The sequence below is a fragment of the Rousettus aegyptiacus genome, unplaced genomic scaffold (assembly GCF_014176215.1).
Source record: "Rousettus aegyptiacus isolate mRouAeg1 unplaced genomic scaffold, mRouAeg1.p scaffold_m13_p_1, whole genome shotgun sequence".
Taxonomy (NCBI): Eukaryota; Metazoa; Chordata; class Mammalia; order Chiroptera; family Pteropodidae; genus Rousettus; species Rousettus aegyptiacus.
The window spans coordinates 113,946,505-114,234,862 of record NW_023416284.1 but is presented as its reverse complement, the minus strand read 5'-3'; the positions used below and the strand labels follow the sequence as shown (position 1 = coordinate 114,234,862).

The 288,358-nt window shown below is 30.5% G+C and overlaps 1 protein-coding gene across 1 annotated transcript; it reads left to right on the top strand.

Annotated features, from left to right (window-relative positions):
- The first annotated feature begins 78,937 nt into the window (after positions 1-78,937).
- EYS (eyes shut homolog) lies at positions 78,938-217,236 on the top strand. The gene is made up of 8 exons (XM_016160553.2): positions 78,938-79,688; positions 82,989-83,102; positions 155,918-156,111; positions 156,994-157,121; positions 178,679-178,793; positions 196,683-196,848; positions 206,443-206,582; positions 217,051-217,236. The coding sequence occupies exons 1-8, from the start codon at positions 78,938-78,940 to the stop codon at positions 217,234-217,236; spliced, it is 1,794 nt and encodes a 597-aa protein (XP_016016039.2).
- The last annotated feature ends 71,122 nt before the right edge of the window (positions 217,237-288,358 follow it).

The following is a 288,358-nucleotide window of genomic DNA, read 5'->3' as shown; positions in this document are numbered from 1 at the left end:
GTGTTATTGCATGTGGCTGCCTTTCTTCCTGTAATAACTTATATCTTATTATTACTCATTACACTTCACATCTTGTTTATCGGGTCATTTCTCATTGGACACATAGGTTGTTTCTATCAATATCTTGGCTATTGTGAATAACGCTGCAATAATCTGGGACTGTAGATAATTTCTTTGCGACACTGACTTCATTTTAGATGATTATGCAGAAGTAGGATTGCTGGATCATAGGTAGTTCTTTTTTAAAATTTTTGAGGAGACTCTGTAATGTTTTCTACAGTGACTGCGCCAATTTAAATTCCCACACAGTTTTTCCACTTCCTTGCCAACACTTTCTATATTGTGTCTTTTTGATAATCATTCTGACAGGAGTGAGGTGATATTTCATTGTGCTCTTGATTACTTTTAAAGTATACAGCCTGGTTTTGATTTGCATTTCCATGATGTTCAGTGATGTTTAGCTCCATTTCTTAAACCTGTTGGCTATTTGCATGTTTTCTTTGGAGAAATATCTATTCAGTTCCTTTGTCTATTTCTTAATTGAGTAATTTATTTTCTATTATTGAGTTGTCTGAGATCTTTATACATTTTGGATATTAACCCTTTATCAGATAAAATGGTTTGAAAATATTCCCCCCCCCCCATAGGTTGCCTTCCACTGTTGTTTTCTATGCTGTTCAGAAGCTTTCTAGTTCAATACAATCTCTTTTATCTATTGTGTTTTTGTTGCCTGTGCTTTTGGCATTGTATTCAAAAAGTCATTGCCCAGACCAATTACAAGAAACTTTTATTATTGTTTTATCCTAGTAGTTTTGCATTTTCAGGTCTTAAGCTTAAGTCTAATTCATTTTGAGTTGGTTTTTGTATAGAGTGTGAGATAAGAGTTCAGTCTCCTTTTCCTGCTTACGGATATTTCATTTTCCCAGCACAATTTGTTGAAGAAACGATCCTTTTTCCTCATGTGTATTCTTGGCACCCTTGTTGAAGATAGGTTGATTACAGAAGCATAATTTTATTTATGGCTCTCCATTTCCTTTCATTGGTTTATGTGTCTTTTCATGACAATAATTACTGTTTTGCATACTATGGCTATATAATATATATTGATATCAGGAAGTGTGCCGTTTCCATCTTTGTTATTCTTTCTCAAAAATTTCTTTGGCTATTCAGGTTTTATTTGTGTGTGTATGTGGTTTGGTATGAATTTTAGGATTTTTTTTCTTATCTCTATATTGCTTTAGGTAGTAAACACTATGTGACAATATTGCTTCTTCCAGTCTATTGATTTTGGATGTCTTTCCATTTATTTGTTTTCTTTAAATTTCCTTGATTAATGTTTTATCATTTTCAGTGATAAAAGTCTCCCATCTCTTTGATTAAGTTTATTCTAAGGTATTTTATTGTTTTTGTTGATATTTTAAATGAAATTTCTTTCTTAATATTCTTTTTGGATGGTTTATATTTGTATATAGAAACATTAATAGTTTTTGTATGATTTTCCATTCTGTAACTTTACTGAATGTTTATTAGCTTTAAAGTTTTTCTTTTGTTGTATGTTTAGGCTTTTCTATAGTATGATCATGTCATCTATCAACAGATTATTTAAGTTATGAAACCATTATATTTTTAGAAAAATTTTTCAATTAATTCTAAAGAAAGCTATAAAATAAAAATGCGATTTGAAAAATAATAAGTAAAATTAGCTAGCAATGGTATGTATATACAAATTGGCACAGTGGTACTGCATATTATAATGAATACATACTTTTCAAAAATTTTGAGTTTAAAGTACTGTCATAATTTATCACATACCTATATGTATCTATTATGTACTCATAATAGCACTGTGCTTACTAGTGACTGAAGATATGTTAATGACCCTGAAACATAGCATTTGTTTTTATATAACTTATAACTTAATGAGAGATACAGGAATTTCTTATAAAAAATACCAATAGTTATGTTTTAAATTATGTTAAGTATTAAGAACACAAAATATGAGAAAATATATAACTGCTGGACCTAACCTAGATAGGATATATGGATTTTTTTTCCCACCATAAAGGGATATTTCATTTAGATCTAAAGAATGAGTAGTACATAACCAGGTAAAAAATAAGGGGGAAGAAAGAGCTTCAGGCAGAAGGAACTGTGGGTGTGAGTATATGATAAAAGAGGTTGGATTAGTAAATTCAGGAGAAAATGTTGAATTATTCATTGCTTTGGAAAAATTAGAGATTTAGAATACAGGAAAGAAAATAAAACAAGAATGGATTTATGTGTGGAGAGTGGGGAGCAAGAGGGGGAGAAATGGAAAGAGAAACTAGTACTATGGAATGATTCGCATACTTTCAATTCCTAAGAGTGAGAGTAGCCAAGAATGAACAACAATACTATGTGAAGGTAAAGACCTTGGTCAAAGCTGTGTTGACCAAGGACTCTCTCTCAATATAATTTCCCACCTAATGAAAATAAAATAATGAGGAAAACAAACAGATGAAGTAAATAATTGGGAGGAGGATCACATCAATTCAATTAGTTCTGCCTTGTGCAGAAATCCAGGGAAGGGTGTGCCATGGCATAGAATGATCTCTGGAAAGGGAGGATTATATCTAATGCATAAAAAAGGTGATCTTGGTGCTTGCTCTCACATTTATTCTGTTCAAATCAATAAAATAATAAGTTATATAGTTGCCAAGACATGCTGTTTCTAGTATTACTGTTTGAAAATAAAGATAATAAATAAGAATTCTCATTTCTGGAAAACTTGGATGTTCATTCTTTATTGCACTGTGTATGGAATCAGTACAGTGTAGGGCCTCACAGGATTGTGTTTCCTGAGGGAAGAGTTGATTAAGAGAAGGGGATAGATTCAAGATAGATTTAGAAAATACATTTGACTGAGGAGAGAAAAAAAGAGAATCATCTGTAATTATCAATTATGTAAATTAAGATATTCTAAGTTTATTTTGGTGAAAACACAATAAAGGATTTTTTCCTACACGTTTATGTCTGTTGTGAGGAATCATGGGATTCTACTTCAGGTTTATGGAAGCTCTACCATCTGCAACACATTCCCGTGGTTGCTTTTCCCCTACTTTTCCCTGAATTTGGCTCTCATCTTTTTTGTCTATAGCCCTTTTGTCAGAACCATTTTCATGAACCTATTCAATAGCAAGAAGAAATGTGGGAGAAAGGTTAGAACTTTTTAAAATTCTCAGAACAATTTTAGTTCACTGCCATATTTTTTCAGTCACATGCTTTAAATTTTCAGATAAGATATATTTCAAATAACTAATTCCAAAAGCGACATAAATTAATAAACCTCAAGCCAAGATTAAAAAATGGGCCATTATCATCCAGGAAAACTTTAACAAGTATTTCTGCTACATTAGAAAATTGATATGTAAGAGAAATGGTAAAATGTTATCTCAACAGAAAACTTTCTTCTTGGTTTTGAAATATTAGAAATATTAATATTATATACTTTTAAAGCATTTAATATTATTAAAAGGTTTACAGCCTAGTTTAGTTTCCTAGGCATTTTAGAACAGTAGTAGATTTCTAAAAATAATAATCTAGACCTTTAATACAATAATAAATCCACATGTAGTTTGTATATTGGGTTTTGGGAAAATTTTTTGCATTAATTTTTCAGAAACCAAGCAAATTCTTGATTCTTAAGTATGTATTAAGACACATATGAACAATAGAATAAAAAAATCAGATGCCTAGACCAATTAAAAACAACAAATTTTAATAGTAACTCTTGCTGAAGTTAATATTTCAACTTTAATATTGTGAATATTAAAGTGAAGGACACTGAAGGTGACATAAACCATACATTTTCCCAATAGTATTACAAATGTTGATTTAAATATTGCAAGTAATGATTAAAAAAACTTTACTAATGGTAAACACATGATCAATGGTGCCAGACTAAAACCTCAGATCATAGAGTTCATTGATTTGCTTGATAACAGAGTTTAAAGACTTTTTCCATATATTAGACATATATCAAAGTCAGATGCAAAAAATTTTGTTAGCTCCAGTAGCTTAAGCAATAGATGACAGTTGGAGTAGAGGAAAAATCAGAGGCAGCAATAACAAGATATAGTCATGGGACTGGAACTCATATTCAAATTCTACATGAAACATAATTGCTGCTTGAGTAACCAAGACAGAGCAGGAAATTATCACACAAGAAATTCCTTCAGTGCCTGCAGATGTGGGATAATTCATAATGTTGCTCAGAATGTGTCATGGTCTATGCTTTCGCTTATTGAGTGAATGCATTTTCATTACTCAGGAACTAGAACTTTCTTTTTCCATGTGTATAGCTTAAATAGCATTTTTAAAAAGAACATCAATTATTGAAATAAACATACATGCAGTTGGCTAGAGAATACAGAAAGAGTACTGTACAGGCCACATGAATAGAACAACATTCTCTAATAATGAGCAGACCCCAGTGGTGGAAATTTTCATGGCAAATTGGAGGGAAAAACCTCATAAGCAATATAATTCAAAGATATTATACATTTAATCTGACCTTTGATACATTTCAAGAAAATTTTATGGGTTTAAAATTAATAAGGCTCATGACTCAGAAAATTAGTATCCCATGGTAGACATGGTTAGAACATTCTGATGGATAAAAAAAAATAAAGATCAGTAGAACTGAACTCAAACAGTCTAAGAAGGAGGAGACAGAAAAGGAGAGAGGGAGAGAAAGACAGGAACAGAGGTAGACACAGACAGATACACATATATACAAGCAGACACAATGACAAAATAAATCCAATTTCACCCATCATTCCTTATTTGAACAGACAATTTAATGACTGTTGGTATAGTAAGCAAGCAGTATCCCTTACATATCATTAACTTAAATAGTTTATTTTTATCAAGCTATCCTACATGCTATGTACTTTTGCTGATTTAAGAAATCATTTAAAAAAAAAAAAAGGTATCGAGCAGTTAATATGTACTTTTTATAAGGATAACTAAAGCACATCCCTATCCCAGTGTGAGTAAACAGTCTGAAGGAGGACAATGAGAAAGGGCAGTGCAAGAGACACATAAGATGAATTCAAAGCAGTATGCTCTGGTCAGAACACGATGTGGTATGTTGAAGGGTTGGTTGAAGTAGAGTGTACTGTGCCCGGGATGCCATGCTTAAGACTCACGATCAGAAGAAAATAGTTTCTATGAAGGGGCAGTCTGAATAAATTCTGCTGAGAAGTCAAAGGGTATGAGGAACAAGAAGAGGCCATTTGTCAATTAGGAAGTTACAGGAAATTCTAGTGGTATCATCTACGAACCTCAAGTGATTGAAAAAAGTAAATTGGGTTTTTAAAATTACAAAGTCATTTACTTACCATCGAGATCATATATTTTCAAAGCAAGCCTAATGTATATACCCTATTATGTCAATGATATCAAAATTATATGATTCCTCTTCAATATGTTAACATGCTATCTGCAGATTGCGATATTTAAGGGCTATAGAATCCTGCAAGAGACTCATAATTAAAATTAATTTGTTTCACTTATTTTTATTGAAATATGTCAATGTAGTTTTCAGAAAGCCATCTTGGAAGAGCTCTTCAGTTTGCCAGAATTATAGGAATGCTCCTTCTTCAAGAAGTGGAGTTTCTATTTGCTAGTTAGTAGGTACTTTTATTATATTTAAAATGTCAAGGGACAATATGGACAGAAGGAAGTTTTCAAAATAACTTGAAAAAAATCAATGAAAGAAATATACGAGTGAATGTGATTGATGATTGATGCTAATTTGCTAGGACCTTGGAGGCATAAAACTGCCTTACATCTCAGAGGCTCAGCAGCTACCTGCTCAGCCACATGATGGTTCCAAATCAGGATTTATCTATAAGGATGAAGTGACATCTCTTTCTCTATATGAGCTTCTTTAATTTTATAATATGTGGCACAATGAGAATAATGACTTGTGGTAGAAAAATGTAAGTGAATATGTCAAATGAATTGGATAGAGTTTTATGACATAGATGAAAAGAAAATGAACACTAAACAAAAATGTGACAAGACAATTATACAGCTTAGAGAAAATACGGTAAAAATGTTTAGTAGATGGTATATGATACATAGTAGGACATTTTATTATCTAATTTTCTTCTGTAAATGAAATTCCCTTCTGGACCAGATTTTTCAGAATTTAATTATTGTCACAAAATTACTTTTCTAAACATCTTTTTTGTAGTAATTTTAACACCATTTTCTCAATCTTGTCAGGGAGGGAACGTAAACAACCAGCTGGACACCACTCCCTGAATGATGTGCATTTCAAGCCTAAAATGATTAAGCTATCACTCTGCCATCTTTAACTTTGATAATGAAAGCTGAATAAGTTCAAATCCTTGGCACTTTATCCACATCTTTTAGTTTATAAAATGGAAAATATAATGAGCTAGCTATATCTGAAACAAATGTACAGTGCATGTTAATACTAAAATTGTATATGTAATTTAAAATATTATGATCAGTTTTACCTCTGAATGAAGTTTACATTTAGCCTTCTTGTGTTTTTTTTTCTCCTTAGTTTCAAATAGTTTCTATTGTCCCAATAGAAAGATCCATTTTGCCTCTTCAAAATCATCACATTAAAATTTGTGTTAGAATCTTTTTGATATTCTCCAATAAATAATACAGTTAGCCCAAGGATTATTTCTAAGACAGAAGATTATAACAGTATGACACAGAGGCATGAATTGTCTTGCGATATAATCAAGTGTCAATGCTTAATCTTACCAAATGCTCTCAGAATCATCCTCTCAGTAGTCAACAATGTGGAACATGTAAACCATAAACTTCAAGCTATTTTGTATTTGAACACTCAGATTCTAATAATCATCGTCTTGTAGCTTTGAAAATAAAGGGAAAGTATGTATTTAGAGTCGAGTAATCCAGAACTTTTATTTTAAAAGATGTTTAGCATATAAGGAAAACAAATTGTACTAAAGTTGCCAAGGCAGTTTAGCAAAAAAGAAAAAAATAGAGAACATAAAGAAAAACCTGACTATATTAAAAATTAGAATGCCTCTAGTTTAGATTTGTCTAGAATAAAATTTGTCAGGAGATATATACAGTTGTATTCAATATCTCAACTGGTTTATCTTTTGCTTTAAATGTTCTTTAATCCCCTTAGTAATACATATTTTCCTATCAAAATTATATTTCCTTAACTTTTTAAATGTAGTTTTTTGTAGTATAGGAAATAAACACATTTTTCTATGTATTTTCTTTCAGGTGTTTTAGTCTATCATCATTAAGTATATATTACTGGTCAAATTACCTCTAAAATGAAGACCTTAATAAGTTAAACAAGTACAGCTAAATTCTACATTGAAGCATATTCCAAATTGACCGTGTTGCTTAAGAGAGGACACCCTTATTTGCAGTATTTCAAAAGTTGACTCTTGTGATTATGTAATTATTTATAAAATTTAATAATGCAAATTAAATTTTAATTCTTGTTTTAAATGACTATACCAAAAAATCAATGTCACAGCAAAGCATACCATTGCATTAGTTCTCTACCTTTTTTTGAAGGGGGGTGGGTGGTATTCTATAAATCTCTTTGTTTAGTCAAAACCTTCTTCAGACATTCAGAATTTATAGAGTTTTAAGAGGAGCTGTTTTGATTAAAATAGGTTTGAATACTTGCATCCAAGCAAATAACTCCTCTCTAACTCTGTATAATATACATATTTTTGAAGAGTCACTGAGGAACTCTAGATCTCCCCAAAACAGAGCCTGAAAAACACCAAATAATGGGTTGGCAGCATAACATTTAATTGTTAATTAAATATTTATTCCCATAGAAAAATATTTTAGAAGCAAATTCATATTGAGAAATCATTAAATCTTTTATCATTTTCCCCTCATAGATGAACTAAAAATAACAATAAGCCTTTATTTTAGTTCTTAGAATGATAATTATAGTAAGACTCATATAGCTTAGTTTATTAAAATTTCCCTTTAATAAGATATTATTTCTAGATAACACACCTTCATCATTGAAATATAATATGCAGTCATGTTAATGTAATCTCATACATAAAATAACCTCAGTATTCTGAAAAGATGTTTGAAATTGCCCTTTCATTGTGAGAAAGGATATTGTAATATTTCTGCTTCAACTTGAAACCTATATAATTTTATTAACCAGTTTAGTTCTAATAAAAAAAACTATTTCTGCTTCAAAGAGTACATTAAAATTTGTCACTGAAAAAGTAATACTGAATTTCATTATATTATTTACTTGTTTTTTAAATTTTTATATCTCTTCAAATTCTTTATATAAAAATAATTTCACTTATTTTATAAATATTTTAATATACATTATATATTTTTTAACCTTTTAAAATTTTTATACAACATATATTCATGAATTGAGGATTATTGAAACAAGTTCTAAATTTCTGTCACCCATGAAAATGAACCAGATAGTTTATTTTCTTTTTTCATTAAATAAAAAAATGGTGCTTTGTCAGAAATGAATAAATTAGTAATGATAATTCAAAAGAGTTATAACCCTGATAAATACAGAAAAATGACCAAATGTAATAGCTTCTGTGAGTACTCATACATTTATTTTTTATCGTGAACCATTTCATGTACTTGGATTTTGGCATTCTTGAATTATGAAAGTAATGCTTTATTCCAAACATTTACTGAGAAATTAGAGGTGATTTTACCTTTTTCCTGATGGTCTGAGGACTATTTAAAATATAGGATTTCAGTAAAAGAAATAGCAACAGACCACATTTCCATTTTGTTAAATAATATGTAAATGCTGTGAATAGAAACATAAAATGTAAATATAATTTTAATAAAACTATATTTTATTGAAGGTTATAAATCTACATATTTCGGGGACAGATAAGAGTGAAATCAAATAGTATACGTATGCCTACGAAAGAATAGTAATTTTATATGTATAGATGCACATATATATACACATATGTATCTTCCTATAGCGCTGAATTCTAAATATACTTATGTGCAAGTGGTAATTTTTGTTTATATATGCATTTAAAAATATACACATTCATAATTTAAAAATAATTTAAAGTGGATTACAAAAATATGTAGATTATCCAGAGTCATTATATAATTCTATAGTAAAATGAGATACATTATAATAATTCAAGACTGAAAAAATATAAACATTGAAAAAATCTACATTAGAAAGTAGAAGATTAGCCTTAACATGGTACTTTCAAAGAGAAATAACTTGAAACTATTTGATAGACAGATTCTGGCAGAAAAGTTTTAATCTTAAAGTTATGATTCTTCAAACTTTTATGTGAAAAATAATCTAATCGGTAAGAAAAAGTGCCTGTCTTTTGCTGTACCTTGTGCTCCCAATTAACTCCAAGGAGTCCAGCTTCAAATCACAGATGTAGAGACTATGAACGCCATCTAATCTGGAGTCTCTCAACCCTCAAACTATGGACATTTTGAACTGGATAATTCTTTGCCTTGTGGAGTTGTCCTCTGTAGTGCAGGATATTTAAAAGATATTTAGAAGCCTCTGCTCACTAAACATGAGTTTTACAGGTTACATCCCGACTCACCCAGCTCCCTTGTGATACCAAAAACGTCTTTAGACATTGCCAAATGTCCCACAGGGGCAAAATTGTCCCAGTAAATGCCTCATGGGCACAGAATCCTAGTAAAGAACTCAGACAAGACAACTTCCCTAGTTTTCAGGTTGTGGGACTGTTATACAGTGATATTAAGTGAGCTCTTAAAAATTGCATAACTAATTAGAGGCAGAGTCATAAGCAGAGATGACTTGGGTCCCTTGTCCACTGTCCTTTTTTCTATTTGATACAGCTAACTGAAGTAGATCTCCTATTCACCTTTAGTATGTACCCAATATCAATAAGTTTTCAGTTCCTAGTTTTACTTTCTGCAATCTGGAATTATATTTTTTCTGCTCAATAACATGTTCATATTAACAATCCATCAAAATCTTCTTTTGTGTAAAATCATAAAACCAAATATAATATTGCCCACTTATGTGGCTGACTGTGAATAAGAAATCTACTTGTATTTTAAAAGTAAACTCAATTATTTAGAAACAGGAATGGTGAAGTCTAATTGCATTAATTGCTTTATTGAACATAGTAACCACTCTAGGCTATTATTACAGCTACGTATTATGTTGTGAATATATTCATTCTTGATTTGTTACCATTGAATTTTTCCACTTTTTGTGTTATTTTAAAATGTGAAGAGAGTAATGTGAGACTCCAAAGTCATTCAAGTGAAATAAGAACTACAGAATTAAAAAGGCTTTGTAGCTGAGTGAAGGATCAGACTTGCCTTTTTCTTTTGGTTTTTGCATCCTTCAGGCAAGTGACACAACAGCCAAACATTGACCATTTAATAAAAAACAATTCATATTGAAAGAGAAGTAGGGGACCTAAATACCCCACTGTCGGATATGGACAGATCATCTAAACGGAAAATCGATAAGGAAATAACATCCTTAAATGACACTTTACACCGACCGGACATCTGCTTATACATTCTTCTCTAGTACACACGGAACATTCTCAAGAATCGACCACATACTGGAACAGAGAGGTAGCCTCAACACATATAAGAGGGTTGAAATTATACCAACCATATTCTATGATCATAATGCTTTGAAGATAGATATCAACTGTAAAAAGAAATCGGGAAGAACCAAAAAATATATGGAGATTAAACAACATGCTACTGAGAATAACTGAGTCAGAGAAGAAATAAAAAGAGAAATCAAGAGATACATAGAAATGAATAATGATAGTACAACATATCAAACCTTTTGGAACATGGCAAAAGCATTAATAAGAAAGTTCATATCATTACAGCCCATCTCGAAAAACAAGTATGAGCACAAATATATGACCTAATGTTTCATCTTAAAAAACTAGAAAAGGAGGAACAAATTAAACCTAAAGTCAGCAGAAGGAGAGAAATAATCAAAATTAAGCAGAAATAAATGAAATTGAAAACAAACAAAAAATGGAAAAACTAAATGCAACAAAGAGCTGGTTCTTTGAGAAGGTTAATAGAATTGATGAATCCCTGGCTAGACTCACTAAAGAAAAAAGAGAAAGGACATGAATAAACAAAATCAGAGATGAAAGGGGAAATTACAACAGACATTGCAGAAATATAAGAATACTATTAAAAAGTATATAACACCAACTATAATAACCTAGAAGAAATGCACTGTTACTTAGAAAGATACGACCTTCCTAGACTGAGTCAAGAAGAACTGGAAAATCTAATAGACCTATCAACAGTATGGAAACAAAACAATCATTTAAAACCTACCAAAAAGTAAAAGTCCAGGACCAGATGGCTTCACCAGTGAATTCTACCACATTCAAAGATTTATACCTATAATCCTCAAAGTCGTCTAAAAAATCAAAGAGGAGTCAATACTCCCTAACTCATTTTATGAGGCCAATATTACCCTGATACTAAAACCTGGTAAAGATAACACAAGAAAGAAAATGACAGACTGATCTCTCTCATGAACACAGGTGCAAAAATCCTAAATAAGATACTAGCGAACCAGATGCAACAACATATTAAAAAGATTATACACTACGATCAAGTGGGCTTCATCCCAGAGGCACAGGGATGGTTCAACATATGCAAATCAATTAATGTGATACACCACATAAACAAACTAAAAAATAAGAATCATATGATTATATCAATAGATGCAGAAAAAGTCTCCAATAAAATACAGCATCCATTCATAATCAAAACACTTAAAATCGGTATAGAAGGAAAGTACCTTAACATAATAAAGGTTGTGTATGACAAACTCTTAGCCAACACTATATTTAATGGTGAAACACTAAAAACCTTCCCACTAAAATCAGGAACAAGGCAATGCTGTTCACTATCGCCACTGTTATTCAATATAACATTGGAGGTCCTAGCTAGTGCAATCAGACAAAAGAAAGATATAAAAGGCATCCAAATAGGAAATGAAGAAGTCAAACTGTCACTTTTTGCAGATGACATGATTCTCTATATGATACTCTATATAGAAAACCCTAAAGACTCCAGAAGAACAGTAATAGAAACAATAAGCGAATACAGTAAAGTTTCTAGATACAAAACAATGTACAAAAATCCATAGCATTCCTATACTCTAACACTGAAGTGTCAGAAAAGGAAGTAGAAAAAATAATTTCTTTTGTGATTGCAACAAAAAGAATAAAATACCTAGGAATAAATTTAATGAAACATGTGAAGAACCTATATAAGGAAAATTACAAGACCTTATTAAAATAAACTGAAGATACAAAGAAATGGAAAGATATTCTGTGTTTTTGGGTTGGAAGAATCAACATAGTTAAAATGACCATCTTACCCAAAGCATTATACAGATTTAATGCAATCTCCATCAAAATCCCATTGGCATTTTTTAAAGAAATGGAACAAAAAATCATCAGATTTTACAGAAGCACAAAAGACCCTAAATTGCCAAAGCCATTCTGAGGAAAGAGAACGAGGCTAGATGCATCACTCTGCCCAACTTCAAATTATACTACAAAACGACAGTAATCAAAACAACATGGTGTTGGCAGAAAAACAGATAACCAGACCAGTGGAACAGAATCAAGAGTCTAGAAGTAAACCCATATTTATATGGACAAATCATTTTCGACAAAAAAGCCAAAACATACAGTGGAGAAAGGAAAGCCTCTTCATAAATGGTGTTGGGAAAACTGGAAAGCCACCTGTCAAAGAATAAACTCAACTGTTGTCTATCACTACACATCAAAATTAACTCAGAATGGATTAAGACCTGAATATAAGACCTAAAACAGTAAAATGCACAGAAGAAAACATAGGAACTAAACTCGAGGACCTTGGACTTAAAGAAGATTTTATGAATTTGACCTCACAGGTAAAGGAAATAAAAGCTAAAATAAATGAATGGGACTGCATCAAATTAGAAAGCTTCTCTTAGCGAAAGAAATCATCAATGAGGTAAAGAGACAAGCATCTGAATGGGAAATTATATTTGCAAGGAATGCCTCCAATAAGGGCCTAATATCCAAAATATACAAATAACTCATGCAACTTAATAACAACAAAAAACAATCCAATCAATAAATGGCTATAGGTCCTGAAAAGACACTTCTCCCTAGAGGACATACAAATGGCCAACAAATATATGAAAAGATGCTCAACATCACTAGCTATTAGGAAAATGCAAATCAAAACCACAATGAAATACCATCTCACACCTGTTAGAATAGCTATACTCAACAAGATAAGTAATAGCAAATGTTGGACAGGAAGCAAAGAGAAAGGAACCCTCATATACTGCTGGTGGTACTGAAAATTGGTACAGCCAGTATGAAAAACAGCATGAAGTTTCCTCAAAAAACTAAGAATTGATATACCCAAAGACTTGAAAACCCATATCCAAAAGAATATTTGCACACTGATGTTCATGGTAGAACTATTCACGATGGCCAGGACATGGAAGCAACTTACATGTCCTATTATAGGTGATTGGCTATGGAAGCTGTGCTACATATATACAATGGACTATTAATCATAAGAAGAGATGAAATACTGCGATTTTCGATACCATGGATGGACCTCGAGATAATCATGCTAAGTGAAATAAGCCAGACAGAAAAAGTTGAAAATCACATGATATCACTTATATGTGGGATATAAACCTAAAAGCAACAAATGAACAAGACAAACAGAGACTCATGGACTATAGACTATAGACAAGTGGTTACCGGAGGGTAGGACGTGCGGGAGAAGGAAGGAGGTAGATGGGGTAAAGGGGGTCAAATATGTGGTGACAGAAAGAAATCTAACTATGGAAGGTGAACGAACAATCTAAATATATATATATGCCTTACTGTTAAAATGTACAGCTGAAACTTAGCAGATTTCATTAACCAATGTCACCATAAAAAAATAATTAATTAAAAAAGAAGCATAATGGTTGCCTTATTGAAAATATAACATAAATATGTAATTAATATAAATTACCTTCTGAAATTTAGCATTTAATACTTCTTTATAGAATAGTTCTTATGGGAAATTAAAGTAAAAAAAAAAACAGTATAAAAAATGAACTATTTTAAGCTAGATTTTTTTCTAGAGAGGGACGAGAAAGGGAATGAAAAGGGTTGTAAGGAAGAACGGTAAAATGATCATCATTGAATTAGAGTTTCAGGATTCAAATTTCTTTTTTTTGTCACTTAAAAGGTATGTAAACTCAGAATTCTTTTTTTAAACTAGGGCATGGGGATCCATAATTTAGTCCTTTAGCCATTCGTATGTTTAAATGAGGTAGTCTATTATTGTCTTGTTAGTTATTATTATTAAGTTGTAGTTGTGGTTTCCAAGTTAAATTGTAGGAGTAAACATTTTTATAGAATTGCATCTTTCAAAAAATCAAAAAGTATTCATAAAAAAGATAAGTATTACATTTCTTAGCTGTCTTATGCTTTTATTTATTACAGATATAATCTACTTTGTTCACATATGAGTCTTTCAAACTCTTGGTTGTAATATTCTAAGTATGTGAAATCTCTCTGTTAGAATAACCTAAATGGATTTCTTTCTTTCTATTGAATCATGATAGTGTGTTGATGGTACTGGGAAAGTGTGTTTGTATTTGTTGAAGATAGAGAAAGATAGGTTTTATTATTTTCAATGACAAGAAAGTAATATTTAGCTCTCTCAGTTAAAAGTAGAGACTAGTTTCACTTATTTCCATGGTGTATGTTGATATATGAAAATGAATACAGTTAACATGAGATTTGGCCTTTATTTTTTGAAAGCTAAACTGCCTAAGCCTCTCCAAACAGAACTGAAAGGAAATTTATAAATTCATTGGACAATCTTAAAGCTGAGCTTCTATTATTACTTTCCCTGGTAGGCATTGTTATTGACTATGGTGACATCTTAAAATGTTATTCCACAAGCCCATAAGATAACAGAAAGTGTTTTCTACAAATAAAATAACTTTATATCTACTCTTGCATCAAAATATTAGTAAAAGATCAGGTATACTCAAAAAACTTTTAGGGTTTGAAATTCTTTTGAAAAAATCAATAATAGGTAGCATAGATGGTACATTAAAGACCTTTATATACATAAAAATAGAGATTGTATGAGTTTGCATTGCTATTAAAATATATTTTATTTTAACAGATTTTTATCCTATTATTTTTAATAAATGACTTTAATGTTTACTAACTTCACTAATAAGATCATAATGTCTATAAAGTCTTTGTCTAGGTGAATATAATTGTTTTTTTTACCTGAGTAAACAAATAATAATTTTGGTTAAAAGGAGCATCCCTAAAGAATCGAGTTTAGGGTTTACACCAAGTTATGAACATTAACTTATCCAAGAGATTGTTGTGAAACATCTATGTTTACCTCATTGACTGTCACATCTAGCATTGCAATTTGGTAATTAGTATCTGTCATTTCCAGGAATTTTACTCTGACATTTCTGATATCTACTAAGAATAATTCTGGCCAATGCAGTTGAAAGATCTATGTTGATTGCTCCTTTTGATTGTATAATAACAGAACTAACGTGACTTGATTTTTGTTTGAATAGGTATGTTTCACATGGCTTGTAGTAAAATAATTGCTGTACAATAAGCCAAAGGTTTTCCTTCTATATCTTTCCTCCTATATAACTTTTTCAATCATATACTCTTAAAACTCTTCTTGAACCAGTCCTAGTCCATATGAGCTACATTTTTTTTCTGCATATTTAATGAAGGATAGGGTAGGAGGAGATAGTGAATAATTGAAATATCATTGATTACACCCACAGTGTAGTTGCAAAGAAGTCTTACTGTAATTTGCAATCCTTTGATTAAGCTATTAATAACATATATTAATTTCTAATTATGTTGGTAGATAATTCGTTAAGTGTTCTATTATAAAAAAATTCACTTCTTAAAAACTTGAAACAAAGCACCAAAATTACTCATCACAATTGAATAGATTAAAATATATCAAATTATATTTAACCACAGAATTCATTAGATGGCATTTTAATGCTTACAGGTTGAAATATTGGAATATTAATATATTATCTGTAGTTTAGGCTTACCTCAGGATAAAAACGATCTCTATTACCTCTATCAGGGAGAGACACGGCACTTAAAATCTTAGATTGAAGTATTTAACACTATAAATTTCTGGTTTAGCTCATTAGCTACATTAATTTGAAATAGCAGCTATATATAATATAATAGAATCTAGGTTAAATTTTTATCCAATTAGGTATTATACATTTTTGGATGGACTTTGTCCCATTTAGCTTTATTTTTATACAACATTATAGCATTCAAACAATCTCCTGGTAAGATAGTATTTGATCATTAATAATTCCCTCAAAGAATATAATGTGAAGACTATTTAGAAATGTTTTTAAATTTTTTTCTACCACATGTAATTTCATTTTTAAAAATGTATAGAATTTGGTTTTCAATGAAGTCAATTTTTCATATTCATTATCCTAAATCTTATGACTCTCTTAATAACTTGTATATCTTTTTTCTATAAATTCAATTGACTTCAGATTCATATCTGTTTTAGATCCAATGAGTTTTAGATTCTAAATCTATAATTAATTTTATTTCATATCAATATTTTTTCCAAAAAAGAGAATATTTGAAGTCTTATACTACATTCCCCGTTTTTTGAATTAATATTGGGGTTTATTTGTTGACTTTAGAATAATCTTCTACTGGATTGTGCCTTCCTGAGGATACAGATTTTCTTTTGTGAATGATTCTTCAATACCTAACAAAGTTAGATTCCTATGTCATTCTGTGGAATGAAGTTATTGAATTAATGTATATAGTGAAATATTATTTAGTAAGATGACAATGATGGCTATACTTAATATTTACATTTGTTTATAGACAATAATCAATTCTTTAATTTTATGTAGTTTTACTAATTTGAGTAAATTTGCATTCACATGGAAAAAAAGTTGCAAGAGAGTGAGAGTGAGAAATTCTCCCTTCCTTGTCTCCTGACTATACAGGTCATCTTCCTGGAGACAAAAACTGTTTTCTGTAGAAGATCAACATATTGTTTTTCACTCCCTATTTTTTCTGCTAAAATTGGAAGGCTTTTTATTTCAATGTATATAAAGCTGCCTCATTCTCATTTCAAGTTACTACTAGACTATAGTTTATTAGCTTGAGCTGTCAAAATGAAATACCATAACCTAGGTATCTTAAATAATAGAAAGTTATTTTTCTCAATTCTGAAATTTTGGGAAGTCCAAGGTCAAGATGCCAGCCAATTCAGTTCCTGGTGAGAGTTTTCTTACTGGCTTGCAGATGGCCCCCTACCTGCTGTGTCCTCACATGGCAGAGAGAGAGAGAGAGAGGGAGCTAGTGTTTCTTCCTCTATTATAAGAGCATCAGCCCTATTTGATTAGGGTCTTACCCTTATGATCTGATTTAACATTTATCACCTTCTCAGAGCTTCCATCTTCAAATCCAGTCACATTGGGGGGAAAAGCTTCATCGTATGAATTTCAGAGAGACACAAACATTTAGTACATAATATTTCCTATGTTTAAATAGATGAAGAAAGTAAAAACAAACAAAAACAGAAAAAAATAATCAAAATAAAATGGCCATAAAATTTTGATTAGTCAAGATTGAGTTTGTCATGATTTAGATAATTGCCACAATTGAAGAAAATATAATCCAATTAGAGCAAGAGAACTACACTGGACTTATTATTACATGGCTTTGGAAACTTATTTTAACTAGAAACGTAAAATAAATAGGGTTTTAGTGAGCCAGTTAAATGTTGTATGACCAAAGGAAAACGGAATATGTTGCAATTTTTATACTTCTTTAGTGACAAGCATAGACAATATGCGAGATCATCCTATAAAAAATTAATTAAATATTTATACTGTTAAATTTATAATGATGTTACGTTGTGAAAAAAACACAGTTAAATGTATAGTCATGAGTCCAGTTTCTTGACCCTGAAGACTATATTAAACAACCATAAGGACTGAACTAGATATGTTCCAGGAATATACACATCAAATAATCAACAGCTCACCCAAACTTTTCTCCTTACCTCATTGAAGGAAATTGTCCATTGTTTTATTTGAATCTACCAGAATAGCAAGTATGAGCTACCTGGAGAAAAACACAATTTTTATTCTTTATGAATTTTACATGGATACTGTTTTGAAATATCTGTTCATGTTCTTTGCCAATTTTTAAATATTTTTTTTGTATAAACTTAAAACTAATATAGGATAGATTAAAGAAATTAAATTGTTTATTTATGACACATATGACTAAATATACAAAAATCAATAAATTCTCCTTCTTCCTTCTCCTCTATTGTTCATATGTGAGTAAGAAGTATCTTCTACCAGTTTAAGACATGTCATTTAATTTTTTTTAGCTCTGCAATGATCTTTATTTATTACAACTTAACAACATTGTTTTTTATTCTTTTTAGTTATTGTATTTCTTTAAAGAAATATTTCTCTGTCGAGAACTAAGACATACTCTAATGTATTAAATTTCACATGTGTATATTTAATATACCAGGAACCAATTTTTGAATATGAAAGACTCCTATATTATTTTTGATCTCTGTGTGGAGATATAGTTTTTCCAGTATGATTTATTGAATAGTCTATAATTTTTCTACTGATATATGCTGCCATATTTATTCAATAATAGAACTTTGTATTCTATTCCATTAGTCCTTAAAAAGAAAACCCTGGATTGATATTACAATATTCTCATAAAAAGCTTTTTTATGTTTTAATATTTGCTTGGGCCAATTTTTCTTGTTCATCTTACATAGTGTTCTTTAAAAAAATCGTTTATTTTTTTCTATTATGGACCTCTGCTTTTCCTTATGTTTTCACTTCATGCTTTTCAGATGCTATGAAATCCAAATGAAAATGTCATTAGAATTTTTTATAATCCATATATCAATTTAGGGATGATTGACCTCTTTAATATATTGGGTCTTTCCATCTATTAGGATTCATGTATTTTCATTGATTTAGATTTTCTTTCCTGTTTCTCATTGTTTGTTTTTATTTTTCCCATAAATCTTATACATAGTCTGTATTTATATCTATATAGCCTTTTCAAAAAAATCCAGCTATCCTTGATGTTTAAAAATGCAGTTGGTCTTTGCACATTGTTACTACCAAGAATGCTAGCTAAACTCTTTAAATTATAATACTATCAATGTACTTTCTTAGTATTTTATGTAGAAAATCATATCCTCCTCTCACTTTCTTAATAGTTCTCAAACATTCATTCTCTCATTTTTTTTAATAACTGGATTAATCATAAAATAAAATTTGAATTGAAGTGATGGTAGCAGTCCTATTTTGGAGGATATGTTTTGGCAGATAATGTTCTATTCTTTTCCAAATGTATAAATTTATATATTTTCATTTTAAGTGAACTATTTTGCAATTAGGGATTAGTGAGCTATTAATACCAATTATTTGAAATGATTTGTTATGCCTTAGTTTGTTTCATAGACAATTTCTGTAAGAGCTCCATGTGTGATTGATAGGATCGTTGTTAACTAAGAACCGCATTCAGCATTCTAAATATGACTATAAGATGAATTTGGCAATTTTGCTAATCAAATTTTCTATAGTCACTGATATTTTTTTTTGTCTGCTTCATCTATCAATCACTTTAGATATTTGTTTTAAATTTCTTTGTTAACATTTTGGTTTTTCAATTTTCTGGAGGGTTGCTCAATTTTGCTTTATATGTTTGAAGCTACATTGTGACACTTGGAGATGGTGAATTTTAAATACCTGCATTATAAGCAAGTAGAGCTTATAATAGTAGATAATTGACTATAGTGTACAGGGAGTTAGAAATTAGATTTGTTTTGTAGTTTTAGATTTTAGAGTAATGAATATATATAGATAATAATTAAAGCCATGAAATTAACTAAGGCCACACAATAAATGTGTCAAATGGGAACAGAAGAGGAAATAGGACTGAACTCTAGAATACATTAATATTTAAGGAGAGCTGAACAAGGTAAAACTTGCAAAGCTGAGAAGTAGCAGACAAATTAGTAGAAAGAAATTCAGGAGAATGTGCCTTAGTAGATAAGAGAGCATTCATAAAGAAAGGAGTGAACAATGGAGAAAATGTTGCAGAAAAATTGAAAAATAATCATAGAGTTTATAGCTTAAAGATAAAAATGTCATTGATGTGAAAAGTAGTACAAGGATAGGCTAGGTTCCAGCAGTGTGAAGAGAAGCAGATAATGAAGAATCAGACAACTCTTCAAGGAGTTTGACAATAATATAAAGAAAACAGCTATAGGGGTATATGTGTCAAAATGGAGCTACTAAAATATGAGAGACATGAGCATGTTTAACTGTTGAAGGTGAGAGGAGAAAAAAAAGATTATGAGAATTATTGGAAGACTAAAGTTACTAAAACAGAATGAGAGTCTGGGATACAGAGCATACTTCTTCAGTTGTAATAAAGATGCGTGAGGAGGCAGGTCAGTGTGGATCTTTGGTGACAAGAAGTTGATGGTATTATTATCTGACAATTTCCATTTTCTCTGTGAGGTAAAAGGGAAAACCATCTGTTGGGATATGGGGCAATACGAAACAGTTTTTAAGACTGTGGAAGAGGGCTAAACTAAATGGAAGTTCATAGCATCAAGCATTAGATATTTGAAATCTTCCTTGCAAATCCAGTGGGAATGGCCTTTTTCTTGACAAAGGAAATTTAAGATGTTATTCCACTTCCACATACTGGGTGAAACTGAGAAAAAAATGCCAAGAAAGGATACGTGGAAAATTAATGCATAATACAGCAAATTTAGTGACTAGCACAATCAGCAGTTCACATTTTTCAAAATTTATTTTAAGGAAACACATTCTTCTACAAAAAAAAAATCATCCTCAGGATTTAGTAATTAAGCTCTTTTTTACATTGTTCTACAAACAATCAAGATAATAATAGTTAAGCATAGCTTATAAACACAGATTAAGAGCATACTTTCAGATAAGAGTTGAATTAAATATGACTCTATAAATAGATGCAATGAAATCTTCAGGAAGTGATCAGTCATTATAAAGAAAGAAACATCAATTGCATGTGGATTATCTGGCATGATCTTTAAGCACCATCTAATTAGCCTACTGAAGTCCAAATTTCTAGAATCAAATGATTAATCGGAGAGTGTGGAGATCTTTAACTTTGTAAAAAATTAGGTCCCAGTTCTTTGTGTTGAAAATATTTTCTTGCGTTAAAGTTGTTATCACTTCCAGAATTAGAGATCATGGATCATCGAAACATAAAATATTTTCAAAACTTAATATAAATAAGCCATAGTGCTAATCATGAACAAATGATACACACAAAATATTTATTTTCTTTAGTATATAATTTTAGTTTAACAAATATCAATCATTTAAATAGATTGAAATAATTTTTATTTATAAACTCTTTTCTCCAAATTTATTTTCTTCATAAAGTCTGTACAACTTATTCACATTTTTTCCAAACTTTCTTGTGAAGGGATATTATTGTGTAATCATTGGTCATCCATAGAATAAGCATAATCTGATTCCCTGTTATCCTTTCTTTATCAAAAGAATTCATACTATTATTTAAAATATTACATTCAGAGACCAAACTGAAGACACAATATTGTTATCTGAATAAAGTAGTATATGAAAGTGGTATTCAAATGAACAGTATTTTAAATAAAAGCGCTCAGGAATTATAGATTTTTGTAATATAGTTTAAGAAGGATATTGTCTCACCTACCCATTCCCTGATCAGTTCCATCCATCATAAGTTAAATCTTTTTATATGACAAGATAGAACAGTTTAAAACACTTGTGATGCATTGGAGATTTTGATAAAGGATATTATTATCCTTGGATTAGTGCTTTACTTTAAAAAATTTTCACATTAGGGATAATGATTATTCCACAGTGAGGAAATTTGACTCACTTAAAGAAAAGTGTAAAAGTAGAACAATTGTTGCAAATGTGAAATATTTTAATTTATTTGGAATAAAATAATTGTTGCCTGTGATTTCTTGCTGAAATTTCAAAAAGTCTTTTGAATTTTAAAGTTTGATTTAAATTATATATATGATATATATATTATATATGAGATATATTTTATATTTAAATTTTATATATGTATATATATACATATATACATAAACTTTATATTATCTTCTGCCTTGCAACAAAGTAACAAAAATTTCACATATAACATTTGACTACAATACTTTTTTATGGTATTAATTCTGAATAGATGCCGTTGAACTAATCTGCATAAAATAATGAGGCAGAAATTATGACATTTTTGTTTATTTGAGATACTAAAGACATTTATTTGGATAACTGAGGCAGAAGTAGCCCCTCAGAGCAAAGGAGACAGTGTCTCAAATATAAATTTTCTACTCTAAAATGTAGAAATGCTTTAAAAATACAATAAATAGATACTTAAAAATTGTGTTATTTCCCATTTTCATTAATAAAGCCTATATTTTGCTGAAGAATTTCAATACTTTTTCTAGTAAGTGATACTGTGCTCTGCTAAAATTTATTTAGCCATCTTCCTTTATAAAATGTTGTGCAATTTCATAACATTTTGGATAGTTGGATATTAAAAGTCTTTTTTTTTAATTTGTGAGATACAATTCTGTATATTGAAGGCTCCATTTAGCTATATCAATATCATATTTTATTAAATGCTCTACTTAGCTGTCCCTTCAACTACCCTTTTAAAAGAGTAGCAGCAATTTTCATCGTTTGGATTGTATTCTATAATGCACTTCACTGACCCTCTTCCCAAAGAAATGTCATGTATGCTCATGGTAAGGTCATTCTACTTTATGTTACAGCCAATTCAGCTCATCATCTATAGACATTGTATGGCTGAGTCCTGCCTCCAAAAATCCCCACAAACACACCAATTTCATGCATCTTCCCTAGATTTTGAATGCCATGTCACGTACTTTGGTTGACTTACTCCGTTGTATTCTCTGGCAGGCCTGCATCTACCACTTTTGTCTATCACTGTAACTACAACTCTGAGACCTGGAGAAATAGATGAGATCTAACCTGTATATCTTTTGAGAATCAAGGAAGGCAGAAAACCTAGTGACTAAGAAGATGTTCATGTATTACATTTTCTATCTCTCTTGCTTTTTGATAGATACTCAAACTTTTGAGTAAAATGGGAAAGAGATTACACACACACACACATATAGTATAGGATTAGTTAAAAAAAAAAATGACAGCAGCAGGCTTCACCTCATTCTTTATGTAATTATTGACCTAACTTTTATTTTTACTAGAGTTAAAAACAAAAACAAAACAAAACAAAAAAACATAAGATATTCTTATTGCTGAGTAAAACAGTCAGTGGCAAAGGCATAAAATTTAAAGAGGCCCTAACTATCAGGCACAAACATATGTGGGGACTGCACTTGCATGAATCCCAAAATTAGTGAATACCAAAAGTGTAAGGCATCAAGGGTGTAAAACTTAAAGGGGAACTCACACTCAAGTGCAGGCCCAGATTTTACCTGAGTCTAAGAGTGAGTGCCTCCTTAAATTTTCGCCCTGGCCACAATACTTCTCCACTGTAGTCTTCTCACTGTTCAAAATTTCCTTTAGCTTTTTGAACATAGAAATATAGTTATAAACTCTTTTAAAGTCTCTGTTAATTCTACTGTTTTCTTCTGTTCTTTGTTGTTTTCAGTAATTTATTCTTCTTCTTAACATGGTTTTATTTTGTTACTTATTTTCATGATTGATAAATGAGAAGCATAGCATTGGAAAATGTTAAAGTAAAATTGCTTGTATTTGCATCTCGAATGATTGTTTACTTTAATCATGAGGAGTTTGGAAAAAAACTTAGATATAGTAAGTAAAATTTAAAAAGTCTTAGGCTACAAAATTAATATACAAAAATTTATTTCTATATGCTAACAGTGAACCATTAGGAGATGAAATTAAAATTTATTTACAGTATCATTAAAACTAATGACCCTTTAGAGTTATTAAAGTGTTTCAAAGTATATCAATGTGATAATGTTTTACTACCAACTGCCTTTGTTCCTGGTTACCGTAATAGATACTGATGATAGTTATATTAATTTTATTTGTTTTTATCTATATATGCAAATAACATTTGAGTAGAATATATATATATTATATATTATAGAAAAAATATATATTATATTAGTGTCAAGAAACAAAATACATAAGAATAAACTGGTCAAAAAAGGCCAAGGCCTCTTTACTTAAAACTATTTAATATTGTTTAGATAAATTAAGGAAGACAAACTAATGTGAACACATATTTTGTGAATTGATGGGAACACTTCAATTCTTTAGATGTCAATCTCCCTACATTACTCTACATGGAATCCCAATCTGAATTCCAAGATGCTATTTTATTTAGACATTGATAAACTAATTCTAAATTTATATGAGAAAAAATAATAATAGTAATGTACTATTAATAAAAGTCTTATAACATCTAGCTTCAGATTATTATAATGGTCAATTAATTTTTGACAAAGGTGCTAAGACTGTTCAATGGAATGTCATAACTTTGTCAATATTGTTAAATAGAGTCCTGGGATATCTGATTGCAAGACATGGTTTGACAAAAGATCACAAAGGAATTGAAATAGAGAAGTTTATTATTCACAAGTCCTGGAACATGTACAAGGCAGGCCTCAAGAAATCATGTGGGGAGGTAAACACAGGGTACAGGCAAAGAATACAGAAGGATCTGAAGCACATGTCTTTATTAGAGTCCACTGGTAGAGTGCTTTGGAATTCCAAGGCTAAGGCCAGATTTGACAATTCAAATAAACAGTATGGTTTGGGTAAGTTTTACGGCAGTCTTATTAAGGAGCATATAAGAGGAAGGCCCTGGGAGGTGGGGGAGAATGCTTATTGCAAGGTCCTTTGGGGGACTCATATCAAGGACTAACATGTACTTGTGATTCTGTGAGTTGCTGTCTAGGGCATGCACTTGTGGGTGGAGCTAGTATGTTAGTTCAAGACTCTGTAGACCTCTTGGCTACACAAATGGATGCTGAGGCAGCAGTATTATGGAGTACTTAGCAAACTCAACATAGGGATAAGACATGTGCATGCACACACATGCACAAATACACACACACAGAGAGAAGTATATATAGTTATCTTCACTACTGTCTTTTAATGATGTACAGAATTACCTTATATCTTGAACATCTTTGCACATATGTTAAAATCTTTAGTTTTCTTTTGTTCCCTCATCCAACTTTTTTTCCTCCACTATAACCTCTTATTATATTTTTCCAGAATTTAATTTTTAATAATTTTTATAATTTTGACAAATGTTCTAAAAATATAAAACCAAAATCATAAACTTTAAAAAAGCTCACTTTATAAAAAGTAAAAACTAAAAAGTTTGCTTTCCAAAGATGCTTTGATTAAAATCAAAAGGCAAGCCAAAGACTGGGAGACTGACTATATTTGCAAAAATTATCTTGGAGTTGATGACCCAAATGTAAAGCTGAAAGATTCCTATTATCATTCCTTTTTTGCATCGTGATGTCAATTTGCCTGAAATGTATATTTGAGTTAGTAATACTATTCTAAATGTAGGAATTGCCTAAAATTTTATTCAGAACCAGGCAACAAAATGATCTAATATGCAGCTATTCATAAAACCACTCAAAATCCTAAATCTAGTGGACCGATATAAAGATGATGAAAGGCCAGTTTGCTGATTGGATATCTCTAATGTATTAATGCGCCTTGAACTCCACTTTAATTTGCAAACTGATATTTAACAGAACTAAATAAAACCAAAGCTCTTGCACTTATAATAAGAACTACTTCTGGGTTATGGGCTTTTGATTTGAGTTTTTAAAATGCTATCCAAGTAATCCTGGATTTTATATTCTTAATTATAGCACTGCCATAAGTCAGTCAGCCCCCCCATTTCATTTTTCCCTCCCTCCTTCCCCCTCTTTCTCTCTCTCTCTCTCTCTCTCTCTCTCACACACACACACACACACACACACACACACACACACATCACTGTCTATGCTATAGAACTTTAAATTGTGTTACAGACAATCTAGCTATCACTGTGATAAACACTATGTCCAAAGATTCATATGATATCTTCCCTGACCTTAGGTAAAGCAAATTAGGAAGGGAAACGATACAATTTCAGAGTTACTGTTATTCTCTATTAGTGTGTATATATGTGCATAATTTTTTCTGGACCACCTAGACAAACTATAGTCAATTCACAAAAGCTGTGGATTCCTTACTTGTACGTTCTATTTGTTAAAATTTATTTGTAACCCCAAGATCAGTATTTGCAGTGTTTTCCTGGTCATTTGCATAAATATGCAGAGTGACAGAATATTTGAGACATCTTACGTGAATGTTCCCAGCTGAAGCTGAACAAGGTGACGTTATTGTCTGACTTCTTATTTCAACTCATACAGTGATGACCAGCTCAAGTATGTAGTGCAAGAAGCTCTGGTTCTGGGGCCAGCTGGATAGGGTTTGAATCAGCTTTGGCTCTTGTTAGTGGGTAGTCTCAGATAAGTTATATAAAACTTCTGAAATTTTTTTCTTTTGTAAAGAAATTATAATCTAATAGGATGAGTTGTTTTTAGAATCTATAATCTGTATATTTATATTTGTATATGTATATGTATGTGCATCCCCAGGTATAATTTTCAATGTTTGCTAATTTAATGTTTATGACAATTTTGTAGAGCATAACTGCTGCAAATAATGAGAGTCAACTGTATATGTATAATTAAATACATATACATATACATATACATATACATATACTTTAAAAAATATATTGTTCCCAAATAAAATTTTTTTAGAATAAAAAACAAAGAAATAAGTAAAAAGTACATTATAAAAATCAATTACCTTCCTTTAGTCTTTAAAGGAATTCAGATTAAAAGGAGATGCTTATTTTTATTTCTGAGGCTTGAGTTTCAGGTGATCATCTAAAAAATATGAAAAGAAATGAAACAAAAGAAAAAGTATTCTATCTTACTTGAAACCTATTTTTCAGCTTCTGTTTCTAGAGATATTAAAGAAAAGTCTATCTCTGTTTATCTTCAAAGTTAATGGCTATTACTTGTTGACATTTTTAACAGATTCACTTAGAAGAACATGACTAGATTTCTCTGTGACAGTATCAGCAGGAGTTCTCACCCCCAGCTCAAGCAATCTATAAACCCAGCATGAGAGATCATGATGAAATCAGTTGTGTAACTCATACAATGGGTGAAAAAGGTAGTAAGTCTGCATTTTTCATGAATTTTGAGGGGAGAAGTGGCACAGCAGTTAATCACAGCATGCTAACTTCAAAATGACTTGCTGATGAGTTCCCAAAAAAGGCCCTAGTAAATCATTGAGGAGTATGAAAAAAACCATTTGCTAAGCATAATTTAGCATGGTTTCTGCATAGGTCATTTATAAAGTATTGTACCAATTCATTGCCACTCTTAAGAAAGATCTAGATTCTTTGCATACTTCATCCATTGCATACTTCGTTTAGTTGGTAAGGAAATTATTCAATAATCTCTACTATGTAAGTAAAGAGAGAAGAAAATCTATCCTCTTAAATTCCTTTTACTTTTTCCCTAGAGGGAAACTTTCTTGAGTCTAAAACATACCATACATTGAGAATGGAATAATATTTGATCCTTAGAATATTTGAATGTATGTTCCATTTCTGTCTCCTCTTGTCTCCCCAAACTCTCTTTTTCTCCCACACCCTTTTAGAAAGGTTTTGTATTTCTTCATTTATCTCTAATTCTTCAATTCAGTATTCCTGAGATGAATCACTAGTAACCTTTGTCAAGCTTAAGAAATACGGTCAACAATTAGAAAAGACAGTATGAGATAAACATCATTATTCTTCAACCTTTTTTCTTGAAAAAACAAACATAAATGGATCATGTGTAAAGCAAAAGCAACTTGGAATATATGGCCACATAGAAGTTAGCCAACTTAAACTTCCTGTTAAATATCATGTTTAACTCTACTGTTGTTGTATTCTATTTTTTTAAACTATAATTTTCAAAAACTTAAAATATTAACTTGTCAAAGAGTTCGTTCAACTCATTAATTAATGAGGGAATCATTAGGTAGTGCCAAGATCATATAAGAAAACTTAAATGTGTAGAAAATATTTTAAGACCATTAAAATAAAATGGTTAGGTTAGATAAAAACTGGTCAAAGCCCTGCAGGGTATTTAACACCTTCGGGATATCATTTTTACTGACAGAATTTATTTTAACTGGTTCTAAATCTAAATATCATCATACAACTTGACTGAGTTGAGACCTCAGTGAAAATATCAAAATCAAACAAAAATCCATCTCCTAGAAACTTAAATGATCCTTTTGGGATTGATAACCAACAATTCAGTGGCATATTGGAATAAATGCACTTATCGTCTGACCTTATTTAAAACACTACATAGTTTTTATTTAAAGTTGTTACCTATCTTTTTCATACTAACTGAAATTTAGATGGGATATTGGCTAATCCATACACATGTATTTAATAAATGTATATTTAGAATTTACAATATACTTCTATTTTATTCTATTTATTCTATTTACTACTCTATTTGTTAAATTTTCCAATCAAAAGACAGAGTGGCTGAAAATGGATACAAAAAAGAAAAAAAGAGAGAGAGAGAGAGAAATCAAGACAGAAACTCTGGATTCATTATGTGTAATTCTTTCATTTTGCAGATTATACAATTTATTCCCTAACAGCTTAAGTAGTTTCTTATGATCATAAAGCTCGTGTATGATGAAAACAAAAATCTAGAGTTCATTTTAAATAATATTCTATTCTTTCTACTTTGCAGAGGTTGAATCTGATTTGGAATGTTAATTATTTTGTATTAACTAAATTTCTGTATTCTCCAAGTACAGTATTATCATGGACACTAATTTGAAAATAGGATTTTGTTTAGAGAAAATGACTTCATAATTAACTTTTTGAGGTAGTCTTAATTTTTGTTGCATATTTCAAAAAGATACAGTGTTTTATGAAGTATTGTTGAAATTGAGTGATTTTCTATAAGAAATGTCATATATGAAAATTTAGATAAATATCTTCATATTAAATTTAATGAAAATTTTAAATATAACTTATAATTTTAAAATATTCTATAAATCTGTAATTTAACTATGTGAATGACTAAGAAATTTTTATTGGATATTCTATTGAGTTTCTAAAATATGAACTATTTTCCAAATGAGATTACTATAGTATTGTTTTTATTTGTGTTCAGTAGTAAAATGAGTGATTTCTGATATCTTTTTCACTGAATCTTTGGCAGTATTTTATTATGAGAGGAATATGGACTAAAGCAGAAGCTGGAAATATAATTTCAAGTCCCTCTTACCAGTGGGTGGTGCTTGTTTTAGAAATATTTAGAGAAGTTATTTAAATTTTCCAGACCACATTTTTTTAATCAGTGAAATGAAGGAGATAAGTTAAAGGATAAGTGTTTTCAGAACTAACAAATATGAATTCATAAGTGTTCCTGAAATAATGGTTCAATATGCTTCGTTTGCTTAGGATTTGTTCAGGCAAAAAGTAGTGTCATTTTACTAAACTTGATGAAGCATCAATGATTAGCATAAGCTACAATCCATCCACAGATATTAGATTGCCTTGGCAATCTTAGCCAATTAACATCACATTTTTCTAAAATTAAGTATTTAAACTGTACTTCATTCACATTCACAACACATTTTATTTTTAATATTATCAAAAGATAACATAACTCATTATATAAATAAGAGTAACTTAACATAGTATTTATTCTATCTCACTTCCATCATATCTACTGAGGGCATTCGGTCCCTTGAAATTTAAAATAAAATAGGCTCCAACTTCAATCCATATATATTGAGTAATTGAGTGTCCCAACCAAATATCTCAAAATAGCTTTGTTATGGGGATGTGAGGGAGTCTCTTAGTTCAAGATTCTTACATCTATTTAATTTTGAGTATTTCTAATATTTTAGATCCTTCAGTTATTTTATCCTTTCTAGTCTGCCTCTATATTTACTAAAAGTTTCAGACAATAGTATAGAATATATTACAATAAGTTACAGGTGACAATCAAAATATATTAACCCTTCCTCTTTGAATTCTTCCTTTGGCTATGACCCCCAATGGGTCATTTTTACTCTGCTATAGAATTTATTGTTAAGCTGTCTTAATCTGATTTGGTATTTCTATTTCTCTTTCTAGCTCACTTTAACATTTCCTATTCATTTCTGATGTTCACTGAGAACTTTTTGCAAAGACAAAATGTTAAAGAAATAATATATTGGACAAAGATAGCTTCTTCTAGGGGAAATATAATGGTCAGATAAACTAATAATTCTCTTGTCTCCACTAAACATGTATGCTATAGATGTATATCATTATTTTTTGTATATTTTCTGAAGGAATTTAATGTGATATAGGAAAGTATAGAAAGAAAAAATACAATGAAAAAATTAGGGAAAAATTTAGGATGATGTGAAACATTTGTATAAAATACTCCATTTTGCAAGCTTATTTTAATAAACAATTAGTAAAATTTACATGAAAATGTTCAATAGTCAGTTATAAATGATCTCTTTCTATGGATGGCATCTAAACTGATAATTGATGCCAACTTCCTATGTGAATAGAGGCAAAAGGTGATCAGCAAACTTAGAAGGAAATAACATTTAAACTATAGGCCTTTCTCAAATTTTTTGATTATCATTGTCTGCAAGTCCCACAGCAAAGACAACTTATAATCTGAATATTTATGAGTTATCTAAAGTGTCAACCATCAACATAAGAGATAGTAGTAATTGGAAAAAAACTAAAACCTAACAACCAGTACATTTTTCAGGAAGATTTTTTAGGCTTGATTTCTATGATTGGTCAGTGCTTTTCAACTCTGCCTGCACTTTAGAATCAATTGAGAGCTTTGAAAAATATTATGACAAGAATACATGCCACAGTTCAGGAAAACTAGAAATAGGTGAGACCACAAATTATATATATTCATTTTACACCCGTTGACATTAATGTTGCATGTTTTCAGATTCTTGAGACTTAGAAATGTAAAAGAGATAAAGAATAATAACTTATGATGCATGTTGAACATTACCTTTATACAATATGTAAAATGTTTTGCTTAAATACACACACACACGTACACCTTTCTAAATTGAAAATTACAAAACCATGGACACAAAGGAGAGTCTAACATCTTTTTGTTTTCTACAACACATACATGTTAGGAATGTCATGCTATTTTAAAAAAAAGTGTTAGGGTAGTGAGTAATAATATTTTAGGAAGAATGGCCCTGAATGTAGATTATAGTTTATCTGTCAATGTCTTACATAACTTTGGATATAATGTAGAATGTCATCATTATAAGCTATTTGATAAAACATAGTCCAAATCATTGTAGTTAAAAATGTGTAAGGTGAAATGTACATCAAAAAATTAGACATAAAAACTTTTATTTATTATAAATTCAAAAATTAGAAAGCATTATAAAAAAAGTATAAAGCTATTTTAATTGTTAAAGTATGTGGAGATATATATCATGAAGCAATTAAACATGGTATTTTAATGATAAGCAGAAAAATTATTCAGCACATATACTTGATTTGCATAAAACATAATCAAGACAATGCTCTAATCCTTTTGGTCAATAGTCAGACAAGATCGAGATCTTCCTTTCTTTAAGGATGAGATATTAAAGGGAAAATGCGAAAAAACATGCCTGCACAAAAAACCCTTAATTTTAGTCTTAGAGTGAAGATGTGACCATCATTTCCACATGTAGTGAAAAAAAATGTTCCAGTAGTTCAATGAAAAATCTATCAGGAGTGACTAGAATGAGAAAAGATTGTTTTTATGCCTAGGTTTTTATTTATTACTCCTTCCCCTATTATTCCATTGCATGTATTCTGGATTTTGTTTAATATTAATTTTTGATGTTTCTTAAAAGATTTAAAATAACTATGCATTTCTAAAATTGAAATATTCTTAAAATTCTTTCATTTCATCAAACTTTCAAACTTAATGATGAAATTAGGATGTAGTAAAGTCGTGATTTTTCTAAAGTTATGAAATAGAACACAATGGTAGACTAACCTAGATTTGACATCTCCAGGATTATCTTCTCTATGTTCTCCAACACAGGCCAGTCTAATGCATTTTCAGTACATGTGACCAGGCAGTTCATCTTGTGGTCAATTAGGATGGTAATTTCTTTCAATCTCATTTTGTACTAACTCTGAAGTTACGTTAATTCTTATTATAATTATTTTGGACATCACCATTTGTCATAATGACAACTGTCTTGCCTATATATTTTTCATCACTAAACTTCCTTTAGTCTGATCCCAATAGAGGTTTTGGTATACAGTTTTTTTGCTTTCATTATACAAATCACCTATCAATTCATATAGTAAGTGTATGTAATTTAGACATGATTTTAAATGCCGAAAAGGTTTAGATGCATTGTTACATAAAATCCATATAAATATGGAATAAGAATGAATAAAATCAAAATAGCAGTAGCCTTAAGTGATTCATATCAAAATAAGTTAAGAAATATCTGATAAAACTAGAGAGCTATTAAAAGGATATTTTGAACATTGAAATGTATAATACCTAAGGGATGGTATTACTAAAATTTTATTTTAAGAAAATATCTATTTTATTATAATATTGAAATGAAAAGATATTCTCAATTAAAAAAAGTGTTTTCTTCAGAAAAAGGCACCTTGGACAATTCACTCAGTGTTCTTCAAGATTCTTTGTAAAATAGGAAAAATAATGGGACATTTGATTAAAAGGAGACACCTCATGTGATATCACTAAAAGAGAACCAACAAATGTTAAACTTTTTAAATTCTCTCTCACACACACACAAATCGGTAACCCCCTTCCTTACATCAAATAGTGGAGGTGTAAGACAGATTTTAAGAGTCCTGAGTATCTTAGGTTGATATCAATGAAGTGAAATGGCATTTTTGTTAAAAAAGTACTTTTCAGGTAAAAAGAAAAAATAGTTGAAGATTTATAGAAAAATGTGCAGAAGGACCATTGAGCAAAAGCTAGAACAGTATTGTCCAATAGAAATATAATATTTCTTTTATATTAATCACAAATGCAAGGCATATCTGTAATTTGAAAATTTCTAGTAGCCACATTAAGAAAAGTAAAAACAAATAGGTAAATAAACTTTAAAAATATATTTAATTTATACTAATATATCAGAAAATATTTTCATTCCATTACTAATGAATATCTCACATTATTCTTTATTTTTTTCTTCAGAATTCTGCATATTCTTTATACTTACAGCATTTCACAATTTGAACTAAGCTTAATTAGCACACGTGACTATTCATTCTGTATTGCATAGCTCAGATCTAGAAAGTAACCTTGATTTACAAAAGCTAATTACAAAAAATACAAAACAGTTATTAATTTAAAAAGAAGTCTGCAAGATAGCAATATAATGTTAATGTTTTTAAGATTAAATGAAAAATATTTAACACAGCTTCTGTGGATAATCATAAGTTCAGTTTAATTACTTTAAATTACACTGTAGGTCCTTTTTAATGAAATATCAGTATGGTTATAACTAAAGTGAAAATTAAATGTATAAACATTATTTTTGAATTATTTATAATGGGAAATATATTGATAATTAATATAAATTAACATATTATGAAAGAATTTTATAAAATAAAAGGCCAAATGAAACATTTACGCAATAATAGTCCTGGCAAGACAAGGGAAGAAATAAAACCGTATGTGGTAAATTTATTTCTGAATAAAGCTTTAGAAATAAATTATTTGGCAATTTATAAATCTATTAAAGTAGAATTGCTAGTGATGGTGTGTGAAATAAATTCCGTTTATTCCATAAAGTAGAATGAATTAGTTTATTTCATGGACCTTTTAGGTGTACCATAAAGATAATGAAAACATAAATTTTGCTATTCAGTCAGAAATCACTTTTACTACTTTTGATTGATAGTGACTATAACCATCAAATTATATTGTCTGATGACTATCTTGGGCTAGTGCTCTGAAATTTGCTTTGTACCATTTTTTGGGATATAATTACTCTAAATGCATTTTGAATTTAATCTTTTTTTTTTTGCAAAGTTAAACATAAAAATTAATATTTGTAGAATAAAGCCAAAATTGAAAACAAAATATTAATGTGTAAGTGTGCAAATTAGAGGGTTTTAATGTGAAATATTTGCTGAGAACAGGACTGACACTAGGAAAAATCCCAAGTTTGACTATGGTCTTCTCTATGAGTTGATTTCAATGTCTTCCATTCCTTCCTGGCTAGACATTACTTTCCATATTTAGCCATTATGCCATTTTATAAATCAGGAATCAGCCAATTATTACTCACTTGATAATCTTTTGGGTAAGACATTGCTATTTTAACCAGAAACTTCATTTATTTCTTCAACAAATCAGCAATAGGCCAGGTACTGAGTAAAGTGCCAAAGAAATTGTTCATTAGGACAAAACAAATGGAACACAGTAATTACTAAGGGAGACAGATGAATAAATAGGCAAATATGGCATGGTGGGTCAAAGCTATGGAAGCTGAAATAGAGAGCACAAGGAAAGGCGTTTACTAAAGCAAGATGAATTAGGGAAGGGCCCCTAAAGGAAATGGAACATCTTGGTTGATTACAAGTAGGACAAAAAATAAAGAAGGGAGTTGAGAGGATGGAAGTTTAAAAAAGATTATTGAATTGCATGTTCAAAGATGCAATGGTAAATATGTACTAAAATATGTAGTAAAATATGTGGTAAAATGGTAAATATGTAGACAAAGCCATATAGGTAGTATCGAATACCCCGTGGATAATGAATAACTAGAAAACCCTTGTGGGAAAGAGAAGGGTACCTTTGCATCAGTCTGTTTCTCAAAGATTTTATGTGTTTCGATTAACTTATATAGATATGTAGTAGCAGTTTACTTTGCATAAACTAAATATAAAAATTAGTTTAAGATTTTGAGATTTTCTGTTTCTTAAAAGCAGGGAGTGCCACTTGTGTTAATTCATTAGTGGAAATCAACTATACATAACTCATTATAACTTCCTTATAAGTGCTGATTATACTATTTTAGCAATTTTTTTTTTTTTTGGCTAGGCAATCCTTGGTTGACCTTACAGATTGCAAGGACCTTGCCAACTTACAATCTCTTATTATTTTTTAAAATTTTTATGCCTATGACACCTGGTCTTCTTAGGTGGTCTCCCATCCAAATACTAACCAGGCCCAACTCTGCTTAGCTTCTGTGATCAGACGGGTGATTATACTATTTTAGAGTGATTTCGTTTATATTTTTTAGTTCTAAACTGTTTTTAAAAGCAAGATTTCTAAGATATAAATCCATCAATGAAGGTGATAGTAAAGTTTTAGTCAAAAGGACAACAGCAGATACCTCATAGGTAAACTGTGTGTGTGTGTGTGTGTGTGTGTGTGTGTGTGTGTGTGTGTGTGTGTGTGTGTGTGTGATTAAAATGATTTCACTTAATAGTTCAGTATCATTCCAAGATATAAATTATTGAATTCTCTGGGCTCATTTTAGACAAAAATAATGACATGAGCCTAGTCAAGTTTTTTGTTTTAGAAGCCTCCTGTTAATCACTTTGCTTTCATGATTTTACACAGTTTAAAGTTTATGGAGCAAAACAGCATGATCTATTCTATATCCCATGAAAAGAACCTCAGAGTCATATATCTCCCTGGTCTTTTATTGCCTATAATAACATTCCTAGACTGTTTCTGAATATTGAATCCCTTTCATGCTACTACTATTTCAGATTAATTTATTTAGTGTATATATGTCATTTAGTGTGTGTATTGTTTGTCTCTGTGTGTGTATGTATCAGATCATCACTCAGAGAACATAGGAAAATAGAGGTGATTTTTATTTTTCTAGTGATTTCTGTCAGAATGACTTCAGTAGAACTGTGAACACAGAAGCTTAAAGACAATGAAATGATCTGCTATCACTTGCATTATACAAATTCAGATGAGATTCTAATTCTAATACTACTATATTTCCCAAACCAAAGTGCTGGTTTGAATCAATTCTTTGTTTAAAAGAAACAAACACAAAATGGAGGAAATAGTTATTAATGCAACTTTCTTAATATTTGACTTTATATTCTTAAATAAACACCTTACTATTGAGAGGACTTCGACTCAGATCAACAATCCGTGGTTCAGAAATCCTCACTATTCAATCTTATGGGTATAAATGTTTAGCAGTTTTGGTTACTATTTTAATTTTCATCCTTAGGTAAGATACAAAAGATAATTATATTAGTGTCATCATAGTTTGAAGGAAAATTAAATTTAAAAACTATTTTAAACCCTTTGTGAAAAAGATGCTAAGTTCCAATTTATATGACATTTAACCATCTTTTTTATTCTGTCCATCTGTTCTGGGTGTTAAACACATTAATTTGCCAAATAGAATGAATCTGTAAGTGATTAATGAATTGAAAATTTCAGAATATTTCTTCAGTATGATCTGTGTATATTGTTTTATTCTGGATGTGACAAAATGTCTGCCAGCCTTCAGACATTACCTACTGCATTGATAGGTCATGTAGAGTTTGAAAAGCATTTACAATTAAAAGTAAAATTATTTAAGATAATCTGAATTAAGTCAATCTTCTTTTCATGTTAAATATAACCATTACATTCATGAGGAAAAGCGTTTTAAAAACTCAGCTGTTAAAATGGTTTTAACAATTAAAAAAAAATAATGTTAAATTCTTAAATTTATATTTAATGTAGATCTACTTCAATAACAATAGATTCCTTTTGTTTAGGTCCATTAAAATATTCCCCCCAAAATGCAAAACAAACAAACAAACAAACAAATAAACAAAAACAGATCTGGACAGATAATTTGTAGGTCTCAGTGCCAAATGAAAATATTGGGCGCCTGCTGGAAGTGAGGAAATCGATATTCCCAACCCAGAGGCCCTCTACCCAATGACAGTGAAAGGGTAACCCTCCAGAGATTTCAAACCTGGGGATCTAAGCGCTATATGCCTGGATGGGTGTAGGCAAGAAGTCCTTGCCTAGTCTCTCACCAAATGAACTGTGGTGCTGCGAGCCAGAGGCAGAAAGTTTGCCACTTTCCCCTCTCTGAGACTCCTGGGGCCTGTGCCTGAACCCAACCCTTCTGCACTCAAGACCAGGCCCTCTGGATGGTAGAATATGGACCTCTCAAACCAAGACAACCTTGTTACTGCCTCGGGTGGAAGCTGGCAGTCACTGAAGAATGGGGCCAAAAAGTAAAAGGATGGTCAGTCAGGGTTGACAGGATGAAGCTGTCCAGAGAATCCTCCCTTAGGGGAAAGGTAGGATGCATGTATAAGCTGTGACACCAAGCCCTCAGTGTATTGTCTGGTGTCCCAACAGACTTAACAAAACACTAGTTTAAAGATAAAATTTTCTAGAATTTCAAGACTGATTACAGAGAATTAAACCTTGAAGCCAAGCCCTTCTGTGCCTGGAATCCTTCTGATAGACTGCATTGGTCACATGCTCATGAAGATGTTCCTATGAATAAGGTAAATAAAGTGTCCATAGGAAATACTCAACTTTGCTTTCATAAAACAAAAGCAGCCATAAACTAGTGAATGACAAGGTTTGTTAGTCCAGGGATATCTGCTACAGAATATTAAGAACACTTCCCTCTTCAATCATAGAACTGGATTTGTCTTTGAGCAGGGTTTAGATGTATTGGTTGTGTATTTCTGAATAGAAGAGGATTTTGAGGCAGAGTTGCATAGTATTTGTTTAATACTTTAGGAAATCCTATACTATAAAATATCTGCAGAAAATCGAAGTGAGATTCATGAGGAAAAGCATAAATTTGAATCATCAGGTCTGAATTGTCAGAGGTAGAATTTTGGACACGAGATGGAGCTAAGAGCCTAGAATGGACACTGCTCTTTTGTTTGTTTGTTTGTTTGTTTGTTTGTTTGTTCGAAATGGAATGGAGAAAAAAAAATTGATTGCATAGCTGTGCCAACTTGACTGCTTAATATAAATTACATTATTTTTTCAAGAGGTTCTGTGCCAAATTTATAGAATTCTGTAGTTATTATAAAATGACAACTCAGTTAAAAGCTTTGACTAGTTTATTTTTTCATATTTTAATATTAATAATTGAAAAAATATTGACATAATTGATGAAGTGAAATAAGTTTATAGAATTTAGCTTCGATTTAGCTAAATAGAATCTATGGTAGAGAACCACAATGATGAAAGTATATTCCATTTCTGTATATAGATATTTTTCATCAGTAAATTCTGAATAAAGTATGATCATGTTAGATTAGTTATGTGTAGAAAAATCTCTTAAAATATTTTTACTTCTGTGTTTGTTAATAGTAGATAAAAGCAGTATTTTTATAATTTAAATTAAGAATCAATATTCTACCAAGAATGTGAGATCCTTTTAGATGGAATCAATAATTAGATAATAAGTATGACATTATTAAGTTCTCTAAACTAATTCATTTTATGTTCATACTTTAAAAACATAGATTTACCTCTTTTTTTTCTATTTGGAATGTTAAAGACAAAAGTTAATAATTAGTAACTTCTGTATTTTCTAAATGCATATATACTTTATTTACCTGATGGCATAATATGGTGTGATTGCAGTTCTACCTAGAATTCTGTACAACTCCAACTATGCATCCTTGAAACTCTTGCATTTACATATATATATATGCATTTTAATAAACATGTAATAAGAGTATTTTATTAAAATTTTACATTATAAAATACATTTTATTTAAAATATTTTAGGTAATTGTAATAAAATTAGATAAAATATAAATATTGTAAGCAAAATAATTCAGACAACTGCAAATTTTTTCTTAACTTTTATTTTTGGTAAAATTTTGAAAAAAATTATTTGTTAGCCACTCAGTATTTATACATTCTGTTTGTCTAAACTCTTTGAGAGCAAAATATACCACCGTAAAACATACTTCTTTGGCACAGAGATTATTTAAAATAAAACAGCAGATATTGGAGAAGCTCTGAAAACTGAGTAGAAGTTACGCTTTTGTAAGAAACAATATTTATAAAGGAAATTTTTATTTGTTAGGGTTTCTCTTTCTTTGTATCAGGAAAGAAGGATGATTCTAAATCTCTGGAAACTATTATCAACAACTTAAATCTACATAGAAACTTAATCCTTGTTTACTCTGCTTTGCCTCTTAATATCCGGTAGCAGGCTCTCCTCCCCAATATCTTATTTTGTCTTTAGCTGCTGGTAATATTTAAAGTGGTAGCTTGGCTCATTTTGGGGAGTTATTTAGTTTTCCTAGGTGTCTCTCATGTATCCAAGAGGTATATATGCTATTAAACTTGTGTTTGCTTTTTCTCTCATTAATCTCATTAATTAGAGGGGGATTTCAGCTAAGAACCTAGAAGAGTAGAGGAAAAAAATATTTTCCTCCTCTGTAGTAATTTTCATAGTAGCAACTTTCTCTTTGTCATATTTTGCGTCCCTTATTAGATTTTAATTTCTTTAATACCTGTCACTTAGATCTCTATCTCTTCCACTTCTGTCAGTCACAGCTGTGAAGCCTTGAAGTTTTTACTGCCTTTTACAATATGAGTCTGTGGTTCCTACTTAGGTACCGGCAAAGTAAATAAGAGGAGATCATTTTTTCCTTCTCTGCCTCTCCCCCAATTCACTGCTACACAAACAGAATTATTTGGCTGAATCAGAATTCACTGAAGTATTTCATAAAGGCAGATAGTACATTGTACAAGAAAGAAATGCAAATAACAATTACATATTTCTTTGCATAGGTCCTTTGTTCACTTTACTACTGGTAAGTTCTCACCACTATTGCTTTCGAATGTACTTTGAAAGCCTATGCCTTTTCATTCTAATTTTCTGCTTGCTTCTCTCATTTCTCTCCAAAACTCTAAATTTCTAATGATGCCTGGTAGAGCTCTTACACATACTTTGTTAGCTCAGTTTCCATATCTCCATCCAAAAGATGTTCTTTCAATCTCTACTGAGCTATTTTCTTAACAATGATAGTTTCACTGAAGTAAGGAAATCAGAAATAGGAGAAAATTGAACTATTGGAAAGGAGGATTCCATTATATTCACATAATGTAATAACTTAACCCAAAAGCAGTGCCAGAAACAAAATTTAAATACCAAAAAGGATATTCAAAAACTGTAATAAATATTGGTAAATTAAAAAATAGATATATACATACACCCAGCTTAGGTAAGGAGGTATTTTATTCAAAAAGACTATTAGGGAGGGAGTGCTATTGCAATAGGAGGAGTGAGACTCTTGCTTGCATTAGGGAAAATTCTCTAAGATCTATAAATTTCTCAAAGGCAGGCAGAAAAAGAGCTGTTCTTTTGTAGAAGAAGTAAACAAGGCTAGAAAGACAGCCTGTGGGTGACTGGATTAGCAGGTGGCATGATATGATGGTTGATGGTTGATAAAGGGATGCTTTTGACTAAAACTAATTCTGACTGATATTTAGTCATATGTATATCTGTGTAATATTTATCTATACATTTATATATATATATAGCTTTGCATGTTTTTTAACTAAAAATATTAAACATGCAATTTATAAAAATTCTCCCTCTCTTTTTCATTCTAAAGTATTTATTTAAATTTCTTTGACATTTATGGGTTAAAAATGATTGAAACTGACCTTTAACATTTTTTAAAATTATTTTGATTTTGAAATAAATTCCATGAGAATTTATTCTAATCGAATTCTATAAAATGATTTTAATGTAAAAAATTAGTTTAAATCGTTGTTTGAAATATATACTAGTATACCCAATTCCTATTAACCACCAGTCATATATTCCAGCTAAACAACCATTTGTTTAACACTTAGAAGTAACTTTTTTCTCCCTACCAACTTCTGTTTTCTTTAAAAGGGTGCATGTAAGAATACTGAGATGTCCCTTTTCTGATTTATGTTTTCAAATAAAGTCTAATGTCTTTTCTTATGATTTCTTAGGTAAAATTAATTCAATGTCAAGGCAACCTACTTAATACAATTGTTTTTTTATACACAATTTAAATTATTAATAGATAATTTGTGATTACCAGTTGTTTTAAATTATTCCATAAAGATTTTTGAAAACATGTAATTTTATTAGAATACTACAATATTTAAAAAATACAGCTCTTATGATAATCATGTTAGCTACTTTTTGCCTAAATGACGCATCAGGACAGAAATTTCTCAAACTAATGACCACTTGCATGGAACCTCACATTTAAAAGTTTTTTCATATTTTTCTGCACATGAAGTTTTCACTTAGTATACACAAGGTCTTTTACTTTAAAAATAATTTGAGCCAAAATTATCTACCATGTACAACTATTATAGTGGAAAATATATATTATAAACTAATAGACATCCCACAAAGTACGATACAGTTAAATGAATTTGAAGAAAATAACTTCTGGTTAGAACTCTATATGTCCTCATAAGTAAACCACTTTCATAAACTATTACCATAAAATATAAAGTGCAGCATTAAATCATATCCAGTTTACAAAGTAAAGGGCACACATATAGTCATGAAAGAATTAAATGGAAAAAAAAAAAAAAGAAAGAAAGAATAAGAAACTAGTTTCCTATCCTCTGCCAGACAGCATCTGTTGGTGTCATTCATGTTCTCCCTCTTTCTCTGTCTCACATTCTCTTTCTTTCTCCCTCTCTGAATAATGAATAAAAAAGTTTGATTAATTGTTCACAACCATTTACTATTTGTTGCAGCAGACTTTTATAGAGCCAGTGTTGCTCCTCTCAGTCATCTGTTATTTTGATCTAGATAGTAGCAAGTTGTGAGTCACAATACTTAAGCTGAAGGAAAAAGAATGTATTTGTTATGACGACTTACTTACATCTCAACTTTTAGCAGATTCCAGTGAAGTCTGTACTGATTCTCCTTATGCATGAGAGGGAGAAGATTATAATGAATAAAACAGAATACAGAATAAATTGATTAAAACAAAATCCTGAAATGATCTGGACTAAGTGTTCCATTTACTAGGAACAGATAAATTTTATCAATTCTCAATGAGGGAAAAAATACTCAACATTAGAATAAAAATGTAAATATATATACTTATATATTTAATTATGCAAAAACAATTAAAAGAGAAAATAACAATTTAAAATAATATGAAAAGTAAAACAGAAAATTGTGATCAAGTTATAGTCATATATTTGACAATCCAATCTAATTTTATGTGTAATAAATACAATTAGTTAGAAAAGTGGGAAGTCAGTGTGCATTTTGGTGCTTGAGTTCATATTACCAGAATAACAACAGAGGAGCTCAATCTCCTGTGCACGAATATATTAGAGTGCTAAAATTTCTATGTCTTTACAAAAATTAATGCTGTTGGTAGATTTAATCATACCACCATCATTTTTAATGCTGTTAGTGTCAAGGTTTATAAAGTAGTAGGTATTTAAGTCACTGTAACAGAGTTGTGATACAAACTGTAAGGTTTTACACTGTCTCTTAAATACTTTAAAATCTGGTTAATCATCTTTTAGTCTTCTTAAAATACAATAATAAAAATAGAATACAGAATATAATCAAGAGTATTGTCAAAAACAATTATTCACTTTTTTATAGAGCCCACATGTGATTGGTCTTGAAAGATATACTCATTGTTTCAAAATATGATCTTACACACACACACACACACACACACACGCACACACATTCCGTTGCTATCTCTAACCACAGTTTATGAGAATTCTCAAGGTGAATTATTTGGAAAATGATATTAGGTATTTTAAAATTAGATAATCTCCAACAATTGTAAGAATTTGACTCAAGTACAAATATAATGATATATTTTAAAATACTTTGTAATTTATTAAATCTGAGTCAAATGCTAGTTATTGGCAAACAGTAGTAGGTAGTAGTCTTTTCTATATCTAGTTGATTTTATGAAATATATTTGCAATTTATTTAAAACCACTTGGGAACAAAGTGTTCGGATATAATCAGATAGTTGTAAATGATTTTAGAATTTATAACTATTTAATCAAAATAATTAAAGATAGTCAAATACATCTATATTCAGAATAAAATTTAATACATGTCAGTATGTAGTACAATTTCTTGCACATAAATGTATTTATATCAAGAATATTGATATTAAATGAAAATATTGTTAATTTGATTTGTACGAACTCTTTCTAAGCTTTCCAACCATGTTTTTCATTCAGATTTTATGCTCTACCAGCCTTCTCATTTATGGGAAAATTAAGCTACTATATTTCTAGGTTCCAGGAAAATTGTATTCCATCCTCTGTAACAGTGAGCTCTTGGCCAATATGAAATCTTGTGGTTTTTCAATGTTCTATAGGTATTTATCAAAGGGATCATTTGGAGACTTTCATTCTAAGAAATGAGATCATTTATATATCTAGTTGAAACAGTGTTGTTGGGCCGTAACCAAATTCTTACTACTGTTCCTAACATGTACAATACTACCCTCGTGGGACAAAGGAAAGATCATTTGTAAGAGCTTAAATCAACCCTCGGGGAAATTTTTAATGTTATGAATCTAGTAATTAAATTTTGGAAAGGCAGATACGGTTTTTTGATAGGAAAGTCAATATTTAAATTTCAAATTAAATGAATAACAAAGTTGAAAGATGTCTTAAAATATAATATGGAGTCTATCAAAGCAATAGGTGACTTAGTTGTGATTTTTAAAATGCAAGAGATTTAGAATCAGTTAATTATATCAACCCAAAATTCATTTTATTTTCTAAAAAATATGAATTGTGTAATAGCCTAGCATTGATATATTAACTGTCAGTAACTTTCAATAATCTTTAAGATTCAGATTTGTTTACTTTAGAAAGGGTTTTATTCACTTGTGGTTACACACCATTTGTGGCAATATTTTAGTTAACTTAGAATCTCTGACTATATATATATATATATATATATATATATACACACACATATATATACACATATACATATATACATATATATATATTAGATGAATGAGACATTATTTTTGTATTATTCAATGTATGTGTGGTCAAGTAGTACCACCCAACTTTAAGGGATATATTACTGGAAAATTTGCAGAAAAAGAATATGGAACCAACAAAAAAAAGTGACAGAGAGATTGAGGCTCTGGATTAATTTATGTAAACCATGTAAGAAATTATATTTACTAAAATAAGAGAATATATGTATATACTAAATAAAAATAATTTTAATGAAACTTTACTTATCTGAATTTCTTAATACTAGAAATTTTAAATCATTTTTCTTGTTAATTTTTAAAATAATATTGTCTGCTATATAAAAATAAATGCTCACTTATTAAATCTGCTATGTTAATGGTAACATGAATGCATAGAAGAATTTACCTATATTTGGCATTTGTTTAATTAATTTTCTTCCAAATATTATCATAATTATTTATATCAATGAAGTTCGTAACTATCAATTCTAAAAGCCCAAATTGACAGTTTTTATTTACCCTTCATTTAATAAATATGGTATAACTGAAGAACTATGAAAACATCAGCTATAAAGTTGAAGCCTCCTCTTCCTCATCACCACCCTTAGCTCATTTTTTTTTTATTATTTCCTACAGAGAATTTACACCATTGAGATTGGATGTTCGGGCTGCTCGTAGAGTTAGCTCCTTTAAATCAAAATTGGCATCATTATTGGAACAATGGTTTAATGAAGAAAATAAAAAGTTGAGAGCCAGGAAATTTTCATTACAGATCCAGTGCTGCTCTTGTGTCCCTTTCTGGTTCTAGGATAAAAATACGTAAATAAGACTGTTTAAAAACCAAAATAGGACTCGCTTCCATTATAAATAAATGTAAATGCTTATTATGTGCAAAAAAAGAGCAATATATAAATATGAATTTCTTTATGCAAAGAAAAACACTCACTGAAACAATAAGGTTGAAATGAGTCTTCACAGATGATTAAGTTCTATAGTGACTTCAAAGCTTTACAAGCTTCCCCATTGGTTTTCATGAACTTGAACTTATACATCAGGTTGGATTTAATGCATGATAGATATTTAGAGAAATATACTTCAGAGAGAACTGAAAAATAAATATCAAATCAATAGAATACTGTTAATACTTTCAAGAATTAAATTTTAATTCATTAATTTTAATTCAAGACCATAATTCTCATAATTGCTATAATATTTATTTTTATTAATAATGAAGGTTCATTAAATAATGATTATATTTTCAAGCATTAGTTTTATGTTATACTTAGTAGAAGACTCTTACATGTGACTGCATATGTCTGGTATATAGGAGCACTATTGAACTGATATATACCTGCCTGTGTAAGTTAACATGATGATTTGAAGTATTTGCAAATATGATTTATTATAAATCATTTCATATGTTACTATTTTATTTGGTTTCAATCATCATTCTCTATAATTCAATCTGCTATATTTCTATTGCATATTATGATTTTAAAGTCCTTTTACTTGCATCATCTCATTTGATTTTTATAAAAATCATGTGGGAAAGAATAAGATCTATTATTATTGTACTGATGGGGAACCAACTCAGAATGGTCAAAACATCTGCTAAAGGATACCCAGTTAGCAACTGCCTGACCAGGATTCCAGTACACATGTTTGCTCTATACAAATTTTAAAAATTTGCATAGTGTTTCACTATTTAGTTTTCATACGAATTCTCATTTCAACTTTAAAAGACATGACTAAAATCGGAAGGGTCTTTTTGTTTATATATACCGAGACAAAAATGTAAATACACACAAATTAGAGGGACGGTTGAAAAGAAAGACTAAGAAAAGACTTGACAAATATGGCTTATATTTTTTGAGAGATAGCACAAGGAATGAGGACCTCCAGTTTGGTCAATTACTTCAATTCCCAAAGCCTCATTTTCTTCATCTGTAACATTTGAGATGTCCGGACAAGTAAGTGCTAATCCATCTTCCAATTCAAGATGGCTCCATCTTTTATTCTACTTATGCCAAGGGTAGATAAATGCCCATGGACAGATAATCAAAATTTGTTTTCATCAACCCTGGCTTGAATTGTAGTACATCATTTCATGAAAATTCATTTTAATGAAGATTAAACCAAAATGTTATAGCATAGTTGATTTAATTCCAAAATGTTTTTTTCTGTCATGTGGGTATTTACATTGACCTATTTGGATTTGATTTCTTTAGTATTTAAATAATTTATTCTTTAAAAAATATTGTTTGACACCTATAAACTTAGTGTACCAAATTTTTTCTGTAGCAGCCATCTAGTCTGAATAAATTAAAAGTTTCAAAGTGACTATCCAACTAATGCCATTAATGGGTTGGTCATTATCTCCTTTGCTGATAACATTCTTATTCATAAATCGCTACATTTATTTGGGAATTCTCAAAGTATTATCTGATTAACTACTCCTCTATAAATTGTACATTTGTTTAAAATTTTTTACAGAATAATGGGACTATGCTCTTAGCTTATGTAATAACATAATTCCAAATCAAATAAGGTGCAGAGAGGGAAAAGTACTTTTTCTGCAGCATTTCTCAAAATATTTTCTGAGAAACATTATTTTCATAAGATGTTATCTGAAGTCAAATAATTTTGAAAAATGTTGAATATCTTCAGTGATGCACATGCCACTATTTTTCATTCTCTCCCTACATGAGTAGAGAATCAGAAATACCACAGTCCACATTCATACATTCTATAATCTTCAGAGTATATATTTGGCAGTGCAATTGACTGATGAGGAAACTCTTTAAATACAATAGAGTAACTTAGAAATAAAATTATTTTAATAAATTTCTATTTCTTTTTATTAATTTTTATTTAGTTCACTTAATCTTTACACTACATTAAATATTTTCCCAGAATTGTAAAGGAAGCTACATTTTCTGTCCCTGAGGTTGGAGCATATCCTTGTGGATGGAGTGCAGTGAGAGAAGGCTGATTGGTATGATGTCATAGATCTCAATGCCAGATCGTGTAGGAACTTCTTAGCCGTATTAAGGTATAGTATTTTAAATGCTAGGAGAGGTCTTAGGAGGGTTTGTTAAAAAAAGTGAAATAATCTCTTTAAAGTTTGAAAAGATTGGCGTGGCTACTGTGTAATGAATAGAACAAGTTGTATTTTAATTTTAGAATGAATGATGATGAGTACACTGCTTAAGAACATACTTTTAGGGGAAGGTTACCCTAAATGTTATATTTGGTAGGGAGGTGAAGCTGGAATTAATTTCTTTTTATTTAGCAATTCATTTTGAGAATTAAATCAGTTAATACTTTTGACACACTTAACAGTACAAAGGGAATGTATCGAGTACTTGTAAATCATCTCTTCATGTATGGAAGTATGGAGATATACCTAGACAGTTTGCTAAACTCAAAATTCACAATTGCCAACTTTTAATGGACTCTTGGAATTGTCCAGCAATTATTATTTTCCTCTACTGTGTTCTTTAACTCTCTACCTCTTATCTTGCTTTAATTCTCTTAAAAATGTTTACCTTTTCAGACATCTGATAACTTTAGCACATATATCTTGGTGGAATAAAAAATGGATTGTAATAATTTTCAATCCCTATTAAATACTATCACTCTAGGAACTGTTCAAAGTACATTTCATTAGTCTTAACAACCCTCTAAATTAGATTATACTTTTATTGCTGCTTAACAAATGAGGAACATGACACATACAGAGGTGTAGGTAACTTAAGGGTCACAGAACTAATAATAAGAGACAAAGCAGGAAAATTCAGATTCAGACAATCTGACCCTAAGTCCTACTCTTTTAATCATTCCCTTCCCAAAACAAATGTGATAATCTAGCAGCATGAGCACTTTCTGCAGGGGTCGTGCTTTCAACAAATTCCAATCCCTTCTCTCTTCACATTTCCTGGATCTTGATTCCTTTGTTATTCATCTTGTTTCTTCAGCTCTTCCTCTCCAATGGCTTATTCCCATCAATAGTCAAGTAAATTCTAGTATTTTGCATATCTGCAAATCTTTTCTGTTAAACAGATAATATTTTCCCTTTCTTTCAGGGGCAATCTTCTTAAAATGTCTATTAGCCTATAATGTTTGCTTCTTCAATTCCTACATTTTCTTTTTTAAATGAATTTTCAATTTCCCAACTAATAGTGAGTACATTCATGTTATATTACAGATAAAGCTAGAATCCTTTTTAATACCACCTCCAACCCAGTGAATTTTCAGAGAGACCAGTTTTAACAGTTTGGCGTTATTCTCCCAGATTTTTCTCTGCAATCTCTATTGTGCGCGCGCACACACACACACACACACACACACACACACACACACACATCCTAAAATATATGTAATATATAGATCAATATTTTATAATATAGATTATATATCTTAAAAATATTTAGGATTTTGCAAGTGTGGTTTATCTTAATTACAACACTCACATATACTTGAATGTTATATTCTGTATAGCATGTGTTTTGATATGTAGAAATGTAAATCCATACCCATCTGTTTAGTTTTTAAAATTGTTTAGCAGTTCATTTCCTTTGCCATATGAGTTTAAGATTAAGATTTTCAGGTGTCAAAAAAATATTCAATTTTTATTTTGATTTTAAGCGCATTGGATTGAAATTATAAATCTATAATTTAGGGACATTTAAAAACCTGACAACATTGAGTTTTTCTGCTCACAAGCATGTTGTATCACCCTAAGGATTCATGTTTAATTTATGTCCTTTAAAAAAGTTCATACTTTTCTCTGTTAAGATCTTACACAATTCTTATTTGATTTCTGATTTCCATGACTTCCTTCTGTTATACATCATCTCACTCAAGCATTAGGAAATATTATTACATTTTTTCTAAAATTTTTATATATTATTCACCATAAGAGCAAAACCAACCACAAGTTCAGTGACACTTTAAGCATCAGAACAGCATTCACTTAAACAACTCTATAGAAATTGCTCTTGATGAGGCAAATATATTGCAGAATATATTTGATAATGTTCATTCAGCAAATAGTCCTCCTGGTTCTATTTGAAACAGATGATCATCCAGGTTTTGTAGATATTTCCTTCATCTGTCTTATTTTCCTCAAAAAATATCTGTCATTCCTTTTTATATTATCTTTCTATTAATTAATTATTGTCTTTAATTTTTCTTGTTATCTTCCTATCTAGCCACTAAGTATTGGAAGTTTTCAGGACTCATTCCTGTTTCCTTTAACTCTAGTTTTTAACAAAGGATCTCTCTTATCTCCATGCTTTACTTGTCATCTGTGGTTCCATGACTCTACAATTTATATCTTCAGTACCATTATCTCTTTTTATTATTCATAATTATACCACTCACTGTTTTTTTTCCCATATTCACTTGAACATATTACTCTATCTGAAACTTGATGCATCTCCAGTTGAATTCCAGTCCCTACCACTGTCTACTCTTTAACCTCATCTTATACATTTCTACTTCATACTGCATATTGTCTGTTGATACTCAAAACTATTTCTATGATTCCTTGTAAAGCAGAGGCTGGAAAACTTGCATAGTACTGTAAAGGCTAATTTTATGTGTCACTTGTCTGAGCCATGAGGTGTCCAAATATTTAGTTAAACATTTTCTGGCTGTTTATGTGAGAGTGTTTTAGGATGAAACTAACATTTATATCAGGAAACTGAGTAAAATGGATAGCCCTTCCTAATATGGGTGGACCTCATTTACTCAGTTGAAGGACTAAATAGAACAAAAAGACTGAACCTACACCAAATAAAAGAATTTCTCTTGCCTGACAGCTTTCTGATTGGGACATTTTTTTTTTTCCCTACCTTCAAACTCAGAGTGAACCATCTCCTCTTTCCAAAAGAGGAAGCCTGCTAGCTTTCAGAGTGGAACTGTACCATTAGCTCTACCAGTTCTCTACTGAGCCTTCAGACTCAAACTAGAAATAAACCATTGGCTGTCTTGGGTGTCCAGCTTGCTGATTTGACTCACTCTGTATGTCTGGGGACTTGGCATCCTCCATAAACATATGAGCCAATTGCATCCAGTAATTCATTATATATAAATATTATATATTATATATATATATATTTTATACACACACACACACATACACACATATACACACACACATAATCAAAGTACAAAAAGAAGTATTAGCAATGACACAGATTTCCTCAAGACTAAACAATAAGAAGTCTAGACTAATGTTATTGTCTATACATTGTCTATTACCAATGTATTTCATCTAGAGCAGAGGTGGTACCATTAATAACTTCTATCAGAGTAAGCAGCGTGCCTGAATAATTAGCAGTGACCTTATTTAGGAGCTCATGTCTAAGTTGGAATATCCTGGGCTACACATTTGAATCTCTTAGTTTCTTCCAAGTGGTAAGTTTTTAGTCAATTGTTCTATGAAGTTTTTATTTTTATTTTTTGTTTAATTTAAATTTTGAATTACTTATGGTATGATTACTATAGCAAAGTACCTCAGACTGAGTGTCTTAAATGACAGAAATTTATTTTTTTGTTATTTTGAATGCTTGAAGAACCAAGATCAAAGTGTTGGCAGGATTGGTTTCTCTGAGGGCCCCTCTCTTTGGCATGTAGACAATCTTTCTGTATCTTTGCATGATCTTTTCTCTGCACATGTCTATATCATAATCTCTTCTACTTATAAGGACATAAATGATTTTGGATTAGCCTTATTCAATCTGAATTACTGAGGCATACTTTAACATGTATTTGGGGGGTTCACATTTCAACGTACAACACTCAAATGAGAACAAAACCTATTCAGAACTTGCTATAGCAAGGGAGTCAGGAACCATCACTTGCGTTTAGCAGAAACACGAAGGTAGGCAGAAGTGCAGAAAAGCTTTCTCCTAGAAAAGAGGAAAGAGTTGGGGTTTGCTCCTTTTAGAAGCTGTTAGCATGAGAAATTTAGAGTGTTAATCTGAACTCTCGAATATATTTTTTAAATATTTTTTCATTGTAATTACAATTAGTTATTTCTCATTTAGTGTTGTAAAGTAATTGCACACAAATAGAGCCCCACAATTTTTTAAATAACTAACATTAACTTTTACATATCTTTTTAATTAAAAACTGATAACTTTTCTCCTTTTTAATGTTTTCAGTATAAACAAACTATAAAATTGGCACTTGTACATATTAAATTGAGAGAGTAAATACGATTAATAAATTTTGGAGACATCTTATTAAAGAACCAAAAAAACAAACAAAAACAAACAAACAAAACCCAAAAATTCCAAGAAGGAAGATATATAGAAACCTTAGAAAATAGGAGTAGGAAAGATATTCCTTAGTTTATCTAGAAATAAACTTTTGATACAATTTTTCCTGTTGATAATGTTTACTCTAAGCTCTTTTAGTATATATACATCTAGGGACTATGGGAAAAGGATATGTTAGAATCTTTCTAATCTTTCCTGTTTGTTAGACCTGTGCTCTAGGGCAGCAGAATTGAGGAAATAATCCTGATTGTCCCATTGCAAAATCTGGGCTGCTTTGCTGGACTTTTTACTTTCTACATTTAACTGTAAAGTGCTTTTGATACATAGCTTAATACCACAAGTGACAAATGTGATATTACATTGCTTCTTGAACTAATGCATCTGGGACTATAGCTGTAATACTTTATGTTTTGATCCAATCTTGAAGAAAGGCTAAATCAGAACAAGAAGAATTAGATATAATTAATTCACCGGATCATGGCAGAACAAAGCAAGTTTGCTTACATCATGTACCATAATAAGGGTATCACACAATTTAGGATCAAAGAAAAATATTATGACTTTAGATTGTTCAGATTTAACAGGCATATGAAGGCCTTAAGTTATATACCAGAATAAATATGAACTCTGTTATATCTTGAGTTCTAATACTGACTATATTGTTAGGATTTTTATTTTAAATTATAGTTTGGAATATATTTATTTCTCTTTAAGCACATCATTATGTTAGGTAGCTAGTCAGACTTGAACAACAGGGAAACAAAGGAATGGAGGCCCAGCCTAGAGACTGCCCAAAGAACACCCTATTGGTACTTAGAGAATTTCTCCTGCATTCCAGACATAAAGATCAGGAGGATCATAATCTACAACTGGTTTAATCTGGCCACAGACACATGCACAGAAGGTACTACCCTAACCTGCCCACAACCTCAGCTTCATTATACTGTCATTATAATACCACGTTTTTGCCTGGAAGTTCATGAATCTAATTATAATTGACTGGATTCTGGGTAAGTATGTGTGCAGTAGCAAAGTGTTATACAGCAGTCAAGTGTCAATCAAAATGACCTCATTTTCCAATCACCTAAGAATGTCTCTGTAACCACCCATCACACCCTAATATAATATAACACAAACCTCTCCCTCCCTTGGGGGGGGGGTGGTGGTTACAGCTCTCTATCTTCACTGACTGTAACACGTGCCACCATCTTCCCACCCCCGCATTGAGTACTATCCTCATTTCCAACTGGTTAGCCAGCTTTAAGCTTGACCTGTCTTCTACCTCAAAATGTGACTATAATAAATACTTTTCATAACTATCACTGAATGGAAATTCATTTCTTCATCAGTGATAAGAGCAGAGACCTGCGTGTTGCCAAAATTCCGATCGCCACAACAGTAACAATTATATGTAATTTAGTAGATATGTAGGGGCCAGAGAAACAGTCTCTCTACCTCTAGTTCTGGCTAGTCAAAAACTTTAAACAACATACTGCTGATTAACAGGAGAAAATAAAAATTTTAGTACATGTGCATGGAGAATTCACACATGCATGACAATTCCAGAGACAGTGAGGCAACATTGGGTATATAAGATATTTTAGACAATAGAGAAAGTGGAGAGTCATATCACATTTCGAAAATAGTAAGTGGCGATAGTTGAAGAAGAGCAGAACAAACCTGGCGGGAAAATTCTTGCTAGGCAACTCAGAAACAATAGGACTCAGTAGGTATCTAGCTAACAGCTTGCCTGATGTTCTCTTATTTACCATACTTAATTCAAATCATACTAAAGCAGAATTCTAAGATTTCCTTTCTGAAGCAGGTTTTTCTATCTGAATCTCTTGGGGAGAAAAAGGGGGAAGGGCTCAAAGTTTCTTTTCTGAGTCTTTTTTCTTAATAAACAGTTTAAAGTCAATATCGCAAAAGGGTGGCAAAATTTTGGTTCCCTTCAAGGAGTTAAACTACATTTTTTTTTAATAATATGAATTTCCTAAACATCTTCAAAAACTCTAATTTCATATCTTATAAACTTTGCATAAAATAGAAATAAGGACAATGATAATTTATATAGAAAAAGTGCTTAATAAGTATAGTACTTGTATAATTTAAAGCATTTTACATGTACGAAATCATTTTATACATCATATAGCAACTCACACAAAGTTAACAAATTATAGTCTAGTTCTGAGAAATTACTTCATCAAAGCATATCTTATTAATTAGGTTAATTAACTGTATAAAATAAATCAAGATGTTCTAAATCTTATTGATGAAGTAAAAGGTTAATACATCATTTGGTTCTGATAGTGGCTTTTAATTAGATAGCTCTAATCTGTTTTAGCTCCCCTTTTTGTCTTTCAATCAGCAACTGGAGGCACCTGTTGATTATTGCTTCTGCTCTGGAACCTGGCCAACAAATGCATACTAACCTTATTTACCAACAGTGAGCACCATGCATAAAATTAAGAATAAAGAAATCTTATTCTGGCATTGTATGTTTTTGATATTTGACTTCTCTATTCATTCAAAACTGTCATATAATGTTCCTATCTACATTCTAGAAATTAAATGTTTCCTCTTATGTAATCTAAATTGTGATATTCACGACTTAAGTTAACTATACCTTTCTGATTCTGTCAGATTGTAGTAAACACCTAGATGTCACATTCTTTTTTTTTTTTGCATTGCGTTCCAGTGAATCACAGAAGCCTGAATGCTGAATTTACTACCTTCCTTTGTTTTTCACTCCGTTCAGTTGTTGAAAAACATTCATGAAGTATCCTCTACATAACTCACATCACAATAAATGTGACAAATGCAATAACGATAAGATAGTCATTGTCTTATATCTCTTAGAGCCATTTTCTATAACAGATAAACTTCTGCTCATTTTTCCTTGTCTGTAGAACTTTGATTTCTGTCAGATTTCCTATACTGAAATCTGCTGGCACTCTTTTCATTTCCTGATCATGGATCAATAAAGTATCATGGACTTAAGAGTTTTATAAGAACTGAATAATTAAATTGAAATAAGATTGTCTGCACTTTCATTGTGCCATAAGAAACAGAGATCGTTCGTGTATGTGTGTGTGTATATGTATGTGTGTATATGTGTATATACATATATATACACACATATATGTGTGTGTGTGTGTGTGTGTGTATATATATATATATATACTGCAGAGGAAATCTAAAAAATCAAAATTATATCATTCATTAGAGTTTCTAATAAAGCAGAGACTGAACATCTTAACTAGCATATTGGAAGTTTAGAGGCAATCTATTTTCTTTTTTTCTCTAGGAAAATATATTTATTGGAATTTTTGAAAGTGAAAATATGAGGCAGACATATATTTTAAGTGCCTATAACGTACAAGCACGAGAAACAAAAAAGATATAAACCAAGAGATCTTATTTTTTTTTCCTTTCCTAAGCACTCTATGTGCACAATCTTCTTTAAAATTCAGTGAAATTGAGTGCGGTTTTTCCGAGTTTTCCTTTTCATGTATGAAGAAACAGAAGTATAAAGCAGTTAAGTAATATGGATGATATGAACTATGTGATTCAGTCAAGGTGGTGAATATATTTCGTTACCAAGAAAAAAAAAAATGAGGTTTAGGAAACAAAGAGCATGAATTCAATTTAATTTTTGTAGTGACAGAAAAAATTCTCCTTCTATAATCTTCTTTAAAAAACTAATCGTATTTTACTTATCATTTATACCAAAATCCTGCTAATTGTTCTATTAACTTTATATAGTAAATATTTTAGACTTTGTGAACCACGTGGTTGGTTTCTGTCACAGCTACTCAACTCTGATGGTGTAGCTGAAAAATAGCCATAGATAAAAAGTATACTAATGGGCATGTTTGTGTTCTATAAAATTTTATGTACGAAAACAAGTAGTAGGCTGGATTTGGCCCATGAGCCATAAATTGCTTATCTCTGCTTTGGAGCTAGATCAAATATTATGTGCATTTAACATTTGATAGACAGAAAATTTTCTTTCAAAATATTGTGTTGGTTGGCCCACCAGACAATATGATTTGCAGAATCTTCTCATTTTAAGTATTAACTGACAAGTGGTAAAACAATTGATAATAACTGGCGACATTCATCTAGTTTCGTTTGTGAAAAACAGAAGCCTCAGTAAAAGGTTAGATTTTAGTGATTTTTAGAAAGACACAATTCTAAGGCAGTGAGAATGGAGAAAAACTAAGTAAGGCAGGAAGGGGTAAGAAGCAAACATAGGACAATATGTTACCACCATAAAGAAAATATATTTCAGGGTCACAAGAAAACTCCAGAGAGGGTATACAGAAGAAATTATGGTTTCAGTGCATTTCTTTAGAGGAAGTAACAAAAAGAGAATTTATTAATCAGTCTTCCTGTATATTGTATCCCATTGCTCAAAGTTTGTTCCATATGATTTTAGTGTTTCTGAATTTCTGAATTGCATCAGGATCTTAGGTAGCTCTGGGGAAGCCAGATCCTACCTTATGTTGTCTTGCAGTTCATCTGAGCCCAGAGGATCCAGGTGTTAGCCTTAATTGATAAAAGCATGCAGATCTTAGTTTTTAATACTTAAAATGAGAAGATTCTGCAAATCATGTTGTCTGGTGGGCCAACTGATGCACTATTTTGAAAGGAAAATTTCTCTCTATCAGATTTTAAATTCACAGAATATTTGATCTAGCTCCAAGGCAGAGATAAGTAGGTCACAGAATTAACATAGAGTTAAGAGAAAGTAAGCATTCAAAACGGAGAACATTCATTTGGTTAAGATTCTTTTAAGTATAGCGTAAAGTATGTCTGGCATAGTTCTCTCCTTGCATCATTCAGACATAATTGCTTATAATGCCCTTCTATTATGCCTAATTCCTATATCACATTTTTTTTTTAAAGAACAGTAAGTGTCTAACAGGAAATCTAATTAACTTTAACATCCTCTTCAAGATGGTGGCTAATTGTGATCTCCTCAAGAACTCAAAACAAAAAGACTAAACAATGTATAATTCTTATTTCTAAAGCTCCTATTGAGGCATTAGTTGATTTTTATCATTCCTCCTTGGATCACCCTTCCTGGACTTCCCAAACTCTTGCAGAAGTACTAAAACTTGTCTGAGAAGCTTGCCTAAAGAAATCTGGAACTTCATCTCTTAAAAGCCTGGATCTTTATCATGTTATTGTTGGATTGTTGCTGATGAAATGCCCATAGATAGTTTTCAAGGAGTTATGGAAAAAGTGATGTTGAGCAACTCTTTCAGATCCTAGATGTAAATCTCCTCAATTGATTAGGTAGTATCATATATACTACCTCAGCCTCAAAGTGATCTGATTGTAGTTACAACTTCTATTTCAGTGAAATGCTTTTTATGTTCCCTTGGCAAAGTGTTGTCTTAAGAACCAGACACAGAGCCCAATATTGTTAGGACAGCATTCCATAAGTGTACGGTTTGGTGAGATATATATCATTTATACTTTCATCCCTATTTTCTAGATTCATGTGACTACACTATCTCATATATTGGTCACTATTTCAATGTATATGCTGTAACTATGCTGATGCCTCTGCAGAGTTTTCAGTAATCCATATAACAGTTCTCTTAAACAGAATCTAGGTTATCGCACATGGTACAGCCATTGAATCCCATGGTCATAAGCACATTACACTAACTTCCCTCCCCCCCCACCACATAATAAGCCTCTTAGTCTGAAATAAGATGATCACTTATCTTGTTTATAGATAAGGTATTGTGTGCAATCTCAATCATTGTGGCTTAGGGAGGAACTGTGTGTGTCCAGAAAATCAAATTCAGATTTAGACTAATTATCCATTTGATGTGGATTAATGACTTTTGTTCAGGTATTTAAATTATCATCAAGTATCTGACTAGGACCTCTGAGGAACAGGGTGGTATCAGACCTCAATCTGATTATGCTACTCACAAGTCGGGCCTAGACCAGTGGGAATAACTATATTTGTCCTGTATCCTCAGGTCCATGCGTAAGAGCCTCCATTCCTTCCACCATGATATTCACGACCTTTCTATGCTTAAACATGGGTGATCTGAAGGGGATAACTTCTAATAGTTATGCCATCTATTCTCTTGGAAGTTATGATTGGCATAGTACTCATGGTTCTGTTCCTTGAGATTTCCGTTTATTATTATCTTGTAGTATTATTCTGTCTAGAGCTGTAACGTAGAAGTATGTTTCTGGATAGTGCCACTGCAAGTGAACTCACATGTGATTTATACCCAAGTGTTTTCCTTTTCTGTAAATTGGACATATGAAACTCCCATTGTGGCTATAGTGTCAGCTAAGAGGCTTCAGTGAAGCAGAGGAGGCGATATGGGAGTCTATAATTTATAATGCCTTCTAGACCTCCTTAAATCTAGCCAGATTATACTACTATCCCAAAATAGGTTTCTTCTGAGATTGTCTGACCTCAAGACTTAATATACCTAAGGACACCCACCTCATTGAAAGTCTGTGAGTCCCTCCCATTTCCTGGCACTTCATTTTCACTATGCTCCAACAGCAAACATGGCTTTTTACCTTTTCTTTTTCCTTTCCTTTCTTTCCCTTTCCTTTCCTTTCCTTTCCTTTCCTTTCCTTTCCTTTCCTTTCCTTTCCTTTCCTTTCCTTTCTTTCCTTTCCTTTCCTTTTCTTTTCTTTCTTCTCTTTTCAAGTATTGAAAATGAGAAAATGGAATGGCCTTTCTTCAGAAACCTAGGGACATATTTATTTTGGTTTACCACAGACTCCACACACCCTTATTTCAACTGGTTCATGTAACTTCATAAAATATGTAAATCATTTGTACTCATTTCTGGGAAACTTGAATAGCCACCTAGATTTTATGTACTACCCTATTTTCACTTGGATTCTACTCAGTCCCAAAATGATCAGCCTTTTTAGTCAACTGAAAAATCAGTTGGATAAAGGTTTCAAAATACAAAGAGTATGCATTATATGTGGTGTGCATTATGAATAGTGATGAGAAGTGAGAAGAGTAATAAGATCTTTTTTCTGAAAAGAATATTCCCAAATACTTCAGACTTCCCAAAACTTTCATTAATAATTGGCCATGCACCTTCATGTTTTTTCACTCATTCTCTTTTATATACTTAATTATTAGAACATTCAAAACACTTATTATTTATTTATGAGCTGACTGATAAACTGGATATAACCTATCAATGAACCAGAGTATTGGTTTGTGGAATGCCAAAATAATCAATATTTCTACAGACTACTTAATGAACTAAAATGGAATTAAAAGGCTGATGTGAGACTGTTAAGAAACATTTTTGTCCATGTCACGTAAACATGAACTGCTTTTGATTCTCCCAGCTTATAGATATAAATAAGAAAAGATCCACTAGTTAGTTGCTTCATATCAAATACCAGAACTTCTGTTTTTCTTCTCCAGTAAAGACATTATTATGAGTCTGAGTCCTTTAAGAAGCAAACAAGAAGATAGAATTAAACATGCAAAGATTTTTATAACATACCTGTAGGAATAATTGAAGGAAAAGTCAGAAGGCTAGGGATGCTGCCAGATTGTAATGTAAGTTAACCTTCTAGGTTCGGATGAATGGTCAGGAACTTAGAAGGAACATAATTAGACAATTGGTGGCAAAGAAATTTGGAGAAGAGTTATTTCTGTCCCATGTGGATGTTCACCAAAGGGCGACCTCAGCAGAGAAGGAATGCTTTATCAAGTGGATAGAATGACACATTCTATGGATACCAGTCAGCCTCTTTCCCTAACTACTTTGCCCCATAGGTTACCAAAAAAAAAAGAAAAGAAAAGAAAAAAAAAAGTGAACATGATGGCATAGGCTCAGCAACATGTACTTTTACTCACTAAGGTTGACCTTGTTATAACCACAGCTGAATGTATAATCTGACAACAGCAGAGATCAACACTGAGAACCCAATATGGCACCACTCCCTGAGGTGATTAGTCACCTCTTTGATAGCAGACCAATTACAATGGACTCCTTCCATCATGGACATTGCAGTGTTTTGTTCTTACTAGAATAGACACTTACTTTGAATGTGAATTTATGTATACCTATAGCTATATCTGTGTATAGCTAAGTTTATCTATGGATATCTATAGGCATATCTATCATGATAGAGATAGTGATAGCTATAAATATAGATATATGTTCTACTGATTCTGTTTCTCTGGAGAATGCTGACTAATACACATTTTGATAAAGAATGGAAATTAGGTGAAAGCATCCTAGAGCATTCTATAATCAAAGCAAGATTTAGCAGGCCATTGAGGCATCCTCAAGCCAAAGTTGGCCATCAGAAGAATACTATTTCTTTCAGAAATGAACCTGCCTTAGTATTTCTACCATGTTTAATTATTGGATGAGAGCACTCCTTTAGAAGCATGGGCTCAGTGAAAATGTGGTGAAATATTTTAGAGCTCAGGGGCTGGGGCCCTTGTTTAATTAAGCTTCCTATATTTGAAGATCCGTGAGGTGCATTCTCAGCTGCCACAATACTGGATGTGATACAGCATCTATTATTTGAGTTATCATCTAGTTTTATTAAGGTAGTCCATCACTATTCCTGATGATTTAACTGGTTTGTGCAAGAATTAAGCAGATGAACTGTTTGTGGGTTTGATATGAATAACCAACATAGTATTTTTCAATTCTTCTCATTCCCCATCTTTATGTGTCATATGGAGGACAAATAAAAGGGTTTCTTCTTGGATTTTCCTTTCAGAATGTGGGTAATCCACAATTCATGGATTTATATAAATAATCTGCTAGGTACTTATTATATTTATCCTAAGCACATATTTGGTAATGGTAGAAGTAACTATATATATGGCTCTACAGATGAATTAGATCCACCTAGTTTCTTATATTCTGAAACTTCATAACTCCTTCACATGAGAAAGCAGAATTCCATGCAGCCTCCCCAATCTTTAGAACAGGCGTAGCCTAAGAAAATAGCCACTACTGACCTGCTCAAAGTTATGTGTTTCTCTCAATGGGGCATTCTTTATTGACTTGGTAAAGACAATATATTCTAGCCCTCCTGGGATCATAGCCTTGTGGTCAGTTCTCAAGTTTGGGTCAGTTCTCAGGTATCAGTCGAATATTAATTTTACTCTAATATTCCATCTTTTAGAAAACTTCAAAAATATTCCAGGAATTTCTAACATCTCTACTTGATTTCCTTTGGATCATTGTTGATTTTAGATTTTAAGGAGTTATCCTCTTAGGACTAGCCACAGATGGCCTTGTTAAATTAAAGAAGATGCTCCTATGTTAATGAAAATTCTTGAAGATCTATTCTGACATTTCATTTCACATTCGTCTGCCCTCAAGATCTACTACTACAGTTTTTCTGGTTCCTGTCAATACATATTAGTGTAATCCTGAAATTTCTAGTTTTTAGGGGTTTTTGTTGTTGTTGTTTTGTTTTTTTGTTTTTGTTTTTGTTTAAATTTGCAATTGTACTAGCTTTTTAGGGCAAAGCTGTTATTTGACATGGGTTATCAGTCTAGAGACTATCAGGAGTGAGAATGGAGCATATATTGAGAAGAATAAAAGTCTTGTAAAGGTGAGGTTAATACACCATCAATAAGTAAAGGAGACTATTCTTTTGTCAGGGGTAGAGGGCAATTAGTTTTGAGGAATAACACAGTTCCTGCTATTAAGGTGTTTGAAGTCTTATATTACATAATTATGAAACGCTTTTGTTTCTTAGCATGTTCTCATTTATTGATTCATTTATTTGTATAACAACCTCGTGCTTTAGGTATAGGTTGTTACTGTCATAAAAAAGGAAAGACAAAGGAAATTAAGTCTTTGATGTCTGAACTCATCTCCATATTCCCTCATCTACATAGGTTCCAAAAAAGCTTCCTTGTGGGATTTGGAGTATCAAATGCTCACATCATTGGAGAACTAGGTGTATTATTGACAGAGATCATAGGTCAGTGTTTGTATTGCATTAGAAATAGAAGGTCCTTAGAAATCACCCAGTTAAACTTAACATTCAGTGTAGTAACTTCTTTCATAACATCCTTGAGGAGCAATCATTCAGTATTTTTTAGCAAAATTCCCATAATGGAGAACTTATTCTCTATTAATATATACTTTCCCTGATTTATCTATGTAATTGCCAGCCACCTCTCATCTAGCAATATATAAACCTTTTTCAAAAAAAATATGATGTGACAGGGCTATTCTTGGGGTTTGATGTAACATATGATGTCAACAAATGTTATTTTTTCCTCTTGTTAGTATATATATTTGAGGATGCCATTTACATTTGCTTATAAACATAATTCTCAGGACATAATCAGCAATCAAGCTAAATATTAAAGTGATTTTGGATTTTAAAATGTGATGTACTAGATTTAACTTTGATTTTCATGTTTTGTTATTTTCTGAAACATTACACTTTAAAAATGTTACATTAAATACTTCATAACTAGATCTAAGGAAAGGTTAAAAAACAGGATTACCAATAGAATGTGAAAAGTTCAGTTATTATCCAAAACTTCAGAAATCATTAGAGTTTACACCACACCTGGATAAAAGATGTTAAAATATGTGATAATGAATACAAAAAAAGATAAAATTAAATGAAATACATAGGCAATAGTCTTACAGAGAAAATTGAATAACATATATAATGTGCAAATTAGGTAATAAAAATTAGCATATATTTTGAATGCCAAGATGGATAGAAATTCTTAAAATATATATGCTAGGATGTGTTTTGATACATATTTATGCATACATATTTCAAAACTTAAGAACATGCCCGAAAAAATTCTTTCACTAATTTGTCTAATTTATAGTTATAAACATCATATTCTGTCATAGAGCAATATAATTTCTCGCATAGGTCATAATAGGTAGATTTTTATTTTCACTTCATCAGAAAATTACTCTGTAAACTTCAGATAAATGATTCAGGTATAATAAAATCAAAAGCTGAGGTGGCAGATTTAGTTTTCCTATTTTATGGATGTTTCCTGAGTAACAATTTTGCAAGTGCTAAGTAAAGTAGTATTAAGATTAGATAGAATTATTATAAATGTTATAACACTGTATTTTATAAAGAGAAAAAAGGAAATATACAAATAAATGTCCCCAAACTGTATAAAATAAACTAATTTAATAACTAAAAAATTAATTATATTATCATTCATTCACTTATTTTGTTGGTTTTCGAATCACAAAATATTTAGCATCTGTTAAATGTCAAGGACCCTGCTAGACACTGAATATGGGAATATTTGGGTGAATATGAAAGAATAGAATCTCTATGCTTATATAGCTTGGGAATTTGGGATAGATTGGCATTAAACAATAAGAAAAATATGTTAAATTTTAAAATGTGATGTACTAGGTTTAATTTCTCACATAGGTCATAATAGTCATTGTAATGAGTACTATGTCTTAGTTGGGGTTACTATAACAAAATTTCACAGTTTAAGTGGCCTAAAACAAAATCATTTGTTTGTTTGTTTGTTTCTCATAGTTCTAGAGTCTAGGAAGTACAAAATCAAGGTGCAGACAGATTCAGTGTCTGGTGAGAGCAGCCTTATTTCTGGTTTGTAGATAGCTGTCCTCTTGCTGTGTCCTCACATGACGGGCAGAGAGGGAGAGAGAGAGAGAGAGAGAGAGAGAGAGAGAGAGAGAGAGAGAGAGAGAGAGAGAGAGAGAGATTGGGAATGAGAAAGAAGAGAGAGGAGGGGAAGGAAAAGGATGAGGGGAGGGGAGAGGTAGGTACCAGAGAGCAGAGAGCATGCTTCGGTCTCTTCTTCTTATAAAGGAACTAATCCCATCATGAGACCTCCATTCTCATGACTTCATGTAAAGCAACTATCTCCTACAGGCCCATTTCTAAATACCATCACATGGAAATTATGACTTCAACATATGAGTTTTGGGAGGACACAGACATTGTGTATAGCATATACTATAAAAGAATGTTTGATGGAGTGGATACTGTAAGTTTAGCCAATCAAATGAGTCACTTTCTTCCAAACTAAGGAGACTTAATTCCATAGTTAGCGTTATACAAATAGTTATCTTTCTTAATATGGACACTTTATGTGAACTTTCAGATACATTTGACTATATAAATAAGTCTAAGAAATAGGATAGAATTTTTAAAGAAATCTGGTTATTGGATTTCGCCACATACTATTTCGCACACACAAAAATCACTAACTTTCTATTTTAAAAAGCTGAAGTATCAAAATATTTTCATAGTTTTTGTCATTTAAAGGCAGTCATTCTATACTGTACTTCTTATATCTATTAAATGACAGCCTCATTCTTTTTCATATACTACATCAGAATTAACTTTGATAAGAGACTCATCTCATTATGTATGACCAAATCATTTTTTTTCTCTTAATTGCAACAAATATATCCCTATATACTTTAGTTTAGGGTGATAAAGTAATAACAATATGATATCACTTTTGTAAACAGAATATTGGAGCATGTGAATCTTAGTCATCATTAATCATAATTTTATGTTTGTCCCCCAATTTTTGATCCTAAGTATGGTATCTTTTATCCTTGATCTTTATCTCTTTGATTATAAAGAAGTAGAATCAAAATATGTAGAAAATAATAGAAGATTGAAATATTCTTATTATGTCTGGGAATATTTTGAGTAAGAATCAAGCACTAAAATCAGAATGCCATTTATCTTATGAAATTATCACTCTACAAAATTGGTGATCCATGTTGATAACAAGGGGATAGAAGCATTTGCAAATAAAGGAATTCGACTTGCCTGGGAATGCTATGAGTAGATTAGGCATTATAATAACTTTGTGATGAGTTTACCCCTCTCGTTGTCTATATATATAAATACATATATACACACTTTAAGGTGTTCATTGCATCCTAAAGAACATTATTCCGTCTAACCTATGACTTTCTAGCTTACCAATTTCCATAGCCATCACAAAAATACACTATATTTAAATGTCTATTTCCATCAATTTTGTGAAAAGTATATTGAATTTCTCCCCTTTTTTCATTATAAATTATTCATGTGTCTTAAGACAAAAAGAAATAACCCAAGGATAGCAATGTATATCAAGTGCAATCCAAATATATGAAGTGTGGCGTCAGAAAAATGGCAGAGTAGGAAAACCAAGACCCTCCTTCCCCTCACAAATATTGATTCAGCAACAATTCACAGATAAATTCCCTTTGAGAGAATTCCAGAACCTAAATGAGAGTCTCCTGCACTAGAAAAATGTGAAATTAGATTCTCCGAAACTGGTAGAGATATTTGAGACATTTTCACCAGTGTCCCTGTCCCTGGTACAGCATCATAAGACCAGGAAGAGTCCACATAGCTTCCAGCTACATCCAAGGAAATAAAAGTTTTGGTTAACGTGTTCAGTGCCCATATTTTATTCAGGCTCCCAACAGACTGGATGATGCCTACCCACATCTGCTTTACTCCTTGTACTGATTTAAATGTTAATCTCTTCCAGAAATATCTTCACAGCCATATCCCAAAATGACCAAATATCTGCTTATCCCTTGGCCCAAACTAGTTGATACATAAAATTAACCATCATAAAAAGTATTTTAAAAATTATTTTAAAGAAAGCATTATAGCAACATATAGTGTTAGAACTGAAATGTGCATGACAGATTGTTAAATCTAAACTCTTTTTTTCACCAGTAGGAGAATTTTATCTGACTAGTAAGTAGGTGCTCCAACTAATAAGTGGCAGGGGTCTGCACCAGAATTAGTTCTACTGTTTTCTCATAAATTCTTGTTCCTTTACACTATAATGCCTCCAGGAAAATTATTTTTGATGGGGGGAATTTTAAGGAAATTAATGGTGAAAGAGGAGTTAGTAACAACATACATCTTTGTACATTTTTTTTCCCTCATATGTGAAATGAAGATAAATAAGTGTGCTAATTTCAAAGGTTGAAGATTAAAAAAATAAAACATATAAAACTTTTAGCATAGAGCCTGATGCAGTTTAAGCCTTCAAAAGTGGTAACACTTATTCTGACATCTTTAAGAAATTGTTTCCCTCTGTACTGAAATTTCTATTTTTCTATATCTTTTCCCCTGAAACATAAATTACCATTCATGCTTCTAGGATATTTTATTAATTCTAACCCTAAATGAGACTTCTGAGAGTTGCTTACATGTCTTAATTCCTTTTTTAATTGTCAAGGTTACATTTCTAGGGACACTAAATTTACCATACTTAGAAATACTTTAATGTCTATGGGGATTAGACAAAGTGACCTTTGTCTACCTAAAGGGCTAATTGCTTAGAAGTAGACACATTTACATGAGAAATATGTGATTTCATATATAGACTATATCCATCTTTAAATAGAAGATTTCTTCTCATTTGTAGACAGGGCACATATTTGATCTGCATATCTCATAAAATTTGACTTTTATGTGCCAGAATTGTGCTAGGATTTTTAATATGTATATCACTGTATTTAATGTTTTCAGCATCTTAATGCCTTAAATGAACCATCTTTCTTTAATTTCTTCTTTTCTCTTCTTTCTTCCTTCTTTTTTCCCCTTCCTTCCAGTAGTCATCCTATAAATATCTTCAGCCTTAATATGTGCTAGGGAACATGATATTTTTACACCCCAGAAGAGTTTTAGAATATTGAACAAAGATTCCTACATAAAATTACCCAGTGATATATTTTCTCATATTTGTAAAAGTATCTAAAAGACATGGTGGATAACTATAGATATTAATGTTTAAGTGTGCCAGGGGACTTTAAGGGGAAATGGTAACTTTAAGGTAACCTGTTATTAGAGTGGTTTGAAATCCTCAGTTTATAAGATACAAGTTATATGATCTTGGATGAATTATTTGATGTTTCTGACAACAGTTTTGCTCATCTTTAGACTGGAAAAAAATAATACCTTCTAAGAAGACTGAAATAGCAATTACAAACAATTTCTCTACTCTAGCTTAGGGCACATGGTTTCCACGATATGTAGGAAATTATAAGAACAAACACATGCAGTAAGCATGCATTAAGAAGTTAGCAATTTAATTGGTAATTTTCTCTGGTTTAAGATAGAATTATTTCTATAGCAGTTAGAGGAAAATTTCCTTCTAATATATTAAGATAAACTTTACCATTAGTAAGAAAATAAGCAGGGATTTTATTTTCCTATAGTTCTTTTAAGAAAATCATGCATAACATATTCTTATTGCAAAAAAATTTTAAAAAGTAAGAATAAAAGCAGCATAGTCTACTTACTGTTTGTCAATTTTGTTGCCTGACTGCCTAAAAACAGTTTCAATCTTTATAGGTAAGAAGTTAAAAACATATCTTTAAGGAATTGGTAAGAGTGTTTCTTACATATAAAAATATTACCTTTAAAATATTTTAAGCACAGTCAAAGAATATTCTGAAGTTCAGCCCCAAAGAAAACAAGAGACAGTGTAGAATATCATGTTCATTATTCAGTATTATTTGCACCATAATTCTCAATTGAATAAAGAAATCATTAAGTGAAATAATTGCCTTGAGTAATATTATCTTACAATTTAATAGCGTAAGTTTTTAAATAACATCAATGCACATATATATACCCACATAAGCCTTATTTTGGTCATCGAAATAAATGACAAATGACACAATTCAAGTCTTATCACTGAAAAATTTAGAACATCAAAGGTAAAAGGTTTGCATGAAAAAAATATATATACAAAGGATTGGAAATAAGAATTATATTGGACTTTTCATCCAAAAAAAAAAAAAAAATGAAGTAAATGGAATAGTACCTTCTTGCAGGAAAAAAAAAAAAAAAAAAAAAAAAAAGAACTTCAATCTAGTACTCTACTCAAGACAAAAAAATAATCAAAAGCATGGATCTAATGATATTTTCAATGAGATTTTTGAAAATTATGTCACCCATCCACCCTCACTGAGAGACCTACTAGAAAATATTCTCCACCCAAATGAAGGATCATGTTAAGAAATAATATATATGGTCCAAGAAACAAGGATCCAACAGAGAAGTGGGGTGAAAGGGATAGGCAGCATGATTTTTATAAAAAAAATCCAGGACAGCTGAGCTTCCATTTGGAATGAAGTCAGTCCAGATTACAGAGATCCAAGAAGGAAGTCTACAGGGGAAAACCAACAAGCAAACAAAAACAAAAAACAAACAAACAAAAAAAGGAATTTCTGTCTATATTTTACTGTATTTGCAAGAGTTTTATATTAAGTTCAAGAGCTTTGAGAAAAAATAAATCGGACATCATTAAATTAAGATCTGCTTTGTAACAGATACAAAAAAGATTCTCTTAAGAGAATGAAAATTTAAGCCACGGACTGGGAGAAAGAAAATATTTGTACATTATATATCTAGCAAAGGACTCGTATCTAGAAATGTGAAGCACTCCCACAATTCAATAAGAAAACAAACAGTCCTATTAAGAGTTGGTAAAACATTTGAACAAATACTTCACCAAAGAATGAATTTTCAGATGTCATATAAACATTGAAATGTTTAAGATTATTAGTAATTAAACCATAATGAAATGTGTGTTAGAACAACTGAAATAAAAGAGACTTCTTATAGCAGGTTTTGTAGATTATTTGAAATAACCAGAACCTCACAAACTGCTGATGGAAATGTATAATGGTGAAACAATTTTGAAGAACATTTGGCAGTTTTTTAAAAAGATAAACAACATCCATTTTACTCTGAAGCATTCAGATATGATCAATAAAAATATATATCCACAAAAGACTTAAAATTGAATATTTATAGAAGCTGTATTTCTGATAGATAAGACCTCGAAACACCAATGTTCATCTTCAGGTGAATGGAGAAACAAATTATGGTATATCCATAGATTGGAATACTACTTGGTAGAGCGACTCATAGTGAAAAGATGAAAAATCCTTTCTTCTGTAATAGATAACTACTAATGTATTTGAAAAATCAAGTAAAAATCAGTAAAATTCAATGTAGATTTTGAGTTACAGCTCCAACATATAAAAAACTTGGAAATTGTCATTACCATCCTTATAGAAAGATAAAGCTGAACAAAATGAAAATCAATGACTTTTCTCTGAACTCCCAGAAAACTGACAATACCGAGGAAACTGCCACCTTGAAATCTGGAAAGATAGGAGAACAGAGATAATCATAGCAGATATCTCTTAGAGCAAAAACCACTGGATGCAAAAACTCCCACTTAAATGGGAATTTTAGTGAATTGCTAAAGCCTGTATGGATGGACTAAGAACTCCTGGAAGCCAAAATTTTAAGTGGGCCCTCAAACTTTCATGGGCTTTACATTCAGAATATCTACCAAGTTCTTATTGTAAAAATCTGAGAATGATCTCATAAGGACCAAGAAAGGAGATGGAAAGAGAAATTCTTTTGAAGTAAACTCAGACCATCTCCATAGCAAAAGCTTACTCTCCAGGGGGGAAATTTTCCTAGAGTTTTGTCCCAGCACAATGAAAAAAGATGTTCTTTACACTCTGCCCCCATCTAGATTCTCTCAGCTAACGGGAGGAAATTATACAAAAATGATCACTTGTAAAGGCCACATAATCTCTGTCAGATAATAGAAGCAGAAGAAACACTTTCTGGCTCATTCACTGAGCACTCTTAACCTAATTCCAAAACTAGACAAACACATTAAAATAAAGAAAAAACTATATATAAATACCTCAATGAACATGGACACAAAATTCTCAACAAAATTGCCAACTTTAATCAAACAAGAAATTTTTAAAAACATGAATAATTGGTATTCTACATATAAGGTTGACTTTATATTTTTAATATAATTCACAATATTAACAGACTAAAGAAAAATGATCATATGATTATATTGTTTGACACATAAATAATATTTGACAAAATCCAACAACTAATCATAATAAAAGACTCTCAGAAAACTAAGAATACAGAGGGAAATCCTCAACTGATAAAGAATATTTACAAAACTGATAGTTAACATCATATTTAATGCTGAAAATGAAATACCTTTAAGATCAGGAAGAAAGCAAGAATATTATCTCACCACTCCTATTCAATATGTAGTGGAATTCCTAGTTAGTGCAATTAGACAAGAAAAACAAATGAAAGATATGCAGGTTGGTAAGAAAAAGTAAAACTACCTCTATTTCCAAATATAAGAAATCTCCTGGAACTAATGAGTGAGTATAGAAGTCTGAAACAAGTTAACATAAATCAATTGTTTCCCCATGTAACAGCAATAAACAATAGTGAAATGAAAAAAAAAATTATAATAGCATGGAAAATAAATAATTAGATATAAATCTATGAAAATATTTTAGACCCGAAGGGAAAAAAATTATAAACTCATGAAAAAATCTTAAATAATAACATTGGGGAGATATTTCATGTTTGTTGTTTGAGAACCTCAATATAGTTAAGATGTGAATTCTTCCTCACTTGACCTATAGATCCAACACAATCCGAATCGAAATCACAGAAAATTATTTTGTTAATATTGACACCTGGTGTTAAAGTATGGAAGGGTGAACAACTAGAATAGCCACAATACTGATGAAGAAAATTATTGGAAGATTTGCTCTACCTGATTTCAAGACTTACCATAAAGCAAGAGTAATCAAGGAAGTATGTAATTTGGGAAAGAATACTCATATAGATCAGTAAAACAGAATAGAGGGCCTAGAAAAAACCGATACAAATGTAGTCAACCAATCTTTGAAAGGAGCAAAGATAATTAAGTAATAGAAAGTGTTTCAATAATTGCTTTAGGAACAATTTAATATCCATAAGAAAAAAATGAACATACACATGAAACTTACACTTTTAACAAAAATTAGTTCAAAATACATATATAATATAAAATGCAGAACTATAAAATTTTTAAAAGAAATGTAAGAGAAAAATCTGAGCTTGGCAGTGGATTTTTTTTTTTAATACAATGCTAAAAGTGTGGTTCATAAAAGAAAAAAATAAAAATTTGGATTTTATTAAAACTAAAGTCTTATGCTTTGCAGTTGACATTGTTAAGAAAATGGGAAGATAACAGAAAATATTGGCAAAATGCCCATCTGATAATGGATTTGTATTTAAGTATACAAAAAAAAAAAAACCTCTTAAAACTCAACAATAATAAAATGTCCATTAAGATCTGAACAAACTTTACCAAAGAAGATATGCAAATAATAAATATACATATTAAAAGTACTTAACAACATTTGTCATAATGGATTTCAAAAATAAAGACTGATATACTACAAAACACTTATTTGAATGGTTAAAATCTAAAGAGCTTAAAATAATAATTGCTGGCCAGAATACAGAGTAATATAAACTCTCATTCATTGTTGGTAGAAGTGAAAAATGTTACTGCCACTTAGGAAAATAAGCAATTTTTTTTGTTTGTTTTGTTTTGTTTTGTTTTTTAATAAGACCAAACGCCCTACTACATTTCAAACAATACATTATCGGAATGAAAGGGGTGGTACAGGGTGGGGGGGTGGGAGAAATGAATAACTCATAAAGTGGAGAAAACTGACATAATTTCCTCAAGCCAGATGGTCAAGCTTAACATGGACTGCAATTACTCATGTAGATACTATGTACCTTTCAATATGATGTGATAAAAATGACAATACTTCTGTGGTCTTCTTCCCCAAATCATGTTACTCCAGTGTAACCATGATGTAAACATCAGACAAATCTCAGTTAAGGAACATTCTACAAAATACTTTACCAGTTCTAAAAGATATCAAGGTCATCAAAAACAAAGCAAGTCTGAAAAGTTGTCACAACTGAGAAGAGCCTAAGGAGCTATGACTACCACATATAATGCAATAGTCTAGATGGGATCCTGGAAAAGAAAAAGGACAGAAAGTAAAAACTGAGGAAATCTGAATGAAATATGGACTTATTAACTAAAGTTAGTTAATGAACTGATGGCTCATTAATTGTGACAAATGTATCATACTAATGTGAGATATTAAAAATGGGGGAAACTGGATGATGTTATATGCACAAGAACACTGCACTCTGCTTCTAATTCTGTAAAAGTCTTTGAAAATAAAAAAAAAGACTAGATTTAAAAATTAAAAATATGTATGTGTTTTATATATTGTTATGTATATTATATATACTATATACATAGTATTTCATACTGCATTATATGTATTTTTATATATTTGACAACACAAAATTATGCTCCTGAGAAAAATGAATACATGTATATTCTATGGAGCATGAGATAAGTGGTAATTTTGAGAGTGGAGGACTGCTTTCCCTTCATAAATGAAATAATATTTTAATTATTTAAATTATTGATTTTTAAAACTTTAATAACAAAATAAAAATTTATTAAGAATTAATAAATTTCAAAAGATGCAAGGAAATAATTTGTTCTACATTTTTGTCACTTCAATAGATGGCATTTTGTTTTGGATATGTTAGGATCACTTATCTGTCTACTGTTATATCATTTTGTGTATATAGCTATATATTTCTTTTTGATGTGTCCATGTGTTTTGATTCTTTTTCCCTTTCACAATATATTTTTAGTTTATCTTCTTTTTAATCTTGTCCATTGGAGTCATTATTACTCTACTTGTCTAAACATTCAGATCTCTAAAGAATGTGGACCTCAAGTAGATTTCACAAAAATTTAAAAATTATTTATTAAAGACCTCAGCAAGGAATAATTATATCTCTAGAATATACAAATAAAAGATGTAGGAAAGTTTGCCATTTCTATGGCATCTAACGTTTCCAAGGAATAAATTTTAGAAAGCAATTGGAAAAGATTTCAACTCTCACATTTTTGGCTATAAGTCAAATAGCCTCTGGCTTTTTGTGGATTTTAGCTATCTAAATTTCAATGAAAGGCTACTATTTTAACAAAAAAAAATCTATTTTTAAAATTTTTATGGAAACTAAAATATATAGACAATGGAAGAGAAGTTTCACCTAATTTGAAAAAAGGAAAATAGAGGGAGAGTCTATAAAATAATATTCTGAATTAAAAGTAGGAAGAAGGAAGCCTAAAATAAAGTGTAGTTTATCCAAATGTTTATTTTATAAAACCATTTCTGTTTCCCAAGAGCAAATAATTATTATATATTATATTATATTATATTATAATTATGATATTGTAAGACCATCATTTTCTAAATAATATTAATATTTTTCAGCCTCTAGATAATTGCAATCTTGCTGAGGTAATATATTAAAAGTAAGGTTAGAGTATTACTAAATAATTTCTGATTCCTTAGAGTATATTCTGATATGTCAACAATATCTCTACACCTTTTCACAGTATCATATATGAAATGCAATGTTGTGATGCAATATAATCACAAGACATAAAAAAATTAATATAAAAATCATAACAGGAGTTAAAAATAATAGTCTTAGTTTGGTGACTTCTTTATACTCTGTATTCAGTTACTTCCCAGAAATCATTAATTCTTCATTTGAATGATAACACATTGATTTTTCTTTTTATTCCTATTAACACTTTGGATCCATATATTATATACTAACTAGATTATGGAAAATATAATTTAGATGGTTTCCTTAAATGTAGCTTTTCCTTTTTGTACTGTAAAATATTCTGGGAAAATATATGATCTCAGTCTAAAGATAGGGCATATTGTCATGAAAAACTTAAATAATGAAACCTAATGTAATTATTTAAATTCATACTTTAATTATCTATAGAATGGGAATATGATATTTACACATTTTGATTATTCTCAGATTTTATTGAAGGCTACATGCAAACACAGGCATAGTGATACTATTTCAAATTATTTCTAGTCTAGGTTACTTACAGAATGCATATTTTAATCTTAGCAAGCAAATTCTATTTCTTATGATGTAAGTACTTTTTAATAATACCCATTTAAAAATATTTAGGCCTATTCATTGAGCATGTGGAATAAAAATAAAAATAATTTTAAAATAATGACAAGTTAAATTTATTTTCTAGACATTTCAACATGTTAAAATGATACATAAAATTATACCTTTATATATAAATGAGAATCAGCAAACCAAAAAGTTCTGACTTTTTCAACCCTAAACCTAATTCCATGACATACTTTATTTCTAAACTCATCCTTGTGGTTAATCCTATTTCCTAGCATCACTGATCCCTATGCATTTCCTATATTCACTCCCTTCTTGACTGTTTCTTCTTTTGAAAATTATATAAAGGCAAGAGAAAGAAGTAAAATGATTTTCAAGGAATAGAATGAAGCTACATATTTGCACATTATTTCCTTCGTAAGGTATTTTGAAGCATATCACAATGCGAAGACACATTGGAAGGAGTGTCCAGATTAAGGTTTTGAGGTCAAACATAGCTTTCTGTAGAACTATAGTCTAAAATGAGATTTAATTACACTCTGGTGACTTCTTTGCTCACTCTTTTTTTTCCTCTCATAGATGATTTGTTTTTTCGTTGGTTTTGTCTCTCTCTTGACTCCTCTAAACCTACCACCTAACTCTAATCTTTCTGTTACTGTTACATTAATTAAACTGCATTGTAACCGTCAAATTAGTAAATACACTTCATAATTTATATAAGTACTAACTTTGTAAAAATTTCAAAAACATTTTCCTTCTTTGGTTTCCTTAACAAAATGTAAAGTTATTTTGAAATATCTTTTTTTTACCTGTCTCATAAATGAACTTTATTGTTTTTCAGGATTTTATCTTTGTCATCTTTCGCCTAAGCCCCTTTGTTCCTATTACTGGAACCATGTTTTAAATATTCTTCTTCCTAATTTGATTGGCTTTACTACATAGATTCTAACTCAACTTTAATTTAAAATTTACTATTTTTGCCTTTTAATGGACTCCTTGCTAGGATATTTATTCTTTGTGCTGCTGACAGTGGTAGCTATTTTGGCAATACTAGAACACACATTTTCATTTCTCTCCTGCAATATTAATTCATTCTGTGGTGTCCAAAATGTGTTATGCACTCTCAAAAGGTCAAGCACAAAACATTATCATTTTATACTTGTAAATTTTATCTCTTATATTTCTAATTTTTACTTCTATATGTATTATCAAGTGTAATATATAATTTATAAAAATAAATAACTAATAATTTTAGAGATCATACTTCAGAATTGGGTGAAAAATTAAAAAAAGAAAACACCAGTATACAGAATCAACTACAAACTCATTAAAAGCCTCCACAGTTCATGATATGATACACTGGGCACAGTGCAAGTGAGTGATATATATTATCACTAATCTTCACTCAAGTATCTTTTATTGAATGTCCATTATAATCCAAACACTATAATAGATGCATTACATTCAAATCGTTTTTTGTTTATATAAAATATATTTATTCAAATCTATCTCCTCTTTTTTTTTTAAAGGAGTCATTTAAGATGATTTGTATATTTGAATGGGAGAATATTATCTGTGTTTTATTAATGTTGAGTCTATGTTGGGGTTTATTTGTTAATCTAACTGCAAAGCTAATATAAAAGTGATACAGCTCACATCATCTGAAACTACTTGTTTCTTTTTTTCCTGTGAAATATTATCTCAGTGGCATCACTGCCAAGTGATGTTATGATTGCAATTACATATAATGCTATGAATGACTCTATTCTAGTACCTGGATACCTAGGCACTTAGCTGAAGAATTTATAAGATGTCGATAACAAATGAAATAAAAAATTATTTCTGATTTCAACTCTTGAACACACTATGAACATATATTTGTTTTTAGAAGAGAGCAGAATGTCATTTGACTTGCTGCAGTGGACAGGATTTGAGTCATGTCTTTATAAATGAAGAACTGATTCACACATTATACTTACCTTTCAAGTCCAAATTACTGCTCCTAATTTAAATGTATTCATATGTAATGTTTATATTAATTTTGTTCTAATAATTTCCAAAGTATTTTGTATTCAGCATACATAGATGCAAATTGACCTCACGAAAGTTCTTTTTTGGGGGCTTCTATTTTTATTTATTTCAATTTTCTTGAGATGGAAAAGCAATACATCAAGTCACTTTCTCCCAGAATATATAAATACACAATAATTAGGGACCAAGAGAATTCTGAGAACCATGGGATTAGCCACACAGTAATGCGAGTGCACATCTGCAGCTAGTCTAAAAATGTCACACACAGACCTACTTCTGCTTCAATGCAAATGTAATTTATTTCTTAGCATTTCCATGTGGAAATAAATTGGTGACTGTGTTTGTTTAAACCAATCTACTACTTAATTTTTATTGTATCTTTTTTCAACTAGGCTACTGGGAAAATAATGCAGCTGTGCAGGTTGATACTACTGTAAATTTGTGATTTACAGCCACAAATGCATTTCAGTATTGCTTAGTGATCCTTCTATTTTGTCTTAATTAACATTCTCACACATTTTCCTCACTGTTTATTTCAAATCTTGTTCAGTCTCTTCCCTCCAAACTCACCATGTCCACCATCACCTCCTATTTTATAAAGAAAATAGAACATTCCACAAGATAAAATTTCTTAATTTCCCGCCACCAAAGTCACAATCTTAATAGTTTGCAATAATTTTTCTCCTTTCCTCCTACTCTGCACTGTATTCATTGCCACTTATTTTTTCTATGCTGCTTTATTATCTGTCTTTTCTTCATGATTTACAAAGGATCAAGGCTTTCACATTTTAAAACAATCTTCCAACAATTTTACATACCTATCGAAATATAAAAATATATTATTAATATGGTCAGATTTATAATTCCAGTCCAGCTTCTCTTCTATGCTTCTATCTGTATATACCATTGATGTCTGACTACATCTACAAGAAATTCACTCAGATAGACTTTAAATTCAATATATGCATGAGGGATTCTGACATCCTCTCTCACTTGCCATTTTGTTTCTTTCTCATTAGATCAACAGCCTTTAAGATCATGTAATTCTACCATCGAAATATTTCTGGACTTCACCATTGTTATTATATTTCTGCCACTGTATTAATCAGGTAATCACTATTGTTTCATTAGTTTAGTGCTACCACCTTCTCCACATGTGTCAACTTGCCCAGTTGTACCTATTAGTACATTCCTCACATAAAATCTTCAAGAGTTTTTCAATTGCCCTCAGATAAATGTGAGCTCCTTTACTGATAATGCTTGCCCCCTCTTGATATACTACTTATCTAAATCAACGCATATTTTATCATAATTTCTTTTTCTTCTACACCTAAAAGCTCTGCTCTTACTTGTTCGGTGTCCAGTGTCATGTTCATTTCAAAATATTTAGCTAGATGTTTTCTCCAGGAATTTCTCTCCTTGGGCGGTAGTGGGGGAGGCAATTATTCTATATGATTCCATTTCATTGTCCAAGCTTATCTTTGTTTCCTATTAAATATTCCTGCTACATTTTCTTATAGTTCTCTAGACTATCTTTTTGATAGCAAATTGATGATGTTTCATGCCTCATAATCTGTCTCCATTAAGTTTTTAGTTCTAATTTCTCTTGGTCATTGATGAATTCCTGGTACCTAGCATATTGTCATGCACATAGATTAGGAACAAATAGATTCATTTGAAGTATTCTTTACACCTCAGTGAGATTATTAATTTAAATCCAAAAGTTATGATTGATGTATTTCAAATGAACCTGATCATACAGAACTTTTAGTTCTAAGAAAGTCATAATTTAAACTTTTCTATGTGCATATTTTATGAATTCATATATTATAGATTTATAATATCCAGAACTGAATTTGCAAAGAGGTAATTTATAACTCAAGTTTAATGTCTATATGATCTAAAATGGCCATTAAAATATTAGACTTACCATAAATATTTGATATTAATTACCAGTTAATTACCTAATAATAGCATAAAATCATTTATTTTAACAATATTTAGTTGATAGTTGAGGTATATTAGAAAGGTTGGGATTTTGAATCTGACAAACCTGGATTTTAATTGCTGAGTAAAATTGGACAATAATGAAAAGCTACCATTTATTGAATGACATATACATATTTAAATAGTTTAATTCAATCTTCAGTATTAACTTATTAATTCAAAACTACTATGATAATTTCTTTAAATTAATATATTTAATATATAAAAATAGAGGAAATTAATCTTCATGTGGCCAAAGAACTTGGAATGAATAACTAACAATTAAAATCTAAAGAATATGTTTTTCCATTATACTATTTATCTTTCTTATCAGAATTTTAATTTTGTTGTGAGGCTTATAGTTTATTCGTTAATCAAGAAGTATAGCGATTTGCACAAAGCACTCAATGAATGATAGTTACTTTTTTAAATTGGGTTTATAGATTAAATTTCAAAATCCCTATTTGGTTTTTTTCCTTTTCTCTGGGAGTAGTTATGCCTCCCAACAGAATCTATCTCCTGACCCTTCCTTTTATACCAGTGACAAGTGATGAAAGAGTACATTACTACAATGCTACTTCTATCTATTATATTTTCATTAAATAATTTTATATTTCCTTTTAATCCCCCCATGCCACCCTCCCACCCCAGCATGGTCTGATCATTCCTAAAGAAGTTGGGTGAAGACTCATTTTAAGTTTAGCCATTTGTACAACTAAAATTTTCTTAGTGTTTTATATATGTGGGGCTTCCCGTCTTCTGGATTACTCTTAGAAAAACATGATTTATCACCAACAGATATCATAAGGCTTATGTTTATATAAATATATTACATGAACATTATATTTAAATCATTTTATTCTTAAGTCTTTTAAAGATTATTTTTCTAAAACTAATCAGAGAGGGTTATTTATATCTAAAGAAAATCAAAGCCTTCCATAAAAGAAGGATCTTTACTATTATTGTGTTTTAGTTATGTTGAAGCCTGATATAAAAGACTGTAGTTAGTTGCTGGTTTAATTATGAAATGATAACAAATATTTTCAGAATAGGGTAGGGTGAGGTGCAACACATCTTAACCACATTTTTTCCTGGACTTGTTTCACAAAGAAGGTACCTAGCTACTGGTGACACTGTCCTTACAGAAAACAGCTAAGAGTTTTTTGTATTATTAAGTAGTTTAGGAAAAACTTTACTAACAATGTATATTTTTCTTCTGTTTAAAGGGACATTTAAAGCAATTGAACTCTATAGTTTTTTGATCAAAATCCAGTCATCAAATCCACTTGTGCTTCAGTAAAAACAAACAAACAAACAAAAAGCCAGTTTCCAGGAATCCCTGAACGTGAATGAAATCTCTACTCAGAAATTGCTAGCGATATTGAAAGCCCATTTTGAACAATTCTTTATGACATTTTCATGATGGACTGTAAAATAATGACTAACAAATCAATTATGATTCTGAGCTTGGCGGTTCTTCACAGCATGTTTATAAATGGAAAAACAACATGTAAATGGAAATTGGTGGAAGAATGGCATACACAACCCGTATCATATGTGGTGAATTGGACATTAACAGAAAACATCTGCATGGACGTCTGTGGAGATTGCTGGTTTACGGATGTAAATATTAAAATGAGTACTTCAGGCAATCAAGCTGTTCCCCAGATTTGCCCTTTGCAAATTCAATTAGGAGACATTCTTATAATTTCTTCTGAACCATCTCTTCAATCTCCAGAAATAAATTTGATGAATGTTTCTGAAGCATCATTCCTTGACTGTCTGCAGAATACCACGACTGAAGATCAGTTACTTTTTGGTTGCAAACTAAAAGGAATGCACACTATTAATTCTCAGTGGTTGAGTGTTGGGACACATTATTTTATCACAGTAAAGGCAAGTGGTCCATCGCTTTGTCACCTGGGACTTCGACTAAATGTGACAGTGAAAGAACAGTTCTGCCAGGAAAATCTGAGTTCACAATTTTGTTCTGGGCATGGTAAATGTCTTACTGAAGTTTGGAGGAAGACATACAACTGCCACTGTGAGCCTCCATTTTCTGGAAAATACTGCCAGGAACTTGATGTATGTTCTTATAAACCATGTAAAAATAATGGCAGTTGCATTAATAAAAGAGAAATATGGAATAAGCAAGGATATGAATGTATCTGTCACCCACCATTCACAGGTAAGATCACTTTAAAAATAGCATAATTCTATTAAATTGGAAAATAGGAACAATTCATAAACTCCTACTTTCCAAAAAACAAGATACACTGTTTAAAATTTTGTAAGTCTTTTAGACTGAGCTCAATTTGGATTCTGTATATATTAAAATCCAATCAATAATTCTCTAAAATAAGTATTTTGCTTATTTAAAGAGGATTTTTAAACAACATATTTTATCCTAAAATACCTAATTTTACATCCTTCCCAAAATTGATTCTTAATGTCTCATTAAAAAATAGTATTATCAGAATAATATGTTTTAGTCATTAAGTGAAATTCCCAAGCTTATGATATTTGGGATAAACAGTTCTGGGTGATAATGTGAATATGAAGTAGGGATCTGAGTTGAGGAAGGGAAGGAGCTATATGGTTAGAGGGGAAGCCATTTAAGTTACTTGGGAGAGTTGGAAAGGAAAAGATAATAGTGAGCCAAAGCAATGTCCTTAATGGATGTTGGTGTGGCACCTATAAAGCGATTGATAGATAATAGTGATAAGAAAGGGAAGAGCATGATATAATCAATGACTAGTTAGAATAATTTAAATGAGAGGCAATGATGAGAAAAGTTTATAAAAGGAAGATATTTGCTGAGGAGATGAAGATAGGGCAATCTAAAAATGATATAAACTATACTACTGAAGCCAAAATGAGAATTTGAGAAAAAATAAACTATCTTTATTTGAAAGTTTACTATGAAAGAAGGTTTGTTTGTTTGTTTGTTTGTTTGTTTTTTATATGAGAATTTCAGAGGCCTGGCATGGGTAAGACAAGGATAATCTAACAAAGTGAAATACTTGGTGTGTTTGGCAGTGATAGCATGTGAAAACAAATAACAAATCAGTAGTGTATTTTGGTCTGAAGAGAGGAAGGAGAGTGAGTAGATATGACTAGAGCAAATCGGGCTCAGAGATGTAACTGTAATTTTATCAGTTAGGCTTTAGGAGATTTTTATTCCATGAAGCCAAGTCTGAGGAGCCTGTGCAATAAAATGTAATGGAAGACCTCAATAAGCCATTGTAGGTTCTAAAATCCACCTAAGCCAATCTCTCAAAGAGTGATTTTAGACACCAGAATGTGGAAGTACCAAGTCTATTTCAGAAGTTAATTCAAGCAATATCCACTGAACATCATCTCTCTATAAATGGGGTCAAATTTTGATTTGACTCTACTGGCATCTTGATAAAAGATCTGTTACCCTACTTATCCTGGGGCATATAAGTTCATTAAAATTAAGATAGTTAATAAAAAAGTGAAAGCACTCAAATTGCTGATTTGGGATGACTAAAAAGTGATTTAATTGAGAACCTCTAAAGCATACATTTTAACAGGTCCAAAGAATTTTAAAGAATATTTGGCCAGAAAGTTTCTACCATCTATTAGAATACAAATTGGTATATATGTAATTATATATCAGAATTGTTTCAATGTTTTTTTTTCATAGCTGGATAGAGTGTTTTTTCTTAGCCAACATTTGCTTCTTATTTATTAGAAATGCAATTATATATCATTTAAATCACTAAATTTCAAACATCATGAAAGTACTTAATATTATTTATTTTTTAAAACATCGAGAATATATCATTATGCCACTTTAATTATAAATAAATTACTTCAATTTTAAATTTTAGAAGATACATGTAGCATATGTAGAATTATTAAAGAAACTGAAACTGTATTAGTTTGCTAGCACTACCATAACAAAGAAATACAGTTTAAGTGGCTTCCACAACAGAAGTTTACTTACTGAGTTCTAGAGGCAAAATGTTCAAGATCAAGGTATTGGCAGGTTTGGTTTCTACTGAAGTTTCTCTCCTTGGTCAGTAGACAACCATTTCACTGTGTCCTCACATTGACTTCCCTCTATATGTGTCTGCTCCTTCAAAATTTTTTTATAAGGACATCTGTTATATCTGCTTAGGACTCACCCTAATGACCTTATTTGACCTCTGCTACCTTTCTGAAGACTCTCTCTCCAAAAATAGTCACACTATGAATCCTTGGGTGTTAGAATTTTAACATATAATTTTTGGAGGGAGTAGTGGTCACAATTTAGCTCGGTACACTCACTAAAATTGTAAAAGGACATGACCTATTAAACATTCTACTGTTAATTTAGTTTTTATGTATGGAAATATTTATACAATTATAATTAATTATATTTTCATTGTATTAGAGGTTGTTTAGAGATTAAAGGAAGAAGAGTTCTGCATTAATGAAGGTGTAAAGTCAATTTCTAAGGAATTTGAAAGGAAAAAACTGCCTACAAATAAAAATTAAGAATTTGATTAGAATAGAGGGAGGCCTTTTGCCAAATTATGTGTAATGTTTTGTAGTAACATTTGTCTACTTGCCAAGTCCTGAAATTTTCTAGGCACATTCTTCTATAGGGATATTATAAGATAACTAACTGCATAAAAAATATGCTATACAAGATTATAGTATGTGATATAGTAGGACCACAATAGTTTACGTAAGTGGGATTTGGAAAACTTGATATGGCGGCAAGGGCAAGAAAGTGTAGAATTTAGAAGTTTATGCATAGCTTCTGAGAATCCAAGCAGCCTTTCCATTTTTTTTCTGCCCTATAATTTTATATTTTATTTTATTTTATTTTTTATTTTACTGTAAAAAGAACATTTAATGTGAGAGCTACTTTAAAAATTTTTGAGTATATAATATATAATTGTTGACGATAGGTACAATATTATACAGATTTTAAGAGCATATTCATCTTGGTTAACTGAAACTGTATGCCCTCATTCTTCTTCTTGTGGTATAATTCTTTTGCATTTTCCACTTTTGAATCATTACCTTGATTGTGTGGTAGGGCCAAGACACAATCTACATTTGAATGTGTCAATTCAAATTTTGTAAATTATCCCTTCAATGCTACCAGTGTACATCGAAGAACTGGTACTTACACATATTAACATTATCTACTAGCAAGACATGATGAACACATTCAAATTATTATAAAAAATAACTAAAGCTCAAATGTCAACAATCAGAAAGATATTATTTGAATATTAAAGTATGACGTCAAAAGATAGAAAAACTGATGTAGAACTTATTGAAATTGTTTCAATTTAAATACATCATCATGGTACACTCTTTCTTGCTTAGAATTACATTTTGTCAAAAATTTTATATTATTCATTATTGAAAAATTTGAGGAAATCAATAATTATAATTAACTTTTTTATGCAATGTAAACATTTTAATCTAATCATCAATATATATATATTTTAAATTTTTGCAGGCATAAATTGTTCAGAAATAATTGGCCAATGTAAACCACATATCTGTTTCCATGGAAATTGCAACAATATTACTGAAAAGAGTTTCATTTGTGAATGCGATGAACCATATTCAGGTAAAAAATGCACATATATGTATATTTACACACACACACAATTTTAATTTTGTCTTATTATTTTAAAGAACATTTTAAATGTATTATTCATTACTAATTACAATTTTAGAGGTTGGATTCTCTGACCTTTTTAAAGTTTTTAATAAATCTCTTTGGTTAATAATTAATTGATTATTCTGCTAAATATTCCATAATTTAAGAAGGATTTGGACACAAATTGATAATTTTTTACTATAATGAAGTATATTTTGTTTTTAAGGATGAAAACAGTTTTAGTAATCTGGTTAGTAATATGAAATAGTAATCATATTACAGATAATTTCCAAAATTATATCTAACATGTCCTTAAACAACATGTCATTATAGACAAATCCCATTTTATGAAGAGTAAAAATGTTTTATTTCTTCTCAAATGAATTTAAAGATGTAAAATGAAGTCATCATTTAAGCAAATAGTATTAAAATGATTGGTTAAACGTTTTAACAATGAAAATGTATTTAAACCATTCCCATCTTATCTTTGAACTCTTCTACAGTTTCCTTTTTCTGGGAAATGTAGCTCACCATCAGTGTATTTGCTCCTCTGCAAAATGTCTTTAGGCAGTGGTGTTTGTAGACACAATTAGACATCTCAAGACTTCTTTTGCGAGAGTGAAACAAAAGATGATTGACTCTCAGACCAGAGAATGGTAATATGTTAGAGTGTCTCCTGAAGCTCCTTCTTTGGAAGTTAAGGAGGATTTAAGTTTTTTGGTAGAGTGCATCATTCACTGCCTCATCGGAAGAGAGGTTGGTAACAATGCAGGCAGTAAGAACTTCACTTGTCCTTAATGAATCTTTTCAAGTATTTTTCCCCTTAAGTCTTTTATTTCCTGGAGATAGGTTATCAGTTGAAAGATATTTAATATTATCATATCTCACATATATATGGAAACCATATAATTTTTCTTCCAAATCATGGAATTTAGAGCAAAAAAAAAAGTAGCTAAAGCACTTATAATTATATAATATTTGAAACATTTATTTTATTGATTAGCAAATAGTTTCATTAAATAGGCAACCATATAAAGTAGCTCTATCCAAAAATTATTTTTAAATAAAATTTTTCCAAAGAAAATAATTACAACTTGATATCTGAAAGTTAAAAAGAAATTTTAAAACATACTTTATATTGATTATCTGAATATTACAAAATAAAATAAGCAGAAACTATGGTTAGTCATATTTATTTCCAAAACTATGTTGTTAGTATTTTTCTAAAGAATGAATATATTTTCAATGTTGTCTTATTTAAATTTGTGATAAAATTATACTCTCTTCAATGTTACATTTATAATTAATAAGTTCTAAATTGTCAGTGCCTTTAATTGACTCTTCTAACTATGTCATTCTTTATTTAAGGCATTTTCACTGAACACATGTTGAGTGAGGTTTCTGTAAATTCAAAGGAAAATCTACTAAATGGAGACTATTCTCAATTCTACTTTTTGCATAAAATGCATATATTAAATATGTTTTATAGGAGCCATTTTTTTCTATTCAAAATTATTTTCTTTGAAAAACATTTTTAATGATAATCCTCATGAAATAAATGTTCTCCACATATAAGTCCTTTGAATGTTTGGCAAAATTTAGGTGCTGCAAAATTGTAAGTCTTCTCAATTTATTGCCATTATGTTCTAGCCTATAAATTTGTCCATGAAATATAGGAGCCCTCTCACATATTGCTTCCCTCACAGCCAGCTATTCTAAAGTATTCTAAAGCACAGTTATAACCTTGTATACTTCTGAATTTATTGAATTTATTAGTGTATTCATTGTGTTGTACAGGAACAAATATTGATGTCTCTTTTACACATAAGTACAGCTCACTGGAAAATTCAAAACCTGATAGTTATATTTAATTTAGTCAACTGTCATTGATTTTGAACAAGATGTAACCAAAATTTAGAGAATTCTTCCACTAAAATGTAAAAACTTCTCTGAAACATATAGGTTTATTTTCAAAGTCATTCTTTAGAAATTTAAAAATTTGTGCCATGTTCTACTTTTTTTCCCCCAATATCAATTTTGTCACAAAAATTTAGTTTGTTTTTCCATGAACATTTAAACTTAATAATGAATTTTGCAACTATCCCATTGTGTGACTATTGTAACTAGTTCATATTAAAATATGAATATGTATGCACCACAATAAATTCCAAGTACGTTTTTTCTTTTTCTTAACTTAATCAAAATGATGTATATATCATGATATGCTTACGAGAATTTATATCTACAATTTTACCACAAGAACAAATAACTTTAACTTTCAATATTTTTACTAAATTTTTAATAATATTCCTAATTACTATCAAATGTCTTGCCTTAAACAGAACAAAATTATAAAACTTTTTTTTAATTCAGTGACTTGAATGAAAGAAGTCAAACCATTACTGAAATTAACTACCTATTTGAAGTTTCTTATTTAACTAATATCAATCGATAAATTCTTTTAAGTGTGTGAATTTATTCTGCTGCTTGAGCCAATACATTTATAAGGATATTTTCATTGTTGTATTTACAAAGAAATTAACAACAGAAAACTGAAATAATTTTGTGACAGATCTAAATAAAAAAGACATGCTTCACAGAGAGATGTGGAAGAGCACCTTCTGCATCTGCACCTAACTCATCACTGGCAGGCGGTCTTCTAAAATAATTGCTCATTTAAAATAGATGTTGATGGTTTTTCAAGTAGGGTGTATGAAGACCTTCTGGCCATCATATTGTCAGTGACATCACTAGTACACTATGGTGAATCATTAATAGTTACACAGTTTAGGGGCAAACTACATATTCATTATCAAACTTTCAGTGAAACAAGTTTGAAATATTTTTTAAACTGTTAATTGTTTCTTTTGATCTTATTGCATTTTAAGTATTTATTATGAAGTAAAAAATAAACATCAGTACATAATAAAAATATATAAACAGTTATATATTTATACCAGGGGTTTACATACTTTTTGCTGTGAAAGGTCAGATAGTAAAATTTCAGACTTTCTGTGCCCACGTGGCCTCAATTTCAGTAATTTAATTCTGCTATGGTAGTGTGAATACAGCCATAGACAATATGTAAATAAATGAATTTGTGTTCCAATAAAATTTTATTTATAAAAATAAGTAGAAGGTCATATTTGACTCCCAGTTTTAGCTTACTTACCCCTGATTTATTCATACCATGCAATAAATGACCAAACCTCTATAGCAAGAACATATAGTCAACACTCTATAAACTCTGCGACAGGACTACTTAGCCTCAATTTGTCTGTCCTATAAAACATAGACATAACTCATAATCTCCAGTGGTTCCCACTAACCCATTTTACTTGGAAACAGGCAGCTTTGCTCTTGCAGAGCAGTATTATCAGTTTCTTCTCTCACCGCCAACTGAACAAGGAAGGAGTCAGTTATATTTGGGGTTGCTTGAGACTTCAAGCAAGCTGTCCTCAAATGAGAAATATACTTTGATTCTGGAAAGCATTGGGAAAAGAGAGGTAGATTATAACTGGTTAACTTGCTAGTTTATCCTCATATTAAAACAATATACTATTATGTATTTTCCATATTCCTAGAAAAGATCATAGAAATTTGAGAGTACAAAGTGGAGATCAGTTTAACTCATCCCTGTTTATTTTAAATGCAACTGTGAATAAAAGTACTTAGAAAATCCAAGACAAATGGTAATTCAATAATTGGGGACAACTGATATCTTAGCAATATTCTGTTTTACATGCCATGAGCATAAAACGGTGTCATGGACAAACTAGAATGATGATCCATCCTATTAGATCTAGTAACTATAATGCTTTGGAAATTGTTTTGGTATCTATTGTATAATTCTGTGACATAAAGCCTTAGCTAAAAATATATTGGAAACATCACATTTTAAAAGCAAGTATGTATGTATATATGAATGTATGTATGTATCCATCCATCCATCATTATCTATTTATCTACCTGTCTATATCAATCAATTTATTTATCCATCTATCTATTCAGTTATCTTATACATATTTTCCAATTAGTTTCAAAAACCTTCAAGAACTAATACATGTATAGTCATTTGCCCATTGTCATGATCTGTGCATATAAATATACATAATATGATACAGAAGACAGGATTCATAAATAAATCGAGATTATAATGTTTCAAATGATCACATTTAAAGTCCAGAAACTTTATATTTCCAATGCTTTATCAAACAGTGATTATTACATAATTAGTCTTTATGTCAAATTTTCTTTGCTCTTGAATTTCACTTCAAACTGAGAATTTTGGAACTCATTTTTTAGGAAGTTGTAGCTATCATGTTAAAACAGTTTAATAGATCTTATACAAATTGAAATAAAGACTGCAAAGAAATAAGATATAGAGTACACCAATTCTATTTGGAAACTAATAAGCCTTTAGAAAAAAAAAAAAAAAACATGTTCTGGATTTTTTATATACCTCAAACATTGTGAAGGAGTATGAATAGGAATAATTTGCCATGAGGTCAAACTACAATCTCAGACATTATAAAAGTAAGATTAATAATTAAAAGTCTAGTCTAAAACTATAAAAATGTGTTCTTTATTGTAATTCCAAATTTGTTATTTATGTATCCATATAAAGTAATTTACTCTAATTTTTTAACTTCATAAGGTTTATTGCAAAAATTTGTTTAATGTGTTTTTCTTGAGTAGTTCAAAGAACCATTAACATTCTCATTCTACTTATGGTCAGTTTCTGACTTATTTTCAAAACTTTTCAAGTGTGAGTTTGATATAAGAATAAATAATTGTTAGAAAGTAAACTCTTCAGTCTTCATTTCGGACTAACTTATATCTACAAAAAGTAAATTAGTTTTAAGATTCAAGAAGTTGTATTTGCAAGACATGCTGGGATCTCTTTATTCAAAATGAATGATTTAGAGACCGCAGTATGGCATAGGGGGAATGATTATTTTTCAGGATGTGATAAACTCAAGTATTGCTTGGACAGGTAACAAGAGGTCAACCTGAGTAGTGACGAATACTGTAAGTATTCAATTATCAGTTTAAATTAGAAGGTAGGCAAAGTATTTTTCAATGTAAAGTTGATTTTCCCATTTTCAAAACCTCTACCAGTATGTAGAATTTACAGAGAATAGTATTTTTTTTTTCATAGAAAGGAATGCTAGCAAGAGCTAAATCGGCTATAACTTTTTTGTTTTGTTTTTAATAATTGAACTTTAATCGTATTTTGAAACTCAATGGCAATAGAGTTTAGAAAATTAATCTCAATCAATTCAACTCTATCTCTAATCCCCAGCCATTTAGAGAATTGAACTAGTCCTTGTTCTCATAAATGTAATTTTTTAAATACCGTGACTAGTTAATTATATTACATGAGCCAATAGTCATATTGTACATACAATCAATTCTAAGGCTTAGTATTTATAAAATTCAGAGTTAAAATTGTAGGTAATAGTTACACAAGTTAATCTAATACATTCAGTGATGTACATAATTACTTTTAGACTTCGACTATGAAGGAATTTATGTACTTTATTCTGGATTGTTTTTATTTTTACCTTATCAAAGCTCATTTCCAGGTATTTTTCTTCTCGATTCTCTGGTCACTGTGATCACGATCAGCACTGGTAGGGACCTGTTCTAAGCACAGCATGATCCATGATGAGATAATACTAAAAGGCAAAGGTGCTGTATCCAATTTAATATGAATGATTTCTTTTGCTACTCTACTCAATCCTGATGAAAAACTGAAGCTTCCTTTGTGGCTTCTGATTAGTCTGTCTTTCATTGTGATAAAATCCTCCTTTGACTGATTCATAAAACAATGCAGCCAAGTGTTCCCCATCCCACTATAAATTGTCTCAAGATAATTTTTGTGTCTACTAAGTGTCTAGTATATATTATTTGTTTAATAAATGACAATTTTAGTAATTATGATATCACCGGACGACCATGAACATTTATTTTTTGTGTGTTGGTGAATGAGAGCACAAGTTAAATACGAATGAAAGGGCTTGATTGCTTGATAAAGCATACAATTTAGCTAAAGTTATAAAACATGTCATACCAATTTGAATGCTCTTTTATTATTCAATAAATAGAATATTTATTAACTACTATTTATTATGTGCTTTTCTTTTTATCAGAAAATAAATAAAAAAGTAGTTTATCTCATCCTACTTTATCTTTTGAGGAAATGGTAGAAATAGAATTATAATGAATTATTTTACTCCAACAATATATCTTAAAACAATATGTAATAATTCTTCTCTGGTTTATTGAGTGAAAATTTATTTAAATATTTAACAATGAGGCAGTGTCAGCATATGTTTGTTAGGTCTATCGTATGCTGTAGACTTTGAGAACTAGTAAAACTTACACTGCCATTTTAAGCTGCCTGTCTCTATCGATTAGTAAAAAATAATATAAAAGTCCTTGATAGAAGTAATTGGTGATGTAAGTATATTGCAAATACTTCTCTCAGTCTCTGTCTTATTTTTTCATCTTTTAATCAAAGTTTTTTTATGAGATGTTTTATATATAGGTAAAATCCAATTTATAATTTTTTCTTTTTACTTTTAGTGGGTATTGTGTTTCTTTAGAAAATATTTGCATATCCCAAAGTATGTATGGTTTTATTTGATTGTCTTATTGCACTGGCTAGGCCCTCCATACAATATCAATAATAAAGAGATATCCTTCCCTTTTTCTTAAGATTAAAAAGAAAATATTTGGTATTTCGTCATTAAGTATAATACTAACTATAGGTTTCATATCGGTGTTTTTTATAAAGTGAAGAGTCTCTTTCTATTTACAATTCATTGAGAATTTTTATCAGGATCACATTATAAATTTTATAAAATGTTTTTACTGCACCTAATGAGATGATCTTATGATGTCTTCTTTTCAGTTAATTCATGAATCTGTAATTCATGAATATCACACTCAGCCTTGCATTTTGGGAGAGAAATCTCAATAGTGTATGATAAGTTATTTTTATATGTTCTGAATTTAGTTGGTCATATTTTGTTGAGAAGTTTTTCAGTTATATTCATGTTGGATATTGAGCTATATAGTTTTCTAGAAATATATCTTTAGGTTGAAATATAAGGGTTAAGTTGGAATCTACTTTTTAAAATATTGTATGAATTTACTATTATTTTCTTACATAAATGTTTTATGTTACTAGCAAAAGTGCTTGGCCTGTAATATATTTATAGCAAGGTTTTTGATAAAATTATTTTAGCAGATACAGACATTTATATTTTCCAATTTTTGTCAGATTTCAGAGGTTGTTCTATTCAAGGAAATTGTTCATTACATATTAGTTAAATTTGTGGAATAATGTTTATAATATCTCATTTTTTTTTTTTTTACTATCTATAGGGCTATAAGCAATGTTTCTTCTTTCATTTATGATATTGATACTTTGTGTTTTCTCTTTTTTTTTCTTTTATCAATCTTAGAATTTTCTCCATACTGTTGATCTTTTCAATATATCAAATTCTGGCTTGGCAAATATATTCTAATGATTTCTATTTCATTCATCTCTTATTATTATTTTCTCTTTTTACTTACTTTGATTCAATTTACTAATGTTTTCTGATTTTCATATAAAGACAATTAAACAACTATAATACTGCCTCTGGCCTTCATGGTTTCTCAAAAAAAAATCAGTTAAATTTGTGTATTATTTCTTTGGTATGTATTTTTTCCTCAAGCCAATTAAATATTATATTTTAAATATTGACTATCCTCTGCCTAGCAGTGATTTTCTCTGTATTTGTCTGACCTAGAAATTGACAAGCTTCTAAGATTTGTAAGGTGACATTATCACCATATTTTGGAGATTTTAGACCATTGTTTTAAATTATTTTTTACTGCCCAAATTTCTCTTCTTTCTTTCTACAATTATATATATATATGCTTTATAATTTTCCTACTTATCATTCTGGTTTGTTCATTTTAGTTTGATCTTTTCTCTTTCTCTATATTCTTCACATTAATTCCTCTTGTCCTTTTTTTTTTTTTTTCTAATTCATTCAATGCTTTCTAATTCTGTCTGGTTTGTTCACTCTTCAAGGACTTTGTGTAGTTTTTGTTTGTGTATTTTTTATACAGAGTTTTATGTTTTCTGTGTGACAGTTCATCTGAAAAAAATAGTATTTCATCAGTAACACAAACATAAATGACAATATTTGTCTCACATGCTCTGTCTTGTTTTTTTGTCTGTTCTTGTTTTGTTCTTTTTTAATCTCTAAGATTTTTTTCTGTATGTGTTGAAATGGGTAACTTTGCAGTGACCTTAAACAGGGGCCTTTAGGTAGATACATGGCTTTTTAAGCATCAAGTATGTATAATTAGCATAAAGATTAATTTCTGGCAAAGAGATCATAACTTCACTTTACATACTATGGCAATTATTTTAAAGTGAAACAACTATAAATAAGGCAGCTTCAGTAAGTGGATCACTGTCAAAAAGTTGAACTTTTGGGGAAAAAATTAAGTAGCAATGATAAATATATCATATCTAGCCCAAATTATTTTACCTAATATGATCGACTTGATTTTTTAAGTATAGCTTTGTAAACAGTACTTTTAGTCTCAAAAGATTCTTAAGTACTTTCCCTTTGCTTATGTTACATAGTAGAATGACAGACTTGAGAAGTTCAGTTTGGTTATTAGACTCTATAAAAGTTATAGACAAATTTTTGTCATCTAATCTTCAGTTACTTCATCTGAAATATGAAGGAAATATAGCATACCTTCCCTACTTTCTGTGTAGAATGAATTAGAAACATAGCATGGGCGTGGCTAGTATAGCATTGCCATTCAAGTTAAGCAGACACGTTCCAAGACTAACTCTACAACTCCCTGCTTCTCTGACATTTTAAATATTATTTAAGCTCTCTAAAATTTAATTCCCTGATCTGTAAAATTTTGAAAATTATTAATACTATTCATGGATTTTCATGAAGATTAAATGAAACAACATGTTAAGTACTTAGTAAAACGGCAGACACATAGTAATCATTCAATTATTTTAGCTATTTTACTTTTGCTATTGTTTGACACAACAGTGTTTATTTATTCTATTTAACTAATACAGCCAAGACCAATCTCCTTCTTTTCCTAGCATTCAAGTATTTATAGAATTGTTTTATACTTACTTTTATAAATAAACATGTTTCAATGTTTCTCTAAACCAAGTAATTCTAGTGATTGTTATGAACAGCTTGTACATTCACATTTTCTCTGCTATTGCTCATGTTTGCCTTCTCTAGAATGAAGTCTCCCATACTTTCCTTTTTCCAAAATTCACTTTCCTTACCCCTCCTATTGATTTACAGATTACTTGACAACAAGGCCCATGATTTAGTCAAATTTATAACCTCATCTTATAGCAAATATAAGATATTGAATAAATATTTCATAATATAGAAAATAAGAGGTAGGGAATTGTTCTTAATCTTAAAGGAGCTTCAAAGTATTATGATGCTCTTCTGACAGATGTATTCTAGGATAGTTATAAATCAATCTTTTTCTTTCCCAATCTGGAATCACAGGATTATATTCGAGTATTGTATAATCTTGTTTCCATATATAAAAAGAACAGGATCACAGCTTTGGTTTTGTGTTTTATTAGGACACTGGAAGGAATGTTGAAAGAAAAACACTATCTCTTAAAATGAAAGATATGGTCTTGGTACAAATGGCCATGTGGATAATATAAATGCCTGCTATCTTTGACTCAGAATGTGTTGAATTTTTATATCAGCTATGAAAATTGAACAATTGCTTTGTTTTTAAAGTGAAAAATGTGTAATAACTACTTTTATTCTTATAATATTAATGCATGGGTGCTCCCTCTTATAGAATTTTGAATTTGCTTTCATTAGTGACAGATGTTCTATACATTGCAATAATATTGCCTATACAATTGTGATAATTTTTTACTTCTAATTCATCAGTTTTGATGACTTAAAAATCACTTGATAGCTGCCTGAAAATGACTGATATGTTTCCTATATTAAGTAAACTCTGCTGGTATAGGATGCCTTTAATGAGTCCTTGAAATCTCTAGAAGTTTGCATGTTTTCAGTCTTCGTTCAAGTGAACAGGTGTGACAATTTATAAAATAAATTTCATGTAGAAATTCTCTAATTGCTCCTTCTTAGAACTTCGAAATGTTTTTCATGGGTAAAAGTCATAAAATTATTTTTTAGACACAGGGATATTTTTAACATATGTCTGCAACTTTTATTTAATTAAAAAAAATTGAAAATGAAAATCTAGAAAGCAGAAGTTACCAAATGTCTTACCTTTATCTTATAGCTAATTTTGTTATTTTATTTTTGTCTCTAATAATCAATGATATTACAGTTCCAGATGCTGGCTATAAAATCCCAATGTAAGCATTACTAAAGAACCATTATATATATCCCTTTCAATAGATATAATCATACTTGATTTCTTTCATATGCTGATTGATTATAGTTATCAAAAATTCCATTTTTTTTTTACAGCTTTCTTAATTACTGTCAGGCTTACCTTAACAATTCTATCAACTTCATGTTGTATATGTTCTGCAGTAGTTTTAGAAATTGCTTGAGGTAGATGAGGATTTTCTAATTCAGTACAAATATTTGCAAATGATTAATACATATTAATATCAAATTTTGCCACAATTTAGTGGAATTCCTCATCAAGATAAAGAGTAATTTTAAAAATAATATGAGACAATAAATCAAGTTGTACATTTTAATGACATGTCAATTAAGTAAATTTGGAAAGTAACACAAGTAACATAAGTAGTCTATTAACATATGTTGTATGTTATATGTATTATGTACTGTGTTCTTATAGAAAATAAGCTAGAGAAAAGAAAATGTTATTAAGACAATCATAAGGAAGAGAAAATACATTTACAGTACTGTATGTATTTATTGGGAAAAATCTGCATATAAGTGAACCCATACGCTTCAAACTTGTGTAACTCAAAGTTTAACTATAATTTAGTTTTCATTCTGATGGTGTATGTTTGTCTATCCACCTATGGAAGATCGACATTGGTAGGTATATTTGATATGCTGCTTGTACTAGAACTTAGACCTTTTAGGAGCACCTTTCATGGAGTTTACTTTGTTTTCAAAATAATGCAAATAGCATGTATTATGGCAGATGAGCCTATCACTTTGGGATTAAAGACTGAGGCTTCGCATCAGGTGCATGGTTGCAAGGAAACAAATCTTCTCTAATCTCATTGTACCTGCTTCTTAGGAAGTAACTGCTCTTACAAGATGGCAATCCTAATATCTTTCTCTTGAAAAAAAGTGAAATATAAATAGGCATTATATTTATAAAAATATACTGTATTTACTACGTAGTATATAAATAGGTATTTATATATAAATTACTATAAATAAGCATTATATTTGCATAAATAGGCATTACTATAAATAGGCATTATATCTGTATAATGAATACTTTCATTTGCTATGGTGAGAACTGCAGAGCAAACATCGCTTTTAGCTTACTGAATTTATATAATTATATGATATTCCATAGTTATTATTATCTGAGTTTAGAACACAATACTTAAATGAATTAAATTACTTCGGGAAGATATAACATCTTGGAGATGTGGAGGTACTAACATTTATAAAATGAGTCTAAACTTTTGATAAGATATAGCAACATACATCATTTATTTTTACGCATAAATAAAATTTAGATGAAACCTGAGATGTTAATTTCAAATTTTTGCCTTATTCTTTTCAGTATTCGCTCATAGGAAATTATCTGTCCACATATTATCAATTAAATGTAAAATTATTCAGATGAATATTTTTTACTCCTTACAGAATTTTGATAGTATAGCATTATATATAAATTTAGTCATATAACCTTGAGTTGTCAAGAGTTTATTTTAAAGTTTTGAAACATTTTTAATGAATAAACTTATTGCTTTACCAGACATATGTAAAGAAGACCAATGGCAGAAAGATTGAAAATGACTAGTAATGACTAACTGAAAAGAGGTAACTTTTTAATCTAACCTGGTATAGTTTGTTTCTGTGACCAAAACTTAAGAAATCCTAACTATATTTGTCTAATGTTTTGAAGTTTGTACAATATTTCCCTATGCAGATGGCATCTGATGCTTACAACTACCCTATTAGAAAAGAAATACAATGATCATTAAGTATTCAATATATATCAGATGGTTAGATACACAGTCCTGATTGGGATGTGGTTACTTCTTCCAAGGTAAACATGGTATCCTCTCAGCAATATTTCTTTTGAATGTTGATAATACACTTTAGTCTGAAAAAAAAGTCTGACTTTTATCAATTGCTTAAATTTCATGGTTTTCTAGTCCATAATCAGAAATATATTTTCTTCTCTATGCCTTTGATCTTTCCATCCTCAGACAAAATACAAGTCTTTTTGTTTTTATATTCTCAAAACCCCCTCCTTTAAAAAAAAAAAAAATTCTCCTTCTACTTAAACCTTTTTAGCATTTTTAATTCTTATCCTTTTACATTTATAACTACCGCACAGAGCTTTTACTGGCTCTGTTGCTGTGCAACAAACTAACCCTGAACTTAGTGACTAAAACCAATGACAAAATTTACTTTTGTTCATGAATCAGCAATTTGATTTTGTCTTTGGCCTGATAATTCTTTGACTAGGTGCAGAATTATCTGGTGATCGCTTACAATCTTCAACCAGAACTTCGCATATTTAGTAGTGATGCTGTCTCATAGTTGAGATGTCAGTTGGTGTTATTAGATAGAACATTTATATGTACCCTCTCTAAATGACATTGGCTTTCACAATATGGTACCGAGATTCCACAATGAGCCTTCAGATAGGAGAGTGGGCTATATCATCATCACTTATGACCTAGCTTCAAAAGTGACATAAAATAATTCTACATTCTATTTGTTGAGGATGTTATTAAAACCTATGCCAATTGCTTGGGAGGGGAATGTGCTGGAAGATCACATTTAATTGGAAATATTGCTGCAGCTATTTTAGATAATCTAACAGAACACTTCCTTTATATCTTTCATACTGTGAAACCTAGTTGATTCTCAGGCTTCCTCTTTAGCAGCACATTATAGCAAAAGCTACTCATTCTACCATGTAGCCTGTACCATGAGTTCATTATTGGTTTCTCTTAGCTAACAATTGCATTTACCAAACTATTGCTTTAGCTATAATTTTCAAAATCTCCTTCTAAGAGTTTCATGCCACCTTGTGTCAGATTTGCTATTGCTTTTAGCATTGTCATTTACTATCTTCTTGGTTCTTCATCATTAGTTGATAGAACTAACACCTGGTTTATAATTCTGAAAATCTTATCATTTCTATTTTAAAATCTTACTTCAAATTCTTTAACTTCCTTAACTCCAAGGAATATCACAATCATTTCACTGTAGCAACTCATACACACAAAGATGCCAAGAACCTCGTCATCACTCTGAAATACTGTTATCCTTTTAATTCTCCTTCTGAATCATTCTACATGTGCAGTAGTAGAGAAAAAGAAACAAAAACAGCATTATTACAGAAGTGCGAGTTAGATCTTGTATATAAAACAGAAACATTGTTCCTAGCATCTAGAAGTCACTAGATTATTGTTAGTTTCCTTCTGCAAAATCTTTTCTTCTTCCATGACTAATTAAAAAACAGGTGTCACATTTGCATCATGCCCTATGATGCATATAGTTATATTTGCATCATTCAAATCATGTGTTTTCTCTGCTCCTTTTCAAGGTTGCTAACCACTGGTGGAAGAATACTAACATTTTGTACAGCTTTATAAATACATCTGTAGTCCTCAACCTCAAGAGTACCTTCAATACCGATCTGCCTTTTCTTTTCGATGCTTAAGTAGGAACATATTTGATTGTTTACTGCTACTTTTCAGATTTTTGTTGTTGTTGTTCAAACTTTTTCCTAAAGCTTCATTAATCCCATCTCCATGCAGCAGATGATTTTTTTTTTAAATCTTCTCCACAGAGAGTATATATCCAGTATGATATCCATCAACTTTTATCTATTATTGTTTGATTAGTTTTAATCACATAATCCCTCATTTCCTTCCCTTTGGGTTTATTTACTTTTCTGTGTCTATTTATGATAATAACATTGTGACCTGAATTCTTCTTCTTACTATAGTCTAATATAATATGTGCATTTAGACCAATTGGATTTATTATTTGATATGTGTTTTAATTTCACTTGATCATAGCCAAAAGCCGACAAGCATTATGTGTTTTTTAATTTTTAAGAGAATTGTACTTAATTCAGTTATCTTGCTTGATGGGATAGACCACTTATGAGGAAGAATTGTTTTATTTGTTAAGTTCTTGCTATTGCTTACCAAAACATAACCTAGGGCCCATAGAAGTTTGTACCTAGGGAAACTTATTTTAATTTTTAGGCATTCGAGAGAAGAAATACCAGATGAAAACAGATTACTGAAAAAGTTAAAGCATAGGAGAGACACAATATTATGAAAGAAAAACATTTATAAGAGTAAATTTTGGCAGTGAATAGGAAAAAATAATAAATTTCAAGTGAAAAAAATGACTAAATAAATTAATAGATTAATGAAATTGAGTGATCATTCTCTAGGGCAGTAAAGTAAATTCTGTTAGTGTTTGACTTTTCCTTTTTTGAACTACAAATCTGTCAGTTTTGCCTGTAACCAAAATCACATTTTTATACAAATAATTAATATTTCCATTTATGTGCTACATAATTGAGTACTATACTCTAGTGAATTTCAAATAATTTGTGAATGAATGATAATCAATTACATCTTTAAAAATATTCAATGCATATGTTCAAAAGCTTATTAAAATTTGTAAGCATGTGTACTGAATAGTTTTAAGTCAAAATATGCTGTACAAACATTCCCATGAGAATACATGTTTCTAAAATTTTAATGACAGCACTTGTTCATCTTAGATAAAGAAATTATAATTTATTAAATATTTATAAAATATATTTCTATGACTCTCTTTCAAGAGAAAATGTGGCTCTTTCGAACATATCTATGTTCTTCCAGGGTGGTTATGTTTACTAGACCTAGATGATGTTCAGACTTAGAAAAAAAATTAAACTGTATTTCATCTCCACATCAGCACGTTACTTCTTTTAAAGGATTACCCAACCTCGGATTTTGTTTTTAAGGAATAATTAAGCAAAGGCATATTCCAATATGTCTCCAATTACCTTCAAAGTACATGAAAATTGGCAATATAATGTTAGTTTGTATACAAAGAATGTACTATTAGTTCAGTAATTAAAAAATAAGAAGACAAGATATATGGTGAATAAATGCAATCTACATTTAAACTTAACATAGAAAGATTTATAGCATAAAACACAGCATAATCTGACCAAATTTTTTCTATCATTTAGGTTGTATATTTAGTTTCTGATTATGTTTCATTTAGAGGTAAAATAATAAGAAAAATTTTATGAAATATAGTTTAAAGTAGATATTATAAGTTGCTTAAGTGACATAGCACTACCACTCTTTTGAGGTTAAAAATATCCTAAAATATTTTATTAGAAATAGAATAGTAATTTTTATAATCAATTGATTTCTATTAAGAACAAATTTTTTTTAAAAATCTGATTCAAAGTAGAAGGAAAAATTAGTCAACTTCTATTTACCATAGGAATTTACTTTGTAGTCAGGAATATATTTTTTTCTAATTGCTCTGGCTTCAGTGATAATATTACCATATCCTGACTTTTTCAATTTGGAATAAATGTTCTTTCTGAATCATAATAGACTTCAACATAAATTACAATGATATCAAAGCAGGGGTTAGTGAAGAGATGGTTGTGATATGCTAAACAAATTTTCTAAGACATGAAAACCACTAATTTCCCCCTTCTCTTCAATTCAATTTACAACCCTATTTCTATCATCAATCTTCATTCATCTTTATTTTATTTTAAATTCCTGCAGACTTTCTATGCCATCATTTTTATATCTTCACCTTTACTTTCAGGACGGTATACTATATCCATATCCATCTTCCTACATGAATTTAGCATCACGGTAACAATTTTCCTTCTTGACAGTACACTTAATAACTTTCACATACATGTGAGTGATACTTCAAATACTAGAGTTTTGTGATTCACTCTCTTTGATTATGCTAATACATAACACAGTCTTTATATTAACTCAATCATTTATAAATTTCAAATTATTTTTGTTTTTGGACTGCTAACATAATGTTAACTATATATTAAATGCATGCTGTTTTTTCTCAATCAAGTTTTTTATTGGACTTTAAAAAATGACTTAAAAATTATACTGGAAAGAGAAAGCTAGTTAATATAAAATACTCAGAAAATAGGAAACAATAAAGGGAACCTGTATTAACAGATTTTGGAACATATAATCCAATAATTAAGTCAGAGAGATACAGCCCAAAACAGAAATTTACAGCAGTAACAAAGTCTAAAAGAGATGCTATTACATAAAGTAGTTTAACTGAATATAAAAAAGGAATGAAACACCATGGAGAAAGGAAGGATAGTTTAATAAATGATGTTGGCAGATTTATTTGTTTTTTGAAAAAGAATAGGTACATATGTCATCATGAGCCAAACATAAATAACAGCTCTATTAGGGAATTAAGTAGAAAATACAATCAATGGAAACTAGTAAAAGGTAGACCATGTGATTTTTCAGATAATTTTCTGAATTTTAAAGTGATAAAAAATTACATAGGTAATATACCTCTATAAAAGTTAAAAACATCTTTATAAAGACGAAAAAGGAAGAAGTGATGCAAGGAAGAATATTTGCTACAAATATGACAAGATGGAAATATTTACCTTGCCTTATACAAATTTGTGAGGCAACCATTAGAACTATGATTTAAAGAACTCCTTCTCTGTGTCTGGCCATGTATTAAATACCAGCATTTCAAAAACAAATGTGGGAAAATGGACAGCTCCTGGAATAATCAAATAATTGCAAAATAAAATTAAATCTGTGCAATAATTTTATATCTATTATATGTTATTAAAAGTTATAATAATGCTGTCAAGGTTGCTAAAACCGGTATTTTTATACATTATTGGTGGCCACATCAATTAGAAAACTATTTTGTAAAACATGACTAGAATCATAATTTTTTGTATATTTTTTAATTTTTTTAATTATAATTGGCATATATTATATTAGTTTTAGGTGTACAACATAGTGATTAGACATTTATATAACTTATAAGTGATCACCTCAATAATTCTAGTAACCATCCGACACCATACATTGTTATTACACTAATATTTACTATTTTCCTTATGCTGTACTTTATATCGCCATGACTATTTTGTAACTATCAATTTGTACTTCTTGATCCCTTCCCCTTTTTCCAACCACCCACAAACCCTGCTCCCATCTGGTAACCATCAAAATGTTCTCCATATCTGAGGATACAAAGGTGAGTTGGTTTCTGTTTTTTGTTTGTTTGTTTGTTTGTTTACTTTATTCTTTAGATTACAAATGTAAGTGAAGTCATTGTATTTGTCTTTCTCTGTCTGACTTACTCTGCTCAGCACAACACTGTAGGTCCATCCATGTTGCAGATGGCAAGATTTCACTCTTATTATTCCAAGAGGAATGCCCAGGACTTCTGTAGCTCTCTATCCAACTCAGCCACAATCTCTGCTGATCCTCACATCCAGACTCCTCTTCTAGGCACTGGAACTCTGGGTTGGGGATCTTTGTTCCTCTATGAGGACCTCCACCACAGAGATATTTCTACCAATTTTCAGCTGATACACATGGGTGCAGGACCAGCTTGTTCCTCATCTCTGCCCCAACTGCCAGTTTTGAGGTAGCCTCTTCTGTATATCCTTAGTTGTGGGACTTCTGGTCAGTTAGATTTAAGGTGATTTTCATAATGGTTGTTCTGTAGTTTAGTTATAATTTTGATGTGGTCATGAGAGGAGATGAACACATCATTTACCTACTCTGGCATCTTGACCAGAAATCCAAATGAATGCTATTTTTAACTGCAAAAAAACTTTGGAATACATATTAAGATTAAATAGATTGTATTAAGAACATCAAGCTTCATCAATTTTAAAATCAATTTAATATATTAATCTCATGTGGATTAAATAATAATAAAAATGTCACCTATTATTTATTACTTAATGTTTGTTGGGCATTATGATAACCATATTTTATACATTATTTACATTTAATCCTCAAAACAATACTATATGCCATAACACTTACCTTTACATTTATTTATTAGAGAAAAGGAAGCTCTGAAAGCTTTCATGAGTTTAAAAATTTTTCAGAACCTCAGCTAGTTAATGGTAGAGGAAGTTTTTTTAAAATAATTAATGATATTTTCAGATGTAAGGGCTAAAAAAATTACTTTTCTTCCTACCTTCTAAGTTCTTCTGGTTTGGCTAATAATCAAATTAGGGTTAGGGCAGTTGAAGAGAAGAAAATCAAAATTTTAATACATGTGCACAGAGAATTCACTTAGGCATGAAAATTCCAAACACAGTGAAGCAGCACTGGGTATATAAGACATTTTTGGACAAAGGAGAAGATGAGAGGTGGCAAGTTGGGGTGGGAAGGGGTATTAGATTTCAGAAGTGAAAATTGGCTATTTACTTGTAGTTGCAAAAGTAGGACACGTATGGCAGGCAAATTCTTGCTAGGTAACTCAGAAACAATGAAACACAGGGTATCTAGCTAACAGTCACCTGCCTGATGTCCTCCTGTTTACCGAGAAATCTAACTATGGGAGGTGAACACACAGTGTAAATATATATATGCCTTACTGTTAAAGTGTACAGCTGAAACTTATTGGATTTCGTTAACCAATGTCACCATAAAAAATTAATTACTTAATTAAAAATATATAGACTGAATTCAAATTAGGCTAAAGTAGCATTCTAAGATTTCCTTCCTGAAGCAGGTTTCTTTGTCTGCATCTCTTGGGCAAGAAAGAAGGGGAGGACTAAGGGTTCTTTCTGAGTCTTTTCTTTTTATTCTTAACAGCTTAAAATCAATATATCAAAAAGCAACTTCTGGGTATCATCATGTCGGTTCCTTTCTCAGATTTTTCTATTTCTTAATTCTCAGTTGGAGATCGTATTTAAGTCACTGGCACAAACTCTCTCTTCTTCATTATTAGTCCTTTAAAGCAGGTATTATTAAAGGAAGATGGTATTACCCATCTTTTAAAAGCACCCATTTCCTGAGAAAATGTTACTTTATATCCATTCAGCCTCTAATATATACTATTTTAAAAATCCATAAGTAAAATTTTAAATGCCAAATAGAAGAAGCTTGTGTATTTTTTTTTTTTTTTATGTGATTTTAAGTCACAGTACAATCTGGCAATTTCTAAACTTAGGCGAAAGCTAGGAATTTAAAATCTTTGGAAATTTACTTACATCATTTCCTCAACAGATGCTTGGCAGAAGAGGTGGCTATGTATAGCTGAAGAAGAAAGTTCTTTGAGGATAGTGAGAGATTTCTTGAGTTTTGAATTCTTAAGGTTTATTTCAACTATTTTTTCTTATGTGAATGGTATTCACTAGTGTTAATGGAAAAGTACTCCTCCCTTCTTATGAAATATAAAGCCAATATTTTAAAGAAATGCATTAAAAATGAATGATTTTAAAAGAAAAATAACATTCTAATTTTCCAGGAAGTTCGTATAATAAATCTTAAATCTTAAAAAGTATATATTTTTCATACTTTGTTTTTTAATATTGTTTCTAAATTTACTGACCTAAAATATTTAACAAAAAAATACACAGGGATATAATATCCTTGAAAAAGTCAAAAGAAAATAAATATTTATATCTATTTACATTTACCATATTTTATGTAGAATCAAAATGTGTAACTGGAAGGATTCCACTGGAGTAAAAATGGTTTCTTAGACTTTCTATGTCAAAACTACCCATAACATAAGCACCATTTTAAAACAATTTTCTTGAGGAATAAAAAGATTGGTGGTACTCTACTGCATCCAATTGAGACCCTGGGCTCATAGTATTTGAAGTATAATATTAGGTTTGCCAGATTTAGTAAATAACATTACAAAAAGGCCCAGTTAAATTTGAATTTCAGATATACAACAGATTTTCATATATTAAATGGGATTTTTTAAAAATTGTATTAAATTTATTGGGATAACATAGGTTAATAACATTATATAAATTATATGTGTGTGTATATATACATATATATAACTTTATAATAAGTTAAATTTGAATTTCAGATATACAACAGATTTTCATATATTAAATGGGATTTTTTTAAAATTGTATTAAATTTATTGGGATAACATTGGTTAATAACATTATATAAATTATATGTGTGTGTGTGTGTGTGTGTATATATATATATAACTTTATAATAAGACATCTGTATATGCTACTGTGTCTCACCATCCGAAGTCTAGTCTCCTTTCATCACCATGTATTTGACTCCCTTTAGCCTCTTCATTCTTTCCCTGTCTCCACTTCCTCTCAGGCAACCACCATTTCATTGTCTGAATGACTTTGTTTTTGTTTATTTGTTTGTTCATATATGACATGTTTAACTCTAAAAGGAAATCTGAAATTAAAATCTAATGTAGTGTTACACATATTATCTGGAACCCAAGAAGGGAATTTGAATATCGATTTTGTTTCTTCTTTGCTTCAGAGGAAAATAAATTAGACCAAAGAAAGGTGTCCAAGGTCACTCTAGTATTATTAAACCAAGGGGTTCATTTTGCCTGCTCATGTCAAAACCACAAGAGACATGGACATGAGTTTGCAGCAAAGAAAGCAGAGGTTTATTTAAGTAAATTGTGCCAAGCTCAGAGACACAAGTGAACTAGTGCTCAAAGACCTGGCTCCCTGATGGCCTCTAGGGGTTAGGTCATATAGGGGAAAACTCATCAATAGCTAAGAAAGTTATGGACCTTGGCTCTTCTGATATCAGTCTGGACTAGGGTAGGAGGCAGTGGATCATTGCATCAGTCCAGAGATCAGTCATGGCACTGTTCCATCTGATTTCAAGGGGATGCCTGTAAGGTACTTAGCATTCACGGTTTGGGATCTGTAAAATGTTATCTTTAGTTTGACAGAAACTCTTGTTTTGTGGTCAACAGACCTGAGGCTTTGTTCCTAAAACAGTTTAATGATGACCTAAGGGTTTAATTAAAGGCACAGTTGTGCAATATGCAGAAGAATAAGGAAAGGAAAGAGGCAAGTGAGCACAAGACCAGTTTGAATCAAGGAGAAGAAAAGAGAAAGATTCATTTTAAGAAATAAAGATTTGTATGGTTACACAAGTAGTTTTGTTCCTCCAAATAAAGCACAGAAATATTAACTATATTAAAATACTAAAGTATTCCTGATTCTATGTCACATAGAACCCTACTGGTTTAACAGCTGTGATGTCAATGAAGTGCTTCCGTGATCTGGATGAGGCACTTTTGTGAGGAAGAATAGAATTTTTGTTTTGGGTTGTTTTTCTGGAAATCAGTTACAGAGAACTGAAATTGTTTCTTCAGAAATCTTCCTCTCCATAGTTCCGATAGTACTTAATCTACATTGCAATCATATGTATATAGATGTGTATGATTTCCTCTTATTCCTTTCTAAATATGCAACCTTTGTCCTAATTAACCCAAAGTGTCCAAGTGTTTAAGAGGAGACTGGAATATAGGGGAATCATAAAGAGAAAGGAGATGACATTCAGCTTCTGACATCCAAAATAGAATTATGCATCAAGAAAATTAATAACCTTTAAAAACCCAAAATTCATACTGTCAGTCCTGAGGGACTCAGCCATAGATTTCTGCCTTAGTGTACAGAATATTCCTTAATTAAATTTGTCAGCTAGCTCAATTTGGTAATAATGATAGGGAATAACCTAGGATACATAATAGAACCTCCCTTGTTCTTGCCCAAGAAAGCATGAGAAGGAGGTTTTAGAAAAAGAAAGCCAAGAAAAGAGAAGTGAGATGTGAATCAACTTTCCTCTACCTTCCTTTAGTTCTACAAGAGAAGAGAGTGGGTTCATTATATAAGGGAGGAAATGTAAGGTAAATGCGAGACATGTGGAGAGGTTTTAAAAGCAAGCCTTTTTTGGGAGAGCGCTCCTGGGTGAGGTTCTCTGGTACAGAGAGGAGAGGGGCCAGAAAAGTTGCGCCCTGGGACCTGAGGGCTTGTTTTTATAGGTTATGTGGGGGTAGGGTATAGAATGAAGAATGTCAGTTGAGCATCTGGATTAGGGAGGTGGTGGATTAGGGTGGTGGAGCCAGGGCTTTAGGGTGGGCCCTTGTACCCATTCTGATGTCAAACTGGGAAGCCTCCAGGCAGCCCCTCCCACGGACCTAACAGAAAGTACCTGGAAGAGAGGAGGCCTTTTGCCCAGTCTCCCTGTTTAAGTTTCTGGAGACAGAGCACTTTCTGGCTGGCTACCCCACTGGGTAAAATGTCCAATTTACAGGTTTAATTTTCCTGATCTTAGTTCCTCTATGGTGTAAACTTAACATGAAAGTCACTCAGATTCTGGCTGGAGACTAGGGGGAGAAGAGTGGACAGGGCACTGAGATTCCCACAGTGTTATTAATGTGACTTGTTTGTTTTCAAGAGTAACATTTACATGATAGTTCTTAATCTTTTCTAACTTTTAGATATTATAACTATCTCTCTCAATCTATTAAATTTGCCCATGGTCCCTTTCATTGAAAAATATTTCATAATCAAACCCATGAATTTTTATTAATATAGTTTTGTATTATGTTTTCATTCTGGACAACTATCCTTACATTTTATTATTCTTTTCTAATACTAATTTACCCATAACTGACTCTATACTTCACTATATATTTTAGAATAATTTTATCATTTCATAAAATATGCAATTTTATGTTATCTCAATTAGTAATTTAGAGAAAAATATATCTTTGTAATTTATAGCATCTGATAAAGTAGAATGTCTCTTCATTTATTCAAATTTTTAATGTTTTTACTATAATTGTCTTCATTAAGGTTTTATAGGTGTAGGTACATGTATGTGTGTGTATGTATATTTAAATAAGTCATGAGTACCAGATAGTTTTTATTAGTCTAGTAAATATCTTATTTCTGATTATATTTATAATTGGTTAATATTATTATAAGAAAGTGACATTGAGTGTTATACATTAATTTTGTATCCTGCAACCTTGAGGAAAATTAATATTAATTTAGTATTTTATCTGTTCATTCTATGCATTTTTGGGTAGATGTAAAATATCTACTCTACAATTAGTTATAATACTAATATTCCCATTTCAAATCTTATATATTGTTATATAAATAAAGCAAAATGTCTCTGTGTATTTGGTTTCTAGTTTGCTTACTTTTTTACTTTAGGCAAAGGCCCATTAGCTCAAATGCCCTCTGGTGCCGAACTAACATTTTTACATACCTAATGATTTACAAATAGCCTAAACAAGCAGATTTTTAGTCATCTATAGAACATGACTGTTCTGCATAACCTGTGAAACTATACCCAGTATTTACTAGTCATTAATATGATAGAGCCTTGTGGTGTTAAAACTCTAAGCTAACCTGCCTTTCAGAGCTCTCTGACTCAGATTCCACACAGTGCTGTTGAGTGACATCACTTGGAAAAGCAGGGCCCTTTCTATTGCTCTATTCCTCAGGAGTTCCCTTGCCCTTCCTCTCTTCTGGATGCTAATCCTATTTCTTTAAATCTCTAAATTGTCTCCTCTTCTGAGGGACTTCCTCTCTCAGGCAACTCTGTTAAAGCACCATCAGATAAAATTTGTTGTGTGCTACTGTCTCTTGTACCTATACATTTTTTCTTTTATTAATCCCCAGATTCCTCAACCCTCTACATATCTCTTATTACCTCTTAATATTTTTTCTTATTGAATTGACTAAGACCTGAAGGACTATAATATGCTGTTGTGGTAATAGTGAGGATTTTAAGCATGTTCCTATGTTAAAAGAAATTAATCTAAATTCTCCATTATATATTTGTATTAGCCAACATATTTTTCCATTTCGTATTATCGACTATTCTAAATGAATTTGTTCTTCATAATGGTGTATATTTTTTGTATTATTTTTCTTTTAATCCATTTACATTACTGTCATAGTTTATATTCTTGATCTTAACTTTGTCTGATTTATAAGTTCAGTCTGTTCACTTTTTTTGTCTTTATTTTATTCCACATTTCCTTATTCCACATTCTCCTTTCCTTAAGACAATACAAGTAATTCTTAAATTGTTTTGCTAATTCTGTCTTATTACATTTTTTCCCTCAAAACTGTATTTTCTTTTTTTTATATTGGAAACATTTTCTTAATTTGTCCAAAAAATTATCTATCTATCTATATTGTAATGTTAATTGTGTTCTTTCTGACTCTGGTAACATTTTAATTCTATATTTATTTGTCCATGAATGCTAACTTATGTCATCCTTCTTTTTCATGTCAATGTGCTTTTTATCTCATTTTTTCTACTGATTTTTTATTTCTATTTTATACATGTCATATATTCTTAAATATGGCAACAGGTTTTCTTTATTCATACAGTACATTATTTTCTAAGTTATTTTTTAGTAGAGTATTCAAGACAATCGTTTTTTCCTTTATTTTATGTCATTTATTCATAAATTATTGCTGTTTTTAATTCAGAATTACTTAAGTAAAAGCTACCCCAATTTAGAAATTTTTGACTATCATATAATGTTATTGTTTTGGCCATGTTCTTCCCTTGGGTGATGCCCAAATAAATTTTTTAGTCCCACGTTTGGAGCAAAAGGTAGGTTCCCAGCCCAAACAATAGTTTTATTATATCACCGCAGAAACTCAGACTACTACTATCAACTTTACACTTTTCACCAAGTGATCTTGCTTTCATACTTTGAACCTACAGACAGCAATAAAAACTAAAGTCTTCATACTCTACTCCTATATACTCACAGAGTTTTATAGGGAGTGGCTGTTCCTGAATAGATGGAGCAAGAGCAGAAAGGGGAAGGGGTTGAGTAGAGATAGGACTCTGATCTATTAAAAAGGCCACATGTAATTATAGACTTTGGGCTCCTAACTTCAAGGGCAAACATTAAAATATGGATGATGTGACATCCTATTTTAGATGCTATAAAGACAATCTGTTTTTATCTTGATTACGTTAACCTTGCTGTAGGTAAAAATTCAGCTTTGAGATTTAGTTGTGCTACAAATTATAGTCTTATTTTTAATTTCAGAGATATATTTGACAAAGTTGGGGAGGTATTTTATCATTATTACAGCTCAGACACTCTTTAAGCCAGACAATACAATTTGCTATTTTGTGATCCAAAAAGTTTAACTTCTGAATAAATGATACAAGCAAGGAAACCATTTAAAGTATCTACCCTGTATAGCCGTGTGTCTAATTCTAACAGGCTGTATCAAAACTCTTATTGGCTTGATATCTCTCATGTTTTCCATGTTCTTGATTGTATGTCTAAAATTTCATTTAAAATACATCATTTTTGAATGATCTATGCATTAAGTGGGAGCTGGATTATTATGTAAAATTAGACTAGAGGACAATTCATATCCATTTATGGAAATCCAATAGACTCAAAATATTGAAAATATAGTGAAATTTGAAAAATAATAGATTTCTCTGTAGGATAAAAAAGAAAGAACCAAATAACATAGTTGCATAGAATCAAAGTTTTAAAAGTGTATATTACACAGTTAAAAGATAATTTGAAATATATCCCAAATATTTTAGCCTTGATTTTCCTCTATATAATTTTTTTTGGATTTTTAACTTTGTATTACTTTTTATATTTTTAACTAGAAAATTTTATAACATTTTGACAAAAAATTTAAGAAAACACTATTTTTTATTTTTATGAATATTTTATTCAATATTTGATTATAAACTATTGTATTTTATATGCACATGGTAAATATTTTATGCTCAAATTAATTTATTCATTATCTTTATTTATTGAACAAATATTTATCAGACATCTCTGTGTTATGCACTTGAAAATATCAGTGAAGAAAACAGAAAAATGTCTGTTCTCGTAGAGATTACATTCAAGTGGATAGAGATAGGAATAATTGAAAATAAAGAAAATAAATAAATGTTACTGCATGATAATTGAATAAAAATAGAAAATACCAAAGCAGCCTGAGATTAGTGAATGTTGAGTGACTGAGTGTGCCAATTTATAGAAGGTGATCAGGAGAGATATCATTAATAATGTGATATTTGAGAAAAGATACATAGACTGCAAGGAAATGGCCATGGCAGATGTTTAGAAAAGAAACTTCTAGAGAAAATAAACTGCAATATTTCTAAAAAAAGGAATGTGTTTGCGGTGCAGATACAAGGGTGGGAATACTATGAGATGAAGTCAGAAAAAAAATGAGAGTTACATTCTTAGGAACCATCTGCAGGACTTTAATTGTGACCCAGAAATAGGGAGACATGAAGAATTTTGAGCAGAGGAGTAATATGGTATGATGTACCTGAAAGGATCATTCTGGCTGTTGTGGTTAGTGAAACATACCAGGGTTGCAGGCAATGGTAAAGCCTACAGTACTCCAAATAAGGAAAAAAATTATCAAAGAATATTGTTTTGAATATTTTCAAATCAAAGGAAAAAGTTTAATTATTGAATTGCAAGATAGGAACTTTTAGCAAAATCAACTATAATGTTACAGAGATTGGAAAGTGTGTGTGTGTTAAAAATTGGACATATGTACTAACAACACATAATAATCATGGAAAGTTTACAAATTTAAAAGTGTATAACCATTTAAAATATTTATTGTGACAGTTTTAAAATCAGTAATTTTAAACATTTTTAATTTTTATTTTTAAAATAGCATACAGTAAAATTTTATGTGTTTTGCAGTTCTTTGAATTTAAACACATGTATAAATTTGTATAATCACCATTACAATTAGGATACCAAACAGCTCCAGCAGCTGTGTGCTGGGCTATATACCGCCTAGACATATAGATGATAGATAGACAGATAGATAGATAGACAGAGATAGATAGATGATAGATAGATAGATAGATAGATAGATAGATAGATAGATAGATAGATAGCAGGGAGAGAGAAAGAAAGAGAAATTCATGAGAAAAATTATGGAAAAAGAAGGAAAGTATTGTAGTAACTCGAAATTTAAACCATCACAAAGGAAGAAATTTAAGAAAAAATCAACCTTAATACAGCGACCACTCCTCAGGAATTAGAAATTAACTTATTATACTGTTATTATCTTTAACTGTAGTTTTTAAAAACAATTTTAAAACTTTAGTTTTTAAAAATATTTGTTAGGCTGTTTGTTTTGTTTTTTTAACTAAGCTTTACCTTAAAGAAGTTTGAGATCTTTGGAAGATTATAATATGAAGGTCTTTTAAATTTAATTTTCTTTTTTAATTTTTTAATTTTTTTTTTCAATTAGAGTAGACATTCAATATTATTTTATGTTAGTTTCAGTTGTATAGCATAGTAGTTAGACATATATATAATTTATGAAGGGGTCCCCCCATTAGTCTAGTACCCACTTGGCACTATATATAGTTATTACAATATTATTGACTACATTCCCAATGCTGTTCTTCACATCCCTGTATCTATTGTGTAACTACCAATTTGTACTTCTTAATCTCTTTACCTTTTTCACCCAGACCCCCATCTCCCCTTCCCTCTGGCAATCACCCATTTTTTCTCTATATCTTTGAGTCTGTTTTCATTTTATTTGTTTATTTTTTTCTTTAGATTCCCTATACAAGTGGAGTCACATGGTATTTGTCTTTCTCTGTTTGACTTACATACTATAATACCCTCTAGGTCCATTCTTGTCCTTGTAAATGGTAAAATTTTATTTTTTTTTAATGTCTGAATAATATTCCATTGTATATCTGTACCACATCATTTTTATCCAATTGTCTATTGATGGGCACTTAGGTTGCTTCCATATCTTGGCTATTGTCAATAGCTCTGCAGTGAACACAGGGGTGCATATATCTTTTTAAATTAGTGTTTGGTCTTCTTCAAATAAATACCCAGAAGTGCAATCATTGGGTCATAATGTAATTCTATTTTTAATTTTTTGAAGAACTTCCATACTGCTTCCCATAGTGGTTGTACCAGTTTGCAATCTCACCAACTTTGCATGAGAGTTTCCTTTTCTTCACATCCTCACCAAAACTTGTTGTTTATTGATTATTGATGATGCCCATTCTGACAGGTGTGAGGTGATATCTCACTGTGGTTTTAATTTACATTTCTATTATGATTAGTGACCTTAAGTATCTTTTCATATATCTATTGGCCATCTATCTGTATGTCTTTTTTGAAGAAATGCCTTTTTAAGTCTTTTGTACATTTTTTGATTGGATTGTTTGTTTTTTTGTTGTCAAGTTATATGAATTCTTTGTAAATTTTGGATATTAACCCCTTATCAGATGTATTAGAGGCAAATATCTTCTCTAATTTAGTAGACTGTCATTTCATTTTGCTGATAGTTTCTTTTGCTGCGCAAAAACTTTTTAGTTTGATGTAGACCCATTTGTTTATTTTTTCTTTTGTTTTCCTTGCCTGAGAAGATATATCAGGAAAAAATATTACTAAAAACAATATCATATGGCCATGAATTTATTTCTTGACTTTCTATTCTGTTACATTGACCTGTATGTCTGTTTTTGTGACGATACCATTGTGTTTTGTTTACTACAGCCTTGTAGTATAGTTTGATATCAGGTAATGTGATACCTCCAACTTTGTTCTCTCTCAAGAGTTCCATGGCTACAGATATAATGTGTGTGTGTGTGTGTGTGTGTGTGTGTGTGTGTATGAATTTAAACACATGTATACAAATCTATACACGTGTTTAAATTCATATATATATATCTCCACATATATTATATGTATAGCATGTATAATATGATGCTCTTTTGTTTATTCATTTAAAATATTTATTTAACAACTACTATGTATCAGGCTCTTCTTGCCTTATTGCCTTTGAAAATATAAACTGTACAAAAAAATTTTACTTTCTTCCTTTTCATTACATTGGAAGATTTAAAATATCTCATTGTCTTCGTTATCATATACATTCTTATTATCTTAATAATTTGCATATTATTAATATTGATGTTGAACGATTCTATAGTTGGTTATTTAGTCATTTTATTTTAAATTATTACTGTCTCTATATTCAACCTACTTACCTATGCAAAATTTTGTACAGATAATGAAAGTGATTTTTTCTAATTAATGTCATGGCATTAAATATCACTAGTAACATCAACCGCTGCATCTTTACTAAGTGAAAATATTAATTGAATATTCCCAGTCTTTGTGACATATAACTTAGCACATCTTCTTCTCATTCTTTTATATACTGTTACAGATGGCTTTTCAAACAGTAGGCATGTCTTGCTCAATTAGTTTTAGCAAAGTTCACTTAGCAGGAGTCATTAGTTCTTGACAATTACGTATATAATTCTTTAATAGCATAAAGTTTTTTCTCTTGGGTTTTTTTTTTAAGTCAAAGAAAATATGAAAGCCTTTTTTGAGAATAAATTATCCCAAATATTAACTCTAATAGAATTCTATATTTTAGTTTAAATTTTTTTGGTTAGATCATTTTGGAAGTACATTTTCCTCATTACAAAGATTCTATTTAGCAAATCTCTATTATTTCAATTTGAGTTTATAGACACATTTAAGCAATTGTGAGTAAGTATACCTTTTTAGATGCTATTTAGTTTTAAAATAGCCTTTGAAATGGTTTTTAACTTGAAACTTTTCAATTCCTCCTCAGTACCTGGTGAACTATGATATTTCTAGTGGGCAATAAAAAAGTAATATTCTTTGTCTACTCAAACTATTTTCAAGAGTCATATAAGATAAATACTTGTGTGCTTTGTTTATAAATATTAAAAAATTGCTTATGCTGGGTATATCCTAACTTCCAGTTTTTTAAATGTATTGAATATACTTAGTTACATAGTGCAAATATTGAACTTAACAGAATCTTCATATCTGAGCAGTTCTATTAGTAAAAATATATGACTTATCTTCACCTTTGAAGTGATATATGGGAATTGGGAAATTTGTCAAAGTTTAGGAATCATTTTTCAGGGTGCCTTATTCAGATTATCATTGATTATTTTATTTTGTTTTTAGGAATTCTTAGCTTTTCAATTTCACTCACCAGCAAGGATTCCCATGGAATATTCCTTGAGTTTAGGCTAGTGGCCAAATAGAAGACAGGAGAGAGAGAGTGGAAGTGGGAGTAAACTCGAGACTGAAAAGAAGACTATGTGGTCTCTGCCCTTGAGCTTGTCACAGGTTCGTGGAGAAAGAAGACAAAAGATGTGTACAAAGAAATTACGATAGAAGATGTGAAGTGCAAGAGTAGAGAAATTCATGGGTTCTATAACAAGTATTCATTAAGGTACTTTATGCATGATCAGATTTGAATTTCAGAATGATATCCAAATCAACCAAGGTAGAGAATAATTTGGAGTTTGGAAAGTTGCAATAAGCCTAGTTATTGTAATCCAGAGATGCTGGCCTGAACTAAGTGTTGCCAAAGGGAAAAGAACAATGATACAGGTGCATGTTAAGATGATACAGGTATGTGATTTGCTACAGGTATGGGTAGTTGGTTATGTATGGTGAGGGTGTCAAGAGGATTAAGAAGCAGGAATGCTTCCTTATTTCCCATTGAGGTGATTAAGTGGATAACATAAATTTAAGGGTGAAATGATGAGCTTCCTTTGTACTTTAAGAGCTTGAGTCACTGGTGGGCCACTTATGCAGATAAGTTGACTGATATGTTAGGATATTTTTCCCAAATTGTGTAACCTTTGGGGGTTAGAAATATGTAAATATGTTTGTTTGATTTCTAGGTGAAAATGTTAATTTTCTGGAATAACTTTCAGATGGTTTATTGAATTTATAACAAACTGGAGTAAGCTTGAATTAGTTTTTATTCATCAGAATATGATGGTATGCTAAGGTAACCAGTCAAAAAAAAAAAAATGGCAGGGACTTAAATTAAGAAAGATACATTTCTCACTTATGGAAGCACAACTTCAAGTTTAGCTGACATTCTAAGGCAACTATTAAGCAAAGGATATTTCATCCTTATACTTCCACTCAACCATGACTGTCATTGCATTGAAAGGGAGCCCTGGAGAGGCTTTTACCAGCAATTAATTGCTTTCATCCTTAAGTAACATTTGTCACATCTGCACAAATTTCTTTGGCTAAAACCAATCAAAAGGTCATACCTAACCTCAAAGAGGTAAAAAGATTCAATATCTATCCTCATGTTCTCAGAAGGAGAACCAGAAATACTGATAAACAGCACTATTGTCTTCAATAGTTTTAAAGTCAGAAATATTTGAGTTTCAAAATCAACTGTGCCTAAATTTCTTTATTGATAAAATGAACATATCGATGATCTTTATAGATTTGAAGATAAAATGAAAAATTTTACATAAACTTAGTAGTTAGTTGCTCTACAATGGTGCAATTAATAAGTATAGTTTGCTTGAATATTTAAACATTCACTATGTGCATATATAGACTGAACATTAATCTGTCCACATATATCAAACATGTCTTTGAAAATTTGTACTTTTCATTTTTAGCTTATATCAGAGCAGAAGGTGCTGATATCATGCCACTGGAAAAAAATCTGAAAGGACAAGTTGCGTATCAATCACAAGTTGTGTATCTGTAAAGATTTCCCTGGCTTTTTTAGCCTAATTTGTTTCGAAGAACTTGCAGATCTTTTTTTTTTTTTTTGTAATTTGATGCCCTTAATATTCTTTTCTAAAGAAGGCCCTTTTGGAATTGCCCCTTTTTAGACTGATTGCTTATTAGAATTTGTTGGTATTTCAGTGGTTGCTCATTTTTGGACCCAACAGGTTTAGATTTTCTGTGCTTACTGATATGGAGCCAAGTACATGATACATGCAAGTACAATTTATTGCATGGCCATGTACAAAAGCAGATCAGAATCTTAGGCCAGGAATGATATTTGCTAACACATAATTCCTTTAGACTGGATAATATGCATAAGGCTCTTCACTGCAACACTTTGTCTTAGAATTGACTTAGAAGCAATGTTCATTGAGTCTACTAGTAGTCTGCAAATCTTCCAAATGAGATTTTGACTGTAGACAGATGTCAGTTTCAATTATGCAATATTTTTAAATTAGCAATACAGATTGAAAATGTCCAGTGAAATTCAACTAATTATATATCATTATCTTGAGTGGGGTAATATATTGCAAGTTATGATGTAATTTATCTTAACCTTCTATAAACATGTACACTAAGGAACTTAATTATTTCAGGCAGATAAATTTCACTCAATATTAGAATGTATCATTTAATTAAGAAAATTTTAATTTAGCAAGTCATCTGTTTATGTTCTTATTTCTGTTCCTTCAGATGTTTTATTATAATTAAAATATATTATTTTCTATCGAAATGATAAAAATATTCCTTTAATTTAGAACATGACAGACAGTACTGGAAAGTTTATCGTACTCTGTTTAGCTATTTATTTACTTAGTTGCTATTAATAAGAGTTAATCTTCATTTTATACTTACTAGATATCAGGCATTGTCATAAATATGACATAGATTATTTCATTTAATTAAATTATCATTATTTAATTTTATTAAGGAGTGCATATAGATACATTGAAAATTGAGACTAGTAAACTTCTCTAATTTTCTGTGAATAATTTTCTAAATAAGAAAAGAAAATATTTATTTTCCTCTAAAAAGATAACAAGACAAAAGGTGTAAAATCATTTATTTTAAATACATTGGTATAAATAAGTTATTCATTGACAATATACCTTTGAGGAAATTTTAAAATAATATAAAATTAGTTTGAAATTATTAATCTTTATGAAGGTAAAAATGTTAAAATATGCATTTAAATTAAAAGAAAGAAAAGGTAGAGTTCAGTACCTATATTTAAGAAGCAGTGCTAATTGTGAGAACTTTCTCACTGTGGAGGCATCAACTGAAAAACAACAGGTTTAACACTGAAATATGTTTGCTAACCTATTGTTTACTATTTATGAACAAACTCTTTAAGCTAACTACAAAAGTAGGATTTCTGAAGTTAAAAATATGACACAACTGTATTTTTATAACTCTAAAGACTGTGATAAATTACCATTCAAATATTTATTTGTTGAGTATTTACAGTGGAATAAGAATTATTAGGTACTGTTGGAGAGGTATCTGAATTATTACTGGGATGTTAGCTAATGCATTTAGGTTGAAGTAATAAATTAATTCATTACGTGAATTCTTTGAATTAAAATATAATTAAAACACTCAAAATGTGTGTGCGCGTGCACGCGTGCGGTGTATATAAACAAATTAAAAGCATTCTCTCACTTATCCTCATGTTTAAATTATGGTGATAATAAACACCATGAACATAAGTATTATTTTCTCTACTTTGGGCCAGACTTAAAAGGTCTTATTATTCCCTCCATAGAATAGACTTTATTACTTATATGGAAGCTTTTTTTTTTTTTTTTTCAAATTAATGTAGAAAAATACGCAAGAAAAGTAAAGAAAGATACTAGTAATGTTTTACTAGTAGTTATATTTATATGTACTTCTAAAAGATAAAAAGCAAAAAAAAAGCAAAGAAATTTGTTAAAGAATATCAGGTATATACAAAAGTATCTGACCACAGATAAAAGTTAAAGTATATTTTAAATAAAATGAGAAAGACCAAAGAAGTGTAATTTTGAGTGTTTCAAAAATTTCATAACAATGATACGCTATGAACATGTCATGGTTTACAACAAAATTTATCAGCAAAAGTCTGTAAATGTAAAATTTTTCTAAGATGTTGGACGCAGAGATGCATCACCTACCTTTTTTAAGGAGGAACTTACTGACCCAGCTCCTGGGTAGGAGTGATGATGACAAGTCGCCTTCAGCAGGCAGCCACTTCAGAGATTGCCTCAGCTGGAGAGTTAAGGTTGCACCCAAAGAAGCACATATACAATATTGTCAGATGAAGAAAGTACAAAAGCTCAGCCATTTCTATTCCAAGCGTGACTGCTATGACCAGCCATGTTTAACTCCAGAAATCCCTGCATCAGTAGAGGCTCTGGTCACTGCATGCTCCGCCACTTCTACCTGTCTCCAGGATACTTTCTTCCCTCCTCCCTTCCACACACTAACCTCTTTCTCAACGTTTGATTCTCAGAGAATCTAACTTATAACATCTTATAAATGCAATTTAACTGGAAAAAAATAGTAGTACATGAAATTGAACTTCCTAAGAATGACTTCTTTTTTCTCTTATACCTAGGATTGTTGTTATATTTATTCATATTTGATTTTTTTTGTGTGTGTGATAAACGATGGATCATAGACATGGTGGAGTCTAAAATTGATATTGTAAAATTTGTGATATGTAGTGCCCCTAAAGGAGCTAATAGGCCAGAATTCCGATGACACCAATTGCACAAACCAGAAACCAATAAAAGCCTGGTTTGTTTTCAAACTGTGTAAGAATGGAAAAATTAGACATGCACTGTGAAAATAAAATAAGTGTAAAATTTAGACACGTAGCTTGTTTTTTTTCACACTTTCTTTAAAAAACAGCAGAGTCCTTAGCATCTTGTATTTTACACACTAAACTATTTTGAAATCTGCCTATGATCACAGAATTTTGTGATGCACTAAAGTGCTTATGATACTCAGCTTTTAAATTTCCAATTAGCAAGTGCTAATTAGCATTTAAAATGAGGAAGAGGTCCCAGAGAGGCTATATGAAAAATGAGGAAGATAAAAAGTTGAGAGGTCTAAGTAAAGAAAGAAAATTACTTCAAAGCAGAAAAAAGAAGAATGGAAGAACAGAGATGGGAGAAGAAATGAAAGAAACAAAATATTCTGAGAAAAATGAAGGAAATGCTCAAAATTCATTCTTTGAAAGGCATATTTTCCATGCCTTTGCTTTCAAGCAATGCTCTGAAAATATTTTTTGTTTATCCAATTGAATTAAATTTTATTTCTTTTTATTTTACCTCACAGTTGAAACTGAACAGTGGAATTCAAATCAGCTGCTACTTGTTTTCTATTTCCAATAGTTAATAATTATAGGCAACAGCGTCTACCCACTTAGTATTGTTATTGCTTTGTTTTAAATTGTACATGTTCTAATACAAAAATATAGAGTTGAGAAAGTGCTTAACAACTCAATACATTTTTATGATTATATAATTTCAAAAAAAAAAAATCCCATAAGAAATTATTTTCTGAGTTGACAACTCAAAGATTTTAATTAAAATTTCTTCACATATCCCATATGCATCCAATAAGGCTAAAGTTGTATAATTGGCTATCTAAGCTGGAGGCAGCTGGAGACAATTCTCAAATTCCTTATAGGAAGAAAGCCAAAGTAAACAACAGGAAAATAATATGTCATTGAGAACATCACCAAAAACATACTATAGTGAAGGAAAACAACAGAAGTCTCATAAGGCAAAGTGGAGCAGATGGTCCCCAAGAATCTTTTGGACTAGGTTGTTTTTGTTCTTAGGCCAGAGCTTGTGATGGATAGCAAATATATTGGGAACAAATTAACTGGTGCATACGGATGTGGGTGTTAGTTTCCTAAGGTGAAAATCAAATTCACAAACCTAACATTTAATCAAAACTGTTGTTTCTAACTAGCATGTCATGCTCTATTGCTTCCAGATAATATACCATATGATTTCCATTCAAATGCTAATGATGTATAGGAATGACAGAATGAAGAGAACAGCACTTAATCAACCTACTTTTCTCTAGATATTTAGAAAAGCAAAAGCAAAACAAAACAACAACAAAACCTTTACACCAGGATATTGATAAAAAAAAAATAAATGCTTATCTTCTAACTTTACAACCTGCTTACATAATGCAGTCAAAATTCCATCACTGATAACATAATTTAAAAGCTATACAAATTTCATACTCCACATCATGGAAGATATAAATACGATAAGCATTGAGACAAATTATATAATAATGTTACAAAGAATCATACATTGTGGACACAGCTTTACTGAATGAAAAATTTGGCTGAAACAGACTTTGTTTTGACCACCGTTTTCATCAGGGCGTAAGTTGTTATCATTTTTATAATATAGGTACCAAAAACATTGTGTTTGCATTTGCCAAATTGTTAGAAAACTTATTTAAAAATCATTTTGAAAAAAATAAAATTTTACTTTTCAAAACTATATTTGTGAGGGCTTTATAAAGCAGTATGTGTGAGTCGGTGGGAGTATGTAAGTCTAAATGTAAATATATGTGTAGGTAAATAGAATATCCTGTGATGTTTATTTTTGAAGAACATTGAAGAATCATGAATAAAATAGAGATATTCCCTGATGCAGTTTTATGTCAGTGAAGCAGTAATCGACAAGTGTTGAGCTGTCATAACCTGAAAACCAGCACATTATATAATTAGGTTCTTAATGAATCTTAATAAAAGTGTTCAAACTTTAAAGATGACTTCTGTTTTTTCTCACAATTTGAACTACTCATCATGTAAGTGCCTTATGCTTTCAATATTTTAAAGCACAGTACAATCATGTAGAAAGATATCACCGTATGATGTCACATGTGATCAGATTAGTCATCTAACATTTTCTTTATTCTCATTTTCTATTGAATATTGTCCAAAGTTTTTAGCATTCCGCAATAGCCCTTGATGCCATGGAGTGTGTATGTTTGTGGGACTACAATTGCCAAAGGAGGCATCTGGAAAATGGTGCTTGGGGTAAGGGAGAGGGTTAGTTTTATCTTGTTGCAAGGGCGAGAGAGTGTTTCTGGAATTTAGTGAATGGGAGCCAATGATGTTCAATATCCCTCAAATAATTGTCCTGAACATCGAAGAATTATTCAATTTGCCAGTAGTGCCTCTCCTAAAAAAATACTTAATACTTAAAAATACTTGACTGTATATCTCTAAGCTTAGATTCAACCAATCTAATCCACATACTTTTACCACAGGCAAAGTAAACATTACATTTTCTTTAATATACATCTTGATTTGCCATTTTCCCTTTTTTCCTTCCATGGCCTGTCATAACAAAGCTACACAACTAATTTTTTTTTTCCCCAATTTGAGCCAACATGTTACTTCCTCAGGAAAGTGTTTACTTCCCTCGTATTTCGTTATTTTTCTTCTCTCACCACATGCACAAAACCCAGAACATTCCACTAATGCTATATGTACAACATGTGGTTTTATATGTTTGCAGGCTGTTGTCTTTAGATACTCAAATTTTTCTTATTCGTTTTTTCAAATGAGACTCTAGGATATTGAGATATGTGTTAATTTATGTCCAATGAATGTTCAATAAAAAATAATAAAACAAAAGAATGAGCGAATTAATATATGCAAAATATAAGCAATTTAAATTTTCTGGAAGATATGTTATGATGTTAGAGTTGGAAAAGTGCTCCTGCTTTGAAAGAAATGTCACATTTGTATTTGAAAAACACACAGAAAAATATAAAACAGTTTATAATAGTATATCGAATTTCATATTTTAATATGCATATGTATTTTTTATTCTCCAAATAAAGCTATGCAAACATTTAGGAGCAGTGTTTTAAATTAATTTTTTAAATAAAATATATAGAACCAAAGAAGATTATAAATGTTTTACGGTAGCAATGTATTGAATTTTTCCTAAATTGTTTAGCTTAACTCAGGCTGTTAGCTAGTCCCTTGGACTGAAATATTTACTTTATAGCTTGGGAAAAGAGTGTCAAGATAATTTGTTATTTGAAAGAAATAACTAACATTTCATAATGAGACAAACAGAGTTTTCAAGTTATTTCATTAAATGCTTATTTAATTGTTTTATACTGAGTCATGGTTTTGTGTGATTTGCTGAATGATTAGTAGTAGAAAATATAGCCATGGAAACTACCTTTGTGAATATAATGCTATTAAGACAGATGATTAAGCAAGTAAATAAAACCTGAAATGTGATTCAATACTTATTTTTATCCAAACTTAATGAATCCGAATTTCAGATTACAACATTTAAAACTTTTAGATCTTGTGAGAATTAAATGTTCATATGGTTTTCTATACCCAAAAAATATCGAAAACTTGTTTACTATGTTTTATATATTATTTCTTAAGTTTTACTGTAATGATGTGTTAGTTCTTTGTTCTATTTTTTAGGCAAGTTTAGATTTAGACCACATGAACACTACTTTAAGGTGTCTTTTGATAATTTAGTATGAATTCAGTAATATATCAAAATAACAATCAAGAGCAATGTATTGCTTTTTCATTGACTTTTGTTAGTGTGACTTATTATTTCCCTCTGGCTTTTTCAGTTTTCTCCCAAGTTAATAGTTTCTCAACTCGTTGATGCCTGATATCATGTCTTGCCATTAATCACTGTGAAGTTAACAGCTAGCACACCTCTCAGTATTATCATGAGTTTAACTCTGTCTACACAGCAATGAATCAAAGTCATGGAAACAGAGGATGTTACCTCTTCAAATCAAAGCATTTAAAAAAATTTATATACTCTATTACTGGTATTAAAACTTTTAAACTTAGAAAATCCTTTTCATTCTGACAATTTTCTCTTTGAAGTTAACATATCTTAAACATAATACCTGATGCAATTTTACTGGATAAATAGTATTACTTAGGCATAACTTTTGAAGATTATTTTACTAAAGATAAATTCATGTAGACCAAAAGTTGATTAGATTTTTATTTATTTATTTATTTTAAGCTTTGCTGGTATAAGTATTTATTTCTCAATGTCGACATGCTATCTCTTCTATCTCGACATTTTTAATGAAAGAGGAACTATAAATTTGATACATGTTTGATGAATTGGGTGATCAGTTGGGTTGGTGAACCGAAATTTAAAAATGTTATTTTGGAGCAACACAAAAAATAACTTCGATATTGAATTTAAGTCTTTGAGGGTTAAAATAATGCTATTTATACTATGTGAAAGTTTTCAAACTCTATTGCTTTGGACTCAAACTTTTATTTTCTCTAAACTGTGAGTGGTAATCATATATCTTATTAACATTATAAGCTAATTGGGAGATTTTATTGTGGAAATTTTTGTTTAACCATATCATAAAGTTATGGCGTAGGCCTTTAATCCTTAAATTCAGCTGTTTATTCCATTCATATTCTGTAAAGTTTATTTGTAAAAAATATATTTTATAAATAAACTTCACAGAATATGAATGGAATAAACAGCTGAATTTAAGGATTTCAGAGGTGGGCATATATAAAGCAATGATATGATATTTCTATCTGAATCTACAGATTTTATGAAAATACTTTTTCAGTTTATTGCATTCTTAAGACTATGTCTTAGCGCACCTTATATAATTAACCCATAATTTTACGATTTTTTAATTTGTTTAAATATATGTTTTTGCTGTCAGGTAAACTTATTCCTAGTCAAAAGTAATGTTAAGTAAATTTAAACTTACCAAACATACCAAGGAGGATACTACTAGATATGAAAAAGATTAAAAGCTTAGCAAGTTAAAAAAAGAAAAAATTGACAAATTGAATTTTATGGTGTTATAAAATTGAGTAATGAAATTGCACTTGAAATATTTTTTCTCTCTTCTCTTTATACAACTATGAGGAGCTTTAGAGTTTAGATGTTATAGGTGAATATTATTATGCATGTATAATAAATTTACTTAAACTATGGGCTAGTGAAAAACAAGCCTTTGATATTTTTCACATGCTTAGTACATAGGATTAATAAAAATGATTATTTCTACCTATTTGAAAGGTTATTAGAAATATTCAAACAGGGTAGATAGCTGAAACTGGACCCTTAGATTCTCAAATCTGAAAAAGCCAAATAAGCTTAATACAAATAATTATCAAAACATACCAACAAAAACTACCCAAGGAGTGAGTAATAGATACTTTTCAATCACTGACTTGGCAGAAATTAAATTTATTTTTAATTGATAAAGCATAATTTATTCTTGAGGTCGTTTGTCAGAGGAATACACAAGTAATATATACAACATAGTGAGTGTTAATAGGAAAGTAAGATAAGTTCTTAGGTATAGACAGGCAATAAGCCAGAGAAGACAGGAAAAGGGAAAGATAATTGAATACATTATTGAGAAAAAGGAAGGATATATTTATGACATTTATCATATAATATGACAATATATATATATTGGTTCTAGCATCTTCGGTAAATGTAATCAAGTAGTTTATATACTTTGATACTTTATATGCATTACTACTTTGCTATGAAGCAAAGAGATTGGGAAAGATGGTCTAATAGGTTCAATAGCTGAATCTTTTATAATTGCAACTGATGATAATTATACTAAAATATTAATCTTAGCTAGAGCAGAAAGTTCTAACATAGAAGACCAAAGGTAGATTGCCTAGCAGAACATGTTCCTCAATATATTGGGAAGCATAGAGGATATTTTGTTAGTTTTTCTTAATAATATAAAAATGTTAATGTTAATACCAATATTGACAGGTATTATGTGCATTTCTTAAATTATCTCTTTTAACCTTTACTATAAGTAAATGGTATTATTCTCCTATTTATAGCAAAATAATTCAGAAATATTCATTAACTTATATAAAGTCAGGTAGCTTCTTGATGCCTGAGGGGGACTGGAATTTAGCATCATCTCCAAATCGACCTTTCCACCAAGCTGCAGAGCATTCACCTCTCTTCATGTGAGTAGGCTTTGTGGCAAAGTAAATCCCGCTTCCGTATATTTTTGTTTTGTTTTGTTTTGTTTTGTTTTGTTTTTAAACTACAGCATCCCTTCTTGTGAAGGAGGAGGGATAAAGTAAATTAATTAAATCATCTCTAAGCTAGATGACTTGATTCTGAAACCTGCCCTATGCCAGTTTAAAATCAAAAGTAGTAGGTACTGCATTTTAAATCTACACAGCCCAAATTTACTGGGCAATGATCTAAGATAAACTTTAAAAGTAGGATCTGAAATTAATAAAGCAGGTATATGGGGAACCTATTGAAGAATAGAGACTCTAGTGTACAATGGGAATATGTATGTGTAAAGAAAAGTGCTCGAACCACAATTTTCAGTAAGATGCATAGAATTAGTGGCCTTCTAATTAAATTGCATTCATTAGGTTTCAGGCCCAGACATAAGAACCCTTACTTTTAACCAGCGAACCATCATTTAATGAATAGCATTAAAATCTATTATCACTGTTGTTATTGTTGCTTATTTTCTATAACAGATTAATTATTAAATTTATTCTAATCCTATGCATATAAGGAAAAAGTGTTAGGAAAAAACTTGAGGGTTAACATCTGTGTTCATCATTTAACTTTGACATATTTGATTAATATTTTTAATAGTAAGGGACCATAAGTATTCTTATATTCATTTTCAGAATCAGTGCAAAACAATAATTTATAAGTAGCTCTATCATCGAGGAAAAAAACCTAGATTCTTAAACTTTAGAATGCATAAGAATTTTTTTCAAAATTTCGAATTCTGAGCCATTTAACCTGTACCTGGTTATCTAAACTAATAGGTCCAAGGTGGGACTGAGTAATTTGACAATCTGTAGTAAGATATAGACATTTAGAAACAGAGCAGAGCATCACAAGTTCATGAACTACTTAGAAATGCTGAGTTAGGTGGTACCATAAATAAGGGACCGTAATGATTAGGCAAATTATAGTCATGCAGGATTAAAAAGAAAACCATGGTTGCTTGCTTGCTTGCTTGCTTGCTTGCTTGCTTGCTTTCTTTCTTTCTTTCTTTCTTTCTTTCTTTCTTTCTTTCTTTCTTTCTTTCTTTCTTTCTTTCTTTCTTTCTTTCTTTCTTTCTTTCTTTCTTTCTATATATATTACATATGTGTGTGTGTTTCAATGATATTTTAATTATAAACAAGAAGAATCAAATTAGCACTGAGTATACAGGTACTTTCATTCATCCATTCATTAATTTAATTAATATTTATTGAGTTTCTATCATGTTTGTTTTAGGCACTGGTAGCAGAGGTATAGTGGAGAACAAGAAAGTTAGGGTATCTGTGTTGACAGCTGTCAGTCTTATTAAAAAGATCACCATTTCCCTGTCTAAAAGCAAGCAAAAATGAAATAAAATAATTAAAAATTCTTAGTAGGTTTATAAAGAAATAGTTTTCAGTTTCAAAAGTCTAGTATTTGAGAGTGAATCCTGTCACATAACAGAAAAAAATCTCAGTGAAAGCCTCTCTGAGAATTTTACAGTTAGTTTTTCAAGCAAGCAAATTTAGCAGCTTTGCATATGACTTTTGCCTTAGCCTTGCTAGACTATTCCTAGCTATGCCTGAACAAAATTCAGGAAATTATATTTCTAGATGTCCTTGTAAAGGTCAATACATTTCTCTGAGTCTCTCTACAAACAAGAAAATTTGGGCTAGGTGTATATTTAGTTCTTCCTGCTTTACAGTCCTATCATTTTTATATTTATATTACTTTATTTCATTGACACCATATTTAAATGATGGTAAGGAAAAGATTTATAATTATAGCAGCATGATCTTTCGAAATATGTAAAGCATTTCAGAATTTATACAATTTTGATCTGTAGTTGTCTGTCAACACACAGAACTGTTGAATGACTAAATTACTTTAGTTCATTCAGTAATTTCTGGAGAGGTTTTTTGATTCCATCTCATGGTATTCATAATTTTTAAAATACGATCTTTTCACAGTATATTTCCAAATAAGGGTTATAAAAGTTTGGAGAAATCTGTTTTTTGGACTTTCTCATATAAAACAGATCCATAAAAATACTTATTATGTGTCAAAATAGAGTGTGGAAATAATAAAAAGTAAAAGTTCATTACAAAAATATAAATTTGAATATAATATAAAATATAAACATAAATGCTAAAGAGGAATAATAATTAATCAATTTTATTAAATTAATATGCTATGTGACTCTGAAACATTGGTACTCATAAATACAAATAAAAATATGTGGCCAAAATATAATCAACAAAAGACATCTCTTACTTGGCTTAGAAAATATGAGAAATCAAGTTGTTAGTAAGTTAATTAATATTATCATTACTTCAACAGCTTGTATTTAGTTCTTATGATATGTTAAACACTTTGTTATATATTTTGGGCCTACAATTGAATAAGAAATGTCCCTTAGTCATTCATCTGTCTTTCTGTTGAAGTAAAGAAAATGTCATTAGCTCCAAAAAAGAAATTTTTAAAAGGTATTTTCTAACTGCGTCCATTGTGTAAGTACATAATGTAAGTACAAGCAGAGATTTTAGCTTTATGTATAAGCTTGAGGAGGATGTTTTTGAAATGGGAAAGGCTCATCTGAGAATAGAGAAAATTTCATGTGAGCATAAAGTAAGACATCATAAAAATTCACATTTTCTGCCATATTCCCTATTCTTTATTCTCTAGAATTAAAACTACATACATACATACATACATATGTACATATGTACATACATACATACATGCAACATATTATAATAGATATTCCAAGTGGAGGAAATTTCCACTTCCCGAAAAATTTAGAAAATTTATTAAAGTCAAAAGTTTTCTTTTACCCAAGGACTTCCAGGTTGTTTACATACAAGTATGTGCTGTAAATCTCCTAACAAGTCAAAGCACAGATATGATATTGAGTAAAACAAACATATTTCAATTCTGTTTCAACTTGGATACCTATATCCATAGAACACCTTATTCTACTGAAGATTGTTTAGGAGTCACTAGTTAAGTGTAAAATGCAGATCTGAAGAACTGCTTAAATGACCAATGGGATTATAGTCTCACCATTATTTTAAGCTTATCTAGGCTTTCTATTCTGCCTTGGATCCTTAACCAATCTTACTCCAAAATACCATAGTTTCTTAATTACTGTAAATTTATAAAGTTTATGACTCTAGATATCTGATCAGATCTGTCTTGCTTTTTACTTGATATAAAGTTGTCTTGGCTGTTCTTGACTCTGCCTTTAAGTATCAAGTTGTAGGTTTTTAATTAGAAATTCACTGAGTTCGTAGATTAATTTTTGGGAGAATGTTTTTTTAAAGTATTAAATATTAGATTCATCTTTATTTCTACAGTTATTTAAATATATTTTTTTATTTTGCAAGAAAGATTTATAATTATTTCAATATGTCTTAAGCATTTTAGTTCCCAAATATTTGTTAAAGGTGCATAAAAAATCTGTTTTGTATATTGATATTTTATATGGTAAACTGAATTAACACTTTTCTTCAAAAGATTGTTTTTTACTATAGTTATTTATTATATAGAACATTTGTAGTGGAACACTGCTATGTCACAAATAGGTTATAATTGTGGCAAGATATTGATCTGAGGCCTTTAGTAATTTCTGTGTATCCTCTGAGATAAAAAAAAAAAATGCTGGAAAGCACTAAATAGACAATTATAACATCATTTTATTTCCTCATCACACTGTTCTAGCTGAGTGCTTTAGAAAAACATTGTATAGATACAGTGATTGCAATCTTCTTTCTCTTGCTCCTGATTTAAAAAGAAAGTGTTTATAATGCTGCGATATTAAAAAAATGATGTGTTGTTAGTTGTTAGTAAACAACCATCATGAATTTTAGGAATGTCTCTGTAATTCCTAATGTTCTGGCATTTATATTTAGAGTATGTGGATTTTTATTAAAAACTTTTTCCTGCATTAAATAAGATGATCCTATGATTTTATTTAATTAATCCAGTGTGGCCAACTAAATTAATAGTTTTCTTTATTGCTAGACTCTTTTGTATTCTTGGTCATAATGCCTTGTTAAGTAAAATGCTACGTTCAATGTGAACATGTTCTAATTAATCTTTTTTTTAGAGATAATTGTAGATTCGCATCTAGTTCTAAGAAACACCGTGTAGAGATCTCATGTACCCTTTATCTAGTTTTCTATTTGAGTCAAGAATTTAATCTGTTCCTCCTTTTCTTTTTCTCAGCCATTCCATTAACGACTATAAAATGATGTTCATGTAATTATTTACTTTGGATTTTTCCTGATTTTTAGCCTATAAGGAAGGATGTATTTATTTAAATTATATATATTTTATACTCAATTATATAAAGCAAAACTCAATTAGGGAAACAGTGAAAATAGAACTCAAAAATAAAAAATAGTAAAATGTGACTTATAGAAATTTTGACTTATAGAAATACCTTTAAGTTTCATTAAGCCCCTACTTTTGTAAATAATTAAGATTACATTGGTATTTTCATTTACCAAAGGGCAACACTTTATTGTATAGGAAACATTTCAAAAATATTGATTTTTTTATTTTATAGTTCTATAACCTGATTAATTAATAAAAACACATTCATATAAGGATTTGTTTTTCAATTTTTCTTTTATAATGGTGAGAAAATTTCAGTTATTTAAACATAAAATTTAGTGACTTTAGGTTCGGATGTGATGTTAACTTATTTGTTCGTTCATTATATTCGACTGATTGACACGGCAACAATGTAAAAAACAAACCCCGAAGAATATTAGCTCTTCAGCCCCCAAGAGCATATGTATAATAAATATTAAGTATGTCATGAATGGTAGAGATAATTGAGTTATAAAAGTACAGAAAAGAAAGAGAATATTTTGACTAAAATAAGATAAGTAAGCCTTCAAAGAGAAGTAAAGATATAAATAAAAGCTTAACATATTAACATAGTTTTCATATTAAGGGGACATTTCAGATGCAAGGCATAGCCTATGTCAGTGTTTCTGATAGTATGTGCATCATGTGGCAAAGGGAAGAGGAAGGGGAGAATTCCAGGGTTCTACGTAGCCTCTCAAAAGTCATATATTTTTAAAGAGAGTTTGCATCTTTGTGCAAAATGTTATTCAAATTTTGGAAAATGCTATATATATTTTAAACACTGAATATATATATATGTATATATTTAATATTAGCCCCTTCTTTTGCAAAATATTATGTGACAATCTTGATGCTTTCCACTATCTCTGGATAATAATTCATGCCCTCGACCAGGTCCGTAATGTTTAATAGTGCTTGGCTTCCAAGGTCCCCTGACACTTAACCATCCTCGTTGCTCCTCAGCCTTTTAGCTCTTTGTCATCTTCCTTGAGGTGCTATGCACTGAAAAGAGCCAGTTTTATAGTGAAAGATGATGAGATTGGCTAGGCTGTGTTCAAAATCAGATTTTCAAGAGGACATGTGACTAAGGCAGTAGGAAATAGAGGTCTGTAATATCATTGTCTAAACTACTGAGATGATTAGTAGAGAAGGTGTAATTCATATTTCAGGTCTCGTTTTGAAATTAAAACAAAACATGGCATTTCAACTTGTTAATTTTTCCTCTGGACCAAAACAAGACTTAAATGCAAATTAAATAAATTAAAAAGACAAGTCTAGATCTATTTAAAGTAAGTATATATTTAAATTTTAAAAGTCTTTATGAAGTTTCCTCTAGTACTAATTTTTATTAAAAAAAATATCCTGATAAAGTCATTGTCTCATTAACAACTTCTGGCACATTTCTATTTTCTTCCTTTAAAAAATCTAATAAATCTATCCTGAAGAGCCTATAAGATGACCCAAATTTTTAGATGTTTCATAAGCACTGAACCTGACTCTATGTTATTACTTTCATCTCTAATATGATGAGTTTGGATATGATTTAATTACTTTCATAACTTTTCCACTTCAAACGTTCTCTAAATCACAGTTTTATAGCCTATGAATATGTAATCTTGTTGAATCACTCTAGTTCTTTGAATCTTACATCCTCATGATTCCCATAAAATATTAGGGCTTAGAATCTTTTTATCATCTCTTGAGTCATGTTCCAATTCCTGATGCTGCAGAGGAAAGAATTGACACTCTAACATGTTAGATACTTTTGTAACATTGACTCTTCTCTGCTTTTTGAAACATCATTTTTACTTGGGCTCCAGGACAGTACACACTGGTCCCTCAAATATTGTGTTCTTAGTTAGTTTTTCATTATATCCTAAAATTCCTGACACTTGGAAAGGGGAGGAAGCAAAACATAGCTTTTTAAACTTATCTATTCTCCATTCCCATTCCCTTGGTCTTCTTGCCTAGGCTAAAACCTTTTTAAAAATCCACAACCTGAAAAAAATTCCCAAATATTAATCTCTAGAAATATTTTCCCATATAATACAACCTTTTACATGTAATTGACACTTGCTTTCTTGAATGTCCATTAAAGTTTTAAATTCAACATGCCACAAACACCTTATATTTCTTCCTTCATCTGTACCTTAATTATTATCAGTCTATTCTTCCAGTTGGTCATGGCAAAAAGATTAAAGTTTTTCTTCTTTCACGTCTAAATTGAACTCCTCAAAAAATCCTGTTTCCCCTACCAACAAAATATAATTTAAATCTGAACACTTCTCAATGCTCCCAAACGCCATCATGTTTAGCTTAGTTTACCAAACTGTTCTACTCATTAATCACTTTACTTCTACCTCTCCTTCCAACAGCAGCAAAAAAGATTCTGTGTAAATGTGATTTAGATTGTGTCACTCTCCTAAACACTTCCCCTTAGTAGGTGCCTATATCACTAAAAACAGGAGCTCTTAAAATGTCTGACAAGAACCTATGTGGTCTGGCCTCCTGTCTCTGACCACATCTCCTATCTTCCTCATCTTTTTTTTTTACTCTCTGCAGTCATACTGACATTTTGTTTTTTGTGTAGTTAGGCATTTCCCGACCACATTAAACGTAAATCCTATGTCCCCACACAAGCACTTCCCATATGCTTATTTCCTCATAACACTGTGACCATCAAACATACTATATATTGAAATAATTATGATAATGACAGGTATTATTTTATTTACTTGTTAGTTTATTTTCTGTGCTCTACTATCAGAATGTAAGCTCAAGAAAGTGATAAATTTTTATCTACTTCATTCATCATTTTATCTTGTGTCTAGAGTAGCACCTGATACATAATAACTTTGTATTTAACATGCCAGTAAATAACTTTGGAAAATAAATCTGTTGATGAAATTGCTATTTCAAAAGTGTCTTATGAAAAGCTTAATACTTACTCTGAAAATTCATATATCTTTACTGTCCTCTTTACAAATTTGAGTAATACTTTGCTTAGTTTCATAGACCTGAAGACTTAAATTAACTAGATTTGGAGTATGCCATTATTATTGGATGTTTTCTCATTTTTCAGAAGGAATCTGGTAGGGACTTTTCTTCTTTATATTCAAAATTATTTTTAATATAATAAAAACAACTCCCCAGCAATATTTGCTCAATACTATTAATTGTAAACCTTGCAAAAAGTTTATATTTGAACTCCAAGCATTTAGACAAGTTCATAAAATGATAACATACATTTAATTTTATATTTATTTCTTAATGAGTTTAAAATAGATATTATTACTGAAATTACTAGCTCAACACTCAAAGCTTGCTTTGACCTCATATTTTATTTCCTTCATAATGTTAATGTGCGTTTGAAGATATTTTGATCCAGATATTGCCCAATAAAATTTATTTTTTGAACAGCAAGTGATCGAAAACACAATCTGATAAAAATTTCTCTCTGCATTTAAGAAAATTTTCACCAATAATAAATTACTCTCATATTTAATTAACAAATATTCAAGGTAAATATAATAATGTTTTCAACATATTTGAAGAAGAAGGAACACTCATAAGAGGAACACCGAAGCTAATAGTATAAAAACGTATTATTTATTTTGTCAAAATGGTCATATGCATATTAGTTGACCCATTGGGACTGGGTAGTATCACTCAAGAAGAAAACTTGAAGAGAAGAAAACTGTCTTTAGCAGCACATATGGAGCGATATTGGCAATTATAATGAAAATGAAGTACGAGGCACTGAGACACTGATATGAAAGGCAGTGAGAAGGAGCAACCTACAACATAGGCAGTGATAGTAGGAAGTCAAGGAAAAGCAGCATCGAAAAATTAGGCAGACGGAGTGACTTCAGAGAGTTGGCAGAATAGGAAGTCCTGGTCCTTGTCCCCAGTAGTAACACTGATTTGACAATAATGTATGGATGAAAATACCTTTATGAGAACTTCAAATTTAAGTTAAGAAGTTGTAGTACCCCGATGAGTACAAAACTGAGACCAAGCACATAAAACAGGTAAAAAAGTACAATTTCACTAACTCACATAAGCCCCTCTCACAAGGTGGCACTGCTCAGGACCAAGAGAGATCTCTTTGGCTCATGACTTTATCCTGGGGGGAAAGAGAGGGTACAACATGCATCCAACATCCTTGGCCTTTCAGTGAACTGCTCCCAGGAAAAGGAGTGTCAATATACTATGACCAGTACAATTCTGTGCAAATGCAAGAAGGTGTACAACCCTTAACACTTCTCCAGGAAGGAGGGAGAGAAATAAAGTATGCAGATCCATAGAAAAAGGTTGAGAGGTTCCCAGAATCTCTAGCTGGGCCAGTCTTTCTCTGTCTCAGAGTGATAACGTCATACTCAATGAAGAAAAAATTTTAAGCTTTTCCTTAATGATTAAAAGCAAGACAAGGATGCTCCCTCTCACCACTTCTATACAATATAGTACTGGAAGTTCTCAACAGAGCAATTGGCTTGGGGGGAGGGGTGAGGAGGAATAGACATCCATATTGGAAAAGAAGTAAATATATCCCTGTTTGCAAACAATGTGGTCTTATATGTAGAAAACCTAAGTTCTTATTTTAAAAAGTGTTAGAACTAATAAAGTTCAGTAAAGTTGCAAGATATAAAATCAATATGCAAAATATATTGCTAAACATTAACAATGAACTTTCTGAAAAGGAAATTAAAGAAACAATCCTGTTTACACAAACATTAAAAAGGATAAAATATTTCAGAATAAACTTAACTAAAGAGGTGAAAGAGTTGTACCCTAAAAACTATAACACGTTGATGAAAGAAATTGAGGAAGACAGAAATACATGGAAAGATATCTCATATTCATATATTGAGATATTGAATATTGTTAAGGCTATCCCCACCAAAATCACAATGATATTTTTACAGATAGAGAAAAGCAACTTAAAATGCATATGTTACCACAAAAAAAAATCCTAAATAGTTGAAGAAATACTAAGAAAGAACAAAGTTGGAGGCATCACACTTTCAGACTTCAAAATACATTACAAAACTACAGTAATCAGAAGTATGATAACTGGCTTAAAGGTGGACATGCAGAGTAGAGAGCCTGGAATTAAATCCACATATGTACAGTCAATTGATCTTCAACAGGGAAGCAAGAAAATGCAATGGAGAAAGTTTAATCTTTTCAACAAAAGATATCAGAAAAACTAGATATCCACATTTAAAAGAATGAAATTGGACTCTTACCTAACACCATATACAAAAATCAAACCATAATGGAATAAAGACTAAAACATAAGGCCTAAAACTCATAAGAGAACATAGGGAAACCTTGACATTGATCTTGGCAGATGTTTCCTGATATAACACCAAAAACACAGGCAACAAAATGAAAACTAGGTAAGTGAATATATCAAATTAAAAGCTTCTGCGCGCGCGCGTGCGCGCGCGCGCGCACACGCACACACACACACACAAACAATCAATAAAGAGGAAAGACAACCCATGGAGCAAGAGAATGTATTTTCTAACTCTATATCTGATAAGGTGTTTATATTCAAAATATATAAGAAACTTCTACAACTCAGTAGCAAAAAAATAAATACCCAATTAAAAATGAGCAAAAGTCTTGAATAGACATTTTTTTAAGAAGATATACAAATGGCTGATGGGGATATGAAAAGGACCTCAACATCACTATCGCAGGAATGCAAGTCAAAATCACACTTGATAGGATGATTATTACCGAAAGAATAGAAAATAACAAATGTTGAAGAGGATATAGAAAAATAGGAACCCTGTACACTTTTGATGAAAATGTAAAATAATACAGCCATTATGGATAATAATATGGAGTGTCCTCGAAAAGTTAAAAATAGAACTACTGCATAATCCAACAATACTATTTTTCAATATATCCAAAAGAATCGAGATTAGAGTCACAAAGATTTGCACTCTCATATTTAATGCATAATTCTTCACAATAGCAAATATATGGAAACAACATAAATGCCCATTGATGGGTGAATGGACAAAGAAAATGTGATAGTACCATACAATGGAATATTATTCAGCCTTTTTAAATAAAGTGAATCCTGTCATATATAACATGGATGAACCTCGAGGACATCATACTAAGTAAAATAAGCCAGTCACAGAAAGAAAAATACTGTTATTCCACTTAAATGAGATATCTAAAATAATCAAACTTATAGAAGCAGAGTGTAGAATAGTGGCCTCCAAAGGCTGGAGGGAATGGAAAATAGGGAGTTTTTTTTTTTTTTTTCCAAAGACTATAAAATTTTAATTTTGCAAGAAAAATAATTTCTAGTAGTCTGCTATAGATCACAGTGCCATAGCTAATAATACTAGACTGTATACTTACAATTTGTTCAGATAGTACATCTCATGTTAAGTGTTCTCAATTACATGTCAAGTGTTCACAATTTTAAAGAGTAAGAACAATCCACATTTTAATTTCTGCTCTGCTGGCAGGTCAACTAACAGAAACATTGAGAGTGTTCACTGGATTCCATAGTATATTATTGATCCTGCCCACAATCTGGAATGGTGTATGTGGTAGAGAAGCAAGATTTGAGATGCATAATTCTTCACAAATTATGCATAATGAGATGCATAATTCTTTCAAGAAATTAGACTATGAACAGTATAATTTAAGGCGACAACTTAAAGTAGGTGCAAAAAAAATTAATATGACCTCTGGTTAAATGCAGGGCATAGAGATGGACCCCTGGGTCTGACACAAGGAGTTGTGTCCATTAAAGCAAATTACCCAACTTCCATATGCTTCATTTTCCTCATCTATAATAGTAGTACTGCCTGACAGAGTAGGGGATTAAAGCAACTACCCATGTAAAGCTAGTAGAACTTGGCCTGGCGTAATGAACACAGAATGTTACTATAAGAACTAATATTTCCATTGCGATTACTAAAAAATGTTTCTTTGCCTATCAGGTATTATTTTCTTCATTTATTTTTCAGAATATTTCATCAGCTTCAAATTATTTTTACTTATTTTTTGAGAATTCATCCTAAGTAAAAAATAAGTTTTTATCCCTGATATTTCTCTATAGACAACACAGATTATTCTCTTCAGTTTACCTGATTGTCTATTCAAGTGTCTGTATCATCTTCTTAGGCTGTAAACTGAAGTGTTGTTGATACGGAAGCAAATTAGCAGATTGAGGAGTCGGTCTGAGACCAGAGAAGTGAATATCCTAGAAAGGGTATTTTATTATTTAATACTTCTTGTTATGGACAGTGGAGCCAGGATGATAGAGATCAGATTTCAGTATTTAGCTTTCTCTTGGACTATACACAGCTTTTGTTTTTGTGAATGCTGAAAAAGGTATCAGCTAACCTTGACTCACTGTTATTTTGTTTGTTTAATTTTTTTTTATAACTTTGTGTATCCAATGGAAGAATCCCAGAGGCTGGCAGGATAAGCTGCTTTCCAATGCTTTTGAGCTCTAGTGGTTATTAAAAGCGGATTCCAAGTAATGTCTTCTGGTTGCTCACCAGGCTCTGGACCCAAGTAATTTCTCTTCCAATTAATTGTTGCCAGAAGTCTTGTGCCAGCACATCTTTTATTTATAGCCTACAATTCCATCTTGCTGCCCAGGAGGGGGATTTATTAGCAATGCAGTAAGGTGTCCCTTTGATGCATTTGACAAGTTTTGATATCTTTACAGCAATATTTTCTTAACACACACACACAAACACACATGTGCACACACAAATAACATACAAATTATTAAATCTAAAAGAATAATTGATATATTTGAATACATTAATAATAAGAACTTTTAATATTCAAAACACCATGAAATTTTAAACAGTTACAAAATAAAACGTTTTCAATACATGTAAACAATAGAAGATTAGTATTTAGGTTATACATTAAATCATGTAAATCAGTAAGGAAAGACTTGCAACTTACTAACTTCTGTTTAATAATCTAAAACAAAATTTTTACATTATAATATATATTTTAAATATTGTATAAGATTAATAAAGAGAATATAATAGAAGTATATACAGTGAAAGAGAAAGTCGTAATTTGATTTATTCACATTATTTTTGTTCCCTACAATTAACTTTTATAAAATCAGTTTTAATAGACAAACAAGACAATTTAAAAAATGGAGACAACTGAAAAGTTCTCCACAACAAAAGAAACATTGAACAAAATGAAAAGGCAACCTATGTAAAAGAAAATATTTGCAAAGCAATATCTGATACGAGGTTAATATTTAAAAACAAATATAAGGGACTCCTACAACTCAATAGGAAAACAAAACAAAACATAACAAAACAAAACAAAAAACTGATTAAAAAAATGAGCAAAAGTCCTGAACAGATATTTCTCCAAAGAAAACATAGAAATGACCAACACACATATGAAAAAGTGTTCAACATCACTAAGGTAGGAAATGCAAATCAAAACCACAATGAGATATCACCTCAACACTGTTAAGATGTTTATTACTAAAAATAAATAAACAAATAGAGATAAAAAGTGCAAGTGATTTAGCAGGCCACTCCACTCAGGAAAATGTGCTCCCATGAAAGCAGAATAGAAGAATTAATTTGCTCAGTTCTACCTGGTGTTTTACCACATTGTCTGTGATTCAGATTAGGGCAATCTCATTTTCCATGTTATGTTAACACTTAAAGTTAAGAATGTAATTTATTTAACTATCTATTTACTTCCATACAACATAACCACTAAATGCAAGGTTACTACTATTTTATCTAGTAACCAGCTGAAGAAATAGCAATTTGTTTCAATATAAGGAAGAAAAATAAAAAAAAGAGTAATAATAATAAAAATAAAATAGAATTTCTTCTGATCAATTTATTAAGAAACCTCAGTATTATAATCTCTGGTTTGTTTACGTGCACTTGAGTTTGGTGAGTAAATATAGCCACAAAACATCTAATATCTTTGCCATCAGTATTCCAATACCTGCTGAGATGACCAGCCATATCAAGGAACTTTGGTGAAAATTGAAATACATTAAAAGTATGGTCCCGAGCCATGAACTATAAGCACTTGCCCAACAAAGTCAGAACTTTATGAAAGGTAAAAAAGCCTCTTAGCTTCTGATCACAGTTCAGAAGGAAAATTGCATGCAAAGAAATCAAAGCAAACCAAATTTGGTTTAAACATTTTAACATTGTTTCTCTTAGTAGAGAAAAATTTTCCCCCCAAATTAGAGAAAAACGAAAAGAAATTACCAACTTAGTCTCTTTGTTCTCTTAGTTCCTTTGATTTTTGGCATTCCTTAATATATGATTAAAATACTGTTATCATTTTAATGTGCTCCCAAAACATGACGAAAGCAATTATCAATAGAGGTCACAGTCTTGAACCAGAAACCATATTTCCAAATTTTACTAGTTTCTTGTTTATTTATTAAATTTATTTAAAATTAATTGTATAAATTTTCCTTACTGATTTCAGAGAACATATATAGGACAGATTGTTTGTTATTCAAAATGTTTTAATGTATCTTTTTCAGTTGTTATTTATATACAAAATTAATGTTTTCCTGCCCTTTTGGAAGACTAACTAACCACAGTATTCAGCATTACATTTGTAATCAAATACACATTTATATGACTAAAGGCTTTGCAAGTGACCAAGACAGTTGGTCACAGGAGAGCTTTGTAACTCAATTGCACACTTAATTACATTACCCATTCAATTTTCATTGGTTATAAATGCCTTGAATAACATTTCTAGACACAAAGATACCAAAGAAGAAAAACAACCTCTAAATGAAGAGTAATAGTTTATATGCATTTGGACTTTGAAAAGTAGAGAAAGCTTCCCTGTTAATAATAGCTTCTAGGTGTAAGGGTAGTTGAAGACATAATATTTCTGTCATCTTTAGACAGAGGTGAGGGATCCATTTCCTATACATGCTTAAACTAATATGTAAAACATTTTCTGAATACTAGGGTATTTGAATATGTCTGTGATAGAAACAAAATTCTGAAACATTTATAAATTTAAGACATGTATCCCCAGAACTTCCCTAAAACATGTAATTGCGTACTGACTCATAACAAGATATGGATTTGATGAAATATAAAACAATGTTTTCATTAAATATGGAAAACAATATTTTTAAGCAAGCATGAGAAGATGATTGCATTTATTTAGCATTATGTATTAAAAAAAAATTTGGGAGGCCCGGAAAGCAGGAGGGAAAGGATATGGTAAAGAAATAATGATTCTGAAAGCAGAGGGTGAGGAACATAGGAGGAATATTTATTTTCTTTGGAAGTGTTTTTGTGGAAAGCAAAACTAGGATAGAGAAAATAACGAGCTAATTCACAGACCATCTGAAAAGTCTTAAGAGCAAGTTTAGATGAGAAAAAGACAGAAGGAAAACAGAAATAAAATTGCTAGAAAGCATAGAGAACGGAGAGAAATGAGTTGTTAATCTCCTGACAACTTCGTTAAAGGAATAGTGCACCCCACCAGGAAAGAGGCAAGCAAAAATGTTATGTAGAGAGAAACACACTTGCAGTCTTTGGCTGAATTAGTGAAGCAAGAGACTGTCAGGACACAATTCTTATCTTGAGTCTATTACACATTAAGAGTATAGAAGGGAAAGAGCCCTAAGGAAGCCATGGTTAAATCTGGCTTTGAAGTAGGGAGAACTGAAAAAAAAAGAAGCATGAGACCCTAAAAGAAAAAAGTAAATCCATGCAGGAAATTGAGAACCTGATGGGATTTGTTTATACGTTCAACATACACAATAAAAGACAAACTGGGGATAAAATAAATCCTAAAGAACACCACACATAGTGGAAAAATTAGAAACCTAGACAGAGAGGTAAAATATATAGATAAGTTTTTAGGGAAGATATTATGGAAGTACTGAAGAGGGTCCTCTAATGTCATAATTGTAGTTGGGGGACAGGGAAAGCTTCCATGGTGTGACCTTGCTGAAACTGGGATGAATGTAACAGTGAGTTAGTCAAGTGACTAGAAGGGTGGAGGAAAGTATATTTCTAAGAGAATAACAAAAGTTTGTGGTTTATAGCATGTGGTCCCACATCAACAGCATAAGCATCAGTTAGGACTTTTAAAAAATAAAATTTCTCAATTATTGATACCAAAAACACACCCACTGAATCACGGGCTTTGGAAATAAGGTCCAGCAATCTGTTGGAACAAGGCCTCCAGTGCATCTGAGGTTAGCTAATGTTTGCCAGTGATACAAGCAAACACATAGGAACAACGAAGAATTTTTAAACAGTTATTTGCCTTTTAATTTTGTACATAGATTTAATCACATATATTTTTAAATTTCCTTTAACTTTTTGAATACAAAGTTTTCACAAAATAAATCCCACGTAAGTACAACATAGGTCAAGAAATAAAATATTGCCAACATCTCAGGAGTTATCTTTCTACTCCTTCTCCATAAACATCTCCCACTCCTTCCTCCCAAAAATAAAGACTATACAGAATTTTTACAATTGTTTTGTTTTCCTTCAGTTGCTCTTTATATGTATGGAATTTTGCAGTATATTCTCTGTTCTGTCGAGACTTTTTTATTCACATTATATTTGTGAAATTCATCTTTGTCGTGTTCAGTTTAACTTTAGCTAAATACATAGCTGGGTGATTTTTGATTTTCTGAACACATAAAAATTATATATCTGTTCAAATGATGATGGCCATCATTTAGGCAGTTTCTAGTTTGTGCCTGTTATGAACGAGGCTACTATAAACTTTCTTGCACTTGTCTCTATTGTTCCTTTGTAAGGATACATACATACATACATATACATGTGTATTTATGTATACATATGGATATAAATGCATTTTCTAGTCATAGTTATGTATCTGTTAAATATTAGTAAATAATAACATTGTTTTCAAAGGGATTATAACTTACACTCCTCTTGCCAATGTAGAATTGGTCCCTTTACTCTAATATACACAGCATTCTGTCACCCACTTTTACTTCAGTCACTTTGGCAAGTAAGTAGCAGCATTTCATTTTGGTTTAATTTTTATTTCTATATTTATTAATAATATTGAATGTTTATTGGACATTTGATATCTTCTTTTTGAAAGACCTATTTTTTGTTCATTTCTTTCTATTAAGTTTATATATGCATATTATAAAGTATGTGTACAGTATATATACTTGTATATCATATATATATGAAATACATATTTACATATTTTATTGATTTGTGGGAGCTCCTATCTCCTAATATACCCTATATATGCTAGTTCTGGGTATAAAAAAATATTTTGTCCTATTCTCTGACTTGGTTTTTCACTCTCTAAATGGTGTCTTTGAATAGTAGATGTTCTTATTTTTAATGAAATTTTAATGATTTTTCATTATGTCTAAAAAACTTTATTTTTAGAATTTTTTACTGTTTTACCCTCCACATTTAAAAATTCTATGTGACTGAATTGATGACTTTTTGTAAGATACAAGATAGGGCGTAGGTCTCTTTAATATATATATATATATATATATATATATATATATATATATATAGTTAATTCAACAAAATTGACTAAAATGACCATTCTTAAAACCATTTATTTTTTTTCAGATTTGTAGCCTCCTATTTCTATTGATATGACTTACTATGTTCATAGATTTTCTAAATATTTTCAGTCTTAAAATGGACTTCACTTGGTTGTTTTTATTATTAATTTTAATATTAATAAAACTTACTTGCTCACATTTCATTTGTTTCTTTTATCCTTAGTTGTGAAACTGGAATTTAATGCTATGCCTAGTAAGATATTTGCTATCAACTTTAAAAGAGCTTTCTGAGTTGAAATTGGAAGATTTACTTTTTCCCTATGCTCTAGAAGTGTACAATCCAGGATAGAACCACTAGACACTTATAGCTATTGAGCACTTGGAATTTGGCTATCTCAAACTGAGTTGTGCTATAAGTTCAAAATGTACATTTCTCAGCATTAAAAATGTAAAATGTAATGTTCATAATGTTCTATATTAATGATGTCTTGAAATAATTTTATTTTGAATTTATTGTGGTAAATTGAACATATCCTTAAAATTGATTTCACTTCTTTTATGTTTTTAAATGTGGCTACTAGAAAATTTTAAATTGAATGTGATATATATTTCTATTGAACAGGGTTGTTCTAGAACATAATGAATACAATTTCATAGTTTCATAGATTTTAAAGATTAAAAATATTCAAGCTCGGTGTGCTTTTTTAAAAAAATAAAATTATTGGTGTGACATTGGTTTATAAAATTAAATAGGTTTCAAGTGTACAATTCACTAATACATCATATGTATATTGTATTGTGTGTTTACCATGCAAAGTTAAGTTTCCTTCTGTCACCATCAGTATCTCTTCGAAGGATAGTTCTATTATCTTAACAAATTATATTTTATATTATTGGCATATTTATCCATTCTATATTTATTTGTATTAATTTTGGTCCATGTTTTTCAGTTTTAAACTGTTACTACCATAAAATTAAGTATTTTCTTATGTATTTAATTACCTTTTATACACATAATCAAATATAAATCACCATTTTAATTTTCTTAATATCAAGAAGATATATTCTTTCACTTTTTGATAACAATTGCCAAAGTGTTGAAGGTTTTATTTTTTAAAAGAAACATCTCATTAGGACCTGAAGGCTCAATGTATTTTGGTTCTTTAAAAAATGAACCAAATGCACCACACATTAGGACCTGAACACAATCAATATTTTTAACAGTTAAAATTTTATACCATGCATGGTTGAAACTGAATTAATAACATGAGGATAAGTACTAAAATGGTATTTTTCAAGGTATTTATAAAATAAAATCCATTTCATTTTTCAGAAATACTAAAATGTCAACCTTTTACAATATTACTTTTAACATAGATGAGTGCTGAGTATTTGTATCAAATATCCTTTCTCATTTTGAAACAACTCTTTATCTTGGCAGTCTTAAAACTGTAATCAAACATGAATCACAAGTTAGCTGTCTGTCTTTAATTTTCCTGTGTTTGCTGCTTATTTCACTTTTATAGTCCTCGAGCAGAGCTCCTAGCAACCATTTATTTATCTTCCCGTAGGAATGAAAGGCAAATTATTCTCCTATTTGGTGATGTCTTTGTGTTGCCTATCCTTTGAGTATAATAGCTTCATTCTTACATGAAAGTAAACTAAAATGAATTTACGTGAATAAAAATTTTGACTAACTGCAGTGCTTTAGAAATTTTTGATGCTTCATTAGAGGATTGATCAAAAGAACTTTCTGAAATTATAATAAAATAGAAATCTAAAATGATCTTTCACTTATGATTTTTTATGCATAGATGCACCTTGTTAGGATAACAAAGTACTTTGTTTTACAGACATCCCATATGATTTCCATTAAAGTAAAATTTACTTAGATAATTTAATGAGATTTCTACTTAAATATCTTAGTTTAAATTCTTTGGGTTACACATGTTTTATGTGTATGATTGTATGTGTGTTGCTTTTATTTCTCTTTTGATATAAAAAATAATAATTACTTGTTTTGTATGGGCCTCAGCATATCAGTAACCAATGTTGTAGTTGGACTGTCCTTTGGTGTTCTTATTATAATTGGAAGATGCCTTCCAACAGTATCCATCAGTAAACTATGAAAAAATAAAAGCTTATTACTTACATAGGGATGCCTCCAGAGGAGTGAGGGGAGAGAAGGGAAGGGAAAGCAAGTTCAAAGCCTTGGAATTTGTTTTTTATTGAGGTTGAGCATTCAAATTTCTTTGGCTCACTATTGTTGAATTTAAAACATGAGTGGGAATTTAAAGCCTGAGGAGATGAAAAACAAGTGGTTTAAATAGTCTGTTATCAAATCGACAAAGATCTCAAAAACAAAAAAGCATCAATAAGAGGACGATGTGGCTTGTCTTTTTATCTATGTGTGGCTGGCTATGTGTTTATTCAAGATAGCTATCTTTGAAATGGTTGCCTCAGCAATAGAAGCTTGTCAGGCACTTGCAATACACAAAAGGAAAAAAAAAAAAAAACTGTCAGGGCTTATGCTACATTACTGGTTCTTAGAAAATTGTTACTTCATATTGAAACTTTCTTTAAAATGTCTGCTTATTTATTAATGCCATATATTCTCTCATTATAAAAAAGTTACTGTACTAATAAGAGCCATCTCATTATAATTTTAAAGCATTCTACTCCAGAACTACAACCCTTCCCCATGTTTCTATCTTATTCCTTCTAGTATTACAAATTATATTAATTTTTCATTTTTTAAAGAACCAAAATACATTGAGCCTTTATCATGTTTGCACTGTTTCTTCATTCCTTATTACATATTTTTATTCTTATTCGATTAAATTTTATGATCTGTCATTGGACTATCTCACACCCTCCAATTTCTTATTATTGCCTCTCTCCATTGTATTCCCCCTCTGCAAAACTCCAAACCTGTTACATTTATCTGTACATATTCCATACCTGTACATAAACACCTGATTTTTTTTTTTTTTGCAGTAAAATGTACATGTATCCATGCTTCCTGGTCTTATTTTAAATGCAATTGCTAATTTCAAGAAATTTATTATACATTTACCAGAAATGTTAATGACTTCCTATAATATGTACATTCTTTCTCTCAATATCCTTTACAACCATTGCATACCTGTCTTTCCTCAAATCTCCACCCTTTTCATCACATTCCATTGATGCTTTTTTTTTTTTCACATTTTAATAAAATTCAAAAGTAACAGGAGATCCTCAGACTCTTTCTGTACAGCACTGATCAACTTGCTTGTTCACCCATATAACTCAGTCTTCTCTCCGGTTTAATCGATTCCTCCCACCTGCAGGACAGGATCCAATGTTCTCTCTCACGTACTCAGAGATGTTACTCTAGAAATTGTTTTCTTTCTTGCCTTGATTTCTTCCCTTCCTAATTTATCCATCCCACCTATTCACAAACATTCTCTGACAAACTCTAAAAACATCCTTAGTTGTTTCTTCATAATTTTAGGTAGCTAGTCGAACATGAGCAACAGGGGGAACAAAGGAATAGAAGCCCAGCTTGGACAATGCCCAAAGATTACCCCAATGGTAGTAGGACTCTGGGTAAGTGTATGCGCACTAGACAAAGAGTTGTATAGCAGCCAAGTGTCAATCAAAATGACCTCCCTTGCCAATCACCTCAGAATGCCTTTGGAACTATGCATCATGGCCCAAATACAATGCAGACATTCTCACTTCTAGGCCCTTTTGTATTGGTTACTGTGGTTGTTGTAGTTACAGCACTCCGTAACAGCTCTTCACTGAAACCATGTGTTTCCTTGGGGTATATTTTGACTTTTTAAAATATACTTTTAATAAATTCTTTCTAAATCTCACTGACCTGTGATTCTTCACTGCATCACTGAGGAAGAACCAATGGAAAATGCTAACTACACTTCTGTGTCATTGTCCCTCTCCACCCTTGTGCTGCTAGGACGATGTAGGTTTTCACGTCCCTCCAGTGATAACAATATCATTCTTTTTCATAAAATAAAACTTAAAAGAGATATTTAGATCAGTGCTTCACAAACATAATCTAGATAGGAATCTTTGGGAATCTCAGTAAAATCAGTTCTCCTGCAATAGGCCTGGAGTGGGGTCTGAAATTCTGCATATCTAATGAGATATCAGGTGAAATTCTGATGCTCCTGGTCCAGGGACCACTCTTTGAATAGCCAAGGGTTATATACATGTTTCTCCTCTCCTCTTGAAACCATGCAAATAAATGTTTATCCCCACCACACCATAGAAACATCACTACCAATAGCTATTTAAATTTCCCTTGCTAAACCTAATTGCTAATTAACTTAATTTAATTCATCATCTTATTTTAGCTAATGACAGCATTTGAAACTCTTTATGTTTTCGAAATTTTTCCTCACTCAATTTCTTACACGCCACACTCTTATTTCTCCTATTTCCTTGCTCCTTGGTCATTCCTTCTCAATCATTTTTCCAGTACTGTTTCATTTCTATGATTCTTCCTGTACATTGGCATGCCCCTGAGATTTAAACTTCCAAGCTCTATTCGGAGATTATAGTCAGTCAATTGGTTTTAAATATTATTCATATGCTCAGAAATCTCAACTTAAATCTTTAGTTCATACCTCATACCTCACCCCTAAACTCCAGATCACTACAATTAACTGCCTATAATATATCTTCATTTGTATGTGTAGTAGACATCTCAAATCAGAAGAAGAAGAAGAAAAAAAAACAACTTCGGTTTCTAGTTGCTCTCATAAAAAAATATTGAATTATTCTTATTAGTTATTTCTTATATAAATTAATCAGGAAATCAGACTTTCTCTTCAATGTATATGTAGAGTCTGATCTTTCTCACTGTCTTTTTTTTTTTATCATCATCCTAATCCGAGTCCCTAAGATTCTATGTCTGGAATATTGAAATAGTCTAAAAACTTGTCTCTCTGCTTTCCTTTTTGGTCCTCTACTATATACTTTAAATGTAATCTTTTAAAAATGTGAAAATCATGCCAAACCTCAGCCCAAATTATCCATGTCTTTCCATAGAATTTGAAATAAAAGGAACAAAAGCCCAAGTTTCTGAAATATTTCATTCCACCTTCCATCTGAGTTTTCTTCTCTGAACTCATCTCCTTTTGTCTCCCCTTGTTGACTCAGTCTTCTGGCGTTCTTCCTGTCTTTACAAACCCTAACCATGCTCTCAACTCACAGTCTTCGCACGTGCTGTATTCTCTGCCGAAATGCTCTTTGCCGACCTGTTCATTCATTCAACACATATTTATGAAGAGCTGTTGTGGAGCAGCCGTGTTTTATTTGCTTGTGAAAAATTACCCAAACTGACAAAATTAGCTACCTGAGTAGAGCTTGCATTTGAATGAAGTAATAAATCCTAAACATAACCAATCCTATGTTATATATTATTTAATGAGGTTTTATGTACTTAAAAAATGAAAAATTCAGTAGTGTTAGGGAAGTTGGATGTTCAAATTTCACTCCCATAAATTAGCCACAGCACTCATTCCTTTACTCTCTACAGGTCTCAGTTATCCCCCTCATCACTGAGGCTTTCCCTGATTATCCTATATAAAATAATCACACCCTTTAGAACTCTGTTCATGCCTTATCATTTTTTTCACTGCATTTATTATCATTAAACATATGACATATTTATTTCACTATTTGTCTTTTATATCTGTTTTATTCCCCATAAACTCATGTTTCCATGAGGCCAAAGTCTATTTTGTATGTTGCTATAACTCAAGCACCTAGAATAATTTCTGTCACCTAGTAAGCACTGGTAAACCCAGTATTAATCTAAATTAATGAATCAAACTATTATTTTACTAATTTCATATATGTGGAAAAATATTTTTTTTAAGTAAGAAGTCTAATACCTTGATTAATTTTGAGGTCTAACACATGTTTATGTTCTTATCCATAAAATTTCCATTTAAATGAATAACCATGGTGTTGCTATAAAATAAAATAAGGGTTATCATCTGATTTTTTGTTTTTTAGGAATTCTGGGAAAATTAAGAATATCTGAGATTAGGTAGATTAAAAAGCCCAGGCAGAGAAAACCACATTTTATAATACGCACTACAAAATGCTTTGGCAGCAGAAAGAGCAGTTCTTCTCACTTTGAAATCTTGGGGAGATTCCAAGTCAGAGTCAAACTTATGAGAATGGGTCCTTTTTAGGAAAATTAATTTAAAAACTCCAGTAGGAACAAACAATAGGTTTAACTATTTTAGAAAGGGTCTTTGTGAGGGCAAGAAATCTAGAGAGAAAATTGAGAAAGTACAGGGATATGCTAATCCTAGGCAAGGAGAATTTAAAGGAGAAAAGTAAAGACAGAATTGAACTGAGAAATAGCTCAGAAGTGAGCTTTCTGGCAAAGGAAAACCTTCAAGTAAGCCCAGACAATGGTGATCTGATTAGAGTTTCATGGAACTTCAGGGTGCTGGAGGTATGAGATCTCACTCTGAGATCCAGTGTCAATATATCCACCTACCTATATACTGCATACCTCCACTATGATCAGAAAAGTAAAATTCTATACAGGAATCTACATTAACTAACACTTAAAGAAGGAATTCTAAACTCAACAAAGGACTGAATCCAGAGAAAGCTGAATTAATTAAAAAGAAAAAATGAAGAAAAGTTCAAAATTTTTAGAAGCATCCAAAAGAATATTGTGGCAATTATTAAAGTATTATGTTTTCTTAGATATTAAATCTATGATCACTAACTTAAGTATTAAATATACGACTGGAAAAATAGCATGTATTAGTGTGTTCAAAGATATAGTGGTGAGTTTCTACCAAAACATAATATAAACATGGAAAACAATATAAGCATGGAAAAAACAAAACAAAACAAAACAAAACAAAACAAAAAAACAAGAAAAAACTTGCATCACACAAGATAGTTGCAGAAGTACCAGTCTTTATATAACATCAGATCTGAGGAAAGACTTGAACAGATTGAAAGGGTCAAGAGAGTTATAAGGCAGGATTGATGACAAAGAGAAGACACTCTAAACACATGTTGGTGAAAATGTTAAAATCCCTTAGAAATTTGAGAAGGGTTCAACCAATCAAACAACCTTAAGAAATAACAAAACAACAAACAATTTACAAAAAAAGAATCAGAGTAACATCAAACTTCTTTATCGACTGCAGAATAAAAAAATGTTGTATTTTTCACACACCATCTACTGAGCTCTAAACCTGAATTATGTTGATCATTTAATTTTATACATAGCTAAACTTGTATTCAAGAATGAGTGGCAAATAAAATAACATTTTAAGCATGCTAAGAATCAGAAAGATTGAGATCTAGCAAAATAATATGAATTATTGAGGACAGAAATCAGCAAAACACACACTCACACACACACACACACACATATACACACATACACACACAGAGAATATGTTTTAAGAGAAAGAAATGGACAAAATTACCAATAGGTAAAACGGTAAATTTCCAGTTGTATAAATCCGTATTATTCAAAGCCTAAATGAAGATTTCAATTTCCACCTGTATAATCAATATACATAAAGTAAATGATTTAATTTTTTTTAAAATATGTATCTCACTATACTTAGCTTTAAGAAATTTGATTACACCACAGATATCAGGGATTATTTTCAAATGTTCTAAAGATTTAGGGCAAGTTGACCTAGCGATCCAAATATAATTCAGTCTCTCTGTTTCCCTGATTTTCCATCACAGAAATACTTCATTCGAGTTCTCTTTTCCTAGCACCTCTTGATTAGTCATGGGCAATCATCTCAACTTATTAAAGGTTCACAACCTTTTTAAATTAATAATATAAAGATAAAATTTTTCTCCCTGTCAGAAAAATTCTAATTTTAGTTCTAAATAAATGGACTACTGCTTTCTGTACATTAATTTTCTTAATGACTACAAGAATTGGTTGTATTTTTTGAATACATATATGGAAATCATAGATATATGTAATATAATACATCATACATATATATATAATATATAAATTTATATATCAGTTGACTGTTAAGAAGGAACAACTGATAAATGATCAGGTGATTTTTATCTTTCTACCTCAGTTACTCTGATATTCCTTTGCAACATACATAGTAAATTGAGAAAAATATGGGATATAACATAGTAGATATATAATTTCCTTTATATAAGGGTTAATATAAAATATGTGAGCATTTCATTTGTATTTTAAAAACTGTAAATTAAAAAGCACAACATATGCGATGAACTGAAGAATACATTGATGTAGTAGATGCCCATATGCATTTTAGTCATAATGAAATCATTTGTTGTTTCGACTCCACGATTTCCAAAGAGAAAATATCTGAGTTTAATTGTGTAAAATTGCTACTTTGTTTTCAAAGTTTGCATTTTCATTTATGTTTACTTCTTTTACACTAGTAATGACTAATGTTTTTTATTTTATTTTATATTGAAATAAAGCTAACAAGTCTATGTTAATTTAAATGACTGTAGAATCTGAACTATCAATGTTAACTTTAAACTCTTTCTGTATGACAACATTTCTTGAGCTATTTACTATTTTTAAATTTAGGTTAACTAATTGTTTTTACTAAATAGCCATGGCTTTTAGACTTATTTATTATATTATGTTTCCTTGAAGTTTTTCCATGATTTATTTTTACTTTGTGTAGCTGCTCATATAAAACATATAAAACAAAATGTGACATTTTATTCAGATTCATCATCAGCTCTAAGTGAACATGGGCCTTAGTATTTTATTAGGCCTAAAATGGAAAGATGTATCACCTATCTTTCCATTTACACTCTAGTAAATTTTTTCATATTGAACAAGCTTTTAATTTGGCCTATATTTTGACATAAAGAGATTTATTTTCACATGGTGTTTCAGGCAAACAGTTTAATAAAATGAAGAAATAGAAGAAGAACCCATATACTCTAGCCCATACCAATCTATGCCCACAAATAGTCACATTTCACTTTTATTTCTAATATTGGTTCCCTATATAATATATTCAACATATACATTTTTTCTGTGTTTGAAGATAGTCCCTAGTGTATCTATTTGATATATTATCTTGCCTAAAACAGTAAATAGCAACTGAAACATTCTACTAAATTTGTGTTTTCCAACCTCTTCTTTCATAGCTATCAAAAAAATCATGGATTTTCAAAGTTACATTAAATGATTTATAACATGAATCATCATATTTTAAAGGCTTTTCATTTTCTCATTGCTCATGGCTCATTAAGCCAATACCACAAGTTTTAAGTTTTTGTTATGGCAGAACCTCAATTTTGGTAAAATATTTCATAGTCATAATGCTAGGCCAGATTATGTTTATTGAATAAATACACCTTAACTCAATGATTTTCTTACACAGAGGTCATTGAAAGTCTGGTACCTCTATAGAATGGATTTTCCCCAATTTGTGACTCCAGAATCCATCCAGATTACTGGAATATTTAAAATACACCAACTGGAACATGTGGCTTCCAAGTGGTCAGTGCAAGAGTGAGAGATGGAAGAATGGGTATTGTCACGCAAAGGCTTTGATTTGGACTGGCCGCCCATTATGTCTACTAAGATCCCATTAGCGAGAACACATAAAGGAAGTGTGAGTAGCCTTTGGAATAATATGTGAACTTTACTGTCTCTGCTGCAGTATTCCAGAAACCAGTCCGGTTGTCACTAGTGCAATAACTGCTAACTCTCTAGTGGCTGACTTTTTCCTCACTATTTGGTGGATCATTTCTGATGGTCTCTGTTCTGCGCCGCCATCCCACACTATTTTGCACCAAGTTTATACAAAGTTTCTCTTTATGTCCCATAGCAAAACTAAGTCCATAAGAACTTAAAATTTTTCAAGGGCATTATAAATTAAAATCAAAAAGTCAGTTTCAAAAAGCCACATATAGTATGGTTCTACTTATATAACAATATTGAAATGAGAAAACTATAGCAATAGAGAAGAAATTAATTGTTGCAAGTAGCTAAAAATGGTAGGGGAAAAAGGTATAAAAGTAAAACTATAAAGGGATAGCATGAAGGAAATATTTATGGTGATGACATGGTTCTGTATCTTGATAGAGGTGGTGCTTACCTGAAATGTGATAAAATGATGCAGAACTATATTCACACATTGTACTAATGTTGATTTTCTAGATTAGATATTATATGATAGTTGTATAAGATGTAACCATACATAGAACCTCTTGGTACTGTCCTTTCAACATTATGTGAATTATTTAAAAATAAATGCTAAAAAAATGCATATTTCTCTGTTCACTACTTTATTTTCTGGATTATTTTGGAAACTTCCACCACAAATGTCCACAAAGCTATATTTATATGGTGGAATAATTTTTTATTAGTTTGTTTGTTTACAGAAGAAGCCAAATAAATATTTTACTTATCTGTCTTTTATATATTCTACATACAATGCCGGACAACATAGTGTTGTATCCTAGAGTAGGAATATTGTAATAATGCTAACGATCAAATGTTATTTGAGTCTTCTACGTTCCTCACAGAAGTAATCAAATGGGCTACATTGTGGTGAAAATATCATGCAGTTATAATAGGATTATATAGAATCACAAATATTTGTATTACTAATGTGACATTATTAACCAATTGTGTGACATGTTGCAAGTTGCTTAACTTCTACCAAAATTAGTTGTGTTTTTTTTTTTTTTACTTAAAAGAAAATTCAAATATAACACTGGATAATAAGGTCCTTTTATAAATCCAAGTTTTATCTTAAGGATTTAATAAAAAAAGTGTGCATTAAGTACTATGGAAATGTCAAGCATTTCATACATATAAAGTAGTATCATTCAAATAATTTAATTTAAGCTAACAAACAATTATGTCTTAAATATAATCGAATGTTATTGTCTATATTTAGTTATTTAATAGGACAACATGCTAATGTATGACAAAGTTGAGAAATACACATTCATTTCTCTTTGTGTCATTGAAATAATTTTTTCCCGTCCTAATATCTTGAAATTAGAGGTTGAGTTATTTGATTAGAATAATGCCAATAGTGTGGTCCTCAACTTTATGCTATCTTTATGTCTTCGTATTTTAGAATTTAGGACATATTTCATACTTAAAATCCATTAACAGCATGTTTTTTAAGTAGGGCTTTTTACATTTGCATACTGCAAAGTAACTTAATACTTCACAGAAAAATTTTCTTATTGTTCCTATTTACATAATAACGAATGAGTTTTATATAAAACTTTTTTTCCAATAAACATGTATACTTGTGAGCTTTAGAATTTATAGTAAGTTGGTTGACAGGTTTATGAATTTGAAGTACAACTACTTTATAAAACCTGTAGATAATTTTTGGTGAATACTTATTTCATATTTAGCTGGAAGTCAGATATTTCTCCATTCAGATCTCTTCAACGTGTACATATGAATTGTCCAAAGCCATATTTAGGCCAACAATAAGTAAAAGGAGTAAATTTTGCTTTTGAAATCTAGGAGTTTACAGATATGGCAAGGGTTGTCAGGTCACTATTGTAGTTACCTTTTATGCCCACTATAATGCACCTAATGACATGTCAAACAGTCTGATAAATGCCTCTCAACTATGCAATGAAATACATGCTGATTCAAGTCTTATGAATGCTGTAGTGGAACTCCCAGGCTTGGGCCTTAATATAACTACTTTATTTATTCTATTCACATGATATTAGGATTGGGACCAGAGGGAGGCAATTGACTACTAGTGCATAAACTTTAAGGAGGCACTTGCTCTCACATTGCATCAAGTACCAAACAGACACTTTTCAACCGTGCTGTTGATAAACAACAAATAAACAAATGACCAGGACTATAAAACAAGTCTAAATAAATCCAAAGGAATCAAAATTGTACATTATGTGATCAATTTAATGACCATTCAAATTAAGATTATAAAGAAAAACTACAAACATCATATACTAACAAATTACCACTAAAATGAAATGGACAAACTCTTAGAAAGATACAAATTACTAAAATTATCTCAAGAAAAAATAGAAAATCTGTGTAGACCTACCAAATATTTAAAGGGTTAGAACTAACCTTTATGAACTTTTCAGAAAAAAAGATTTTAAGAGAAGACACTTTTGAACACATTTTAAATATTTATGTATTTATTTTTGGTATAAGCCTCATACCAAAACCAGGTAAAGGCACAAGATAAGAAAATTAAAAACCAATAACACTTATGAACATACATTGATAATCCTCAAAATATTAGCACACCAAATTCAGTAACATATAAAAATATCTTAGTATTCTGACAAAGTGAGATTTCTCCCTGCCCCTTAAAATGCAAGATGTGTTTAACATCTGAAAATAAATTAATGTAATATGGCATATTACTAGAATGAAGGACAGAACTGCATGAGCTTCACAATTAATGCAGAAAATCTATTTGACAAAATCCAGCAGTCATTTAATATAAAATTTCTAAATAAATTAGAAAGAAAACAAAACTCTCTCAACCTGATAAAAAGCATCTGTGACAATTGACCTGTTAACATCATACAAATGATGTCAGGCTGGCAGATTTTCCCCTAAGAATGAGAACAAGACAGTGATATCCAGTTTCATTATTTTTAGTCAACATTGTACTGGATGTTGCAGACCGCTTGATGGGGGGTGATATAAGGACATACTGATTGAAAAGGAAGAAGTAAAACTGTCTTTATTAGCAAGTGCCATAATTTCATATGAAAACCTAAGGAATCAAAAAAAAAAAAACCAAAAAAAAAAAAACTATTGGACTAGTCATTAAGTTTATAAAGTTTTCAGGATGCAAGATAATATACAAAAAGTAATTGTGCTTCTATATATTAGCAACACAATTCCAAAAATAAATTTAAGAAAATGTTTTTCTTTATAATAGTATCAAAAGGATAAAATGCTTAGGTATCAATTTAATTCATTAAATGCAAGACTTTAACTAAAAATACAAAACATTGCTGAGAGAGATGAAAGGATATCTAAATAAATTGAGAGATATTGAACATTCATTGATTGAAACTCCTTATTGTTAAAATGGTAATTCTTTCCAATTTTATCTATTCGTTGAAAACTTTATCAATGTTCCAGCTGGCTTTTGTGTAGAAATTGGTAAGTTCATACAAAACTTTATACAGAACTGCAAAGAGAAAAGGGAAAAAAGTTTGATGACTGCCTAGTTTCAAAACTTACTGTGAAGCTTCATTTATCCAGACAGTGTGTTATTACATATGTATAGGTATATAGGCCAGTTGGACAAAATTGGGAGTCCAAAAATCAACTCTTATGTTTATGGTTAATTGATTTTCTAAAATCGATTAACCATAGTGAAAGAGGAAATTAAATGGATAAAAAAAAGTCTTTTTAAACAATTTTGCTGGGACTATGGTATATCAACATGTAAGAAAGTATATATAAATATATAACATATACATATATGTGTGTATATGAAATAACATTCTTATCTCACACCATACAAAAAAATAAATTGGATATATCAGAGATCTAATGTAAGAGCTAAAATGATAAAACTTCTAATAAAACATAAGAAAAAAGTCTTTATGACCATTGCTTAGGCAAAATGTTCCTAGTTATTATATCGAAAACATGATAAAGCTGAATCTATAAAAGAAAGTTTACAAGTTGGACTTAATGAAATAAAATAGAAAGTTGGCAGTTTAGACTTAACCAGTTATTATATCGAAAACATGATAAAGCTGAATCTATAAAAGAAAGTTTACAAGTTGGACTTAATGAAATAAAATAGAAAGTTGGCAGTTTAGACTTAACCAAATGAAAACTTTTTCTATTCAAAAGTCACCAACTGAGAAAGCGAATAGAAAAGGCAGGGAAAGACAAGCAGAAAATATTTGCAAGTCACATAAATCATAATGAAATTGTGATTTATTCAGAATTTATTCAGAATATACAAAGAATACTCACTACTCAATAATAAGAAAATAAGTAAAACAAGTTTAAAATAGTCTACATATTTGAATAGAAATTTTATTAGAGAAGATATGTAAATAGCTAGTGATTGTATTCCATAAAAATTGTCTTATGGAAATGCAAATTGAAACCACAAAGAGATACTATTTCACACCCACTAGAATGATAGACAATATCTAATGTTAGAAAAAGTGTAGAGAAACAGAATATCTCATGCATTACTGGTGTAAATGTAAAATGGCATAGCCACTTTGAAAAAACAGCTTCGTAGTTTCTTAAAAAGTTACACTTGAATTTACTTTATATCTCAACAATTTCACCATTGGGAATCTGTCCAAGGGATATGAAAATATATATCTATCTACCCAAATACTTGGTGTGAATTCATCATTCATAAATGTTAGTTGATTAGAAAGTAAACAAAGTTCTCATCCCAAGAAAAAAAAAATGTTACTATGTATGGCAATGAATGTTAACTGGAGCTGTAATGATCATTTCTCAATATATACATATATCAAATCATTATGTTGTACACTTAAAAATGATATCATGTTAAATGTCAATTATAACTCGATAAAAAAGTAAAAAGTGTACCATTCCATTTATAAAAAAATGTCTAATAAAAGCAAATAAATATATAGAGACAGAATGATTAACGGTGTCTGGGACTGGAGTTGGGGACAAAGATTGACGATAAAAAATCTCTTCTTTAGGTCATGGAAATGTGCTACAATTGGATAGTGCTGATGGTTGAATAGCTCTATACATTTACAAAAGTTATTGTTATATATTTGCAATGGATGAATTCTATGATACATGAATTATACCATGAAAATCTGTTAAAGATTCCATGAACTCGAGTGTTTTTTAATAATGAATTTTGCTTCATGTCTATGTTAATATTTTCTTTTTTATGTGCCTGTGTGTGATCTATTAAGGTCCATTCTGTGAAGAGTCAATAGAACGCTGTGTTTTTCCATCTGGTTGGAAAAGGGGAATTTGCCAAAATAAAAGTTCTGCTTACATCTGTGAGTGCCAAGAAGGATTTCTTGATCAAGGCTGTGAAATTGATGTCAATAAGTGTTCATCAATACCGTGTCAGAATAGTGCTGAATGCATTGATATTCCAAATGTAAGTCTGAATCCAGCATATGAGAAATGGTTTTAAAATATTTTTTGCCATTACCAAACTATTTCGAAAGCACAAGTAATTACAGTTTTTATTAACCTAGTATAATTTTAAAACTCAGGAAAATCAGAAAAGCTACTTTACTTGTTTATTTTAATTTTTCTCAATTTAAATAGAAACCCCAATTTCAAAAACACTCCAGTTTTATTTTTTGTTCTTAAACAAAAATTCTCCCTTGTGAACATTGTAACTTTATAAATTTGTAGTTTACTTATTGCTTTTTAAATGTTTAAAAATTATTTGATTATTTTATATTCCTATATCTAAACATTTAAATAAAAATACTATAAAATAATTTAATAGTTTCCACAAATTACTACCTTTTCATCTTAGTAATATACATATTTTAATTCATAATATGAATTCATATTATATGTTAAAGGCTTTCTTATTCACATGTCTGATGGTTATATTTACTGCCAACTAGGCCTTCAGCTGTAGCTGTCAGCCAAAACCCTAAATATAATTACTCTGTATGGTTTGGGCTTCCTAAAAGAGTGGCAGCTGTATTCTGACACTGTAAAGCATTTTAAAGCAAGCCTTAAAAGCCGCAGAGCATCACTTCATCTATAGTCAGAGCTTGTTTACATTCAGGTGGGGGGAAATGTGGTCCCCAACTCTCAATTAGTGTTGAAGTCACATAATAGAAAGAGTGTCTGAAATGGGAGACATTGTTGTGACATTTTGGAAAACATAATCTTCCACATCGTTTCACAGAAACCTTCCACTCCATGCTTATGAAAATAATTTTCAGGTAAGAATCATTTTTATTATCTTTGAAATGTCTAAAACTTTTACAAAAAAATACTTTTTAATCTTTTCTAGGGTACCTTATGCATCTGTTCACCAATATTTATAGACAAACTTTCTAAGAGACTTCAAATACCACATGAGTCATTTTCTTGCAAGAATAATACCACATGTGTGAAATATGAGCATGATTGTCATTGCAGGTACAATTGATTTATTTTCTATTTTATTAAATAAATATACATTCATTTTTAAAGGCATGTGGACAAAAAAATGATGTCCTGTTTTAAGCTTGTTTTATTTACTAATATATAATATTCCATTTTAAGTTAGAATATAAATTTAATGTGCACTTTATGGGTTGTTTAACTGTTGTAGTATTTGTTTGAAATAAATATTTAAGAAATTCTGAGACATAATTTGGGTGTACTGTTGTAAAACATATATTTTGTTTTATAATGAAGATTTTTTTTAAAACAATAACTAAATAGTATTTGAGGGTCTAGAAAAAAGAGATAAATATAAGCACCCACAACTATTTCTATTATAAACACACAATGTTAATATTATATTTTGAAAGTATAGAGTAACCACCTCTTCCTTCAACTCACAAACCTTAGCTAATAGTTCCTATTTAGGGCCTTTAGGCAAACTTTCAGGAAGCAGAGCTTTATTTAAATAAGAATTTGCTAAAATTACCCATTTATAAATGCCAAAAGTGACATATTTTTCTGGCCCTATAATTTTAGCCCACGTTAAACAGCTTTATAGATAATTTCTCACACCATTAAGAAGTACAATTTGTACTCTTCAAACTCGCTCAGCTTTTATATGATGGCTTAAAGTAAGTTCTGTTGGGCATTATTGAAGGGCGGTAAGCAGGCTCAAATTTTAAAATAGTCATAAAAGGAGAAAATGAAAAGCTGTGGTACAGGAAAACCTTAAAACACATTAAAAAGAGGACAGGCATGCACATCACACATGTACAATGAACAGTATTTTCATCGATCTCAAAGGATTCAATAGAAGTTTTAAAAAACATTGGTCCTTATTAATAGCAATATTCTGGTTGTCTAGAAGGCTTTGTTTTAAATTTTATCATCAAGAGGAAGACTAGGTAACCAGAGGCATTGTTGCCATCCCTCAGTTGATGGTTTTTATTAATTAATAGATTTCATTTTAAAATAATAGAGTTTATATGGGATGCTTCATTAAGCATGTTGTTAGATAGGATGGACATTATAGAAATTCAAATTTGGTTTCCCTATGATGGTTGAAATATGTCAATTAGGTAAGCTACTTGTAGCAGCTTGGAAGTAAACTTACTCATGAAATTAATATGAGCTACTATATGTGTTCTAATTTTTGAGATTGCCCACATCCTTTAAGAATTTGGTATATACGTGCTCATCTCAAATCAAAACATTGTCTCCTCCTTTGGGTAAATTAGACTCTTGATAAGTAGAGGGTAAAATATAAGGAAAAAAATAGGAAAGTAAAAACGAAAATGCTTCAACAAGGCAGAAATAACACAGTCTAAAATGAATGATGAGTGAAAACAAAAGTGTCAGAAATTAATAAGATGTGGAAAAAAATTGAAATATATAAACAGAATTTTCAGCCCTGATTCCCATCCCATTCCCCAAATTAATCATTGGTGGTCAAAAAACTTGCTAACTCAGATAATTTAATGGGGATATTGTCAATGTAAATTAGTAAAGCATGAAGTTGGAAAAATGACAAAAAAATTAGTCTTGAAGTCTATTTGTTTTCAAAAGAGATTAAGAGAATCACTGAATGTAATAATAAAAATAAAAGCCTTTTGACATAAATGACTTTAAGTTAAAGATATTTCTGTGCATTACTATCTCAGAAGGTGCATTTTTCTAGGTCAGTAATTCTTACAGTTTAACTGTACCAGACTTGAGGTGCTTTAGTATCTCATAAAGGTTGTTCAAAATAAAAAAAAGTTGTTTCCTGACCCTGGAATTTATAATTCTGTTTTGGGTGAGAATTGCAAACGTTCATTTCTAACAAATTCTTAAATGATGTGCATGCTGCTGCTCTTAAATGATGTGCATGCTGCTGTTCTTGAGAATTACTAATTAAGATGGGTTGATCTCAAACAGCATCAATGCAGAAAATCCTCCTATACTTTTTCCCCAACTATACCCACACACCTCAACCCAAGTATTTAGTCTTCTAGTCTGAATCTGGGAGCAAAATTTTTGGCATTGGGGAAAGAGTAAAATAGAGAAGAGTAAAAAGATGATTTTGGTATCAGTTTTTCTTTTTTAAATGTATAGTCTAGATCTCAATGCCTATGGTTAAATGAAAGTCTAACTGAAACAAAATTACCTCCGAGAGAAAGACAGTAAATATTAATGATAACTTATTTGATACTTAGTGACCATAGAAAACAGTGTCAGAAAGGAGTTAATTTTTACAAACTAGCATTTTCCTTAACACCTGAAGAACTGAAAGTTAGGTATCTATGGACATTTGGCACAAAATTTTTATTTTTAAAAATAGTAAGTAATAATAGTGAAGTATCAAGAGCAGTGTTGCTGAAAGTAGGTTGTGATCAAGTAGAATCTGATGGAAAAGGAAAAGGGATCATTGATATCTTGTATTTATCAGAGATATAGAACATAACTCTGATGCTTTCCTAAAATTACTGAAGGATGTTTTGTTGGAGGTTTCAATACTTTGGCTAATCATTTGAAAATAAATGAAGTTGTGAGATCCAATGATTGCAGAAATCTTTTAAAAATATATATTTAAAAGAACACGCAAAGGATTTTTCTTAATATTCAAAGGAAATTAGTTAAGTTTCTGCCAGGAAAAGGATGACTCACTCAGAAAAATTTAGAAAAGTTGAGTGTAAAAACTAAAAGATATGAGAAGATTAAAAGAAACAAAAAATATATAATTAATCATTCTGGGTTTAGAAATGATGGGAAACTGTTTCCCTTCCCTATGCTGAAAAAACAAGCTAAGAATGCAATAGAAATTAGAACTGTAGCTATAATAAAGAATATTCTCACATGAGGTATTAATTTATGTATATGAATGTAGTTACTGCCAACCTACAACCTGGAAGTGAGTCTGTGGGTTAAAATATACAAACAGAATTTTCTGCCCTGATTCCTGTCCCATTTATGACCTATTCTCCTCCCACCTTCTGACCTTCTGCTAGTGCAGCACATTAGCAGGACGAGGCAGAAGCCACTGGTCAGCATCCTGAAGTACAGATGGAGAAAGAGAAAGCATCTGGAGGAGACTGTTTAGTATCCAATGAAATGAGTGTAAGATGAAGATAATAAATTACAAGTTATAAAGACATTAGAGAGTATTATGCTGAAAAGGAGAGATCAGTGTCTTTAGAGCATGTGGAAAAGGAAAAAGATAGTCTCAGAGACTGAAATGGATTGAATATCTATCTGTCTATAGGCTCCTTAGAAGAAGAATCCTTGATTTATCTGCTAGAAGGCAGCACACTGACTCTAAATATAATTATAATATGATGACAAGGGAAGGCTATGCTCTGAGTTTCATGACTCCCAAATGCATAAGACCTAGCAGCCACACAACTGTATGACCACAGTGGTGATCCAACCTCAAGAGTCATCATTGGCCACACAGTATGGTCATTGTGGTATAAAAACCTTGTCCATTTCCAGCACCCAGACTTGACACAGAATTGGGACAAAGGCAACCAGGGAGTTCTTTCCCTTGTTCTCCACCATTAGTCCTCTCTGTCTACTTAAGTTGCCAGAGCCAGCCGGCCAAAGTCGAACAGCACCTAAAATAGGGGTAGGGGAAAGCCTAAGGAAAAAAAGAGAAGACAGGAAAGTTCTTCCGGGAGAGCATACAGTCAATGCTGCAACCTCGAGTTTATTTAACCCAGCCTATTTATACCTAAACACAGAGTACATTACCATAGGAATGCTGACATTTACTAAGTTCTTATACATCCTTCCCTCAGGGTACAAAATATCCTTGCTTTCTGGGCTGTAAAACATTCCACTATCTTAAAAGGATTTCTTTAGGAGGCAAATCTCCTCACCAGGGTCAGTAATGTTTAACTTAAAACCCTGCTTCCTAAAACCATTGTTTAAGCAGATTTAGCAGCTGCTTCAGTGCCTCATAATGGCTCCCAACATTAAGTGAAAGACGAAGTATTTTTTTTTTCTTTCACTTTTTATTTGGCCCCAGGAAACAAATAGTTTTAAGGTTGTTTGGCACTTTAATGCCCTTTGATACTTTAACCATTTGGCAGAAAGTCTGCACTTGAGTGACACCGAATCTTCTGCCAGAGGTTTTAAAGGAAAGTGAAATAGTCAAACTCTACAGTGGTATTAAAAAACTCTTGCAGCAAGCAGACGGCCGTCAAATAACCATGAAGAAATCCTGCAAAGGATAAAGCCAAAATACAAATACATGTAAGGCTGAGAGGATTAAAAATGAATAGAACCATGATCCAACTCTGCATAAAGCTAGGACTTCCTCTAAACAATTTGATCATATTGATCAATAAATCTTGCATCAATTTAGTGTTTGAATTAGGATTATGTTATTTACAACTAAAAACTTTCAAATTAATACACTAAAAATATTTGTAAGCCATTAATCTCATTTTATCACATATTTTCTCTTTTCTTTCTTTCTTTCTTTCTTTCTTTCTTTCTTTCTTTCTTTCTTTCTTTCTTTCTTTCTTTCTTTCTTCTTTCTTTCTTTCTTTCTTTCTTTCTTTCTTTCTTTCTTCTCTCTTCTTCTCTTCTTTTCTTTCTTTCTTTCTTTCCTTCCTTCCTTCCTTCCTTCCTTCCTTCCTTCCTTCCTTCCTCCCTCCCTCCCTCCCTCCCTTCCTCCCTTCCTGCCTGCTTTTCTTCCTTCCTTCCTGCCTGCCTTCCTTCCTGCCTTCCTTCCCTCCTGTCTTCCTTCCTTCCCTTCTTTCTTCCTTTCTTCCTTTATTTTTGTAACTAAATGTATTGAAGTGACATTGGTCAATAAGATTATATAATCTTCAAGTATACAATATTATAATACATCCTCTGTATGTTGTGTGCTCATTACCCAAAGTTTAGTCTCAGTCTGTGATTATATATGTGACCCTCTTACACTTCTCAACCTCCTCCTATGTCTCATCCTCTCAGGTAAACACCATGATGTTGTTGTGTTGATTACAACACATTTGTTTTTGTTTGTTTATTTCATTAATTCATGGGTTTTTTGTTTGTTTTATATCCCACATATGAGTGAAATCATATGATTCTTGTTCTTTTCCATCTGACATTTCTCTCAGTGGGATATTCTCAAGATCCATCCTGTTGTCGCAAATGGCAGTATTTCATCTTTCCTTATAGTTGAGTAGTATTCCAATGGATATATGTACCACGTTGTCTTTATCCAGTCATCCAGTGAAGGGCATTTTGGTTGATTTCATTTCTCGGCTCCTACAAACAATGCTGCAATGAACATAAGTGTACATATATGTTTACAAATAAGTGTTTTCAAATTTCGGGGGTAGATACCTAGAAGAGGGATTGCTGAGCTGTATAGTAGCTCAAATCTTAATTTTTTTGAGGAACCTTCATACTGTTTTCCATAGTAGTTATAGCAATTTACATTTCCGCCAGCCATGTTTGAGGATTTCTATTTCCCCACAACTTCTTCAATGCTTGTTATTTCTTGTCTTATTAATAATAGCCATCCTAACAGGTATGAGGTGGTACCCTCTAGTGGTTTTGATTTGCATTTTCCTTATAGCTAGTAAAGTTGAGCATCTTTTTTATATATCTGTTGGCCATTTATATGTCTTCTTGGGAAAAGTGTCTATTCAGGTCCTCTACTCATTTCTTTTTTTAAGTGGATTGTTTGGTATTTTTTGTTGCTGTTGTTACAGTTGTGCAAGTTCTTCATATATTTTGGATATTAGCCACTTATTTGAGGTATTGTTTTCAATATTTTCTCTCAGTTGGTTGGTTGCCTTTTTTTTTTTCTGACAGTTTCTTTTGCTGTGCAGAAGCCTTTTAGTTTGACATAGTCTAATTCATTTATTTTTGCTTTTATTTACCTTGCTTTTGGGGTCAAATTCCTCTCTGAGACTAACATCCATAAGTTAATATCTATATTTTCTTTTATGTATTTATTGTGTCACATCTTATATTTAGGTCTTTGATCCATGTTGAGTTAATTTTTATGTATGATGACAAATAGCAGTCTAGTTTTATTCTTTTGCATGTGGCTTTCAGATGTTCTCAGCATCATTTCCTGAAGAGACTTGTTTTCTCTGTTGTATGTTTTTGTCTCTTTTGTCAAAAATTAATTGCTCAATAAAATAGAATAGAAATATAACACATAGAATATTTTACAAATAGTTTATTTAACTAACTATTTAATCTGTGAGTTTATTCCTGGGCTTTCAATTCTATTCCATCTGTCTGTGTGTCTATTTTGCTGCCAATACCAAAGTGTTTTGATCATTGTAGCTTTATAGTATAATTTGAAATCAGGGAGTGTGATACTTTCAGTTTTATTCTTTTCTTTTTCTCATGACTGCTTTGGCTTTTCAGGATCTTTCTGGTTTTATACAAATCGAATGATTATTTTTCTGTTCTATATTTTTTGGAAAATGCCATTGGGATTTTGATGGGGATTGCATTAAATTTGTATATTGCCTTGGGTAATATGGCCATTTTAATTATTTTGATTCTTCCAATCCAGGAACAAGGATTATCTTTCTATTTCTTTGTGTCTTATTCAATTTCTTTTAATAATGTCTTTTAGTTTTCACTGTATAGGTCCTTCATATCCTTTGTTAAGTTTATTCCTTGATATTTCATTCCTTTTGTTGTAATTGCAGATAATTTTTTTATAATTTATTTTTCTGAAATTTTATTGTTGGTATATAAGAACATAATAGATTTATCACATATTTTAAATGTTCAAAAACTTATTGTCATATTTGTAGTTCTAATGTTTACCCAGTTATTAGCTATCTATTAAAGACTAAAATATCCCTACAATTTAGTTACTGCTTTATATACTGTAATTTTGAATTACTCTGAAAGTCTATTTTACTATAGGATGTTCAAGAGAGTGACAATGTTTTAATCATTTCTGTATCTCTAGAGTGTTTTATTGTATGATGCATAGAATATTTTCCAAATAGTTTAATTCATTATTTATTGATAATAAAAATTTTGGATTTTACTGAGTTAGAGGAAAGGTCTTGACTCTGGATGTGACATGAAATAGCTCATTCATTTATTAATTTAATGAGAAATTATTAAGTGTCTACTTTTCCAGGAACATTTTTACTATCATAGAAACTCTTACAGCGGCAGGGAAAAAAAAAAAAAAAAACAAACAGACAAAACACTCTTCCTTCAAGAAACTTGCATTTTAGTAGGTAGATGCTCTTTTAAAGAATCACTTTGAGTTTTTTCACTAGACTAGACTACTGGTGTATGATCCCAAAGGAAGAAACAGAGAGATCAACTATGAAGTTACAACATAATATAGTATAGAGAGGCTGGTAACTGGCATTGCCACTGAGAGACATATGATGTTAGTAATTAAGGATCTGATTTGGAATATGTTTCTAAAGAAGATTTAATGTTTGACTGAAGAACTGGATGTGAGTCAAAAGATAATAAGAAGTCAAGCTTAATTCTAAATTGATTGCTACATTGAAATATTGGATTATTATTTTCTAAACTAGGGAAACAAAGGAAGAGAAGCATAATTAAGAGGAGAGGAAATCAAGAATTCGGTTTTGGGCATGTTAGTTACAATACCTAATACAGACAAGTTGAAATAATGAGGTAGGGATTTAAGTATATTAGTTTTCATTTTTATATATTTACATTTGAAAGAGAGCAACATAGACATGACATTTAAAACTGGGAAATGGAATGAAATTACCTTGGAGTGAGCCTAGATAGGGAAGTGAAATGTTTGCACACTATTATCTTGGACACTCTTATATCTAAGGGAATTAATGGATATAGATATTAAATTAAAAAGTAGGAGTCAATGAGTTGAAATAGAAAATACATAGGACCATCACAGAAACTATGAAATATATTAAGAATATTAAAACAATGCTACATTGTCACAAAATATATAGCTCAATCTAGTTTGAAGAAAATGAGAATTGATCTTTGCAACTGTAAATAAGGTTTTCTTGAAAATAACAGTTTGACAGAATAATAGGGAAAAAAATATTGGTTAGACCCAGTTCATGAGTAAATGGAAGGAAAGACACGAGCTCTTCCTATGAAGAGCAGTGACAATATTTGGTAATGGAGTGGCAGCTGAAGGAATTTCAAAACAGGTCATTATTAAATGTAAGGAAAAATGGGATGAGATATAGTACACAAGCAGAGTTAGCTTAGATAGCATGGCAGACATTACATTAACTGATATAAGTATTTCGAACATGTGCTTTTGAATCTTTTGGAAAGGATCATCTATTTGTTCTATTCTTCAAGTAAAATATAAATCAAGGTGAGATGAAAAGACATGAAATAGCTAGGCAGGTGAGTGGGAGGGAAATAAAGTATTATTACCAAAACACATCAATAAAGATCTCTTTGAAGTTAGTGAACTTGAATTTAAAACGAATTCAGTCTATGATAAAGTGTGGCATATTCAAACCATGTGTATTTGCTCATATGCTCACATGAAATAGATTGGGTGTTGAATTAAACTGGGGATGGGTCTTAACTGAGCTACAGTAATGAAAGGAAAGGGATGAGTGATTTGAGGGTGTATGCAAGAAGTGAGTATAGAAATGAACATTGTAATCTAATTCAGGTAAATCAAGAAGTGAGAATATGCTGGGGATGAGAGATATTGAAGAGTTGGTAGGATCAATGGATTGTGGGGTTTAAGAATTTCTGTGGGAAGAAAAAAGGACTAGAGGGTAGAGGCTGTAAGTGGAATATGAGATACTTAAAACTAAGATTAAGGGGTTTAGGATTATGGAAGGAATATAAGTGTAGGTAATGGTATGCTAATATACAGAATACTGTAGTGGGAGTAGTTTGGAAAATTAGGATGAAAATTGAGATCTTTGAGTTGATATACTCTTCTCCTTAGAGAAGCCAAAGTTTTAAGTAAATCAACTAAGATATTGCAATAACTAAGTAAAACAGGCTGGGATTATATTAGAGAAAGATATAATAACCAGGTGTTAAACATTAAAGAATTAGATTTAGAGAAAATGCCCAGGAGGGTTAGCTGTGAATATTATAGGAGGAGATATGTGTGACATGTTTTAATGTCACCATGTTCAAATAATAGATTTTTTTTTTAAAGAAGGAATAAAGGACACTGTTCCGGAAGCCACAGTGAGAACAAAGGAGGATAACTACATAACATTTAGATCCTGAGATATGATAGGTGCGCGTGAGAAAGAGAGTAGTTACCATTTAAAAAATTACAGTCAAAATTAAAAAAAAATGTACAGAACTGAATGAGGGTAAAGATTCACATGGTGTTAAATGACCTGGGAGCCTCTGGCTTTTGGGGTATCTGATGTAAATAATGATAAGGGGTTCATTGTGATTGCCTTGAAGGTAGATAGATCATAGTGGGGCAACTGCTAGTGTTTGGAATTAATTTAGGAGTGAGAGGAATTATTAGGAGCTCACATAGCTCAATGGACAACCCTCTGAAACTACTTCAGAGGTAATGCTGAAGCTGCAATTCTCTATGGGCCCCACTTCATTCAGTTGTAATGCTCAGAGCACTGCAGAATGCAGCTCCAGTAAGGCTTTCTAGGGACTTGGTCCCTGAAAACCTCTCTAATGTGAGACCAGGGGTAATGGAAAGGAAGATGTTATGACATGGCATACAGGATTTTGAGTTCTTCACTATATGCTAGAGTAGGCAGTGTTTGTACCACAAAACCACATAAAGACTTTAATGACTATTGTTGACCACACTCCTAATATTTTCATCACACACACACACACACACACACACACACACACACACACAACACACACAAATGCACATATGCACATAAATACACACTTAACTCTTCTAATATACAAATACAAAGAGTAATATTTCCCATATTAAAGATAATCACATTCTGAATATTCTAAAGTAAATAAAGAAATATGAATCAGGAACTGTTAATAAAACCAGCTGGTATCTTTCTTTTACATTTTTTCCAGTCAAAACCCAATTGTTTAACAAATCTTTACTGAGAGTTACCATTGTAAAAAAAACTCCATAAACTAGATATTCAAATAATATAAATATGATGTCTAAAAACCAGGAATTTTATGATATGCAGATTTTTGCTTTCTATACCTTGTCTTTTCTCCACTCAAATTTTAAGATCTTTCATGGGAAAATGATGTTCTATTTTAGTCTCTTGGCTTGTTTTTTTCTTTCCTATTTATTACCTACTGAATTGCCATTATTGTTTGTCCTGCTTAAATTTTAATTCATTGCATTAACATACTTTTTTCTCATGTCAGTTTTAACATTTCATCAGTCTGTGTGATGTCTCATCATATCAGCCATGGGTAGAGTTAGGGTTTTCAGTTTGTGTTACAAGTAAACCTAATTAAGCATGCATTGTGACTTTGAGATGAAACATTGTACTACAGAAATGCATAGGTTAACATATTTTCTTTCAACATATAATAAAGTTATATTTTCACATTAATGTTGAAAAATGCTTTCTAAAATAGTAATCATGATTTGGATAAGGAATTTATTAATTAATGAAATGCTTTCACTTCGTCACTCAATAATTTTTAACTAATAGAATGCCTCAATTTCTTGGAGTTAATTATCTCAAAAAACTGGGCTGCTACATTTTTCTTTCCTTGAAATCAATAGTCATATTTATAAGGCTAACTTTCCCTTTTGAATAAATCATTATAAAATATTACGTACAAAAAAAGTTTGCATGTTTCTCTAATACCAATATTTTATAATTTTTTTTATAACCGACAGTCACCTCTGATTATTTGACTGCACTTACTTTTTCCTGCCCATCACCCTTAACATGTCCTCACTTTCCTTTTTACAAAGCATACCCAGATATTCACTGTCAAGCTTCTTATTTCTCTTTTTCTCTGCTATATTTGCCTGAGAACATCAAACCTGTTTAATTCTGCATCACACCAGGCAAACCTACGTCCATTTTCATGCATATCAGATGTATCATCTGATAATGAATAAGAGTCTTTTTGAAAAGCTAATATTTAGGCAGTGATTTAAGTGAGATGACAGAATATGCAGCTGTCTAAGGGGAGCATGTCCATGGTAGTGGGAAGCACCTCATGCAAATCCCCTGTCCTATTCAGAGCATACTAAGGAGACAGTGTAACTGGTCTGAAGACAGCAAGAGGAAGTAGTGAGAATGGAGAGGAAACTGGAGATTAGGTTAGCTGCAGACCGTGCATGCCATTTTAACATCTGACTTTTACTCTAAGTAAAATAGGAAGTATTGCAGTGTTGCTGGCAAATGAGTGACATTATTCTATATTTTAAAATAATGCTTCAGCTGCTGTGTTGAAAAGAAACTGTAGAGATGTATAGGTAGATGCAAAATGATCTGTTAGGAGCTAATGTAGTAATCTAGATAGGAGAAGATAGTGATATGGAACAAAATGGAAAAGATGATATGGTAAAAAGTGGTTGCATTGTGGATTTATTTTTTTAAAACAGAATAAATAAGATAATCTAGAATAAGGGAATATCTTATAAGAATAAACTGGATTCGGTTAAAGAGAAAAAATTTACTTACAATGACTATAGTTTTTGGCCAAAGCAACTAGACAGAGTTGCCAACATCTTATATGGTGAAAGCTACAGATAAAGCAAATTCAAAATGATTGTTTTTTATTATCTCTTTTTTACACAAGAGAGTGTATATGTTTTAAAATCATGTAACTATCCTCCACTACCGTTCAATGGTTTTTTTCCCAAAACATTTAAATTAAAATATTAACAATGCTTGTAAGTCTAATTGTATTTTGCTCCTGTCTGTCTCTCTGCTGTAATTTCCTACTATGCCCCCTTTGATTTTCCAACTTTTGCCCCTTTTGTCTCTGAGATATTTCTTGAACACATTAAGCATGTTCTGCTTCAAGCCTCTGTCTTTGTTAGTCACTTATCTTAAGAACACTTTCCCCAGAAACTAAAATAATTTGATGTTCATTTAATTCAGGGTTTTATTCAGATAAGTATTTCCTCAAAACTATCTTTCCTGTCAATCTCAACATTCTTAAAATATATCTTCTCAGTTACTCTCTTCATTTTAACCTGATTTTATTTTATTTATTACTTTATAGCACTTACTGTTATCTGTCATTATATTTTTATGTGTTTATGATTTTTTCCCTGTCCCACAGCCTAACATACATTAAGGAAGATTATTTGTTATTTTAATATTTTCAGTGTTGGCTTTCTATGTTCTAGAATTGAAGTGTATCGTGCTAATATTAACTACAAAAATGCAGATCATTCTGTCTATTAATTTTATTTTAATGATTAAATAACTATGAAATAGGAAATATTTATGTCTTAAATCCAGACAGTGACTCAGTTGTCCAGTTTATGTAAAAAAGATAAATTAATGAAATGAGTAGTCTTTAAGTTTAGACATTTGTCTATGACCATACAAGTCACAGTAAGTAAGCATATAGTGTTACTGCAAAGCTCCTATTGTGAGGATTAGTTCTTACTTACTTTAAGGTTTTTTTTTTTTTTTTTTCCAGGAACTGGAATAGGTAAATGACAGTGTTGAAACTGATACAAGTAACTCTGCATCACGATCCCCATCTATACACAATAAAACGAAAGGAAACGAAAGTGAACCACATTGCTTTCTTTAAGATAAAAATTATGACTCACTTAGTATGGTTTGAGCCCTGAAAAAAAAAAAAAAGTACCCAAACCTCCAAGTCTTTAAACAAGTGATGAGAGTATTTTGAGAAAACTATTTGGGGTTACTTTATAACTATTTCCTTTTCATTTCCTAGAATAGTACAGACTTTGAAAGAGCTATTTCAGCAATTGGAAAACTCTGAGCAAGAATATACTTTATCAAAATTGACACTGTTGACGTACTGTCTTTGAAGCTAGATCTTTTATAAAATCAAATATATTTAATTTTTAATTCCTACTTTTTTTGTTTTATGGCATGGTTATTTCATTATTTTAATATATTACTTTAACAATTTTCTATCAATCATTTATGTTATAATATGGCACATTTAATTTTTAATTTTATTAGATTTTTATTTCCTTGATATTTTGAAAAATATTTTTACAATTATATTTAAAATATACTATAATCAGTAACATGTATTCCATAAGTCATTGAACAAAGTTTGTGATACCATTTCTAAGAAATAGAATGAGCAAATTGTTCAATATATATTGGTCTAATTGGCAAAATTCAACTCCATAATTGAGAGACATTTAAGGCAATTATAGACAATAATTTAGGAAAAATAAAGATAAATTAAAAGTATGTTTTATTTTGTCCTAGAATTTCCACATTTTATTTTCCTTACCTTTATTTTCATTTCTTACTTTTATCTTTTCAGATCCTATCTGCTTTTCTCTATGTAAACCTCCTCTTACCATTAAAAATGACAACTTAAGCATTTTTATCACCATTATGAGGTCTCTCTTACCCTCTAGCCTGATAAAAACATTTCTACTACTTTCATATTTATTATAGAATAATAGTTTTACACAAAAGTATAACGGTACTTTGAATGTCAAAGGAACAGAGTGATCTAAAAGGCATTTTTCTCCTATTCTTGTATTTAAAATTACTGCCTTCTTTGACAGAAAAATGGCTGCTGGATACTTGAGCAGCTTAAATGAGTTAAGTTTTAGCCTCTCTGACTATCTCAACAGAAGCAATTTATGCAAATTTTTCTTGCTTTGTAAACTAAGCAAACATTTGTAAATTAGCATAGGGAGCACCAGGAAAATAACTAGAAAATAGTGAATACTAATTGGTGTAAGTGCTTCGAATATATAAGGGTAGATTAAAATCGGCTTTTTTTTTTTTTTTGTATTTTTGTTCCCTTTGCCAGAAAGAATCAAACAAGTTCTGAATTTAAGGATTGAAGCTTCTCAGCTGCAGAGGGTGGTAATATCCTCAGTGATATGGAGGAGAAAGTTCAGGTCCTCAGCAGAGGACTGATAGCCTGGCAGCTTTAACATTCTTGACCCAACTTGCCTTCTACTCACTGAAGGATGCCCCACTTAGGACAGTGTGGCAACAAGACCTGAGACCTGATGAGTTAGCAAAGGAAAATATCCTGTGCAAGAGAGGCCAGAAAATGAAGCAAGGAAAATGAGTTAAAACAAAATGAATACAATTTCAGGTATTAGAGTCTCTGGAAGAGAGAGAGGAAAACTTAAATTTGATAACTATAGTCAAAATCAGTAAAAAGATTCAGAAAGAGACCACCTATATATAAGTACATACCAAGACTGTAGCTAGAAGATATACTTTTCAATTAAACAATTTAGTTGAAAAATTAAAAGGGAAATGGTGACCAAATTATGGGAATCTAGAATATTTCCATGGAAGAAGTATTTTAAAGTTTAGGGGAAACAAATAAAGAAGTGAGGATCTACTTTCATCTTCATGCACGTACATAACTCTCACCCTAAATTATTCTGGTCTTATGAAATACTAATTTGCCTGTGAAGGTGTCCCTGGCAAACTTTGGAAAAATAGCAACCACTTATCCACTTTCCCTGTCCTCTCACTGAAAGAAGAACCTTATAAAGTTTATGAAAGAGAGGAATTTGTTCATTGAAATATTCACCATGCCTAGAAAAATAACTGTCCACAGTAGAAGGCCAAGAATTACTTGTTGAAGATTTAATGGATGAATTAGTTAATGAATCATGATGAAGAAAGGAACAACAACAAAAAATATATGGAGGAAAGCAATAATTAATCAAGTTGTAAAATAATTCTCTGAATTGGAATGAGAATTGAATCTGCATATTAAGAGGCTCTCTGTCCAAGCTAGAGTGATGCAATATATATATTGTATATGCAAAGATTCAGAAAACCTATCATTCAGTTAATCTATATAAAGGAAATAAAAATTCTCACTAACTATTAAATAGATAACTAGGAATCTCAAAATGAGAATATGAAGAAAAAAAGAAGGTGTAAAAAATGTGTGTGTGCACACATGCATGCATGTACATGAGCATGTACTCGCAAAGATAAATCTAAATTGATATGGATGTAATGTCTGGGTATACATATAAAATAGGTGCTAAAATAGGGCCCCTGAAAAAGATGAGACATTCAGTGGAGGATCTAGAACTAAGAGAAAAAAATTATTTAAGTAAGACCCCAAGACTTACAAGTGGGAAGGAGAGAAAAAGTAGACATCATGAGGAAAAAAATCTGGGTGTCCATAAAGAAAGAGTATGTATCCATGTGGATGAAATAATTAATACTTTAATTGCAAAAAAAAAAAATAGTAAGGAATGTGATTGATTACATATCAGGGAATGAGAATGTTACCATTATTGTGATGTAAATATTTGATAGCCTTTCTGAATTATGAAGAGAAGTGCAGTAAATAGCAACTTAAACCAGAGGAAAAGAAACAATGGACATAATTACTAAATATGAAAACATATTATGAATATGAAGAAAAGTACCAAATACTACTTGACACTTTGTAGTTTTCTTTGTTAATAAATGTCAACAATATTTCCATCAAGTCTTGTTCATTTTGCCTCCTGAATATCTTCTATTATTTTTTCTCTATATTGCTATGAAATACATTTCATTTCTCCCATGTTGCTATTATAATCCCTTGATTAGTCTCCATACTATAGTCTTATAAAAATCCAACCTCCATTCCTCTGCCAGACTAATTACAAAAAATCTAGGCATACTATTACAAATTCCAATTTTTCAATCACTTTCAGCATACTTAGGAATCAAATCCAAATGAAATTCAGATGATGTGCATGTTGTTTATGCTGGAGCAGAGGCATGCAGTTGTTTGATATGAAGTCAAGCAAAACTGGAATTAAATATGTATATACATTTATTGATTTTAATGACACATAATAGACCTTCATTAAAGGAATTTAACTGTAGACATGACTGTGCATTCATGCATATAATAGAACACATATTGAACTGGAAAATGTGTGAGGGAAAGTGGTGAGGTGAGAAGAAGGAGGGAGGGAAAAGGGAGGAAAGAAAGGAAGAAAGGAAGGAAGGAAGGAAGAAAGGAGGGAAGGAAGGAAGGAAGGAAAGGAAGGAAGGAAAGAAGGAAGGAAGGAAGGAAGGAAAGAAGGAAGGAAGGAAGGTAGGAAGGAAGGAAGGAAGGAAGGAAGGAAGGAAGGAAGGAAGGAAGGAGGAAGGGTGGGAAAGAAGGAAGGAAGAAAAAGGAAAAGAAAGAAAAGTGTCCGTGAAACTTTAATCTCTCTCCAAAAAGGAGAATTCATGTCAAAGGTATAAATGAGTACCATTACCTGGACTCATCCTCTGATCTCCTGTTGTAAAAAACTGTGTGTAAAACAAAAGGACATTAGTATGTAGACCCCTGCCGTGAGAATCTTCTAAACGCACAGCTCTCCAAGGTGGTGGAGTAGTACTCTAGTTATCTTACAGAAGTTTGAGTAACAGGTATTTTAATTCAAGTCAGTAAAGCTATGGGCAGTGAAGGGCTGATAAGCAGCTTGGGCTGACAGCTGAATTGTCGTAACAGGAGAAAGACATGGTTGGGGTAGAATAAATATAAAAATGTGAGAAGTAAAATTTGCGTGATGTTCTGGGTAGAGTTGCAGCTGTTGCAGTAGAGTCAGTATGAAAGCTTAGTTCTACAGTTCAGTACCAGGAGAATTTGAATTTACAAAATGATCACAGTACAAGGAGTAGCATTGAGGATTTGAGGAGTCCTAGTATACTAGGGGATGACAGATAATTGAAGGGGACAGCAGTTTTGAAGGTAAGCAGAGTAGGCTTAACTTCTCTTTGGTTTCATTCAAATGTTAATTTGACAAACTAATATATCTCTGTCTCACCTCTCACATTATTTTTGAACTTCAGTTATAGTGATTTAATTTAATCATAGTCTTCAGTTTAATGGCATAGTAAAAATGCTCTATCATTTTTTCTACTTTTTTGTTGTTTATTTATTTTCTTTTATTATCATATCCAATTTCCAATCCCCTGATTTTTACTCTTTGGTTTTGTATACTTGGTGAATTTGTATTACTTACAGATTCCTTCCTCAACTCTCTTCTCACCTCTTACTACTTTCATCATTTGCTTTGAGCTCTAGTCAGGTAGCACTACTGCCCTTACCTGAGAATATCATGTCTCTTATTTTCAGGGTAATAGCATAGCCTAAAATCTATACTTTATGTAGAAAAAAAAAAAAAAAAAAACCTAAATTAGTTACATAACATAAATTCTTTAATATAATATCAACATAAAAGTTATATGGTCTTTTTTGATAACTAAGGCCTCTGAAGAAGAATTGACAATTTAGAAAGGAATTGGTTTCTTGGTTACAGCATCCTTAGATTCTCAGTAGTGTGGGAGGGGTGATGATAGACTAGAATTTGATCACCTCTTATATCAGAAGATACTATATAGAAACTTTATTTGTAATACAATGGGGCAAATATGGGTATAAATCCATGTTTATTACATCTTGTTATTTCTTCAGGAAAAATTCCTGGAAGTAAAATTTTATGGCAATGAATACAACAGTGTTTTTTTTTTTCAAATGAGTTTGGCTGTCATTTTTTTTGTTGTTGTAATTTTTGAGGCTTTTGCATTAGAGTTCTCATAATTTTTATAATGAATAGCTTGTACAAATTTTTCTTAGTATCAATGCTTATAGAGAACCATCTCATGGAAGTTTGATTTATTTATCCATATAAATAAAGAAGCCAAGGATGTTTTAGAGTTAGTTTCCAACAAATACTTTACTTTATTCAACTATTCTTATTTTTGTTTAATTTTGGCAATTTGTATTTTAACATAAACTTTTTTTGCATATTTATACAGACGAATACCTAGCATTATCAGTTTTTATTTTTTCCTCATATTCCATTTTGCATTTTTATTTTTCTATGTCTATATTCTCTCTCGATATCTTAACATTCAAGAAGAATATCTATCACATGATCTTTTAAATGAATGACTCTGGACTTATTAATTGTACTTTTCTCATGATGTGAAGTGTAGTTGATGTAATTTTGTCATAAGTCTTCATTTAAAATAAAAATATTATGTGTACATGTCCTAAAAAAAAAAACAACCTTTTTTAGGAAAAAAATTACTCTAACATTTTTGACATCTATTATAAATGAAATAGGACGTTATAGCTTATTTTGTTAAGTTTTAAATATGAATTAACAAAGAGTAGAAAAGCTAAATAAAATAAAAGATGTGGAATTTTTTAAATTGCCAAAATTTAGCTATAGTAGTTTTTGGGTTTTGATATTTATACAGATGAGTTCTTATAAGATACATCTTTGCCCTTATTAATCTTTTAAAATGTTCTGATTCACTCTATTTTAAATGTTTATTTTTATATTTTCCTTTCCCTCAACTTTCTGTTACATTTTCTCAAATATAAATTATACATTTTTTTGATATTATGGAGGGTGATGAGGAGATAACTTTGACTTTATTATTTTCATTAAATATCTTTTTAATCTACTTTTAGTTCAAATTTTTTCTTTCTTAAATTTCTTTCTTAACTTGGTTCCACTTAAATTTTTTTGTTAGCCAATAAGTAACCTCCTTTTTTATATATTATTTTTCCATATAATCTTTTATTTCTAATTCATAAAAATTATATCTGCTTAACTTATTTGGTCAAAATGTTGATTCTGTTCAAAATTTCTCTCTTCCTCTAGGTATTTTTTTTCTCATGTTTCATCTCTACTAAGTAAAAATTGTAGTTGTTCTTTTGCAATAGAGTTTCTCAATAGAATTGTTGTTCTAGAGTTTGCTTTCTTTTTTCCTTGGTTTTGTTTTCTCTGGCTTAAATTCTTTGGTGGCAGGAATAACTATATAAATCTTCACTTTCTCTAACTGCAGTCTGAGTTGATAGGATGTCACTGTCTTTGTGAATAAGATTCAGGAGTGTTTTTTTAGATTTCAAGCCATAAGTGGTAAAGGCATGGATGGTTGATAGCCTGTAACTCAATAGGAAGATTTTCTAATTACGGGTTTCCTAGGCCTTGGGGTTAAACTTCCTTGGGTCAAGTGTCACAGATGGTGTTCTGGAGACCTTTTCTTTAGTATGTAGTGAGAGTGTTAACACCTTTGCCCTTTTTTTTTTTTTTTTTTTTTTTTTATTGTCAAGAGGTCCTGCTTCCTTTTTGGAAACATCTTTCTCAGAGTTGCTGCTGTCTAATCACATCCAACAACTTGTTGATCTGATCTCACGAATGACTATATATTAGTTATTTAATTCATAACCTTGTCCCTCCTCTTTGGGAATAAACTTCAGAGTAATATAAATCCAAGTTTCACACATGTCCTTAGCTATTCTTGGCCAATTTAATTCATTCCCACTCAAAAGGAAAATTGAGACATGGTGACCACAACTCACAAAAGTTTTAGTATAGTCTAGTGCTTCCTTCTTTCTGCCATTCCCTCCCCTAAGTAGGAAAGGATAGAAATGATAACCTTTCATAACAAAGTGGTATCAGAACGATTACTAGAACTTTGGTTAGGTACTCAGAATGAGAGGAATTAGGTAAACATATCTTAACAGGTTTCATTAATGCGATAGTAGAGTAAAATACATTTAAAAATTAGACTATTTTAAATTTTAATAATAGTTCAGAAACTACTGATATGACCAAAGCAACTAACTTAACTTCTCAGAGTATATTTCTTCATTTATAACACAGTGGTAATAAATACATTTCACACAAGGTTTGTAAGGATTGAATGACGGAATAATAAAATTATGTAAAAGTAATACTATACTTAGTAGCTGGCATATAGTAGGTGCTAAAAAAATGAGCGATTATTACTGATATAAATGAAGGAATGATTCAATTCAACAAGATGGAAGTGCAAAGCTGTGCCTCGAACATCAAGAAAGATAAATTACAAAAACGTTTTATTGATGCTATTTCAGTTTAACTCTGTCCATATGACCTTTGATTTCTTCTTTTATGAAAGTATCCTGTGTTTGTAGAAGAAATTTGAAATAGTGAATATATGGTACAATAATGAAATACAGTTGATTTCATTATTAAATCAGCTTTAACAACTTAATCTTAAGAAATATGATCTTTGGTCTTAATTCTCTAGTGTTTATTTTAGAGAGACACACTGTCATTTAATTTAGTACCCCATTTGGTTTACTAAATGTAATTTAAAGTACAGAAATATTTCCTACAAATTAATGAGAGTGAGGGCAATGGAAGCCAGAACACCAGTGTGTGTTCTTTAGCACCTTATTGATTGCAGCTAATGAACTGTAGTACAGTGGAAACCAGATTTGTTTCCTGTCTGTCTCAGGCTAGGAATGCTTGGGGCACTCATCTGGGTGGGTCCTGCTGCTTGTGGTGAGTCTCCATAGACATTTCTCCAACTGGAGCCAATGTTATGGCTGGACTGACTCTTGTGGTTTTTATTATGATCGCAACTTGCACTTCAAAAACAAACATCAGGGAACTTGAGAAACCAAGGATTATTACTCGCAGGTTCTGGAGAATAAATAGAATCCCTGAGGGCCAGTCAGCGAGGTAGCAGGTAGAAAGAGAAAGAGAGAGCACAGTCATGGAGTTCTGCCTGTATAGGATTGAGGGTGGAGTGCCTAGGGTTTTAAAGGTTCACTCCTTAAATTCTTAGGAGGATTTAAGGAGTGGAAGGATAAAGCAGGGTCACTCAAGAGATCTGTTTCTAGGTTACCCAGGGGTTTCTAATATAAAAACTTCATGGGTAGAGGAGGCCTATCTACTTATCTAGTTGTATAGTTAGTAGGTATCATATAGCTGCCAATACGTTTATTTGAGATGAATGTCCTTGAAATGAGTATCTCAGTAATCAAAAGCTTAATGTCAGGCACTTACATTTCAATCAGAAAAGCTTTTTGAAAATGAATGATTGAAAGTATAATGTAAAATATATGTAGTATGTAATTTAAACAAAGCATTATTATTTTTGGCAACTGTTAATATATTTACAATATAAGATTGTTTTATAAAAATGTAAAAATGACAACAAATAAAACTCTATAATAACCTAAATATGGCCATACTATTTGGTCCACTGTAACTCTTTACACAAAAATTCATTTGTGTCATCAACTCCTGATATCACATTATCAGTATCTAATAGCATTACTAAAGAGTAAAAATCTCATCATCTTTTTTCCTTTTCATATTTCAACAATGGTCTCATTTATTCCAATAGTTTTCCAAAACCTGCATTTTATTGATAACTATTCATTTAGACCAAAGTTGATTTGCCTTTAAATTCTCAAAAGATAATATTAAGACCATTCAATGAAAATGCAGTTTACTCTAATTCCCTCTAAATAGATAAATCTTTTCTCCTTTGCTGAGAACACAAGTACCCATGGACAAAATTAATGATTGAAAATATAATGTACTAATATATTTTGTATGTAATTTAAATAAAGCATTATTATTTTTGGCAGAATGTTAATAGATTTTTATGAAAATATTTAATTTGCAACTTTTCTTATTTACACTGATGTATTTACAGTTGTATGCCAAGATTTACTGGAAAAAACAGTGAGAAAGTAATTGACCACTGTAGACTGCTCAGCATCAACTGTCTAAATGAAGGATGGTGTTTCAATATAATTGGAAGATTCAGAGTAAGTAGTTTAATACATGGCAAAGTAATTTAGCACTTCAAAACATAACAGCTTCAGGCAGTCTGTATTTCAAATACTTTTGTTAATCTAAGCCAGATAAATATATCCTCGTATGTATAGTTAAACATGTTATATAAAGTTTAGTAATAGAGATTTTTGACTTATTAAGAATTATGTTGACAGAGTATTAATAAGTGTTTTAGGCAATGTTTTTATTATAAAATAAGTGTTCTAGGCAGTATTTTTATTTTATTATAGCTAATCAAGTACTACATAAAACCACAGTAACTAATGCCTTAAGCTCTTAAACTAAAATGGGAAATAAAATTAGTCTGGTAATTGTTAGTCAATTTTTTTTTTAAGTTTGCTTTTTTTGGTAGATAGTTTTTGAAATGACTTTACAAATACAGAGTGTGTGTATTACACACAGTAAGGCATATCCTACAACTCAGCAATTTTATTTTCAGGTCTGTCTATTGGAGAACTTATCAGATTTGTAACTAAATGTGACATAGACAACAATTTTCACTCTAAATCTGAAACAAACTAAAGTATATGTGTAGGAGAATGGATAAATTTATCATGGTATAGTAAACAAAGTTATATGTATTAAACTTATAATTAATAAACACGATGTTGAATTTTAAAATGTTACTGAAAATGATACATGGAAAGTGTGATAATGAAGAGTTCAAATTTTGGAAGCATATTTTTATGATTGCATAAATCTATAGCAAAGTATAAACACATGTGTAAGAATTATTTATATGTACTTAATTTTTCTAGGACTGCCTACAGGGAGATAAGAGGGGAAATGACATTTGGGCAAATACAAACCAGACATCCAATATACCTGTAATGCTTTATTTTTTTAATGGGTTTTTGGAAAATAAGTACACCAGGATCATGTTCACTTTATTATTTTTTTCTACTTTTTTGTAGTATAAAATATTTTAACAAAATATTTTAAAAATAATAGAAAGCCAACTTATAAAATGGACCGTGGTCAAATTTATATGTGTACTTTTGCAAACATATGTTAAAATAAAACATTACTTGTATAGTATACAAGAATATAATATTATATTCTATATAAGAATACATAAGACAAAAAGATAGCAATTATTTAACAACTATAAAAAATTTGACATTATAGCATATCATTTATGATCATTACCTTATTTTATCTCCACATAAATCCCATTCTATTTTATAAAAACAAAGTCTACTGAGCTTTTAAAATATTTTCCTAAAGTCATACATATTAATGGGAATAAATGAAGCTAGATTTAAACATACTCTGTGTGACTCCCAGTTCCAGTTTTTTTTTTTCAGGATGGTCTCTGACTATTTACCTCTGACTTTATTTAAAAACTTTTCTTCTTCCTCCAGCAATTTTCTGGAGACATCACCTATTCTAGTGCCCAACAATTATATGTATGACATTGACTCTAAATTCAATTTAAATTGTTTAAAGAAATTTGATTGGACTTTTCATCATCTTGCAGACTCTGTGTTTTTTTGTGTGTGTAATGTTAGTTTAAGTTTACTGACTTCCATTAGATAAAGTATTAGCAATAAAGGAATACTATTAGTCTTATCATTGATTTAAAATTTAGGTGATAGTAAGAAAAACGTGCATTACTAAATGTTTTAACATTATAATAATTTTTTATACTTGTAATTTTTCCTATCAATTAATAATCCTAGTTTGGGCTGTTTTGAGTTACGAAATAGTTTGTATTTAAATTAGTGTATATTTACAAATATATTGTTCAGATTACATAACAGTTATGAACAATAAGAATTAATATTATTCTTCATGATACATAAGTTAAATACAATAAAGAAAATAAAATATCATATTCAACTTATTTTTATGATGCAAATGTAAAATGCATTTTTGTAAGTTAAAATATTTTTGGAATTCTATAACTAATATTTACTTTTCTACTTTAAAGTTTGCATTATCAACTTTTGAATATGTCAACTAATTTCTATGAGACTGATGAGCTATTTTAGGGATAAATATAAACTATTTCTTCTCCTTTTTAGAGAAAACAAATATATTTTACATTCAGAGGGAAAGAAAAGACAGCATAAAACAAGCAAAGAGTGATATATACTTAAATCCAGCTATATCTGGGATCATAGCAAATATAAATTGTCTACACACTTCAATTAAAAAGCAGAGATTGTCAATAGCACATAAAGCAAGACTCAATCAAATGCATTTAAAAGAGACTCATTTTATATAAAAAATGTAGACATATGAAAGTGAAATAATGGGAAGGTTATATCACATAACAAGTAAAATAAATAGTGGTGAAGCTTTATTAATAAGGTAGATTTCAATATACAAAAGCATCAAAGATGAAGAACTTTATTTCATAAGTATAAGTGGGTCAGCTTATCAATTGAAATAATACATTTAATAACAGAGCTTCAAAATATATGTAGCATGGACCGACAGCTCCATAATGATTCAGGACTTTATAACTTTTTTAATAAATGTAAATTTCCCTCATATATTCTAAATGACTTTATGAAAAGAGTTAGTGTATGAAGCCTTTAACCTATGCAGTCCAGGGACAAGTTAGTATACACAGAATCTGAGAAGCAGGGTGCCAGAGAGAATAATGGGGAAAAAATGGCTTTGGGAATCACAGAAAGGCTTTGAGTTAAAATACAAATCTAACTTAACCCCAAGGTTAATCAGAGTTTGACAGTCGTTGGGGTCTGAATAGTATTTGTATTATGCAGTTATGTATAACAGACTAAAATGAAATAAACTAATAATTTGATAGTTGTTTATTTCTGTTAATGAGATTAAACTAAAATTATAATCAGAAAAAAATAACATTTCTGTTGAATATAAATTTTATTGAAGTAATATGAAGAATAAAGTATATTCCATAATGACTTTATATTAAAATCAACAGGCTGGACAATATTAAGGGTTAAAAGAAAAAAAACCTTGAAGGTTAGAACCTTATTAATTCTAAACCATGCTCTTCATTATGGGTTAAATTTCTCTATTTTCAATTCATTTTCTCTATCATTAAAGTGGCAGAAAGATGCTGAACTTTCTCATTGAAATTGTGATGAGCATTTTCCAATCAAGCACTTTTACAATGGCAATTGCGTTCCCAACATTAATGATATAAATGGCCCCCATGTTACAACAATGGTCACTTCCTAAATGAAAGTCAGATTTCTAATAACCACCACACACAATTAATCATTGAAGAAATTAAGAGCTCATGGCAAAAAAAAAAAAAAAAGTAAAATATAAAAGGTTCTTATTGTCATTTTTGTGTTTAGAAAAATGAATAAGCAACAGCCACTAAAATAAAGAATATATTTGATATTATGCACATTTTAAAGTAAAAATGCAGTCACTCTGCATATAAGAACTATTTATATTGCCTCAGAGCAATGATTTAAGATTTCTTTTCCTTAAAGTTTTAAGGATTTACTAATAAATTTAATTTAATTTTTAGTAGATAATATACATTGTTAGAGCCACAATTTCTGATTTGTGTCTGTCCAAATATTTTATAACTTCCTGATATTATAACTTAGAATTGTTGATTGCCGTTTTTTATACCATTAAAGAAAATGCCATGAGTGCTTTATACACAGCTCTTTTTGTTCTCTTCTTTTACAACTGGTTCACAGATGCAGATATCAGGATGCAATTTATGTTTTATCTCATCTTTTTAAGTCTTCATTGGGGAACCAACAACAACAAAAAAACAAACTTTAAAAACTCATTTAGTTTAACTTTACCATCTGTTTTATTTCTCTCTTCTATTTCCATCCTCTAGTTAATTTTTTTTAAATAATTATTTTCAACAAGCGTGACTTATGCAAACATGCTGAAAGAAGTAAAGCTCAAATTAGAATTCCATATGAGTAAAATTTGCAATTTGAGTAGGATTTAGAGTTTGAGAATTTTAGTTGAAACAACAGAAAATCTAAGCAGAATCAATCTCTCTCTCTCTCTCTCTCTCTCTCTCTCTCTCTCTCTCTCTCTCTCTCTCTCACACACACACACACACACACACACACACGAATTTGAGGACACAGATTTAGACCTTACAGGGTCTGCACTTAACCAGAGGCTTATTGTGATTGTAGCTCATACTAAAATAGCAACAACGACATCTTTGAAGCTAAATTTGAAGCTATCCAAATGTAGAAGGTAGATATCTTTGTTTCTTTATACAGGAATAACTTTCTTCCAGAGAAGACTGGAAGGTCTAGCCAGGCAAGTTATTCCACATGTAGTTGATGGGAACCTATTTAGAAGGATATTTCTAGGATAAGCACAGTCTCTAGTAGTCAGTGCTAGCTTGTCATGGAATTTAGGGAAAGATGCAAAGACTCACGTGATACACAAAATAGCTCTCAGTAAATTTTTTAAATGTAAAAATTGTAAACATCAACAAATCAAATAAAGAGAGATTGGATAAGCTTAGTATGTTATGAACACAAGATATTAATTTACTCAGATACACACAATGGAAAAATCTAAAATTCACACTATGATCTACTAAGGACTAAATTAAACAGGAAAACTGAGACTGTTTTTTATTAGCCCAAGAACTACATTCTAAGCTCCCAAGATACCTTCCAGTTGTACTCTCAACCAGATAAACACACCGGTATTTTCCATTTTTATCAGTCCTCAGAGACACTTTCTTCACACTTAGGGACTGAGTGGGTATTGCCATAGTTTGTGCTGACAGACATACCCATCTTTGGAAAAGAATAGTCAAGATGAGGTACAAGAAGATTCCTTGAGCAATCAAGTGTGATCGTGCCCCCTAGGGGATAATTGGCAATGTCCACAGACATTCTTGGTTTTCACAAATCAAGGTTTGGGCTGCTACTGGCATGTGGTGAGTAGAGACTAGGTTTGCTGCTAAGCATCCTACAATGCACATACCAGAGAAATCTCAGGTCCAAAATATCCGTATTGCTGTGGCTGAGCAAACCTGCCTTTGAGTAAGTATAAGCTGTGAAAGTTGGAAAATAGTTAAACTTGTGCACAGAAAGAAAAAATAGACATTATGAAAGTTTAAATATCTCAAACCTAAAAAAGAGAAGCTTCTGTCTCAAATTAGCAGACCATAACATAAGCTAGATTCCAGATTGAGAAGCCTTTCTCTGGTTTATATAGATCCTATATCTGTTAGGTGCATACAGTTGGTTAAGTCAAATGCTTTTCTATTATCTTCCTTTCTTTATTGGGAATAGACTATGCACTTCCAGTTCAGAAAGAAGATGTGCTGCTTAGTCACAAACTGTGTTTTTCAATCCTTCCCTCTGAAATACTTAAATTTTTTTTTCTATTTATTGATATAATTGGACATTTAGACAAAAGGTTTGGAAGAGTTGTAATAAGTAACATAAACCGGTGTGACATTAAGAGAGAGTTCTTTCTACTTGTTTTTAAGGAGAGAAGGAGGCAAGAACATGATTCCATGCTCTTGAGTTGAACTGTTCAGGGTAGCTTCAGCAATGTAACGTGATCAGGATTCACTTCAATAGTCTACACATTCATGTCTTGTACTCAGAGATACTTATCTCTCTGCTCTTCTCTCTATTCCATAGACATATTTCTTAATAATTTTCTGACTCTATTAATTGAATTATTTATCCTGCTCTTGTTCAGGTTCTTGGTAGAGAAGTTGACTCTTGCCTAAAATAGTGTTTGAAATAGAATAGCATCCTCACACTAGCTTTTAAGGCTTTTTCATGTGCATTGTGTTACTTTTTATATCTTAGTTCTTCAATATACTTTAATCATTTGAATCATTGTAATATCGTAAACTAGAAAGCAAAAACAATATATTTGACTTAAAAGAACTTTTTGAGACAATGCAATACAAAATTTTCCCTAGGTTTAATATTTAAGCAATTTTCAAATCGTTTTATTGCCTTATAATTGTTAGTCACAAAAATAGTAGAAACTTCTTCTATGGTAACCTCACATAGTATTATCTGAGTCCTCTGGACTTTGCCTTTCCAGGAAACAAGCAATAATAAAGCAAGGGATGTTGATAATTTGGAGGATTAATAGAAATTAAAGCTGCACACAGCTTCTATTAATATTAAGGACTTCTTTGTATACAGAAAAGAATAGGCATCTTAGTAGTAGTTCTAGGACAAAAATAGAAGTATTCAAGACTTAGTGCTCATGTCAGTGTCACTTCTACATGCAAGGGATGGATCTTAACTAGTTTACAATAAGTAGTCCTTTGTAATTTCACATGTTTTCTCTTGATTGATTGTAATAATTAGTACTAGTTATATAATAGGAAAATTTTAAAGGCATTTTAAATGATACATATATTAAAAAACTCTCATACTTTTAAAATTTGGTTTGATTTTTTTTACCATTATCCATGTATATGAACAAGAATGAAGTTTGCAGCATTTTATTATTTCTTTTCTTATTTTCAGCAGAATTTTTATGTCAAGTGATAAAAAATTAAAACGGCTTAAGTATAAGAAGGGAGAGCTTAATTAATTCATGTAAATGAATGTAAACCCTGTGAATAAGGTTGAACTGTTTATATTTAAAGGAAATGACTATAAACACTGTATATACCTTAGAGAAACTAAAGGTGTTAATACATCTTCACTAATAATGCAATTAAAAATGAATGGTTAAAAAAGCATGCCTTAAGTTTTTATGAGTTAAAAATTTGCCTCTTATAAGTAAGGAGAAGTCACTAGTGAAACTATTTTAAAAAGTATGGTTATTTATGTGAATCTCATTTATATTATGTTTGGATCTTTAAGATGGCGACACTCCTCCCAAGTTCCTCATTAACAGGAGTCACAGCCATAATATTTATAGTAATGCTAAGACTGAATATCTAAAAAAAGGTATCAAAAGTATATGCTAAGTAGACTGAAGACATACTTTTGTGAACAGTTTCTAGGAATTCAGAGAATGCTTGATTGAATAATGGCACCCCAGATATGCCCATATCTTAATCCCCAGAACATACCAACCCACTGATGTTATTTTATGTGGAAAAGAGACTTTAAAGATGTAATTAAGACAATAATCTTGATATGAGATTATTCTCTATTATCCAGCTAGGCCTGAAGTGATAACAAAGATCCTTATAAAAGAGCTACTGAAGGAGTCAGAGTCAGAGGAAGTGACATGATGGCAGATGCAGAGATTGGAGTGATACTCTTTGTACATGTAGAAAGAGTCAATAAGCCAAGGGATACATCTACAAGCTCTTAAAGCTATGGGAACAGATTCTCCATTGACGGCCTACAGGAGAAACCAGCCCTCCTAAAATCTTGGCTCTATCCCGGTAGAAATGATTTCAGACTTCTGAACTTGAGAAATATATACATAAAAATGTTTTAAACTACTAAGGTTGATTTTTTATATCAACAACAGAAAAGAAATACAAAAACTAAAACAGAGATTTTCAGAAAATTTATTTTAAACATAAGAAAACTGCATGCTTAAATGATTAGAGACACTCTCTAACTGAAAACATAAATTTGATTATAAGAATGATGTTCGCTCTTCTTTAAAAATATTTAGGAAACATAAAAAGAAGTTACTTTAGATTTATCCTTAGTAGCCATTTCTAGTTTGAGTTTTAGAGCCAAGCTAAAGTACAGATGGCATTCTGTACTAATTGACACAAGTAAATCAGTGCAAGTCAGAAAAAAGAAAAGCAGAAAATGATTGGTTGGTTCTGTATCTCAGAAGAAATAGACTCATCATTCATTGGTTAAAATTTCTCATTTACTTTGAAATGGTGGGCGTGTTTGGTAGGTCTATTTGTCACTTACTAAGAGAAACAGCAGGTATGTTTATCAAGTGAGATCTTGCCTTTTTATACTTTGCTCTCCCATTACTCAGGCAGAAATAGCCCCTGCTAATGCCATATCCTGCATGTGTAGGTGACTTACTAATTTATTATCTAGATATGATACATTGGAGAATGAAAAGGGGTCTTATCAGTGCCTTGGTTGGTATAACAGGCATTGAACTAAGTCTAGTTAATCCATTGAGCACTGTTTAACTGCTGTACTTCACGATATGGACATTTAATTCTGTGAATTGTGATCTATGTGATTCTGATGTTTAACAATTTGTGAAGTAACTCTTTCACCTGGCACTCTAAATCAGTAAAAGTATTAATTAAAAATGAGGCAATACATGCTACAAAGTGAGAACCACACATAATTTACTATACTGTAGAGCCAACATCTCGATCTTCGATATAATCACAGATATTTTAGAGGCTCATGAGATAATTAATTTTCATTGTTCCTCAATAAGTTTTGCTCAAATCCTTAGATCTCTTTATGGAAAATGTCTCTTTCTTTATTAATCTCTTAAATTTATTTGCTTACTGATAGGCACCATATTGCGAGTTGTCCTCATTGAAAGAATATTTATTAAAAACCTACTTTGTGTAAATTCTGTACCCAGGCACACATTATCGAACAAGATGGAACATTGTCTTATTTTATATTTAAGAATAGTCAAAATTCAGATTTGCTAATAGTGTTAATCTGTTATAGGGATTGTTTCCTCAAACTGATGGGAGAGAGAGAGCACGTGCAAGAGAGAGGTTTCGTGATATTTAAGCATATTTAATATGTTAAATATATTTTCTACCTCCTTCCCCTAGCTCTTCATAACCTTTTCCTACCTAAATTTTGATGGAGCAGAACATTTTAAGAATTTAGAATTACAGGTAGATGGATGGCCACTGTAGGAATATTGTAGGTCCTGAAAGAACAGGAGTGACAGGTTATTTTTTATGGTTGTCATTGGTTGTTGCCATTATATTTTGAATAGGATTACTAATTAGCAAATCTGGGTCAATCTCTAATTATTCTTGCTTCTGTTATGAGAGTTAGCATGTCTTTTTGCAGGCAATCTGTCTCAAAAAATTTCTTCTGACAATATGCTGATGATTGATGATTAGAACTTTTTACAATGAGGTACAAAGTTTAATTACATAATTGTACCTAAACAGCATGATATGCATTATCACACAGTTAAATTTTCTTGTAAAGAAAATTATAATTATTCATCTTTTTTGAACAGTGAATACAGAAATCAAGAAACATATATTAAATTTTGGTTTTAAAAAATTAGGAGTTTCTCTTCTTATTATACAAACTTCTAAATGGCCAAGATATATTTATAATACATGTATTCTGTGTTTTTAGTAATGATGTTAAGTTCTCAATGGTGTCATTCAAGGTGAACTTATAATGACCATAATTGACCCAGAAAAGCATATTGTCCCTTAATTTCCTCATTAAAACTGATGATATAAAAGGTAGATATAAGAAAGACCTGAAGGAAATATAAAATTACTTAGAATTACCCCAGAGAAAGATATCAGAGTGAATTTTAGTATTTTTAATATGTCCAAATTGCTTTTATGCAGGCCATGAGTTAAAGTCTTATACTCATATTCAGCAATGAAGTAGGCTATTTCAACTCATGCTAAATTATAATATTTTAAAGTTTTATTCATTTTATACTTCAGTATTATTAATTTAGCATATCTATAATAATTTCCTACTTGTTCACTGACAGAATTTGTAGATTAATTTTTAAAAATGTTTCTCATGTGAGAAAATTTTCTAATCAGTACTCTAAGCTTTGTAAAAAAAAAAATTGAACTATAATCTAGAAATTTTCCTTTTAAAAGACTTATTCCATATGTCTACCATGGCCTTTAACAAAAATAAGTAAAACTATTTAGTCTAAAAAAATCATGTGACTCCAATAATAATTCATCAGAATGACCAACAGTTACAGATATTAATAGAAATAAAATCAGAATTCATGTGACATGTAAGAAATTATTTAAGAAATTGACTTATAAAAGATATTTAAGAAAAAATTTTCACTAATTTATATGGGGAAACAAATTTAAGATTTAAGTTTTGGATGTAAAAATTGAAATCATTGAGGTAAAGAATGATTATATAAAAGATATTGAAAAAACTATAAGTTTTTTTGGGGAAAGATTTAGTCCAATATATATTTCTAGAGATAAAAAAGAAATTTAACATAATATTTAATTTAACTACAGATAGGTTTCAAGTAATATAACAAAATGTTACAAAAACTTGTTTAGTATTAGAAGAGATGAATTATTAACTATTGAACTAATTTTCCAACCTTTCATGCAAGTAAAAAAGGATATTAAATCACTCTTAGTCTGTTAAGGATTTGCTCTTCCTGAGCTGGCAAATTTATCAAATATGTCTAACTATGCCATGAAAAACTGCATAAATTATATTTAGAAAAAAATTACATTTAAGGTTTTTACCTATTGTGAGTTAATTTTTATGTATAGTGACAAGTAGCAGTCTAGTTTCATTCTTTTGTGTATAACTTTCCAATTTTCCCATGGTCACTTATTAAAGAAGCTTTCTTTTCTCCAGTATGTGTTTTATGGCTCCTTTGTTGAAAATTATACATATACATTTATTATAGGTTCTCGATTCTGTTCCATTGGTCTATCTATCTATTTTTATACTAGCACCACTGTGTTTTGAGTACTATAGCTTTATAGCAGTCTGAAATCAGGAACTGTTATGCCTCTTTGTTCTTCTTTCTCAGGGTTACATTGACTATTTTGGGTCTTTTGTTGTTTCACATGCATTTTAGGAATAATTTTTCTGTTTATGAAAAAAAGACTCGCAAAATAGTAATTAAGATTGCATTGAGTTTATAGATGGCTATGGGTAGTAGGGACATTTTAATAATATTATTTAGTCCAATCCAAGAACACAAGGTATCTTTCTAACTATTTTTTCTTCTTTTTATTAACATTTTATGGTTGTCATTATACAGATCTTCCATCTCCTTCATTAAATGAATTCCTAAGTATTTTATTGTTTTTTATGCTATTGTAAATGAGATTTTCTTTATTTCTTAAAGTAATTCATTGTTAGTATATAGAAACACAATTGACTTTTTTGTATGTTGATTTTGTATGCTGCAACCTTACTGAATTCAATGATTATTTCTAATAGTTTTTGGTGAAGTCTTTAGGATTTTCTATATATAAGATCATGTCATCTGCAAACAGAGAATTTTATTTCTTCCTTTTCAAATGAGATATCTCTTATTTCTTTTTCTTACTTAATTGCTTTGGCTAGAACTTCTGGTAATATGTTGAGAGTGGTGAGAGTGTGCGCCCTTCTTTTGTCCCTGAATTTAGACAAAAGCTGTCAATCTTTTCACCATTGAAAATGAATTGAATTTGTCAAATGTTTTTTATGAATCTATTGAGATGATCATATAATCTTTATATTTTATTTTATCAAAGTGATGTACCACATTTATTGATTTACATACATTGAACAATCCTTATATGCCAAGGATGAATCTCACTTGATCATAATATATAACCTTTTAGTGAACTGTTGAATGGGTTGCTAATTTTTTGTTGAGAATTTTTGCATTTATATCCATCAGGGATATTGATGTATAATGTTATTCTCTTGTAGGTTCCTAGTCTGATTTTGGTATCAGGGTAATGCTTGCCTAATAAAATAAATTTGGAAGTGTATTTTTCTCTTTTATTTTTTAGAAAAGTTTGAAAAAGATAAGTATTAGTTCTTGGAATATTTAATAGAATCCATTAGTAAAACCAACTGGTCCTGGGGGATTTCTTCATTGGGAGGTTTTGACTCCTGACTAAATTCCCTTACTCTTTAATTTTTTGTTCAGAGTTTTTTATTTTTTTCATGGTTCAGTGTTGGCTGATTGCATGTTTCTAGAAATTTATCCATTTCTTTTAGGTTGTCAATTTGTATGTGCATAATTATTTATAGTAGTCTAATTTTTTATTTGTTCAACATAAGTTGAAAAGTCTTATTTTTCATTTATAATTTATTTGGATCCTCATTTTTTTTGAGTTGGTCTAGCTAAAATTTTGTCAATATTGTTAATCTTTCCAAATAATAAATTATATATATATATATATATATATATATATATATATATAGAGAGAGAGAGAGAGAGAGAGAGAGAGAGAGAGAGAGGAGAGGGAGGGGAGATCTCTCTATATAGAGATAGGAATGTATATAGCGATATATATATGTAATATATATATTATATATATACTTACCTATCGCTATATACTATACTTACCTTATCACTATACACTTACCTTACCTCTTAGAACTACTTTGGTTACATTCTATACATTTTATTATGTTGTGTTTCTATTATCATTAATTCAAAAATGTTTAAAACTTTCTCTTTCATTTCTTCTTTGACTTGTTTGTTGTTTAACTTCCATATATTTGTTGATTTTTCAGCTTTCCTCCTGTCCCTGATTTCTAGTTTCACACCACTGCAGTCAGAAAAGATGCTTGATACAATTATTTTTGTTATTTTTGATTTGTTGACTTGTTTGCAGCTTAATACACGATCTATTCTAGAAAAAAATGTCCCATGTGTCCTTTGAAGAATGTGTATTCTGTTTGATGTGTTGTCCTGTACATGTCTGTTACAATCATTTAGATTATAGTTTTGTTCAAATCTTCTGTTCCTTTATTGATTCTCTGAATTGATCTATTTATTCCTTAGAAAGTGAGGTATTGAAGTTCCCAGGGGTTGTTGTATTATAATTTATTTCTCCTTTTAGTTCTTTTAGTATTTGCTTTATATTTATTTAGATGTGTCAAATTTAGGTGCATGAATGTTCACAGATATTGTATCTTTTTGATATACCGACCCCTTCATCAATATATAATGACTATCTTTGTCTCTTTTGACCATTTTTTGCTTGAAGACTGTGTTTCTTGATATTAGTATAGCTATCCCTACTTTATTCTGATTAACAGTTACTTGAAATATTTTCCCATACCTTTATTTTCAGTTTATATGTGTCCTTAAAGCTAAATTAAGTTAATTGTAGGCAGCAATTTATTGAATATTTTTAAATTTTTTCTGTGTGGATTTATCACTGCTTTTTTGGAAGTTATTGTAAAATAAGATATTTTACAAATAAATAACATGTTAATATTTTATTAGTACTAAATCAAAAAGGATGAGTTGAGTAAAAAAAACGATAATGGAAAGAAGGGGTATTAGAAAAACAATAAAGCTTTTTAGATTTATAAGATTTTATACTTTAAATTTTAGCGAAAATATTTTTTTTTGTCAATTAACACTTGCACCAGTACTACTTCTGTTTAAGAGGAAATGAAAAAACATAAGGTAAAAGATGTTGGGATTTGAAACCCAAGTATATAGATTTTGGTCCTATCCCTATAAAAATTAGGCGTATGAACTTACACAAAGGAAGAAAAAACTCATAATTTTCTTATCTGAAGTATAAAGTATAGTATGACTTGTTCTATCAAGCTGTTGAAAATTCAAATGGAATGAATTTAATAAGATAATGCTTTTGAACTATTTGAACAATGGTAAAGTTTACACATATGGTAAAATGTTATCTCACACACACATGATGGGGGTAGAGATAGATGTGATATATCTCACTCCTATTTTTAGTATCTTCATTATATAAAGAAAAATATTTCTATATATTCTTATAGTTTCTAAAAACTTGTAAGTGCTTAAAATGAACATAAATAAAATCATTAAGAAATAGATGTGGCAATGATGAGTATAAGCCATGATTTTGGGATACAGTTTCTTTGAGAGGTAGTTTAAGATGCTTAATACAGCATGAGAAGAAGAATATCTATAATAAATCATTATCTTACCTAAGAAATTAGACTATTAAAATAAGAAATCATCTAGAATTGTTTTTTAAATCTTCTTTATACTATCAATAAAAATTGGTTCCCCTTTAAAAAAAAGAAAAGCTTTAAGTAAAGCATCATTAAATACACTTGGCATATAATCTATTAAATCAGTTAGGATAATAAATTTTTTTAATGATTTTTTTGTATGTGAATCAAATTACAAAATTTTGGTACTGCAAACTTTAATCCTTTCTGATGTAATATACAGTGATATGTGATACAAGAAATAGATTGCTTTTCTTTCTAAAAACAGTTTTCTAAATTTTCTTGTTTCTTTTTACTGCCATTGTGAAACTAGTTCATCATTGTCTTAATTTCACTGTTTTTTTTATAAAAATTATGTTCTCATGAGCTTATTGAAGTTTAAATCAGTTGTTTAGTTTCCTAATATGTGCAAGTTAATTACTTCACTGTCAACAATAAGATAGATGTTCACTGCTAAATGCATGTCTGTATATTCCCACCCCCTGATACCCTACTCACTTAAAAAAAACAAAACAAAACAAAACAAAACAAAACAAAACAAAAAACTAGTGCAAATGCTGATTGCCGTTTTCAATTTTTATGTATAAACAGGACAGTCAAAGATAAGATAGATTATAACTTATTATCAATATATGTTCTCAGCAATTTATAAACAACTATTATTTACTGTAATCAATGTAATATTAATTTTTTTACAGAAATATATTTTATGAGATAAAAGCCAATTTAATACAGTTGATAAATATTGCAAAGTTGAAACAATCTTCAGTACTGAGTCTAGTTTCATATCTAGATGAAGGAAACTTTTGATTAGTGTGTTAGATAGCTTATGCTGTGGTAATTAACACACACACACACACACACACACACACACACCCCACACTTTAGAGACCTAGAAGAACAGAAGATTAATTTCTCTCTCCCATCACATACTAACTGCAGCTCTGTTCCTCATACTCTTTTCTTTCAGAAATAATACTTTGAATACACAATCTCTTTAGGGAAACCAACATGACCAGTTTGCCTAGGACTGAGTGCCTTCACTGGACACAGGAATTTCAATGCTAAAAATATAAAGTCCCAAGCGAACAGTTGAGAAATATATAAAAAGAGTTAAATTTCTATTTCATGGTTAAAGGTTGAAACTTATGAATGTGGAAATCAATTTCCAGACCTCCACATATTTTTGAACTAAAATTTGTTATCTAATCCATGAACTCAATTAGAAGTAGTATTAAAAATAAGTGTTGTTTTAAAACATAATTCTAACTATTAACTTGGGAAGATTAAAAAATAAAATAGCTAAGTGAGCATTTCCATATAGATATTTTTTAATCCCTGTGGGTTCAAATAAAATTGATGGGTAAAAGTTAATATTACCATGTCACTTGTGTTTATTGTGGAACTTTGGATAACAATGACATAGAGGGCGATTCATTCTACTAGAAATTTACTTCTCTGGAAAATAGAAGTCACTTAGAATAATTGAATTCCACAAAAACACCAATCTGACCATACAATTGATTCTGAGTCAATTAATTGTTTTTCTGTTTAAGTTTATAAGAACTAAGAAAATTGTGTTTTAACAGGCAGCGAGTAGTATATTAGTCACAATATCCCCCTGAATTCACAATGACTGCTTTTCCTTCATTAGCAGTGTTTTTGAAATATATACTCCAAGAGAATTTAATTTATTGAAAATCATCTTACTTGAATATAAAGTAGCACTATTCAGAGAAAACTTTATGAATTTGTGGTCAATTTAATAAATAATTTTCAACAAAAAGATCATTACATGATTATCAATGGTTTAGTATCTTCCACCATATGAAAATTATCTTTTAGAAAGATTATTTGGAAATGTGGTCCTCCCAAAAACTAGAATGAATCCACCAAAATAAAACTAATCACTAAGAAGAATTAGGCTTTATTTTCATGATTTCTCTTTTTTCTTGGCTGCTAGAAAGCTCATAGATATTTAGAGATGAAGTTTAATTTACTTGTTCAAAAGCCTTTACCCATCCATCTTATTTTCTTTACTTATGTTCTGTTAACCTGCTTTAATGGTTATGTAGTACATCGATTTTTATATTTTCGTTGTGGTATGTGTGTATAGATATGAATTCTCACATGAACATACAAGTCACGAATGAGAGGTTGGATTCAGAAATAAATCTGTATCATGGTCTAACCTCTGCATATAGTCTAATGAAATATATTGCTCAGGTTAAGTTAGATGACATTTTATTGGTATTTTAATAATTAATAAATGGTTATAAGAGCTCCAATTTCTTATTTCAAATAACCCCACATAAAATCCAAACTTTGTCTAAAGTGTGGTTACCTTCACAGTGTTCTCATTTAGGATAAAGGGGTCTAATAATAAATTCCTCTGACTTCCCTTGAAATCTGCTGTGAGACTTTGGTTTCTTTTATTCAGAAAAAGTCAGAGCCCTATTTTGTCTCCAGGTAATGTTCAGTCTACAAGATGAGCACCATAGCACCACTGTAAGCAGGGATCCATGTTATTCCTGTCATTTTGTTTGGCATTTATTATCATTAGTTCGCACTTACTCCTCACTGGTCCATCTTCCCCAAATTACAGATGTGAAATCTTATTTTTTAAATGGATTCCTCACTCCTAACTATGCCAAACATTGTATAACTTTGGTTCAACTGCCTCTGATTTTCTCATTTTAAAACATGCACACACACACACACACACACACACACACACACACAAATAAAACAAAACAACAAAATAAAACAAACAAAAATCCCTAAGAGATGGCTTAATTTAAGCTGAGGTTTTTCAGTCTTTTTGTTTTGTTTTATTTGAAGCAAAGAGATGACTACAGGTTCTGCCAATATAAATAATATGCTTTTTTTGTTAAGTTTATTGTGTACAGTAATAAATTCAAATGCAATGAAAATCTCAGTGAAGATCATAAGTCAGTAAGACACAATATTCACTGGCAGTGAAAGTTAGCTGATGCCATTTGAAGAGTCAAAATTCTATGTCTTGGTATAAAGTTATGGAGTAAAGTTTTTGGTGATATCAAGACTTAAAAAATTATTATAAAATTGTATTATTTTGATAGCCATTCAATGTAATTAAATTATGACTTTTTAGATTATTTTAATCTTTAATGCTAATTCCAATTAGTTTTATGGTCATTTATTTATATAGAGACTTATACTTTAAAAATCATACTTTGTGTAGCCATTAAGAAGTTGTATAGCAAGTCCAGGTAGAAGGTCATTATGACTTGAAACAATTAGAACAAAGTTTACTTAATGTAGTAATTGCATTAAAGGAATTGTCAGATTTTAGTGATTCCTTGTTCCTTATGACTCAGCTTTGCTTCCTTTTGCCAAATTCATGGGGAATTTGCTCATTAGAAACTCAGAGAAGTAGAAATAATTGTAGCTTATGCTCTAAACAGAATATAAAGCCCTAGTCTGTCTCCAGGCCTTAAATTTATCTTATTGGTTTATGTCATCATAAGGTCTGATTAAAATAGGATGTGCTAAAACTTAATGATAGCTCGATATGACCTGAATTGTTGAAGTGTAATTAATTTCATTGTGGATTTAACAAGTCATGAATTCCGTCTTTGAAGATACTAGAGGTTACCATAGACAGATTATTTATTAGAAAATATATTTTATTATATTAACATATTTTCAGATTATTTAAATTTTAAAGGCTCAACACATTCAAACAATACCTTAGCATTTCATTGTTTTAATCCTATTGGGTCACATGTGTTTTAAATAGTGCATCCATTACTTTATACTATACTTCTAATTAAAAAATAATTATAGCCCAACAAACAGAAGATTGTAGACTACAGGTATAGATTGAGAAATGAATCAAAGACAAAAATACATTACATAGACATTTTAAACATTAACATGATGAAAGAATAGGAGAAATACACAAAGCATGAGATAAAAAGTGTGTCCTATAGAATTTTCTTAAAAATTGATATTTTTAGAAATTAGCTGTGCATTTTATAAGCCAAAATATATACTGAAACATTTCAGTAAGATACTTATAATTGCTTTATTGCTTTGTTTTTCTAGTATATATGTACTCCAGGGTACACAAGAAATTTATGTTGGTTTCTAAGGAATGATTGCTTAATTCCTCTGTACCATTGCTGCTGTGGATCCATCAGCCATAATATTTGCCAAGCTGAACTTCCTCATCCTTCCCAATTTAAATCTGTGTGGGAATTGGAATTTACAGGTAATAAAAGATGTATATTTTTAATTTTTATTTGCCTGAATCACTTCAACATTTGCTAGGTATTTTCTAATTACATACAAATTTTATATAACAACATAAAATTTTTAAAAAATGAATTTTATATTCTTATTATTTGCTTTGTTCCTTAGCACCTACTACATTTCATGAATTTGATTGGCTCAAGATAAATAATTGTAAAGAAAACTAAAGCTATTCCCTAGTCTCATAGATTATTTTTTTGAATGGGAGTTATTGGGCAAATACAGTAATAAATATATAATTGTTAATTGAAATAAAATGCTCTTAGAGAAAGAAATACCTTCCTATGAATGATTCTAACCAAAGAAACTATTAAAAAAAAAAGAAGAAGAAAAATATGGGCCATTGAGAGAGTAATTTGGGAGGTCAGATAAATTTCCATGATAAAATGACCCTTGAACAAAGACGGGAACGAGCCAGGATAGAGGAGTTGCAGAAGTGAGGGAATTAGATTGAAGGAATTACACTTTTCAAAACACTGTATTTCAAAAGGTACAAAGTTTCAGATATGGAAGATAAACAAGTTTAGGGAATCTGTTGTACAACATAAGGCCTATGATTAGCAATACTGTATTGTATATTTTAAAATTTGCTAAATGGGTAGATCTTATGTTAAATGCTCTTACTACAAAGGGAAAAAGTAAAAACAAAACAAAGGAGATGGGAAATTTTTGGAAATGAGAGGTAAGTTTATAACAATGATTGACTATTGTTTCGTGGTTGCATACTCATCTCCATATACATCAAGTTATATATGTTTAACATCTATAACTTTTTGTATGTCAATCATATCCCCAGTAAAGTGACTTAAAAAAAATTTAAAAAACAGAAAACAAAAACACATCATTAGAGATGAATCCTCAAAGGCCCTGCTGAAACTCTGAGAACAAGAGTAAAAATAAAACTTGGGGGAGAGGGCAATGCCAGAACTAAAATATTGGGTTAAATAATGATTTTTGTTTAAAGGGGGTAAGATATTACAGTAGAGTTGGAAAAATTAAAAAAAAAAAAGAGATAAAGTGAAGAAATAGATTGGAGAAGGTAAAAAAATGGTAGTGAATTCATGGTAGTCATATTGTGAGGTAATAAGAGCTTAAAACAAATGAAAATTCTTATTTATAAATTGTATACAGAGAGCAAGTGATAGAGGTGTCAATAAGAATCCTAATTTTCTGGCTTTAACACTAAAAATAAAATAATTTCAACATATATTTTATTAATATATTTTAATTGTCTTATACTCTGGCAGTTTCCATTTCAAAATATATTTTGATATACATAATTTTATGTTTTTCTGATTATACTTTGAATACTATTTGACTTAGCTCATGCAAATTGGTTCACATTCTTAAAACTGTATGGTACTCTAGTTAATTCTTCTAAGGAACATTTCCTCTGTCAATGACATTTTGGCAATATAGTTTATCAACAATCAGTACATTAGTAGATTTGATATGTCTGTTCCCAACTAATGGCTTGTTTTATTCGACTGACAGCAGCTGCACTTATTACTATGAGTACATTAAAACAGTGTTGAAGTAAGCTAACAATTAGTCTTTTAAACAGAAGATGATAATTTATTTCATCATGTACACAAGATGGTATTCTGGAGAGTTAACAACCCCTAATGACAGAAATAGTTATCGGTTCATTAAGCAAATCACACTCAAGACCGAACTTGGTAGAAGAGAGCAATGGCTTGTTGATTATATTGTTAGTGATGATAAAAGGAACTTCAGAGACTGTGTTACAAATAATTACTATTTTACAAATGACTCAAACAAAACAAACAAGAACTGTGGTTAGAGAAGTTACCTGAAATGTCTTATCTCAGGGCTATTTAGGGATTGTGTTAGGTCAGAGCTTTTAAATGATACTTATTGCTCTACTTCCCCTAGAGGACAATCGAACTGGAATTGTCATGACATGGACATAGGAAATTTTAAAGGCTCCCTAAATGTTTTAATGTGCAGATTGAGAAACATAATCTACTACTGTCACCAGCCAAGTTAGTTCACCAGCTTCACTGCCAGCATAATTTGTATGCTTGATTTCCCTTTGTCTCAAAGTAGAAATAATACATGGATACATTTACTTAATTTTAAACATTACAATTCTTTGAGAACGAAAAATTGCTAAAAGGAAACATATTTACAACAATATAGCAAATGTGTTTTTTTAGGAAAAATAAGAGAGGGATAGGAAATCAAATTGCTCATGGATACATTATCTCTAAGCAAAAATAGTTAATTTTATGAATGAAAGTAGTATAACAAATATATTTTTTATGATGTGGGGGTAATACAAAGTCAGAATTGCTCATAGATAAATCAGCTTTGAGCAATTATCATCAAAGTAATGTAAGCATATTTAATCATTATGCCTTCTTGAATCTATGTTCAGAACTTAATGAACATAGCTAATTATTACAAAAATAAGAATTATGTGACCTCCACACTTGAGATTCTAAATGACTCAGCTGTCCAAGCTAAGAAGCCAGTGTGATACAGCCCAACAGTCAACAAATATGTGAATAGAGCCATGCAAATTTTTTAATGTTAGCACAAAGATTCAACAATGCAACTTCTTTCAGTCATGTTTTCAGAACAAGCAGATTTTAGGATAGGTGAAAAAAGTTGTAAATGGAATTATATATTTTATATAATTCTCATTTTTTTTTCTGGTTGTTGCTAAGATCTTATTTCCTTTTTTTTTTTCTCATAAAATATAATTGAAAAAGAACATTAAAATCAGGCTGCTAAATTTGCATGGGTGCATTAATTTTACCAGCAGTAAAATTATTTTAATTAAGAGAATTTTCTACCAACTGAATGAAGTATCTTCACGCCCAATCAATTCTTGCCAATGTGATTGCTCTACAAAAAAGGGATGGTAATTAATTAGAAGAAGCCCCTTCAAGGACAATTGGTCTACAATGTACAACTTGAGAAAGAGCTGACATGCACTGTCTTCTTTCAATGTCATCATCTATGTTCATTATATGTATTATTAGGTTTAAGAAAAGAAGATATTGACAGAGTGGATAATGAGTTGTAAGTGAAATAAGAGAATCTGAATTACGGATAAGAAAAAATGAAATCATAGCAAAAAAAAGAAACAATTTCTCTTTGAATGTCTTTCTTTTGCTTAAAGCTTGTGATTGTTACAGTATGTTTGACTAAATTAAATAAGTACATTTAAAACATTTAATATGTGCCAGTAAACTTTTTACCCTAAATAAATAGTAATTATTGCATTTATGAATTATATTGCAAACCAATATTACTTTAATTCTTTTTTTTTTTTAGAAATAGTTGAACTTACTTGTGGTAGAAGATATTACAAGATATTAATTATAAATCTATTTGTTATAATTACTTTTATAATTTTATGATTATTATGAGAGTAGAAACCCTGCACCTCCACAGCAATATTTTATTAAAAGTATTTTTCTTATACTACTTCACTTGCAAATCTTCTTTTGTTAAATATCTGTTGTTATTTTTATATTCCTTTAGGATATTAGGGCCTAACTTTGAGAATAAAAAGGAAATCTGAGTTTTTAAAAAGGTTTAAAATGTGCTTTAGTGCTTTTCACTTATATTATCTATAATAATATATTCAAAACATTTTTACAGTAACAAAATTCTGTTAATTAGTTAATATGAAATAGAAATAAATATTTTTTATATACAGGTAAGAGTTAATTAATGACATAATGGGAAAAAAAGATTTCATGTGAACAACAGTTAAAATATTAAAATGTCTAGGACTTAAATTAAAAAATACATGAAAGTTCTAAATTGAAACAAACTTCAAATATCACCACATTATTGTTACAAACACACAAAATCTGAGATAAATTCTAAATATATACCATTCCTTTGGAGATGAATCCTAATTTTTAAAATTAAATTAACTTAATTGTTTTAGCATTTTATTTATTTTATTATTAGTTTCAAGTATATAATACATTGGTTAGACATTTACATAGTTTATGAAACGATCCCCCTGATTATCTTCCCTCCGGCTCTACACATAGCCATTACATTACTGCTGACTTCATTCCCTATGCTGTGCTCTCCATCCCAGTGTGATCACCAGATTGTCCTCTATATTTGTGAGTCTGTTTTTGATTACTTTGTTCTTTTTCTTTTCCCTTAGATTCCTCATATAAGTGAAATTATATATTTATCTTTGACTTATTTCACTCAGCATAATAACCTCTAGGTCCATCCATGCTCTTGCAAATAATAGGATTTCATTTATTGTGGTCGAGTAATATTTAATTATATATATGAACCATAATTTCTTTATCCAATTGTCCATTGATGAGCGTTTAGGTTGCTTCCAAACTTTGGCTATTATAAATGGAGCTGCCATAAACATAGGGGTACATAGATCTTTATGAACTATTGTTTTGGTTTTCTTTGGTTAAATACCCCAAAGTGCAATGCGTAGGATTGCAAATTGGTATAGCCACTGTAGAAAACAGTCTATGGTTCCTCAGAAAATTAGAAATGCTTCTACCTTTTGACCTAGCAATTGCATTTCCAGGTATTTATCCAATGAATCCTAATTTTTAAAAATTTTAAATCTCTATATTATTACATATATTTATTAGAATTTCAAGAAAATAACAACAGTGTCTTTATGTTTATTTCTTAAAGTCTGTATGGAAAACTAAACCAAAGCCAGGTATATTCTGAAAAAGTGCATTTTGTGGGTAAGTGAGGTAGAGTTTAGCTCTACCAGATACTAAGGAATATTATATAGCTTTGATAAAAAAAAATTGCATTGATAATGAAAAATTATGTAAAATACAAAGTTCTAAAATAAATACAAGTCATGTAAATATTTTGTATATAGTAGAATTGCCATCTTACAATTATTAGAGTAAATAGGAATTATTCAGTAACTGATGTCAAACAGCTGGATAGTTATCTAGGGGGAAAATCCAGATTTGTATCTTAAAACATACACTTGGTCAAATTCATATTGATAAAAATTTTAAATATGCAAAATTAAAATGATAAAAAAAAATCAGAAAAATGTTAGACGATTACTTTGTAAATTTGGATGGGGAAGACCTTTATAGTTTCCAACAAAAATTTAGACAATAAAAAGAAAATACTGGTCATTTGACTACATGAAAAGCAAAAATGTCTGCTTATAAAAGACATCATAGAAGCAGTCAAATGACAAAACTGCAAAATGCGTAGAAAGTATTCCTAAATAGACGAGAAAGTGTTCAGCTTTATTCATAATGGGAGCAAAAATAATTTTTAAAACACCGTAAATATACAATTTTTCTTCTGTAAGTCTGGCAAAAAATTGAGTGTTTGACAACTTGATGATTTTATCCATTGCTAGCAAAATGTAAAATCACTCTAATGCCAGATCGGGGCAGTTTTGCAATATCTATCATATTATAGATGTATATGCTGTTTGACCTAGCTTTCCCATCACACATGCTTCTCATCCACATGCTGAGTAATGTTTGAGCGAGATTATATATGGCATCATTGGTTTCCTGAGCATGAACACAGATGCAGAAATGATTGTGGAATAGTCCCAGTACTGATATAACAATTGATGAGATATATAATAAAAGCAAAAGAAAGGAATGCATGAAATAATAATGTAGAATCATTTGTTTAATAGGCTTTTTGATTCTTTACAGTCAGCTTGTGATTATCTCTGGAAGTCTTTTTCTATGTTCTTTGCCCCAGTATTCTGAAATTTCACTATTTTGGACTTTAGGGGATAATATTCATTTTTAAAATTAAGATATAATTAATATATAACATTATATGAGTTTCAGTCATACAAAACAACAATTTTATATTTGTATATAGTATAAAATGACCACTATAGTAATTGTAGTTAACATTTATCACCACAGGTAGTTATACATTTTTTTCTCGTGATGAGAACATTTAAGATTAACTATCTTAGCAACTTTCAAATATATAATACAGTATTAACTAAAGTCGCCATGCTGCATTTTATATCTTCAGGACTTAATTATTTTATAACTGGGAATTTGTACCTTTTGACCACCATCGACTGTTTCACTCATCGACACCCCCAGGTCTGGCAACCACTTATCCGTTCTCTGTATCTATAAGTTTTTTTTTTCTATTAGTTTATACATATAAGCAAGATTATACTGTATTTGTCTTTCTCTGACTTATCTAACTTAGTATAATTCATTCAAAGTTCATTCATATTGGCACAAGATTTTCTTAGATATATGTATATGACAAGATTTTTTAATATATATAATGGTGAGACATACATATAATATTCCATTACATATATTATATATTATATTATATGTTATATATAATGGAATATTATTCAACCATTTTCATATATATTATGGAATAATTTTCGACCATAAACAAGAAGAAAATTTTGTCATTTGCAACAACATGGATGGACCTTGAGTAAATTATGCTAAGTTAAATAAGTCAGAGAAAGACCAATAATGCATAATCTCACTTATATATGAAATATATATATATACACACACATAAATATACACATATATATATAATAACTTCTTTATCCATTTATTCATTGATAGACACTTAGGTTGCTTTCATGGCTTGGCTATTATAAATCATGTTATAATGAACATTGAAGTTATGTATCTCTTTTCGAGTTACTGTTTTTGTTTTCTTTAGATAAATAACCAGAAATAGATCATATAGTAGTTCTCTTCTTAATTTTTTGAGGAACCTCCATCTATACTGTTTTCAGTGACAACTCTACCAATTTACATTCTCATGACTATTCTTGTGCACTTGTGAGTGATTTGATAAAATTTTTTATCTGGAAGCGTGTCTTTCAATTTTAATATAATCTCTGTGTTATTTTACTCATAGTTGCTCTTTTCTCTTTTCCTGTTCTGTGCCTCTAAGTCCAAAATTTCATATTGTGTCTCCTAAATTGATCCTCTCATTTTTCTCATAATTGCTTTTTAAATTTTTTATTCTATTTTCTACTATTTCCCCCATTAAATATCTTAAAAATAATATTGAATTTTTTGTTTTATCATATTTTTAATTTTCTAGAGCATTTTCTATTGCCTAAATTGTACATTTCTGACATTCTTTTATTTTATGTAGATAAAATAAATTTTCTTATGCCTCTAGCGATATTATAGTTTTGATTCATTTTAGCTTTCTTCTGTTCAATTTAGTATCTCAGTTTTCTGTACTTTTAGTGATTGTTTGTTCTTTCTGATTTCAAATCTTTCTGCCAAATGTTAGGTGATCATATTCATTGGTGAGGACCTAAGAAGACTTGTATGTGAAGATGAGCTGTGATGACTGGCAGCTCATTAGGGTTGCAAGTTGTCAGCTGGCTGTTCATTGGGGGAACCTCAGTGAGCTTGGTATCTTTGCAGCAGGAGCCTCTAAGATTCTCTTTCCTGGGAATAAACCCTGAAAATCATTTGTTTGTGGGCCTGTGGAAGTGAGCGAGGGATCCAAATAATTTTCTGGGTTTATGATTTGAGGGAAAAGCTATTTCTAGAACCCACTTAAGTATCACATTCTCAGATACTTTTAAGTCCTGTTTTCTGCTAGGTACATGAGATTGTTTTTCATAAATAGACCCTCTAATTACACTTCTGTGTTTCTATTATTGTCATTCTGCTAATTCGGTCACTATACCATCATCGTCTTTTCAGCTTTTCAAAACGTATTAAAAATACTTGCTCACTGTTATCTCCTATCTCATTCTCTCTGTAGGTTAAAGCTTTTCTTTCTTTCTTTTTTTTCTTCATTAGTTCTTTTTGAGGCTTTAGGAGGAAGGGGCAATAATATTTCAGTGAAATTCAAATGTTTGATCACATACATTATTATGTAAAACTCTATGCTTATAAATTGGACAACTTTGATAAGATGGATAAATTTCTAGAAAAACACTAGTTGGTAAACTGATTCAATAATAAGTATAAAATCTGAATAGTCCTACAAGCTCTAAAGTAATTGAATTATACAGTTTTTAAAAATCTTTCTACAAAGAAAAGCATTGGAAATATATTGTTTTCTACACGTTTACCAAAATAGTTGATAAAGAATTAAATATAATACTTAAACTTCTCCAGGAACATTTATCAATTGATTATATGAGGCTAACATTACCATATTTGACTTATTTTCTTTCAGGACATTGAAAATATGATTTTTATTGACATTATTTGATATGTTGACTTTTTCTTTTCTTGTGTCTCATCTCTAATAACTCCATTCACTGATTAATTCATCCTAATATAGTGCTAATTTTCTATAATTTTAATATTATTAGCAGTTAAAGTTACACTGGTAAGATTGTAAGATTTCTAACATTTTGCATGGCTTCCTAACTCTTCCTTTTTTTTGACAGTGGTATGTGAGATTTCTAAATGAGGTCTGCACATAGCAAGAAAATTTCAGCTTGTGAACCATGTTTACTTTACAATTTAGTTGTAAGTTGCATGGCTTACATGATATTTTTTTCAGGAAGCCATGCATCACAAACCGCAGACTTTAGGTTTGTTAACCATAAGCAATTTTAACGTAAGGAAATTACCTAGATGAGTCTGCAGATAAATACTACCTCCTTAACAAATATCATTGGTCTATTTACTAGGAGGTTTAGTTATATTTACAAGGAGATATATTAGCCTCCTATGTTTTTTCATTACCCTAGAATATTATAGCTGTTAATGAAAGATAATAGGTTCTCAATTCAGCTTAATTAACTCCTTTCTCTCAACAATTCTGGAATTTCCAGTTTTTTTTTTTACAATTCTCAAATTTTTCTTTCTTTAATTCCCTATTTACCAATTTATTAATATTTTTCTATAAATACTTTACTAATACATTTATCATAGCTATTTTACAGTGTTGGTACAATAATTCTAAGTCTGGGCCATCCTTGTGTCTATTTTTACTAATTTTCCTCTTGAATATGGTCTTTGCTATTTTGCAATCTCATTTTTTATTATTTTACAGATATGTCTCACATTAGAGTGTGAAATAGCTAAATTATATATATATATATTGTATGCATGTGTACACACACACATTGCCTTGCTTCACTCCTTTCTGTCAGAAAATTAGGATAATGCCCTGATCATTTTTCTATCATAAATATTTTAAAGAATTTTTTCCCAAATTTCTTTTGAAATGGTTTCCTATGCAACTGCAACATATAAAGAATGAAAGTGCTTTTTATATAAAATGTATTGCTTATAGTTATTACATAATTTTTATAATTATTAATTGGAAACTTATTGACATTTAATTATTTTTTAAAAAATGCATTCACTTGGATGCTGGGTCTTGGTCTGATGGTTTATTTCTCAGTCCATTTTTAGAATGAGAAGGTTGGGTCTTATTCTATTTTAGGTCTCTTTCAAATTTAATATTCTATAGACACAGAACCTTATTTTTGGTAGGTGTCAAATTTATTTTATCAAGTTATTTGACAACTGTCTTTAATCATTCAATGTGAGTTCAAGTTTGATAAAAGTTATTTTTCTTATTTATTTGAAAGAATGTGGAGGTGAAAAATGTGATGTGGCTATTGATGCTTACTTCTTTCTTGCTTCAAACTGCACTGAAAATGCAGTCCATGGGAACCGGTCTGAAGACCTTGGTTGTGTATGTCCGTTCCAATGTGAAGAAACAATGGAGGTAAGGTAAATTGAATATATATAGTAGTCTCTCATTTGTCTCTTTAACTCATAATTGATTGATTTGAAAAAGCTAGAAGTGTTTAGGTTACCAATTCAATGTCCAAGATGTGCACAGCTTAAAAATAACTTCATAAACAGATTCTCAACAATCTACTTGGCAACCTTTTTTATTTCTTATATTTACAAATAGAGAGGCAATAAGGATTTTTAACAATAATTTTATCTCTAGTCATTTTGTGTTTTATTTATGCCATAATTTGCTGACTGATTAAATTCTCTCAAATGCAGTTATGATTATGCCACCTTTTATTTAAAGACCATAAAGAATGACCATTGTCTTTTGGAATATACTTAAATTTATGGGAGATTTCCTGTCTCTGGGCAACATGACCACTAACAATTGTGAGGCCTAACGCAAAAATACAAAGAACAGCCCTCTTTTTTCTCAATTCACTTTCATCTTGTATAAATAAAGGCAATATTTTCAAACAAATAATAAGAAACAAAAATTTTAGGATATTAATTTTAAACATTAAGGAACATTTTTGTCAAAATGACTCAGGAGTTTTCTAAAAAGTTTTGAGAGTTAACAGCATATTTGTGACCTCTCGTCTCTGGACAAAATCTAATTTGGTCATTTTAAAGAAATAAGGCGTATTTGAATTTTATCTTTGGTATATCATTCATATAAAATTTTCAAAAAGATTTATAAACTATTTTCATTATGAATAAATCCATTAACTTTAAGCCAACTATATAAAATATAATACTATTTACTTCAAAAACCATCTAGAGAGGTATTACCAATATAGGCAAACAGGTTTCAAATTCTTCAGACCTTTTAATTTCAAGTATGACCACAAATGTATCTCTTATTGCTTTTAAAATATATAAACATATATATTAAGTTTAATATACTTTTACATGTATGTATTTAGCCAATCACAGATACTTGATTATGCACATAGATGACTAAAGTTTTTATCTTTAATATTTATTTAATTTTATCAGCATTATAAGAATATTATATGTTAAATTTACTAATAAATTGTATACTTTTTCTTAGGAAACAGACAAGTAAATCATATTTATTATCTTGTATATATATTTCCATTTCTCTGTATTTCTTTAAAATAATTATCAACTTTAAATAAAGTAACATTTGTTTTATTAGACTCAAGAGAAAATAAAAGCAATTCAATAACTTTTAGCTATTTTATTTTTTATGATTACATATTTTTATATCTTTTATAATTTTAATGTGAAGCAAAATAAATACAAATATACATATAGACACATAAATATACTTCAATTAATGATATTTTCATGTCTTAATTTTCATTCTATAAAGGAACAAAAGTCATTTTTTTAATTACTTAATTTTTGTGGAGAAGTGATTTGATTAACAAAACCCAGTAAGTTTCAAGTATACAGTTCGACAGTACAATTCACATATATATATTGCATTATGTTTTCATCGCCCATAGTTAGGTTTCTTTCTGTCACCACATAGACCCTTTTTACCTCTATCTGCCTCCCCCTCTGGTAACCAATTGTCTACTGTCCATGTCTCTGTTTGTTTGTCATGTTTGTTGGTTGTATTTATATTTATATACCACATACACATGATATCACGTGTTTTTCTACTTTATCTGGCTTATTTGCTGAGCATGATTATCTTGAGGTCCATCCATGTTGTCACAAATGGCAGTACTTTATTTCTTCTTATAGCTGAGTAATATTCCATTGTATATATGTACCACATTTTCTTTATCCAATCATCTATCATAGGGCACTTCGGTTGCTTCCATGTCCTGGCCACCTTGAATAATGTTGTTATGAACATCAGTGTGCATATATCTTTTTGGATAAATGTTTTCAAGTTTTTTTGGATAAAAACCCTGTAGAGGAATAAATCAAATGGTAAATCAAATGGTAGATCAATTGTTAGTTTTTTGAGAAAACTCTATACTGTGTTCCACAATGATTGTACCAATTTGCATTCCCACAAACAGCATATGAGGGTTCCTATTTCTCCACATCCTCTCCAACACTTATTATTACTTGTCCTGTTGATAATAGCCATTCTAACAGGTGTCAGATGACATCTCATTCTGGTTTTGATTTGCATTTCTCTAATAGCTAGCAATGCTGAGCATCCTTTCAGATGTTTGTTAGCCATTTGTATGCCTTCTTGGGAGAAGTATTTGTTTAGGTCCTCTACCCACTTTTTAATTGATTTTGGGGGGTTTTGTTGTTGTTGTTGAGTTATATGAGTTCTTTGTTTATTTTGGATATTGAGCCCTTATTGGAGGCATTGTTTGCAAATATATTTTCCCATTTGGAATGTTGTCTCTTTGCTTCCTTGATGATTTCTTTTGCTGTGCAAAAACTTTTTAGTTTGATACAGTTCCATTCATTTATTTTTGCTTTAACTACCCTTGCCTTTTAGATCAAATTCATAAAATCCTCTTTAAGTCCAAAGTCCATGAGTTTCATTCCTATGTTTTCTTTTATGCATTTTGTTGTTTTGGTCCTTAATCCATGTTGAGTTAATTTTTGTGTATGGTGACAGACAACAGTCTAGTTTCATTTTTTTTTTTTTCAGATGGCTTTTCAGTTTTTCCAGCACCATTTATTGAAGAGACTTTCCTTTCTCCATTGTATATTTTTGGCTCCTTTGTTGAAAATTATTTGCCCATATAAATGAGGGTTTACTTCTGGACTCTTAATTCTGTTCCACTGGTCTGTCTGTCTGCTTTTATGCTAATATCATACCATTTTGATTATTGTCACTTTGTAGTATAATTTGAAGTCAGACAGAGTGCTAATTCCAGCTTTGTTCTTTTTACTCAGGATAGCTTTGGAGATTCTGGGTCTTTTTGCTTCCATACAAATTTGATGATTTTTGTTTGTTTTATTTCTTTAAAAATGCTAATGGTATTTTGATGGGGATTTCATTAAATCTGTATAATGCATTAGATAGTAAGATCATTTTAACTATGTTGATTTTTCCTATCCAAGAACATGGGATATTTTTCCATTTTTTTGTATCTTCTTCAATTTCTTTTGATAGAGTCTACAGTTTTTGTTATATAGGTCCTTCACATGTTTCATTAGGTTTATTCCTGGGTAATTTATTCTTTTTGTTGCAATTGCAAAAATAATATTTTTAAATTTCTTTTTCTGACAATTCATTGTTTAGGTACAGGAATACTACGGATTTTTTACATTGATTTTGTATTCTGAAACTGTATTTGTTTATTATTTTGAGTAGTGTTCTGATGGAGTCTTTAGAGCTTCCTATATAGATATTCATGCCATCCACAAATAGTGATAGTTTTTGACTTCTTCATTTCCTATTCGAATGCCTTTTTCATCTTTCTCTTGCCTAATTGCACTTGCTAGGGCCTCCAATATTATATTGAATGATAGTGATGACAGTGGATAGCTTTATCTTGTTCCTGATCTTAGAGGAAAGGTTTTAATTTTTCATCATTAAATATAAGGTTAGCTAAGGGTTTCTTGTGTATAGCCTTTATTATGCTGAGATACTTTTCTTCTATACTTATTTTATTAAGTGTTTTGATCATAAATGGATTTTGTATCCTGTCAAAGTCTCTGCTTTTTTTGATGTGCTCACATCATTCTTTTTTTTTTTTATTTTGTTTATGTGGTGCATCATATTAATTGATTTGCATATGTTAAACCATCACTTTGCCCTGGGAAGAAGCCCATTTGATCACGGTGTATAATCTTTTTACATATGTTGTTGTATTCAGTTCACTAGTATTTTATTTAGAATTTTTGCATCTGTGTTCATGAGAGATATCAGTTTATAGTTTTCTTTTTTGTGTGTTATCTTTGGTAAGTTTTGGTTTCAGTGTAATAATTGGCCTTATAGAATGAGTTGGGAAGTATTGCCTTCTCTTCAACTTTTTGGAAAAGTTTGAAAAGAATAGGTATTACATCTTCTTTGAAAGTTTGATTAAATTCACTGATGAAGGCATCTGGTCCTGGATTTTTACTTTTTGGTAGGTTTTTAATGATTCTTTCCATTTTTATACTGTTGATCGGTCTATTTAGATTTTCCAGTTCTTCTTTATTCAGTCTAGGAAGGTTATATATTTATGAGAGCTTGTCCATTTCTTCTAGGTTATTAAATATAGTGTCGTGTAATTTTTCATAATATTCATGTAAGATCTTTTGGATTTCTGTGGTATCTGTCATAAGTTCTCTTTTATCCTAGATTTGGTATAAGGGAAATTTTAAACCATATTTAGAGACTATTAATTGCATCTTTTTCTTATTTAAACATTGTTCAGGTATCAAAAGATAATTTATAAATTTAATTTAATATCACTGTAAGGTTTTGACTTGACCAAAGATTTAGAAATTGTGATTTACACCATCATGTTAAGACCTTATTATTTGTAGTGTTATCAATAAAATATTCTCATACATCAGTGTAGTAGAATCAATAAAAATTAACAAGGTTAAACTCTTTTAAAGTATATCCATTATTAAATTTTTCATTATTTTAATTTTATAGTTATAAAAATCATAAGCAATCTGAGGAAACTAATAGAATAGTTCTTTTAAGATTAAATTAATTATTTTTGTTTTCCTGAAAAGTCATTTGGAAAATTACATTAGATCTTTTTAATATAAATAAATCTCTGTGTTCATATATTTTAAAAAATCAAGAAATTCAACTCTATGCCAAAACTCTAAGGGCCTAATTTTCTATTCATCTAAATGACAACTTATGCTACCCATACACTTTCTGCTTTGCTAAATTTTGGCAAAGAAAAAATATAAATAAAGCACAGTTAATCATCTTCCCTCTTATATTTTTTACTCTCTGAACAATGGTCCTACTATATACATATATATATCAATATATATATATCATTATATATATAAGATACATATATACATAATGATATAAAAATTATTTATGGTCAATAATTTTTAAAAATTTTCTGAGAAAAAGAGAAAGGAAAAAAGAGTAAATATGAAGAAGTGAAGGGGCACTAACTTCAGGCAGATATAAAATCATGATTGTTATCTCCACTCTGGAAAGAGTAGTCAAGGCTTAAATGCAGAAAAACTCATTTTTACAGACACACACACACAAGCAAGTTATTATTATGGAGAGTTTAAACAATAACACATCCTTGACAATTCCATAGAGCCATATAATTAAAAATCCCGTGCTTACTAATCCCAGCAATATTAAAATAAAAGAGGGGCTACTGTGCATTAAACAGAGTAATCTCTCTATTAGACACACAGGACGGAGACTCTCCTCATGAGAGCTTTCCTCTTTTTGTTTTAAAGCATCTATAAAATGAACAATCTTGTTCATGTCATAATTTCTCCGGAGTGGCCACTGCGATTTTAGATTGTCCTCTGAGGAATTATAACAGTTGTGTGTGTATGTGTGTGTGTGTGTGTGTGTTTATCTTACAACATGAAAGAAGGCATGCGTGGTGTCAAAGTCTTTGAGACTGAGACGTCCCCATGAAAAATTATATAGGTACTTGTGTAATGCTGTGTCTTCAGAACCTGTTAAAGAACAGTCAGTCCCAAGGGAGGGCCTGACAAAAGCGTTCATAGGATTCTGAAATTTTGACTTCGGGAAAATTATGTCCAAGGAATACAGACTGATGTGACCATTTGAACTCATTGTTCATTTAAGTCATCTGGATGATGCTCTTATAAAACCTATGCTTCTCTTCACTCCCAGGAGACATCCTCTTATAGAATCACCAGAGGAAGTAATGTTGACAGAGATTTTCTCTCTCTTTAGATTAAATTGGATCGCATATTCAAAGAACTCTTACTTTTTCTTATTCTTAAAAGACAAAATAAACTTAGCATTTGGGAATTTAATAAAAAAAAAATTGAATTTCAGACCTGATACCATACCTGTGTCACTGTCACATGCACTATTTGCAGTCTTGAGTCCTCAGGTTTTGTAGTGGGGCATTTTAATTTGATCTTTACAGAATTTTGTGTTTATTCATGGTTGACCCTCTAAAAGACTACCAGACAATTTCATTGATCAAGAAAAATAATACTTTTAGATTTATGCATTTAGAGAAAACAACACCTTAACAGAATCTTACTAGTATTTCAAGAGGGAGAAGTTATGGTAAGATATTTAATACACTAGAGGCTTGGTGGGTAGAGGTGGGATGAGTTACTGGTAAGGATCAGTCAGAGTTTATGTATAAAGCTTTGTGCTGGTGGGCACAGCATGATGAGAATCTTAAAGCGAATTAGATAAGCAAGTTGTTAGTCTTGGTAAATAACTTGTTTTAGTTATTACCTCTTACTTCTTAGATGCAAGTATTTTATGGAGCAAACAATAAGTTTCTTTCTCATTTTCTGTGTGTGTATGTGTGTGTGTTTTTAATACAGTGCAGGAAGCTGGGTTCATTTTAGTTCTCATTATCAAAGACTAAAATTTCAAAAGTATCCTTTCATTTCTTTTGTTACACAAAAAAGTTTCCCTGCTGAAAGTTTATTTTTTAAAAGACTGAGTTTATTTAGCTGTGTGTTGCCTAGAAAAAGGATGAGATTCCTGGGGCATTCAGTCTGAGCCACTAGCAGCAGGGCTAATGGGGAAGACAATATGTCCACCCACCTGGAGTTGATGGCTCTCTTATAGGCTATGATTCGGGGAAGAGAGATCTAAGTTGTTTTCAAATAATTTATGGTAGCTATAGATAAGGAGAATGGGAAAAGGTAAAGCAGGGGCAGTTTTAGGATAAGTGCATAGTCCTAGAAAGTGTACAAAGAAATATTTTCTACTTTTGATTCATTATGGGAAACAGTTCAGAAAGATCATGCACAAACAAGATATGCTGGCATCTGGTAGTTGGCTACTTCTTTTTAAAGAGCCATCCAGAAGTTGATTCAGAACTCTAAACATATTCGGGAATGTGAGCAATCTTTCATTTGTCCTCCACAGCTATTAATTTGTTAATTACTCTTGTCTCTTTGTCTCATTCTCCAGCCTGCTTTAATTTAATTTAGGACAGCTCAGAATTTTTTCTTGTCACTTTGCATTGTTTCTCTTCAATGTTCTTTTTAAATGCAAACAGTTTTGAAAGAAAAGCACGTAAACATAAGAAATATTTTTAGTAATCCTGCGACAAAAAAGGTTATAAGATTATATATTATTATGAGTTATTAGGGATGGAGATTGCTTTTAAAACAACATAGAAGACACAAAAGGACAATAAAAGTTGGAATGTGAAAGACCTTTACCAAATTTAACCTATTTCAGTATTTTGGCTAGATCCAAACCAGTATAATTTTGGACTTTAATTCATATCAATATACAGTCATATACCCCATAATGGTGTCTCATAATGGTGTCTCAGTCAATGGTGGATGTTGGTCCCATAACGTTATAATGGAGCTGAAAATTTCCTATCACCTAGTGAGTTACCTTGTGGCTGTTGTAAAGTCTTAAGGAAACACATACTCATACTTATTATTGTGTTATATTTGCCTATAGTATTCACTATGTGAACATTTTGTACTTGTTTGTAGCTTAGGAACTATAGAAAAACAGAATTTGTCACCCCAAAATATGCCTCTTTGTCATAAGATAATTTTAGAATGGTTAATTCATGGAAACAGAAGATATGGGAGAAGCTCTGAAAATCAAGTAGAAGTTACTTTTTGTAAAAGACATTCATATTTGTAAGGAAAATCTCCATTTGTGTCTCCCTTGTTCTGGAACAGGGGGATGAACTTATCTCTAGAAATTTTTATCAATACAGAAGACAAGAATTTAAATCTGCATAATAAACATTATTGTTTATCTTGCTTTTCCTGGTAATCTCCTATAACTGACTCCCCTCACCCCAGCATCTTCTTTTTTCTTCAAGCTGAAGATGGTATTTATGGTAGTGGCGTTAGCCATTTTGACAAATTGTTTAGTTTTCCTGAGTTTCTCCCATTGATATAGGAGGTGTACATGTTATTAAGCTTTTGTTTGTTTTTCTCCTGTTAATCTGTCTTTTAGTACAGGGGTATCTCAGCCAAGAACCCAAAAGGGTATAGGGAAAATTACTTTTTCTCTCCCACAGAGCAGTATTGCCTAGATTAATAGTAGACTATACCATCTAGTTTTTTGTAATGTGCTCCATGATGCTCACACTAGTATGAAATCATTTAATGATGCATTTCTTAGAACATATACCTATCATTAAGTGGCATGTGACAGTATTTTTATTCAGCTAAGAATATGGTGAAGACATTCTTAATGTTTCCCTTGCTTTGAAAAACTTTACATAAGGTACTTTTGGGGGCTGTAGACTCCTGACATCTTTTTTCTTAAAGAATTTGCTTTAGAAAATTTACTACTGTAAGTATTTTTCTGCCTTTTTAAAATATATGCAAATCTCCTCTCAGCCTTTTGCCAGTTTTAAGACCCAGGAATATCTTTCTCAAGGATCTGTGAATTATCTCTTTTAAGTATAAATACTGAAGGAAATAGTACCCCTTTTCCTAATCCCTGTGAAAGAGTAGGAACCTAACTTCATTGTGTTCCAGTTAGCAAACACACAAGGCCTACCGACAGAGCAATATCTTTGCAAACTCAGGAATAATTCAATGTACCTTACATAGCTCATTGATCAATTTCATTCCTAATTTCCTCCAGTTGTTTTCCACTAGCTCATGACAGCAGTTAAAAACCCTCCTGGCTTTTGTTTCAGCAGAGTTAAGTTTTATCTCTCTTCTCTATTACAATAATCTTAAATAGCCTTCCCTGACTTTTTAACTTCATCTGGTACAGTTTTTACTCTAATACTTTTCTAAGAATCTGGGTTTCTATATATCATCTCATGGGTAATTCAAAGTTTTGGAGTTTTATATTTTCTAGTTATGCTAAATGTGGAGAATACATATATATATATATATGTATATGTATATATATATATATACGATTTTTAAATATAGCATATTTGAACAATTGGCAAATTTTGAATAAAGTTTATAAGTTATGAAATATAGTATTATAGCAGTTAATTTCCTAACTGATCATTTTACTGAAGTAATTTAAGAGAGTATTCTTGTTATTTAAAAAATTGCACACTAAAGTAGTTAGAGACAAAGTACATCACAATCACAAATTTCATAAAACAAAAATATTTATATTTACATATATAGGAAAAGAGAACAATAACACAGTGTCATAAAATGCAGATTATTGTTTTCTCTATAGGTGCTTAAATTTGTAAGACAATTATAGTATTGCACCTTTAATTTAAGAAAGTATGTAACAAATACCTTCTGCATGTAGGAAATTATTACATGCTCAAATATTGAGGGATAAAGACTTTTCTGAAGTACAAATACAACATACAGACACAGGTAGAGAAAGCTTATATATTCAATTATAGTATTTTAACCATGAATTAAGAGTAAATAGCAAAGAAGTGATCTGTCCATGTCAAGGAACTGTTCTTCATAAAAAAGTTGACTTTTTTAATTGACTTGAGGACCCAAGGGCAAAATGGAAAAACAGATTCTTATGTGACTCTTACCCAACAGAGTCTAGATCTCTGTAAATCATTTATCTGTCACCATAGGATCAGATCAAAACAAATTTCTAATCATTGTTGCCACTGATGGAAAATAACTTACTACTTATAAATAAACCCAAACCAAAAAGGAAACATGGAAGCGCCAAGAGGAAAAAAATACAAGAGATATCAAAGTTCTACAGAAGTTTTTAATTCACTTCTTAGAGCGAGGAAAATATATGCCTAGTTTTAAGCTTTCCTCAAGAGGTACATTTTCTCTGGAGATGAAATTTACTTAATTCTTTTAGGTAAATCCATTGGGCATATGTGTGAAAGAGCTCTTCATAATAGTTAAAATGATATATTTTTTAAAAGGTAAAATTTTGATTTTTTTAATTTTAAAAAAGTAAAATTATGACTTCCATATAAATATAAAATATGTGTTAAAGATTTTATTTAATTCATTTCTAATAAGGGATATAGTAAAATATTACATTCAGTTCAAAGGAAATCCAAATATTTTACTCAAGAAGAAAAAACTACTTAGTGATACAGGATACAGATTTTCTGTTGATCTGGGTCTGAATACTGTTTATACCCTATCAGTTAATATTTAAGAAACATCTATATAAATATGATTAAAATAAATTTTTAAAGTAATTTTTTAAAAATATATAATGGATTTTTTTTAGCTTTTTACAATATATGCATTTCTTTCATAATTTGAGTATAAACTGAATATTACTGTTGACCATGATTTTGACATAAATCAAAACTGAATTTTACCTTTGCAAAAGAAACACAAGAATTAAATACATAAAGAAAAGAAATAAATTTAAACTTTGAAACAATTGTATATTTGTAGTATGTTATGGACATGTAAAATTGTTCTTATTTCTTCTTTTTTTTTTATAGATGTGTACAAATGGATTCAGTTGTTTGACTGAGGAAGATAATAAGGAATATTTTTGTCTATGTATTCTCAGAAGGCCTGGAAAAATGCATCTGGAAAATACAACTGACTACCAAGGAAGTGGGTGTCAACATGAAGCAATTTATAAAGATGAATTTAATATATCCAGGTATTTATGCGTCATTTGAACAAAAATATCTCTAATTTATCAAAAAGTTATAATTTTACTGAGAAAATATAATTTATTTTATAATATTCAATAATCAATTTTGTTTAATATATCAGGATTTATATATCAAACATATATACATATAATTACAAATTATTTATAAGGTATATTGTATTGCATTATGAACGCTAATGTTAGCACACAAAGAAGGGAAAAGACTATAGACTTGTAAAGGAATAATTTTTCTATATCACACTAGAATTTAAGTTAGTATCTATGGTAGATTAAATCTGTGGTAGATTCTGATATATTAAGATCTATATAGTAAGCTTCAGAGCAACTATTAGAAAATAATTCAAGTAACTTAAATAATACAGTAAAAATAGCAGTACAGGTATTAAAGTTTTGTTCTAAAAAATATTCACTTGATACAAAAGGATAAGGTATCAGAAGAATAGAGGTATAAGAAAGATGAGACGTGAGGAAAAACAAAAAGAATTGCAGACATAAATCCAACTATATCAATAATAATATTAAAATCCAATGGATTAAAATTTTAATTGAAAGGCAAAGATTTTCAGGATAGATAACTTCTGGATATAGGCAAGTATATTTCATCTATAGGAGACATGGTCTACATTTAAATGCACAATTAGGTTAAAATAAATGGGAAAAGATAGTCAAACGGCAACCATAGAAAGCTGGAGTATCATGTTAATATCAATCACAATAGACTTTAAAAGAAAAAATAATAACTAGAGAAAATGAATGTCATTTTATAATAATATAAGAAAGAGCTAATCCATCAGAAGAGTGGCAATTATAATAAGAGATGACGTATTGCCATTTTCGACAACATGGATGGACCTTGACATAATTATGCTACGTGAAATAAGCCAGATAGAAAAAGTTACAATGTAGGTAAAAGAAATGTAGAAAAAGATCTTTGTGGTTGGAATAAAGAAATTTTAAGGCTAAACTCACAAGGTATAATTTATAAAGCAAAACAATGATAGTACTGTAATGATATTAAATTTTATTTCTAATGAGACACCAGCAATAACAATAATAATAATAATAATAATAATAATAAACAGTTGATAATGCATACACATTTTTCTGTTGAGATATATTATCTGTAAATGCAGCTTAAAGCGCATAATATAAGTGAAGTATTTTACAAAGTTTTGAATATTACCACATGTTTGCCCTAAAATGTTCAAAACATTTTCTCAGAATTTGAATAACCTTAATGGGGGAAGGGGGAAGAAATCCCACCAGCCATCTTTTTCACTCAAAACTTAGGAGAGTTTTTGGTAAGTGTGGATTGTAATTTCTCAACACCAGGTCCAGACGGTGACATTTTCGTGGGTCCAGCCCTTTATGAAGCTTTCAATTTATGCTCAAGTCACCAATCCCTACTTGCTACCAGAAATATAACAAAATGAAATGTATTCATTCATACATTTATTAAACATTTGTTGAGTACTTTATAATTAGAAAATTTTGTAGAAGTGAGATCTGATTCCTATCCTCTTGTAATGTACCACCCATAGGTAAATTGATGTTCTCCTCAGAACACATCTCATGGTTATTTTTTCATTTCATTTATATTTCATTTCATTATATATTTTAAATTACTAAAGTAACTATTTTTCACTTTCTAACTTTCTCAACATGAAATACTTTGTGTTATAGCATTGCATTTTCTGGCTTTTTTTCTGGAAACTAAATTAAACCTGTTTCCTTTATAGGCTGTTTTAGGAATTTCACATTTTCACATAATGCTGAATATAACTAAGACACTATTTGCAGTTATAAGCAAAAGTTCTATTTCAAAGTGTAAAATCTAAAAGTCCATGATAAAATCAGGTATAGTTTCAAAACCTGTTTCTGTATAGTCAAGAGGCTTGTATAAATACAGCTTTATGTGAATTTGCTGCAGAATTATATTTCAATCAGAAATTTCTTATTTCTGAACCATGAAATCTAATGATTATTAATTTCTAAGACTATTTTAATTTCTGCCATGACATCAGTGACATTTTTTTTTTTTTACTAAGAAATTGAATTTCTTGTATTGTATATATTTTTAATTTCGGGCATACCATGAATAATTTTGTCTCCCAGGCAAAAGTTTTTGTGTTATGTTCTCTTTGAGAAAAAAAGAAAAAAGGAAACCAGACTGCATATAAAGGTGGCTTATTGTATATATGTATGTATGATGTATATATTTTTGTTTTTAGTTAGTTTGATACTACCGAGCTACATTTTGTCTAGTGGCTGGATCCCTTCCCTTTATCTATTGGATTTACATAAACTGGTATATTATTTTTCCCCTTTATTTTGTCATGGAAAATGAAATAACTTTGCTTCTTTAAGTTTTATAAAACAATCATGTAGAGACCATTAATTCATTTAAGAAATTCTAAAGTAGATATTGAAATGTCCATATGCGTGCCAAAAATTAATTATAATAAACTTCATTAAAATTAGCAGTTTTGTATAATTGTTTTAACTATAGTATGAGTTAAAACTTAGCTAATGTGGTAATCATTTCTCAATATATACCTATATCAAAACCTTAAATATACATAATTTTTATTGACCAATCATATTAAAGCTGGAAAATTAATGTAAAAAATAATAAAAAATAAAATAAAGCTTAGCTAATGTATATACAATTGTATCTCATGTTATTTTTTTGGTTTTTTCTTTTGAGTGCAAACCAGTACATGTATTATGCATATAAAGTGAAAGTTTGACTATATTATAGCTTCAGGCTCTATGACTTTTTGTGCTTTAATTTCCTATCAAACAAAAATGTTATGCATGTTATATGATTTTGTGTACCTGGGCTATATTTTAATTTTACTCGATAATATCTAAATAGCTTTTTATAAGTCTAACCTTTTTGCATTGCTTTTCAAATTATCTTTGAAGACTTGAAATTTCATGAAGCTGTTTATTCAGAACCTTTAGGATGACCTTTCTCTGGAGCAAAGCTCAATTTTAAAATAAATTTGGTGATCACATAGTCAAACAATATTAATGGAGCTTCTACTTTTTATAAGACACAGGGATTATAATCTTAAAACTTAGGGCAATACATGTTTAATTTCTTCTGTCCCTAGAATATCTCTCCATTAAAAATCTAAGTGATGAAAAAAAGATAAAATCATAATATTTAAAAATTAGACCATATTTTTAACTTAGACTTTCACCTACTGTTTCTGTTTTGTTCTTTCAATCATCTTTCCCTTATTTCAAATTTAAGTAAAATTCAAATTGATTTATTTAATAATGAAGGTAGTAATATATTAATTAAATCTTTGGGTCCAATTTATTTTCTCAAAGTTCTAGGAAATTATAAGAATATTTTAAAATTTTTAATAATCTATGTGGACCACTATAATTTTGACTCCTTTTTAAAATAAAATTGATGTACTTGTCACTGAATACCTTTCAATGTGATAGCAATTTATCTTTGTATTAGGTATCTATATACACATATGTATATCAGCATTTATGTGCATATTATTAATTATGATGAAAAATGCTTGACATACTAGAATATGGTTAAAAAGTGATGAGTGCTTCAGTAAACCGAATAAATTTATTTTAGGTTGGTGGTTTTCAAAGAGTGGTGTTGCATTCTAGGGACATTTTGGAAATTTCTAAGGTCATTCACATATTTGGTATAACTGACTGAAACAGTTGGCATTGGGCAGTTGAGTTGTAGATGATGAACATAATAAATACTTCAATACACAGAGTAGTTTTAAGAACAACAACAAAGTGTTACAAGATTTATACAATTTCCAAAAGTCTCAACATACATTAATGTGAATATAAAATATTTTTATAAATATGAGCCAAGAATTTAACTTCATTTAAAATTTGACACAAAATATTTTCATAATTTAATAATCATTGATTTTTTAGAAATGAAAATTTCATGTTAATTAAGGAAATATTATGCTTTATTCAGAAATGTATTAGAATGTGTTAACCACATTAGAAAACCATATTATCTTACTTGACTTTCTAACACCAAAATACTATTATTAGTCTTCATTTATAGCTGCCACATCCATGGTAATCCTTGGCATGAATGCGAAGGACTAAGCACATCAATGGATCCTCTAGTTCAGTCATTCCTATAAAGGATGTATTTTTATACATAAATACATTTAATTATAAATTAGTGTCTTATTATATCTTATATTAGAGTTTGGGTATTTTCTTGATTTTGAATTATAGGTTAGATCTATAAATTCTATTGTATGAAATAAAGAGGGTACCATAAAAAACAGAAACATATTATAAATAGAAATTATTAATCTGATTTGCTATAGAATATTTTTGAGAGATGTTAAGAAATTGAATACTGGAGGATATGAAGGCAATATTTAAAAGGCAGAAATAAGAGATCTGATTTTCTTAAGCATAGGGATGTAAGCAAATTGCTTGTCCATTTTATACCTGCTACCCAGATACTGATAATGACTTATATTTCCAATTGACTAGTAGACTTATGGATTTATATGTATAATACATTTCTCAAATTTGTTATGGCCAAATGTAGTGTTCTAGTTTCTACCCAGAATTTTCTCCTGCCAAATCTTTATTGGTGTAAAGAGTACTACAGCTCCAAACTACTAAGAACTAAACTAAAGGAGTCATTTTAAATTATTTTCTTCTCCTACTTCCTATAATCAATCTATTAGTAAATACTGAAGGTTCTTTTTACAAAATATATCCTGAGATGGACATGCCTCATCATCTGCAACGTTCCTACTTTTGATCATGTATTTCTAGATTTTTGCATTATTTCCTGGTTTATTTATCTTTCATTCAATTAGCAATTAATTTGGGAAGAAATAAATAATGGATAGGCCTTGAAATTCACAAGATATTTTGTCCATTTAAGACAGTTTTTTTTTCTTTTTATTTTCTTGAAATAATAAATAGCATTATGACTAAATTGGTGTGGTTGAAGCACACAACTATATAAATATCTTGACAACATACATAGGACGCCATGTAATTTATTGTCCCAATCCAAATACTTTTAAAGTAAATTAGTACTAATCATAATTAATCTACCGAATGTGGTTAAACAAGGCATGGCATGGGCAGAATTATATGACATGTGACAGTTGTTTAGAGTTTACCTAGAGTTTAGTTTCCTTTGTTTGCTTTGTGGGGAGGGCCAATGAGAGGTCATTGAAGTGAAGTAACTACACTCTATGACTTTATTTCAAGTAAACATATGCACTTTTGATATGGCTGGCACTTGATGTATCTGCTCAATAATGAATAAATTTAATCCTCTTCTGTGAAATAGATGTAGTACTAATTATTTTACAGAGGAGAAAACTAGGGCACAGATAAAATTATTTATAAAATAAGTTAGAGAAGAAGAATTAGAACAAGGTTCTCTCTCCAAGGTCAGTACTTTGAATATATAAAAGCATCGACTATACTGCATGCCATTAACAATCTCAGTGATCCTAGGCAAATTGCATTAAATGGCTAAGTTTTTCACAACTACAAGAAGAAAGGTTTGAACTAAATGACCTTTAACATTTTAGCTGGCTACAAACACCTACCATAATATAAATTTATGAATATAATGACTTAGGTTCAGTAGGTTAATTTTTATTAGTAATAACAAGCAAAGTGATTTGACATTGCTCTTCTCAACACATTGACATGTTTATATGATTATCTTAAGTGCCCTTTGAATCGTTGACAAAGGGTCCTTGAAAAATCACCTTATTTTAGAAAATTATCACTATGATTTGGTTTTTTTCCCCACCTTATGCTTTATAGGCATGTATATGCAATGATCAAAGGAATAAATGTGGGTATATTCTATAATGTATAACCATATTAAAATAGCTCATAAATCCAAATTACCTAAGGTGGTGCTTAGCATATAGAGAAGACCCAAGAATGTTTGTTCAATGTATTTAATAAATAACTGAGGTACTGAAATAATGTGTGTGCACAAAATGAAGAAAACACAGGCTAAAAATCAATGCCTATTTAACTCCAGAAAAATATTTCTCCTTTGTTGATAGCCAATCTGGCTTTCACCATTAAACCTGCAACTATTTCAAATACATGTACATGAAACACTGACTATATCTCACAATTATCTTGAAATAGAGAAAAATACATTAAAAACTACTAAAAATGTTGGCTAAAATAAAATTTCTATAGAAATTAATTTTGTGTGTATAATATTAAAGCAAAGTCTCCAGTATTTTCAAATTCATTGAAATTGGTACTTCAAAATTAAAAAAAAAAAAAAAAAAAAGATGACTCTACGGATTTCATTGATGTACTCAAGGATAAATATTTAAAAATTCAAAGTAATATAGGTTTTTAAAAGATTGTCTAAAAAAATATTTGACATTGTCCTTCATTGGTATCTTACATGAGTAATTTCATTGAGTGAAAAACGGAGTTTGAGTAATTTGCTGTATGTAATAATATGCACACACAGAGAGAATACATATTAGTGCCCATACCTCATCATCCCAGCATTGAGAGATTAATTTCCTCTGTAAGAATTCCCAGAATATTTGTACTTAATTCAACTTCAGAGATTATTACATTCTACTACTTATCACTTTCATCCACCCTGCAGATTCTAAGTGTCTTTTTAGCACATCATTTGTTTATTCAATCATTATTTATTGAACATATTTTATTGGGTCTCTCTGTATGTTAGGCACTAGAATATATTTGCATATATGCTAGGTGATATGGATTCTGTGAGAGTAAGACAACCACAATTCCTACCGTCTGAGCATTTACATTATAGTCTTTTGAAGAACTTAGCATTATGTTAGGTTAAGAAGAGGGTGAATTTCTTAAGACAAAGCCAGAGATTTGTTTACTTCAGTATCAATTCATTTAGGTCAATGCCAGTCACATAGAAAATACAAATATATATTTATGGGATGAATATAGCAGTGAATAAATGAATGAATACTAAAAATAGGACCTATTATTAATTAAAAGCCCATTTTTCTTGGGCATGAGATTAAGTATTTCAAACTTGTTTTGTGCAAGTCTCAGCCTATCAACAGCGATACTATTGGTGAGGAATGCCTGAAGCACTCACTTATGGGCTAGGAATGTCTAGGGTACTCACTTGGGCCTCTACTAAGTTTGGGGAGTCCCCACAGACGTTTCTCCCATCAAAGTCCATATTGCAGCAGGACTGACCCTTGTGGTTCTTATAATGATTGTTAAGACACATCTCAGCAATGATAATCAAGGAACTTTGAAAAAACAAGTTTTAATACCACAAAGCCTGGAGAAAACATGGCATGCCATGGGTAAGGCGGTAGGGGGCTAAGGGGGTGGGCACACAGCAAGGTTGCATCTCAGGTAAAGAGAGAGCAGACATGGGGTTCTAACTTTATTGGGGTTGAGGGTGAGGTAGGGTACCTAGGGTTATACAGGTTCACTCTTTTTGTGAATTTAATATATAAGCAGGAATTTAAATGTAAAGAAAAACAGGGTCTAAAAAGGTGAATTATCTCAGTCAACCAAGTCTTTCTAAAAAGGGGAAATTCATGGGTTAGGCAGTTTGGCTCTTAATCTAGTTATGTGTCTGGAAATGTGTTTATTCGAGAAAAGTGTCATTCAAATAGATGCATTGGCAATATAAAGTTTAAAGTCAGACAATTTTTATTACGACAATAAAAAATTGTCAGGCATTCACTACAAAACTTTACTGCATATTTGCATAAAAAACCCTGAAACACACTCAAGCCATGTCATTTAGACTGAAAAGTTAATGATACTATCCTTGGTTTTATAGCAATTAAGTAGCAGGACCTATATTTGAATCTATGTCTGTCTGTAGCAAAAGTTCTTTTCACTTTATTGATTATTATGCACAATAAAGCAAAATTAAGTTTTGCAAAGTATGAACTTTTTCTACAAGCATATTTTAAAAGAGCACCCCACAACCATCTTTATTATACTTCTTATTCTATATATTTAAGTGCATATGCAATAAATATTTAAATATGTTAAATTATATGGTTTTTTTTTTTTTTTTTTGCATGTTTCAGATGCAACTGTTCTCTTGGATACATTGATAGATTTTGTATTCTTTACGGTAAAGATTGCTTAGAAAACCAGAGTACATCAGTGCAGGGCCTTTCCCTGGTCCTTTTGCACAATTGTAACTGTAGCTGTCTACAAAGCTATAAAAGAAACATCTGTGAAACAGAAATTGAAGATTATAAATATGTGCCCTGCAAAAATGGAGCCACCAGTATCCATTTAAGTGACTATTTCTTCTGCATACATGTCCCCGAATTTACAGGCAAGTATTTCCTGAGAAACCAAGTTCTTTAGTAGAAATGTTAATACGTTTATTTAATGTATCTCAAATGTGTCTAATGATTGGTATTGCAGCCTGCTTTCTCACTTGGCATAGTAAAAATATCTTCACTTGGAATAATAGGATTGCTTCTTTGGGCAATTACATTGCTGACTATACAGCCTTGGCTCATGCAAATGAGGCTAAAAAGGCCAGGCTGAATCATTGAGAATATTATGTATATGTCAAAGGTCTGAAAAGAAAAACAGGCAGCCGTAACCTCCCAATAATTTTGCCTAATAGCGTCAGTACTGCCCTTCAACCTCCTCTTTAGCTACCTAAGCACATTGAGTGCCAATTTTTTCTAGTTTAAATATAAAACTTGGGCTTAGTGCTTTCCGGGTCAATTTTATGCCCCAGTATTAATAAGATTAAAAATAAAATTAAAAAATAAAACATAAAATCACAAACTTAATCTATCCTCTGTTATGTTATAGAGGGTGAGATTTGCCATGGCTATGCTATAATAAATCAGCTTCTTAATAAAAGAAATTAAGCATTTACATTTGTTACTTGAAATTTTATACAGTTTTACATTGAAGTGACTGTATGTAATAATTTCAAAACTTCTTTATTATAATTGCCTTGTAAAAATCAGCACATATGCCACACAAGAAAAAAAATATTGTCACTTTTAAATCACATCTAACTTTCAGTAAAATAAAAGTTGGATATTTCGTTTTATTGAGCAAACCAACTCTAAAAGTTATTTGGATTTCCATCTTAAAATGAAGATTATTTTCCCTATTTGATACTTAAAGTAATATGATGAAGGTTTTGGAAGTAATTTAAAAAGATAAGTTCCAAAAATGGAAATGGTGATATCATTGGAATAAATTCAGATTAGCTTTTTTGAGATGAAAATATATTTGAGAGCATAAATTCTGGTAAGCTTGCTAAAAAGTTGGTTCTTTTAGTTCACATTTCACCTTTCAAACATGTTCTTAGTAAAAATAAAATAGCATAAAATGTGCTGGCATTATTGAAATGTAAGTATCTGCCTTAGGGGGAAAATTACATATATAAATACCATTTTTCTAACATAGGATATCCTCCAAAATTCAGTGAACATGTAACATTAAGCATCAGTTATATATAAAATAGAATAAACGAAATTTAACTTAATACCGTTACTAAGAGAAAATGTCATTCGATGTTTGCATTGACTATGTTTAAGTATATGTACAATGTATAATCAGTGAACAGCCTATCATTTCATATATAGAGACTGTATATTGGTTAAACATTATAAGATTATTAAATACACATTATATATACATTTTTAATATAGTTAAATTACACATACATGTAGTGCTTACCATTGGTTTATAGTTGAAAATTGGTATGACTGACTTTCCAGCTGAGAATAGAAAATATGATTACTCTTCTTTTACTTTTCAAATTAAACTCAGTTTAGGATTTACTGGCCTATATTATCAGGAAGGCCTGTATCTTCTATGAGATGTATTTCCACGGAATTGCAAAGAACTTTGTGTGGATTTTCTTCAAAATATTCATTTCTACTCCTAAACCCTTCACACAGTAAAATGTAAAAGAACTGATCTGTCTAAATTTTCTCAAAGATGCAGAGTTAATTCCACTTTGGCAGAATATGTTGGGTGCAGTTTAAAACTGATGCTCCTCTTCCTCTTTCTCCCTATCCTTTCTCTCCCTCTGCCAGATTTCTCCCTCTCCATCAGTTTTTATTTTCTTCATCTGAATCCTTCCACTCTGTCATTTCTCTTCCACCTGGTTTCTCTTTGCTTCAGTTGGTTTAACATTTTTCTCGTTTCTGCATTCCATCCGATTTCTATCCAGCTCTCTTTTCCCCCGTCAGTCAGTCTGGTTTCTCATCTAAGAACTAAATGTGTTTTCTACAGAGATTTGTAAGGTGTTACCATACCTTTCATATCAGGTATAATCACTTTTTTTTTTTAATGCGCATCATTCTTGGAGGATTTTTAGCCTTGCAATCAAATTTCCAGGTTAAATGTGGTCTGTGTTTCTAGTCCGGAGGATCACAAACTTTAGTACTCATGAAAATCACCTGGAGGTCTTGTTAACACTGCTTGTTGGCTCCACCTCCAACGTCTCTCCTTCAATAGTTCTAGGACCCAGCAGGCAGACCTGATGCTGATACTGCTGGTTCGTGAGCCATACTTTGAGAATCACTCTTCTAACCCCTTAAATTATGTTAATGAAGACAGTACTCTTATATGGATACTAAAAACTGTAAAATTCAACTTCAAGTATGAACTACCATGCAGCACAGCATGAGGAACCCACCTCGTCTAATCTTCTAGAGACCACTAAGCCTACGACTAAGAAGGTGATGCCATTGTATGGTAAGGCTATATCCTTGGGTGGGTTCGCATATGATTTAAATTTGATTTTAGTGCTATTATCTGAAATTAACCAAGGATTTTAATAATCTGAGAATATTTCAATGAATGTTTTTATTCTAACTTTTCTGAAATTTTCACGTTATCTGTGTCTATGATATTTTAGTGGTGAATTAAAATGTTATTGTTGTTAATTTTCTTTCCCTTTTTTGACACTTTCAACACTGCATCACCGAAATTTTTTACGAATTAGGAGTGCTAAGCTAGTAGACTCAATTATTACACAGATTGATCTTGGTCTTTATTTTAGATATGTTGGGTTTCTCCTGCTCTTTGGGTTGAGTAACAACATTCTCCTTTTCCCCCTCTTACAGTTGTCTTAATAACTGGAAGAGGCTAGGAAAGTTCCTTTTGACCAGCAGGGGGTCCGAGTTGTTCAATTAGGCCCAGCTTTACCCTATTTGAAATGGGCCTGAGCTAAGTTTCCTTGGGTTAAGCCTGTCTTCTTTTCAGCTGATTTCCATTATGAGAACTCCTGTCTTAAAGCAGACTCTTTCTCTGATATGTTCTTTTATATTGTCAATTTGACTTGCATAACTTAGTGATTCTTTACTCTCCCAGATGCCAGTTAGACAACTTTCTATTCTTTTTTTAAGATCTAAGTTACCTTGGCAATAAAAACACTTTCAAATTCCATGCATCTAAATTTTTCACAGACCGCCTTTTCTTTCCTTTATCTGTTAACTCCTACTCCTGCAGATTCAGTAACATATTTCAACCAGATTTATGCTTCATCTGGTACCCAGGTCCCTTTATACACTGTCAAATAGCAATGCCTAATTACCACTGTTCTAATATATTGGCTGATTTCTCAGATGTTATTTCTAGTATAAGGTAGTATAATGACTTTTTGTACCTTAGGACTTTGCTTCTGTTGGACGTCGTGTTCTGTTCTATGTGATGAAGCTAATTGGGGTCCACAGGAAACCCACTTCATTCCTCATTGTTTTTCTATCAAACCTAGAATCTAATGATATTTTTGTCTCTTTTTAACTTAGTTAATTACTTTTGTTATTTAATACTAAAAAGTTTGTCTTGTAATTAATATTCATAGAAAATAAACATTTTCCCATTTAATATCTATTTCTAGGACATGAGTTTATCTGATATTACATTTTCCTTTAATTTTTATTTGGAGATTTTAATCCTTTTATATTTAGCATAATTGTTTTTAATTTGAATTTAAATATATCCCTATACTATTTGCTTTCTATTTATTTCATCTGTTCTATTTTGCTCCTTTCTTATTTTCTTTTGGAAAGATTAAGGATTTGGCCATTTCATTTCCCTTCTATTAAGTTGCTTACACATTTACTACTCCTTAAGTGCTCACCCTACAGATTACAACATTTGTAATCATTTTATCATATTTCAGTAAAAATTGATGTGTGTACCACATTCTAGGCAAATGTACGTGACTTAAACACTTTAACCACATATAACCTCTTCTGTTATGTGCATATTGCTGTATAGGTTGTTGTGCATATATTTAAAACTGCACAAGACATTATCGTTATATACTGCCAATATTTATTTAGGCTTACCAACATTGTGCTCTTTTATTGTTCTTTTCTCTTTCTACATTTCCAAGCTCCCAACAGGTTTCGTTTAACAAATGTATGATAATCACCATTTAGCATATCCTTTTAAGCATTTCTGCTGTGGTGAATTCTCCATTCTCTGTCCGAATATATGTTTTCTTCATCATTTTATTTGAAAGAAATTTTATAGAAATAGATTATTAAATGAGTTGAATGAAGTAACTATTTAAGTTAAACGTCTTGACAGCAGCCTATTTAAAGATGATGCATGTCTTTTGTGATTTTATATATACATATATAATCTGTCATGTGATATTACTAGTCCTATAATACCTTTGATTCCTATTTTTCAGTTTCTTTATTTTTCAGTGCACATAATGGTATATAGAGTTTAGTTAAAGGCTCGAACAACTGAGATGTGAAAAGCTTCACACAAATTTATGCCACAACTCTAGGTCTTTACTTATGGAATTCCCTCTCATGTAGGTTTGAGGCTCATGTATCCTGATTATGCTCTGAAAAACAAAAAATTGGGGTAGGGTCAAAATGTTTAACAAATCAAATAATTTTTAGATAATTGTTCTGCCATAAAATTTTATTTCACTTAGCAGTGATTGCATATTTAGTCCTATTAATAATATACTTCTCTCTTCACTGGTTGATATTTGCTGAAATCAGTGTAGTAATGATGGGAATTATATTTCTATCTGCACTGAATTGCTCTAAACAAATAGAAGACAGGAGCAATAGAAACATATTTGAGACGTAATATTCAAGAAGAGGCTATAGGAAAGGGAGCAGTTCTTCACCCTGAAAGATTCTTATCTGTCCTTTGTAGATTTATATTTAAAATTCTTCCAAAAAAGATGAAAAACAAAAATTAAACAGAAAATATGTGACTTTTAAAGTGTGAAAAGAATAGCAGCCTCACTGAAAGTAGTGTGTTAACATGATTGGGTGGAAGCTCTTTAACTATAGTGCAACGTGTTTTCTTTCAGATTCTGATTTCATTCTAAATTGTGGTTTCCCTCAAACTCATTAAAATGCAAAAGCTATAAAAAATGTTTGCATAATTATAAAATAATTTAGTAAATGTTGCATTTCAGGAAGAAAAAGGTTATGTGCAGGAATTTAATTAGTGATCTGGCAACACAAAATATTCAACATTGGTTTTAATTGTATGCACATCTGGGACTTTCTCCAAAAGAACTAGATTTCTAAAGGTCAGGCATTTATATTAAAGTGCTGTAAAATAACCATCTTGTAATAAGGAGGATGAGCAGCTTTTCATCAGAAGTAGTACAAATTAACTTCCCAAGGGAAACAACTAAATATATTCATCTTGTATGAGATAGTTGTATTGATATATTTATCATTTATGCTGAGCTCATTTGTACAATATAGAGTATTCAAAGTGAATGGCAGTTAAAATATAAGCATAAATATCACCCTCTATGGACCAAAGTAGCTAAAGGATAAATGGTTCTTGGTCCTGATTCAGCTAGAGACGGTAATCTCTATAAAGCACTGTGCTTTTTCAATTTTCCATTATTTAGGTTTAAATTATACTTCTCATTTTTCTACTTGCCCCATATGACTATTATAAAAAAAATATTGAATGAATCGAGCTTCCTGAGAGAATTCCAATATATTAATAGAAAGAAGTAATATTGCTACAGTATAAGACTGCTTTAGTTGTTCCAGGCTTTATTTAACTTCATTTTCTTGCATTTTACCATCAAAGTTAAAAAACCATCAACAAACCAAGTACCATCAACCATTCAAACAAACAAAATAATCCCAGAAAACTACAAAAACTGACTAGTTATTTTTAATTACATCAACTATCAAGAAGCCTAAAACCACAAAGAATTAAAAAATGTATGCCTCAATTTCAATGTGAAACTAAACAGCAAAAATAGGTAACATATTACTGATAACTTATATATATTTTTCCTTTCTATTCAAAACAGTTTTAGTTCTTTCAAAGAAATAAATATCACTACTCATTAGGGAGATTTTAAAAAAATTTCAATTAATCTTAAGTACATGGATAATACAGTTTTAAAAATATTAAACACATCATACGTTAAGTTTTAGAGATGTGTGTATATTTTTAAGGGTTTTTGTGTTCTAAATTTTAATTCAAAACATTTAGAAACAATTTATTGTTAATTAAATCAAGAATCTGTCTTGGTGGGTAGTTAGTAATTTCTCTTACGGGACTAGTAAATGTGATATTCGAGCTGAGCCTTGAAGGATGAATAGGATGAAACTGAGTTTTTAAAAGGCCCTGTAAAATGCAAGGTACCCATAAATAAGAAACACGTGAACAGCAAGACATGTCCATATTTGTCAGAGATTGAGCAAATATATAAATGTCAAGTTTTTAATCTGAAAGGGGGATATATGCATCCTGGATAATAATGAAAATAGAGATTTAAATTAAGTTTTTTATATAGGTAAAAGTATGAAACAACATTTTTTTTTTAATTCAAATTAATTTACTGGCTGTAAAATCTAACTTGACCTTGTCTGTGTTTATAATATCCAAAGTGCATAATAAGGAGGTGGTTGGGAGAATATTTGCCGTAGGTCAGAATTTCCTTTTACCATCTGGTTGCCTTAGTATTCCAGGAAATCGTAGTTGTCAGCCCAGGCATTCTCATGATGGGTAGAGGCCAAAGCAGTCAGTGACAACTAATTTGGTCACCATCCAGAATACTGACACAAAATGTGTAAGTTCCAGCAACACCTGGGGAATTTTTCCTACAGCTATTTCTGCATACCATTATAGCTTAAATGATGCCCTTCTCAAATTCCATTCTCTTTCTACCTGGCACTGAGTTACTTCTGCCCTCATAATTCAACTTGATATACCAGTAATATTCTGGATTTATATATTCAAGAAATTTTCTATTTGATAATTTTCCTAAGGAGAAGCACTACATAATTTCTTTACATATTTTAGTTTTCTAATTTCTCTATATGTTTTATTCTGTTGTTACACTATATAAAAGTTTCCAAAAGCTACTGAAGGAAAATACCTCTCCAATATGATTATTTTTATGAATAGAAGATAACTTTTCTGTTAGTGAACTTCTTAAGAGATTTCTCATCTGCACAAGCTTCAAAAATGCTGACTAAATCTAAAAAGTATTATAAAACAGCAGCCAAAAATACAACAGAGGAAAAGACGCTTTTTTGTATTTTTCGTAAAATGATGTGACTTCTTTATCCTCTATTATTTTGACTACAATTTAAAGTTAATCCTTGGCTGTTCTCATGAATAAGAAATTAATGGTTTTTAATTTAAATTCTGTTAAAAGTAAAGAAAAATGGATGTGTTATTCATAGTAAAAATAGCAATGGAATAATTATAAAGTCATATTTCAGAGAATTAATCCACAAAATAGTATGAGAAAATGACACAGACATTAAATCCAATCTTCCAATTTTTATTTGTTGTTTTAAAATTTAATACATGTTTTATATTTTTAGACAAAAATTCAAGAACACAATAACTTTTATGTCACTACTATATTTAGTACATATATAGAAATATTGAGTTTCAAAAATTGTTTGTGAAATATTTCAAGACAGTACATTAATGTTAGACCTTTAAACAAACAAACAAAAAAGGTTGACAATAGTAATCCATGTCATATTAGAAGATATGGCAGAGGGCAGTTATTGTAAGTCATGTAGACCCAAAACATAGCCAGGAAATATCAAATGCCTACAATGAGTATACAGATGTTAAAAAGGGATAGAAGAAACTTTAGCTTGCTTGTCAAGGTAATATTTTACTGCATTTTTATTTAGGAATAGAACATCTCTTACTATATGAATGCTACACAAAGTATGAATTAATAAAATATGATAAATGTGCCCTAACAAAATAATGCTTCATCCATCTATTTATCTACCTATCAATCATCTATCTATCATCTATCTATTTATGTTTATCTATCTACTAATCTATCTATTCTACCACACATGTATTTATTTAGCTTGATACAGGGTATCAAGTAAAATAAAGTAATAGGGATTAATTATACATGTAAAACCATTTAGTAAAGGTGTAGCTTTCATACTTATACATCATATATGAAAGAGTTAATTGGCAAAATTCAAGCTGGATATATCTGTAAGCTGAGATATTTTACAAGAAGTATAGATGAGTTCTCATAACACTGATGATGCTAATTATAATAAATACTAACTATCAACTTTAATGGAGTCGATAATAAAAATTTATTTTCAAAATGTTATTGTTGAGGTATACCTAATAGACAGCTGACTTTTAAAAAAATCATTGCAGTACAATATTTATAGAATTCTGACAGAAAAATAAAATTAACAAATAATACTGAGGTATATACTTTTACACATAAAGACCAAAAAAACTGCATATATTACACTTTAAATTCTTTTTTTTTTTTTAATTTGGAACGGAAGAGAAAACATCAGTATCATTTTGGGTGATCGAATATATTAACAGATATGAATTTTTAAATCATGCATTATATAAGTAAGATGATAAATCATGTCCAATAACATAAAGTCATTAAGATGACCAAACCTAGTATATACACATTTAAATGTTTCTACTTTTTCTAGATATACCAATTTTTGTATTCTTTGGGGTTTTGTTACCTAATGTAAAGATTGAGCAGTTAAAACCAAGTTTGAGATGAATCATGTCAAAATGAAAGTTTATGTAAATATCATATTAATGGTTCTACATGCAAATGTCCTGGGGGTCAGTTTAGTTTTAACTTGATTCTGTTCTTTTTTATTTTATTTTATTTTTATTTTACATTAATTTCAGGTATACAGTACATTGGTTAGACATTTATATAGTTTATGAAGTGATCCCCTTGATTACTCTATCACTCATCTGGCTCTACACATAGACAGTACTGTTGACTATATTTCCTGTGCTGTTCTCTGAGTCCCTGTGATTATTTTGTAATCCCACCAACAGTGTACAAGAGTTCCCTTTTCTCCACATCCTCGCCAACACTTGCTCTTTTTCGATTTATTGATGGTAGCCATTTTAACAACCGTGAAGTAATAGATATCTCATTGTCTTTGTAATTTGCATTTCTCTGATTAAAGATCTGGAGAATCTTTTTATATGTCTATCGACCATCTGTATTTCTTCATTGGAGAAATGTCTCTTCAGGTCTTCTGCCCATTTTTTAAATGGATTGTTTGATTTTTTGTTGTCGTTGAGTTGAAGTATCACATTTAACAGGTATAACTTTTAAATACACAATTTAACTTTATCCCAAGGAAATACTTATTCATTTTCCTAGAAACAATTTTTTTTTTGCTTTACATTTTTGGTTTAGTTAATAACAAATTATTCTTTATTATAGATAATTTGCTGTCAATTTTATCAAAACAGAAATAGTCACATTCAAAAGTAACAACTTTTAAGGCTGCCTTCATTAGGCTGTCTTCACAAGACTGAAGGCACTCATGTCAGAAATACTTTCTTCACAGATTGGTGGGATTGGCTACATTATGATATTAAAGTGAATAAAACAAACAAAACATGTTAATTATTAAAGCAATCATTGTTGTTAAATAAAATATATTTTGATATAAAACACGCCACATTTATATGTACTTTATCTAAATATATGCAAATGTATACATACTGGTTCTTTGTAGATATAGTAAAATGAATAACATTGAGAGTGATTTAGTTACTGCATTTAATACAATGTGGTATTAGTTTCCTGGGTGAATTTGTAGGCTCTAATAATCAGGCATATTGCTCTGAATATTTAGCATGAAGGAGAAATATTATCTCCATTTTTAAGGATATTTTTAAAATTTTTCATGAAGAAATGTATTCCTTTACTGAGAATGATCATGCATATCTTAAGTTTATGTGTTTCACTGTGTATACTTTAAACTTCACTATACAGAGGCTATGTAAAACGCCATATGTAGGCTTCTGGTATTTATATATTTACTTAGTTTGTGGCTATTTTTTCCACAAACTAATAATAGCAAGAAGAACACATATTTTGCATCTTTTGGCTTAGTGAGTATCTGAATAAATACATTTTATTATCCACCCTTTCTTAATAGGATATATAATAAGCATCTGTGTTGGATATTTCAACAAATTATGAAACTTATAAAATAGTCACAAAAGCAATATTTACATTTATGTAAAGTATTGACTCCATAGTTTGATTCTATACAAAGGAATAGAGTATTATGGTTTTAAAAACAAGTTATAGATTTATAAGTAATAAGAAATATATAGTTAATTTATTACATTTTATTTTTAAATTATAAATAATATAAATTTTAAATACTACTTAGGAAAATATTTAAAATTAAATATACGCTAATAATCTGTGCATCATCTAGCATAGATCTTTTCATGCTAAAACAAACAAAAAGCAAAATTGTATATATTTATAAAACATATCCAGTTTTTCTAAGTAAAATAATTTAATTTTCAAATTCAGTTTACACATCATTTCTGAGAAATGTTCTTATCATTTCACTGATTTTTCTGCCTTCTGTCACTTATAGGCAGCTACAAAATATCAAAGTATATGTAGGATATAATAATATAAACTCAGAATCCTCTACAAAGAATAGCAGTGATTTATAGTAGACTGCTTCATTTTCTTGAGTAGCTTAAATTCTGAAGGGTTAAGAAACTAATAATATCAGTATTAAGAAGTCCAAATGTAGATAATGCCAAAAAATATACTGCTGAGTCTACACACATGGTGAGTTATAAAAGGAAGTTATCTTGGTGTTAAGTAAATAAAAAATATCTGAAATAGTCTGTTGAATGTTAACTTTTTTCTTAAATTTTACTAGTCTTACAGATATACTAAAAGTATAAAAGTGATTGCATATCAAATAAATTTACTCAAAATATTTTTAAAATGTCATATAAATAATTTAAATTTTTAATGCAAGAAAGTTGTAAATATTTCAGGTTTCTTAAGCATTGCTTTATTAATTTTTTTAAAATATAAAATAACTTACATTAATCAAAATTATTCAAAATATTTTAAAATAACACTAGGGATTATAATTTCATATCACAGATATGTAAAATACTACATATTCTGAAGACCTAATGTAAGGATAAATAAGACTTAATGAAATTATGTAAAAATAACTTTCAAATCAATCAGAAATAACTGTATAAGAAAAACAGGTAATTATAAAATTATAGGATTAATTTATTAAAATAGCTCAAAGCTCGCGTTCTCATTTGGAATATCAATTTGCACAACATGTGCACCTTCAGTATGAAGTTTCAACAGCTTTATTTACTTTATATAAAAATTATAAGTTCTTTATTGATCGAGTTATAATCTACCCAACATGTCTGTTATGTTTAGATATTTGTTTTTTTTAGAACGAACACATGTCTCCTAAAGAGAACAGTCACCTGTAGCTGTTCAGTCGTGTGGTGGAAGGCTGAAGGAGGGGATGATTAAAATGAAATTGTATTGACTAATGGGCTATTTGTGGAATGAAAGTATGATGGACAGCTTGGAAGTGACCCACATGCCTTAGAGACTGTCTGCATTTTAGGTGGGGAAGGTCAGAGTTAAGTCTCTATAAAATTGAGATGCTCTAAGAAGAATAGAAATAGATACAAATCAGATTATTTTACTCATTACTTTATTAAGTGATAACATTAGATAGAGGATACTATAAAAAATGTAATTGATTACTATTCTCGATATGTTTTCAAATCATGTTGAAAATGTTTGAGGACTCCTTGCCTCAGATAATCATTATTTAAAGTGATTTCCTTCTAAGAAAAGGAGATGGTCTGAGGAACCCTTCTCTATTCCTCAGGTTATTGAACATCAAAATCACACACTTGAATTCATATTAATAAGAGAATGAACATAGATTCTTTTTCTAAAATCTTTCATAAGTTATAAATAATCAAATGTCATATACCTGGAAAAACAAATGCAATTCTCCATTTAAAAAATGAAAATATTGATATTGATTTTAACATTGATCCCTGAATTGTTTAAATCATCAAAAATTTCATTTATTCATTTACTGATTCACTAATTCTTTTATTCATTCTCTCACCTGATGGATACTTACTGTGCATACCGTTTTCCAGACATGGTACTATTTTGAGGGGAGTAGTTAGGGGAATCAGATAATAAAAGATACATAGTCTCTGCATCACGGAACTAAGATTTTCCTGGAGGAGACTACAAAAACAGTAAGGGTAGCTCTTGTGTAATGGCTTGTGTTATCCTATGCTATAAAGAAAAGGAAGATAATGAGAAAAGGGTCGTGTGGTGGATGGGAAACTATTTAGATTAATGAACTAAACTATAAGGAAGTGACATTTAAGCAGAAGTCTAGATAAAATGAGTAAGATAACTATGTGGAGATCAAAGGAAAGAAACTTTAGGTCAGAGAGAGTCCTAAGTAGAGAAAACTTGAGGTAGGTAGGGACCATATTATATAAGGCTTTATAGATCCCAGTTAGAACTATAATTTACCAAAAACTAATTATGACATTTAGATTTTTGTTCACTTGACATAGAATTTTTCTGCTTATACAGCCCAAGTAAAAATTTAGTAGGTTTGCTTTCTACTTCACCTCCAGCAACACCATGGTCAACTAGCTAATGATATAAGTCTGTGTGAATCAGACTATTCTGATTGCTGCTTTGATTCTGTTATACATTATGCCCACCTTGCCTTTGATGATTGAGTATCACCATTTAGTCCCCGCTACCCTGGGATCTATTTACTTCTATTGCATTTAGGTTTCTCAATTTAGTAACTGCACTTCCCAAGGTAAGGTATGACTTACAGAGAAGAGCAATTAAATAGCTCTTAAAGAATGTTGAACACCCATTGCACATTTGTTTTTCACAATCATGGCTAAGGTATGTCTTCTGGACTCTCCTCATAGTAAGTGAGTAGACTGAAATAACAAATACATTCTAATACTCTATTTTTAAAAAACCTTTATATACTTCCCTCTACATTTAAACCGAAGCAGGTCAAGCATTTCCATTTCATTCATGGTGGACCACCTTTTTTTGGTCCATACTTCACACAACCAATCAAACTGCTAGAGCCCTTTCTAACTCCCTGAACCACAACATCAAATGCAGAAGAATCTCAGCTTAGTGAGCCTATTTCAATAAACTTGGCCTAATTCAACCTAATGTTCCCTCTACCATTATCCCACAGCTTTAATATCCATTCCCTAACATATTCCCTGGATTTTTGTATGTGTACATTAGAAAACTCTCATAGTTCTTTCACAGTGTAATGGGTCACACTTTCCACTTCATCATTAGGATCCTCTGGGATTTGAGTTTAGTTATGGCCTAGAATCACAGAAGGGTATAGAGGTAGGTCCTGAGGAGAATCAGCATTGTCATGGGTGACAACTGCCTCAAGGGAGGCCATTACTGTTTAGTCAAGCAAGCAGGGATAATTCCCTCAAACAAAAATCCACTTGGGGTGGAAAATAATCTTCCACTGAGAAAGAAGTCATCAGAATTAGAGATTTAGTGTTCCCAGCTGCATCAAGGTCTTCCTATATGTCCTCGTTTCAAGTCAGGATCCCCTGTTTTCCCAATCAATGTCCTCACTTTAACAGTAGACACTCTATGAAACTGGAAGTTCAACTTGTAATTGGCTAATCACAGGATGAGTTTTTGCATACGATTTCCAGAAATCTTATTCCTACAGTTGTAGTACATAAGGGTCTTCAGTAGACTACAAATAGAAAATTTCAAGTCATTTATATAACTTTTTGTCTGGGGATTCAAGTCCTAGAACTCATTTTCTTTTACCATTTTGTCCAAAAACATTAGGAGCAACCAGCTCATCTTGTTATCTTCATTAGCTTAAACAAGATGTTTGAAAGCACTATATACACAGTCTCCCCAATCCTTGCTTTTTATAAAAGTGGTTGATTAGGAGTATCCAGTGGTAGTGTTTGTATACTTTTATTGCCAGATCACATAAGGATTATCAGTGCCTTCTTTGCTATTGAAAATAAAGACATCAGTATCTTTAAATCTAATCAGATTATAGAGCCAATTTCACATCACCTAGAAGAAATTATGAAAATTCATTCTTAAAATTTGGCTTCTCTAAATCAACTTTGGGTACCAAAATCTGTATCAGTCAAAATTCCCTAGAGAAAGAGAACCAGTAGATTTTATATACACATACATATGTGTATATATATATATAATATATTATTTATTATATGTTATATATTATATATTCATATAAAAATATAAAATATATAAACATAATTATAGATTATATAGAGGTATATAAAAATATTTATTATAAGGAATTGGCTCATTTAATTGCAGAGGTTGACACATCACAAGATCTGCAGTTAGTAGGAACATGTTTGTTCAGAAAACACATTAATATATTTAACATTAATATCATACTAACATCATACTAAAATGTCACATTAATATCAATATCATACTAAATATACTAATAAATACATTATGTCATACTGAACAAACTGAAATTGACCTTCAAAGATAAAAAATAGAATCAATATTCAAAATATCCTGACATGGAAAAGTATGGCTTTAAAAAGAAAAACTAATTTCATGGATAAATGCAACAACGTATTGATGTGAGTCGCCTAAGTCTGTGGGAATTGCAGTTGCTAAATAGTAAGGTGACATGAATCCTGAAGGCAAAACTGTCATTAGGTTTACTGATTTGACTTAGTTTTTTAAGCTCTATAATAAATAAAGCTGACCACTCATAGAACATTCTAAAAATAAGATGAAATTATATAAAGACATTTGACATCTTTTTAAAACCTGATATTGAAAATTCCACATGAAAAAATCCTCTTTGAGTTTTGTTCCTCCAGTTTCTCTGACTAGATAAACTGATGTTCTTCCTCTTGAGAATAATATAACCCCCTCACATTTCCTAGTTTGATTTAGTTGCTAAGAAGTTCAGTGTTAGATGTTTTGTTTCCAATTTCAATAATTGTCCTAACTTGGTTTGTATGCTTTTATAACTATTTCCATTCTTCTCCCTTATCTTCAGAGCATTACTTTTGTGATTATCTCCTATATTTTATCAATGGCTTTATTTTGTATTAACATTTTATTGTAAGTATCTCAAATAAATCTTAAAGGCTATAAATTATTTATAAATAACAATGTTAGATGTTTTCCTACTGGAAATATAATATTTAAATATATTTTCATGATCTTTTCCAAATCCATGAATAACTCATCACTTTTATTATTCAATCTATGTCCCAAACCATTATTTACCTAGTAAAGTTGATCACTTTAATAAGTTGGTAGGTAGGACTCAACTATATTAAATGAGCAGGATAAATGTTAGTCACATATTTTAAATCTATTCCACACAAAGTTTTTCAAAGATTATCTCATGATTATTACTAAAAATCAGTGGGTGATTTCATAAGTATTTGTTTCAAAATTTATTAATTATAATTATAATATATAACATAATTAACTATTATAATTTCTTGAAATTCTACAGTATAGATAGGACTTTCAGTTAATGAAATACTCAAAGTATCATTCCTGAAGGTTAGAGCTTATTACATTAGCTAATATCTTGTGCATAAGAAGGTATTCCTATTCATTCTGTGTATATGTGTGAAAGAATAGACATAAACTAAGTTCGTTAGGGCTTACTTCAACATCATCGCCTTCTTTTGAAGGGTTAAGTTTTTGACAGAAAACACATTCCTGCTTTGTCGAAGATTTTGTATAAAATAATTTAAAATATTACATACTTTGTAGAAAGTGGGTTTTTATTTGTTTTGATTTTAAGGTTTGGGCACTTATCTCGTCAAATGGTTACCCTGGATTGGAATTCTCTGGCTGCATAATAGGTACCAAATGGGATTGTTAAAAACATATATTCTTGTGCTCTATCCAAATAAATTATGATTTATTGCATCTGAGATGAAGTATCATTGGAAAATATTAGTTAGACTGCTGCATACTTCTATAAATATTGCACTATGGTTATGGATAACTAATTATTTTACCAATTCTGGGCCTCTCAACTAAGGTTGACTATGATAATTTTGTCAAGTGATGCTTTTATAGTGTCTTTTCATTTTCATGTGATTAAATATTTTCCCCCACCATAGATAATTATTATATTTCAGTGGAAAATCAACCTAGAAAATTTAGAAAGGCTATTATAGGACTGAATATATGTGGTAAATATTTATCCAGTCATAATTAAAAATTAGAACTTTTATACTCTCGCATAAAGCACAAGTGCGCCTTGCTTCTAGATCTGTACTTTAAGATCACAAGTACTTCTGAAAATTCAAGGTCAGAGACATATAAAGAAAACTGGGAAAAGCAAGACTTGTTGAAAATAAATAGGACCTAATTACACATTTTTATATGTATGATCCATATAGCTATGATTAAGGAATATATTCCTGTGTGCTTGTAAATATTTTTATATATCTTAAGATAAATATGTAATCATAAAAATTTAATAAATTAAAAATTTTCAGTGTATGATTTTAAACTGATAATATACATAGCTTAAAAATGAAATTATTTACCAAATAAATTTTCATATGGTCACTTTTGCTTTGAACGTTATACTACAAAAATAGATTTAAATATATTTTAAAATCCAGTAATATTAATCTTTAAATAATTTTATTTCTGTAGATTTAAAATGTAAATGAAGTAAGCTACTTAAACTTTTAAGCTCTTACAAACTTTTATGGAGAGTAAAACAATGCAATCTGTATTTCTTTGCATGTTAATATATTAGAATATTGTTGCTTATAAAGCGTAATAAAATAATAGATGAATTATTGTGAAATCAGATAGGTAGAATACAAAAGCTATTTATATAGATATATTATTACAAATGTGGTAAATTTTTTAAAGTCCAAAAGATTTTATTTTAGAATTCTAATATGAGAATATTATAAATTCTCTTTATATTTAACAATAGTGAGCGCATTTATGTCAACAAGTCAATCATTAGATAGTTTCTCACTGCTAACAATATACCTTTAAATACAATGAAAAGACTCATTATGTGTGAGTCAAGGAAAAAAATATACAAGTTGATGATGTAAATAAAGGAAAACACACTTCTAGTAATAACTTGAATGAGCTATAGATTATGAATTAATTATGGGCTGTTTCTAAAGTATTCGATATTTTCCCATTAATTCTACTAAAAAAAAAGTAAAATGACCTTCAAAATGGTCTTCAAATTAAAACGAACAAAAGTGAATGCCTATGTACATCAAAAGTGTGGCTATTTTTTTTAAAAAAAAAACGATCTTATTCTTTGCCTTTTTAAAAGTAGTAGAAACAATTGGCATTCAAGTGTAGCTGTGGTTTCGATACAAAGCATAACATCAGTTTTGATAAGAGAAGTATTTATTAGCACTTATTAATATACTTGGATTATGAAGTAGAAAATATTTTTAGGTGTTAGAGTTTTCTCTAATACTCCTCAGTGTGCTCTGGTGAATAAGTTGGTTCACAAAATTTCATGCCAGACTTAAAACCTGGGTAAGTATTTCTTCAGGTACTTTAGCTCAATAAACTGTATTCAAATTTCAAGAATGCAGGTGAAAGTTTAATATTTCTTTTAAATAGAACATTCCAAATAATTCACTGCAGAAATATATTTTAATTTCTGTACTCTTCCTAACTAACCTACTTTCTTCTCAGTACTATTTTCTTCCAACATTAACCATACTAACTTTGATTCTTTCCTCTTCTATTGAGTAATGATTTTTTTTTTTACTTCTTTCTACTCCTTTGTCTTTAATTAAATTTTAAATCACACACACACACTCCTCTGCTTCATTTTCTACTTTAAATTAATTTTTCTGTTCCTACATTACCTGTGATAAATAGAAAACAAAATTTTTATTGTGATATAATTGCCATATAATATTATCTTAGTTACAGGTGTACAACATGATTTGAGACTTATTTATGTTGTAAAATGATCACCACAATAAATCTAATTAAATCCATTGCTACAAACAGTTACAAATTTAGAAAACGCATTTTTATTTATCTAATGTTTATAAAAATAATAAAATAACTTTTGATCCTTTGCTCACTATATAAATTTACCAGGCTATTTTTTGAGTGGACTTTTTATTTTCAGTTGTTTATTAATTGTCCCGGAATGTTGGAGATTTTTCTACATATAAAGGGGATTTATGCTCGTTATCGGTTCATTGAATTTTGTTTTTGATATCAGATGTTTTATATGATCAACTCTCTCAATATTGGATTTCTGATTTCTTACATTGTTTAAAATTTGCTTTCTACCATTATACAACTAAATTATCCACTTTGTGTATATTTTGATTGTTTAATGTTCCTTTCCATTTCACACTAGACCTCCAAGCTAAAAAATGGATTTAAAATAATATGACATCAATGAAGGATGGAGTTGGATTCATGACTATAGCAAAATCATGGACATGATGAATAGTTACTAAATATGTACAACTACTGAATTATCCTATTAATATAGAGTCTCACTAAAATCTTTTAAAGTTTCCATTACTTTTAAAGATAGCTACATTTGCTTTAAATGAACCTAACTAGTACATCTCAACCATGCAATGTATACCCTTAAATATCTTTAGAGTGTGGCATTTTATCTAACTCTGAAAAATTAATGCATAAAGATATTTATATGAACTACAAAACCATCTATAGAATTCAAAACAATTCTTGCCTTCCCAGATGGGAATTATATCTTTTGTATTCTAGCTCTCAAGTATGAAGATGTCATTTTTCTAGTGAATGAGTTCCTGTGTTTCTTGTTTGAGATAGGCCACTGAATGGTATATATGACCCTACTTTTCAGTGAAGAATAACTTACATTCAGTAATACATTCACTATTCAATAATTAATTTATTTTAACCATTTTATTTGAATATTAATCATTTACTTAACACTGTATGACACGTAATGCATTGAGAACAATAATTATGAATAACTTGATGGTGTCCAATAATAACTTGTTGTAAGTAACACAGATGTCCCCTGGCTAAATAAAGCACAGATAAAGTACTGGAAAGATATAATTAGCTCTCATAATTACTAGAAGGGCTTGGGAAAGATACCTGAGCACTATTTAGAGATAAATCATGTATAAAGATTTAGGGACTGGATGCAGAATGGGTTTCATGACCTGAATAGTCTATTCTTTTCTTTTTACCTCATAAAAATCCAAGAGAACATCAGATCATAATAGGTTAATTCACTGTCAATGGTAGGATATGCCCTGATACAGTTTCAGCAGATTACGTTCAACTGGAAGAGAGAATTCCTCAAAATAATATTGGAGTGTTGTTTAGAAGGGACTATGGAAAGCTTCAAAACCATAAAACAGCAAACATTTTGTACACTGGTAAAAACAACTCTATTTAATGAACATGTCAGATTAACTATTTAAAGAGCTAAATAATGTTAAAGTTTTCCAAATGGAAAACTTTTGACATTCTACTCATGATTAGAGGTAGAATTCAGTATGTATTAGAATAGGAAACAAAAGTAAATTATGACTTCAAAACTCATAACAGTTTGATCTTAGGCAAATAATGCAACCTCTTCATATTTATTGTTTTATTTTAAATTTTAAAAAGTTAGACAGTTACACTATCCATACTTAATTATTCTAGCATGCATCTGGCACCACACACAACCACTATAGCAATATTGACTATATACCCTATGCTATGCTCTATACTTGCATTTCTTTATAGATAAATATTATAGGTAAAATATTTTTATCTAGTTTATTATTAAATGAGTATTAAATTTAACAGTTTGTGAGAGAAACATTTTATTAAGCACTATGCAAACCATATAGCGTTTATTATTTTTAAAAAGATAACGTGTTGGTCTTTTATTATACACACAGATAAGTCATTCTAGAGTGTTCTAGACATTTTCTACCTAAGCATTTAGTTGCAGAAGAATAGTGATCACAGAGATACTAGGTTGATGTGATATCTCTGTTATTATTTTTGTGCTCATCTAGTAAATATTTTGATTACACATAAAGCACTTATGTGTATATATATATATATATCATTAAAATACAGAAACTTTAAAAATAACTATTAACTGAACTTATTTTTTTTTTAAATTGTGACCTTAAATTCTTTGGTTTCACACTATAGCAATAGGTAAAGCGCAAATATATATACAAACACCATAACAGAACCTGAATGATAGGGATAACATTATCTGTTCTTATAACTTTACTAATGCATTTTTAAATGTTGTTATTCTCTATTCTTGAAGGGTCAAGGAAGTGCAAATTCTCCAAGTAAATTTACTCCAAAGAATGGTTATAGTACTCAGTAACTCTGAGACCTAGATTAAGTAAAAGATCTCAGGTTTTAGATAAGAGAAAGTAAATAGAAATATAATATTTGAGAGAATGAATTGCTAGAGTAAAAGAACAAATAACTTGACTTGATGGAGTAAAGGTACTGACCCTTTCCTAGTAGGTCCTCATAGAAAAAGAATTCTACAGAAGATGTGCTTCAGCTTTTTCTTTCCTCACTTTTGTTCTTGGGTTCTTTGCATTTTTATTCTATCCATTGTTTTTAAAAGTATTTTTAGAGCACACATAACGATATAGATGCCATAGTATTGTGTAAGATACAAATAAGTATATAGTACACTTTAGAAAAAGGTATAACGTATCAAAAAGGCAAAATATGAAAGTAAATAATCAACGAATTAAATACCAAGAGAAAGTGATAATATGCTAATGCAGATTAAACAGAGGCATTTTTTAATGAGAGATAAATGAAAGCATTATGAAAGAAGTAGAATTTTTATGGGGACTTGAAATATTGACGAACCCTAGAAACAATGAAATAAGAAGATACAGATCAGGAAAATGAAACAACAGACACAGGGCAAAATATTCAAGAATCTGCAGTTAGAACTTTGGATTGAATGATTGGTAGAAACCCTGCTATCCACCCCTTAACTTTACATATAAACAATTGTCATAGAGAGATGTTGTGAGTTATCCAAGGTCAGACTCTACACAAGGTAGAGCTGGAGTGCTACCTACATGTCCCAGTTCTAAGCCAGTATTCATTTTTCTGCACTCTGGTCAAATTTTAAAGCATATAAAGATTAGTGGTAGAGCATTCCCACTAATAGTAGTAAAAAATGGAAAAAAAGATATGTTGAGTCATAAATTCCATGCAAAGGTTTATCATTTTTGCTAATTAGCCATATGGAGACCATGGAAATTTTGAAATACCAACAATTTTGTTTTGTGTCATTTTTAATCATTAAAAATGAATTTTATTTTTCTATTGTCACTATTTAATGTTCTAATTTCTACATGACCACTTTTTATTTAAATTTATATTGGAGCACAAAAGCACATTATTTCTTAATAATATATTGAATATATCTCAAGTTAGGATATTTTAACTCTTCATCATCTTGTATAGATGTGCGATATCAGTTATCAGGTACCCAGAACATTATACAAATTAACTATTTCTATTTTCTGCTTCAGTATGCATTTCTTTATGCAGGATTTTCTTACTTCTATCAATTTCTGTTTTTCTAGAATTTTAAAAAGAATTTTTTAAATGAAATTTTAACTACTATAATCTTTTTACAAGTGATTTACCGATTTTAGTTCTTTTAAATGGTAGAATATATATATATTCTATGTATATAATTTTTAAAAAAAATTTTAGCCTTAAGTATATGGTAGATACAGGTTTCAAGAAACTCTCAATATCCATTTTATTATATATATATCTCCTTCATGGGCACACTTATATTAACATTTATTTATTATAGTCTGTCACAAAACTTCTCTGTAAGTACCAAGAGCCCCAGATCCTGTTGCTTTTATAATACCTGACAAGAGTTTTATTTGTTTTTGACCTATGCAGAAAAGACATTTTTCACAATTTTTAAAATTATCAGTAGGTCAAAATACTTATCTCCCTCCAGTCTACCAACACCTTGTGATATATACTGCACCAACATTTAAAGAGAAACAATTTTTCTCTTTTGAGATTAAGTAAAGCTAACTACCACATACAATAAAAAATCCAATTTTCATTGCCAGTAATTAAAACTCCAGAAGAAAGATTTGCTCTCACAAAAGCAAAGCAAAGCAAAATTTTCAGAATTCACCTAAGTCTGGGGGAAAAAAAAATTGCGGAAATTGTGGACTTAATGACTTTGAATAGAAAGTGCAGCTTTCTCCTTTAATGTAGCAATACTTCTTCCTTTCTTTCAGTTCATTTTAAATGTTTCTTTTTTCAGTATTAAATTCCAACTGTTTTTTTCCCTATTACTTATGTAAAAAGTTATTTTGCTCCAAGTCATTTAAATGATATATTCACTAACTAATTTTTAACATTATGGTCACAGTTTATTTAAAATGTGTAAAACAGTATGGTTTTCTTCTGAAAAGTGAAATTGAAAGGAAGCCATATTAATCTTTATCAAAATGTTACTTCATGCTGCAAAAGCTTGCACCATTTCAAATTACCAGTGTCTTTAATTTCAGAAGGAAAACAATATTATAGAAAGAGGATATTCTGCATGATACTAAATATTCACTTAAATAGTTCTACATAACTTTCAACTCTTTTCAACAGTGGTAAATTGGGAGTGTCTTTAAAATCTGAAAACTCTGTACTATTCTACATTTCACTACATTCTTGTTTTAAAGGATGTTATAGAATTAATAATTCCATAGTAACTTAGAAATCTAACACTTTTTGTTCCACTTCTATCAATTTTTCATTTATTGAACATTTTAAAAGATTTCTTTCTTGGATACTCAAAAGATAGCAATTTTTCTTTGAATAAATATTCCATTCTATTCAACCAGAAGCCTTTCTAAATGACTAGATGCAAATGTCATTTAGTACTGCTACGCCATCCTACATAAATTGAATCCCTTGGTTATTTTTACACTTTAACTGGGGACATTTTTACTTTACTCAAAAGAAGATGGAGGTGCAATATTTATGATCGGATTAAATGAGTTTATTCAAACCTGTTTATCCTCCCAAATATTTCATCATTAATTCAATAGGCAAACAGATGTTTACATATGTGTTCATTGTATGTTTGTGTGTACGTGTCTGTGCACGTGCATGTGCACATGTAAGTGTCTGTGCGTGTGTTGTTGGGGATTGATTAAGGAAGAGCAATGCTCAACTGCCCAGGTGATTAGACATGTTCTAAAGGGTAGAAGTAAATCTGCCTCTCTGTTTAAAGCCGTTTGTGTCTGTTTTAAAGGCTGCTTTTTAGCAATACTTCTTAGAACTTTTGACATTCTTACATAACTTTATATAGAACTTTTAAGCTTCCTACCTTAAGATTCTTTAAAATCCTCTTAATCTTTTCAATGAGATTAAACTTTACTGAGAATTGTGTCTGAGATAGTAGCATTTATATTGTGCTGTGGAAGATGCCTGGAAAATCAGAGGAAAAATAGGATATTAGAAATTTCAACAATAACTCACAAACAAAAGAGAAAGTTTTCTATTTACAATTTTATACCCGTGTAGACCTATTTGAAGTAGCATTAACCAGAACTTTCTATTGCTTATACTTTCATGAATTTACTTTACAAATATAACTGGGGCCTAAAATTTTTCTTTTGACAATTCTACTGAATTGTAGCACATCAATATATTGTTTTAGACTAATTTTAATGATGGGTGTCATTTACAGTAAAGGATATGTGACTTACTCAGTAATTCACTCTTATGTGATATCTTAGAGTACTACATTTTAAAAATATTTCAAATGCATAGAAATTTATAACATTAGCATTTTTTACTAGGACATAAAATTAGTAAAGAAAAAATATCCTTGCTTTACTAATATTAACATGATGTAAGTGTTATTCGTTTTTGCAGATATTTTAATGAAACAAGGCAAAAGCTACAACACTATATTCTCTTAAAACTAAGAAATCTATACAGCATATATAATCTGGAATTAATAAAACAGATTAGTTCATTCAAAATTCTGCCAGATAAGAGTAGAATAGAGCATAGATATATTACATGGGGATTCAATAGCAAGTTTCAGTATAACTATATCTCAAGCTATATTATCATCTTCATCTTTAGTTTTCAGTGGTTTCTTTTTGATATGTCTGGCATGGTTATTTTAGGTTCTTGTTTTGTTTAATTTTTTTATGTTTGGATTTTGCAGCATTTTTTGAATTTTTAGGTTTATGTCTTTTGGCGTAATGGGAATTTTTTCCAGCCATTATTTTTTTCAATTTTCTTTTTTAGTTCTTCATTCTTTGTCCTCTTTCTGGGACTCCAATGGCACAAATGCTAATACTTTTCTTATCAATACACAAGTCTCTAAGGCTCTATTTGTTGTTTTACTGCTTTTTCTCTCTTTACTCATATGGATGATTTCTACTAATCTGTTCTCTACTTCACTTTTTTCCATCATTCTCATTCTGAATTGAACTCACAGAATGAAAAATTGCATTTTGGGTATTTCATTTTTCAGTTGTAAAATTTCTATTTGGTACATCATTTGTATTTTCTAAGATTTTATTTTTCCATTAGTTTCAATATTCTTCTCTATTATTTACCGAGGCTTTTTTTAAATGGGCAAGCATAAAGTCTTTGTCAGATAAGTCCAACTTCTCAACACTGGCATCTGTTGATTGTATTTCTCCATGTGAATTGAGATTTTTCTGATTTTCCATGTGTTGAGTAAATTGCAGACTATATTCTAGCCTTTTAAAATAATATGTATGAACACAGTCAGTGGATTAGTAGTTGCCAGAGGGAAGTGGGGAAGAGGGGTGGTAGATAGGAGTAAATGGGGTTAAATATTTGGTGACAGAAGGAACTCTAACTTTAGGTGGTAAACGCATAAAAAAATAATATATATATATATATATAGCATTGTGTATGTATATATATGTGTAGTGGAATCATATATGTATACACACACACACACACACACAGACACACACACATATATATTCCTTTTGGAATGATAGACAGACAGATAGACATACTGTTGAATTTTACACTTGAAACTTATTTGATTTTATTAATGTCACTACAATAATTTTCAATAAAAAAAAAATCTCTGGACAGAAGGACCAGGTGAACTTCTCTGAATGGCAAATACTCCATAAAAGGCCACACATTGTTGCCAGGAAAGTTATTGCTGTCTGACTCCATTGGGAGAGAAAAGGAAGCTCTGTGCACAGTGCTCTTTGGATTCTGCCTATGCTAATTTTAATCTGTATCTTTTTACTGTAATAAATTATAGCTATGAGTATAAAACATAAATAAAATAAAATAATATGTATGAGATGGTGATCTTATTTAAATATTATTGAGAATATTGGTATTTTTGTTTTGTTTTGTTTAGCAAGAAGTTGACCTGGTTAGATTCTGGACACAAGTCTTCTGTGGGTTGTGTTTCCAGTGTGCATTCAGCTTCAGAGGTTTTGTTGTACTATTCAGATCTCTCCTGGGGGTGTGCTACCAGTGATTAGTCTGGGATATGAGTGGTGGTCTGTTCAATTTCTTTTGTCTTTGATATGCTGAATAGGATCAGGTTCACATCTGTGCAGCTCTGGATAATAAACTCAGTCCAGGAGTTTATTAAAAATTGATGAGGTCACTTTATTGACCCTCCTTCTCTGCCATCTCCCCTGTGCATTCTAGTTCCTTGGAATCACTTTTTCATTCCTCTTGCCAGATAGCTGGGGTGTAGTTCCTGTGCTCTGTACTTTAGCAATTATACTCACACTTGGGATCAAACAGCAAAAAGACAGAGGAAGAAAAAAAAAAAGTAACAGTAGTTGGCCCCACCCTCTTGGAATCACAGCTCTAGCAAACAAAGTCCCCCCACCTACAACTCCCTCCACCGCCTGCCCAGGCCCTATAACTTCCAGAGTTTTGGGTAATGTAGGCTGCCATTAACATAAGCTGCCACCACCACCATGGAATTGATTAGGAGCTAGGGCACAGACTGGAGGAAAAAGAAGAAAAAGAAAAAGGGGGGGGGGCAGAGGTTTTTGTATTCTCTCTAAGCGTTAGGAATTTCCTTTTCCACTCTGAGTTGGAACTAGAGAGTTTTTAATATAACTCTCTGTCCCTACCCCAGTTCCCAATTCTCAGGCATTGCATTCAGCCTGTGGTTATCTGAGGAGGTGGAAACGGTAAACTCACTGTTATAGTAGAATTATTTTAAGTTGCGGACTTCTACCCATTCTACCTGCTATTGCTTGCTTCTTGAGTTGTCAAACAGCTGCTGCACACTCTTTAGGTTATATAGCTGTGTTCAGTGGGACAAACTGGGTTGCATGTGATTATTCCAAGTTGTGTGGACCCATTGCTGGTCTATTGTCATCTTATTGAGAACAGTGTCTACATTTTGGTTTTCCCCACAGGCAGTTAAATTTCATTTTGTTGTTGTTTTGTTTTGAAATCCTAGGAGTTTATAGCATTTTCAAAGATTTTAAAAATAATTTTGACCCTTTCGGATAGAAATTTTTATCAATTGTGTTAAGATGCTCATTTTAAAATATAACAGTATTTTAAGCTTTGTTTTATAAAATGTGATCATACAACACTGATTTTTTTTTCTAGTACAATATTCACATTGGAATATATTTTAAATAATTTTATTTTATAAAATATTTATTTATTTTATTTACTTATAATAATTTTTCATTTAGTCTATTTTGTCTTAAATTTGTTAAATAGTTCTAATTGTATTTACTTAATAGCGCTACCTACGTAAGTACTCAATGCTGTAACACTATGTATTTGTCTAGTCATACAAAAACTTTACTTATCTACATGTTAGTTCTCTCCCCACTCTTGGGTATTGTTCACATTTTTCTTGTCTATTTTTAGGCATTTTCTATGTGCACTTAAAAACATATTAGCTAACCATCTTCCAAAAAATTGTATTAGCATTATAACTTTATTACATAACACATTACACTAACATCTGAGGACTAAAGTGTTATGATAGTGAGCCTTTCTGTACAGAAGCATAATTGAACTTGTTCTGGTAGACTCTAATTCCTTTGGATGTTGATATTTTGGCCTTTATAGACAAAGAGATTTATTTATTGGACTAAAATATCTACCAATAAGTTTATATTCAAATTTGATCATCTATATTGTGGGCATTTTTTTATTATGAGAGTATTTTTATGACATTTTATCTACTTGAGAATTCTTATTATGCAAGTTTCAGAATATTATGCAAGGTTAGAAATAAGTTGTGACAAAAAATGTGATAGAGAGTACATTTTCAGCTTTGGATTAGTGGTCACCTTGGAAATACTTTATTAAGACATTGTCATTTCTTCTGAGAATTGTAGTGAAAGAAATCTATGCTGCTCACTACTAACCCCAAGAAGATCCATAAAGGATCAGTGTTTTACATTGCAGCAGCTTTTTCATAAATGTGAAAATAATGCCACCTGATGGTGTCGCTTCTCCTCAGCTGAGGAGATCCATGTAATTGGTTTAGTCTAGGCTTAATTTTTAAGCCAAATTTGCTAGGGAAAGAAAAATGTAGGAACTATGAGAGGGATACTTATTTCTGTTGTGCTGGATTTTCTGGAACACTCTCCAGTATCCTTCATGCTGGTAATAAGTGTAGTTTTTATGTGTTTGATCCCCTTAATACAAGCCTTGGTGGCATTACCATCCACTCACTTGCTCAGGACAGAATTTTATTCTTAACGATATCCCACATTACAATATTTTCCACACAATCCTCATATATTCTATTAGCATATCTCTGAGCTTTCCATCTCAAATATCTCTGAATGCTGACATCTTCCAATGCTTCTGTTAAACCTTGGTCTAACATGTGGACAGCTCCTGTGTGGTTCCTGCCTGATTCTCCCAAGAATCTTACTAATAATACAAATATTAAAACTATATATCACCAATGATGCCCTTTGATTATCAACATCTTTGTCTGTAGTGGTGTGCTTAGCTTGCTTGTTATTGATTTAATAAATTTATTTAATATATGAGCTATCTCAGTGATCGAACCTTCTTTTCCCCTTCCAGTCAAAGCACCACCACTATCAATGGCAAACTTTTTCAATATAGAAGTCATTTATTGTGAAAAATATATCTTCTCCAGTAGCTATATCTTTCATTCAGTAGTCTTCTATACATTGTGCCAGAAGCAAAACATGTTCCGAGTAACTATAAATTAAAATCAAATAGAAAATGGCTTTTGCACTGAAAAATGTGTTCTAACACTTCTTTTACAAAATTTTATCAACGTTTTCAATGCACCCTCTTTGTCAGTATTTACAGACAGTAAACTATTTTTTTTTGTTGCTGTCATTTTTTAATAGTATTTAAACCATTCTACCATAATAAGAAAAATTAATATTTAATTGTTTGTGATTTTTTCTTTTGTTGTTATTAAGTGGGAAATTTCAAATAGAATTCTAAGCGTTTAGGATTATTGGATGAAATTGTATAAAATATTGAGTTGAAAGTTGCATTATTTTACAAATTGCTAAACATTTTCTCATTTTTGTCTTCATATTTAATATGCTAAACTAAGGAAAGTGCCATAATACATCTTAATGATTTTTATTGCTTTGTGCAATCTATTAGTTAACATCTCAAAGCAAGATTTGTCACATATGATAAGAATAAATATCCATATTTTAGATTGTGGTGATTTTCAGATTCATGGGGGGTGGTGTTCTAATCATATTAGACTATTATTTTTACTCAATCATGTGGCTGATATAGTCGTACTTTGAGAAATATCAGCAATGCCATTCTTTTTTTCATTCGTGGTCTTATGACTTAATTTCTTTCTACAGTTGGCAATTTTGTTTTATTTGATTTTGTTTTTGCTTGTAAATTTTGTAAGGGTAAGTTTATTAAATCTATAAAATATTCTTAAGTCAATTTATTTGAGCACACTTAATAATGAAAGGCACTGTAGTATACTAAAATGTACCATGCCGTTTGGGCACCATAAACGTATTCAGCAGCCACTGTGGATCTCCTTTGCCCTCAGGATAGCTGGTACAATACATGCCACATGAATACCCTATGGAATGAATGAGTAGACCTACATCATACTGAATAGTAAACATTTTTATGGCATGAGTTTATTATTTTTCTTATATTTAAATAAATGTGCATATATAGGGGGCATCTTAATATTTTCTTCCTGCATATTGAATTTCTTTTCTGATCTGGGCGTGTATCACCCTAACTTTTGGACTCCTTATAGACTGCTGGAAGATATGATTTATAGGGAAATGTGCTTTCTATTTTTACTACATCCCTTTTCTTTCTTTTATTCCAAATGATATATCTCCTGTAGGATTTGACTACTGATTTAATGACCCATTATTATTGTGTTACATAGAGTAACCAGGAACACAACTAGAGATTCAAACCATGCCAAATTTGCACACATTTCCGACAAGAGGCCATCCGTATGTACTGTATCATCTCACTGTGGGACAATATGACACATTTCATTTCTCTTGCATTGAACTGTCTCCCAAAAAGCTCAGTTCCATGCATCCCCTCCTATCAGCCCTCCCTGGCAGTTCTTCCAGAATGTTTGATGACTTATCGTTATTACATTTATCATGCATCAATAAGCAAGTCCTAGGCAAGCGATATAGATTAATTCACTAAAAGATACATTGATACATTCTTGGTGATAATGGTTTTTATTCAAATGTTAATGCAATGGATATGACAATCACAACATAAAATATTTCTGGTTTAATAATAGCAGGCCATTCAATCACATAAATGTCTCAGAGCTCTCTGGGGGAATGTTAAAATCAAACTGCCAAAACCAGTGGAGGAAAAAACAATCCGAGTGCTCTTTTCTTTTCATTTTTTTTTTAAGAATACATCATAATGGGAAAATGTAAGCAATCTAGAATCACAAATATATGGTCCTTCATATTTTATATATATTTTATAATGAATGAAAGTTTTTTTTCAAATAAAGCATGATCTAGATCTCTCAAACTAATGTGATTATAAAATATAAAAATAACTTCAGTAAAATTTTATTCTAATATTATTTTGAATATTTTCTTTCTAATGTAGCAAAATATTCATTATTGAATAGCTAGTTATAAAAAATGATAAATGAGCTATGGACAAAACTAATTTAAAGTGGTTCTAGACAAAATGAAGGGACAAACAAAAAGAAATGTAATATATGATAATCCTCCTTCTTTATTATGTGGGTTACTTATTGGCCATGGTGTCTGGTAATTAGATTAAAACACATAATGTGGGTATTGAAGGTTAATGTGGTTATATATTTTTTCCATTGTTAGTTCATTCTTCAAATATTTTTGAGTGTTCGTCATATCATGGGCAATGTTCTCTGCACTAGAAATATAACAGGAGACTGTACAGTTGCAGTTCCTAATGTAAGTTTCACCTTAGGGGAGAAGACAAAGAGTAAACAAAACAATAAATACATCATAAATTAGGAATCAAAGATACTATTGAAAAAATAAAGAAGAAAAAGAGGACTTGGTTATGGGGGTCCTATCTGATAGAGGATTATCAGAGAAGGCATTTCAGAGAAGTTAACATTAAGAAGACATCTGAAGGAAGTGAGGAAATAAGAAAATAAATATCTGGAGGAAGAGAATTCCAGAAACATAAAGCACAGGTCCTAAAACAAGTGAGCATGTGGTGTGTTCAAGAACTTTCAAGGAAGACTGTATGTTTAAAAGTAAGTGATTGAGAGACTGATAGGAAAGCAGGTTAGAGAGGTAAGGGATCTCTGGAGGCCATTGTAAATACTTAGCCTTTATTATGAATTACAAAGCATTACAGATGCTCTGATTTATACTTTAAAAAACAGTATCTATCTCCATGGAAATGAGAAAATGATCGCAAGTAGGCTCGACAAAACTAAAGCATGCACCTCCCAAGTTCCTGAAGGTAAGGGGTAAAGGAGACTGAAAACTGTTATTAAATGCAATAGCCTATGAGATTTGGTATAGGAACTTTAAATTCAAATTTAAATAAATAGTACATATTTACATATGAGACAGTGGCAAAAATATTGGTATTAAATATCATTACATCAATTTTAATTACACCAATAGAAATTAAATTAGGCACTATAAACCAAAAATTTAGAACTTGTTTACACAAATGATGTTGCTTATATTAGATGCTGACATAAGTAAAAATGTCATTCACACAATTCTGTATGTAGGATGGAGGCATGAAAAGCCAAGACCTGAATTACAACTTATATATGAATTGTTTTTTTTTTTTTGTCATAATAGAGAATATTTTTAATTAACTCGAATTAACAGATTCCGGTGATATATACTAGATTTCAGATATTAACAATCAAAATAAATTGAGTTAATAAACTTTTGCCCTATTATTTCCTTGGTCCAATATACAGCTATTTGGAATTTCATAGTAAAGTCTACTGAGAATTTTTCTACTGTTTAAATATACAAATAAAATTGATATTTAAAAACCAATGCTATTTAATCCACTTTAATTTTCTTAAATGCTTTTACAGACAAAAAAAAATCACTTGAATCTAAGTTATAACATTTTAGGCTTTTTAAATGATTACCAGAAGCACTAACAAACATATGGATTGAAAATACTATATGAATTTAAAATGTTTCAACTTTCAAATATTACAAAGAATTTCATTAGCAAATGCTTCATCATTCTAAGGACTTGATTCTGAGGATGTGGGAAAGGCAAAGGCAATTTTTCCCAATGCATTTCTTAGTATAGAACACTTCTCTTTTTAAGATATAGAGAATTTATGGCAAGGGCTCTTTTATTTGCCCCATCTTCAGCCTACTCAAGCATCAGTTACAAGAATGATGAATCTGCTTTTGAATACATGTTTTAAGAATATAAAATCACCCTGTGAGCTACTTGTCTAATTTCTACTTCATCACTTCATATTGTTCTTCCTTGAGACCTGGCATTGAGAAAACAATACCTGAAATACTGGAGATCTTTATTTCTCTTCATTTCAGAATGTATTCTAGGCTTTTGATTTGCCTGTCTGTTTGTAATGTTAGAAATGCATTTGAAAATATGCTTGTCACAGGAAACAGTGAATGAAAAAGCAGGGAGAACTGAAATAATAGCTTTCTGATGATGGCCCTAAAGTGAATTATCTGTTTCCATTGTTCTTTGATGTTTTAATATTTTTGATTAAGGATTGTGTGTGTGTGTGTGTACACACACACACACACACACACACACACACACCCCTCCAGTTCGAATGCCAGAAGACTACAGTAAAATGCACTTTCAGCTGTATTCAGAAAAGACAATAGGAGAAAATGAGAGGATGTTGAGGGCAGGGAAAAGAGGGCAAAAAAATCTTATAGGTGAGGGCCATTTTCCCAATGACCGTCAAGCTTCTTATAGGCAGATTGACTGATCATGGATATAATTGTACTTATTAATAGAAAACTAAATAGAAGTTTACAGCCAAATGACATCCTCTTGGTTGTTCTGATTTTGTCCTCTGACATATCATAAGACATGAATAATTGAGTAAGATAAAATATATAACAGTCCTTTTCATTATTCAGCAAACATTTACTGATGACTCAGTCTTCCTTACATATATAGTATATAGGTCCCTACATTTTTTCATATTCACCTTATAGATTTGGAAGGTCACTTATACTTTCTGTACCTCTACCCTTATTGCTTGCAAAAGCAAGAATGATACTAATAATTACAACATCTGATTAGTATGAGGAGTCAGTGGAGTAATCTATAGTGTTTAGCATATACACAGGCAAATAGTAAACACTCAATGTTAGCTATCATTATACCTATGATATAATATCATGTTATGAACTGTAGAAATGAGGTTAAACAAAATAAAAAGTATTTTATTTATCTTCCGCACTGCTGCTAATGCATTTGAAAGCCCTTCACTCTCTATTAGACTAGGGAGAAATAAAGGTTATCATATGGGAAATGAAAATGAAAAGAGAACTATGTTTGTAGGGCATAGTTTCAGTTATGTCAATGGCAGCATTACACAAAAATTATGTGAGTATTTTTTAGAACTCAAAAAATAAATTCTATTGTTAAATTCTAAAATGTTGAGATCTGAAAATTTGCAACAAAAAGTCCATTAATGGCTCTGAGATTATGAGATTAAAAACAAACACTCAAAAAAAAACAATAAAAAATATTTTATTTTGAAATATAATAAACCATTAATATCTAAACACCCTATGGCACCAAATTCTTTGGTTGGAGAAAGGACAACATTGGATTAACCTCAGATTTTAGGAAAATATGGAACACTGGAAAATGTAATGTAGAAGACAAAAAAGGGAAAAAATAAATTTTCTCATCCTTAAAACATAGTTTAGCAAAGCAGTAGATAATAACTATGAGAAAAAAATTGCATGTAGAGGAATGAATTTGAGCTTAATAACTTAAAGCTGAGATAGATAACATCCTCTTCTAAGATCAGCAATTACATGTGACTTAGAATTTTAAATAAATTATAACTTCATTTTGCTTAATATCTGGATAATGCAATTATCCATTTAACTATTGTTTTAAAATCTAGGAAAATTTTTCTACATATTTGAAAAAAGAAAGTAATCTGTAGAGAAAAGCATTCAAATTATGTTATAACTCCCACTGCATATTTTCTTTACTAGATGAATAGAATTAGAGCGTTACAATTGCTAAGTTCTTTTTTTTTCTTTTTTGCATATTAGTTTTTGCATATGTTTTGATCTTCTGTAATAGGTTTATATCTACATTTTTAGTAACGTACTAATGTGGTTCCACATATCTGATAAACTTACATCAAATTCCTTGTACTGTTCAACAGGATGTCAAAGGTATATTTTATTTAGTAGGTAGAACATTTAATAAACATGTGGGTAGTAGTGTAATTTACCCCATTTATGACATATTTCTAAATATTTATATTATTTTTATGGTAAAATAATAGAACTTAATAAGCCAAATCTTTTTTATTAGACACCAGTATCTCTAAAGACCATATGTTATAGGAATCGGGTAACATATATTTGGATGGTGATTATTTCAGTATGACTAACACTAGATAGACATCAGAAAGGAAATAAGTTTGCTAATTAATGTGGAAATCAGACTATGAGTATAATCATCGTGGCACAGCATGAGTTCTTTGAATAATTGTAATATGAATAATAAATTACTTAGTGAGATATTTCTAGTAGGTTTTTAAAGAATGATTTATATTCACATTTAATCTATAGGGAGAGTGAATTTTAATTCTCCCCAGTGGAACCCTCATGGTCAAATTGTATTAATAATGGAACTCTATTAGAGAAAAGAAGATATAATAATTTGTATGAAGAGACAAAAAGAAACATTGCACCAATGACCTGTCCTAATAAATATCACTGTTCAATAAAGAAAGCAGCAGTGTCCTTAAAAAGACAAAAAACATGTAATGGTAATGGGCTCCTGATCTTTTTCAGTTGTTTCGTTATAACTTATAGTGAAGTTAATTAGGAAATATCCAACCTTTCTAGGTACAGGACTCACCCCCTTATACTGTACCCCCTGCCCACTGCCACTCATCAGAGCAGGCTTTAAGTAGTCCCCACACCCCATAGCACAGGTGGAGAAATGGAGGAAGAAGAGCTATGACAATAATAAGGGGTGAATTTTTCTTTATTAGCTCAAAAAACTATTTGGAAAATAAGAACTAGGAAAATAATACTTAGGAAAAAAAAAACCATAAAACCTTATCTAGGGAGCAACTTCCATCATGGTAATATGAGTTATTTATTAGGAACAAACAAATAAAAATACTTTTTAGGCATCTGGATATTCTCCTAAGGGCATATAGCAGAGGGAGAAACATGTATTAAGTCTCAGTAAAAAGGAGAGTCTTGGCATTTGAATCATGAATGCTCCCTTACCAGCTCCTCTTTTTCTCTTCAGCTAAGTGTGGCAGAAGCTCATAAGGGTCTCCTTCTCCCCATAACTCCCATTCTATGGCTACAATTTCCTCCTGGGAGGTGCAGGCTACCAATTACTCTTGTCCTTGCAGCTGTGTTGCAAGAAGGTCTTCTCCATGCAGGTACAACAGAGAGGGCTGGAGCTCCTTTGTCCCACCAGGCCCCCATTCATAAGGTAGACACTCTATCCTTGGTGCAGCAGGCTGGGAATATGGATCTTTACCTCTTAAACCACAGTTTCAGTCTAAATGGGGCAAGTTGAGATAACCAGTGGCTGCCGAACTACTGTATGCTGCTTGTAAAGCAGTGGTAACATTCTAAGAGAAACAGTCTGTTTTCTTCACTTCTAGCTTTAATACAGAATGGAGAATTGTATTGATCTGACTAGGAGGAGAAGCAGTCCACAAAAAGAGAGCCACATACATTTTCCTTAGAGGGGAATTTGGAGAAGTTTATGCATAATGATGTGTGGAAAACATTGGAGATCTTGGTAGGGAGCAATTCAGAGTGTGAAATGCAAAACAAAGTAGAATATGAACAGAGAGAAAAGTAAAAGACAGCTAGGAAAGCCCTTCTGAGGTTAGAGACAAACCTCAAATCACACCTGATAACACTCAGCCTCTAAAAGGGGAGACAACTTTGGTTGGATCAGAATATGGAGGAATTTATACCCCAGAATGGTGTCAAAACAACAGATTATCAGCTAGCAATTAGAGCAGGAGACCCCAACCCCCAGGGTTCCCAGACCAGTACTGGTTCATGTCCTGTTAGGAACTGGGCCACACAGGAATTCAGATACCAAAATCTGATATGCTTTCAGCAAATTCATGATAATGGTTTAGATTATTTCTTCTGGCAAGGGATACAGTGAAATAGTAATTCAAAATGCATGACAATTACTTTTAGTATTATTGATTAGTGTATTAGTGTGCCTATCCTGAATATTATAACATAATATCATTATTGAATATAAAAATATATTTTAAAGGATCATACACCTTTTCTGATAATCATCTTTATATAACACTATTCGAGTATAGAAAATATAAGTAAATGGATTAAAAGAAAAGTAATAGAAAGTAGCAAAATACTTGTAAGACAGTATTCACATTGTCAGTCTTGAAAGTTCTGGAATTTTAAAATATTAACAACCCACATGAATTAAGCTTTGGGGTAAAGGAAATGTTTTTAAATATATAGAAATATAATTAAGACCATTATACTATGAACTAAGCTTGATAATTAAAAGGGAAATCTATCTCTAGGGTTTTACATGACTCTTTTCACGATCTTTAGAGATATTTCAGTAATTTTTACTGTCTTAATCTTGACCATGTTGTGACTCTTGCCAAAATGAGCCATCCCTCACTCTGATTAGTTATATATGGTAGTCCATTCTTTCATCAAATACTGGATATTATACCCATTTTTTTCATACCCCTACATCATTCCATGTATAATTACTAGTTTAGAAAGTGAAAATGTGTATGACAGTATTCCTGTATTAACAAGTTCTAAATAGAAGCATTTATTATTGCCAGATACTTTACAAGCATTATCTCATTTAAACGTTATAATATCTTAGATGGTTGTACCATTATCATCATGATTATACAGATGAGGACATTTAGATAAGGAGAGCATAAATCATTTGTTCAAGATCACACAATTATACAAATGTAGCATACAGCACTACCAGAGTCTTCTTTTTAAAAAAGTTTCTTACTGAAGTATTTCAGTTCCCTCTTTGCTAAATTGCACAAATGCCACTCTTTTTAGATACCTAAAATTAATATGTCTACTAGAAAACTGCATTCAATTATAATAATATAAGACTATAATATTCTCACTTTCAAGGAGTATTCTCAAATTAGTGATTTTTTTTCACACTGCTTATACATTGGAGTTTTCAGTAGTCTTATACATGTCCATGATGAGAGACTTTAATAGAGGCCAATGAATTTCATATAATTTAATTGTATCTTGTTAGCTGAAAATAGTGATAGTGTGAGCTAACTGTATAAAGTTAGTTATTAAAAACATTCAGTTTTTTTTCTCAAAAAGGAATGTACTTTCTTGGGAACCTATCTATTCTAGGTTTAACTAGTTTTGTATTATGTCCTTTATATTTTAGCTTTGTATTTCATAACTAATATAAATATAAAAATTCATTTGAGTATGTTTGAGAGAGAGATTGAGAGATGAAAAGAGAGAATAATGGATCTTCAGTATGTCCACCTTATACTCAATTTGCTCAATTTCAATATTCATTTGAATTTGTGTTTATGATTACTCACTTTAGTAGAAAAAACAACTACATTATTGTATTATCTATGAGAAAAGATAAAGGGGATTCAAAATACAAATATTTAGCTATGTCAGACAAAGCTCAAAAGTTGTCCAGCTTGCTTTGTGATAGAAAATTTCATAGTAGTTCACTTTGAGAAAAGTAGTGAAAGTATTGAGACATTTTCATACCCCATGAAATGTCAGTCTGTTAAAATTTAGAGAAACTATACCACTGAAATCAATAGCTACATGGGTTTTGCAAACATGTATTTGGTAGCCACAAATCATCATCTGCTAAAATAATACTGTTATAATTTTTACTTTATTAGCTTCATATTTAGTTTGTAATTTTAGTTTAGGGTTGAATTGACTATATAAGCCTAAAAAATATGTGCCTAAACATATTTATGTACATTTCAAGTAAATCATAGAAATTTTGGTAACATGAAAGTTTAAATCAACAATTTGGGTCTTTAATAATTTTCCTTTTAAGGAAAATTTTAATAATGTTAAATAAATATTGATATAGCCCAAGTACCAAGTTAATAATAATGTTTATTTAAAATGCTATGTTACATATCTTTCTTTATTCACTTAAGAGTTGATATTTCAAATATCAACAAGTACATTTTGCTAAATAATGTAACTCAGAATCACATGAGTTTTTCCATTTACTATATTAAACACCTAAACTCTGAAGGGACTTATCTGAATTGCCAAAATTGTTATGAAAGTTCTGGGATTGGAGCCCACATGCCCTAATTTATAGTTCATTTTCTTAATATCACTCTCAGCTTGTACCTCTTAGAATTATTAATTATATAAAAATGTAATATGTAAAGTAATTATAGTAAAAAAAATTGCCCAACTTTCATACTAACTACTTTTCTTATGGCTTCTTCCCTTAGGATGTCTTATTATGTAGTTAAATCACATATTTTCATTGCACATTTATGCTTTCCACTCTTCAGTGTGTCATATATATTCCATTTATTTCAATTTACTTCTAGCAGATTAAATGTGGCTCAGTCACAGTACAACCATGGATGGCAACCTCTCTGCATATTTAAGAGAAACTTGAACAATGTAAATCAGTTATACTATTTTCCATGTTAAAGAATGAAATCTTGACATCCTCTGTAATAACCATGACAAATTTTTTTTACCAGTATTTTAAGGCAGGTCTGGCTCAAACTCATATTCTCATTTTTTTAATGTAATCTTGGTTTCTATGACAATTTGAGTGCTACAAAGATGGAATTTTAAGCACTTGAAAATATCCTTCACCCACCTTTAATGTTTGTTACAGCCATACTGAACTACTTTTAGTTATTTTAATACACCAGGCTCCAAATTCCTCTGTGACTTTATTCATTCCACATTGTTAGTTGCATAAATTTCTATGCATTTCACTCCCAATTTCCTAGTGAACACTTGCATAAATATTAAAACATATCAAATGTTACCAGCTATAATATGTATATGAAATGTCCAGAATAGGCAGATGTATGGAAGCAGAAAGTAGATTAGTGGTTGCCTAGGACTTTGGAGAGTTTTATCAGAATTATGCTCTCCTCACCCCCACATTTATACATTGAAGTCATAACCCCCAGTACTTCAGAATGTGATTTATTTGGAAATAGAGTAATGTGGTATCCTAGATGGGATCCTAGAATGAAAAAAAGACATTGGGTAACAACTAGTAAAACTGAATAAGGTATGAACTTGTCAATCTAAAATTATCAGGAGATAATTAATAATCAAGTAAAAACATTTATTTGGGAGCAAAGAACTGCATTTTGTGGTACACAGATTTGGATAGCAACTCAAATAGTGTCCCATTAGAGGAAATCAGGATTTTTTAAAAGGAAAAGAAAAAAAAGAATGTGTAAGTTGTTTACAGTTTTTAGTAGTGTCGGCAGCATAAAGCTAGCCTTGGCTAAACATGAGTAGTTGCTAAGGCTATCACTAAGCAAAAGTCTGTTGCTGTAGCAAGTTGCAGATGATCTATGCAGAGTCTTTGGAAAATTTAAGTTTGACCAAGTTCAAAAGTTCATGGTTTCACCTGGTGAGACTGTGGATAAGGTCCACCTCTGCTTTCATTTTAAAACTCTTGACATAAGTTACTCTCTTTAAGTTCACCTTCCACAAGCTTTAGTTTAAAATAGCATATCAATATCATTTTAGTAAATGTGACAAATGTAACATTTGAATATAAGATATTAACAGTCAGGGAAGCTGGGTTGGGGTATATGAAAATATTGTACTGTCTTTGTAAATTCTCCATAAATCAACTGTTCTGAAATTAAAAATTTATTTAAAAAATGAGGTTGGTGATGAAAGAAGAGGGAGATTAACCTGAATATTGTACAGCGTGTTAAGGAATTTGAACTTTAAGAATTTTGGAAAATAATTGAAAGGCTTGAATTATAACAAGGTAAAAAAAATTTTTTTTTTGAGGAGTTCATTAATTTAGAGAGGAGATACATGTGGTACTTGGGGGATTAAAAGAAAATACAGAATTAAAATATTTTTTAAATGTTCCTTTTTGAAAATACTCTGTTAACTTTTATTTAAGAGAAATAAAAAAGCAATTTGGCAACACCATTTTAAAAAATAGTAAATTTAAATGGACAGCAGTACCTAATTCACAAATCAAGAAAGAGAGGAAAAGAGAGAAAATAGGAGAGAGAGGGAGAAGGAGAGGCGAGGAGAAAAGAAACAGAGGGAGAAAAAGAGGAGGAAAGGAAAAGAAAAAGAAGAGAGAGGAAAGGAAGGAGGAGGGAAGGAAGGAAGGGAGGAAGGGAGAGGCAGTATGTGTTAGCAGTAAAAAAGGTTAAAAGTCATGGAATAGAATTAGAATTCTTGATTTGAGCTTAAGTTTTGAGACTTAAAATGACAGACATGTCCGAATTCAAAGCACTGCTCTGATTTTTCCTGTAGAATTATAGACATTCATTTTATCTATTTAAATTTTAGTTTCTCCCAGATTACACATGGCTCATAGCATCAAATCTTTCCTTTGTATAATCGTATGCATACTGCTCTTAAGGTCTTGATCTCTCTAATTTCTTCTCTTGGTCTGACTGTATGACTTGAGTTCACAAGACATGTTTTATCTATTTTTTTATTAATGAAAATAAAACAAAATTAATCCACAACAATAAATCAAAACAAGACTAATATGAAAAAAGCGAGAATATATAGACCTGAATCTATCTGAGAGAACTATTAACGTCTCTGTTTCCATCTTGGCCTTAGCAGAACTTTCCAATGAGTCCTTTAAAGCAGAATAAATATAAGAAAAATTCAAAGGATTTTATCAGAAAAGGGGGCAATATGTTTTAAAAAAGGAAAAAGAAATGTTTTTTTCTACCTTCACTCCCAAAGGTGTTTTTCTCTTTAGAGTAAAGATGAGATATGGAATCTTGAGTAGTTTCTGTAAGAAGAAAGGTTGACAGAGTCACCCACAGGGATTTAAGCAGCCATATAGCTGGAGATTATATGAAATGACTCATTTATTCTATTAACACCATTGGCAGTAAGAAGCTTAATATGAGCTTCAAGTAAGTGAGGTAACTCGATCTATGCTGGAGATTATATCAGAAGAAAAAGATAAAATATTCAAATCCAATTAATCTAAAACTAATTTCACTTTTTCTCAACCATATCCTTCTTTTGGCACTATTTCAGTGATGATGTAGCTAATCTAGGAGTCATGCTGGCCTCCAAGAACTAGGTACTGATTTTGAGCATCCTCCTCTCACCCACTGGTAATCATTTATCAACTGGCCTCTTTCAAATATTTAAATCACTTTCATATTCATTCTCTCCTACAATATTGTTGTTGCTATGTTTAGCCCTACTTCAGTTTTCATTTTGATCATTGAAATAATCTCCAAATAGATTTTCCTACCCAGACTTAACACATTTCCAATTCATCTCCACATTTTGCCAAAGGATTTTTTCTATAATTCTGTATTATTTACTCTATTGTTTAATATCAGACTCTTTTTCTTCTTAAACCAGAATTAAGTTGAACCCTTTCAGAAGAGAATATAAACTGTTTGGGCGAAGATGGCTAATGTCAACCTTTCTTGGCTTATTCCCTGCCACTCCTCTTCATGTATGTTCTATCCATCCATGTAAAAATTATATAGTTTGAAGGACACAAAGTACAGTTTTATTTTCCATGCCTTTTTTTCTCTAGTCTATGATGCTGAGGTATATATATTTCGGACTTAGCTCAAGTACTCTTTTACCTCTAAAACCTTTATCCACTTCTTCTTTGATTTAGAGATAACCTGCACTTCAGTGGGTCTAGTGGCAGCCCATACATACTTCTTTTTAACCACTGAGCAAACTGTATATTCAATTGTTTATGTAGTAAATGAACAAATAGACACATGTTGTACTTGATTATACATCAAAAATGTAGTTTGTTACATGTAACTACTTCATGTATTTGAGGAATTGGATAAAAGCAAGACAAATCAGACAGGTTTTAATATGTTCATATATAAAATTTTTAACAGGTCCTATGGGAAGTACAGAATCTTCTAAGGTGTCTTAATCTACTCAGGTTTTCATAACAAAATATTATAGAGTGGATGGCTTAAACAACAGAAATTTGTATTCTCACAGTTCTGGTAGCTGGAAGTCTGAGCCCTGGGTACCACCATGGTTTGGTTCTGCTTAGAGCTCACTTCCTGGCTTGCAGATGCTTGTCTTCCAGCTGTGTCCTCACATTGCCTTTCCCTCATGGCTGTCTGTGGGGAGAGAAAGAGATTTCTTTCTCTTTATCTTCTATAAAACCACCAATTTTATAGGATTAGGGCTCCACCCTTAGGATGTCTTTTAACTTAATTACTTCCCAAAAGCCCTATCTCTAAATACTGTCACGCGGGGGTTAGGGCTTTAACATAAGAATTGGAAGAGGGATACAACCTTCAGCACAAGGTAAACATGTTTGATAAGTCAGATTTCTTGGACTTTGCATCCCTTCCTGTTTTTAAATTGGCAGTATCCTGTGATTAGTTTGGTACCTGTGCTGCAATATCTTTTCCATCTGAGCACTACTTGCCTTTTTCTGGGACTCAGGCTGGTGACAGTATAACACATGATTCAATCTGTCTAGCCTTCCTCAGAGGCTCTGTGACACTGACTCATCTTCTCTCGATATTTAGTCACTGATCTATAATATATTCTACTGTGAAACTTTCCTGACTAATTTGTCCACCCCCAATTCTGCAGAGGGTTGGCTTGCCCTGGAATGAAAGACTCTATGTAATTATAGAAGAAAACTCAGAAGAGTAGAACAGACCCTATCTCTGTCTCATTGCACTGCAAACAACCTCCCAGTTTCCCTCAGCCTTTCCTTATTGTTCTGAGGCATTGTTTAAATATATATTGGCCTGACTAAAAATATCACCTTAAGTTATAATTTCTCTGATATTGTTAATTCAAAATTTTTGACTATCCTTTGGTTTTAGCTAAATTTTGCTATCTTAGAGGCACTTGTTTTAAATAGAATGTGAATAAAGTATTTTTTTTTCAGATATGAGTCTTCTGTTTTGTTAGAGGTATTTAAACCAATTTTATACTTTCTGTAATAGAAAATAGTCATTTTTGATACTTTATGGTGTTTGATAATTCTCATACTATAATATCATTAATTTACTTTGAACTATAGTCTATTTTCTCTTAGGAGCATTTTTTTTTTTTTTATCAGAAATACACCCTGGATTTATTATACTACTAATAATCTTTTCTGATCTGGTGACTTTGTATCTAATCTTTATCGAAATGTTTATAGTAAATATTGATCCTTTATTTGGAATAGATTTATAACTAACTTTTAGCTATAGATTCAAATTTTATTTCATATCTACTGCGATAGTTATTTTACATGTCAAATTAGCTGAGCCAGAGTGACCAGATATTTGGTCAAACACTAGCTGTTTCTGTCTAAGTGTTTTGAGATGAAAAGTCTTTGTTTAAACCAATGAACAATCGACATGTCCTGTTGATGGAATGAAAATTGATTAGCTATGCCTTTGCATAAATTTCATAATTTTCATTAATACCTAAGAGTTAATTATCAGCCCTATATATTTTATCTTTAAAAAATCTCTATTTAAAGCTTTTTTAAATTATGTGTTTTAATTTTAAGGTCATAAAAATCCATATATAATAATAAATACTTAAAAAGCATAGCTGAATATTATATACTATATTCAAGCATCTTTACCATGTATTATAGATTTGCCAAATAAAATCAGATAATATAGTCAGTATAATCCATATGTAAAACTTGTAAAAAATATAAAATTTTCATGATTTTAACATAAGATTTTAGTATAGTAACTGGCATTTAAATAAGTATTAGATTTAGTTAAAGAATAAATGACTAAAAATGTAAATGCACAGAGTGGAAAATATTTTTTAATAAACAAAATTCATTAAAACATTTAAATCATCATATTTTCCTAAAACTCAAAAATTGCAGTGTTTTAATTGTAAATATTACCTTAATTATGGGAAATTAAAAGAATTTTATCTTACTTTTTATGATCTGTAATAATTTAATGAATCTAGATTAAATCACACAACAATGCGCATGTATGCATACACATACACACATATTTAAGTCTGTTAGGGATATTTCTGTTGGAACTTCTATAAAAAAAAGCATTGACAAATTGTGTATAATATTGCATATTTTCTACAGATGTGTTTCTTTACTTACCTAGTGTATTTTATAGATAAAGCAGAAGTAAATATAGAGCATTTTAAAAATACATGTAAACACTTAAATGTTTTTCAGCGTTACCGTATAGATTGGATTTACTAATTGCTCCATGAGTTTTCCACCTGACCCTCAGGAGAAACCTTCTTACTATTGGAATATTTTAAATACCATTTGCATTTTCTGGCTTCTCAATTTAAGAATGCCTTATGTCTTTAAATCAAATGGCTAGGTGCAGATTCCTTGGTAACTAAAATTTAAGAACTCATAACCCTGATCTGAGTCTTTCAAAAAAGCAATAACTTTTTACTATGAAGATAATAACTAATGTTTTATTATTAAATCTGGTTATGAAGTAACATTCCAGAAAAAAAAAAATAGTCCTGTACATGTCATTTTATCACAGATCAAAAGCAAATTCATCTTTTTCATTCATTCATTTGTATACTGATGGTCAAGGCAGAGCAAAATGAAGTCTGTGATACTCAAGGGGTTTGAGCCTACATATTGATTTTCTCTGCCAAAACAAGAAAATATTATTTAGTAATGAAGTAAGAATTAGTACCTCAATTATTCTTCCCTTTGAGAAATAGCACAAGAATGAAATTTACATTATACAGACTAATTCTAGAATTTAACTTTTTTTAACCATCGGACTTCATTAAAATAAGCTGTTTTTGTTTGTTTTCTTGTTTTTGTCTCATTGAGTTTTAAGGATTTTTAAAAATCATCTGAATATTTAAAACATCTGGTAAATACATATATGTATAGATATATGTGTATTAAATATATATATACAAACATCAGTTTTGACATGAAATTTAAAAAAGTTTCTTTATAAAATATACATTTAATTTTGGTTCCTTTAGTCATTGCTAGTATGAGTGAAACATCACTTAATAAGAGTACATCACTAACCTGTACAATAATGAAATACATTTAAAAAAAAAAACAGTGATAGCTTGAACACACATTACTACTGCTATTTTTTTTTTTAATTTTTACTTATATAAATGATTTATAGTCACTTCTAGGCCTTACTCTCTAAAGAGGATGTGACTCAAAGGAACATAATTGTGTGTCAACAGTGTAATTCTGGAGTGTGTGAAAACCTCCACATGTGACGTTGGCTAGTTGTTCGAATCTAACAGACTCTAGTATATAGACACATGAGGCATTGTTGATAATCATTTAACCAAAATAGTGGTTTTTTTTTTTTTTTTTGCTATCTAGAAGTGTTTTTAAGATACAGGAATTAGTAACTAATATTAAATTGAAAAAGAGGTATTAAAACACATACTCTATTGAAATAGTCTTTTGGGGGAAAACATGACTAATTGCATTAGTACATTTATCTTATTACATGGTTGCTAAATCAATGTAGATGACTCAATGCTCTGTTATCCACTAATTGTTTGTATATTTTTCTATTTTAGATTTGAAATCTGTCCAGTTATGGAACAAAATATAGGAACACAATGTAATTAATCTAGGAGAAAATTATATGAGAGTAGAGCAAAAGCAAGAACTGTGACTCATTGTGTTAAGAATTTGATCACTTAATTTGTCTTTAGATTGCTTCTACTGTGCTATGAGAAGAACAGATGTTTAAACTGCAAGTAGCCTGTGATACATCCTCCCCTTTATTACTCAAGTGGCTATTGTACAAATATTCTCTTTCCATAGTTTATTGACCCATATACTTCTACCAATCCATCAACATTTCCTTTATTCTCATTTCTCCTTATGACTTAGATTTCATGGTGATCATTTTAAGAACACTTCTCTAAGACTCCTTGACAATTTATGTATGTATCACAAATCTCTGTCTACTTTTTCTGTGCCTTCACTTGGACAGTTACATAAAACTGTATTATTTCAGGATAAAGTAGAATTGTTTTACGATCTATGTTTTTCTATACAATGGACCTAAAAAATTGCCAGATGTTATACTAGACTTCTTAGTTTCACTTATTGTCACTTTCTGCAATATTTTCTTTCACTTTTCTTTACCCTCCTCTAATTTATGCTACTTATCTCCCACCTCCAATCTTAGAAAGTAAAGAAAATTATTATCCATGAATTTCTTCCTTCTCTTCCCAAACTGTAAAATGCCTATATCCATACTGACTTGTACTCTTTACTTCTGTTACAATTAGTATGCCTTCTTTTCTTGTCATCGATGTCTATCAGGATATATATTTTTTATTTTTCTTTTAATCAGGATATATTTAATAGATGCATTCAATACAATATGCCAGAAGTAAAATACCTAATGTTCCGCCACACTTTCTCATTTTCACCTTCCTTCTCTTGATAAATCACCTTGGATCATTGTTTAAAATTGATACAGTCTTAAAGTTATACATGTAAAAACATTAAAAAAATTAAGTGATCTGCTCAACATAATACAATCTACTTTAGATTCTAGCTGATGATATTATAAGATTTATCTACTTCAAAAGAGCACAATATATTGCTGAAGATAGTTCTCAAATCATTTAGTATTCTTCTATTTCTCCTAATCAAGTTGTAATATTAAATCATTTTGATTTCCTTGCTCACCTGGTCCTGCTTAATGGACTATAAATATCAAGCAGAATTACTGAGTGCCATTTTCACAATAAATTTTAGATTGATCGGTTGATTAATCAATGAATATAATTCAGCAATTTCTATTTAAATAAAAGTTTTATTTAAGCAAGGATTTCACTAATTTTGAGATATATATGTTAGAAGTTAAATGAATTAGAAAATAATTGCAATTTTTATTTACCATAATATGTAGGCTATAGAAATGTCACCAAAAATAAATTCAAAAATTAATTTTTATATTTATAATTAACACACATGTTAGCATTACATATTTAAAGCTAAATAATGTATTACCACTTAAAAATGTGTTTATGTATTACTTTTAGACAAGGTACTGTTTAGTACTAATCATGTAATAATTCCAAAGTTGGTTATATTGTTTTTATATTGAATTTTATAAAGCTTGTTCATTCACTTTAGACAATCTGTATCCTTTTTTCACTCAATCTGTTCTAATATGAAAAAAGTGCCTTTATCACCATAATCCTCACAAATAGATTACTGTACAATCTAGAACATAAATATATAAACATAAACTAGACGAGTTTAAATATATTATCTTGCTTTTTATCCCTAATTTCAGAACTATGAACATTTTACTATATAATTTTAAAAAATATATAAAAAATTACTTTATTTTACTTGTAAATTTATTTTACATCACTACAAGGAATATCAGTTGTAGAAACTTGAATCAAATTAATGTAAAAGCAAGGGAATATTTCTCTCAAAATTCTAATGCAGGTACTTAGGAAAGAACCCTGAAGGCTAGTGTGCTGCAATGAACTGAAAGTCTTTTGCATATCTGCAGCAAATATTCATATGGAGAAAAAATTCATGGGTTTTATCAGCACTATTGTTCCATGGACAGCACTGTCTTCTTTTCAAAATACTATTTTAAATAATTTTACAAATTCTGTTAATTTTATTTGCATTGCATATAAATGCATGTTCATCTTGTTTTAAAGGGTCATATTTCTAACCATAAAATAACATGTCAGACTTTAAATAATACCTGTACATCAGGACAAATAAGAAAAATTTTTAAAGAAATACTGGATAATACAGTAGAGAAATACTGGATAATCCTACCACCCAGAGATGACTAGAGTCATTATTATATATCGAAACTATTTTAAATATACATATAAGCTCATTCTTACTTTCTAAAATTAAGAATATCCCAAATTTAAATTTTTTATATATATATATGTATATGTATATGTTTTTACACATTGTGGGAATGTTTTCTAATATAATGAAATTTTCTTCTAAATCATAGTTTTAAATGGTTCATAATTTTTATAGGTATAATATATTTCAGTTAAATTGTATCATCTGTTATTTTAGTTTCCTCTTTATGGTATATTACTAAGATAACACCCCTTTAAATAAATCTACAAGATCACCTCTTCTTGTTTTCTAAGAGTGACTTTTTAGAACACTGACCAACAGAACTTTTTGGAATGATCCAAGCATTCTATATCTGTACTGAACAATTTAGTATCTATTAGCCACATGTGGTTATTGAGCACTTAAATTATGTGATTTCTCAGATTTAAGAAGTGAATGTCTTTAAATTTTATTTAATTATAACTAATTAATATGTAACTACATAGTCACACGTAACTAGAGACCACCATATGAGAAAGGTCATGCAATATAAAAGAGAAAGCCCGAGTTTCCAGCTTTCTTCAGCTGTTATTAAAATTTTGGATGGGACTATATAAATCCCAGATACCCTCTATTTTCTTCTTAAAGAAAAGTTTTATCTGATTATTTCTTACCTTTCAGTTCCTTTTATTTCTTCCTGGAGAAAATGTGTTATCTTATACTACCATATTCTTTATTTTTCAATTATCATCTTAACTTACATCATTTTAACTAAATTTTTCTATACTACTCAAATTATCCACATACTTGATGAAATGTCCATCTCTATTTGAATGACTTCATGATACAACTTTATCTCCAGTCTTTTTTCCATTATATATATATATATATATATATATATACACACACACACACACACACACACACACATATATGTATATATGTGTGTGCATATCTATATCTATATATATATATTTAATCTGGCATAGATAACTTTTACTCTATGAGTCTTTAGTACTCAGTTACCTCTGCTTTGTAATAAACACAGTAGTGTCTTCCATCAGTACTGTGGTGTTTGATTTTCTACTCAGTTTACCATAAATTAGGCACTAGGATACATTATATCTTAACTTTAGCCCCAAAAAACTGTACAAGGGGATGCTATTTTAACCTACTCTCAATTTCCACTGAATAATAATTGAACTTATTCTCATATAGACTAGAGGATGAGTTAATGTCCAGTGCTCCCAGTCTAATTTACTGGCAAGCCAGGCATTTACTTAATATAGTTCTGCTTTACTGAATAGGGCCTGTCTCTTTCCAGGATCTGTGGTTTTGTGCCTTGGGTTACACAAAAAATTACAACCCTGAGTTTGAATTGCTATCGGGGTATTTTTATCTCTAATTTTTCTATAGATATTTGTGTCTTTTTGATTTTACCAGAAAACAGTTCATAACAGCAAGCCATACTCTGCTTTCATATCCCTCTGGTTCCTAGTAGTTTCCCTACCCAAATGAACATGGTCAAATAAAAGAGTATTTTGGTGAGAACAATAGCTATAAAGTTACTACCTTGGCTGCCTATAAATGTATAATAACTTATAGTAATGAGCCAGTCAGATAGGACATGTAAAGTATTCTGCTTTTATTTATTTATTTATTTGTTTGTTTGTTTATTTATTTATTTATTTATTTATTTATTTATTTATTGCTCTTACATGTTTTACTTATGAAGTAAAACCTAAGGTCTCTAACAATCTTGTTCCATTAAAAATTTCTTTTATATTATACCCGTAGGATATTTACCAGTTTTTTGCTTGTTACTTCTCAGATATAAAACTGGCTTTTTATACTTTGCTCTATGATAGTAGTTTTGGATGGAGCTCTGCAAACATTTTTTTTTTTTTCTGATTCTTTTACCAATTGAATTTATATTACGATCTGAAAATCCTCAAAGGTACCAGCAGCAGCTATACAAACCCTTTTCTAGACGGTCTGTTTACTCTGTGGAATCTCTCTGTGCTTTCAGGTTTGGTAACTCCACCTCTTCCTTTGTTCCCCTGTCCTCAGGAGTAGTAGCTACCATTTAAGCTATTATCTTTGATTACTTGAGATTTCCATTTTTATTCTTCTATCCTGCTAATAGCTGTGTAACCAATTCTCCATTTTAAATTTACTTATATCTAGTTTATATATCTCTAACTGGGCACTGACAGATATGGTTACCTCTCAGTTTTCAGTGATCCTGTGGGCTTTGTCATTTGTGTCTAAGTGAGTGTGTACTTGGCCTTTATAGGTAAATTAATAGAATATGGGGAGGGACTGCATGGGGAGTTTGATAGGCAGATTCATTGTAATTCAGCAACATAAAATATTTCTTTAAAACATTTAAACCTAAAACTCACTTCTAATAAATTCAAAATCTCATTTAAACGTTAGAAAATTATCTAGCAAAGTCTATATTCTTCATGCTACAAGTGATTTTCTATTTTCACAACAGTCAGAGTTACATTTATCTTTTGTCCACTATTATCTTTTTATTCATGCTTCCTTTCATGTAGTTTTCTTTTATCACACACTATTTATTTTCTCCTTGCCGTATACTTACAGAGCTTCCTTCTCCTTCCAATGTTCTCAAATTTGAGATTATGCCAATTGATTTCATAATGTGAGACTATTCTCCAGTGTGCTTAGTAACTGCAGCCTCTCTTTATTTTATACTATTTGGAAATTATCCTCTAGATTTTAAATGAAATTATTAAATGGGATCACTAAACAGAATCAATATACTAGTGATCGTGTGTACATACATAAATGGGGAGATAATTTTTCCATTCTACAATCTATTCCCCTATTCTCTCATTACTTAATACCCCTAAAGAAGAAGAAGCAAATAGAATTCCATTGAGAAAGTTTGTGTGTAATCACTCCAAACAAACACTCTGTTCCACAAGGACCTAGACTAAAAGAGTAAACCTAAGAAACAGTCGTGAGATGCAACACAGGATTATGCATGCAAATGTGATATGTCAATTCTAAAGCACTTAAAATTTTTAAGAATTCAATCCTATTCCTGTGTTCATATTCTCATGTTTTGAACATGTATTGTGTGGTACCATATCTCACTCTATTAGCCTTTTCTTTTCAGCTGCCATTACTTTCATTCCTCCCTGCATTTATTATTTGGTCTCTTCTCAAATCTAGTCTGAACTAAGGTCTACAATGGTCCACATGCTAAGGCCACTTCCCATTATTCTAATTCCTTCTCTCCTACTATTCCTCTTTGTTCCTTGTGCTCAAAAAATGTAAACTTTTTTGTTTGTCCTTAAATAATCAATTTTCTGCCTGAGGGTGCCTGTATATGCTGTTCCCTCTGTCTAGGATGGACTTTCCCCAGAGCTTCTTATGATTACTTCATTCAACTTTATTCAGATCTCTGCTCAAATACTACCTCCACAGAGAGACGATCCTTGATCACAATACATAACACATTCCTTCCAGTCACCCTCCAACACCATGGTCAATTTTCTTTTCTTCCTTGGACTTATCTCTACCTGAATATACATATTATATTTTTTAGATTCTATGTCATCCCCACAAGCATGTACACTCCATTAGTCAGAGAAAGGACATTTTCTATCTAATCCCCAATGTATCCCCAGTGCCAATGCCAGTGCCTGACATGCAATAAAAATTAAGTAAATAAATGTTTGAGGATGAATGAATATATGTAGCATTTAATAGGGCTGAGGGCTCAGGGACTTAAAAATAAATGAGACTTTTCCTATTCTCTCTATATCTCTTCCCTATATTAAAAAAAGCAGTAATCATTAGTGGGGGTTGGGTATGGGGGTATAAAGAGGGGAAGAAGGATGGTATAAACTAAACCTACACAATAGAATAATTATTACTGTCTATTCCATTTCATATTCTTTTAAAATAAAAGTTTGGGGTATTTTTGAGTATTACAATTAGCTCGGTTTTTACTGAGAGACCAGGAATTAGTGGAACTAAAAAAGTGAAAACAACTTCCCTACATATTGGGATCTGCTGTTTATAACACACTGCTATCTATTTAATTCTCAAAGACATCTTACGAAAAATATAAAAAATATTATTTCTATTTTAAAGATTCTAAAGCATTCTTATGTTAAAGATAATGCCCAAGGAAACAAAGGCAAGGCTTTATTTCAGGGGCCCTGATGCTTTTTAATAAGGCATTGAAATAACACCAACTTAATTGGTAATTATTATCTTATTTGTAAATATTTCCAACCTTTTGGGGCTCTTTTACTTCTAAGTCCTCCGTTTTTGCAAATTATGAATAATATATCTGATACCATGTGTGGGTACAAAAAAGAATAATTATAGAATCACTTTTTTTTGTTTTTTGTTTCTCACTGCTGAATGTTTGCTAATTACTCATTCACTGGCCCCAGGATTAGCATGAGTCAATTATTGTAAAAGTTATGAATTTAAGCAACACAATCAGCCAGACAAATAAGATGTGTGTGAAATTCTATACATTTTATGAATGTATGTCTGTATATATATATATAAATATATAGAGAATTATGTATCCAGAATTATCCAAGTTATTTTGTACCAGCATTTAGTATAATATCAAATAATAGCTAACAAGTAGTAAAATATTGCATATTAATATCTGTTGTACCTAATATGCTTTGATATTGATCTGCTTTGAGCTTTATTTTTTAAAAATAAAATTAGCATGCCATATTTTTTTTCTAATGTTAAATATGTCACAGAATGTAAACCAAACTTGAAAAAAATTCATCCATGGCTTTCCAATGTTCCTGCCATTAGAAGCATAAGGAATGATGTCATTACTTTTCCAGGCCATATTATTACTTTGAGCTAGTTATGGAAGGAAAACAAACCAAATAAAAGAACACAAACTTTCTCCACTTCATAATATTATTATGAAAAATTCAAAAATTTATAGGTAGCTAACACTGACTGGAGACAATATATGAATTTTAAAAATGGAAGCAATAGATCATAAAAAAATTTTTAAGCTTTTATAGTGAGGTAGAAGACAATATCATTCATAGTGTTAGTGTTCCAAAGTTCTTTAATTGACCTCTAATAAATAATCTGGCCACTGAATTATCCACATACAGTACATTAAGAGGACTATTAAAAACTATAACTAAATTAATGTTTAAAAAGAAATCAGTCACATCGTTAAAATATATCAAACATTTATTGTATTTTGTGTATGTCTCCTTGTCATAAAACGCTCTGGAACTAAGTAAAAACCAAGTAGAAGATTTTTATTCACTTATAGTCATATGCTGCATAATGATACTTTGTTCAATGATGAGCCACATATATGACAGTGGTCCTGTAAGATTATAATCGAGCTGAAAAATTCCTATCACCTAGTAACATCATAGCCATGTTAATGTCATAACACAATGCATTACTATAAATTCATGATGATGCTGGTGTAAACAAACCTACTGTGCTACCATTTATATAAAAGTATAACACATATAATTATGTATAGCATATCATACTTGATAATAAGTTACTATGCAAATTGTTTATGTATTCACTATACTATACTTTTCATCACTATTTTAGAGTGTACTCTTTTTACTTATAAAAAAATGTTTGTTGTAAAATAGTATGCCGTGGTGTGCTGTCAGCACCCTAATACATCTTGTGTTTACAGCATCTCTTGATTGCATCATTTTCTCTTGTGCTTGATTTAATATAGTGTTGTTTTATAAAATTAGTGTAGCATAAGTATAGTTTTTATAAAGTCTACAGTGGTGCACAATAATGTCCTAACCTTCACATTCACTCACCACTTACTCACTGGCTCACCCAAACCAACTGCCAGTCCTGTACACTCCATTTGTGATAAGTGCCTTATTCTGTGTACCGTTTTTTGTTTTTTATGCCATAATTTTACTGTATCTTTTCTGTGTTTAAGTATGTTTAAATACACAAATACTTACTATGGTGTTACGAATCCCTACAGTATTCAATACAATAACATGCTGTACAGGTTTGTAGCCTAGGAGCAATAGGCCATCCATGTAGCCAAGGTTTATAGAAAGATATACCATCTAGCTTTGTGTAAATGTACCCTATTATGTTAGCACAATGACAAAATTGCCTAATGATACATTTCTCAGAATATATCTCCATCACTAAGTGGCATATAACAGTACTTTGTTTCAACACACTAACTCTATAACTTTATGCCTTTAAATTTAACATTTAAATTTAACTTCATTTAAATGTTATATAAAATTTTCTTTGCTATACCTCAGATTAAATCTTTTCCCAAAATACTCCAGATCTTTATCTGTACCTTTCATAGCAGCAGATCACCTCTATCTTGTACTATAATAAGCTAATTTTCACTAAATCGAGAATATTCTCTAGGCTCAGGCCCAGACTTACTCAATGTTATAGCAAATAATGCATGATCAGTAAATATTTGGAAATGACTGAATTACCCAACACAGAGTGCTTTTACAAAATAAATCATTACCATATTCTAATATCTAGTTTATATGTAGGGCTCCCAGGGATTTTAAAAGTGTCATTTGAACATAAACTTTTGGGTCATATATTTATTTTCAGTTTCAGAAAAAAAAATGAATTACAGGAGTTTTTATTCTCTTTTAAATCTTTTTTTTTTCTTTATGCTGTATTGGGTTTCTAACTGAGTTTTCATTGAAATGCAAGTAAGAATTGGAAGTATGAAGACTGATTTTTAAAAGATTTTGAGATATATACATGGAGTTTTAGCAGCAGAAAGAATAGAGTGATAGATGGAAGTTTTCAAATAAAAAAGTTAAAAAATGAAGAAAGAAAAATAGATCCAGTAAATATGTATGATTACTTTGTGGGCAGTTCTTACCTTTCTTTTTTAACCTCCTCTCCTCTTGGCTAGTCCCTCTTCTTTTCTCCATGATATCTGTAACAAGTCCTTTTCTTTGATTGATCTGGCTTCCTCTGCCTATTCCTTGAAATTTCAGGCTCCCCAAAGATTTATGGTTCGGTCCTTTCTCAACTGAATATACTCTTGTGGCCACTGAGTCCATAGTCAGTTCATCGAACTAGCTAATGACTCTAAGTTATTTGGATGTAAGCTTTGATTTCTCTCTTGATCTACTCCTTGTATTCCCAGCTGCCAGTAAGGTCCTTTCTACCATATTTCCAAAACTGCACTCTTCTTATAATACTACTACTCCCTCCTCAAATTGACTTTCCCTTCTCAGTTAAGAAACACCTCTATTCACTCAACCACACCTGAAGAGAGTCTTAGAATCACCTTTGACAGTTTTCCTTTACCTAACACATCCACTTAATGACTAGGTTGTGACAATTGTAGCTTTGTAGTCTTTCTAACAATTCTATCTGTTCTCTTCAATCTTACTATCTCAGTCCATTCAGGATGTTATAACAAAATACCATAGACCAGGGAGCTCAGAAACAATGAAAATTTATTTTTCACAGTTCTCGAGGATGGGAAGTTCAAGATCAATGTACCAACAGATTTGGTGTTTGAAAGCATTGTTTTAGGTTCAGAGCCAGTGCCTTCTTGCTGTGTTCTCACTATGGAAGGGGTTAGGGATCTCTCTTTGGACCTCTTTTATAATTATATTAGTCCCATTCATGAGGGTTCCACCCCCATCACCTAATCACCTCCTAACGACCCCACCCCATAGTACCATTACCTTGGGTGTTAGGATTTAAACATATAAATTTAGGGGACACAAATATTCAGTCCATATCATACACTATTACTGTCTTTAGACATTTTATCCACCTCTTTTTTAAAATTTACCCTTTCTTCTACTTTACTGCATTGTGAATGAAGTAATATTTTCTTTCTAAAACCCAAATATGATCACGTTACTCTCATTTCATTTTTCTAATTTGCAATTTAAGCTCTTTGTATGAGACTCCAATATGTTTCATAATCTAGCCTGCTTAATGTTTCAACCGTTATCTCTTGTAACACTCTTTCATGTGTCCTATGTACCATTTAAATAATGACTAACTATAATAAAAATATCAATTTTTGTTTTATTTTGCTTTGCTCATACTTTGTTCCTGTTTCTCAGGTTACCACTCCTCTGCTTCTCCCTTAGAAATTCCTATTCTCACTTCAAGATATAACTCAGATGCTTCATCCTTTATGGTCTGGTTAATTTTTTTTAAACAAATGAGCACTTCCAATATCTGTGCTCGCATTTACATATCACTTAAATAATGTTGCCATGGTAGATACTCTATAGCATTTAGTGGTTTCTGTTATACAATTTGGTATCCAAATGAATTCTAGGCTGCTTTAAATGCTGAAACCTTTTTAATATAGCTTTTAATACTTTCTTGCTGTTGGAGGAACATAACATATTAGAAGCTTCAAAAATTACTTCCTACACAACTGAGGGAAATTTGCTTTCTTCTTAGAGAACAATTACTTGAATTTCTGGCAAAGAGAAGTCATTGGGGAGTGGCCACTTTGGGTCTGGCCAGTGTTTCGAGGTTTTGATAAAGGTTTAAGTTTTAGAGTAGAACCCACTGTAGTCAAACAAGCCACACTGGAACCCGAATTGTAAACTCCACAATCAGCACCCCTTAACCTCTGATCCTGGTCTCAAATTAAAAACATTGCTACAGAAATATTTTAGATTATATGCTAAAAGTGGAAAAATTGATAGAACCTGGGGATTAATATAAAGCCAATATAGGATTTCTTTTTTTATCAGCAATAAAATGAAAGTAATTCATGAAGTAGACTACAAATGTTCCTTTAGACTAAATCAGATTAGGAGAGCTGCTCACTTGATAATCTACTTGATGTAACTATTTGGATATCTAATTTGTACTTTTAATTTACCATTATCAAAAGAGAAATAAGCTTTGCTAACATCATCCTCACCCTCAATTACTAAAACCTGTGTCTTCTACATCTTAATATGTTTTCCTATTTCCATATTTACTTAAACCAAATACATAGGAGATGCCTTTGATGCCACTAACATCATCACCCCTTGCCCCGAGAGGGTGATGTAAGGCAATCAGTCCTGTCATTCTTACTGCCAAAATATATCTCAAATTCATTCACTTCTTTTTATCTTCATCGCTACTATCAAAGCCACCAAATCCCACTCCTGGATTAATTCAATAGCTTTTCAAAATGACACTCTTGCTTTTAGTTTTACCACGCCTTTCAACCAAAATAAATTTTCCAAAGAGTAGTCAATTCTCTAAATATTTAGTCATATTATGCTATTTTCCTAGCATAAAAGTCTCTAATGTCTTTCTTCATTTCCCTACAGTTAAATCTAAACTTTTCACTGGGGCCTGTAAGGTGTAACATCATTTTGTCACTGCTTTTCTAGTTCACTTAATATCAATTTTCCTTTGCTTATTTTAAACCCAAAACACCAACTTTCTTTTTTTCTTACATAACTGCTATTTCACATGCTGGTCTTCTTTCCAGAATTCTCTTTTTGGTCTCTTCTTGACTATCTCATTCTGGTCATTCTGGTCTCAGATTAAATATAATTCTATATTAGATGCTTGACTTTCCACTGAGAAGTAGTACCCTCTGTTAGCACTCTCATCACACCCATCCATTTAATTTCCACCCTGGTCTTTATCACTACCCTGTATGTTCTTTTTATGTATTGACTTTAACTTTTTTACTATATGTCCCCACTCTGGAATGTAAATTCCATGAAAGTCAGGGTCTTTGTCTATTTCATTCAATACCATACTCTGTTCAGCTTCCCAAGTACAGTGCCCACAACTGCATCTACTATTGTTACTCTCTGCAAAAATATCAGACTGATGTTTTTGAACATCTGTGTTTAAAATATGTGGAGAAAAAGGAACCCTCATACACTGCTGGTGGGACTGCAAATTGGTACAGCCACTGTGGAAAGCAGTATGGAGGTTCTTCAGAAAACTAAAAATTGATTTACCATATGATCCTGCAATCCCTCTCCTGAGTATTTACCCCAAAGACTTGAAAACTCATATTAAAAAGATATTTGCACACTGATATCCATAGCAACATTATTCACAGTGGCCAGGACATGAAAGCAACCAAAGTGTCCTATGATAGATTATTGGTTAAAGAAGCTATGGTACACATATACAATGGACTATTACTCAGTAGTAAGAAGAGATGAAATACTGCCATTTGTAACAACGTGGATGAACCTCAAGACAATCATGCTAAGCGAAATAAGCCAGACAGAAAAAATTGAAAATCACATGATATAATTTATATGTGGGATACAAACCTAAAAGCGATGTACGAACAGGATGAACAAACAGAGACTTATAGACATGGACTATAGACTAGTGTTTACCAGAAGGTGGGGTGTTGGTGGGAGCAGGGAGGTAGATAGGGTAAAGGGGGTCAAATATGTGGTGACAGAAAGATCTCTAACTATGGGAGGCAAATGCACAGTGTAAATGTACGTGTGTGTGTTTGTGTGTATCTATATGCCTTACTGTTAAAGTGTACAGCTGAAACTTATTGGATTTCATTAACTAATGTCACCATTAAACAAATTAATTAATTTAAAAAAATAAATAAAATGCAATTTATAACTCAAAGTCCTACCTTAACAAGTTCTGCAGAGCAGGTTATCCTTATCTGACTAACTTACTGTTCTCACCCCATTATTGTCACCCTTGTCAGTTTGGTGAAAATACTGGACTTTCTACTGTTCCTCCAGCATACCAAGCACACTCCGTTACTTGCTCTCTAGACATCAATCACTGCATTGATCACTCCCTTGCTTTAATGTAATCTTAACAGAAAGATGGTTTGTGGAAAATCTATTTGAAAAAAAATATAATAATAATAATTTCATCATCACCAAAAAGCCCTTCACTCATTTATCCACTTGCTGGTTTAGTCTTCTTTATAGTAATTCTCAGCACATCAATATTTCTGTTTGCTCTCTCTCTCTTCACACTATAATTTAAGTACCATAAGGGCAGGGAATTTTTTTTGGTCACTGTCGTATTCCCAGCACCTAGAATAGTGTTTGGTACAATGCTGTGCTCAAGAATGTTGATTTAATAAATGAAGATTAGGAGCTTAATGAATATTTGTTGAATAAATAAGGGAATTAAATAATGATATATATGTATAGATATAAATTTTCATTTTTTTAGCAATACTATAAATAGTAGATAGTGACCGGAAGAATAAATGAGAGACAATGGAGTTATTAAAGCTTATTTTTGCTTGAGTACATGAAAAGTATATATTTTTAATCATAGTGTATCTCCTTTATAAGTGAAGTTCACTCATTTATGATTCAGAGAATTTGACTTGTTTAAAAAAGTCTTAAGTCCCACTGGCACTCTTTGGGAAATAATAACATTGTGAGTGAACAAAATTATAGCAAACTGATAAAAAATAGCAAAATATGTTAGTGGCATAACATAATTAGTTTTATCGATGGATGATAGATAATAATAGATAGATGATAGATAGATAATTGTCTGTTTAGGAAATTGTGTGTTCAATTATCTTTCAGAATAGATTGTATCAAAGCATTCTATATCCACTGTAGGTTGAAATGATCTCCTTTATCTTGCATGCTAGGTGGGTGATTAGTTAATTGATGTTCCTTGGAGCTACTCTCCGAGATTGGCAATTTTTATTTCAGAAGTCTGTTTTAGAGATACTCATGTTGTATGATTTATAGTTTCACAGTTGTTTTAAAAACAGAGACAGAATTTCGTTCTGTATAAAGTATTTTTTCCCACTAATATTAAAAGAAAATCTCTATTCCTGTATGGGCATAAATAACAGACAACGGCGGTTGCACAGTTCTTTTGTGATACATGATGTGATATGCTCACACTATACTCATAAGTAAGATGAAAAACTGCTTTGCTGCTCTCAGTCAAGTTCTAGGGAAAATAGTGACATACTCATTCAGCTCCCTTCAATATTTCTAGTAAAGATGGCATTCTAATGTTTGAGTACCTCAGAATTTTTAATCTATTTTCAATTTAATACCATCTGCAGACACAGCTACAGAGTCGTCAGTGAGTCTTCTCAAAGGGAAAATAAAGCATAAAATATGACAACAAAATAGTGTGATTACTTGATTACTACTTTTTATTTTAAAACAGTATCTAAGTTATCAATAAATATTCACATGTAGTTATAAAACCATATTAATATATGGAAAAAAGTCTAATGTGTCTTGGGAATATAAATAGATCTTTTTTATATTAAAATGTTTAGTAAGTAATATCCAGCAGAATATCTTGCAAGTCGACGATGGAATTGTAAAATGATTTTATTAATTAATGTGTCATCTCAATAGATCAAACAAAGAAAAAGCACAAATGGTGATTTCAAAAGATGTATAAAAGCTAATTGATAAAACTTAAAATTTATTCCATTTTTTGTTAAACAAGTAGGATATATCCTTAATATAATAAAATGCTTTCAAATCAAATTTATAACCAACAAAAAAGTAAAACAGCTAATATCACATTGAAATGAGAGTGAGTAGGTATAATCTATATGTAATTAGCATTATGACAATTTTTTTCACAATCACTAATATTAATTTTTAATTATTATAATCAAATAAAATAGAAGGAAACACTGAAAACAGACCACCCAAGTGAATGTGAGCTAAACTAGGTTTAAAATTGTATGGAGTTCCATTAACAAGGCAGGTCTAAAAGAAACTCTTGGCAAGCTTGAGATCGTCATTGATTTCTTAGGTTGTACCAATATCCTAGGCCACTTCCAGCAGGTTGGGCGTGGGTCACTTCTGCTTATTTCATGGGACTGGATCTTTTCTACAAGGTTAAGAAAATTTTCTCAACTTATCTCATTGACTTCCCCCTCCTCACACTTTAGGATATAGTACCATTAATGACAAAGACTTTATCAGAAATTTAGAAACTTGTTTAAATAGTGATGATTTCTTCTTGAAGTTGTATCACAACTGCCCCATTTTGCAAAGAAGCACAGACCTGCTTCTAGCATAAATGGAGGGATGGAGGGGGAGAATGTGGGGAAAAAAACAAAACATAAATTAGAATCTAAATTTACCATATCGCATTTTAGCAGTGCAAATAAAATATTCTAAATATGACTGCAAACATTAATGTTTTGAACTTTAAAACTTAAAATTGGCATGAAATAAATGTGACTGAATATTCTATTATTTCTTTTAGCTATATGATTATAAGTTGCTTTCACAGAATGTTTTCCTAACTCTTAGACTACTGAAAATATAAGAATTTAACAATAGGTTAAAATGAAAAAAGGAAATAACTGGTTTTGTTGTTCGTTGGGTTGATTTGTTTTAAAATCTCTTAAACTAAAAAGTTAAATGGACAAATGAAATGTATTTCAGAAATAGTCAACTTAAAGAACATGCTTAAACATTTCCGAATTTATCATGACATAAATTTATTTAGACACCAGCCTTAAACAAATGTATTGCAAAATTTGGGGAAAATAATTCTATCTCAGCTAGCAGAGAATTTTTATGAGTTTTTATAATAAAGTCTATTTTAATTATTCATAAAGAACAAGCAAAATTTTCTTCTAAAGCCACCTTGAACTGAAATATTTGCTTTCCCAGAGAGTCCAAGATGCACTGTTACTGAATACATCTTAATCTGGTCTGCACACAGGTATACTGAGATACTGATCTCTTTGGACCTCAGCTGTTTGTATTGGGTACACCTATTGACCCAGGTTATGAGCAGCCTCAAATTCTTACCTCAGAGTATCAACTAATATTATTTTCTGTACTATAATAAGCCCTTTATTTACTAGACTATTTGCACTCTCTTCTGCTAGTGTGTAAACTAGATAAAGGCATAGATTTTTGTTTGATTTCTTGATATCCTCTAAGTTTCCAGAACAGTGTCTGGCACAGAGTAGGCACTCAGTAAATATTTGTTGAACAAATGAAAGAATAGATGAAAACATTGTGAAGCAGTCACCTAGGTTGTGTAGAACTTGCTCATATTTCTAAGACTGCTTCAAATTTTCAGTGAAAAATTATTTCATCTCATTACACCCCAAGATCTTATCTTTCTTTGGCCTTATACTTCCACTCCATCTTTCCAAAAAGACACATTAATGATTGTTCTTTTTATCAGTGTGCATGTGTGAGAACTATGCAAGCTTTCTCATAAATGACTTTCAGGGTTACAAAAGAGAGATACTATAGTAAACTAGTGATGTAGACTCTAGCAATAAACTATAAGTTTAGATATTGAATACATTAATTCCTACCTCTATGAACCTGAACAATTACTTAAAAAAAAATCTATGCACTTTAGTTTCCTCATCTATAAAATAAAATAACTATAGACCTACCTCATTGAGTTATTGCACTAACTAAGTGAACTAATCACTAAAGGCTTTAGAATATCATCTATGGAGTATTAACTATATGAATATTAGATATTTATTAAGAACATTTAAAAAATAGGAGCATGGATTTCTAAAATTCACAATTACATCAAATTAGTATTTTTTAAAGAATATGTTTCATGCCATATTAGTTTTCATTGTAAAAATTATTAGATAAGCATTTGTTAAAAATGGTTAGATCCTTATTTTGCCGAGGTTTACTTTTTTTTTTACAGTATAAATAAAACTTGATGTGCATTTTTTCTGATGTAAAGTTATATAGATAAGCAAGTTTTTAAAAAAGTATAGGTTACATATATTATGCATCCACATATGCCACACACATAAAACAAATAATAGAAAAAAACTTTAGGAAAAAATAGGTAAATGTCTAATCCTAGGAAGTATGATTATAGATTTTTTCTAATTGCTTATTTACATTTTTTACAGTAATAATTCTTGAGTAAAGAATATTTAAATGTGAAAATCAAAAACCTAATCATAAAAACATACTAC

Excerpts from the sequence above, each read along its gene's own strand:
- EYS (XM_016160553.2), top strand. The coding sequence starts at position 78,938 with ATGACTAACAAATCAATTATGATTCTGAGCTTGGCGGTTCTTCACAGC. Across the intron at positions 156,112-156,993 it reads AATGCATTGATATTCCAAAT|GGTACCTTATGCATCTGTTC; the intron begins GTAAGTCTGAAT and ends AATCTTTTCTAG. Across the intron at positions 206,583-217,050 it reads AATGTGAAGAAACAATGGAG|ATGTGTACAAATGGATTCAG; the intron begins GTAAGGTAAATT and ends TTTTTTTTATAG.